Here is a 288358-nt window from a genome sequence, read left to right on the forward strand (position 1 = left end):
AGGTATTTTTTATCACACCCGTAATCTGCTGTGGACTTTGGTTTTTGATTGGGTTGTGGACAATGGTGAGGTGCGCCTATTCAAAGAAACCCTAGTGTCTCACATATTCGGACCTAAGATCACTATGAACTTCAGTTTTTCGCTTGGGTTATAGGAAGTGATGAGGTGTTCTTGTTCGAAGAAACCATAATGTCTCACATATTCAGACCCACTGAGCTACAATACATTAATAATATTCAAACATGAGACCTGGCCATTCTACTACGTAGGTGTTCCGACTAGTTTCCAAGCACAAGAGTTGAAGAAAAGTTGCTTTGTAACGATGGGCCAGGAAAGCTAGTCTTAAGTTGTTACGTTATGGGAAAGGGGATGAACAAGAGAAATTCGATGGCCAACAATGAGGTCGAGGTCGAGATGGAGATTTATGTTTATGAGAAAGAAGGGTGAACTAAAGGTAGAAGGTGATGTCAAATATTTGTGATAGTGACACACATTGATAAGAAGAATGCAACTCTTTGGGCACCTAATTAGCTCTAATCTCTAATAATAGGTTGGAGACCCATCTTCAGAAGAACGAGATCATCCAAGACAAAATCATAATAAAAAAATAAGGGGATATCTAGTGTGTTTACAAAGAATTTTAGGATCATCCAGCCATGAGAGCGATTGTGGTGTTGAGCTTTGGAAGGCGAGTGAAGCAGTGTAGAACTCTGAAAAGCGAAAGTTGAGTGAAACCCTTGTGCCTTGGCGCCTTCGTATGTTGATCAATGGGAAGCCAAAAAAATGGGGCTTAACACTATTTTGTTTTCTTATATTGGACCCCAATTAAACACAAAACACAAAATTAAATATAAATGTAGTATAACATATAATTAAATTAAATTAAATTATATTTTATATTTAATTTTACTTTAATATAATCTTAATCTTGGTTATATATATATATATATATATATATATATTATCACATAAGATTTTTGTTGAAATTAATCATGTATTTCATGTGCTACATGTGAATAGAAATTTAATGGTGTCATTAGCGCTATTATGATGAAATCTCATGGTATCTTGTGATTAAACATCTGAAGAACCCCTAGTTTAACATGGCCACACAATGTGGAAAACAAAAATCCATTCATTAATATAATTAAAAATTAGGAATATAAATATGATGACACCCAACCATATGTCAAGTGTTCAGGTTGAATTTAAATGCACATGCATATTTCTCTTAGTGATTTAATAAATTGAATAGTGCAATGAATCAAGATAATACATTGTTTGAATATGAGAGATCTATGTTGGAGGGTTCATGGCAAACTAAAATAGGATCCATTAGTTAAGCATTGTCATAATTTGTTTGTAAATGTATACAAAATAATTTTCCAATAAAAACCATGTTCTCATTTCTAAGTAATTGAAGAAGAATAAGAAAGCCATATAACCATATGCACAACAAATTAACACACAAAAATTAAACTGGCGGAAAAGGCAGAGAGCCATCATGTGGTCTCTCATGCTCATGTAATTCACATTATTAAAAAATTTAATAATACATTTAAATACATGAGTAAGTTGTCTTAAGATAGTGCGTCTATCTTAGACTCACTTGGTTGAGACAATTTCTCAACTTACACACTAATTTAGGAGATCTAGTTGGAGAGAATCTCTCATCCAAAATAGACTCCTTAGTTTGAGGAATTCTCATGATTTTATTTATTTAATTTAATAATTGGATTTATTATTGATTTTTAAGAGAGTGAGGTTAATGTTCCCCTCCTCAATGATAAATCCAAAATGAACAAGGAACCATCTTCCAAGTTCTCAAGTTGATCCTCAAAAAATATTTTCCTAAAAAACCGCCAAAGCTGGATGTTGAAGAAACTACAATATGAAGAGACCATGAGTCAGCTGCATAACTGATTCATCTATGAATGTCAATTGGCAACTCCATCATGTGCCAAGCCATAAAAGGATCCAACTGTCCTTTGCTTGAAAACAACATCCGGTGTCCACTGACACAATTTGATGAATGCCCACTGGCGTATTTGCTAATGATGATCGCCCACTGGCTAATGAAGATGCCCACTAGCTGCTTCGCTGATGTTGTCAACACTTTCATTCTGACAACCACTTGACAATTTCATTGACATTTTCCCCCTTTTGTCAGCTGAAAGGGGAGGAAATCTTCTCCAGATTATATCTGAACTCCCCCCCTATAGGTGGAGAAGTATTTCACTGGTGTACTCCCCCGTTCAACTGCACGAGAGTACCATCTTCATTTGATTATTGGATGCAATGTGTGTGAGTGAATCCCATTGTAAAACTTGTACAATCTTCTGGATGTGGATGACCATTCCTAGGGATCAATCCATGAATAATTTATCTTCAATCTAGCTGACTGTCGTTGGTTGCAGCATTTCTTTGATGTATGATTTGACTTGCCGCAATGGCTACAAGGATGGATATCAAAACATTTATTTTCCAGACGACCGGTTCTTTGACAATGAGAACATTTCTGTTTGTGTGCAACTTGAGTTTGTGTGCATTTTGTTTGTCGGAAAATTCAGTTTGTGTGCATTGACGTCGGTCTGCATGTTGCTGAGAACTTGATGAGGTGATTTATTCAAGTAATTCGGCACTGACAAACTGAATGGGCTTTGAATAATCAGGGATATGTAATTTGTCGTTATTTTGGACATATCCTAAGCCATGTCGATTTCGATTACTTTGAATTTCTTCCCATGGCTTGATGATGGGTTTGGAAGAAAGAGTAACTAGAACAACTTCAACACTTGAAGCTGGTTGGATGAATGAAGTTGAATGATTAGCTGTCTCTAGATTGGTCAAAGACTTGGAAGCAACATGCTTCTCTTGCAACTCATTTCTCTGCAGTTGTGACTCCAGTTGAAGGAACTCAATCATTTCATGTGCATGTTGAATATGCACTTGAATGTCAGCAAGAGTGGTTTTGCTGATGTCACCATCTGATGATAACATTAAATTGTTAATAATTTCGGACAACTGAATGTGTGTCGCCATGTTTCCTTGCTTACTTTGAAGTTAGGCTCACTTTTCATAGAATTTGTGCTTGAAAAAATTGCTCACTTGAGTCGATCACTGAAGTGAAACACAAGTTGTATTGGTTGATGATTGCTGATGCTTTTAAACACTTGCTTGAACTGCTGATTGTACGCTCGCTTGATGATGATCGCTTTGCTTGAATGAAACATTATGAATGCTTTAATGAACTTTACATAGGCTCGCTTGTTGTGCGTTGAATTGTTGTACTTGATTTGGTTACTTGGCATGCTTGCTTGATCTTAGGGTGCTTGCTATAGGCACATGCTTGTTTTGATGCTTACTTGAAGATTAGAGTCCACACTCATTTGAAGATGATTGCTTGCTTGATTTTTGTTATGAACACGCTCGCTTGCTTGATTGTACTTGCTTGAAATACTTGTTGTCTTGAACTCTTGTGTGATTTATTCACTTAGTGATGCACTGAATTTGCTAAAAAAAAATGATGGGTGTCGAACACTATCGAAAATGCACCCAAATGATAAATGTTCAAGTGACAATTGACTTGACTTAATGTATGGACTGTAACAAATCAAATGAGGGTGTCGTTTACAACCGAAAATGCACCGGGACAATTTAGTTTAAAACAAGTTTATTTGCAAGTGAAACAAAAGTGTTGTTGATGTCGTTAGGCTTGAAGTGCTTGATTTGTAGCATCCTTAACTTGATGGCGTGAATTAGCTGTTGTGAAATGTTGTTGCAGAATATTACTTTTATCAAGTCAATGATGTGACACTTTGTGCTTATGAACTTAATTGATTATGGGAGCTTTGATTTCAGGAGCTTGATCGATGACTTTTATATGTAAACTTTCTTATGTGCATGTAGTTGTTTTGTTTGAGCATAATAAAGAGAGTGTTTTACAAATTCGACTCAAATCATGCAAGCACATTCATGACATAGAGTGTACCTATGATCCCCTTATACAATTTCAGGCAGATCTAGGACACGATCACCACAAAAAGATATCTTTTTATTAACCTTCAAGATACATCATCATGATAATGTCTTCAGTGAGGCATCTCAAGCACAAAATGAGAACTCCTTGGTGTCAATTTGTCTTCAAAATCTGACTCTAAAACAATGATAATGCCAAGTTCTAGCATCAAAGTTAACTTTAATATTTGTTTTACCTCTCTTTCACATACAAGTGGTCGAAACTTAACTTCACAACACTTCTTATTTAGACAGAAGGCCCACTTCTCTTCATGCAAAAAAAAAAGATTAACAACAATGGTTCCACCTCAGTGGCTCAAGGTTGCGATTAATGCTAGAGAAACCCTCCATGAAGCGGCATGGTAAGTAAAAATATGAAATTCTTTTTAGAATAAAAGATGAGGATTCTGAAACTATCCAGTATTTTGCTGATTTGTCTTTAGTTAATCATTTGAACTGCTGAAAATAGTGTCGGACATCATGTAAATGCTAGCTTCGATTAGTAATCGACCAAACTCTGAACAAGCACATGAGAAGAAAACGCCCCAGAACAGTGGAGGTGCTTCCAGAAAGAAAAAGGTCAACAGGACTGCAAAACTGAAGCAATATAAGATGGATGCTTTCAAAGTGTAGGGGGAAAACTCTTGGAAGATGGGCACCATGGCTTGCACATTGCCGAATGGTGGATTGAAACTATGAAGCACCCATTCTCAATTCTGATGCTCGTCAAGAATGGGAGAAAAAAGCTTGGATCACTAGTTGAAGTCCCAGCTATAGCTAAATGGAAGTTTAGAAGTAAGCTAAGTCAGCAGGTGATACTGGATTATGATTACACATTCACAACAACATATTCTGGCAGTGAAGTACTGGAACCCAACAGAAAACAGGTAGAGATGGATGTGCAAGCGAGAGAAACAAGTGAATGCCTATGTTGGATAGAGTCTGAAGACCACATCAATTTAGTTGCATTACAATGAAAGTATCCAATATTGTTTTATGATGAGGTTGTATTGTATGAAGATGAGTTGGCTGAAAATGGAGTTTCACTCGTAACAGTAAAAGTTAGAGTTATGCCAACTTGTTGGTTTCTTCTTCTACGTTTCTGGCTTAGAGTTGATGGTGTACTCATGAGAGTAAGAGATACTCGCATGTATTGTTCTTTTGAAAGTGATTCCAAAGGGATGCCTGTAGTCATTAAAGAACGTTGCGGAAGAGAAAGCACATTTGAGGCTTTAGCTATGCGGGGCTTTCCATCAAAATCTTATGCATACAATGATACAAACTTGATTAATGAAAGATTGGCCATCATTTGGAAAATACATGAAAAGCTTAGTTGTCGATGTTGAGAAACCAAATGGCATGAAATTCAACACTTTAGAATTGGAGGTATTATTCGCTTTGTTTTCATTGTAAGTTTGCTCCACGACAATATTTTCCACGCTGAATGATGGGAGTTAACAATGATTCTCCTCTTCTCATATTTTCAATGTTGATTTGTTGTAATGTCCATACCTTGCTAATCGATCAGGAATTAGACCCAAGTCAACAAACTGATGGCGCCTTGACTCAGCCTCCTCTCTGGCTGCCTCAAATTTTCTCCAACATCCAATGAATTCTTTTCCAACAACCTGATATACTGCTTCATGTGCCTAATCAAGATTGGATCTAGCACTCTCATCCGCTAAATCAATGTTATGAATCATGGTCTAAACTTAGGGTCTAAATCCAGGAAGGAAGCTGGACTTCCAGCTAAATCCTATGCAAGGCAAAAACCAAAAATACAGACCCGTCAAATTCACAAGATATTTGCAGTGAAAGACTTACTTTTGGGATATTTTCCTTGCACTAGAAGCTACATGCAAAGGCTAAATCGAGCTACAAATACAAGTTCTTTGAATATCTTCCGCTGCAGTGCCCATGGAAATCTTGCAGCTCCTCTTTCTTCATTTTGCATTCAATGTATGCTCCAAGTTGTTTTCGTTGTCGTTCTTCTCAAAGCTTGTCTCAGGAAATAGATCTACACGTCATTCATTATAGGCTCAAAGTAGAGGCCAAAGCATGGCTGAATATGAATTTTAATGCAGACTTCCAAGGAAATTTCTATGCAATTCTAGGCCCCTCTCACACACAGGTTTCACACTAACTCCAGCACTGCAAAAGCACGCAACATTCACTTATGGTCCACGCTTTTGAATTTGATGGGGCTCAATGCTTTAACTGCATATTCACATATCTTCACTTATGCTCCATGCTTCTGAATTTGATGGGGCTCAACACTTCAATGAAGAGTTGTACTCAAACATTGCTTCAATGAAACATGCTCTGCTCAGAAGCTTCAATGCTGGTCTATTTCTCAATGAAGTTCTCTTTCATGATCCGAAGGATGCTCCACTTTAAATTTCCCCTCAATTATGGCAGCCAAAACCTCATGGCTTCTAGCTCTAATACCACATGAAGAAGAATCACAAAGCCATATAACCATATGCACAACAAATTAACACGCAAAAATTAAACTAGCAGAAAAGGCAGCGAGCCATCATGTGGTCTCTCATGCTCATGTAATTCACATTATTAAAAACATTTAATAATACATTTAAATACATGAGCAAGTGGTCTTAAGATAGTGTGTCTATCTTAGACTCACTTGGTTGAGACAATTTCTCAACTTACCCTCTAATTTAGGAGAGCTAATTAGAGAGAATCTCTCATCCAAACTAGACTCCTTATTTTGAGGAATTCTCATGATTTTATTTATTTAATTTATAATTGGATTTATTATTGATTTATAAGAGAGTGAGGCTAACAGTAATGTCAACTATAAAAATCATGGAAACTATTGCATTCAAGGCATCTTGGTGCTTGTCTTTTGAATGGGAAGATTACTTCTCAATCCATGAGAATGGGACATGATTATGTTGAGTCTAACTTGTCCACAATAAAGGCTACCGATGAGTGGGTTCAGGAGAAAGAAGTTACTGATCACACAAGTCTAGGTTCAAAAAGGGGTTTATATGGTTAACCATTGTCATAGTTGATTTATAGATGTATAGAAAAAAAAATTCCATGAAAAACCATGTTCTCATTTCCAAGTAACATCAACTACGACAACCAATGAAACTATAGTTTCCAAGGCATCATAGTGCCCATTCTTCAAATGGGAGGATTTCTCAGGCCACATGAATGGAACATGTGATGTCCAATCCAACTTGTCCACTATGAAGGGTGATGCATGATGAGCAGGTCAAGGAGAAAGAAGAAATTCGCTAAGAGAGTAAGAATCTAAACTCATAGACTAATCCAAATTTGTATCTACAATGCTTGGATATCAACAATTTACTAGAAATTTTTCCACTATTTCAACATATATTAGGATTTTGGAGATAATGTAACAAGGTGACCATTATAAGTCGATTTGTTACCATGGAAAAATATCCTAAACATGCACAAGTCAATTTAACATATCATAAGAATAGTTTCCAAGAACCATCGATAATTCATTGAACTAACACATATGATCATTGTTGCTTAAAATTCACATCTAGGATGGATGTAGCCACCATGAATAGGTTAGTTATGAACCAAAAATAGGTCTCAAGGTCTAACATGGTAAGAACCCAATAACATGGATATTTTAGATGGATAATTTCATCTCCTTGACATTTATGCTATAATTTTACCAGTTCTTTATCGAATTATTTGTGTGAGTCATATATGAGTCTTCAAACCCTCCCATGTCGTCAACACATTTATCTACTATAACCATGTAAAATTTCATTCCGTGCAAGCACGGATTGAAAAAATTTCAACATTGGCCCCTTTCAATATTTTATGTGTTTCATTGCTCCATTAATTAATTTCTAACAATTGGTATTAGAACCAAAGATCTATTTGGCTGATAAACTCAAAGGAGATAAGGGTTCTTGGTTATAGTGGGAGCAATGGAGGAAGACAATAGGTTTAGGGTCCAGAAATTTAATGGCCAAAACTACCCGTTGTGGAAGATGCAAATGGAATATTGTATGTATCAGAAAGATATGTACCTATCTTTGAGTGGAAAATCAAAGAATCGGATGAGTATGGCAGACATAGAAAGTGAGATTCTCGACAGAAAGGCACTAGGAACAATACAACTATGTTTGGCAACGTTAGTGGAATTCAACATTTCAAAGGAAACGAAAATTGAAGGTTTAATGACGACATTGGCCAAACTATATGAAAAACTATCAACCACAAACAAGGTATTTCTTATGAAGCGTCTATTTAATATGAAGATGTCAGAAGGTGGATATTTTGCTGATCATTTCAATGAATTTTACACGGCTACCATCCAGTTAAGTTCTGTAGGGGTAAATTTTGATGATGGAGTTAGGGCTCTATTATTTTTGTGCTCATTTCCAGAAATTTGGAATGGCTTATTTATGGCTATTAGCAACTCTGTCTTTTTATCTAGTACTTTAAAGTTTGATGATGTTGTTGGTGCCATCCTTAGCTACGAAATGCGATGGAAAAGCTCCGGTGAGACATTAGTTAATGAGTTGACTACAAAGACTATGGGAACAAAAATGGAAAGAGGAAGGAACCCAAGAAATCATAGAAAGTCAAGAAAAGGTAGATCCAAATCCAAATCAGAGATAGTGTGTTGGAAATGTGGGAAGGACACCTGAAGAAAGACTACATATCTCGGAAGGGAAAAGAAGGAGATGGACAACAAGAGAATAATCATGAAGCACATGTGATAGGTGATGTGTTGCAATATGCTTTGATTATTTCATTAGAGAATATTATTGATGCCTTGACAGTAGATTCAGGGGCCTCATTCGATGCCACACTTGATGGGAAATATTTTCATGACTATATTCAAAGAGATTTTGGACAAGTTCATTTTGGTGATGATAAACCATGTAAAATCATTGGAATGGGTAAGGTTTTATAAAGAAACAAAATTGGAAACCAATGGCTTTTGAAGGAGGTAAGGCATGTTCCAAATTTGAAGAAAAATCCAATTTCAACAGAGCAGTTAGATGGTGAAGGCTATGCAACTACAATCACAAACAATGGCTGGAAGCTCACTAAAGGACCCTTCGTAATACCAAAAGGAGAAAAGGTTGGTACGTTGTATTTATGAAATAGTATTTATAATTTTGTTAATTATTTAACCCCCATAGGAGAAGATACGACTTTTTGGCATTATAGGCTTGGGCACATGAGTGAGGAGGGGATGCAGATTCTTCACTCAAAATTTGTTGCCAGGTTTGAAGCATGTTGATTTGGATTTCTATGAAAATTGTGCTTATGGAAAACATAAGAGAGTCATATTTATCAGAGTTGGGAAGGAAACGAAGAGTGAAAAAATAGAGCTTGTGCAGAAGGATGTATGGGGAACTGATAAGGTATCATCTCTCAGTGGATCTCGTTATTATGTTTCTTTTATTGATGATGCAACTAGGAAAACCTGGGTTTATTGTACTTGGAATAAATCTGATGTATTTGATACTTTCAATAAATGCAAAGATTTGGTTCAAAATGAGACAAGAAATAAGTTTAAGTGTCTCAGATTAGACAATGGAGGTGAATACTATAGCAAAGAGTTTGATAACTACTATTCAGATCATGGAATTTGTAGAGAGAAGACAGTTCGAGGAACACCACATGAAAATGGTGTGCCAGAAAGAATGAATAAGACAATCATGGAGTGTGCAAGGTGCATGAGATTATACGCAAGATTCCCCTTACAATTTTAGGTAGATGTTGTAGATATTGTTGTTTATCTAATAAATAGAGAGCCTTCAAGTTCCTTGGATGGTGGTGTTCCAGAGGAGGCATGGACAAGTAAAAAGGTAAACTACTCATTTTTAAAGACTTTCGGTTGTGAAGCTTTTTTCCACATCAATAAAGAAAGTATAACAAATCTTGAGGAAAAATCAAAGAAATATACCTTTATTGGATATGGTGTTAATTATTTTGGTTATCGCTTATATGATTATGAAAATTACAAAGTAATTAGGAGCATAGATGTCATATTCAATGAAAATATCTTGTATAATGATCAGATGTAGGAAAGGAAACAGGAAAAGGAAAAAAAAGAATACAAAGTGGTTGATGAGATCATAGAAAAGTAAAGGTTCCTGATAATGATCATCAAACACAACAACAACACCAACCACAATAGCAACAGGCACCTCAAACACCTGAAATTGGTGTTAGCAGATCAACACATGGGGGCTTCACTAGGGGAGCAATACCATACCACGCGGGTTCATATTGGGGGATATATAGTGAGGGAAAAATGAAATAATATATTGGGGGATATATAGGGGGTAAAGGGTTTTTATATTGTCATGTATAAAAAAGGGAGTTCAAATTTAATGAAAAAATATAAAGGGGTATAAAAATGTGAATGACAAGATAGATACCTACAATATCTAGTGAAAGTAAGGGTTTTTTAAATTCGGAAGGTGTATTGGTTTTGTATTGGTAGGGGGTTAAATAATGTGATTGTTAGAGATATTTTCTAATATGTAGTCAAATTAGGGGGATTGTTTAGTATGTCACAAACACACGTGATAGGTCAAAGGTTCATTGAGTGAAGTCCCCTTGGATCAACAAGGATAAGTAGACCCCCTTAGATGATACTCTCCTTCATTATATTGTGTATTGTTGACTGATTATGTTGAACCTAAAAGACATGAAGAAGCAATGCAAGAAGAAACCAAGAAAAAGTGGGAGCAAACCATGAAAGAAGAAATGGACTCCTTGATGCATAGCCAGACTTGGGACTTAGTCAAGTTACTGCAGGTAAAACAAAATTGCAGAATAAATGGGATTACAAGTTGAAGGAAGAAGATAGAGGTAAAAACAGGTATAAGTGGCTAGACTTTTGGTGAAGGTGTTTGCACAAAAGAAAGGCATATACTTTGATGAAAATTTTCTCCTGTTGTTAAAATGACTTCAATCATAACTATTTTAACTCTAGTGGTAGCATAATATTTGCATATTTAGCAGTTAGATGTAAATACAACCTTTCTCCATGGGTATTTGGAGGAAGAAATATATGTGTAGCAACCACAAGGATATAAAATTAAATGGAAGGATAAATTAGTGTGTAGGTTGAAGAATAGATTGTATGGCCTAAAACAGGCTCCAATGCAATGGTATCTAAAATTTGACAGGTTTATGTCTAAACATGATATGCTAGATGTCATTCTGATCATTGTGTTTATCTTAAGAAGAAAATGATGACATTTATATTATATTTCTATTGTATGTGGATTACATGCTTGGTGTAGGGTCTAACATGTAGGAAATAGATGTTCTCAAAGGAAAATTTGCTAATTCATTTCCAATGAAAGATTTGGGTGTTGCAAAACAAATCCTTGGTGTGAGAATAACTAGAGACAAGAAAAATCACAAATTAACATTGTTTCAGAGTGACTACATAGAAAAGGTGTTGGAAAAATTTAATATGTAGAATGAAAAACCAATTAGTACACCTTTGGCTAGCCATTTCAAACTAAGGAGATGTGTCCAAAGGCTCAGGAAGAGATGGATTATATGTGTTAAGTACCATATGAATTAGCAGTTGGAAGCTTAATGTATGCAATATTATGCACAAGGCCTGATATTGCACATGTAATGGGAGTTGTGAGAAGGTATTTGAAGAATCCAAGAAAATAGTATTGGATGAAAGTGAAGTGGATTTTAAGGTATTTGAGAGGTACCACAAATCAAGCATTATGTTTTGGTGGTTCAAACATTGCTCCACAAGGATACGTTGATGCAGATATGACAGGTGATAGAGATAACTGGAGGAGCACCATAGGGTATGTGTTTACTGTAGGTGGAATAGTTGTCAATTGGGTTTCAAAATTTAAAAACATTGTTGCACTTACAGCAACGGAAGCAAAGTATGGTTCTGCTACAAAGGCTAGTAAAGAAATGATTTGGTTACAAAGGTTTATGGATGAATTGGGCAAGAAGAAGGAGATGGGAAAGATATATAGTGACAGCCAAAGTGCCATTCATATTGCAAAGAACTCAACATTTCATTCCAAGACTAAACATATATAGCTCAAGTACCATTTCATATGGTCAGCGTTGGAAGATGGATAACTGAAGCTAGAAAAGATACACACTAGCCAGAATCTTGTAGATATGTTAACAAAATTTTAGCCAGGGAGAAAATGAGATTCTCTTCAGTTTAAATTAGTATTCAAGTATGATGATGAAGATGAGAAACAACCAAGTCCAAAGTGGAAGCATTGTCCAACAAGTGAAGCAGTGGTGGAGTTGCTATAATCAGTCTCCAAGTGGGAGATTGTTGGATGTGGAGTGTGATTATCTTCCTACTTTAGAGGTCTTGTTTGAGTCAGGTGTATACCCCATGAAGACTGTACACCCCTCCACACAGGGGGGTGTGGGGGTATGGGGGCTAGAGGGCCCCTAATGGGGGTTCAGGCACAATGCCGCAAAAACTAAAAATAGATGAAAAATTGCCTTGTAAAATATTGTAATTTCGTAGTCAATCTAGGTCATTCATTAGGCGAATGATCTGACGGTAGAAGTTATGTTAATTTAGATTTTTTTCCCTAGAATACAACCCTTGGTTTATATGAGGGAATTGTATTGTGATTGTGTATTATTATTTTGAGCAAGAAAGAGAGAGGAGATTGTGTGAGAACGAAGAGGAAATTACAATGGATGTCGTAGGTTGTATCTCTTCATTTTTATGGATAATATAAAAGGAAGGATTGGCTGTTTCTCTATGGACATAGCCCAAATTGGGTGAATCACATATATTTGTGTCTGTCTTGTTCTATGTGTTTCAGTATTTGTGTTTACACAATATTTTATGTGTTTCATTGCTATCTTAATTAATTTCTAATAAATTGGGTTGGAAGTTCATGATCATTCAGGGCCATATCTATTGGGATAGGCAAGTAAGAATTCAAAGCTCAAGATCGGTAAATAGTGTAAGATAAAATTTTCGATAAGCACAAATTTTAATGATGAGTGGAGTTAGATGTAGTGCCCTTTTGGTGTAGTTTTTGGAAGCACCTACATGTATATGAGAGATTAAATATTCATGTAGAGAGAAAATCAATACTACTTGATGAAATACCTTTTCATCATCAATTCACACAAAGGTAATCAAGATCTCTATAGTAAGTGCTAACCAATCCAAAATTTTGGTTTGTTATAATACAAAATGTGTATTTCTTTTCTTAAGAGAGAATTAGCTAAGGGATGAATAAATAAGAGCAAAAGAACTACTTTTTTAGGCATAAAAAAGAATTATATAGGAGACTAATGGAGAATTGGAGCAATAGATACAATTGTTTCTTGACAACCCATTACAAATATTAGACTATATGGATAGTTTATTTTAGAAGCACATGAAGTCAACAGACAATTATAATAGTTATTGGAGCAATGAGTAATTTAGTGAATCACTTTATCTTGTGGGTTATCCATCATCATAGTATCCAAGAAGGATGGAACTTGGAAAATATGCCAACTATAGAAATTTGAATAGGATCATGCTCAAGAATCAATACCCTAGGATCAATGATTTGTTACATCAATTGCAACAATCCAAGTACTTCATCAAGTTGGATCTAAAATCAATATACCACTAGGTATGTATTAAAGAAGAAGACACTTGGAATACCACATTCAAGATAAGGAAAGTTGTATATGAATGTCTAGTCAAGCCTTTTGGCTTTTGTAATTCACTAGCTATATTTATGTGATTAATGAATGAGCTTCAATCCTTATTTACATTCATTTGTAATAGTGTATTTGGATGACATTATGGTCTATAACTCTACCTAGGAATAGTACAAATCACATCCCCTACACGTGTTAGAGACTTTGAAAAAGGATAAGGTACTAGCTAACCTTGATACATGTGAGTTTGCTTAGAAATAATTAGTGTATTTTAGGTACATGATTAGTGGAGGATAACTCAACATAGATCCCATGAAGATGGAGGCCATCCTAAAGTGGATAGTTCCTACTATTGTCATTGTATTTAGGAGATTTTTTTGGGTATTTCAATACCCATATAAGTTCATATTATCATTTATAATGGTATTTGGGTCATCCCATACCATAATGGCTAGTGGTAAGAGTTTTTAGTGAAGAAAGAATCAACAAAGATTTCAGTAAGCTAAAATGGAATATCAATTAAGCACTAATTCTTGCATTCCATAAATTTCAATAGGATTTCAAGGTGGAGATGAATGCAAGTGAATATGTGATGGATGTGGTATTGATGTTGGGAGGTAAGTTGGTATGCAATTATTCTGAAATGTTTCATGGGGGAATCGTGAAATAGCCTATGTATGATATATAACTCTATGCCCTAGTTCAAGCTATTAATAAATGGAAGCACTATCTAATGGTAAAAGAAACCATTATACAGTCTAATCACCAACTATTGTAGTATTTACAACTTAGGAGTAAGATTAGAAAAAACAAACACCATAAGTGGATGGGGTTTTTAGAGAAGTTTCAACTAGTAATTAAATATAAGAAGGGAAGCATTAATAGGTTGGTGGACATGCTTTCAAGGTCACCCACATACAATATTATAGCTTTGGAAACTCTTGTGCGCATGGATCATTTTACTCATGATGCACATAAGGAGGCATACATATAAGATAAGGGCTTTAAAGAGGTGTTGAAATAGCTATAAGGCCATATTTGTGTAGAAGAAGGAAATTATAAGGATGAACATCATCTCTAAAATGGGTTTCCCTATAAGCTATACAAGTATTCTATACTTAAATGTGAAATATTGTCACTTATAAAAGTGGTTGATGACTCCAATGTTACAAGAGATTTTGATATTGGGAAGATAGGTTCCAAATTATAGAGGTATATGTATTGGTCTAGAATGAAAGAAGATGTAGCTCACTTGATATATTTTATGATACATATTTTGTTGTATTATTAAGCCAAAAAATAGAAAGGAAGGATTATACCATCCATTACCTACACCATCTTAATTTTGGGTTGTGTTATATTCTTTCCACGACTAGCCCACGTAGTTAACAGGGGGGTTACAAGGGGGGCGGAGCCCCCCCCTTCGTCGCGCTGATTGTGTAGCAGGGGGAGTCACAGGGGGTTTGAGGGGTGTAGGTAACCCCACTCTATGGGGTCTGAGGCAACGCCCTAGAAAATTTTGGTTTTGGACCCTATGTTAGGTTGGGCGGACCAACCTATGGTTTTGTGCATGATTTTCACACATGGTTTTGGATGCGATGGTTTTTGGCCCATGGTTTTGGACGCGATGGTTTTTCAGTCCATGGTATTGGATGCTTCAACATGTATAAATATGTATTGTAACATTGAAAGAAAATAATGAAAAATCAAGTTGGTAGTCCCGATTTTGGGATCTAGGGGAAAATATCTGTGTATATGTGTTTTATGTTTTATGCTCTCACATTGTTTATTTTCTGTGTTTTAGAATTCATATGCAGGCAATTTCTCTACGGGGTTAAAACCTGCATTTGGTATCAGAGTTGTTTTGGCTTCAAGGGGATGCCTTTGTTGCTGAGGGGTTTCGCTCGAGCTTGTGGTAGACCTTGTTCAGTGGGAGATATGTGGGATCGATTCTAGTGGTGAAAGAAGATGGTGAGTAGTGGAAAGATAGAGATCGAGAAATTTAATGCTCAGAGTTTTGAGTTGTGGAAACTAAAGATTGAGGATCTATTAGTGGACAAAGATCAGTGGATTGCGGTAGATCCAGGTACTAAACCAACGAGAGTGTCTGATGAAGAATGGAAGAAGTTGGATCGGAAGGCAAAGAGCACAATACGATTGTGTGTCTCAGATTAAGTATTGCTGAATGTATCAGGGGAAGCTACGACAAAGGATTTGTGGGACAAGTTAGGGACTCTGTACCAATCTAAGTCTCTGGTGAATAAACTATTCCTACGAAAAATGGTGTATAACCTGAGGATGAAAGATGGAGACTCAGTGACAGAGCATCTGAATGCATTTAACATTGTGGTAAGTCAGTTATTGTCTATTGATATCAAAATTTCAAATGAAGATAAGTGCATTAGTTTTTTGTGTTCTCTACCATATTCGTGGGATAGTCTGGTTATTGCAATAGGTAGCAATGCAACTGCCTTACAGTTTGATGAAATAGTGTCATCCTTGCTGACGGAGGAGATGAGATGGAAAAATATGGAGAGCCAAAATGGTGATTCCTTGTCTGTAAGAGGATGGTCCCAAAACAGAAACAAAAATAAGTCATTGAGTGGGAGATCTAAATCTAGAGGGAGATCTAAATCTCCTGGAAAACCTGTAAAGGTGGTGTGCTGGAAATACGGAAAGGAAGGGCACTACAAAAGGCACTGTAAATCTAAAGCTCATGGCAAAAGAAAGGGATTTGATGATGCTCCTTCTGCAAAGGCGAAAACCACCTCAGATGAAGGTGGGGATGTGTACTTTGTTTCTTCAAGTACACTTTTAGATCATGAGGCATGGTTGATTGACTTAGGTGCATCCTTTCACTTCACTCCCCATAGAGAGTGGTTCTACGAGTATGAGAAATATGATGGTGGTGATGTATTCTTAGGGGATGATAGGAAGGCTAGAATTGTTGGTCGTGGAAAAGTAAAGTTGAAGTTGCAAGGTGGAAGGATTAGAACACTTCTGGGTGTTCTACATATTCCTGCATTGGCCATAAATCTGATTTTTGTAAGCAAGATGGAAGATGTAGGTGTAAAAATAGTGTTTGAGAAGGATACCTGCAAGATGGTTCGGGGAGCACTGGTATTGATGCGGAGAGTTCGGATTGGAACTCTGTACAAGCTGCAAGATAGCACTATTGTTGATGGCTGCAACAATTCTATGGTTCCTGAAAGTGGAGCAAAAAATCTCGTGGTCTCTGGAGAGAAGACCATGCTATGGCATCAAAGGCTTGGACATATTGGAGAGAAGGGCCTTCAAATACTTCATGGTAAAGGTATGAGTAATATCTCTCTGGATTTTGATTTTTGTGAAAGTTCTGTATATGGGAAGAAGAATCAGGTGAGTTTCCCCTCTGGTGGTAAGAGCGTGAAACATATATTAGAGCTTGTGCACAGTGATGTGTTTGGACCTGTGAAGGTTCCATCACTGGGTAAGTCTGTGTACTATGTATCCTTTATAGATGACTTCTCAAGAAATACATGGATATATTTCCTTAAGAATAAATTTGAAGTCTTTGACAAGTTTAAAGAATTTAAGGCTCTGGTGAAAAACCAGACATAGAAGAAGATAAAGGTGTTAAGGACAGATAACAGTGGAGAGTTTTGCAATAGGGAATTTGAAGAATTCTGTAAGAAGTGTGGTATAGCATGGCAAAAGACGACTCCATATACACCTCAAAAAAATGGAGTTGCAGAAAGAATGAACAAGAAGTTGATGGAAAGGGCAAGAAGCATGCTTAGTGGTGTCGGGTTAGGACAAGAATTCTGGGCAGAGACGGTGGAGACAACATGTTACCTGGTCAACAGATCACCTTCATCAGCGTTGGAGGATAAGACTCCACAAAAGGTATGGACTGGTAAGAAACCCTCTCTTTCACATCTGAGGGTATTTGGATGTAATGCGTATGTACATGTTCCAAAGGAGAAATGAACCAAGTTGGATAGTAAATCTGAAAAGTGCATCTTTATTGGGTATAAGGATGGTTTAAAAGGTTATAAGCTTTGGAACCCTGTAACAAGGAAGGTTGTGTATAGCCGAGATGTGGTGTTCAAAGAGGTAAAAGATGTTATTAAACATGAAGTCCAACCAAAGGAACCTGAGAAGATAGAGTTTGAGCTAAAGGAGGAAGAATCAGACTCTACAGCAAAGGAGGAATCAGAAGATGAAGAGCCACAAACTCCAGGTGTGAGAAGATCAGTTCGAGAAATAAGGCAGCCAGAAAGGTATAGTCCATCTGCTTTCTGTTCAAATTTTTCTTTATCTATTACTGATGATGATCCCAGAACTGTGAAGGAAGCAATAGATTCAGAAGATGGAAAACTCTGGAAAGAGGCCATGGTTGATGAAATGGCATCTTTGCATAAAAATGAGGCTTGGGATCTGGTGGAGTTGCTGGCTGGAAGGAAATCCATTGGCAGCAAATGGGTGTTTAAGAAGAAGACAAATGCAGAAGGAAAGGTGGAGAAATACAAAGCTCGGTTGGTAGCAAAAGGTTATTCCCAGGTGTCGGGAATTGATTTTGGTGATATTTTTTCTCGTGTTGCCAAGGTAACTTCTATTAGATTACTTTTATCTGTTGCTGCTACTTTTGATTTTGAGGTAGAAAAGATGGATGTGAAGACAACATTTCTTCACGGGGATCTGGAAGAGGAAATCTACATGAAGCAACCTGAAGGTTTTGTGGTGAAGGGTAAGAAAGAACTAGTATGCAAGTTAAAGAAGTCTCTGAATGGGTTAAAAAAGTCACCAAAGATGTGGTATCAGAAATTTGATACATTTATATGGGGACTTGGCTTCACCAGAAGAAAAACAGATCACTGTGTGTATTTTAAATTAATTGGTGACCGTGTTATTTATTTGGTCTTGTATGTGGATGATGTGTTGCTGGTTGGAAATGACAAAGAAATTATCTAGGATTTGAAGACCCAATTGTCCTCCAAATTCGACATGAAAGATCTTGGTGCTGCAAACTATATTTTGGGCATGGAAATTAAAAGAGAGCGGGAAAAGAGGAAGCTCTAGTTAAACCAGAGGAAGTATGTTGAGACAATATTGTAGAGATTTAATATGCAGGATAGTAAACTAGTGAAGGTTCTTATTCCTGTAGGTTTAAAGTTATCTGTTGAACAGTGTCCCACGACACAAGAAGAGGAGGAGGACATGTCCCATGTTCCATATGCAAGTGCAATCGGTAGCCTGATGTATGCAATGGTCTGTACTAGACCAGACATTGCACATGCAGTGGGAGTATTGAGCATGTTTATGTCAAAACTAGGAAAGGAGAATTGGACAGCAGTGAAGTAGGTTTTCAGGTATTTTCGTGGCACTAGTGATTATGGTTTATGCTACCAAGCAAGACCAGGATTGGACAGAGTGTTGGATATTCGTGGCTTTGTTGATGCAGACTGGGCTGAAGATCTGGATCAGAGAAGATCTACAAGTGGGTATGTGTTTAACCTATTTGGAGGTGCAGTTAGTTAGATGAGTAAGAAACAATCTGTAGTGGCACTATCAACTACAGAGGCAGAATACATGGCACCCACTCATGCAAGCAAGGAAGCAGTTTGGTTGCAAAGATTGTGTTCAAGTATGGGGTTAGTATAGGGAGCTATAAGGATAGATTATGACATCCAAAGTGCAATTTTCTTGGCAAAGAACCCTGCATATCATTCAAAGACAAAACACATTGATGTTCAGTATCACTTTGTGAGGGATATGACAAAATACAAAAAGGTGTTGTTGGTAAAGGTGGACACTTTGAAGAATACTGTAGATTCATTGACAAAATCTGTGAGCTCTGAGAAGTTCTCTTGGTGTAGAGAAACAATGGGCATTCCAGGGCTAGATAAATGAAAATCTCTCTTGTGGCCCCATGTGGAAAGAAAACAACAAGTGGGAGAATGTTGGGTTGTGTTATATTCTTTCCACGAATAGCCCACGTAGTTAACCGGGGGGTTAGAAGGGGAGTGGAGCCCCCCCTTCGTCACACAGATTGTGTAGCGGGGGGAGTCATAGGGGGTTTGAGGGGTGCAGGTAACCCCACTCTATAGGGTCTGGGGCAACGCCCCGAAAAATTTTGGTTTTGGACCCTATGATAGGTTGGGCGGACCCACCTATGGTTTTGTGCATGATTTTTGCACATGATTTTGGACGCAATGGTTTTTGGTCCATGGTTTTGGATGCAATGGTTTTTCGGTCCATGGTATTGGATGCTTCAACATGTATAAATATGTATTGTAACACTGAAAGAAAATAATGAAAAATCAAGTTGGTAGTCCCAGTTTTGAGATCCAGGGGAAAATCTCATGTATATGTGTTTTATGTTTTATGCTCTCGCATTGTTTATTTTTTGTGTTTTAGAATTCATGTGCAGGTAATTTCTGTATGGGGTTAAAATCTACACTTAACCCTAAGGAAGAACTTGCTTGGATCTTGAGGGTGGTTTTCCAACAACTATGAAGGGACATACCTATCTATTAGTGGTATTTGATATGTTTAGAAAGATGTGCATTATGATGTGTTGCACAAAGACAATTAGAGGATAATAACAACAAAAAATGTTTATTGAATAAGTTTTGGTGCACTTTGTGATACCAAGCATCATCTCAAATAGGGATACCAAATTTCTCAATGCCTTTTGGACTAAAATTTGGGATAATATTGACACTAATTTAGATCTACAACTTTGTATCCATAGACACATGTATAAATATAAGTATTTAATAGGATAATGGTCTCTCTTATGAGGGATTGTAATCAAAATAATCCAATGACATGGGATCAAAATCATATCAATTTTCAATATTTTTATGATGAATACATCTATACTTCTATAGATAAGCCCCCTTTTGAAACTTACTTTGGAAACTTTCCAATTTTTCCCTTAGATATTACATATGGAAAACAAAGAGGAGTGAGGGGAGAAATCATTAGAGAAGCATTGAAACTAGAGAAGTTTGTTGAAAAGATTAGGAAGACATTTTTACAAGTGTAGGAAATATTAAAGAAGTATGGGAAGGTTCAAAGCCTAGCATGATCAACATGGAATTGACAAGACATTCAAGGTAGGAGATGGATTTTGGTTTCAACTAAACAAAAGAAGGATATAGGACCTTGGAATTATATCAAGGTCATTTTTCCCTTTTGAGGGATTCAAGAATATGGGTAGTAGAGCCTGCAAATTCAATATACTCTCATATATGCACATTTATTTAGTAGTGGATGTGGAATACTTGAAACTCCATGATCCTTCCATTTTGGATCAGGAAATTTAGGAGTAGGTCCTACCAACCATAGAGGAATTAGCAATAGAAGCTCAAGTATAATTGTTGGTAAAAGACATAATTTTGCAGAAGACATTACAAAATACTAGATATGGTAAACATGATATCGGGTAGAATGGGTTGAAAGGACAACTTCAAGTAAGGAAAAATGGTACTCTGGGGTGAAGGTAGATGAGCCATTTCCTTACCTCATTTAATAATAAACATATTGGGCATGAAAAGGCTCCCTAATTATGGAGGTAAGACTCATAATGGATCATTATATTATTTGCTATCTCTTGCAATATTTTATAGCAGAAAAATGGGAGGAATTGGCTTATAAGTCATATTTTAGTGGTAGGTTCCAATGTGGAAGGGTTTGAAACCTTCCAGAGCCATTTTGAGGCATCAAATTCCACCTTTAAGAGTAAAAAAATTGCAAGCATATCTCACAACCATTGACGTTGTTCTACACATTGAGATATTTCCAGCAATGTGAAATCACCTCAATTCGAATTTGTATGTTGAAGTTGTCCCTCTTGAAAGTTAAGAGACTTTATTGACCATCATATTGCCATGTGGAGACCATGTTATCCCCCAGTAATCACACATGTTCTAGTCAAATGTGGCATTTCAAGATGATTATAGAAGGTCTAGAATTGGAACTTTAGTTGAGGGTTGAGAATACAAAAACCATATCCCTACACAACTATAAATCTATGCGAAATATTAGGTCTCTAGGAAGAGAAGGGTTACAATCTTTTAGAATTTTTCTTGTTCAATAGTTGAGGAGAACATCTAGGAGTGGGATTTCAGATCATCATAGAGGATGTAGAATATTTTGTAACAACCTTTTAGGGAATAACAACAAAGGAAACTCCAAAGTGCTTAGCCATTTCTTTGTACTTGCATTATATAACTAAAGAAAAGAGAGTAAAGCATATGCATCACCTTATAGCTAGTATTTATTTATTATTAGGTCTCTTAGGTCACATCTTACCCTCATTTGTGGAAATGGTGTCTTCATTTGTTCAGTCTTTCACTTTCATATTTTAGTTATTTCCATAAATTTGAACATTAAGTTAGAAATAAAAAAGTGGGATATAAGGAAATAAATTGCACAATAAAATATTTGAGAAGATTACAATATTTATTCTAACAAATTATTCCCATGGAATATCCATGATATGTTATAGATCAAATACCTATTCTTATCAGCTATTGGTGTTCAACCAATGTTTCACAAATTTATTTTTTATTGCCAAATTTCTTTCAACAAGGCTAGCATTAAAAATAAAAAATATAAATATTTGAAGATTATACCTATATGAAATCTTCATGATAATTTTATAGTGCATACCAATTTGAAAGAAATACCCATCATTACCCAACTATTAGTTCACATAACATTAACTCAAGCATCATGAATTCATGAGGAATTTACTTCTTTAAATTTCACATATCCCTAATGTTGACTTAACCTCTCACATCAATGACTTACATGTCATTATGAGCATACAAATGGAGGGAATTAAAATATTTATTAAATATTTCTATTAGTTAACTAACTCACAACTATCAATTTCATCAAATAGTTCACATAAACTTCCCACTTTGGCCTAATCTACTATAAGTTTGGTCTTGATACCAATTTTTGACTTACACTAATCCCTTCCCTAGTAATCATAAAACTCCCTATGAATTTTCTTCTCAATTAGCCAACCGTTATGATAAGTTCTACATTTAACAACAATATAAATTGAAATTCATGTACACAAACGATTAGAAATAGAAATAGAAATAATCATGCAAATTTTAAATTTGTTCACCATATATTTTATTCCATGAATTCACAAAATTATTTGTAAATATAAAACACTCAACACAAATTTAACTACTTATTTGTAATGAATACAAGCCAACCAAACTAGTTGTCAAGGAGTAATTTATTGCCGAACTATAAAAATCAATTGTGCATCCCACTGCCAAGCTAGACTATAACACTACTAGGATGAATTTTTTTTTCTTATGGGGCTCTAATTTCACTTAGCCTAACCCATATATCTCATGAAATAACCAATTTATTCACCACTAAGCACTCTAAGGCCTCATCTAGTCATAAGCACATGATGTACTCTTTTCTATTTAAAAACACGATGACACTTTTTTATTTCTCTAGTCCATTGTCCCTTAGGAATCTTCTTCCCTTGTAGTGCAAGTACCAAGAGATCCAAATGCTATTGGTTTCCTATGTTCAATGCCTTGGAGGAGAAAGACTTGGCCAAAATGATCAATGGCTAACTATAAGAGGTTTATAATTTTATGGTGTTTTTTTAAACTATCCTAGACATTCCAACAATGGTTTTACCCTAAAAAATATCCCATTTCATCTTTTATACTTAGTAGAAAGTCCCTTATCCTTCACATTCTCTTACCAACAATGAGCGTGTGGGGTTATCTTACCATTGTATGTGTTGGGTGCAGGAATTACACTTAAGTAAACTCCTCAACACTTAAATTGTCAACCCGGGGGATTCATAAACTTAGAGACGAAGCACAAGCAATGCCAGAGATGGTATGAATATTTATAATATCAACTCCTACTTTCTTTAAAGGAAAAATTGCAAAATCAAACTATAGAGGAAAAAGGAAACTCGAACCATCAAAATAATCCAAGGTTGGAACAAAAAGAAATGTACTTGCAAAAGAGATTCAGAAATAAAAGGAGGAAATTACTCTAGCTGACTATTGATTAACTACTGAGAATGTGTTTTCTTTAGCAAAGACACCTTAGCAGTCTTCAACAGATGGGCCCCTTCAAACCTACTTATGTAAAGATGTCCTTCTCGCAGGAATCGATCTTGCACTAGTGCAGGAACAACGATTTATGCAGAAGGTGTAAAGTAATGTCTGTACTAAAAGTGTTTTTCTTCGTGCAAGGGCTTGAACTTTCTCAAGTCCAAAGCACTCAGATCTAGTACCAAGAAACTGGTTCTTGTACCTGATCATAGCTTCTTACACTTTAACTTTTAATTCTTGAAATCAATGCTTGATTACTGCAAGTGTTATGAATATCAAAAAGATGAATGTCTGCAGAAATAAAGAAACAATCTTTTCAATTTATCCTATTGTGAAATGTTAATGAAAGCAAGAAAGCTGTTAGAAGTAAACTAAAGAGGCTTACTGCATCACACTATCTAGCATTGGTGCAGGAACAATTCTCTTGCTCGGACCAGGGGGAAACCAAACCAAACGTGCAAAAAGTGAATAGCACACCAATGTGCACTGGTGCAGGTAATTTCTCCTGCTCGAACCAGGCGGGGAAAACCAAACCAATCGTGCAGAAAGTGAATAGCACACCAACGTGCACTAGTGCAGGTAATTTCTCCTGCTCGAACCAGGTGGGGAAAACCAAACCAATCATGCAGAAAGTGAATAGCACACCAACATGCACTGGTGCAGGTAATTTCTCCTGCTCAAACCAGGTGGGGAAAACCAATTCAAAATCAGGCGTAGAAAAGGAAATTTAACTACTTCACACTACAGATCTACTTTCACTCAGACATAAATTCAAATGCTGTAAATTGAATCACACTTGGCAGTTCAAAAACATAAATTACAAGATTAGAAAAGAGGGAGAACGTGCTGGGTTGGTTGGGCCCTAGCCAACCAACGCATTTCCCTTTCAAATGGGAACGCTACTCAATACTAAATCAATTCATCAACTGTTAAAAATAAAATTCAAGAAACGTAAGGCAACGCTCTTCTTATTAAATCATCAAGGAAATACATGCGTGATTACATATCTAGCCCATATTTGGGCGATAACAAAATACATGCCTGTTACTGTCTTCCTGGTTCTATTCTTTGTTCTATACAATTCTATCAACCATTCAACATTTCATCCTATTTACATTTCTCCTTATATAGATCCATGGCCAAAGGCCAAAATGATCGTTTAACTCGTTACATAGCCGATTGCAGAATAAGCTTTTGTTACAACAAATTACATAACCAATTACAAAATAATCTTTCGTTACAACAGATTAAATAACCAATTGCAAAATAGGTTTTCAGCCTTCAAAACTAGGCATCTTAACAGAATAGGTCATGGCTATCTCTAGTTGTTCGTTCCTCCTTAGTCCCATCTCAGCTACTCCAGATTGACTTGCTGTCATAACTGGGACTTGGCTGCCTTCAGATATTTTCTGTTGTTCGTGGCCAAGGCAGTGAAAAATTAGGTAGCAATCAAAGAGATCTGTATTTGCTGCCAAGATTCGCGGCGCTGGCACTAGTGCGAGATCTGATGTGCACTAAAATCAGCGAGCAAGGTGAGCATTTAACTATTAAATAACATAGGAGGTAATGATAAGTTACAAAAGTAATTATAAGCAGGAAATCACATAATAAATAGTTAATAAATACTAAGTCAAGTTAGAAAATGTAAAATATGAAGTTAATGCAAAATGTGTCATTGTTCTCGCACTATAGGATGAGGGCGCATAAGATAAGTAAAACAGGGGTAAATGGTTATGATTTGGGAAGGGAAAAATGGTCAAAAAAGATGCAAATTAGGGGACTAACATCCTCCCATCCCTAAACTGTTGTGTGTCCTCACACAACTCTTTACCTCTGCAAAAAAACTTCAAAATTTTGAGCACTCCAACTCAATCCTGTTTTGGCACGTTGTCCTCAGGCTGCACTGTTTCAGCCTTCTTCATCTTGATGTGCCTTAACTTCTTTGCTAGATTTTTCAACCGCCTAAAACAACATCCAGCCCGATATTTCCAAACTCTAATCTCGCTTTTCTTTTGTTTGAGCTCTACCATCAATTCTCCTCTGCTTTGTTCTTTCTCCTCTTATGCTTTGGTCACAAGTTGCTCCAAGTTTTTCACTTGGAGCTCTAACTCAACTATCTGAGCAGCAGGAGTCACCAATTCTTTTCCTCCCTCTGTCTCAGCAGGGGTTGTCACTTTCTCGAGGACTTCCATATCTGCCATGGTCACATCAGGGAATTATTCTTCCTGTGGTCCCTCTTTTTCCAGGTCTCCTTCCTTCTGTTCTACTTCTGGTTCCTCTTCATCTGGTTTTGCCTTTTCTTTTTCAGGTTCTTCCACCTCTTCTTCTTCTTCCTATTCTTCTTCTTCTGTGGGTTCTATCTCTTCTTCAGCTCCTCCTTCTGTTTCTAGTTCTTCCTCTTGGTCTGGTGCTTCTTCTTGTACTGGTCCAGGATGGGGTTCCACACCCTATGGGGGTTGTGGTTCTTTACCTACATCAGAGATTTTACTCTTCTTACAAGGCCTTTTGATAAAATCTACCAGCAAGGTATCATCTCTGACTTGTGCAATATTCGCCATGTCTACAAGGACCGACAGACTTTCGTGTTCAGAGGCCTGTGCTTGTGTGGAAGGGGTTGCTTCAGCAGGTGCGCTAGTTGTTTCCTTAGTGGAAGACGAGGTCTTATCTTCTGTCAATTTCTATGATCGCTTCCTTTTCACACTAGTGTGAGAAGGACTTCCCTTTTCGCTTCTGTTTGGGCCCTTGCTTGTACTAGTTGGGGCCTCTATCTTCTTTTCCTTGGCTGACTCTTCGTGTAGCTATTTCAATAGCTCTTCCAATGACCTACCTTCGCTCTCCAGCTACTTTAGGACCAAGATTTTGATCAAGCCGTGATGGTATAACCATGTATCGGTCTGGTCCTCCCTTCCATCCTATACACTTCTAGCCATTTTCTCAAGGCTTTTGAGCAAAAAGTAGGGGAAGTTCATTCTCCAATGAATATGCCGGCCTGCTTCAAAATGTTGCAGCATTCTAAAATGATACACCAGGGTGTTGGTGTATCTCCCCTCACAGGTCATGAATTTTTGCAAAATAAACGGGAGGTCCCGCCATTGGCTCAATAGGGCTTTGTGCGGTACTCCGCGTTTCCAGTTCACCTCTATATTTTTATCCTCGACAAAACGCTGCCAGCGTTTTCTTTCCAGCTTCTGGTTATTGAACCACTTTTCTCCTGTATTCTCCAAACCCATTGCTGCTGCTACCAATTTCTTCATGACCTTAAATTTGAGTGGCCCAATTTTCACTTGGTCGTTCTTAAAACTTCTTGCAAATTGAAGGGCGACCTATCTGTCATACCCATCAAACTTCTGCAGGAACTGTAGAAATCCCGACTCTTGCAATAGTGCAAGACTGTTGCGATATTCAACAGTTTGTTCAATTTTGTTGAGGAACAGGGGTTCATTTCGGACAGGTGGGATTGCTGCTAGCAGCTATGAATAGATGAGCTCTAAGACTTTGCATGCAATATCGAGGAATCGGCCTTCATAAATAAAAAATCTAACCATTCATCCATCGTATCTCTGATTCATTTGCCATAGATACTCATCATTTCTGGTCAGGCCTAATTGGTACGCACGACAACGGTTTAATGGTTAAGTGTAATAATAATCACAGTGAAGGGACGTTTAGGATAAATGGAGGAGTGGGGGAATTATGAGTGAAAGACGTTTCAAATCATGGCGGAGCGAGGTAGATTATATGCAAGCAACAATTAACACAATTTTTGCATTTCTTCATAATTACAAAAAAGGAACTTAGCATTCATTAAAAAAAATATCATGATTTCTACTTAAAAAACATTGTACTTTTAACTAATTTCCTCCTAGGTAGTATAATAGCATAAATACTTGTTGATGACATGAAAAGAAATCATATAACTTTCCATAATGACCACTGTCTTATGTCATATGATAACTTGTAATATGTTGTTGACGAGATGCATGCTCATACTGATCTTTACACCGATTAAATCATATCGTTCTGCTGGTACTTTTCTGCTTATAGGACAAAATGCTTGCTCTACTACAAGCATAATATTAAGACAGAGAATTAAAATATAGGCTAGATTTCACATGACTTCCTCGACTTTATTCTGAAGTTTGCTTTGCCCTTTCTGATGTTTCAGAGCACATCCTTTTGCTCTTCGTATGCAAGATCCTGCAATAAATTCATGAGAGAATAAAGGAGTTGGAAAGGGAAATTTTTAGAATGGGAAGGAATTTTGTTATAGGGATTCTAGGAAAGTACCAAAGAGGGAATAAATAGAAGTGGGATAAGGAAAAAAAATTCAAGGTTAAAGTGGGATTTCTTCGAAGCGGACAGGGAAAATTTAGAAGAATGTGGGAAGGTCAATATTCTGGGATCAAAGAATAAAACTGAGGGAGTATTACGAAGGTGGAATATGAAGAAAGGCAGAATTTTTTTTGGAAAATCTGCCTGCACTGGTGCAAGAAAAAAAACTACAGTGAAAATTAAGCGTTACTTGAATAAAAATATGCATGCTAATTACCCCAATTGTATAAAGGTTGGTTTTGCTGAACTGCTTCTACTTGGTGGTAACTTAGCACATCTAAAGATCAAGCAACATTTTATTTTTATTAGAAATTTTTGATCTTCCTACCAGCAATCTAGGTTTCAGGTTGATCCTTCTGCAATCATGTCAGCAAACTGATTTTCATAATTACAGGAAAATATTTTTTCTTTGTTATTATTTTTTATTATTTTATATAATCTTTCTTTTTTTATTTTTTATTTTTATTTGTGAGAAGAAGAAAAATTCATGTTTCCAAAAGGTTGTTATTACCATTCTCCACTACCATCCCAAATTGCTGTTAGACTTGTTGTGTAAAATATTTCTTGTTAAGTGGCTGAAAGTACTTCTTTAACCTGTGTCCATTTACCAAGAATATTGAATCTTGTCCATCAATAGTTTTAACTTCGACTGCTCCATTCTCGAATACTTGGATCACTTCATAAGGTCCCATCCACGTGTATGGAATTTCCTTTTAAAAATTTTAAATCTAGAATCATGAAGGAGCACCCAATCACCTAGTTGGAACTGCTTTTTTTGAATAAACTTGTCGTGCCATTTCTTATGTTGCTGCTGAATTAGTATGTTATGCTGAACAACATCCCTTCAAAATTCATCTAGCTCATTTAATTGGAGAAGATGATGTTGCCATGCCTTAGAGAGATCTAGTCCTAATTGGACTACAGTCCTGAAAGTTCTGATCTGGAATTCAAATGGTAACAAAACCTGTTTACCATATACCAGCTCATATGGTGTATGTCCCGTGCTATTCCTCCAAGTGGTTGTGTATGCCCACAAAGCTTCTGGTAATCTTTCAGCCCAGTCTTTTCGATGCATATTGGATGTCTTTGTAAGAATGGACTCAATCACTTTGTTTGTAGATTCCACCTGGCCATTTGCTTGCGGGTGATACGGCGTGGATTTCCTGTGCTAGATCTTGTATTGCTCCATTACACCCTGTACTAGATTAGAAATAAACTGCGGACCATTGTCAAAAACAATTTCTCTAGGCACACCAAATCTAGTAAAGATTTCAGTAAAAAGAAAATCAACAACAATTTTTTCTGTCGCAAAAGAAACAGCTTTAGCTTCTACCCATTTTGTAACAAAATCTATACAAACCAAAATATGATTTTTACTTAATGATGTTGGATTTATTGGCCCTATAAAATCAATAGCCCATTTTTCAAATGGCTCAATCATAACTTGAGGGCATAAAGGCATTTCATTGGTTTGATTAGGCTAGCCCATTCGTTGACAACTATCACAGTGCTTGACATATTGTTTGGCATCCTTAAACAAGGAAGGCCAAAAGTAACCAGCGCGCAATACTTTATATGCAGTCCGCTTATCAACGAAGTGGCCTCCACAAGGTTCATCATGAGCAGATTTCAAAATGTCAAACACTTCCTCCTCTCTTACACATCTATGGATAATCAAATCTGGGCCTGTGTAAAAGAGATCTCCTTGAATCCAGGAGTATGCAACACTTTTCTGAATAATATTCCGCTTTTCACGAGTGGACAAGTGGGGTGGTGTTTTCCCAGTAACCAAATAATTAGCAATGTCAGCAAACCACAGAATTTGTTGACATAGAAAAAAGATGTTCATCTAGAAAATCATCATTAACAGGAGTTGTTTCACCAAGATTATCTAATCGAGAAAGAAAATCCACTACAACATTAGACTTTCCTGGTCTATCAACAATAGTAGTATTAAACTCTTGCAACAATAGTAACCACTTAGTTACTCTACCACTAGTTAAAGGTTTGTTCATCAAATATTTAATTGCGGAATGATTAGTATGTACAAATACTTCATATCCTGTAATATAGTGTCTGAACTTATTAATTGCAAAAATCACAGCTAAAAACTCTTTCTTTGTAACTGTATAGTTTAATTCAGCAGAAGACAATTTTTTACTAATATAATAAATAACATAGGATTGCTTATTTTCCTCTTGTCCTAGAGCTGCGCCAATAGCCAAATCTAAAGCATTAGAGGAAATATGAAAAGGCAGAGACCAGTTAGGACCTCTCAGAACTGGTGCCTGTACTAACTTTTCCTTCAATGTTTCAAAAGACTGTTGGCAAGCTGTAGTCCAAGAAAATTCACTATCCTTAGCTAGAAGTCTGAAAAGAGGAGCAACTATCTTAGAAAAATTTTCAATGAATCTTCTATAGTAACCAGCATGTCCTAAAAAACCTCTTACTTCCCTTTGAGTTTTGGGTGCAAGAAGATGCAGAATGATTTCAATCTTTGCTGGATCGACCTGGATACCTTTACTAGAAATCAAATGGCCAAGTACGACCCCTTATTTGCACATCAATCTGCATTTCTTATCACTCAAAGTGAGATGGGCTTCCTCACACCAAAGAAGTACTTTTTCCAAATTTTCAAGGGCTTCCTGAAAATAATCTCCAAACAAAGAAAAGTCATCCATATAAATTTCCACAAATTCCAGATCAGCAAAAATAGCCAAGACTGCCCTTTGAAAGGTAGTCGGGGCATTACATAAGCCAAAGGGAAGCACTCTATAAGAAAATGTACCCCATGGACATGTAAAAGTAGTTTTATCCTGATCTTCGGGTGCAATCTGTATCTGGTTATAACCACTAAAGCCATCCAAAAAGGAAAAGTATTTCTTTCCTGCAAGGGTATCAAGCACCTGGTCAATGAATGGGAGAGGGAAATAATCTTTGAGAGTGGCTTTGTTTAATTCTTGATAATCAATACAAATACGCCATCTTCCATCTTTCTTAGGTACTAGCACTAATGGAGAGACCCACTAACTGTCGGAAATAGGATAGATAAAACCGGCATCCAAGAGTTTCTGTACTTCTTCTTTCACAATATCTCTTAGAGCTGGATTCATTCGCCTTTGGGGTTGTCGGACAAGTCGGGCTCCTTCTTGAATATAGATATGATGTGTGCAAGTTTCAGGAGGGATACCCTTCATATCTTCATAACCCCATGCAAAGGCACTAAGATGGTTTTGCAACAAATTCACAAGTTGCTCTTGCTGAGATGAGTCCAAATCTGAACTAATATACAAGGATTTACCAGGGCTAATCTCAACAATCCATGGTCTGCTTAGTCACGACATTAATGGCTGCCCCCAGGTCAATAAGAACATTAGAGACAAGAACATTACCAATCTGAACTGAAACAACAGGGTTTCCAGGATCAGTATATTTTTCCATAGATACACATCTTGTCATTAACTCTGCTACCCTACCAACAAATTGAATGGTTTGGGGTTCCAATTTCTTCCTCCCTGGTTTCTTGAGACAGAGTTCCTCAATAATATTAGTGCAAATAGGGATCTCTTTGATGGATTGAAGCAAAGGTATCTTACTGAAAATATTCCAAAGCTCTGATGCCAAGCTAGTCTCAGAAATAGGCTCACTTCTGTCCATAACTAGCCTCTCTGGGAAGGGAGGCTGGCTGGAAGAAGGTGGCAAGGATCCAGAGGTAAGGGCTGTTTGGTGACTGCTTTCAGAGAATGGTTAGGAGTTTCCGCTTCTCCTTTCTCTTCAACAATCACTGTGGGTCAGTTCTGATTTTCTAATGTTACAGTCCTTCCCGATCGTAACTGGATATCATGAACCCCAACTGGAATAGAATGGTACTCAAATGATAAAGGTGGGTTTGTTACATAAATCATTTGCACTGCTTTATTATTGTTAGGATTAGGCATAGGTTGAGCAGGAATTGAGGAGGTCTAAAGGGTGAAGGTAAAGGCAATGGTGGATTAAAATGACTCGGAAGTTGCAGCATTGAATTTTTTGCATGAGGATATGATTGCATAGGTGGCTGGTAGGAATATGGGGAATGAGTTGGCCCTCTCCAACGTTGCTGCCATGGTTGAGAAGGTTGTCCATGCTGATATGGATTTCCATACTGCCACTGCTGATTAGTGTTAGGATAAGAATATGCATGTGAATTATAACCAAAATAGTGTGTTAGGATAAGAATATGCATGTGAATTATAACCAAAATAGTGTGGAGAAAATTCAAGAGCCATACCTGCACCTACCTGAGGCCAATTTTTTCTTGCTCCCACAACATTCAAGTATTCAGCTTCAGGCTGTCCCCCTGTGAATACAACTTTAAGTGCTGGTATGGAGGGACATTTTTCGGTGATATGGTCTTATACACAAATAGCACACTTATTAGTTTGTTTTAAATTAAGAGGACACTCTTTAGGCAGATGCTTATCTCTACATTTAGGACAGAAAATACATAGTGACTCTTGTTCCTTTATAAGTTTTTGTTGGAATTTTAAAGAGTCCAATTGCTTAGAAACAACATTCATTATATCAATTTTCATGTTTTCCATTTTATTTTCTAGTCCAATAATCATAGCATCGATAGATTCAGTTTTTCTATTTCGAGTTCCTCTACCAGATCTATACTGATTTCTTGAAAATTTCTTGCATAATTCACAAATTTGATCAAAAGTTCGCTGAGAGATGTCACATTGTCCTAGCAGATTTAGATTATTTCTAGCATTTTCAGTAAGTCCTCTTAAGAACAAGGTTCTAATAGTGCTGGAATCAAGCTTAAGTTTCGACCTTTGTAGAATATACAGAAATCTTTCTAAGTAATCTTCAAGAGTTTCATCATCATCTTGTATGATCATAAAAATTTCATCTTGCATGTCCTGAGTTTTGCAAATATTCCTGATATTTAGACAAAAACACTCTCTTCATCTATTCCCAAGAGGTTAGAGAGTTTCCTCTTCACCCCATGAACTAACGCAAGGCTGAGTCCTTGAGGGTAGCAGGAAATAATCTTAACTTTTGAGCATTAGTTGAATAATCATAACTTCTACACAAAATATCGAACTCGAATAAAAAAGAGTCAGGGTCTTCATGAACTTTACCATGGAAATAGGGGAGAGCCGATGGTGGAATATTCTTCATTTGCGTCATAGTATCAGGATCCACAAAAGGAAACACAAAAGTGGATTGTTCTTCACTTACCTCGTCCTGGTATTCACCAAACCCTTCCACATAATTTTCATGATTTGCCATTGTCTCTTTCTTACTCTTGATAGGCTGAACCATGTCACCTGAGTTGTTGTCACCAGAATCCAACTGGATTGTTCCTGCGTGATGGGTTTGATTGGGCTTCCTTCTCACAGAAGGAGACCCAATATGAGAATTGTTTCCAAAATTCTTTTGGCCCTTAGTGGGCTTCGAACCCTCACCTTTCTTAGGCATTCATTTCAAAAAAGAAAGAAATCCAACAAGTAATTTCTAATAAAAATGCTGTCAGAAATCAATTAACACCAGCAAAATTCCTTCAAAAGAAAAATCTTTTGATGCAGGAGCATGTGACTTAGAGGGAAAAAGTCTTCAAACATATTCAAAAATCCAAAAAAATATACAAGCAAGGGAGTGGGGTCCTTTAGCTAGCAAGGTTTATGATTTTCTAGCTTAGGATAATGATAAAATTAAGAATAAAGATCAAGTTCTAATAAGTCGCTTTATGATAAGCTGTAATAGCTTTATTGCTTTAAATCACTTATGTAAAAGCCATGATTTTGTACAAGATAAAGGCCGAGAAGTCTTATCTATTATTTATAAATAATAAACAACTGGACTCTCAGAGGAGATCGAGCCTGGAAGCATTGTCATTTTACAAAGCCTCTCTTTGTTCATCTGAATTATTGACTCTCTGTTAATTGGTATTTTATCAGTCCTGGTTCTGTGTGGTTCCGTGCGTATTAGTGGAGATTCAATTGTTGTTTTTTGGTTAACTCTTAGTATTAAACCTGTTGGGGAGTTTTATCTTCACATCGGCAGATGCAGGCTTCTGAAATGCATTGTTAAATCCTGCAGACAACACTCTGTTTACATAGAGGAATTGAGATATTTCCTTGGGTGGAACATAGTTCGGGACATGAAATTCTATTAGATTCTGTTCATACCCATATTGGGTTTGAACCTATATCGCATCGCAGGACCTCAAGTGAAGCGGAAGACCATTGATTGCGCCGAACTTCGATAGCACGACACTACCAAAGCCGAAATGCTATAGGGAGATTATAATAAGTTGTCGGGTCCGCGAGGATGGTAGCATCACAAATCTGGAGGCGGAAGGAACCAAGCATAGGCGCTTTGGAAGTCGCCGATAGCGATTGCCGATTATCGCATCGGGAAAAGGTGGAAAGGGTGATTATAAAAGCACTGATAGTGTTATTTGCGTTTAACGCAAAGACTTGAAATATAGTACCAATTGTGTATTTACGTTAAAAACGAGGTTTCTCAGTTTAAGAGGGCCGATAGTGTTTGTGTAATTCCTTTGGAATTACAGTTCTGACAGGAACAAAGGTCTGTTTGTTAATTGTGAAGCATAACCAACATAGCGGTGATTGGGGAAAATCCATGAGGTTGTCAGTTAAATGACTGATACGTTAATTGAAGTAGAGGGAGAAATTTGGTCTGATATTGAAGAAATTGTAACCAGGTTTGAGAGCTTGTCCATATCGCCTGCACCCAAGCCACCATCTTTCCCACAATGCTGAAAGAAAAAATTACCTCTATTGTACAATCAAAAAATTCTTACCAAATCAAATCGCCTCCCCAACAACGGCGCCAAAATGTTGGGTGTAGGAATTACACTTAAGTAAACTCCTCAACACTTAAATTGTCAACCCGGGGGATTTGTAAACTTAGAGACGAAGCATAGGTAATGCTAGAGATGGTATGAATATTTCTAATATCAACTCCTAATTTCTTTAAAGGAAAAGTTGCAAAATCAAACTATAGAGGAAAAAGGCAACTCGAACCATCAAAATAATCCAAGGCTGGAACAAAGAGAAATGTACTTGCAAAAGAGATCTAGAAATAAAAAGAGGCAATTACTGTAGCTGACTATTGATTAACTACTTAGAATGTGTTTTCTTTAGCAAAGACACCTTAACAGTCTTCAACAGATGGGCCCCTTCAAAGCTGCTTATGTAAATATCTCCTTCTTGTAGGAATCGATCTTGCACTAGTGCAGGAATAACGATTTATGCAGAAGGTGTAAAGTAATGTCTGTACTAAAAGTGCTTTTCTTCATGCAAGGGCTTTAACTTTCTCAAGTCCAAAGAACTCAGATCTAGTACCAAGAAACTAGTTCTTGTACTCGATCAGAGCTTCTTACAATTTAACTTTTAATTCTTGAAATCAATGCTTGATTACTGCAAGTGTTATGAATATCAAAAAGATGAATGTCTGTAGAAATAAAGAAACAATATTTTCAATTTATCTTGTTGTGAAATGTTAATGAAAGAAAGAAAGCTGTTAGAAGTAAACTAAAGAGGCTTACTGCATCACACTATCTAGCACTGGTGCAGGAACAGTTCTACTGCTCAGACTAGGGGGAAACCAAACCAAACGTGTAGAAAGTGAATAGCGCACCAACGTGCACTGGTGCAAGTAATTTCTCCGGCTCGAACTAGGTGGGGAAAACCAAACCAATCGTGTAGAAAGTGAATAGCACACCAACGTGCACTGGTGCAGGTAATTTATCCTGCTCGAACTAGGTGGGGAAAACCAAACCAATCATGCAAAAAGTGAATAGCACACCAATGTGCACTGGTGCAGGTAATTTCTCTTGCTCGAACCAGGCGGGGAAAACCAATTCAAAATCAGATGCAGAAAAGGAAATTTAACTACTTCACGTTGCAGATCTGCTTTCACTCAGACAGAAATTCAAATGTTGTAAATTAAATCACACTTGGCAGTTCAAAAACATAAATTACAAGATTAGAAAAGAGGGAGAACGTGCTGGGTTGGCTGGGCCCTAGCCAACCAGTGCGTTTCCCTTTCAAATGGGAACGCTACTCAGTACTGAATCAATTCATCAACTGTTAAAAATAAAATTCATGAAACGTAAGGTGGAGCTCTTCTTATTAAATCATCAAAGCAAATACATGCGTGATTACATATCCAGCCCAGATTTGGGCAATAACAAAAGACAAGCCTGTTACCGCCTTCCTGGTTCTATTCTTTGTTCTATACAATTCTATCAACCATTCAACATTTCGTCCTATTTACATTTCTCCTTATATAGATCCTTGGCCGAAGGCCAAAAGGATCATTTAACTCGTTACATAGCTGATTGCAGAATAAGCTTTCGTTACAACAAATTACATAACCGATTACAAAATAAGCTTTCGTTACAACATATTACATAACCGATTGCAAAATAAGCTTTCGGCCTTCAAAACTAGGCATTTTAACAAAACAGGTCATGGCTATCTCCAGCTGTGCGTTCCTCCTTAGTCTGATCTCAGCTACTCTAGATTGACTTGCTGTCATAACTAGGACTTGGCTGCCTTCAGATATGTTTTGTTGTTCATGGCTAAGGCAGTGCAAAATTAGGCAGCAATCAAAGAGATCCGAATTTGCTGCCAAGATTCACGGCGCTAGCACTGGTGCGAGATCTGATCTGCACTAAAATCAGCGGTCAAGGTGAGCATTTAACTATTAAATAACATAGGAGGTAATGATAAGTTACAAAAGTAATTCTAAGCAGGAAATCACGTAATAAATAGTTAATAAATACTAAGTTAAGTTAGAAAATGTAAAATATGAAGTTAATGCAAAATGTGTCATCGTTCTCGCACTAGTGCAAGATGAGGGCGCATAAGATAAGTAAAACAGGGGTAAATGGTTATGATTTGGGAAGGGAAAAATGGTCAAAAAGGATGCAAATTAGGGGACTAACAGTATGCATAACAACCATCATTTTAGACAAATTCATCCACAAGTAAGGAGAGGAAGAGAATTCAAATAAGAGAATGGGAAATTCCCAAGCAAAATAAATGCTCTAGAGGATATTGGAAGAATGATCTATGGATAATAGTGAATAATGCTCTCCCTTCAAAAATTTCATTATACATACTTGTCATACATGGATAGTTTATCCTTCCCTAGAAGCACAGAAAAATGTCAAAGGACAACACAATTTAAAGATAGGTGTGAAATCTTGGTAATGAATCCTAGGTAAGAAAGGTTGGGCATATTATATTGGTTATCCAAAATGACTAAGAAAATTTAATTGTTGTAGGAATCCTATGAACAAAAAAATCCATAGGGAGCATTGTTCTTCCAATTTTATAATTTTTTTAAGGTTTTGGGTCTCTTTAGAGAACCTTAAAACCAATAGGGGAATGGGCATAATATTAGAATGGAGGAAACATTCCTTTAGAACTATGATGTGTTATAATGGATCTAAGATGATAAAATGGAGAAAATAGTTTAATTAGAAAAGTATTTTGATATGAATTATAAATTTGGTATGTAATATCTAAAAAATATGTAATGTGAGGGATGTGTAATTTCTTGGGTGCTTAATCCCCATAAATGCAGGTCTCTTATTAAATTTTACAATCTTGAGACATTTAAAACACTCTCATTAGAATACTTATATAAGTAGAAGAAATTTTTTTTGGATATTAACTTCATGATGAAATTTCATGCTAAATTTACTATTTTTGTAAATTGGTAGGACTAATGTATATTCATCTTAAATTTGAATCCATTATGTGACAAGAGACGTCAAATCTCTCAGGATGCAAATTTTTCTTCAAAATTTACAAGCTAAAAAAGTTGTAGAAATCAAGGGATTTAATTCCTCTAGGTGCATGACATACCCATCCTCAAGTGTTTTCATCCCTTTTAATCCATAATAGAACCAAAATTAAACTAGATGTCAACTAGTTGCAGTGAGAGGCACATTCTACAACCCAACATGAGGATGATGTTTGATTTTGTCCATGATTAACGTGAAGTTGACATGCGTCCCTCTTAAAATAAAAATAAACTATTCTCTAAATAGAAAAACAATGTCAGCTATAATAAAAAAGAAAAAATGAATATTACTTTATCTCTCTCTAAATTTGCTATAAAACTATGTTACTTGATATGGATATAAAAAATATTATTTTTATCGCTAAGAGTGAGTGAAATATTTTTACCACATTGTGTGATAATATCAATAACAAATTGAGTGACCATAATGAGGTTCATGTTATTGATGTTTTATAATTATACTAATTAAAACTCACTAAGCATGCATATTAATTTCTATTTTTCAATTAAAACTAACTAAATATGCATATTAATTTTTATTAGTTGACATTTCTTTTCTATTTAAAGAATATTTTTATTTTTATTTTAAGAGGGACACGTGTCAACTCCATGTTGAGGATGGATGAAATCACACATAGCCCTCATAGTGTGTTGTATAATGTGCCTCTTGGGGCAATGAGTGTAAACATTTACTATCTATTATTGGAGAGATGTTGTAGTGTCCATAAAAAGAAACATTAGATCCAATAATAGTTTTTTTGATTCATGGAATCAAATATATGGTGAATAAATTTAAAATGTGCATTGCTATTAATGTTGTTAATTGTTTGTGTACATATATTCCCTTATGTATTAGCCAACCGTTGTGATAAATTCTACCTTAACCAACCATATAAATTGAAAATCATGTACACAAACAATTAACAACATAAATAACCATGCATATTTTAAATTTGTTCACCATATATTTGATTCCATGAATTCACACAACTATTTATAAATAGGAAACACTCAACACAACTTTAACTATAAATACTTATTTGTAATCAATGCAATCCAACCAAGTAGTTTCCAAGGAGTAATTTATTGCCTAACTATAAAAATCAATTGTGGATTCCATCCCCAAGCTAGACTATAATACCACCGACATGAAGAAATATCCTATGGAGCTGTAATGTCTCTTAGCCTAACCTATATCTCTCATGACATAACCAATTTACTCACTACTAAGAACTCTAAGGCTTCATCTAGCCATAAGTGCACGATGTCAGTCTTTTCTATTTAGTAATAAAAGGAATATATTTTGTTCCTCAAGACCACAGTCTGTTATGGATCTTCTTCCCTTCCAATGCAATGCTAGAGAGAGTCTAAGGATATTGATTTCCTTCATTAAATACCTCGGAGGAGAAACACTTGTCCAAAATGATCAATGGCTAAGAATAAGAGGGTTATAGGTTTGTGGTGTTTTTCAACTCTTCCGGGAATTCTAACAATGGGTTTACCATAAAAACCATCCCATTTCCTCTTTTATACTTAGTAGCAAGTCCCCTAGCCTTCACATTCTCTTACTATCAATGAGTGTGTGGGGTCCTCCTATCATTCTATGCATAACAACCATCATTTCAAACAAATTCCTCCATAAATAATGAGAGGAAGAACATTCAATTAGGAGAATGGGAAATTCCCATGCAAAAGGAATGCTCAAAAGGAGATCGAAAGAATGTTCTATGGACTATGGTGAATAGTGATCTCCCTTCAAAAATTACCTAATACACACTTTCCTTACATGGGCAGTTCATTCTTCCCAAGAAGCATGGAAAAATGTCAAAAGACAACACAATTCAAAGATAGGTGTGAAAGATTAGTAAGTAATCTTAGGTAAGAAATGTTGGGCATATTATATGGATTATGCAAAATGACTAGGAAAATCTAATTGTTGTAGGAAAAATACGAACAAAAAAATCCATAGGGTGCATTCAGAGAATTTTTAGGTCTAAAATGGGTCTCCTAAGGAAAATAATAAAATAATAGTTATCATCTTTTAAAGAAAAAAATGTAACTACTTTTTTTTTATTGTATTTTTGTTTTATATGCTTATATTTTTACTCAAATGTCAAGTGTAGGCACTTGTTGGATTCAAAATTAAATTCCACATCCAATGAGTACTAACTCTGCATGCTTTCAAGCATACTCACATAAAAAAAAAAATTGAAAATACATGAAAATAGTGTGTTGAACACATGAACACATTTTTTCATGTATTTTCATTTTTTTTTTTCGATATGAGTATACTCAGAAGTATGCAGAGTGGGTACTCATTGGTTGTGAAATTCAATTTTGAATCCAACAGGTATATACCTTTGACATTTGAGTAAAATTATAAGGAGATAAACCAAAAATATAATAAAAAAGAAGTTTTCTTCTTTTCTCTCCAAAATATTTTCCCTTGGGGATAACAACATTACCTTGAATTATAATGGCCCTTTTAAAGTTAATTTTCTTAGTAAACTTTTTGTTTTGAGGTTCATTTTTTACCTCAAAATTTCACCAATGCATAGTTACTACTATTTTAGAACTTTTTTTTAATGTTTTGGGCCATTTTAGAGAACCTTAAAACCACTAGGGGCATGTATGGAATATTGCTATGTAGGAAAACTTCCTTTAGAACTCTTATGTGTTATAATGAATTCAATATGATAAAATGGAGAAATTAGTTTAATTGAAAAGATATTTTGATATTAATTATAAAAATAGCATAAAAATATGTAATATGAGAGGGATGTGTAATTTCTTTATTGCGTAATCCCCATAAATGCAAGTATTTTATCAAATTTTACAATCCTGAGAGATTCAAAACACTTTCATTAGATACTTATATAAGTAGAAGTGGTTTTTTTGGAGATTAAATTCATGATGAAATCTCATGCTATATTTACTATTTTGTAAATTAGTAGGACTAGTGTATTCATCTTAGCTTTGAATCCATTATGTGATGAAAGACGTTAAATATCTCAACGTGAAAAAGTTTCTTCAAATTTTATACTCTAAAAAATGTGTAGAACTCAAGGGATTTAATTCCTCTTGGTGCATGACAAATCCATCCTCAAGTGTTTTCATCCCTTGTAATGCATAATATAACCAAAATTAAAATATATCTACACTATGTGTGTCGATAGGCACATTCTACAACCTAGTATGAGGGTGGTGTTTGATTTCATCTGTGATCAACGCAGAGTTGACATGTGTCCCTCTTAAAATAAAATTAAAATATTCTCTAAATAGAAAAGAAATGTCGACTGAAATGAATATTACTTTATCTCTCTCTAAATTTGTTATAAAAGTATGTTACTTCATATGGATATCATAATTATTCTACATGTGACTGACACTGAAATATTTTTATCACCTTCCATTGTTATATCAACAACAAATCGAGTAACCATAGTGAGGTTGAGATTATTGATGTTTCTTTTTTAATTAAAACTAACTAAATATGCATGTATTTTTTATTTTTTATTATAGCTAACATTTCTTTCTATTTATAGAATATTTTATTTTTATTTTAACAAGGACATGTGTCAAATCCATGTTGAGCATGAACATAATCACACATCACCGTCATACTAGGCTATATAATGCACTTGGTTCAATAAATGTAAACATTTAAATTTAGATTCAATATTGGAGAGATGTTGTAATTTCCATCAAATGAAGCATTACATACAATAACAATTGTGTGAATTCATGGAATCAAATATATAATGAACAACTTCAAAATGTGCATGATTATTTATGTTTCTAATTGTTTGTGCACATGAATTCCCTTCTCTATTAGCCAAATGTTATTATAAATTATACCTTTAACAACAATATAAATTGAAACACATGTGTATAAAGAAATTAGCAACAAAAATAACCATGCCCATTTTAATTTTTTTCACTATATATTTGATTCCATGAATTCACACAACTATTTAGAAATAGAAAACACTCAACACAAATTCAACTATAAATACTTATATGTAATGAATGCAAGGAAACCAAACTAGTTGTCAAGGAGTAATTTATTGCCTAACTATAAAAATGAATTGTGGATTTCACCCTGAAGCTAGACTATAATACAAATAGGATGAAAAAAGTTCCTATGGGGCTCTAATTTCACATCCTAACCCATCTCATCACATAGACAATTTACTCACCACTAAGAACTCTAAGGCTTCATCTAGCCATAAGTGCATGATGGTTTTCTTTTCTATTTAGTGACAGAAGGAATATATTTCATTTCTCTAGTCCACAATTCCTTATGGATCTTCTTCCCTTCTAGTGCAAGTCCTAAGAGAGCCTAAGATTATTGGTTTCCTAAGTTCAATTCCTTGGAGGAGAAATGCTTAGCTGAAATGATTAATGGCTAACTATAAGAGAGTTCTAAGTTTGTGGTGTTTTTCAACTATCCTGGACATTCCAACAATGGTTTTACCATAAAAACCATCCCATTTTCTCTTTTATACTTAATATTAAGTCCCCTAGTCTTGACCAATAATGGGTGTTGGGGTTCTCTTATCAATGTATGCATAACAACCGTCATTTCAAACAAATTCCTCCACAAATGAGGAGAGGAAGAGCATTGCAATATGAGAATGGGAAAATTCCATGCAAAATGAATGCTCCAAAGGAGATTGGAAAAATGATTTATGGATAATGGTGAATAATGCTCTCCCTTCAAAAATTGCATAATACTTACTTTCCTTACCTGGGTAGTTCATCCTTCACAAAAAGTATGGGGAGAATGTCAAAGGATAACACAATTCAAAGATAGATGTGAAATATTGGTAAGGAATCCTAGGTAAGGAAGGTTGGGTATATTATATGGGTTATCTAAATTGACTGATAAAATCTAATTATTGTGGGAATATTATGAACAAAAAAGTCTGTAGGGAGCATAGTTCTTGCAAATTTTTTTATTTTGTTTTAAGGTTTTGGCTATCTTTAGAGAACCTTAAAACCACTAGGGGCATGGATGGAGTATTGGCATGGAGGAAATATTCCTTTATAACTTTGATGTGCTATAATGAAAGTAGGATGATAAAATGGAAAAAGTAGTTTAATTCAAAAAATATTTTGATATGAATTATAAAATTAGCATGTAATATCTAAAAAAATATGTAATATGAGAGGGATGTGTAATTTATTGGGTGCTTAATCTCCATAGATGCAAGTCCTTTATCAAAATTTATAATCTTGAGATATTTAAAACACTCTCAATAGAATACTTATATAACTCGAACTATTGTTTTTTAGAGAAAAACTTCATAATGAATCTCATGCTAAATGTACTATTTTTTAAATTAGTAGAACTAGTGTATATTCATCTTAACTTTGAATCCATTATACTATAAAAGATGTAAAATCTTTTAAGCTACATAAGTTTCTTCAAATTTTACTGTCTAAAAAAGTATACAACTCAAAAGATGTATTTCCTCTAATGCTTCTTAGATCCATCCTAAATGTTTTCATCCCTTTTAATACATTATAAAACCAAAATTAAAATAAATCTACACTAATATTTAAATCAATTAATATTATTGAAAATTACAAAAGTGATAAATATAATTAGTATTTCATTAATATATATATTTTTTAATTATTTGTGATAATTATTTTTAACATTTAAATAATTAATATTAATATATATTATTTTAGTGTTGTTTTTAAAATGAAAACCAACATATGCATTATTAGTTATTAAACATCAATATAACAATTTATTAATGACTTCCAATTTCTATGTATACCGCCTCGTTAATTGAACTCTTACCCGGTGACCATTCAAAGTTATCTCTTTTCTATTAATAATTTTTAACGTAAATCCAAAACTCATATATATATAAATCGAAGTTGTGTGATGACTAAGTGATGCCAACAATCCCATTTTACAAAGTACTTGCACTTAAGGTGTATTGTTAACGACCACACTTCATCTGTTGCATTACTTTGAGTGACTTTAGGAACTACACTATACATATTTACTAAAAAAATAATAATTTTTAAAAACCATAAAGGAAAATTTTAAATTTATTTTTGAAATTATTGATTATTTATGAACGGCAATAAATATCATCAAATGTTAGAACGAAGGTTATATTTTCAATAACTCATCAATTAGAACGAAGGTTATATTTTCAATAACTCATCAATATGTTCATTTTTAATATTCACTTTTAATGCTTAGTTGGTTATTGAGTATTGACTTATCATATAATTTGGACTAAAATTATCTCTATTCTAGTTGTATTTTATTTTTTTCTTGTATTTTTTTTCAATATTAAACCTATCACATATCAAATGTTAGAACAAAGGTTATATTTTCAATAACTCATCAATATGTTCATTTTTAATATTCACTTTTAATGCTTAGTTGGTAATTGAGTATTGACTTATGTTCATTTTTAATATTCACTTTTAATGCTTAGTTGGTAATTGAGTATTGACTTATCATATAATTTGGACTAAAATTATCTTTATTCTAGTTGTATTTTATTTTTTTTCTTGTATTTTTTTTCAATATTAAACCTATCACATATCACACAATTAGATAAATATCCTACCACCATATTGATGTATTTACTTTTTTATGTCACTTAATGGAAGTTTCCTAAAAAAAATTAGATATTTTTCCTTTATCAATCCCCACTTGACTTCATGTGTTATGAGCGCTAGAGAATCTAGTCAATATGAGAATTGGAACCAACTTTAGTTTACATATTTCATATTTTTGGATCCCAGGAAGGTTATAGTGCCATTTGATTTGCTATATTTACCTTTAATACTAGTCATAATGCCATTTCCTTTGTTATCTTTCCTTCCAATCTTAGCTCTATGAAAAAACCAAATCAATTAGTCATATATGTAAATTGTAATTGCATTGAAAAATTATTAGTAAGATTACTTACAAATGAGTTGTTTAATGTCAATGCTGAAGATAAAAAAATAGACATCTAGTAAATCTAGGAAAATAAAGTAATCTTTCTTTTATCGTGCTCACATATTCCATCTCATTAGTGGTATTGAACATGTGGTTTCATAGTTCTTTTATTGCATTCATAATGCCATGTGTTTGACATGGTTATAGCGTTTGTATTTAATAAGTTTATTATTTTACACATTTACAAGCTTGTCAATCACCGAAGATATAATTCATGGCATCCCTACTAATATAATGGATAATGGGAGCATAAGTTCCAACTAAGAATTGATTGTAAATCTTTAAACTCATCTTAAAGATCATAATGCATCATTTTTCTTAGTCTGACATAAAACTATTAAATGATTATGTATAGAACTATTAAATGATTATGTATAGGATTGAAATGTTGGAAATGCGTTATCTTCTTTACATGGTTAGCTCAATTTGTTTTATGTTGTGCGAAGGGTTGGGGGTATTAAATATCACTTTAGTCTACATTAGATTATTATTATTATAATGAGAAATAGAGGTACAACTTAAGATTTGTTGTTTTTCTTACTAAAATTTTTCTTGGTAAATGTCTAAGTACTATGTGTGAACGTTGTTGTTATTCCTTTTGTACAAAATATGTAAGCATTATGTTATTGTTAAAAATAAAGGTTTAAAACTTACAAAGAATTTTATCAAGTTTGGCGAAATTTTCTAACTTGTATGTTCTTGATTAAGTTTAGATATGAATTTGCACAAAAGGAACCTTCTCAACATCACAAAACTTAAAATTTGGATTACAAGAGGGAGAATTGAATTTTTATCATTCAATCTATATTGTGACCAAATCCTCACTCCTTTGATTTCTAAAATGACCATTCCTATTTTCCTAATTCCATGCTTCTTAAATATATACTTCTTTCACTTCCTCCTTTTTTCTAGCAACATTGACAAATACTTTGCAAATATTTTGAGAATTCCCAATAGCTTTCTTTTCCTCCACCTATTCAAAAGCCTAAGATCAAGGACACATATTCTTTGTAGGATTAAGACAAATTCTTTGTAGGATCCACTGATACAATTCTCAATGAGATCATAATTTTCCCTAGTTTAAATATCACTTTTTGGTAATCCATTGGTACACTTGCATTACATACACTCAATAGAAACAACTCAATTATGCATTTTCAACAAATTATGAAACAACTCAATTATGCATTTTCAACAAATTATGATTGAATATTGGAAAATTAATAAAATGTATTAAATTGGTAATTTTTTATAAAATCAAGTGATACCATTCTTAATAAGATTACAATTTTCCTTAGTTTAAATTGAACTTTTAATGCATAAACATATACCTGCATTTTAAAATCATTAAAGCACTTGCATTATATAAATCGAACCAAAAAACTCCAAACATGTGTTTCCAACGAATATTGTGAACAGATAATAAACCATATTAAATTATACTTTATTTTCGATTGAAATTCTAACTCGTTCATAAATTTAATATTTTTAATAATTAAATAACTATATTTTATTTTAATTTATAATCTTCAATTAAAATATAAATACCAAACTTTAATTATTAATCAGGAAATGGTGAATAAATATACTCCATTCACCCTAAAATTAAAAATATCTCGACGAAAATGTGATTACTCACATTACTTTCATTTTTTCTCCCCTTCTTTACAATGACTTGTGGACCATCACCTTCACCCACTAAATTCCATTTTTTTCCCCATCAAAACATACATTTTATTAAGAAAAAATATAATCTCTTTACATGTGTAAAGATTAGTTTGTCCCCGAAAACTAGAAAATATGCAACTATAAACCAAATAGAATGCCTATAGAGGTAGTTGATCTTCAGTTGAAAGAGACAAAACAATCCTCTAAAATATATTGGACTAATATATGAAATACAGGCCCCAAAAAGGGCTATTAGGCATAACAACTTGTTGAAGAATGTAACTAGTGTCAGTTTTCATAGTTATATTTGAGGCATAATGTAATGTATTTGCCAAAGTAAAGAAAAATAAATTTTATTATCAAGGAAAATTGACTTATTAAAGCAGATAAATTAGGTCTTCTAGGCCTTCGCCACCAAGTTAGCCGCAAGAAAGAACAAGTTGGCCTCAAACAAGGGAATTCATCCTCATAGACTCACTATATATTGGAGCAACTTGACTCATTTGGAAGCACATCTCTCACAAGTTTGAATTGCAGTAGTTGGAAGTAATAAAGGGTACAAAATTCAAGGAAAAAGGAAGAAAGGTTTAGCGAAGGAGAAGGAGGTCATTATCTAGCTAAGGAAGTCAAATTTTCTCTATCTAGTCTCACACTTGCAAAGGATTTGAAGCTGCAGGAGGGCCGAAATTGCAGTCTTGAAGCTGGGTCGAAATTCTGATGCAGTAGGGTCAAAAATTTGTCCTTGATGCAATATTGAAGCAATATCGATGCAATTTTGTTGCAGTCGATCTTTGAAGGTTGGAAGAATAGTTTAAGGGCGAACTTGGTGGAGGAGGAAGGTCTTTGGGTCTAGGTTCTTGGTCTATCTCAATTTGAATCTACTGAAGGAAGAGTTTTACTGGGTTTTTTCCTATAATGAGTTTTAGTCATGGATGAGTGTCTACTTCCGGTGTCCTTGATATTCATGTTTTCCTTTGATGATTGTTTGACGAGAAGAAGACAAAGGAAGAACAAAAAAAGCTAATAAGAACATAATAATATCACAAGTAATTATCAACATAAGACAATATTTCCCCAGATGCGAGTGTATAGACAGGTTTCAATTCTGATGGGACAGGGGTGGCGCGAGGTGGGACGACACCTGCCCACCCAGTACAGAATGGTAACTCGGTTTATGAATGGAGGCTCTCGGTATTTGGAATGTGCAGTGTTCATTTGTTTTATGTTAAGCGGCTCTAGATCTCCCATCCTGTCCGACGCTCTGGTTAATGCCTTCGCACACTCTGGCTCGTCTCATGTTGGATCAGGTGCACAGCAATAAACACAAAAACACACAGCAGAATTAAGCATACACAGAGAACACAACTTTTAACGTGGTTCACCCAACCAATCTGGGCTACGTCCACCAAACATAGGCATCAGGAATATATTAATTAAATTGGAGATTACATCATGAAATCCTCACACACTCTCTTGGCAAATCATCCGAATGATTGCCTGTTATATAGCATAGACAATCTAACTCCCTCACATCAAATATAGGAGGCATTAACTCCCTCACAACAGCCTGGAGCTAATCTAGGAACTATATCCCTATTGTTGTCACCCTTCAGAGATTTTTGCCTATTTGACTCAAACAGAAAATCTCAACAATCTCCACCTTGACAACAATTCGTCTGATGCCCTGTTATTATTCTTTTATCTTTTCTGCAAGCCAAGAGAAGCCAAACACCAGCGTAGCTTCTCCAACAAAACTGGTTTCGTGAACATGTCTGCACAGTTCTCCTTTGTATTCACCTTTTCAAGAGAAACTCCCCTTTCAGTGATAACCTGTCTTACAAAATGATACTTGATTGGAATATGCTTTGATTTACTATGATAGGCTGGATTCTTAGCCAAATGTATTGCACTTTGACTATCACAAAGTAACCTGATGTTGTCCTGTAACCTACCAAATTCACCAAGCAAACCTTTCAACCAAACCGCCTCTTTGCAAGCATGAGAAGCAGCAACGTATTCTGCTTCAGTAGTAGACAAAGCAACAATGTTCTGTAGCTTTGACATCCAGCTAATAGCTCCACCTGCAAGAGTAAATACGTACCCTGAAGTTGACCTTCTCTTATCCAAGTCACCTGCAAAATCGGAATCAACATATCCGCAAACATATTCACTACTCTTATTGTAAGAAATACAATAACTACTTGTGCCTCTCAAGTACCGAAGCACCCATTTCACTGCTGACCAGTGCTCTTTACCCGGATTTGCCATGTACCTGCTGACAACCCCAACTGCATGAGAAATATCTGGTCGAGTACAAACCATCGCATACATTAAACACCCTACTACATTGGCATATGGAATTCGAGACATATAATCCTTTTCTTCATCGGTATTAGGACATAAACTCGAAGAAAGCTTAAAATGGGAAGCTAAAGGGATCGACACAGGCTTCACATTGTTCATACCAAACCTCAAAAGTATTTTCTCAACATACTTCTGTTGTGATAGCCAGAGCTTACCATTACTCCTGTCTCTGAAAATCTCCATGCCCAAAATCTGTCTTGCGGCTCCTAGATCTTTCATATCAAACGTCCTTGCCATCTGAGTCTTCAACCTGTTGATTTCTTCAATGCTTTTGCTTGCTAAAAGCATATCATCAACATACAACACTAAGATAATGAACATGCCATTATTTAACTGCTTAAAATAAACACAATGATCATATTCACTTCTAACATATTTCTGACTCAACATGAAAGAATCAAACTTCTTATACCACTGCCGAGGCGACTGCTTCAGGCCATATAATGACTTCTTGAGCCTGCAGACAAATTTCGCATTGCGATGCTGAACAAACCCTTCTGGTTGTTCCATATATATTTCTTCATCTAAATCACCATGTAGAAATGCAGTCTTAACATCTAACTGCTGCAACTCCAAATCAAACAAAGCCACTAATGCTAACACAATTCTAATTGAAACAATTTTAACCACTGGTGAAAATATCTCATGAAAGTCTATGCCAGCTTTCTGAGAAAACCCTTTTGCAACCAGCCGAGCTTTGTACCTGTCTTCTGTATCATTCACACCCCGTTTCAGCTTGTACACCCACTTGCATCCCACAGTTTTCCTGCCTTTGGGAAGTTCAACCAGATCCCACGTGCCATTCTTACCTAAGGCCATCATTTCTTCCTTCATGGCTGCTTTCCATTTGTCACTATCTGAACCTTCTACAGCGTCCTGATAACACAAAGGTTCATCATCATTAGCGATCAAAGCAACTGAATCATCATACCTTCTCGGACGGCGTTTGATCCTTGTAGATCTCCTTAAGAATGTTTCTGGTGCTTCCACAACGGGTTGTCTATCAACTGTAGGAATTTCTTCATGATCGCCATCTGAGACCTGTTCATGTCCTCCATCTGAACCCTGTTCATAATCTGATTCTGAAACCTGTTCATGACTAGAATCTGAACTATGGTCGTTATGACTATCATTAGAAATGCTGTCAAACTGAATATGCTGGAAATCAGATACATCATCCTGTTTCAATCTTCTATCTACATCTAACTGTACAAGAGAGGATTCATTAAACCTTACATCTCTGTTGATGATGATTTTGTGGGTAGTAGGATCCCACAATCTAAATCCCTTTGTTCCATCACCATACCCAACAAAGATATACCTTTTAGACTTTGGATCTAATTTAGTTCGCTGATGTTTAGGCACTAGAGCATATGCATCACAACCAAACACTCTGAGTTTAGAATAGTCACAAGGGTGTCCTGTCCATACCTCTTGCGGAACCTTGCAGTCTATTGTCGTCGATGAAGATCGGTTTATCACATAACAAGCAGTTGCCACTGCTTCCGTCCACAACTCCTTCGGCAACCCGGCGTTACTCAGCATACACCTTGCTCTCTCTAGAAGAGTCATGTTCATGCGTTCAGTAACTCCATTCTGCTGAGGAGTATAAACCGTGGTCTTATGTCTTTCGATCCCTGCATCCTTGCAATAGCTGTCAAACTCCTTGGAGGAAAACTCACCACCATTGTCAGTTCTTAAACATTTTATAGTTCTACCAGTGTTGTTTTCTACCAATGCTCTAAACTGCTTGAAAACTGTAAAAACATCAGACTTCTTTTTCAACATGAAGACCCAAACTTTCCGAGAAAAGTCATCAATGAATGATACAAAATAAGACGAACCACCATATGAAGCTGTAGGAGCTGGACCCCAAACATCTGAATGGATATAATCAAGTATGCCTTTACTAGTATGTTTGCCTGTTTTAAACTTTTGTTTACTTTGTTTACCAAACAGACAATGTTTACAGAAATCCAATTTACCAGATCTTAGATTAGGAAGTAACTTTCGGTCAGCCAAAATTTTCAATCCTCTTTCACTCATATGCCCCAATCTTTGATGCCATAAGTGAATGGAACTACTGTCATGTTCAGACACAGACACATGATCTGACCCAGTTCTACCTTCTAACTGAAATAGATTTCCTACTTTCTTAGCTTTCATCACTAGTAAGATACCTTTATAGATTTTCATAACTCCACCTTGAATTACAATTTTATATCCATTTGAATCAAGTGCTCCTAATGAAATCAAGTTTTTCCTTAAATCTGGTACATGCCTCACATCAGTTAATATTCTAGTTGTTCCATCAAACATTTGTAGTTGTATGCTTCCAATCCCAACAATATTACATGTTACATCATTACCCATGTACACAACACCATCATTAATTGATTTATAATCCTTAAACCATTCTTTATGTATACACATGTGGTTAGATGCCCCGGAATCTAACAACCAATGGTGACCATGATTTGACACATTAACTGATAATACTTCATCACTCATACCTGAACCGGATACTGAACCTGTATCTGTGGTGTTGGCTTGCTTCTTTTCTGTCGAAGAGCCTTCTTTAGCAACCTGCTTTCGCTTCCAGCAATCCTTTTTTAGATGTCCAGCCTTGCCACAATGCCAGCACTTCACCTTGGGCTTCTTTCCTTTGGACTTCGAACGAGAGTCGCTATGCTTTCCCCCGGAGTGTCTCTCTCGTGAGCGACCTCTGGCCATCATTACCTCTGATGTAGAGGTGTCTGCATTTGACCTCTTCCTCGTCTCCTCAGCCAACAAGGCTCCAACAACATCGTCAAACTTTTGAGTTTTCGCCATTTGTATCAGCAAAAAACACAGTAATCTCCAAATATCCAACCAGCAATTAAAAAACAAATTGCCTATGCCTTTGATTTTACACAAAAATCTGCCTATGCCTTTGATTTTACACAACAAAAAAACTGCCTTATTACAGTAGACCTCTGCCAAAAAACAAAATTTTTGTTTTATTAGCTTTTGTTTCAAGTATTTTGATGGATGTCCTGGAAATGTCGTGGGAGTACCGTATTGAAAAAAACCTGGTTCCCAAAATATATACCCCAATATATTTTAACACCCCACCATTTAACATTAATCCTCCATTTAACCTGCGTTCACCCACTTTAACTTACTCCACCATTTACACTTTCCATTACCTTAGCATGATATATATCACATGCGTTTCCACTTTAACTTTTTAAACATATACATGTAAAGCACAACGCATACCAAAAAACATATATATCCACGCTGTTATGTTCTTGGTGTATATTTGCACCGTTGTTTATATGTTCGAATGTGATAATATATATCATACCAATGGTTGGTAAAATAGATACCTAATGATGATACCCACGCTGGTTTCAAAATAGATACCCACGCTGTTTACAAATATATACTCTACGCAGCACCAATATCTATCCACTATTGTATCACCGCTGGAAAAACAACCAATCATATCACCGCTGGAAAAATATCCTTGGCTTGTAACTTATCCAATTTGGATTGTTTAATCTACACGCACCAGCGAGTAAATTTCAGGCTCCACGCAATAAAGTTACATACCTTTATTCAACGCACCTCCTCCAGCATCTCCAGCAACACATTCCCACACTCCAGCGATTTAACAAGACAATGCAGGCTCCACGTAGGTCGTAATACCTTCAGGTACGCTGCCAGCAAAGGATCCACGTAGTAACATACCGTTCTCAGGTATCAGCGCGCACAGCACAGCAACCCTCTTCTGGGCGCAACTTCAAACAGCAACTGGCAACGGCTCACTTTGATCAGCGCAGCACCGCAGGCAGCACAGTCCGCACCTTCTGAACGCATTCACAACAGTCACGCACATAACAATCCACGCCTCCAGCAACGACCAGCGCTCAGGTCTCGGCCTCCAGCAATCAACAGCACCTCCAACATGCTCTGATACCAATTGTTGGATCAGGTGCACAGCAATAAACACAAAAACACACAGCAGAATTAAGCATACACAGAGAACACAGCTTTTAACGTGGTTCACCCAACCAATCTGGGCTACGTCCACCAAACATAGGCACCAGGAATATATTAATTAAATTGGAGATTACATCATGAAATCCTCACACACTCTCTTGGCAAATCATCCGAATGATTGCCTGTTATATAGCATAGACAATCTAACTCCCTCACATCAAATATAGGAGGCATTAACTCCCTCACAACAGCCTGGAGCTAATTTAAGAACTATATCCCTATTGTTGTCACCCTTCAGAGATTTTTGCCTATTTGACTCAAACAGAAAATCTCAACAGTCTCAGACCTTGGCTCTATTCATTGCTATAGTTATGGCGGATGCTTCTCGATGCATGAAGGAGGTTGACACTTTAAGGCTCAGCTATGAGCTTGCTGTGGAGCAGCTTCCGTCGATTCATCCGCAGAACTATCCTGCTTCTGGTCTTAACTATGGTTTCTGTTTATATAATGTGGGCTCCGTCATCTCTGCTACCTCTTGTAGCTTGAAAGGGGAGGCTGCTCTGAAGCTTTGCTCTGGTCTTTCGGTGGAGCCGCCTCCATCAATCCCCTGGTTTTACTCTTGGGCCTCTAGCCTTCGCTTTGTCGTTTTTCTGATTTGCTCTGGCCCTGTTATTGCTGCTGCCCCGCCTTGCTTTCCTCCCGTTGCTTCTGTCTCCCCAATGCCTCACCGTCACCATAGAATGCGGTCTCGTAGAGGCCATCCTTGGCGCGTGCCTTCCAGCCCTTCCTCTGAGTTGCCTTCCCTTTCAAGCGACTTCTCTGTCAGCCACTACCCTGGCACTCGAAGTGGGAGAGGGCATCTTCGTGCAGCCAGCCACTATCCTGTGCCTTCTCCCTCATCTAGTTCTGCGCTCTTCACCTTCAACTGCTCTTTGAACCGCCCAAGGATTACCGCTCACATTTCGGTGGTCTTCCATGAGGAAGCCCAAGAGGGAGAGTCTAGCTCTCATCAGGAGGGCCCGGGCTCTGTCACTGTTCTGTCTTCGAACCTCCAGATGGGGATTGGCAGCGCGTCTTTGCAGGTTCCAGATGCTCAAGCTCGCAGCGCTCAGGCGGTGGTGATGGTGCCGGCTGATCCTGGTCCTTCCAATTCTGAAGCAGCTCTTGTAGGGGATATGCCTGATACAGGTTGGTGCCGGATAGTTGAAGAACCTCCAGATGATTAGTTTGCTCACTATTGCCTTGTTATCGTGCCATGCGGCCCATACTATTGGGCAAGTTTTTGTTCAGATTGTTATGTGGAATTTTAGTTCATTTTTGAATTTTTGTAAACTCTGTAATATCAAGAAGCTCATAAGTTGTTCGCCTACATGGTCTCCAATAAATGGTTCAAGACTGAGCTCCCTGACATGGGGCAGTCTCATTCTATGCTTATCTTGACAACTTTGCCTCTCTTCAGGGTAGTGTTTTTGACTTCGGTCAAGTTGTAATTTTACTCCCTTTATGTTAATAGATTAATCTTATTTAGAAAAAAACATAAGACAATATTTATGATTTCATGATTTTCTAACATGGTTTTAGAGCTAAGGTGAAGAATGAAAAAAAGGCAATCGAAGATCTATTAAAGAAAAGGAGACCAAAAAAATGTTATTAAGAAAAAATAGTATATAAGAAGAGAAGCCCACTTTCTATAGGAACTATGACAACTTCAATGAAGGGAGAAAACAAAGTAGAAGGAGCCTCCAAAGATAAAGAATATGGACCACTTCCCCTGTATATAATGTGGGGCATTTGGTGATGTCGCAACTCTTATATATTTGAGAACACCTAACCAAATATCAAAGTGTCTTGCATTCAAATTGTTGCTTTTTTCAGAGACGATGGGTGTTGGGTCTATCGGAAGTATACATTCGGTGAGGAATATCATCTCATTATCTTCTACACATAGCTATCCTAGGGTATTTTTATGGTGCTGCCAATAATAACATATGTGGTTGCGGTGCATTTATCATTATAAACCCTAGATCACACCATCACTTTAGTTGGAATGGTGTCATTGGCACGAACACCATGCATAGGTATTGGCCCTCTAGGTTGTATTATATTGTGCGCACTGGCTAGATATTGGGGAGATGGAGGTGTTTGGAGACTCACGGGTGGTTTTGGAGTGGGCCTCCAAGAAAACATCTTTATACCTGCCACGATTGATAAAATGGTTATTAAGAATTAGAAGGATTATTGAACGTTTACAGAAGGTGTCTTTCACACATGTTCATCAGAAGTTGAATGGTATCATTGACACTCTGTCCAAAGAGGGTCACAAACATCAATTTGATGATATTTATCGCTCATTCATTACAAACAACATTCTCGAGAGGACAGGTAATCAATTTAGTGAGATTTATCGCTCATTCATTGCAAACAACATTCTTGAGAGGAAAGGTAAATTTAAGCTTTACATGATATTGTTAACGAATGGTGCAACAATTTAGTGAGATCTATCACTCATTCATTGCCAATGGTGCAACAATTTAGTGAGATCTATCACTCATTCATTGCCAAACAACATTGTCGAGAGGTGCACATGATGCTATACAAAGAGTGTATGAGATTAATCTCACACTAGTATATATGGTTATAAAATTATTGGAGATATTTAAAACTTCTAGTTAAGTAAACAAATTTTATATTAATATATCTTTCCAATTTTACTATAACATGGAAGACTTCAACCCAACTGAATAAAATGGAAATCTACCTTCCCAACCATTCAAACTAAGACCCTTTGACAAGATGGAATCTACAATCCCCACCATTCAACCTAAGACCCTTTGACAAGACTGTTGGTTTGTTTTGGTTGAAAAGAACGGACAAGTCGTAACGTCCTAGTCTACGAGCAGCACCGATAAAAGGACCTCTCAGCCACTGAAATATGTCTCATTCCCAACAGCATAGTGTGTGAAACCATGGAAAGAGAAGACCTCTCAGCCACTGAAATCTCGCTCATGTTTGGGCCCAAAATTTGTCTCATTCCCAACAGCATGCATAGATTCCGAACGAGGGCCATCCAAAAACTTCCATTAATGTAAGCATTCCATTTATGGGTTTTATAGCATTTTGTTTGTAACTTATCTATTAACGTTTACGCTGCACGAATATACAGTAACTGACGAAACTGCATAATGGTGGCCCAAATTGCACCATATCCTCTGGCCAAGCAACAGCTGCACCATATCCGCTGGCCATATCAAGACGAGCTGTTGTGCATCACATGGGTGAGCATGATAAGTAGTACACATTTTTCAACTGATTGCAGAAAAATGGACTACCTAGGCAGAGGTTAAAGCGAGCTTCTTCCCTGTCTCTCATTGCAGATTCAAGAGTTACACAGCAATGAAGAATGGAGTTGTCGAAATGACTGGAAATCAACTAATTCTCCTACCTTTTGAGGCTGATATATCCAGGTATTGCCATATAGTAGATAAAACGCATTCGAGGCCTTTGAATTAGAGAAGGACAAGTGCTAACATTGGTTTCTCAGGTTCGTTTTTCATACGTGGCTATATGTCGATGGACTGTGAGACAGAGAATGGATTCAAGAAAAGAAGGGTGTGCATCACAGGAGCAGGTATGAGTGGTCTCGTCGCAACCAAGTACCTACTAAATCTGATCACATTACACCCACACGGGAACTTACCAAGTCTTGATGAATGCCCCATCCCCACAAAATTTTGATTTTTCTTAATGCAGTAGAGGTTTATACTGACTGGTGTTTGTTTGTGTTGGTTTATCTTCCAGTGGCATCGTTTTGATTTCTTAGTCCTGTGCATTGGTAAATATGGGGATCTGCCCCATATCCCATCGTTTCCTCCAAATAAAGGACCAGAAGTATTTCAAGGAAAAGTTTTACATACCATGGACTACGCAGGCTTGGATGAAAAAAGTGCTTATGAGCTGATCAAAGGAAAGAGAGTTGTAGTTATTGGATACCAGAAATCAGCATTAGATTTTGCTGTGGAATGTGCTGAGGCGAATCGAGGTACGTTATACATTACAGATACTATACAAGTTGTGTTTCCATTCTTTGAATTCAATTTTTATAGGGCTATTAATGGGTTCTCTCTGAATCCTGGTAGGGAAGATGGCCATCCTTGTACAGTGGTCTTCAGAAGAGCGCACTGGGGGATTATTTCTTACGAGCTCTACGGATTGCCCATACAACTCCTTTATAATACACGTGTTGTGCAGTTCTTATTAGAAAGGCCACCTCAGTGTTTTCTGCACAGCGTACTATCGCGCCTATTTAGACAATTGGTATGTTTGGGCACCAAATATAGTCTGTAAATGGGTATTAAATGGGCAGGAGAGGTATAGTTAAATAATTGGTATTTAGACAGTTGGTATATTTGGGTAACAAATATATAATTGGTCAATTAGTATTAAATAGGTATTAAATGAGCAAGAGCTGGATTTTCAACTATATATTTAACCAAGTTTGCCAAAATTTAAAAATAAACCTATAGAATCCCAACTCCCGACTCATTTATTTAATGCCATTAGCAAACTACTTATTTTCAACTATATATTTTAACCAATCCGATTGAATGATTTGATGTTTAAAGCATGAATAAACTGTAGTAATTGTAGCAGAAGTTTTGTTGTTTATGACCACATAAATCTGCCAAAGATTAAACAATTGAAATTAAAAATTCACATAATTGAATGGCCCTTTGTTCGTTTATTTTTCAGTAGAGGTGGGCGGTGGATCAATTGACTCACTCCATGTAACAGTGCTTTGAATATAGATGATGGATTCATTATTGAGTATAGTTTAAATGAATTCAGTATGTTTTAACAATTAAATAACTCCAAAATAAATGAGAAATAAGTACAACGGCATATTAAATTTAAAGAAGGGTATATTAAATTTAAAGGAACAGTATATTTAATATAAATATAATGGCATTTTTAATATGAATTGGGTTAGTTTTATTGAGTTCAAAAGCTCATTTTATAGGGATGTGTAAATTCGTTGGTTGTTTATGTTTTTTTAAATAAAAAATAAAAAATAAAAATTAAGTTTGAAATAGAAAAATAATGTTTGGTTATAATTAAAAAAAAAAATGAATCTGGGATAAAGGGATAAAGTAATTTAATTAGAAGTTTGTATTCTAAAAAAATTTCCACATGAAAAAAATTGATCTCTCCGATTATGTTAAATCTTTATTTAAAATAAATCTATACTGATGTACACTATGAAAGTATTTAATCCCTAAACTCTTTTTCATATTAAATAAATGATAATTTTTTTTTTTTTTTTATATTAATTACAAAATATAAGAAATCTTATAGTAACGAGGTAACCGATTTATCTAGTTTTTATTTGTAGGATTCAAAAATATTTTTGTTCCTTGGATTAAAGAATACTTCTAAAAACTACGATCTAAAATTACAATCTAATTAAATTTAATTTCAACACAATAATATGATTCACACAATAATGTAAATGCTTTCTAAATATTGATGTTTGTTTCAATTTTTCTCTCTTTCAATAGCTTTCTTTCAATTTTTTCCTCTTTCAATTGCTTTCTAAATATTGGTGTTTGTTGTAATTTTTTTCTCTTTCAATGCAGAGATGAACAACCTTCAAGTTCATTGACCTTAAGCTATGCTGGCATCTTACCTTGCGAAAATATGGTCTTGTTCCAGATCACAGCTTTGTTGAGGAGTTATCTGCTTGCAATGCTTCAATATATCATGGTGATTTGTTTCCAAGAGCAGAGGAAGGCTGCATACGTTTTCGAAAGTCTCCTAATTGGAGTTTCTCGAGTAAGGGGGTTGTACTGGATGATGGAACAGAGGTGGAAGCTGACCTTGTGGTACTTGGTACCGGTTTCGATGCTGAAAAGATACTCAAGACCCTACTTCCAGGACCTTTTGCAGATGTTCCTGAAAACCCAGCTGGTATCAAGGGGCTACTTCTGCTTTTTGTTCTCTTCTCTGTATTTTCCTTATGTTAACTCAATTCAGGGAAGAAAAATGCATAATAAATCATAAGCTCAGATCACTCTCAAAACCTAAATCACTTTTCATCTGCTGAGAATGAACAAACAGGGGGCTCATCCATCCACATATTCTCAACAAACAGGGGCCTTATCGAATGTGTATTCTTCTGAAAGCTGTCCCATTTTCTGTCTGGCAAATTTGTCCTTCTCAGTATGAAGGAAACGTTGATTGCTATAGCAAAATTACACCCTTCTATTGGAAATCCTGCCATGGCTCTTTCATATTTGGGACAATGATAATCTTTGCAGGGACATGGGATGGAATCCAATGAGAAAGAAGAATTGGTTTTGCGAGCTTTTTGTCCATACAGTAATCTTGATTATCATGAGATGTAAAACATATTAGACAGTGTTCAACGAACTAACAAGGCCAGAAGTTCGCTCAAATTGCTACTGCTTCTCGAGTAACCAAAAACTCTCGGTAATTGACTGTTGATTTAATGTTGCAATGCTTGTGAAACATGCAAAGAGGAAGAACTTTCTACTACACTTTCTGCAATAGAGCACTGATAAGGCCAAACTTGAAAGGTTCGCTCAAATTGCTGCTGCTTCGGCTGCTTACCAAAAACATCCATTTATGGGTTTTATAGCTTTTCGTTTGTAACTTATCTATTAACGTTTACGAAGTACAAATACAGTCGCTGACGAAACTGCATAATGGTGGCCCAAATTGCACCATATCCTCTGGCCAAGCAACAGCTGTGTCCAACCTCAAGACGAGCTGCTGTGCATCACATGGGTGAGCATGATAAGTAGTACACATTTTTCAACTGATTGCAGAAAAATGGACTACTCAGGCAGAGGTTAAAGCGAGCTTCTTCACCGTCTCTCATGGCAGATTCAACATTTAAGAGACAGGGAAAGAGTGAAGATAGTCACCAGGTAATTGATATGGAAACAGCAGTGAAGAATGGAGTTGTCGAAATGACTGGAAATCAACTAATTCTCCTACCATTTGAGGCCGATATATGCAGGTATTGCCATATAGTAGATAAAACGCCTTCGAGGCATTTGAATTAGAGTTGGAGAAGTGCTAAGATTGGTTTCTCAGGGTCGTTTTTCATACGTGGCTATCAGCAGTGCTAATATGTCGATGGAGTGTGAGACAGAGAATGTCTTCAGGAAAAGAAGGCTGTGCATCATAGGAGCAGGTATGCATGGTCTCGTCGCAACCAAGTATTTACTAATCTGATCACATTACACCTACACAGGAACTTACCCAGTCTTGATGAACGGCCCATCCCCACAAAATTTCGATTTTTTAGCCGAAAGACTTGTTCTACAGTCTAGTCTAGTGTAAGGATGAAAGTGGTGTAAGGATGTTGGGTTATCATAACTTTTATTCATATCTGCAAAAATTAAAATTAAAAAAAAAATTAAAAATTTACTATATAAAATATTTTAAATAATATCAGTTTATAAAAAAAATGTGTTTAAAGAAATTAGATTTTTCTTCAACTCATGTTAGATTCGTATTTAAGATATATCTATACTGATCCTTAATCCAGTAAAAATTTATGCTAACTAATATTTATTTATGTTGGTTTATCTTCCAATGACATTATTTTGATTTCTTAGTCTCATGCATTGATAAACATTGATAAATATGGGGATCTGTCCCATATCCCATAGTTTCCTCCACATAAAAGACCATAAAAGTTTTATCTACCATAGAGTCAGAATCACTGGACCTTTTTTCATTGAAATTTTGATATAATAGTTATCAATTCAGAGTAAATTAGTTTTTTATTAATTAAACTCATTTCGATTCTAAATTTCAAGAATACTCAAGAATCTGCTGACAATAATTTTGCTGCTATTTACTATCTAGATTTTATGATATTCTAAAAATCTGCAATCCAGTAATTCACTTTATAATAATTCTAACTTACCTAGTGATTTAAAAAAAAAATTCAGTATGTATAATATGTTTGGATTTATGTTAGGTTAAACTTATGCCTATTGCAGATTCTTATTTCCCTAAATCTGAGGGTTAGTGAAGAAATCAATTGTTTAACTTCTCCTCACTCCAGAATTCCAAAATATTCCAGAATCTACTATAGGCTTAAAAAAAATACTAATCAAAATATTGCAGAATCTGCAATCTGACTTAAAAAAATACTAATCAAAACAAACCTTTTGATTGGATCTATGCTACTTTCTGTTTTGTCTATTGTTTTAATAAAATCCTCACCACGCAGGCAACAGTGTCTGGCGTCATCACAAAGTGTCCGTTCATATTAAACCTGGACTGTGACATGTACGTAAATAACTCAAAGGCTCTTCTTCATGCTATGAGTTTTGGTAAGCTTTATTTATTATGTTATTAGCCATAAATGCGTGAAATAGTGTGGTTACTGTCAAATAATGTATTCGTTTTGATCCAACAGTAAGCATATACCATATACTGTCCAGTGTATTTATGATAGTAAATAAAATTGGCCATATACTTTTATCTTGACCCTTGTATCAAAAAAGATCGTATCAACTTTGTACAGTTTCCACAGCATTTTAGTGGCATTGATGAACATGATATTTATGGCACAGGATGACCTTCACTTTTGATGTAAGTTTTCTGTCTTTCTCCAATGAAGTATTATTGCAAAAATTTCAATCTTTCTAACTGTAACACTAAATATTGAGATATTGTAATGCACACTGCAGGTGGTCATAAGAGGATTAGATGGGCTTCAGGGCCCTATTTACTTCGGTACTGGTTGTGTTCACAGGAGAAAATCTCCTTTTAGAAGTAAACCAAGGTCACAGTATCCCAACAGCCATGCAAAACCAACAGGTTGCAACTACCCAGATCATTAATTCTTTCAAATTCAGTCCTGAAGCTTATTATATACTTTTTACTGTTATTGTTTTTATGTTTTTAAAGGTCAGTTTCCTTCTCTGGGTCCAGAGATCGAGTTTAATGGTTATTATTTTTAACATGAATTTCCAGGGTTTCATCATCAGAAGTCTAAAATATCATACGAAACCTTGAATGAAACGTTTGGTGAGAACCCAACTTTTCTTGCATCAGTTGTCAGTGCCATTGGCGGTGCAAGTTCAGAATCTTTAAACTATTCAACCAAGGATATTCTGCAGTTGATCAGTACTAACTATGAGGTGGATACTAAATGGGGTGAAGAGGTAAGACTCATGATTTCTAAGCAAAGAACATCACTGTTAAGATGGGGAAATTTCTGAATTTTGTGTTTTTTTTTTCAAAAAAGAATGAATACTTTTTGAAGAGAATTTTTTGGTCCAGGCTCTTGGAACCAAGAAGTGTGGTTTATCATTAAGACCATTAAATACAGTTTTGTCAATTATGAATATTAAATGAGTGGGATTATATATATTCATTTTTAAATAATTGGTTTGTTAAAATTTTAGTGGACAGATCCAATCTCACTCATTTAATACCCATTAACAAATTAATTATTTTTAGCTGAAAAATACTACAAACTTGGTACTGACAGTTCTACCTGAAATGAAACAGAATAACCTAAAAAACTACACAGAATTAACTCTCACCTCTGCTATGTTTTTACTTTACCTTTTCAGAATTACTCTGCTATGTTTTTACTTTACCTTTTCAGAATTAGATAGTACAATTTCTGGTATCCCAATTTGTTTTCATAATTGTTTTCATATCACCTAAATTTAAGTTGTTTAAAATGTATTTTTAAGTATATAAAAAGAATTAGTCCCTGGAAAATCATTTCTATAGATAATATTACTAAAACTTAAAATGGTAAAAATAAAATAAAATAAAATAATGTTAATAAAAAGGTTTAAACTAATATTGAAATCTTAATCACTGGAAATGAGTGTTATTACTTTATTATAGATAACAGGGTTTGAACTAGTGTTTTTATTTGAGGGGTTTTGAGTTGATATTTGAAATATTAAACAAATAATTTAACAACATATATAAATATATATGTTATGGATTTATTAAACATTAAGAGAGCGATCTAATTTTGAAGTGTAAACTTAATGATTGTGTTTCAAAAAGAAATAATCTCTCTTGATGTTTGATAGATATAGATTTATGATGATGGATTTATTTGGTTTTAGTCATGAGTATTTATGCAAAATTTGTAACAATATGGATCACAAAAGTCTTAATGTAACATTATGTTTGTGTTTAAGATTAATTTAATTATTTGAAATTTTCTTATTTTAAAAATATAGAAAGTATTATGAATAATAATCAATGTTAATCTATCTTGTTAAAAAATTTACTTTAATTATTTGAAATTTATTCACTTTCTTTAAGTGCTTGAAAGTAAAGAGGATTATGGAAAGTATCAATGTCAAAATCTATCCTTTAGTTTTTAATGCAATTACACAATTTGTAAATATAAAAAAAAATATGTATATAAATATATATGATGAATTTAATTATTTAATTTTCCTCAATTTTATTAGTTGGTTAAAAACATTGAGAGCATTATTCAAAAGTATATTTCAAGTAACTAGTTGGTTAAAAAAAATAGAGAGCATTATTCAAAAGTATATTAATTGAGGAGTAAATTGAATAAAAATAAAGTAATAATGTTGAATGCTACAAATTGTACATTGAACTCAATGTATACAAACTCATTTAAATGCATGTTTCAAGTTTTAGATTTTTAGTGCACATGTCAATTTCTAAAACATTGAGTTGATCGTCAATTTTTATTTCTATTTAATTTCTAATGCATTGGTTTTAGTTTACATGTCAATTTCTATCTTTATTTAGTGTGATTTTGTCTATGTGTGAAACTCGATGAAGACAAATAGAATCTTGGTCTTTTTGACCTATATCTTTACATGGAAGAATTTGGTCATTTCTTTCTCTTCCTATTGTTGAAGGCTACTTAGATTCACCTCCTTTTGCACTGACATACATAATATCTTCCCATCCAAGTCTAAACTACTTTCAACTTGGTTGCTCAAATCAGTGGTCATGAGATTCTTCTTCTTATTGACTTCCATTTTGTTTTCCAGGTTAATCTATGGATTCAACTTCCAACGCTTCTCCTCTATATGGCTATCAATGTTGCAGTGGTTGTAGTGGTTGTTGGAATATTTGCATTGGTGTGTTGTGGTTGTCATATTATTTCCTTTCCCCCCTTTTTGCTTCTTCTTCCCCTCCTTAGAAGCATCTTGTTGCTCCTTCTATTTCGAGCCACTTAATTGTGCTTTCTTCAGGCCTACGTTCTTTGGGTATTGTGCCTGTACACAAGCCTCATCCACCAATTTGGGCTTGAGCAACATCACTCGCTCCTACAAATGGCAGTGTAGACCCCCCAAATACTTGAGGAGTACATCTGGGTTCTTTGGGAAGATAACCAACATTTTGGCCATCTTTTTGAACTCTATGGTATACTCTTGAATGCTTTGCCCTGACTTTTGCCTAAAGTAGTACCATCGGATCCATTAGTCCTCTACATACACAATAGGGTAAAAATGTGACTTTATGAGGGTTTTGAAGTCCTCCCACTTAGTCACTAGAAGTTCTCCCTCCAACCTTAATGTCTTTGTGCGGCTTTCCCACCAAGTTAAGGCATGGCTCTCTAATTTCAACTAAGCAAATGAAATCTTCTATTCTTCCTCAATTTGATGGACACTTAAATACACTTCCAGTTGTTACAACTAGTGGTTTAGCTTCAAAATGTTGATATCATTTGGCTTGATATTGACCTTTGCTTCCATTTTAAATAGGGGTTGTGATTGATTCACAACACTCAAATTGGGTCGATATTTTTCGGGTTATTTCTTCAGTTGACCTTCCATTTCTTCTTAATCTCCTTATCACCCTTCTTATTTTTCCTCTGCATTTGGAACCCCATCTTCACCAAATATCCCTATCTTATTTCTCAGAGCCATTATGGGGAAATTTACACTACGATTTACGTCAACGACTTGTTAAACCAACCACAAAAACCTCTCCTCTGCGGGATCATGAGGGTTATTCATAGATTTGTCAGCCATGATTAGGGTTTTACGATTTTTGGCGCAGACAATCTAGATCCCTTGCAAATATCCATGATACACCCAAAGAAACCTGTTATGGTACCACTATGATATGTAATCTTCCGTGGATATTCCATTGGATAGTTCATCACAACGGATATGATAAAAATATATTTAAAATCTAAAATTTTACACTATTACAACTTTATTAGATTTTTGGATCTATAGATTCTATTAATAGTGCATGCATGAAAATTTAAAATTATGCATAAAATAGAGAACAACAAGATAAAAATCTCACACGAACATTTGACACATTATATGACTTAGGAAATCCTTTAGGGAGAAAAACCCAACTGGAAGGTGAGGTTACTTTGCTCTCTTTCTCTGAATGGAAATATGGCTGCAAGTAAAAATAAGTATGGCACGTGGTTGGTGGGCTACTAAAGTGCACAAATCCTCTTTGTTTTCTCTACCTCCTATCCCTCTCAACTATTTTTACTCAGATATGGAACAAATGCACTCAAAATAATGGAACCCATTTCCCTCCTAGTGGCTTGGTTATAACACAACCTGATAGCCTACTAGTGGTTAACTTTGTCTACCTCAAATCTTAACCAAAGTTACAATATAAACTCTTCTAGATTCTTCTACATCATAATCATGTGGCTAGCCCCTTTCCCATGAATAATGGTGGCTGACATGACATCCGTGACTCAAACAAATGACCAAGTGAACATGGTTGACGAACATTCTCAGGATTCACAGTTATTTTTCATTTCACATTCTGACCCTTTCATTGATGTCTTTACTATTAACAGGAGCATCATGAAAATCATGTCATCAGATGAGAAACTATGGGATACTAACCATCATCGTTCCTCATTTTACCTAAGCTGGAAATCCTTGAGAATAGTTTCGATGATTTATTTTCACCTGAGATTATTGAGCATTCCCGGAATTAGATTTCCATACATGAAGTCATTTCTAAAAATAATTTGGGGAATATTGAGAAAAATAATCTACTCAACATCTCAGTGAAGCCCTGCGTTGTTGAAAATGTTCACATAGGAGCCTCTTGTTCTCCTGATGAGATTCAAATTTATAAGGCCATATTTCAATAATTATGTGATATATTCACTTGGACCTATGAAGAGATGCTACGCATCAACTCGAAAATTATGCTACATGAAATCAAGACGTACCTGGATGTAAAACCTGTCAGACAACTATTACATCTAGTAAACGCTTGGAAAGCTGCCACAATCAAAGAGTAAGTTGAAAAACTTCAATGAGATGGTTTTATATATCATATTCAATTAATTGATTGGGTTTTCAAATTCATCCCAGTGATGAATAAACAGGGTACCATTCACGTATGTGTCGGTTATAGGGATATTAATTGAGGTTGTCCTAAGGAAAATTATCCCACACCCTTTATCGACCAGATTATTGATTATTGTGTTGGAAGAAAAATATTATTATTTATGGATTAATTTTCTGGCTAAAATCAAATAAATATACTCCCTTCTGACCAGCATAAAACCATGTTCATCTGTCCGTGGGGCAAATTTTGTTGTCACAAACTCCCATTTAGACTCAAGAATGCAGGGACAACTTTTCAACGAGCCATGAATTACACTTTTCATCATGTTAAGCACATCGTATAGTTACTATATCTTGATGATCTATCTTTCCATTCAAAACATCGTCAAGATCATCCTACACATTTTCGGGCAATTTTATTACGATGTCGATATTACAAAATACGTTTGAACCTACACAAATGTGTTTTTTGTGTGGAATCTAGTCAACTCCTAAGCTTCATTATGTATAAGCATGGGATCCATATTGATTTTTTGAAAGTTAAGGAAATCTTCGATTTTCCTGCTCCTGCAATCCTCATTTAGTTAAACATTTACAAGGGAAAGTGAATTTTCTACGTGTATTTGGTCCTAAAAATGCAGAAATCACCAAGGGTTTTACCTAGTTATTGAAAAAGGGAGTTCCTTTTCATTGGGATGATGCTACCCAAAAATTATTTGAGGCCTTAAAAGATGTATTAGCTAATGCCCCATTGTTGCATCCTCCTAACTATCACTAGATTACTTTCTATACCTTACTTCATTTGATACTACTATCACTATGGAATTAGTATAGGAGGACAACTCAGGCAACAAACATGTTATTTGTTACTTGAGTTGAAATTTAACCGATACTATGACCAAGTATTCCTATGTAGAAAAATTATCTTTGGCAGTGGTGCGGGCTATTCAAATATTTCACCATTACATATTGGTTTGCAAGGCTATTTTCATTTCTGATTGCAACCCCATGAGTTATATATTATCATGACAAATTCTTCTGGCCAAGTGCTCCAAGTGGATTTTAAGCCTGCAAGAGTTCAATTTGGAATTTGTTAGATCCGAGTCTAAGAAATCACTAGTCTTCACTGACTTGATATGTGACCTTCCTTGCCCTGATGCAAAAACTACCAGTGAAGATCTTATTCCCAATGAGACGTTGTTCCTTATCAATTCTTCTGATCCATGGTATGGAGATATAATCATTTATCCCCAAACCCAAACTTTTCATCTTGAATTAACTCGTTCTGATCAACGATGCATTCGATATCAGGCTTGGCACTACATTATAATTGGTGGTAGTCTTTATCGTCGTGGTGTCAACATGATTTTTCAACATTGTCTCACACATGAGGAAGCTAAAAAAATCCCTTAATGAATGTCATTATAGGGCATGCGATGGACATACGTATGGTTATGTTACCACAAAAAAATGTTACATGTTGGTTACTTTTGGCCTATGATGTTTATAGATTGTATCTTGGTCATCCAAAAGTATCATACATGATGATCCTATACTTGCAAAGCCATGCTCTGCTTGCTCCATTACACCTAGTAGTCACTGTTGGACCATTCACTAAATGGGGTATCAAATTTATGACATGTAACCCTCAATCAACCAAGGGGCATGGTTATATTATCGTTGCAGTCAATTATTTTACTAAGTGGATTGAGGTGATGCCTACATTCGACAACAACAACAAAGATGCTACAATTTTCGTGTTCAACCATGTTATTGTGAGATTTTGTGTACCATAATCCATTATCATAAACGATGGATTTTTTTTCATAATTTCATAATGCCTTAATTGAATTCCAAGTTGGGTTTGCATCATGATAACTCAACTCCCTACTACCCATAAGACAATGGAAAGGTAGAAGCTATAAATAAAGTTTTGAAAACAATGCTTCAACATATGGTAGGGATTCACAAATTGAACTTGCACACCATTCTTTTTTCGGCATTGTGGGCATACCGTACCTATGTTTGCACTGCAACCAGATTCACACCATTCCAACTAGTGTATGGTTTAGAAGGTGTTCTCCCTATTGAGTGCAACATATCGTCATTAAAAATAGTTGTTGAACTTCTTCCCACTACCACTACTGAGGAGGAACACTTTTTATACCTATCATGTCTATATGAGACTCATCGTGATGCTATGAATGCTAATGAGGCTCATAAAATATGCATTAAAACACAATCTGATTAGATTTTCAAACCTTGTGTCTTCTCAGAAGGTGATTTGGTCCTTTTATATGACCAAGAAAGTGACAAGTTAGGATTTGGAAAACTTGAACCTATGTAGTTAAGTCCATACATAGTCAAAAATGTACTTCCAAAAGGGGCCTACAAGCTAGTAGGTTTTGACAGAGTTCCTTTAACATAGCCTCATAATGGGTTGTACCTGAAAAAAAATTATGCCTAGAATTACTTCTACATAGTGACATTATGTATATTGTATATATTTAATGGTTTGTTTTTAGTGTTTTTCTCTTGTGAATTTTCTATTGCTTTTGCTTATCAGGTATTACATTCAATTTGCAGATGTCGGTGTTTCCTCAACCCTATGTTGGTTATGCTAATGGTTCTACTCATAGTACTCATAACCTTTCTCTCGCAACATGGGCAATCTATGCTCCCACTGACGAGTTAGTGAGTCTACAAGGAATATGTATCATTGACACAAATAAAATTATCATTGAGTATAGTGTAGTGATCAAACTGTTATCTGCTTCCATTTCACATGGTATTCGTTGTTTAGTTGTCAAGGTTTATTATCAACTTGTGGTATTGCATTTGAATAATGTCTATTCAGTTAGAAGTCTAACAATGTTACAATTTTTTTTGACAAGTGCCCTGTTGGAAAGAAATTTTGATTAAATTGAATTTAAACATGTTCCAAGATGTCTAAACACATTAGCAAATGCATTAGCTAATTACGTTTTAGATATAAATTTGAAACATTTGTAAAAACGCAATAATCATCATACATTATATAGGATAGTCAAGTGAGTAGAAAATCTCCATAGATATATACTGTAAATAGTGTTTGGATTTTACAAAAATTGTATCTAAGACACATATGGATTGTATCCTATGACATATAAGTATATGAAAAAACAAATTGTGGCTTAAAAATCCCTAGGCAACTAGTCGTGATTTTCGTGATAACAAAAAACACAACAATCAACCCATCAGAAAAGTTGACCAATATGAGCTGGCACTCCTATGTTATATCTCTTTAAACAGATAGGGATGTAATCAAACCCTGTATCTAGAATGTTGACCCTCTACGTGATGCTTGAAATCAACCAATGTCTTTGCTAGGTCTAGATCTGACATCTCTGCGCCACCGGATCCACCTTGTCCAAAATGTGGTTGTGCTTGTCGATATAGCGGTGACATACCCACTAATTGTACTAGTCTAATATCTACATTAAAAACCAATAGTTAGTCTTTGAAACATAGAAAATTAGAAAAATTAGAAAACTTACAAATCAAAAATATCCAAAATGATAATGTTTTTACATGAATCACCCCACTATTCACCCTCAGGTAGGACAAGCTCTCGATCACCCCTGAAATTTGTTCCAATATATGGATAGTCCTCAACCATAGTCAACTACTCTCATAGTCATATGAAGAATGTAGGAGTGAGCCTCATCATATGTACTCCCCCTCCTCCCTTGTCTACCCAAGCAACCGACCAACTGGGTAAACATGCGATGAGATAGGCTACTATAAGGGATTCAACCTCCTTGGTGAATTTAAGGAAATGGAATCAACGGAACACCTTAAACAAAACCATCCACATCATCAAAAATAGCCTCAGAAGACATGACATCCACTGACACATCCTGTCCCTGAGTCCCACTGATGATTTAAGCCTTTTAACCCTTGGTCACTCTCATGCTATAGGTAAGACAACATCCAAAAGTGAAATTGGCTCTCACAGTCCTCTGTGTCAGCGTCCCCAGAATTTAAGCCACTTTTCTAGACCAAAATTTTGGCCTCTGCCTAGAAATTGTTATAACCTTTAGAATCCATCAAAGACATGATGAAACGATAAAATAAATCAAAATTCAACCTCAGGAGTATGCCTGAGCATCCCCAACCAAGACTGACATTCTGTCAAACACTTGGCATCAATGCAACCTACAAGTCTAGGATACAAGACAGATCTTAAATAACTGAAATCAATTACGAAACATAACCACGAGGATCACCAATTGAATTGTTATAACATCAATTAGGTCTTCTATCCATCCATTTAACAATTACAAGTAAATACATGAAATAAAATGGCATGAACCAATCACATAACCATTCTTATAACGAACATAAAACCATATAAATATCATAGATATGACAACCCTTAAATCCACATATAAACAAGTGCAAAAGTAAGATAACCTAGCTTTTATTAATCATAGGAAAATCTGACTAGGTTCGGGACTTCCATGTACCACCAGACCATGGCTGAACCAAATCTCTCTTTCATCCAGTCACCCTCATGCCATATTCCAAGCATGAATGTGGGATCTCATAAAACAACCAATCCAAAAACAACCAAGGGAATCTAGAGGTTAAACCACCTCCACCCTCATCAAACCGTGATCACACCAAAACCAGTGCTCTGATCACAACTGAACCAAACTTGGAATGCCATCCAAAATCCATCACTATCCTTGAGGAATTTTCCATCTCCTTGTCTCTCAAGCTTTACCACAATCCAATCTTGGATCACTAGGCCCTAAACCGAGACCAGTCTCTTAGGATTTACTGCAATCCAAACCCATATCACTTTACCCTAAACCAAGACTTCTCCCTCAAGCTTTACCGCGTATGCCGCCAAAATTGGTCAAGGGATTCCTAGGCCTTTGGGAATGAAACTTGAGACCACCTCCGCCCCGGATTCCGAAATCCATCCAAAAAAGCAAACCTCAAAATTGAGATAAACATCCCAACATACCATGGCATCTAGAAAAATGCAAGGCTAGGCTGATCACCATTGTCATAAACCCGCAAAACCATGCCATCGACAACAAGAGAACCATAAACCAACATGCAAAGCCATGCATGTCCAAACCAGCTAGGAAATTACACATGAAAAAGTTACCTGCAAGTATTCCTGTTGAAGCTGCTTGATCCTACTTTCCTTTCCTTGATCCTTGCTTTCCTTCCTTTCCTTTTCCTTGCTTTTCCTCCCTTGCTCCAAAGCTAGAGTGCTCCAAGAAAACTCTAAGTGACCAAGAGTGAGAGAGAGAGAGAGATAATAATGAGAGAGATCCAAACTTGAATTGACAAAAGGTTACCAACTGATCCTCATAAGACTTTTTATTAATGAGGCCTTTATTTTCTTCATTTTTCATTATTTTCCTTCAACTTCCTCCTCACATGCAACTTGTGACCTTTCACCTCCCTTTTCTCCTAATTTCCATTATTTTCATAAATAAATGTGACAAAAATGTCTTTTTTTCCTTTTAATGCCTTTGCCTTAGCCTTTTCCAATTTTCCTTAGTCAAAACACACATCCAGTGATTCCCACTAGGATATCTTTGTCCAAAATTCAGCTTGGAATAAGTGTCCCTTAACCATGGTCTTATTTTTCCTTTATTAACTTTTTATTACATGAAATTTTCACTAAGGTTGTTATAGAACCCTCTCCCTTGGGGAACACCATCCTTGGTGTTAAACCACACCATGACCTTGGCAAAACCGCTGAAAAGAAAACACACTGCCCATGGAGCTTTATAACGTATCTTGTTGCAATATTTACAATGAAATACCTTCTCAAAAGAAAAACATCATGACAACATGAAAGTATAACAACCATAATAAAATGACACCCATACCTCTTATTAGAGATTTATAACTTAGCTCATGGTAGTGTTTACATCCATATATACATATATATACTAAAACATCAACAAAACATATGCCAAACATATACCAACATCAAACCAAAATTTCTTTGCCTCAACCGGAAAACAATGAAGGATACAGGGCCTGCATCTGATATGCCATCTCCCATGTAGCTTCTTCAAGCCCAAAGTGCTTCTACTTCACTTTAACTTTCTCTATGTCTATGTTCCTCGGCATGAGATGTTTCCGTTGTAATATGCATTGAGACTCTGACTAGAACTCTCCTTCTTGCTCCACCTACAATACAAACCAATCAATAACATGATCAACATCCTTTATATACTTCTTAAGCAATGAAATATGGAAAACATCATGGACTTTCATTGTTGGAGGTAGTGCAAGTCGATATGCCACTGGTCCAATCCTCTCAAGGATCTCAAAAGGCTTGCAATACCGTGGTGCCAACTTGGCACATGAACCAATCCTCAAAGAGCTTTTCTTGGGCTTGATTTGCAAACACACATGCTCCCCAACCTAAAAATCTTAAAATACCCTGTGCTGGTCTACATAATTGTTCTGTCTATCATGTTATGCCTTTAGATTCTTCTTTATAACATCCATTTCCTACTCCATGTCTGCCAACATATCCATTCCAATAAGTACCCTATTCAGTGGATCAATCCAGCTGATCGGAGTGTTACAACTCCACCCATACAATGCCTCGAAAGGACTCATACTCAATGACTCTTGATAACCATTGTTGTATGCAAACTCAACCAATGGAATATACTCCTCCCATTTTCTCTACTGGTGCATCACGTACATCCTCAACATATCCTCCAAGATCCTGTTGACCCTCTCTATCTGTCCATTTGTCTGTAGATGATAGGTTGTACTGAAGGCCAAATCTGTACCCAAACCTGCAAATAGCTCCTTCCAAAACTTGGAAGTGAACTTTGCATCCCTGTCTGACACAATATTCTTTGGAACACCATGCGATCACACTATCTCTCTGATGAACACCTATACTACCTCACTGGATGAATATGTAATCTTTGTTGGAATGAAGTGAGCTACCTTGCTCAACCTGTCAACCATGACCATAATAGAATCATGTTGCCTCACTGTCCTTGGAATACCTGTAATGAAATCCATTGAAATGACCTCCCATTTCCATTTTGGAATCACTATCGGTTGTAGTAATGCACCTGGATGCTTACATTCCACCTTTACCTACTGACAATCTAAACATCTAGCCATGAACTTTGCCACTTTGTTCTTCAGGTTTAGCCAATAGTAGAACTTCTTTACTGTTGTCAACATCTTCTGATATCTTGGATGACCCAAGTATGCCTTGATGTGAAACTCCCTTAAGATAATATTCTTGAGCTCACTGCAATTCGACACATAGATCCTGTCTCTAAACCTCACCAAACCATTTGTTGTGAGACAATAGTTTGCATCCCGATCACCTATACTTGCACCTGTACTTGTACTTTGTACCTGTGCTCTGATGTAACCTGTGCATAATCTCCACGTATTCTTCATCCATCTATGCTACCTGCAAGATCCTATCCTGTAACTCTATACCATAAGAGCTCATAACTGCTATATGATTTACCTGAACCTTCATACTAAGAGCATCTGCAGCTCGGTTCTCCTTCCCTTTGATGTATTTGATCTCGAAGTCGAACTCACTAAGGGTAGCCAACCATCTAGCTTGCATGGCATTCAGATTCAATTGATCAAAAATATATCTCAACCCACTGTGATCACTCATCAATGTGAACCTCCTGCCAAGAAGATATTACCTCCACATATTCAATGCATGTATAATAACTGCTAGCTCAAGATCATGCATTGGATAGTTCTTCTCATGCTCATTCAGTTTTTGTGACTCATAACACACTACCTATCCTTCTTGCATGAGAAATCCTCCAATTCCTCCCTTGCAATCATCTTTACACACTACAAACTCCTTGTCTCGATCCACAATATTTAGCACTGTTGCATGTGTCAAAAACTGCTTAAGCTGCTAAAAACTAGCCTCACATTCTTCTGTCCATTCGAACTTCTTATCTTTCTACTGCAATGATGTGATAGGATATGCAATGTGTGAGAAGTTCCTGATGAACCTCCTGTAGTAGCCTGCCAATCCCATAAATGATCTCACCTCATCCACATTCTTAGGAGCTTCCCACTCCATGATAGCCCTTATCTTTTCTGGATCTACTACTATGCCATCCTTGGAGACAACATGCCCCAAGTAATGTACCTCAGTCTGAAAGAAGCTGCACTTGCTAAGTTTAGCATATAACTGATGCTCTCTTAGCAATTTCAACACTTCTACTAAATGCTCGGCATGTTCTTCCTCATTTTTAGAATATACTAGTATGTCATCAAGGAATACAATAACAAACTTGTCCAAATAAGGAAGAAACACACTATTCATCAAACACTTGAATGTAGGTGGAGCAAGTCAAATTGAATTGTTACACTAAAAAATGTCACCATGGCTATTTACAGTTGGTATGGCAGTATATACAGTCATACTACCCTCTTGAGCAAGTCTTACGCCTCTACTATTCATGTCAAACTCCAAGAAAGAGAGAAAGTCTTTATAAACATGTTTATCTCTGGGTACGCAGGTTCTCTCAAGCTTTGCCTGCGGGTACGCACCTTTTGTTCATAAGGTCTGCGTCCAAGGACGCTCTGTATCTAAAGGGGCAGGTGCGTCCCTCTGAAAAGGTTAAAATGCGCAAGTTTTATCTTCAAAAACTTACTTGTGGTCATTTCTAGAGCATTCTAGAAGGTTGTTTGATGTGTATTGAGCGCCTCCAGATGGTTCATGCACTCCTATCAAAGAGGAACTTATCCCATCAATAAGGGAGTGATCCCATCCAAAGAGGGGACTATCCCATTGATGGTGGACCTGATTAACTTCCTCTTGAGCACTATAAAAAGAGGCATTGAGCCAGAAGGAAGAAGGTTGAAAGCTATAGATTTCTAAGGGTAAATGCTGCAGGAATTAGGACTCCCATTTAGAAGCTTGTGAGGAGAGATTGTCATCTTTACTTGTTCTATTTGGAAGTGGGTGAGCTTTGTCAAAGTAGAGGAAGACTCTTGTGGACCCTGGAAGGAGCTTGCACAACACCAAGGCTCAGGTTGTAATGGTTCCTTTTGATTACCTTTAATGCAAATTGGTCCATTCTTCTCAATAACTTGTTGTTAATGGGTTATTTCATGTACTCCTTGGTCTATGTGTTGAATATGCTTTGTTTTATGTTATAATCAGGTGCTATTTAATTGTTTGACTGTTGGTGATTGCAGGTTTTGGAGAAAAGGAGGAGCTCATCCAGATCAACAAAGCTTGGACTTCTACAACAGCGTTTGGACAAAGGTAAGAACGAAACACTTGATTTCTCATATCATAATGTATGTTTAGAGAAGGATAGCTCCAGTTTGTTTTGTTTGTCATTAGAATGTCTTAGACTTCTAGGAAGGTCAGTTGTGTCCGCACCCTTGACTGATTCCGTGTGACAAATTGGCGACTCCACTGGGGATAGATTCCATTGATGAGAAGAGTCTTTTCTTTTGTATGAACTTTGCTTTGAGAAAATTGGTTTATTTTTCTGGTTTTGGCTCTGTGATCTTGTCTCTGGGTGGGTTAGCTTAGGATTAGTTTTATTTTGAGTTTTCTTGAGTTTTTCAGTAGGACGCACCCTCTGAGTGCTGCACAGTGCGTCCCTGGACGCACTTTTGCTGTGTGCACAGAGCGGGCCCGCACCTGTGCTAACGGGTTGCCTGCGTCCCCTGCCAAAATTTGAGAAAAATCCACTTTTTGCCTTTTTTGCTCTTAGATTTTGTTTTTTCTTAGTTTCTTCTGCCCAGATTCATCAGTCCCTTGTCCAGAATCTTCACCTGAACTGGTTTCATTAGCATTGAGTGTTTTAGTGGATTTCGTCGAAGTGTAAGCCCTAGGGTTTGATTTTTGAGTAGGTCTTGTAGTGACTTTAGCGGTAGGAGTTGTCAAGCCTTAGATATCTCTAGTTTTGTCAACATTCTAAGAAGTCAGACCTATTATAAAGTCTACCTGTAGGAGCAACTTACCATCAAGTTGTCTTTTGGGCCAATTTCGAAGTGCTTATTGTTTAAGTCTTGAATTCCATTTTACGAAAAGAACAAAAAGATTTGAGTTTTGTTTTGGCTAGTCTTTTGATTCTGCATTAGCTGGTCCTTGATTTGATTTTGATCAAGTAAAACATCCTAGAATCGTCTTTGTGAGCTTTTGCCTTGTTAGGTTTGCTTAGAGTAATCTCTCTTTTGATTTGCTTGTGAGTCAAGTTTTCATAGTTTTGTAGCTTTTGAGATTGTTTTTTGTTAAAGATAGGTTTACATGCTTTATTAAAAAGAGAAAATACAAAAGTATCTCCTTTGAAAAGTTTTGTTTCAAGTAGTTTTGAAAGTTTTGAAAGAAAAAGAGTTTTTCGTGCAAGTAAAGAGTGGTTATGTTTGTGTGCTCGAAAAGAAAAAGAGAATTGTTTCTTTGATTGTCTTTTCTAAGGAAGTTGTTTTCTTTAAAAATTGCATTCTCTCAACTCTCTTAGTTAAAGAATTTCATTGAAAAAGCAAAGTAGCATAGATCATCTTAGGTGCATCTTTGTAGTGGTTGGAGTCGAGTCTACACACCATTGGTTTCACTTCCATTACCTTGTGACTTTAAAGAACAACCTTAAAAGTAACGCTTAAAGTAAAATTGAACTAGTAACTTTTATTTTCTAGGGCTCTGAAGCATCAATTTAGATCAGGCTAGTGTCTTGGAGTAGGTGAGTACTTAACTCTCCAAGACAGTAAAACCAAACAAGTAGTCGATCTTGTGATAGAATCAAATCCAATTGTTACATTTACACTCTGGGAAAGCTCCTCTTAAAGGAGAAGCACGAGCTCGTGTCCGAACCAGTGAGGGGATCATTCCCCCCTCGTTGGGAACGACGCCAGACAGTACGTATTACAAACGGTAAACCTCGGATTAACCATTGTCGAGGAGCCAGGGGTCACTTATCGGTAAACCTTGGATTACTGTCAAGGAGCCGGTAAGGGGATTGAGCTTGCTACTCTGCCCTTGCGTTCTGTCGGAGTTTAGACTGTTCCCCCAGGTGTACTTGTGGCCGTTGGTAACCTTAGTGACCATAATCTCTAGGATTCTACCCAAGGTGACGGTGGAGGGAAGGTCCCACTGTACCTGGAGCAGACGTCGGCTATACTCACTTGGATTTTCTGGGGGGTTCACTTCACTCGAGACGGTTAAAGTGGAGGAACTTGGTCCAGTCTATTCATTAAGCAGGTTGTCGGCGTAACTGTTCCACCCGCCATTTCTGTACTGAATCCAGCGAGGTTGGGCCTAATCACCAACTAGCGCTTTTGGTCCGGAAGAATACTGTTTGTGTTTGGTTTGACGCCCTAGATTCTTTAGGCGTGTGATTCACATTTGTTTGGTTCTTTAGAGACTTTAGGTGGTTTGATTTGAAATTTTATTTTGTTTTCGTGTGTAGTAGTTAAAAGTTTTTAGCTGTGGCGGAATTACCGAGACAGTCCCGTAGACTTCGGGGCCAGTCTCCTGAAGTTGTTTCTGTGGCCGAATTGTTGAGAAGATCCCGTAGACTTAGGGGTGAACCTCCTCAAGACGAGTCCAGTCATTTAGAAGGTTTAAAGGTCCTTGTAACTCCTCCTAGTGGCAGTAGAGTAGGTTCACCTGAAGAAGGAGAATCTTCCTTGGTAGTCCATCCAGATTACCAAAGTTTAGAGACAGGTTATAATCCCGAAGCTGTTACAGTTTCTGAGCTTGTTGGTAGTTTTTCGTCTGCTAGTGATACAGGCGAAGAACCAGAAATATCCGAACCTGTTACTCCGACTCCTAGTGTTCCTGATTCACCGAGAATAGAAAGAATTATCACCGAAAATCTTCCTGTTGGTTTGATTGCTATCGAAGAACTTGTTCCAGAGGAAGAAATAGGCGTCTCTGATCCTGAAGATCAAATTACCCTTGATCTAAGGGAGCGTGAATCTATCTTTTACAGTCCTCCTAGAAGTACTACTTGGTACCTTTCGTTAACCAATTATTTAGACAACTTTGGGCTAGGTTTTTCCACACCTCGTACTCCTTTTCCACCTGGAGGTATTCATACTCCTGTAAATATGTCTGGTCAGTCATCTGTGTTTACACAAAGTCCTGAATCTTTTTTACATGGCGGTCCTTCTGTTCCTACTGGGTATCAATCTCTTTCTGGTACCTTTGCGGGAGCGTCTCCTCAACCCGTTGATCATGGGTTATTAGTTGGAAACAGTGGTAATGTACCATTGAGTGTAGGAGACATTTACATGATGTCAGGTTCAGTTCCCGTTACCCAACCTCAAGGTGGCCAATTACCGCCTGGGGGGCAGCCTTCGTTAATGCCTGGGGGGCAACCTCAAGGTACTTCATTCGTGTCTGGGGGGCAACCTCAAGGTCAGTACGCTCCTATGGGGCAATACATACCTCAAGGTCAACCCCAGCCTCAATATGTACCCCAAGGTCAACCTCAGTATCAATATCAACCTCAAGGATGGCAACCTCAAGGATGGCAACCCCAAGGGTATCAACCCCAAGGGTATCAACCTCAAGGATACCAACCTCAAGGTCAAGGTCAACCCCAGTACCCGTATTTACCTCAAGGTTATCAACCTCAAGGTCAATACTCAGGTCAAGGTTATCAACCACCTCAAGGGCAATCATATGGGACTGCACCTTACAATTATCAATCCTATCCTCAATCCGGCTATGGATCTCAGTACCCTCAACCTGTTATGGGTCAATACCCTGGAATGTTAGTGTGGGATCCGTCACAGGGTCAACAGATGTTGCAGCCAAGTATACAGTCGGTACCTCAAGCAGGACAACCTGTAGTTCCTGGTCCACCCCAGCAACCGCAACCTGTCCAGTCAAGTGTTCAGACCTCTGTAACTTCGGTAGTTACTCAGCCGCCAATTGCACCTAGTACTCCATCTCAAACGGCTGCTGCAACTACCGCCACATCTACCATACTTACTTCTGGAGTATCGACGGCTCCGGTTTCTACTGTCTCTGTAACCACTCCTCAGACATCTGTACCGTTGTCTGGATCTACGATTCAAACCACAGTCCAGATGCCTGTAGGCCAACCTGGTATAAGTACGGTTGTTACTACTCAACCTCAATTTGTTCAACCTCCGTACCAGGGACAGTATCAACCTGGGCAAGCTGTCCAACAACCGGTTTACCAGTATCAACCGTATCCTGGGTACACTTATCAACAACCTCAGCAACCCCAGTACGGTCCGGTTAATCCTGGTTTTCCAGGAGGATATAATATCCCAAATGCGACTCCTGTTCCTAGTTATCCTGGATATCCTCCTCCTGGGGCTGGTATTGTGACCCAGAGTTTTAGAGATCCTAACCGGCAGTTACCGTTTATCGCAACTTTGGATTTACCAGACTTGACGCGCCTAACGAACGATCCAATTCAATATCTTCCGTTCTGGCCGCCAATGCCAAATAAGTTGCCCAGCGATATACCCAAGTTCGAAGGTAAGTCTGGAGAGGATCCGTCCAATCACGTGATGACTTACCACCTCTGGTGTGCTTCAAATTCCATCTCGGATGATTCGATCCGCTTACGTCTTTTCCAGCGTACACTCATTGGTCTCGCGGCCAAGTGGTACATTGAGTTACCACGGGCCTCTTTTTACAATTTTAGCCAGTTAGCTACCTCGTTCTTAACTCACTTTCAGTTACCGGTCAGATACGATAACGGTACGGAGTTATTAACTTCACTAAAACAATCAACCTCCACGTATATTTCAGATCACATTCATGAGTGGAGACGTCGAAGAAGGCTAGTGAAAGTTTTTATCCCGGACCAAATCTTAGCTGAATGGTTTGTTAAATCATTATTACCAAGGATTACTGAAGATGTAGCTAAGGCCGGAGTAGTTACTGAGGAGCAAGTCATTGCTCAGGCACAATACCTTGACTTAGTTTACACGCAGTCGGGTACATTACACGAGAAGATTCCGGATCTTCCAAAGTCGAACCAAATCGCTGCTGCTCCTTCGGGATCTCATGCCGCTGATGGTATGATTGGTATCGTGAATACAAAGAGCAAGAAGAAGTCTTCCAAGGCTTCAACTACTCCTATTATCACTTTGCCCGATTCCCCGACAGGAGAGTCTTCTCCTGAACTTACCGCCGATATTCACGCTGTAGAGTCATCTACGGCCAAATCAAAAAACGGTGGAAAGAAGAAAGGAAAGAAGAAGGCTAAAGCAGACAAGGCTCCGAAGGAGAAAACTGAAAAGTCGGAAACCAATGACGAAAAGCGCAAACCTCGATATCCTTGTCTTATTTGTGAAGAGGATCATTTTACGAGAGATTGCCCTCATCGGGCCGAGGTAGTGAAAATAGTCAAAGGTTCTCCCACTCCTGCTGTGTTAAAAAATCCATTTCCGGAGCAGGAGAATAAGATGATAGGTTCTTCCTCGAATGCCAGTGAAGAACCCATTTTGATGATGTCTCATGTGAGGATTGCGACTCGATCGCAAGATTATGGTAGTAAGAATCCTGTTGATGGTAAGGAAGCAGAATCTTCTCACTCTAACCCATCAACCTCAGCTCCTGGTTCCGATCCACTACAGATCGAGAAACCTAACCCAGACTTAGTAATTAAACCGCCCGCCAAGGGTGTACTTCGAAGGTCTGCTTTCAATCCACATGCGAGAGCAGCCCAGAATTACAACATTGTTGAGGACTTAGCTGTTTCACCCTCAGCAATGTCGGCGTTAGAAGTGCTGCAATCATGCCCAGCACAACGAAAATTGCTTTTGTCGGCTATAGGAGCTGTTGACGTTCAGGATCCGAATCTAATGATTTTCGATCTAGAAAATAGTACACCATGACTCCCCCATCAAATGGCTTTCCAAATTCCAGTGATAGTAAAAAACAGGCCTATTCATCGAACTGTGATTGATGAGGGAGCTTCTACGTGTATTATGTCAATTCAATGTTGGAGATCCCTTGGTTCTCCTTCGTTGAACCAATCCCCCACCATCCTTAAGGCCTTTGATGGCCGTGGGTTCCGTCCGTTTGGTATTCTACAGGAATTGCCTATAGGGTTAGAAGGTAAAACCGTTAGTCTGGATGTGGAAGTGGTTGATGCCCCTCTAGACTACAACCTTCTTTTGGGTCGAAGTTGGTCATATGCTATGACAGCGGTCGTTTCATCGGTCTTCAGAGTAATTAAGTTTCCACATAACGGTAAGATCGTGACTATTGATCAGCTGACATACTTTTCATCCGACCCAGCCTCTTCAGAGAGTATCCAGCATGTCGGTAAGACGACAATCCCTTATAGGGACGTTGGTGTAGGTTTAGTTAAGGATTCCGGTTTACTGGGAACTTTTCCTCTCCCTCCACTCAGCGTAGAACCTTCGTTTGCAACAATTCATATGATTACATCAGAAAACATTATTTATGATGATCCTTGGTATGTCCCATCTGACTCTGAGATAGACTCATTCGGTAATGCTATGCCTTTGAGTCCATATGAAATTGCTTATGAAGCTCTCATGTCTTTTACCGATTTTCATTCAACCGAGGTCGACCAAATGAATGTGGTCAGTGAAGAATCACTTTTCACCTCAACCTTAGAACGGATAGCGTTTCCCGAAGTCGTGTCATCTGACGAACAACTTCGCGAAATCCTAAGTGTAGACGATCTACCATGGGAAGATCTCCATCACAGATCTTCGTTTTTACCTAAGGATGATGCATTTGAAAATGATTTTTCATCTATCTTTACCGCTGAATATGTCAAAGACGCTCAGGATCCAACGAAACATTCTGATTCAGAGTTGAATTTAGGGAATATTTCTCGTACTATTCCCATTGATATTTCAGTGAAGCCCGGAATTGAGGAGAACATTCATATAGGTGCCGCATGTACAGAAGAAGAAATCCAAACTTACAAGGCCCTATTCCAAGAATTCCGCGATGTGTTTGCATGGTCTTACGAGGAAATGCCGGGAATCGATCCTGCCATTGTTGTTCATGAAATCAAAACCTACCCGGATGCTAAACCCATCCGGCAACGGTTGCGTCAGATTCACCCTCGAAAAGCGGCTGCGATTAAAGCAGAAGTCGAAAAGCTGTTGAAAGCAGGTTTCATTTATCCGATCCCGTTAACGGATTGGGTATCGAATATTGTTCCGTCAACAAGAAACAAGGAACAATAAGAATCTGTATCGACTATAGGGATATCAATCGAGCTTGTCCAAAAGACAACTATCCTACGCCTTATATCGATCAAATTATTGATGATTGTGCCGGAAGTGAAATGTTTTCCTTCATGGATGGTTTTTCGGGCTATAATCAAATCAATATTCTACCTGCCGACCAACCAAAAACGGCATTCATTTGTCCATGGGGGACATTTGCTTATTGCAAATTACCTTTTGGGCTTAAGAATGCCGGGGCCACTTTTCAACGGGCGATGTCTTACGCATTTCACGACATCAAGCACATTGTGCAACCGTATCTCGATGATTTGCCTGCTCATTCTTTACATCGAGCTGATCACCTTGACCACCTACGAGCAATCTTTATGAGGTGTAGGCATTATCGAATTCGGTTGAATCCCCACAAGTGTGTTTTCTGTATAGAAACAGGTCGATTGCTGGGATTTGTTGTTTCAAAAGCCGGCATTCGCGTCGATCCCTCGAAAGTCGAGGCGATCATCAAATTGCCTCCTCCTTCGAGTTTGCGCCAACTCCAAAGTTTGCAAGGGAAAGAAAACTTTTTACGTCGATTCATCCCAAACTACGCCGAGGTCACTAAAGGTTTTACACGGTTGTTGAAACAGAACGTTCAATTCTTTTGGGACGAGATTGCCCAACAATCTTTTGATGCACTTAAACACGCGTTGACCCATGCACCGTTGTTGCATCCTCCCAACTACAACCAGGACTACTTCTTATACCTCGCAGCTTCATATTCCACCATTGGAATGGTGTTAGTTCAAGAAGATGAATTCGGAGCGGAACATGTGATATATTATCTCAGTCAAACCTTAAATCCCACTGAGTTAAAATATTCGCATGTGGAGAAATTGGCCCTGGCAGCCGTTCAAGCTGTCCAGCGTTTTCGTCACTACATTCTTCTCCGTAAAACTACAGTTATTTCGGATTGCAACCCTATGATTTACATTTTGACAAAAAAATTGCTAGGGGGCAAGTACTCTAAATGGATCGTTATCCTGCAAGAGTTCGACTTGGAGTTTGAGAAGTCCAAGTCTAAGAAATCCTTAGTTTTTGCGGAATTGATGTGTGATTTCCCGCGTACTGACACAGAGACTGTGGCAGAAGAGTCCATTGCGGACGAATCTTTGTTTCTTATCAGTACTTTAGATCCGTGGTTCGGGGATATAATCATCTATCTCCAAACCCAAACCTTTCGGCCTGAAGCTTCAAAAGCGGAACGTCGAAAAATTAGGTTTCAATCCCAGCAATACAAAATTATTGGAGATACACTTTATCGCCGGGGGGCAGACTTAGTTTTTCGACGTTGTCTAACTCACGAAGAGGCTGAGAGAGTTTTGAATGATTGTCACTCTGGAGCATGTGGCGGTCATATGTCTGGGTATGCCACAGCTCAGAAGGTGTTGCGCGCTGGTTACTTCTGGCCATCTATGTTTAAAGATTGTATCATTGCAGTCCGGAAGTGCCACAACTGCCAAGTGTTTGATCGAAAGATGCGCGCACCACCTGCTCCTCTCCACCCTATAATTGCCGTTGGTCCATTCGCCAAATGGGGTATCGACTTTATTACTTGTAACCCTCACTCGGCCGGGGGGCATGCGTATATCATCCTCGCGGTTGATTATTTCACTAAATGGGCCGAGGCGATGCCTACATTCGACGCAAGCGGCAAAACAGCTGCAGTTTTCATATTCAATCATATAATAACTAGGTTTGGTGTCCCACAAGCAATTATTACTGACCATGGAAGCCATTTTCGAAACACCATGATGACTGAACTTACAAGCCAGCTTGGTTTGCGCCATGACAGCTCTACTCCTTATTATCCGCAAGCCAACGGTTTGGTTGAGTCTATCAACAAAGTTCTGGTTATCATGATCCGACGAACCATTGGTATTCATCGGTCGAATTGGCACAACATGTTATTTTCGGCGCTATGGGCATACCGAACCTCAGTGAAAACCTCAACAGGGTTCACTCCTTTCCAGCTAGTTTATGGCTTAGAAGCAGTGTTACCCATTGAATGTGAAATCCCATCACTTCAAATGGCTGTCGAATTACTCCCAGCTACTTCCGAAGAGGAGAAACGTTTATTGTACTTAGCTAAATTAGATGAGACTCGACGTGACGCTGCATTAGCAATCGAGACTCACGCGAAGCGAATGAAAGCTCAGTATGATAGAAATGTGACCCCTCGAAGTTTTTCGGAGGGAGACCTAGTGCTCTTATATGATCAAGCTAACGATAAGCTAGGTGCTGGAAAATTCGTTCCTATGTGGCATGGACCCTATATTGTAAAGCGAAAGCTAGCAAAAGGGGCTTATGAGCTAGTAGATTTTGATGGGGACTCTTTGGATAAACCCAGAAATGGACTTTACCTAAAGAGGTATTATGCTTAAATGGTGGGTATGGAGATTTTTTAGTTAGGTTAGGTTTTCCTTCTAGCTAGTATGATTGTTAGTTAGTCAGTGTGCTTAGCTTAGTGAGTGTGTTTTTCGTCGTTATTCTGGCTTATCTTGGTTTTGATCTTGATATTGTAGATGTCGACGCCCCTCCAAACATACATTGGATTTGCTGATGGTGCTTGTCGTAGTACACGGAATATCTCTTCCGCAGCTTGGGTTATCTATTCACCCTCTGACGAGTTAGTTTCTATGCATGGGGTAAGCCTCGGTCAAACAACGAATAACATTGCAGAATACAGTGCAGTGGTTGAATTATTATCCGAATCTATTTCATTTGGAATTCGACGTTTGATAGTGAGGTTAGATTCTGAACTTGTTGTATTACAGCTTAATAGAGTTTATGCCATTAGAAATCCTGTGTTATTAAGGTTGTTTTTGAGAGTGCGTCTCTTGGAACGTGAATTTGATTACATTGAATATCAGCATATTCCAAGGTCCTTAAATACATTAGCAGATGCAATTGCTTCTCGAGTGTTGGACAGACATTTACGATAATCATGCAAGTAAATTTAAAAAACATTTCATCATACATGTTAAACAAGATAAGCCGGTAATAGTGATATATATAGATAGGAGTGTGTCAAAAAATATACATCGTCTTCGATCATAGGTTGAAAAACACCTTATGATCGGCAAAATGATAAGTACAAAAAGTCAAAATGTCACATGTGTCTACAAAGTGACTAGCCAATCACTGGTGGTGCTCCCTATACGACACCACTGCACGGGCTACCTTGCGCAAAAATCTCCTCAACGGTCCAGGGACCGCGACTACGTAGCGCTGAAGTCTGATAGGAATATCATCCATAGAAGTCTCCGGTATATCCGCCGTGAGACACTGTAGATCATGCTCCAACTCAGTCAGTACCTCTGCAGCCGCCGCGTCCTGTGGGGCCGGTACCGGTGCAACTGGATGTCTCCTCTCGAAAGGCCGGAGGTTGGCTGGACGCTGTGGACCAACATCTGCATTTTGAAAATTTTACTGTCAGTTTGAGACGATATATATAAAAAACAAAAAATACATAATTTGAAAACTCGTGAAAAATAAAGTACCTCTGTCATCCCATTGTTCTCCCTGTGGAAGAACCATGTCCGGATCACCTCGAAAATCTATTCCGGCATACGGAAAGTCTTGAATCGCGAACACCTGGTCCTCTAACCAGTGAAAATAACTGTCAGTGAATCGAACAACTGCTGCACCCTCGTCCGGATGCTGGGCCATCACCGCAACCCATCGTACCAGCTTTGGCTCCTGAGGACCCGAAATATCAACAGTGAGATGCTGAGGGATCAGCATTGGAATCCTCTCTAAGGCAAAGCTCACGACTATAGGCCCATATCCAAAGGTCTTTAGTCTCCCGGTCTTTGCCTTGGTCAGTTGGGCTTTCAAGTTAGCCAACAACGCATCACACCAGTTGAAAATGGTGCCTTGGAGACAATCAATTGCCATCCGAAATTGAGACCCAGTAGCAATATGTAAAGTGGCTGAGCCACAAATCCTGGTCACAGTGAAAGCTAAGACCATGAGTTCACGTTGAGAGACATATTTGATCTCTATGCCTTTCTTATGCTCTTGATCAGGTAGGCACCAATCTGCTCGGAGACTATCAAGGGATTGGCCACCCGGCCTAGTCCCAGCCAGATTGAGTTGCTCACCTCTGTTCGGCAAGCCAGTGAGAAAGTAAATATCAGCAGGCTCTATCTCGAGTTGTTGCTCGCCGATATAAAAGCATTGCTCTTGAACATTCCATCTCTCAACCAGCCACTCCAAGAATCTTACCTGAGCTCTCATACCGGGTATGGACCAGTATTTGTATAATCCACATCCTCTTAGGGCATCAAGGGAGGGTTGATGATTGATTGCAGCTTCATCAACCTCCTCATGCTCTCTTTCTCTCCAATCCAGCATGATAAGTGCCCTACACATGAATAAACAGGCATTAAAATTAGTTTTGGGAAATTTCAATGGTTAGTTTGGGAGTTTGGGGTTTCAAAACCCGCGTTTTGCGGAGGACGCACCCCGCGTTTGGCGCACAGTGCGCCGGGACGCAAGTGGCCTGAAGGTAACCTGCGTCCCCCGACCTTTTCCCTGTGTAGGAAAAAGTCGGGGGACGCAGGCCAGCCTTTAGGAAACCTGCGTCCCCCGCAGGGCGGTTTCCAAAACCCAAAACCCCCCAAAAATAAAAAATGAAACCTAAAACAAAATTCTAAACGGATGAAATTGACAAAGAGGATGCTGTGAAATACCTGGAAGGGACGGCGTTCGATTCTAACGGTCGGATTTTCCGCAGCGACCACGGGAAGTTTCTTGTCAAAAGCTCTTTTTTCAACCTCAACAGTCAAACGGTAAAAATGACATGGTAAAAAGTCTTTTTATAGGTTTTTTGGATGAATTTGTTCATTTTTCACCATGGAAAGATGTTTTTCGATGAATTTTTGCCTATCTTAAACAGGTATGAGTAATGTGTCGCTTTTGTGCAGGACAAAGGGACTTAGAGGGAAAATTGTAATTTTTTCACAAACAAAATATCAGAGTCATCTTTTAAGCCCTTTTCTGACTCCTAAAACATGAAAAGATTGCCGAGCGTTTCTTTTACACTCGTTAAAACGGAATTAAAAGACGATCCCCTTATAGCTCTTTTCTGACCGTAAAATCAACAAAAGATTGCCGTGTTTTTGTCGTTTCAAACTCGATACGGAAATAAAACGACGTGTCCTTGATCGCTTTTTACTTTTCAGGTCAGTGACACTAACTATGAAAGTACTCCTTGGTCGCAAGATCAAGCGGTTCCCCCAAGTATTATTTTATACTTTTTCGGGCTTGAGGGACACAAATTTACGAAAAAGTTCAACTTGGAGTTTCCTTAAGTTTTTCAGACTCTCTAAAATTGAAAAACGCCGAGTTTCTCCTATACTGGGCTCGTTAAACATTTCACAGTAAAGGACCTGTTCAATTACAAACAGGAACGAACCACTCCTTCCTAGGGTTCGAATCAAAACTGGGTTGGACTCATCCGAAGGATGAGCTTATAATCAAGCATATGTTATCGTCCTCAAGCTTGTTAAAAATAAAGAGGTACTTGCCAGAAATGGTGGGGGAAAAGAGAGAAGAATGAGCCTATTTGTTACCTTTTGTCTCAGAAGAAACCTTATTACCTCTCTTGGACATGACACTTTTCATTCACCTGGGTTGGGAAATCTTTTACCTCACAGTCGATCAAACCACTTTTGAAAGTCTTCAACCGGGTTTCGGGGATTAACTTTGAGTTATTTAGCACCAAACCATCTGTCGTGTCGTTATGTGTCCAAGAGGTCTGCAAACAAAACTTTCATCTGCAAAATACTTTTCATCCATTTGACCATCCCTGAGTCAGTCCTTACAGCAACATTTCTTCAACTTGAACAATGATTTCGTGTTGTGGGCTTGCCCGCAACGGGTCACTTTCTATCGACATCAGCACATTATCTAGAGAGATGACTTAGAAATCGTCAGTGCCTTGAAGTCTGCATGCATCAATGGCAGGTTTCTCGCCTTTGACGTCAGTTTACATCATTGACTTTCGATCGAAGGATTCCGTGAAATGTTCGACATCAACTCATTCATTCACATCTCATGGATTGTACTGGGTACTTTGAGAACCATTGACATTACTGGTGGTCTCTCTCATGCTTGTTAACAGTTCACATCATTGACTGGTAATCAAGTGGTTTCTACCATGTTCGACATCGACTCATTTATTCGCATGGCTAGAATCGTACCAATTCGAGAAGTAGGAATGAAGACCCTGGATCAAATCTTTACCATCCAGGCTGCGAGGAGTTTTGTATTCATTATCTAAGTAGACTAATCATAAACAGATGGCTGCGCCCATACTGTGTCTACAAAAGTCTATGATTATGATGTACTGCAAAATCATTCCTGTATCAGAGTAGTTAGTCTGTTAGTTAAAGTTTTTATCTGAGTATGGGAATGCCTACCTCAGTGATGATATAATCTTATCCATGTATTTTGTGTTGAAAATTGCAGGTTCCAACCAGGTTCTCCACGAGATAATCCTCGAAATGATAAAGCGCTTCACCCTTCCTAGATAATACAAAACCCTAATCTATTCCAGGCTTCGCACTTTAGGGGGCAATCTGTTACACTAGAAAATGTCACCATGGCTATTTACAGTTGGTATGGCTCTATCAACAGTCATACTACCCTCTTGAGCAAGTCTTACGCCTCTACTATTCATGTCAAACTCCAAGAAAGAGAGAAAGTCTTTATAAACATGTTTATCTCTGGGTACGCAGGTTCTCTCAAGCCTTGCCTGCGGGTACGCACCTTTTGTTCATAAGGTCTGCGTCCAAGGACGCTCTGTATCTAAAGGGGCAGGTGCGTCCCTCTGAAAAGGTTAAAATGCGCAAGTTTTATCTTCAAAAACTTACTTGTGGTCATTTCTAGAGCATTCTAGAAGGTTGTTTGATGTGTATTGAGCGCCTCCAGATGGTTCATGCACTCCTATCAAAGAGGAACTTATCCCATCAATAAGGGAGTGATCCCATCCAAAGAGGGGACTATCCCATTGATGGTGGACCTGATTAACTTCCTCTTGAGCACTATAAAAAGAGGCATTGAGCCAGAAGGAAGAAGGTTGAAAGCTATAGATTTCTAAGGGTAAATGCTGCAGGAATTAGGACTCCCATTTAGAAGCTTGTGAGGAGAGATTGTCATCTTTACTTGTTCTATTTGGAAGTGGGTGAGCTTTGTCAAAGTAGAGGAAGAATCTTGTGGACCCTGGAAGGAGCTTGCACAACACCAAGGCTCAGGTTGTAATGGTTCCTTTTGATTACCTTTAATGCAAATTGGTCCATTCTTCTCAATAACTTGTTGTTAATGGGTTATTTCATGTAATCCTTGGTCTATGTGTTGAATATGCTTTGTTTTATGTTATAATCAGGTGCTATTTAATTGTTTGACTGTTGGTGATTGTAGGTTTTGGAGAAAAGGAGGAGCTCATCCAGATCAACAAAGCTTGGACTTCTACAACAACGTTTGGACAAAGGTAAGAACGAAACACTTGATTTCTCATATCATAATGTATGTTTAGAGAAGGATAGCTCCAGTTTATTTTGTTTGTCATTAGAATGTCTTAGACTTCTAGGAAGGTCAGTTGTGTCTGCACCCTTGACTGATTCCGTGTGACATGAATGGAACAACAACAAAATCATAATGCCCATACCTAGTCCTAAACACAGTATTGAATATATCATCTTCCTTGATGCATACCTGATGGTATCCCAATCTCAAGTCGATCTTGGAGAACATTGTTGCTTCCTTCAGCTAATCGAACAAATCATCAATCATCGACAATGGGTACCTGTTCTTGATCGTTACCTTGTTCAACTACTTGTAAGCAATGCACAATCTAAGAGTACCATATTTCTTCTTTACGAACAACATTGGTGTGCCCCAAGGAGATACATTGGGTCTGATGTATCCTTTGTCAAAAATATCCTTTAACTGCAACTTCAACTCTACCAACTCAGGTGCGCTCATCTTATAAGGTGCTTTTAATGTTGGAGCTGCCCCTGACACCAACTCAATAGAAGATTCTACCTCCCTATGAGGTGGCAACTCTGTAATGTCCTCAGGAAATACATCTCGAAACTACTGCAAAACTAGGTACCTTCCTAACACATCTGCATCCTCAACCTCCTTAACCTTGTCACTAGAAATGTGCACTGCAAACATCACACAAAATTTTCTGCAACTACGCCTATTCTACATAGCAATAACCATCCCCATTGATGTAGGCTTCTTCTTTCCCTGCAAAGTCCTCTTTCCCCACTATCATCCAAAAACTTAATGGCCTTGTCAAAGCAATCCACTTTGGTTCTGTGGAGGTATAACCAACCCATACCCAAAAGCATACTATATGATCCCCATGGAAATACATTCAAATGTGTTGTTGTAGGCATACCATTTAACTCAAATGCACAAGTTCTTACCTAATGGTGAAATCACTTCTTTGTACTTGTAGCCAACTATACCAATTGAGATTCTCGATGCACTTCTTTTCTCAAACCACACTTATCCGCTAGGTCAGGGTTAATATAACTATAGTTAGATCGAGGGTCAATGAAAATAGAAAAAACTTGATCAAAAAGCTTACAGTCCATCTCAATGATCGATTCCGGATGATCTGCATGCCTGTTGTCGACAGTTGCATAGATCCGAGGAATTCTATGACCAACATCACCAATTCTATGCGCCTCCTGAGCACTGTATATATGAGGTCTACTACCACTGTGATACTGCGTACAATCCCTCTTACCATGATCCTTACCACATATCCAACACTGCAATGGTTCCCTACCACCTCCTCTAGCTCGCTGCTCTCCTCATCCCTTCTCAGTTGTATTGAATCTCTTGTAAGGAACTACATTTTCTTTCTCACTTGCATCTTGAGGTATTCCTCTATTTGGTGGCCATTTACCTTTAGCTTTCTAATTTCTTTTCAAATCATGCTTAGGCTCACCTTTGCGCTTCGACTGCTCATAAAAATGTTTCAATTTTCGGTTGGCCTCCTCCAACAATATAGGCTCATTGAACTCAATCCAGTCTCTATATGCAACTGGAAATCCACTGATGAATCTCTAAATCTTGGCCTTCTCCTCCTTGAGGTAAGGCACATATCTCAACATATCCAAGAACCTGCTAGTATACTCACCATATATCATAGAACCCATCTGAAACTCATAAAACTCCTTAGCTCTATCATCATAGTACCTCTCAAAAAAGTACATCTTCTTGAGGAACCTTTCAAATGCATGCTAAGTCAAATCTTGCTCATGTATACCATTGAAATTCTTCTCATCTTCCCACAAAATATCTGCTTTACCTTTGAGACTAAAAGTGGTTATCTTTTCTTTCATGTTTTCTAAATAATCATGCAATCATAAGAATTTCTTCATACCAAGAAACGATGCCTCTACATCCTATGATTTCTTCATATATCCATTGAATATGGTTGGCTTTGCTTTATTAAACTCATCCAGCAATTATCCCCTATGACTCCTCCTGTAAGGATGATAACGATGATGATCATGATGCCTATCAGAATAGAACTGGAATAGTACCTGTGTCTATCACCTCTCCTATCCGAAGTGTGAAACAACCTACCATCTCTTATCATGTTAGATATATTTGACCTATGTCTACTAGGATACCTATTGTCATATGCCCCATTAGTTCTATCTTCAGGTCCATGGTTGATCCGAAGCAGTCCTTGTCACTCCAAATTTGACAAACTCTGAAGTAGTATCACATTCACCTCTTCTTGTTTCTCTTGTGCCTACATGAGTTTGTCATTGTCTAGTTTGCAACTCCTTATTTCTTCCTTTAGGCTTCTTAATGTGTCTACCAAATCAGAAGAGTGCCCCACACTGCGCTGCCCATCTAATGCATAGGGAGATTCTATGTAGTCTACCAGCTTGCTAGCCATCTGATCTCTTTCCTGCAAGGCATACTATGTCAGCTAAACCAAGTCACAATAAACCAATGTACCTTAGCATAATTTGGGTAGGATACCTTGTCCACAATATCATCAAATCAATATGATACATGTATAACATAAAAATACCAACATATATAAATATACCGAATAAGTGTATCAACGCATAAACATCATTCTAGCTAGGGTCCAGTCTTCAATGCAAGGCCATATCAATAATGCATGTTATGACCTCATGCATGAAAATAACCATTTCACATGCAACTATCAACATGCATAATAAATGTCTAATCAACTACACATACACATAAACACAAGTAGTCGAGCATAAGTGATCAATTCTTGTAACCAACCTACAAGACTGATACATGTAATCAAGCAACCAAGAATGCTACCTAACATATAAGGATGTACTCAAGTGACATATAATCAACATGAAAGCAATATATAACCATATGCAATGAGTCATATACTCATGATGATGCATTCCACAAAATCAATTATCAAGTTCCTCATGACAAACTTACTACAATCATGATCAACATGATGTAATGCAACAAGCACATGGAATGCAAGTGTAAGAGACACACATGCAACTGACATCCATGCATGACCAACACATTCACCCAAGGAGAACACAACCACACTTTGGTACTAATCTTTATCACCCCATCCTCCCTTGTCTACCCAAGAAACTGACCAATCGGGTAAACATGCGATGAGAGAGGCTACTATAAGGGATTCGACCTCCTTGGTGACTAAGGAAATGGAATCGACAAAACACCTTAAACAAATCCATCCACATCAATAACAACACCCTCATAAGACATGTTAGCCACTCAAAAATCATGTCCCTAAGTGCCACTGATGATTTAAGCCTTTTAACCCATGGTCACTCTCATGTTATAGGCACGACAACATCCATAAGCCAAATTCGCTCTCACAGGCCTATGTTCCAGCGTCCCTAGACTCTTTTTAGCAGACTTGTGCTAGCATCTCCAGGATTTGAGCCACTTTTCTAGCCCAGAATCTTGGCCTCTGCCCATAACTTGTTATAACCTTCAGAATCCATCAAAGACATGATGACAATATAAAAAAATCAAAATTCAACCTCAGGACTAGGCTTGAGCATCCCGAACTGGGACTGACATTCTGTCAAACACTTGGAATAAATGCAACCTATAGGTCTAGGATACAAGACAGAGCATAAATGACAGAAATCCCTTAGGAAACATAACCAGAAGGATCACCACCTTCTACATTGAACTGTTATAAGATCAAGTAGGTCTTGCATCCATCCATTTAACAATTACAGGTAAATACATGCAATAACCATGACATGAACTAGTCACATAACTGTGCTTATAACCGACATAACACCATATAAATATCAGAGGTATGATAGCCATTAAATCCACATAGAAAAAAGCGCAAGAGTAAGAGAACTTAATTTTTATTAATTATAGGCAAATCCGACCAGGTTCGGGACTTCTACGTACCACCCAATCATAGCAATGGTTGAATGAAATCTCTCTTTCAGCCACTCAACCCCCTGCCATATTCCAAGCATGAATGTGGGATCTCATAGAACAACTAATCCAAAAATAACCAAGGGAAACCAGAGGCTAAACCACCTCCACCCTCACCAAAACATGATCACACCAAAATCAATGCTTCAATCACAACCAAACCGAACTTGGAATGCCATCCAGAATCCATCACTATCCTTGAGGAATTTTCTATCTCCTTGTCTCTCATGATTTACCACAATCCAATCCCAAATCATCAGGTCCTAAACCGAGACCAGTCTCTTAGGCTTTATGCAATCCAAACTTAGATCACTAGGCCCTAAACTAAGACTTTTCCCTCAGGATTTACCGTGTATCCCGCCAAAACCAGTCAAGGGATTCCTAGGCCTTTGGGAATGAAACTTTAGACCACATCTGCTCTGGATTCTGAAATCCATCCAAAAAATCAAAGCTCAAAACCAAGATAAACATCCCAACATACCATGGCATCTAGAAAAAGGCAAGGCTAGTTTGATAATCGATGTCATAACCTGACAAAACCATGTCACCAACATCAAGAGAACCATACACCAACATGCAAAGCCACGCATGTCCAAACAAGCTAGGAAATCACACATGCAAAAGGTTACCTTCAAGTATTCATGTTGAAGCTGCTTGATCCTGCTTTCATTTCGTTGATCCTTGCTTTCCTTCCTTTCCCTGTTTCTACTTTTCCTTCCTTGCTCCAAAGCTAGAGTGCTCCAAGAAAACTCTAAGCGACCAAGAGTGAGAGAGAGAGAGAGAATAATGAGAGAGCTCCAAACTTGAACTGAAAAAAGGCTACCAATTGATCCTAAAAAGCCTTTTTATTAATGAGGTCTCTATTTTCTTCATTTTCCATTATTTTCCTTCAATTTCCTCCTCACATGAAACCTGTGACCTTTCACCTCCCTTTTCTCCTAATTTCCATTATTTTCATAAATAAATGTGCCAAGAATGCCTTTTTCCCTTTTAATGCCTTTGCCTTAGCCTTTTCCAATTTTCCTTAGCCAAAACACACATCCAATGATTCCCACTAGGATATATTTTCCCAACATTCAGCTTGGAATAAGTGTCCCTTAATCGTGGTCTTATTTTGCCTTTATTAGCTTTTTATTACATGAAATTTTCACTAGGGCTGTTACATCCTCCATGGCCAACCATCATATCCAGTCTTTCCCTCATACAAGGCTCTCTAGGTCTAGGAAACTCCCATGATATCCTTTGAGTTCGTAACAATGGAATCCTCTCTAGGGTGAATGAGACTACAATCAAACCATATCTAAAGGAAGGTTAAAGATATCATTTATCTCAATCTTCCCATCACTGCTAGGTTGAGAGTTGTCACATTGAGTAGCCACATAATACTTCACCCTCAACCTTTTTGATATCCAAAAAAATAAATATGATCATGAGAGTCTTGTCAAGAAATAAATATCTTCAATATATTGGTGACTTTATGTTCACCTATTCTAAAATTTTTCCCTTGCACATCCCATGCCCTCTCTAAATATTGCAATAAATCCATCTGAGCTCTCATGTCTCGGATCCATAAATATTTCAAGAGACCACAATTTATCAATACTTGTATTTTCCCTGGGTCATTTCTTGCAATCACATCTTGGAGGTCATGTTTTCTTTCCCTCTAAGATAGAAGAATTTTTGTTTCACTAAACACCTGCAAATGTCAAAAGAGAAATGCATTATATCGCAAGCATGAAAAATTTGGAGAAGAGATGGCTAAAATTTTAAAAATTTCAAACCCCTTTGTGCTCATCACACTTCCTTCTCAAGGACAGTGTGTTCCATCATAGTTACCCTTCTCAGTAGGTGTGATGAGTCACATTTTATAGTAATAATTAAAATGTCCCAGTGCACCTCCCGATACAAGGAACTTACGATGAGCTGAGGGTGAAATCTCTCTCTAAAATTTTCTTAAAACTTTACAAAAAATGCATGAAATGTGTAACAACCCCTCATTAATTTTCCATGTAAATAAAATAAGACCAAGTTCATTTGACATATATTCCAAGATGAATGGCGCACAAAAAATTATAGTAAGCATCACTTGTGATGATTAATGGTTGTCGAAATTGGAAAACGAATTGACAAAGGAAAGAGGTAATAATTGGCATTTAATTATGAAAATAAATGAAAATAGGAGAAAAGAAATATGAAGAGATATAGATTTTCATACAAGGGAAATCATAGGAAAAATGAAGGAAAATGAAGAAATATAGGTAGGAGTGATAAAAAGGCTTTAGAGACATAGTTTCTAGTTTTTGACAACTTTTGACAGTTTTTAGTCGAGCACACTCTCTTTCTCTCATATTCTTGCACACTTGAGCATCCTTGGAGCATTCTAGAATTCACTGGGATTTGGAGAAAGAAGGCAAGGGAAAGCAAGGAAGCGCAAGGAGTTAGTGGGTTCAAGAACTACAACAAGGATACTTTGCATGTAACAGTTTGCATGTGTGATTTCCTTGTTCATTTTTGGATGCATCGTATATGCATATGATTCTCTGGTTATGTGTTGTCATTGACATGGATATTTTCCAAGATTAATAGTGGTTTCAACCTTGCCTTGTCATTTCCTAGATATGGTGTTATGGGTTTCCCACTTGTTTTTATGATTGGTGCTTAGGTTCCCTATGGTTGTGGGTTGGAACAACTGCTTTGGAATCCCTGGAACAAATTGGGTTGAGTTACTAGTTCCTAGAGTTACAGGTTGGGACAAAAACTATGGCTCCTTGTGGTTTGAGCTACTGGTCCCTAGAGCCATGGTTGGAACAAATGCTCTAGAGCCCAGAGTTATTTTTGGGTTGTGTTACTAGTTCATGGAGCCGTAGACAACTTGGGTAGAGATTGATCTAGTTGATGCTAGTGATTTCTGGACTGTAGAGGTGGAATTATTATGGTTTACGACAGAGGTGGTTTTGGATTTGGAATCCCTGGTTGGTTTTGTTTTGGTTTAACCCATGAGATCCCACAATCATGCTTGGAATATGACGCAGGGGTGTTTGGTTGAAAGAGAGATTTAGTCAAGCCTAATCTATGGTCGGGTGGTACATGGAAGTCCCTGACTTGGTTGGAATTTTCATATGTTAATATGATATATTTTCCTATTGTGATCTATGAGAATTTGTAGTGATTATGTTGGTGATATTATGACTAATTTTCCATGGTTTCCATTTTGTTTATATGTTGGTTATATGATGTATTTTATCTATGGCTCTTAACATGTTTTGATAAGTATTTGAATGGTTGATGAATGCATGGACTAACAAGTGTTATTGTAGCTAGATAGAGAAGGCTTGGAGCCTTCTTGGTGATTCTCAGATGAAGATTATCAGTTTATGATCATATATGCATTCATGACCTGTAGCTTATATGTTTTTCATATGTTTGATGCAATGTCTATCATGGATTAGGCATGTCTAGGCCAAGTTATTGATTGAGTTCTGATTGATTATCATTAGCATTACCTTTGTTTGTAGTCTAGAAAGTTACAGGAAGTTTTGGGTAGTGGTCTGGAGGCTAGAATGAAAACGTGGCTCATATCTTAGAACTGTTGGCACTAAACTAAGGATTTTAGGTCATAACCGCATGGAAGTAGGCATATGAATGCGGTTGGGACCCCATATCTACAATGCTATTGTGTTTTGTGTGCAGTTGGGGAATTTCCCCAGTGAAACAAAGTTCTAGCTCAGGGATTGACCACTTGAGATGGTTTGCAGACTCTTGCATGGTCAGTGGTCTCTAAGGGATGCCATTTTTTGGTTGGATTGCATGCCCCATTTCCATAAATGGAAATTGGAGCCCAGGTCATTTCATAGTGACAATCGTCTCATGTTCACCATGACCAGATGGTAAAAAAAGGTAAATGTTGCAAGGGGTGGTTATAAAATGAAAAATGGAAACTGTGAAAATGCAAAGGAAGGAAATGTTGGTAAACAAAATGAGAGGGGGGTTGGGGGGGTTGGGGGGGAGGGGGGACGCGGGCGGGCGGGTGGATAAATATTTTAAAAATCACTAAAACCTTTCAATTTCTTATTCATATTTCTGTACGTGAATTTAATTCAGTAAACCAATGTATGTACGCAATTTTGATGAGGATAAATAACATATATCAAGTTAACTAACTTTTTAACTAATTCATCATCTATTTAACTTGAACTAGTGCATGAGTACTTCTTTATACATTAATTAATAGTAACTAGGTGCAGTAAGAATAGAATAAACCATCACACATAAGAAATACATCAACACACATGAACACCAAGATTTTTAGGTGGAAACCCAATGTGGGAAAAAACCACCACTGTTGTCGTCTCTGTATTTATCTTTTATTATAAAGAAAACATATTACAATATTGTATTGGTACAGACTCATAACGGCACGTAGGCACCCACCTACAGAAGGCTACAACCTTCTCTCATTCTCCAAACTAGAAGAGAGATCCAACCCCCAAATCTTGTTTACTGGCACCCACTGGAAGGGAGCTTCAACTCCCTGATCTAATTTACCAGTTACCACTGAAAGTAAGATTCATCCCTCACTAAAGGCTCTAACACTCAACACCTATTTGGACCATGTTTCATAATTTTCATACTGGATCCACCTGAACCAAAACATCAAATTTGTAGGCCACATTTCATCAAATTTTTATATCGGACCCACTACCATCATTTAAGCTCAATATCAAATAATACTAAAACTAACCATCGTATCAAATCACTTAATCACTATACCAACTGAGACCCAAATCAATCTCAAACAATGAAAATAGTTATATCATTGTAAGTCCATTCACCAGAATATCGATCCACATACTATTCATCACAGAAACCAAATTCTATCACCGCAAACCCTGATCAACCATATATCAAAATATATACACTACCATGCTTAAATATATCCACATATATATGCATTTTCCATGAAGCATACCTCTGTACAGAACTTAAAACAATGAACCCTGAAACCGATCACTGTCATATTGAAATACCCATAGAACCAATTATAGATCTCTGAAGTAGCATCATTATTGTTCAAGGAATCATTCCACAAATCATTCAACCTTAACCATCATTGTTAAACCTAGATCATCATGAAAGGCTTCATTGATAGACATCAACAAACATAACAAGGCTCATCAAGTTGATCAAACATGATAGTCAGCAAAACCCTAGCATATGTATGCAACCCTTACAAAACACTTATGCGTATGTTTCATATTTTATACCCGTGTACATATATGTCCATACTGCAGAGTCGATACAATACTACTCAGAATTTTGTCCACGTATGTACACACTTTTCATGAAACAAACCTGCGTACATATCTGTAATTATTGACTCACGCCTTCGTTGTACAACAAAACTTCAGTCAAGCCGATACACAGTAACAAACGTATGTCAAAACATTATCATTGTAGATCAAACCAAATCATAAGCAGATTATTGAATGTAGAGTCATTTCAAATCTATTGGATCTAATCCATCATCATACTCCTTGGTGCATACTTATTTCAGATCAAACTATTCACTGAAAAACCATAACTTGCACACGAAACACTTTGATCTTCATCTCCTTATATAGCTTAGGCCTTATCCAATACCATGGGTCAAATCCTTAGTAATGCGGATGGTATTCCTGGAAGAGATCAAATATCGATTGCTGCGCTTATTACTATGGGCCAATACCATGGTAAAGACCCATGGTATTTAGAATACCATAGTGTGGAAACTGTACGTGACTTTTATTCATGAAACCTGCATATACGTGACTTTGCTTCACAAAATCTAAATATAGGCGACTTTGCTTCACAAAATCTACATATACGTGACTTTTCTTCACCATACATGTGTATGTATGCAAAAATTTTTCACAGAACCTACATATACTTATTCAAACTTCATCTTTATCATTCCTCTGTCTCTGAACTGATATTCCTGTGTCCAATCTTTTTGTCACATATTTACTGGCCTAAATACTCAACCTACTACCATCATGTTGACATATTTATTAAGTAGGTTTCCATCAAGGACAACACATCTGTCATAATTCCAACAATCTGCCCCTTTAGACTTGATGACAACCACTTTGGTGTTTGGTCACCATCACTTGTAGATATTTGTAAACACATATGTAGATATACCAAGTTTTTCTCCCAAGTCACAAAGCGTTCTCTAAACACAAATTTTCTCTCCCCCTTTGACATCAAGGAAAAAGGATGACCAATACTAAATGAAGGCTTCTCTCCCTCTTTTGAAATGAGCATTGTAGATATGATCTGCTGATTATGAACACCGAATGCTAACCATGCTTGCCCTAAGCATATGATAAATTTTCTAAAGAAGTACATGACTCTATGACTCAACCATACATGACCTTTCCTATCACCAATGACTCATGCTTACATTGATCACCCAACACAGTGGGGTTACATATTTGACTCAACATTACATCACATGCCCAAAATGATGGGATTAGATGACTTGACCACAATACTCTGTACATGAGTGAATTTATAATGATTTATAACATAGGTGTTTACATGACCTTTATATGAAGAGACATATATGGAATTTATAACCAAGTCCAAAGAACTCAATAGCCATTAGCAATCATCATACACCATAAGCATATGTCAGCATCAACATGAAAAACAACTTTCATCATCAATTTGCAAGATAAGACAATGTAGCTTTAATGTCATCAACTTGTGACCAAGTAGGCAACATCAAAAACATAAGATTTTTTCGTAGAGATCTGTTATCAACTCATACTTTTTTCCTCATCAAGGTCAACTCACTCTTTCCTTTAGTAGGAAGAGCCTCAATCCATGATCACCAAATGTAGAAAATTTGTGATAGGTTAACCTGATAATGCAATATAAATCAAAGTAGAACACTATAACCTACTTCTACTATCAATTTGCAGAAGCTTAAATATCGAGCTGAACAATATAACCAGAAGAAGAAGAATCAATGGCACAATACACATAAAAATATTTTGGGGAAAGCCTTAGCTAAAAACCCCACACTATCGTATTGTCATACATGGTGGAAATACATAGGAATTATACAAAGCCTTAGCTCTCACAACTAGCTATCTCTCAGTACAATCCTCACAGATGCTCACAAGCAATCTTGGCTTCTTTCCAGCCTTCTTGTCTTCCCTCCAAGCTCCTATTTCCTTGCGCTGTTCCTTCTGGATGATTTTCCTATTACCAAGTGGAAAACTAATCCTCCAAAACTACGCAATCTTCAAGGATGAATCCTTGACTGCATGCATGAGTTTTCTCCATGAGAAAGCACATGCAATTGATAGTATACTGTCCTTGAACATTTATATCAACTGGGTCTTTCTCAGAATAGACATGCATGAGTTTTTGTTGAGGGAATCTTCAATTAACTGGAGTAGCACTAGTTGAGTGCATTAATGCATCAACTGATTGTTAACTCACTATTAGTTCCTCAAACAGTTTGGAACTAATTTAACTGGACTTAACTCAGTAAACTAAGTTAACTAATTACAACTCAAATATAACTCAATCTTTTCTCCTTAATTTAAGGGATAGCTCTTCCATGACTTTAGAAAGACTTCTAACTTGAATTTCTCCAACTAGTTAATTTAAAATAAATAAATTAATTATTTCCAAGTAGTTGTTAAGGCTAAATTCGATTTTAATTCACAACTTAATTCAAGGACAAATTAAATTGGAATATTCTTGTTGCCATATTTCAACACTCCCTCTCAACAAGAAAGGGATTATCTGCCACCTGATCCTGTCTCTATGGAACTCGAATTTACAATTTGACAATGCCTTTGTCAAAATGTCAGAATATTTCTCCTCTGTCGAAATATACTACAGCAACATGATCCTCCTCTCTACACAGTCTCTGAGATGATGATACTGGATTTTGATGTGCTTGGACCTATCATGAAATACTGGATTCTCAAAAAGTTTGATACAACTCTAATTATCACAATAGATCACAATTGGATCCATCCTCTGATCAAAGAAACCAACTATGATTTTATGCATCTAGATGGCCTCACATGTTGCTTGACTTGTAGCCATGTATTCTACCTTTGCCGAGCTGAGTGCAACCGACCTCTGTTTCCTGCTGTACCAAGAAACTTCCATTGACCCAAGGTTGAAAATCCATCCTGATGTGCTCTTCCAATTTGATGGACTCCCTGCCCAATCTGCATTAGTGAATCCCTGTAGCTTCACTCCCTCTGTCCGTTTGACCATAATCCATACTGAGATGTGCCTCTAAGGTATCTCAATACATGCTTTTCCACCTTCCAAAACATCTTGGTAGGATGAACCATCTCTTGACTCAGCTGGTTCACTGCATAGCAAAAATCTGGTCATGTGTTCACTAAGTACATTAGTGAACCCAAAAGCTGCCTGTACATAGTAGCCTCTACCACTTCTCTTGAAGTAGCAACCTCCTTCCTCTAGTTACCTGCTAGAGGAGTCTACATGGGCTTGCACTTCTCCATGTGGAATCTCCTGAGTATCTCGTTGGCATACTTGCCCTGAGACACAAACAATTCCCCATCCTTCTACCACACTTCCATGTCAAGGAAGTAATGCATGAGACCCATGTCTTTCATCTCGAATTCTCTTACAAGGTCCTTCTTGGAAGACACGATCAATTGATCATCACCAATCAATATGAGATCATCAACATAAAGTACGATGATCAACAACTTAACTTTCACCACGATGTGGTACAGGTTCGCATCTGCTTCACTCTTTATGAAGCCCAACACAATGAAGTAGTTGTCTATCTTGGTGTACTAAGCATAAGGTGCTTGCTTCAGCCTGTACAATGCTCTCTTGAGTCAACACACATGCGTCTCACGATCGAAGGTCTCAAAACCTTACGGCTGCTCTATGTAAACCTCTTCCTCAATCTAGCCATTGAGGAATGCAGTCTTCACATCCATCTGATGGATCTTCCAACCCATCTGTGCTGATAGTGCCAACATAGATCTAATAGATGAGTACCTTGCAACAGGAGAAAAAGTCTCATCATAGTCAATCCCCTCGACCTGTGAAAAACCACAAGAAACAAATATTGCCTTATGCTTCTCCACACTACCATCAGTAGCTTTCTTTACCTTGTAAAGCCAATGAGAACTCACAACTAACTTGTTCTCCGGTCTCAGAACCATGTCCCAAACATTTTTATGAACTATGGAGTCACACTCCTCCACCATAGCATCAACCCAAATCGGCTGTTGCACTGCTTCCTCAAGGGAAGATGGCTTGGTCTCAACACATTCCCTAGCAAGGGCCATGTATCTAGTGTACCTGTCAGGTGACCTCCTCTATCTGCACTGAGAAAATGGTGCTCCCACATTCTCTCTCACATCCTCCAACAATCTGTCAACTTCTCTTGTGCACTTCTGTCATTCTCTGGAAGACTCTGCTAGAGTGGATGTCTCCACTCCTGGAACCTCTACATGCAGCTGCTTCACATCAGTCTAAGGCTCCTCCTCCTTAATAACCAACAGTTCCTTCACAGCCTATAGTTGGAGCTACCTCTCAAGGGAAACTCTCATGGCATTCTGCTCATCAAACTTGAGATCTCTGCGAACCATTATCCTCCGACTGGTAGGCAAGTACACCCAATAGTTGTGAGGTGTATCAATGTACCACACAAATATCCCCAACTCTGCTGTCAACTCAAGCTTCTTTCGTGCATCTTTTGTCACATGGAAATATACCGATGATCCAATGATCCTGAAGTGACCCACATCTATTCCCTTCTCGAAGAAAGCTTCCTCTAGTGTCTTCATCCCAAGTATGCGATGCGGGATTCTATTCTGAAAATAGACCGCTTTGTTTCATGCCTCAGCCTACAAGTGAAGTGGTTGGCCTTGGTCATGTACCATTTCCCATGCTGCCCCTACAATAGTTCTATTCCTCCTCTCGGCCACCCCTTTCTGTTGTGGGTTATGAGGTGTCGTCAACTCTCGTTTAATTCCTTCCGCTGTACAAAAGTCCTTAAACTCTTGAGAGACATATTCTCCACCATTGTCACTTCTCAAGGCCTTGATATTCTTCCCTGACTCTTTCTCAACCAAAGCTTTGAACTCACAAAACTTTATGAAGGTTTGGTCCTTCTTGTGCATGAAATAAATCTAGGATTTATGAGAATAGTCATCAATGAAAATCACATAATACCTTTGCTTTGCTGTGGATGTCATCAAGAATGGTCCACACAAATTAGTATGAACTCGCTCTAAGATAGCCTCTGCTCAACTGTCTCGATCATGAAAGGAAGTCTTGGTGTGCTTTCCCAAGGTACAACCTTTGCATGTGTCAACTTGCTCAAGTTTACCTTTGGGAAGTCCTGTAGATATTTGTTGCATTATCTTAAAATCCCCATGATGCAAATCGCCCGACTGCCTATGCCACAACTCACCAATGTCTTGGCTTTGCACCAATTTTTCTTTCGTACTCAATACTACACAATCATCTACCTCTAGTTTATAGAGATTCTTCACTTGAATCCTTATCCTCTTGGTATGACCCGTGTCTATGTGTCTTAGGAATGCCTTTCCTTTACTGAAGACAACATCGTAGCCTTTGTCCTCCAACATTGCGACTGATACCAAGTTCTTCTTTAGTCCAGGCACACACATCACATCTGTCAACGTGAGAGGAACTCGATGCTCCCTTTGAAAAGCAATCGTTCCCACTCCTGAAACACTATACCTTCCATCATCACCCATCTCTATGCGCATCTTGAGGTCTTTCTCCTCCAAGGCACTAAATAAATTTTTATCACCGTTCATGCAGAATGAGGCTCCACTATCAAGATACTAGACACAACCCACCATCGATGACACCATGCATGCAATGAGGGTAAAGTCCATTTCGAACTGGGAGGCTAATGCCTCACCTTCCGATCCTTATGAGGATCCCTTCTTGGACTTCTTCTGTTATCTCAAAATTAGGCCCTGGAAGGCTGCAGACCAGGAAGACTTCAAGTAACTGTTTCAGACCAATCTTTTAGCTAAGGCTTAGCCTCCTTAGCCTCAGAGGGCTCTCTCAAAGGATTTAAGGTTTGTGATTGTGATTGAGATGGCTAAATCTTTATGAAACAAATATAAATGAGGCTGGTAAAATCTAAATTAACAAGCATCCATTGGGCTCATGGAGTCATATGTCATTTAGTATTAACAGTGAATTGGCTTTGCAGTAAAATCAAGGCATTCAGACTTCAATATATATAAAGTGCAGCAGACACAAAAGGGACAGTATATGAGTAACTGAAGGAAATTAGAACACTGCAAGTGATTTCTAAGTAATCAAGTACTCATAAAACTGTAAACAACATGAAACACAACAAGAGGAATTCATACATTGAAGTCACTATGATTCTTGAGAAGCAGAAGTGTTACCGGGAATAGTGTCTATGCAGAGTTGCTAATCCCACTAAGGCTGGTAGCTACCTTAGAAACAAACACACTAAAAACTACTTTCATTTTCCTTTATGAGAAATAGATAAGAGAAGAATAAGGAGACCAACCTCTGTCTTGCGCTTGGTTCCTTGATCGATTCCTCTCTCTTCTGGTAGGTCTTTGACACTTGCTTCCTTGTCTACCCAGCTTCAAAGACTACCTGCAGAATCAAAGCAGCATAACACTATCCAAGAACATAGATCTATTATCATAAACAATATAGGATCAGATGTACATTGACCATACAAATGCATAAATAATCAATCATACAAGAATATGGAGGAAAACTTGAATAGCTTTATTGATAATCAAGAAAGATCAAAGAGAATTAAAACCGATTGTTCTGACCCAGCATCATCCTCTCAGCAAGAAAGCCCTTCTTCACCTCATGAAAAGCTTAGATCACCCAACACTATGATATTACACTAAGAAACCAACAACATTTCCTTACAAGATACAAAATTCCAGCCTCTGGATCTCTGGGATGAGGGATCCATATATAGATGTCTGCAAGGGAGGTGAGTCAGTTTTTGAGATTTGATTAGTGTCTTCCCTCTGATAGTTCTTGATTCCACTTGGAGATTGATGATCTCTTACTCATCCCTGGTCGAATTCAGAGAGGGAAGTGTCACAGGAGAAGTTTTTGGAAGATTCCATGATTCTCCACCTTGCGGATTGACCCTGCCACTTGTCCCTTCTCGCCCATCGCACCCCATAGAAGGGCTTCTTGCCTATGGAGCAGGTGAAATGGTCCAGTTTTGACCAGTTCTGAGTAGTTTTTCATGGAGAACTTCTGGGAGATGTTGTAATTAGTTGACCTTGTTCTTCTAGGGGTTGGAACAACATCTTTAGGGAATTAGGAGCCCTTGGTTTATGGACATTTATGCTTGGGGTTGCAGTGTCCAAAAATGTCTATAACAGTTGCCCCCTAAAGCATGAGGTCGTTAATCTTTTGATGTTAGGTGAAATGATTTATCATGAGGATCCGAAGTTTTTTCGAGCTGGGAGGCGACCTGTAATAAGATACAATACAATACATTATCTTCATTTTATTTTCATGATCTAGCTGAGGCAGGCATTCCCATGCTCATCTTTATAAATTCATTTTCATGTACATAGTACAGAAAATCGTCTGAGTGTAGACTGATGATTCTGGTAGAGCCATCATCCCTTAGATTGGATGATTATCTGTGCAGCAATGATGTACATTTGATGTCTTTATTATCCTGACTATATATTGCAGCCCGGGTGGATGAAACTAGATCCGGGGTCTTCAATATCATTCGATCTTCACTCAAAGTACAAGTTGATCCATGTGAGAGATGTTCTGGAGTCGAACATGGAAAGACATCGTCTGATTACCAGCCAATGATGTAAGCTATTAACAGGCGCGAGAGGAATCACCAATAATGATAATGATCCTCAAGGTACTTCAGTACAAGTCATGTGGTGTGAATAAGGGACTTGGCGTCGAACACCACGCAAAATCTTTCGGTCGAAGGCCATTGATGTGAACCTGTCGCCGGAAGTGAGAAACTTGCCATTGAGGCATGCAAGCTTCAAAGTACTGAAAGGGGTGTTCCTAGATCGACTTCTTGGATAATGAGCTGATGTCGACAAGGAACGATCTGTCATAGGAGGGACTTAATTAATCCCACATCAATGACACGAAACAGAGCAAATGATTTTAATGGAGGTGAAAACAATCTGGTGATATATGGTTCACGGTGGCGGTCATGAAAGAATGGAGCGAAAATGTATTATAGTGGGTGAGACACAGGTGAATTCTCTGAGCGACTTCTCTTGAACATATCGGCGACACTGACATGATGGATTGGTAGCATTAACCCCAAATGTGGATGGTGTGATGGAACCATGGTGATGTGACCAGTGAATGGAACAACCCAACCCGACTCGGATGCGGAGTGAAAGTGTCATGTTCAAGAGCGACTTGCTACCAACAAAGTTTCTTCAAGTTTTCTTCCCAATTTTTCCCCAGTCATTGCTGACCAGTACCTCATTATTTTTGTCAAGCTTGAGGAGGATAACATATGCTTGTTCTATAATTTGCCCTTCGGGAAAACCCATCACTATGTTTTAACGAGCCTAGCGATAGTGAAACTCGTTCTTGTCTGTTATGGACAATTTTGTCGCTATTAGGTTTTAATGAGTTTAACGACAAAGATAACTCGGTCCTTTTCAATTTTAAAGAGTCTGAAAAGGAATGTAAAGGAAACTCCAAAAATCCTTTTTCATCATCTAATCCCTTAAGTCTGAAAAAGTATAAAATAATACAAAAGGGATGAATTTTCGGTAATTTTAACGAGCCGAACAAGACAAGCGCTCAATCGTTTTGTGTAATAATCCCTCAGGTCCAAAAAGATTAAAATATAAAAGAGGGATAGCACTTCCAGTCACTTTAACGAGCTGGAGAGGCCAATGGCTCGGCAAACTTTTCATATTTTACGAGTCAGTTGAAAATAGCTTAAAGGAGACTCGTTTTTTGAGGAACGAGTGATAGATTCGGGTAGCAGCTGATTCCAAGTAAGGTTTGGAATTTTCCAATCACGACAGTGTCACAAGGATGGCTAACAAGATCACTCTTCGCAGTTGTTCCTCAAAAGGGGTAAACAATCAAGTGGAGGTGAATGATCAGCCAATATAGAGTGGAGGTGATGATGAGAACACGACCAAGGCTTCAAAGGATGAAGTAATACATTCACGATGGTTATTTACCGGAAATTTGTTCATTTTTTAATGAGCTTAAACGTTGGGGGAAACACTTGCTCATTGCTTATGTTTATTTTTTAACAAGCTTGAATTCCGCGTTAAAACTGCTCGATTAATCCAGTCGCATAATAAGGATGTCTCATAAATAAAAACGGCATTATTTCAAAGCTTTGCCCCACATCCTTTCTTTATGCAAGTTAGCAAATGACCAATCCTATGAGTTTAAAGGGTTAGAGGGCCTATAAATTTAAAAAATTAAATGGTCACTCTTCGCTTGCATGCCAAAAGGTTTGCATGCCCCCAAGTATAGTGAAATAGAGTTTCAAGGTTACCCCTCAATTTGCAGACAAAACATTTGTTTTATCGGGAAAGGCCTACCTTTTTAGGTTACCTCTTAATTTGCAGACAAAACATTTGTTTTATTGGGAAAGGCCTACCTTTTTCAGGTTACCAAAGATTTTTCTATTTGTGCCACAAACAAAAAACTTCTTCCGCGATGTCTACCGAAATAGAAAAAGGTGAGTGGCGCAGATGCCTCCACTCACATAACTTTGACGAGGGAATCTTATTCTAGTCTAATCCCCTTTTCCTAAACGGACAAGTGTGTCAGACTAGTCAGATATCCTTTGCGGAAACCTACCCTATACCTGAAGTTTCCCTATCGAAACAGGCCATGGTGCATGCCCCCTGGGTTTCAGTCATGCCCTCCGAATCAATCGCGCTCATCAGGAGGATAGACTGGGGATTGATGAGACATTCCTTGCGTGAAAAGACCATTCAGGGTTGGTATATGACTACTTGCTATGTGTGAACCAGGGAATGAAAGTTGGTTTATGAGCTTGACCATTCTTCCTTCGTGCGGAAAACACATTACTCTAAAGAGTGAGGAGACAATGGCTCCCATGCAATAAATATAGTCTCGTCCAAGGAGTAGATTATAATCCAGGGGTCCTTAGACTACCATTACGTTCATGTGAACAATTTTCCTTCTCAATGTTATCGGAACATTAGGAAGGATCCCTAACGGTCGACTGGGTCCTTTGTCAAATCCTGTTAGGTTTCTCATCTCAGGCAAAAGCGATGGCGAACCAAGCGCTTTCCAAGTAGTTGAGGAAAGGATACTCATAGAAGCCCCCTCATCTATGATGGTACCGGCCATAACCATTCTATATACTTGAGCGATGATTTAGAATGGTACACTAGCCGGTAAACGGGGTCTGCCTAGTAGATTCCAGTCAAAGGAAACAACCAGGTTGCTTGGAGGTGGGACCGAATAGACGGCCGGGTATGACTTTGATGAACTTCCTTCCTGCGGTAAAGGAACGGGTAGACTGCCCCCATGTTCATCGGAGTCTGTGTTTACGAAGAGAATTTGAATGGTGTCGTTCTTGTTCTCTTCAGTGACTGTATCATCTGAAGATTGATCCTCTGAAGACACGACCGGGTCAACTGCCGCCTTTTTGACTTTCGTCCAATATGGATTCAGATGGTTTATCTTCAATGATAGACACTTCAGCCAACCACAAGGGCGTGTCAGCCAGATTTTCAACTAGTGACGGACTCGGCAAGAGTTTCTTGTATCCAAGAGGAAGCCGTAACGGTGAAACCAGACGGTCATCCAAGACTCTTTTAGCTTCGTCTAAGAAGGGACAACGGTGGATGGCGTGATCGCCTTCACACAATTTACAAGGAAATTTATACTTTCCTTTTTTCCAGGGGCTTCACTTTCACTAGTTGACAGTGTATGCTCAACATGGTCGTCAGAGGTTGATGACACCAGATTGTGCAAACGAGGAGACCAGTCCATTAAGATCTGAGGGATGCAAGGACAATCTCGATGGTAGTGGTCTCCTTTGCAAATGACACATGGCGATTTAGGCCTGGTCGATGCAGTGTGTGGATTTTCGCTAGACGATGCTTGGTTGCCCCTTTTTGCCTTTGGCTCCTTCTTCTTCTTCTCTTTGTTCTTCTTCTCAATTACTTGATTTTGGGCTTTACCAGCTTCATCAAGCGAAGAGGAAGGAGGAGAGGAAGAATTGGACGAAGTAGAGGGTTGGGGGGTAACTCTAATATCATTTAGTTGTTGACTTGATTGTTCAGGAATTACGGTGTTCTGAATGACAGAAGTCGAGAAGAGCCATACGGGCAAGCCGATTGTCAATCCTGGAAGAGACAATGTGGCCATATGGGGTGCACCAACATCTCCCCAAGAGGAGAAGGGACTAGGATTTCCTCCAAGGGGAACTCCTTGGTTGGTGGAATCCATTTTTCTCAACTTAAGATCAACGTAGGAAAGGTGATGATTATTCCGTTTAAAATAAATTTTAGACGCTTTGACACAACTTGTTTTTTCAATTTTTAAGAGTCGAGAAAAAACAAAAGATGACTCTAGTCGCCTTCGATTTTTAATGAGCCTGAAGTGACAAGTGCTCAGATGGACCTTTTCCATTAAGGAGTATAAAAAGGAACGAAAGGGATTGCTATGGAAATCTAGACAGAGGGATTACCAAACCAATCGCAAAACTACAGAATACTTTTTACGGTACGGCAGTCAATCTTCCCGAATGTTGTGTTCAATGCATTGCGATCGATAGGGCGGCAGACACGACTTCCTATGGATAAAGGATAAAGCCTATTGTGGTCTCCTAAAATATACTCGACAGTACGTGGGAGCACAAGTCCGTACTGGAACTTATCGTCTCAAAGTGGAGGAATCACCCAACCAATACTGAAAACAACAGTTACCAAGCTTTAGGACGTCAGAATACGTCTCTAGCCTAGACTTCTAGATGTTCTGCGTTAGGTTCCAAAGCATTTTTAGATTCATTAAATTTATTTTATAGTTGATCTTGCTTAAGAAATTTGCCTTTCAGGTTCACCGCATGATGTAGATGTACAATTCCTAAAATGCAATCTAAGATGATAAACAGTCGTTTAATCTTCTTTCTACAATGAAAATCCTAGCTACTAAGGAAAGAGAGATGGCGTTCTTTCAACAAAGAGCATAGAGCACACACTCTGTGCATTGTCCTAAATCAAACCAACAAACAGTCTAAATACAAATGCACATGCATGTATTTGTTTTCAGCCTTATTAATGTGTGAATGATAAAAAGAAAGCTAAGTGCAAATCTGAATTATTTTCCAAAGCGACAATTACTAACAAGTTTATTTTCAAAACAAAATGAGGACAATGACAACACTTTGCGATTTGGAATTGAAAAACTTGCTTTCGACACTAGAAAAAACTACTAATTCAGATCAAATACAAGGGTAACGGTGTAATCGACTATCAAGAGCAATTAGATTCTCTTCTATGACTGAAAACGACACTTGCGACACTTTCAATTCAAGAAACGACAATATAACTACGCTACTTCTTTGTAAAGGAGAACTGAAAATGACTCAAAAATACATAAAAACATTTACAGTTCTTTGCACAATGGAGGAAGAATAACAACAAGGAAGGGGGTTTCAAACAGAGGTGTACTGACTACAGGCAACAAAACTCCTGAATAGAGCTGAAAAGAGTGAACACAGAAACCAAAATTTAGGAACAAGGCCTTGTCTGATCAGCGCACCTATAACACAGCGAAACTGAAATGCAACTCACCTACTACACTCGGGAAGTGCGCTGCATTTGAAGTTCACAGAACAGACAGTACACTAGACCAGGGACGAGATTTTGATTGGGTTCCGGGTCACAGTTTGCAGTTCAGTTCAGGAGGCCAAGCAAGTGGTAATCAGTAAATCAATCATAGGGGTAGATCTAAGGAGGTTACTAGAGCCACCACAAGGGCAATTAGAAAGCTTGTAAATCAATCGTTTAATTCATAAAAAAAACCTGAAGATTGACTGAAGCAGCATTGATCTACTTTGCACTTACATAGCAAATGCAGTTCGAAGGCTAGATGGCTTGACTTCAGGCTCCGTCTGTAAGTTTATAAAGTAAACAAATTAGATGAACAAACAATCTACTCGCTCCCCAGTGGAGTCTCCATTTTGTTACTGGGAATAGTGTCTATGCAGAGCTACTAATCCCACTAAGGCTGGTAGCTACCTTAGAAACAAACACACTAAAAACTACTTTCGTTTTCCTTTATGAGAAATAGATAAGAGAAGAATGAGACCAACCTCTGTCTTGCGCTTGGTTCCTTGCTCGATTCCTCTCTCTTCTGGTAGGTCTTTGCCACTTGCTTCCTTGTTTACCCAGCTTCAAAGAGTACCTGCAGAATGAAAGCAGCATAACACTATCCAAGAATATAGACCTATTATCATAGACAATATAGGATCAGATGTACATTGACCATACAAATGCATAAATAATCAATCATACAAGAATATGGAGGAAAAATTGAATAGCTTTATTGAAAATCAAGAAAGAGCAAAGAGAATTACAATCGATTATTCTGAACCAGCATCATCCTCTCAGCAAGTAAGCCCTTCTTCACCTCATGAAAAGCTTAGATCACCCAACACTATGATATTACACCAAGAAACCAACAACACTTCCTTACAAGATACAAAATTCCAGCCTCTGGATCTCTGGGATGAGGGATCCATTTATAGATGTCTGCAAGGGAGGTGAGTCAGCTTTTGAGATTTGATTAGTTTCTTCCCTCTGATAGTTCTTGATTCCACATGGAGATTGATGATCTCTTACTCATCCCTGGTCGAATTCAGAGAGGCAAGTGTCACAGGAGAAGTTTCTGGAAGATTCCATGCTTCTCCACCTTGCGGATTGACCCTGCCATTTGTCCCTTCTTGCCCATCGCACCCCATAGAAGGGCTTCTTGACATGAAACGCACCTACTGTGTGTATTTAGGTGGGATGCAATGCACTTTGCCTATGGAGCAGGTGAAATGGTCCAGTTTTGACCAGTTCAGAGTAGTTTTTCATGGAGAACTTCTGGGAGATGCTGTAATTAGTTGACCTTGTTCTTCTAAGGGTTGGAACAACACCTTTAGGGAATTAGGAGCCCTTGGTTTATGGACATTTATGCTTGGGGTTGCAGTGCCCAAAAATGTCTCTAACAGGAAGCCATTACTGTATTACCAAAATAAACAGAGTCTTTACATAAGCTTGACAACAGAGCTTTTTTACATAAACTTCCAACCTGTATTACATTTCCCATTCTTCTATATATAGAGTTCCTCCTTAAACATTAAGGGAACTCGAAAACTACTTCTAATGACACCTGTTTAACTTTTAACTGTCTATTTAATGTAAAAAACTTCAACTAGACTTTCTAGAGGTCTAAATCAAGTAGGATTCTAACACTATGTTATGCTAATAATAGCCTTGGTTACAATGGTCCTCATTCTTTGACATCTAGTTCCTTTTTAGTTTGGCTGTGATGAATGTTCAAAACTCCATACTGGTCTTCAATGCCATATCTTCTCCATTGTCCTGAAACATAGGAAACTACCCTTGCTCATCGGTCTTTAGTTTGCCTTACAATTTTCGAATCCAAAGAAGCATGTCCTTTATCTTTGATTATCCAAAATGTAACATATGGCCATGTCTTTGATGTGTTTTCCACTTCATTTATGTGTAAAGGTGAAAACTCTTTCAAGTTGCTTTGACATACCTTGCACAGTGATAAATGTGCTCACTTTATGACAAAAATTTAAAGTTGGATTCGAATCCATATTTTTTCCACCTGTCTTGACCTGGTTGAATGTTGAAGCTTCAGATGATGCCTTGTATATATTCCCCTTTCAAATTTCCTGCTTAAGTTTCAAAACTGGTTGATTGATATTGGATTATTTAGCCTCAGCAGTTTCGTAGCGCGGTACAAAATTGCTGAGCTCTAGTCATCACCTTCAGCAGTTTCGTAGTGCGCTACGAAACTGCTGAGTTTTTTCAAAAATCATAGTTTCAACCCAAAACTTCGTTATTTGAGCACTTTGCTGCTAAACATTCTTTCCACTGTTTCAAGACTTCTCAAAACTGAATGGGAATGTTTGAAAAGATTATACCAAGCAAAACTATCAAAACTTTGAGACATATCCTTACTTGAAGTGAGATTTCTTTATGGAGATTCTTTTTGCTGGTTCAATTGTATCTTTAAGTCTTCAATTTGTTTCTTCATTACTTTGATCCCAAACTTGAGGTTTGAATTAACTTTTCTAATAAATTGAGCTTCTTTTATTGCAGGAGTAGTCCAACTTTTGAATTGAACACTAAAGTCAACCACTTCAGGAATTTGAAAAGTTTGGTCCTCCCACCGAGCTTGCATTTGGTTGAAATAAGCCTCCTTAACTAGGAGTTTCCTAGCAACTTTCTTCAATCTGTCGATCTCAAAGTTGGAAAATTCCAATATCCTTTTCAAGTCTGCCACACCACCTTCTTCTTGAGTGGCACCGATTTTTCCTATATCCTTTCTTTCATGTGGCCGTGTCACCTCCCCTGTTTCATCAGCTCTTGTTGGTACCTCCTGTACTTGTTTGAACTTCCTTGTTATGGGTCTCCTGGGCTTAAAAACAAATTGATCAACTTGATCATCAAACTTGAGTTTCTTTGAGGCCTTGACCCTCTTAGCCTTTTCTTTTCCTGACTGCATCAAATCAGCTTGAACTAGTGGGGACTCTTCAATGTCAATTGCTTGCAATAAATCATTTAAGTCTCCCTTTGAAACAGGGCTTTCTTCAATAGCCACTGACTTACCCTTTTCTTTTGCCATCTGACTCCTAGTCCTTCTTCTTTGAACTCCTTTTCCTGTGCTTGATTCATGTGCAGTTTCTTTGACCTGAGTTTTTTCTTTCATTGACTGCTGAGGTGTATCCTGAATGGTCAGTGGCTTGGTAGAATTTCCAACTTGTTTCCTTGCTTTTAACTTTGAAACCCTCTTGGCTCTTGTTTCTGTTTGAGGACTGGTTGTTGTTGAAGGTTATTTTGCCGCTAGAGGGCTAAGATCGGTCTTGCTTTTGAAACCGGACATGAATATGAATGTGTCCTAGTCTCTGCCTACCCTCTGGAGTTCATGCAGAACCATTAACTTAACCAAGCCATGGTGGAAAAGTGAAGTCTCACAGGCTTCTTTTCTTAGTTGCACTTTGTCACACATTTTACTTAAACTGCGGAATAAATAAAAAGGTAGATCAATAGATGTCTTGCCTGTGAAATGCAACAACAATTTAAAAGGGTATGAATACTCTTTGTTATATCTCCCTTCACAGGTTAGATACTTCTGTATACAAGTAAGAAATTGGGCATATGATTCTTTAACATAACTTCTGGGAACAGACTTGCTCAAATCTGAGTTAATGAACTCCTGCTTTAGAAATTCTTTGCATGGATTCATGTCAAATTTGAAATTCTTGAACCAATTTTCTTGCCCTCTTGGAATTTTTGTAATTGTGGATATCATGTCTGGTGAGACCTGCAATTCCAGCATGCCAACCTTTGAGTTTAGCCCTATGAAATTCAGTGCAAATTCCTTAGTCACTTGTGCATGTCCTCCCTGGAGCTTCTTGCAAAAATTCCAACATCCAGCTTGTTTAAATGCCTGTTCGACCTCTCTGTTCTTCAAGGTTATATCCAAACCTTCAGGCTCGTTTCTCAGACATTTGCCTGATCTATGGTCTTTCCTTTCTGCTGATCCCTCCATGAAGATTCAGTGACCTGTAGGCTAGAAATGCTAGCACTGCTCAAACTCCAAACTCTGCCTCGCTTGAATGGCTGCCTCGCTTGATAGCAGCCTCGCTTGATGACGATGTTTTCAAATTGAAATCTAGTATATTTTTTTCTCATGCAAGGCATACAATCATCATTAAAACTGAGCATACCTGGCCTTTCTTGGAACTTGTATTTCATGTGTACCAACGTACTTAGTGATTGCAATAATGGAGATAAGCGGTTGGAGATGATATATGGAATGCATAAACTGACAATGAATGACGTAGCCATAGATTAACTTGACAGATTTGAAAGTTGGGAAATATTCACTGCGGAATGCACAAATCTCCGATTTCGCAGCGCGGTCAGTGTAAATTTTGAATGATGCGCTGCGAAACCACCTAAAACCTATCGCGCTGCGAAAACACCTAAAGGACTATTGCGTTGCATAATCACCTAATGAACTTTTGCGATGCGAAACTACTAAATAGGATTAATGTGCTGCGAAAACACTTCAGAATGGTTACATGCACTACGCAATCACCTAAAAAGGCTTTGTGGTACATAATGATTTTTAAACCAAACTGACACATGGCTATGAGATCTGTGATGAATGAGGGTGACCAGTGATAGATGAGAATGCATGCTTGACTCAAGACCTCCTAAGACTCAGACTCTGAGGACAAACAAAATCAAACTTAGACGAACACTGACCTTTATCATCAAGCTATTATGAGAAATTTTGGCATTAGAATTCTTAAGTGATAACATCTTCGTTGGGTAATTAGTCGCATAATATCCCATCTTGTGACAATTAAAGCATCTTACTTTAGACATGTCACCCTTCTTCCCTCCATGAGAAGAATTAAATTTGAAATGGGAAGCCTTCCCCTTCCATTTCCTTGACTTACTTTCTAAGGCCAGATTTTCTTCATCATCATTCTTGGATGAAGAACCATCTCATGTGCTCCTCCTGATATCCTACATAAGATCCTACCACAGCCGTTCCCAATCCGACATTTTCTCCCTTCCATTCACAGAGCCCTGGTAGCTATTCCAACTCTTTGGAAGGCCAAGGAGAGAGAGACTCACCATATCATCATCGGCAGTAGTTATTCCCACACTGCCAAGCTCATTACTGTAGGTGGTGAGCTTGTTCAGATATGTGGAAATAGTATCCCCCTTCTCCATCTTGATTATTCGAAGCTTATCCTTGAGCGCCAATTTCCTCTGGTCGCTACTGTTTTGATAGAGGTCCTTCAATGTCTTCCACATTGAAAATGGAGTATCCTTCCCATGGAGACTCGAGACAATATGGTCTCGAACTCCCTCAAGGATGATCTGTCCCACCTTCGCCACACACTTCTTCCACTCAGCCAACTCTTGTGCATTAGTTGAAGCTGGCTTTGGGATTTCTTGATCAATGAATTCATTCAAGCCATTGTCTTTTAATGCAGCCTCCATTCTATCTTTCCATGCTATGTAATTTGAGCTACCTTCCAAGGCATACTCGAGTCTCAAGCCATAGAAAACCATTGGCCAACCTTGAAGTATGATATGAATTCGATTTGCACCTACAAACCCGAACTTCAAACTTTGAATTCTCTTCCCAGTATACTATTCACAACTCTGATACCATGTAGAAAATCTGTGATAGGTTAACCTGATAATGTAATATAAATCAAAGAATAATACTATAACCTACTTCTACTATCAATTTGCGGAAGCTTAAAGATAGAGCTAAACAATATAACCAAAAGAAGAAGAATCAATGGCACAATACACATGAAAATACTTTGGGGAAAGCCTTAGCTAAAAACCTCACACTATTGTACTATCATACATGGTGGAAATACATAGGAATTATACAAAGCCTTAGCTCTCACAGCTAGCCAGCTCTCAGTTCAATCCTCACAAATGCTCACAGGCAATCTTGGCTTCTCTCCAACCTTCCTCTCTGTCCTCCAAGCTCCTATTTCCTTGCTTTGTTCCTTCTGGATGACTTTCCTATTACCAAGTGGAAAACCAAGCCTCCAAAACTGAGCAATCTTCAAGGATGAATCCTTGACTACATGCATGCGTTTTCTCCGAAAACACATGCAAATAATAGTACACTATCCTTGAACACTTATATCAATTGGGTCTTTCTCAGAATAGACATGCATGAGTTTCTATTGAGGGAATATTCAGTTAACTAGAGTAGCACTAGTTGAGTGCATTAATGCATCAACTGACTATTAACTCACTATTAGTTCCTCAAATAGTTTGGAGCTAATTTAACTAGACTTAACTCAGTAAACTGATTTAACTAATTACAACTCAAATATAACTCAACCTTATCTCCTTAATTTAAGGGATAACTCTTGCATGACTTCATAAAGACTTCTAACTTGAATTTCTCCAACTAATTAATTTAAAATAAATAAATTAACTATTTCCAAGTAGCTGTTAAGACTAAATTCGATTTTAATTCACAATTTAATTCAAGGAAAAATTAAATTGGAATATTCTTATTGTCATATTTCAACACCAAATGCATATGGATCTTTTGTAGTATAACAACATATATTTTCATGCAACAATCAACATATGTGAGAACCAAGAATATCAACATAAAGTAAGAATGGGAAAAGTAGCATCATTCCTCAACATCATAAATATGTGACTAAATATGCCATGTCTCCAAGTATCATTTAGCAGATGTAGCAGTAGTATATTAATAACCATGTCTTCATGAAACTTGTAGTAACATCATTCTCTTGGCCCATTTTCTTCATGCAAGAAGAACTATCACACCAACACCACTTCATCAACATGCAACTTAAGTAATCATCCATAAGATCCTTATCTGCAGTTCACCCATCAATGATATCCCATGACATAGAGATAGTAGTATGTATCTAGCTTCTCATCAATGGGAAAAGTCATCAATAGCAAACGATGAGCTTACCATCAGTTATCAAACTTTGTTAGTAACTAATCTACTTGATACCATCAATATCAACAATCCTCAAGCGATATACCATGTGCATCATATCATGTGAGAACCAAGCACTATAAACATCATCATCCATAACCATACCATATGCAACTTATGAAAAATGACAACAACAACATGTAGTTATCATTCAAAACTTCAGCAATCATGTGTGTCTTTTTCAACACTACTAATATAGTTATCATGAACAAGATTATTCAACAAGCAAAACTAAAGAAATCATAATTCCAACAATGCACTATTAGAAGCATAGAAAATGTTCCCCCTGAACCTGTGCCAACTATTCATTGTTAGATATGATCACATCAACTCATCCATCAGTTAGGTCATTAAAGAATCTTCATCAATTAGTAAATCCATCAAAGAACTAATTTCATATTGCAGAAATTCATAAACCATCAATACCACTTCTAAGTAACATCCACAGAGGGTAACCATGAACATCAAAACAAGAAAGACAAATAATAATTGTCTGAAGCATATCATAGAATTTCCTTGATTCTGTCCTATTGTTTATTCATCATAGGAAAACATATGTGACTGTTTGTATCAAAAATCACCTATATACGTAATTGTACTTCATAATATCTATCTACATAAAGTAAAATGATGAAACTACAACTTCCCTTGAGCCTATACTGTCTGTACTTGTTCACTGCTACTACATCAGATGCATTGTCAGTAATGTAAGCAACATGAATATCAAAACAATAATGGGAGTCATCATCAAGACAATATATGTACTCCTCCCCCTAAGATTACACATTACTGATCCTAAGGACTTGACAGTCATCTTATTCTCTTATGAGGTCGTGTACCTCACATCACTTCTGAAGTCCCTATTAGAATTATTCTTTTAAGAATAATGGATTGCAATGGGAACCATCTTCTTTTACTCTGAGTTTGAATCCTCCTCATATCTGTGAAAATTCAGTTCTTTAAGCACATATAGTTTTTTGGGCTTTTGTATCCTCTTGCAATGAAATTTCAATATTTTTCATCTATAATTTTGCATTTGTTTGATGTAAACACAATTACATTTCCTTTATCTTCCATTTGACCTACACATAGGATACTCTGCTTTAGCCCTTGAACTAATAATGTATCAGCTGCTCCTCTATGTTTATTAATTCTGGCTCTACCTTTTCCCAGAATTTTTGTAGGAGCATTATTTCCAAGAATAACCTTACCATATTCATTTTTGTTGTGAGACTCCATCTTACTCTTATCTCTATTCATGTGATGAGAGCATCCGTTGTCTATGTACCATTCATCTTCTTCTTCAAATGAGCAGAGAGCAAGACTGCACCTTAGTTGTTCTTCTTCTTTCTTCTTGTTATGAAAAATGTTGGTGGATCCATATTTTTTAGGTTTTCTGACACCAATATTCTTATTTGATCGTTTTCCATGTTGTCTGAGGTGATCCATAGATTGGTTCTTTCATATTTTGATACATGCCCAAACTTGTTATAAGTATAACATCTTATATGGGAGTAGAGGAATCATAATATTTTTGTTTCATCTTCCTTTTATTGAAATTAATAACTTTGTGACCAAATATATTGCAAGAAAAACAATATCCCTTAAAGAATCCTGAGTACCTGGAACTTGATGATCTTTCTATGAAGCAGTTATTTTCTTGAGATTGAAACAATCTACTTTTGCTGTAACAGCCCTGGTTAAAAAATCATGTAAAAATATATAAGACCATGGTTTATGGGACCCATATTCCAAGATGAATGGTGGGAAAGACATCCTAGTGGGTGTTCATTTTGGTTATTATGGATAAAGGAAATTGTCAAAGGCAATTGCAAAGGCTTTGGAAAGGCAATATGCAATTTTTAGCACATTTATTTATGAAAATAATGGAAATTAGGAGAAATGGAAGGTGAAAGGTCATATGTTTCGTGTGAGGAGGAAATGGAAGGAAAATAATGGGAATTGAAGAAAATAGAGGCCTCATTGATAAAATGTCTTATGAAGATCAGTTGGCAAGCTTTTGACAGGTTTTGGTGGAGCTCTCTTCTATTCTCTCTCTCTCTCATACTCTTGGACACAGAGAATTTTCTTGGAGCACTTTGGCATTGGATCAATAAAGGAAGAAAAGGCAAGAGGAAGGAAGGAGAAAGCAAGGAAGAGCGATATCAAGCAGCTACAAAAATATTATTTTCAAGTATCAATTTGCATATGTGATTTCCTTGTTGGATTTGGCATGCATGGTATTTCATGTGGTTCTTTGCTGTTATGGCATGGGTTTTTCTAGGTGTGACCATGTCTTCAACCTAGCCTTGCCATTTTCGGATAGCCATGTGTGAAGGGGTTCTCATGTTTTGGTTGAGCTCGATTGCTGGATGGATTTAAAGTTGAGTTAGGTGGATCTCCAAAAGAAAGAACACATGGCCTAGTGATCCCTGAACTAAACTGTGGATTGCAGTAAAGCCACTGGCCTAGTGGCCCTTGAACCAGAATGTGGGTTGTAGTAAAGCCAGGTATTGTGTGCCTTGGTGGGCCTAGGAATCCTTGACTATTTAATGCCAGGATACACTGTAAACCCTAGAGGTGGGTGCTCTTCATCAGGCCTAGTAATCCCGGGATAGGATGTATGATAAATCCTAGAGAGTGAAGTCTCTGTTAGGGCCTATTGATCCAATATGGATTGCTGTAAATCCCAGAGACTGGTGTCTCAGTTTAGGGCCTCGTGATACAGTGTGGATTGTGGTAATGCTTGAGAGACTAGGAGACATGAAAATTCCTCACGGTTTAGGTGGAGAAATCTGGTGGCATCCATGCTTTTTTTGGCCTAGTGATCTGGTGGAGATTATGGTAAAGTCTATTATTACATGTTTATTGTGTTGGCCTAGTGATCCATGATGGATTATGGTAAAGCTTGTTTTCTATTGATAAGGGTGAGGTGGTTTACCCTCGGCATGCCCTGGTTGGTTCTTTTGGTTTGAGGCCCACATTCACGCTTGGAATATGCCATAGGGGTGAATGGATGAAGAGAGATTTAGCTCAGCCATTTTATGGTTGGGTGGAATGTGGTAGTCCCATACCGCTTTGGCTTTTGCACTCATTAATAAAAGGTTCCTTCCTTGATATATTATGTGTAAATGTATTGTTTTATATATGGATTTTATGGCTGATGTATCCTTGATATTTCTGTTTCTATTATTCTGGTTATAAGCATGTATTATGATAGTGATGATGTATGGCTTTCCTCATGTTTGGATTGGCAAATGAATGAATAATGTATCTATGACCTAATATATCATGATGCAACTAATGATATAAGGGATCAATTCTTCATAGCGATTCTCAGATAAGTATGAGACCCCTATGCTTAAATATGTTGCTTACACCTTTAGATTGCATTGATGCCAAGTGTTTGAAAGAATGCCAATACTGGTTGGGGATGGTTAGGACTAGTCATGGAGTTAGTTTTTGATTTATTAGTCTTGTCATCATGTGTTTAATGGATTATGACAATCAAAAAAAGTTCTGGAAGTGGTCAAAATTCTAGGCTTGAAATGTTCCTTATATCTCGCGACCACTGGAATAGGTCTATTGGAAATAGTCCTTGGATGTAGGCATGGAAGCTTGTGGGGGCGTCCAAAGATTTCTAGGCATTGGCATGCCAATAACATGGGAGAGTCCATAGGTTTAATAGCTTAAAAACTTAGTGGGACCCGGGGGCATGATACCTGAGTAGTTGGGATGGATCCTGGGAGTGTTGTTGTTGATGTGGAAGGCATGCTTGATGTGTTTTCGATGATTCCACTTCCTTAAGGTCACCTAGGAGGTTGAATCATATCATAGTAGCCTCTCGTCACATGGTTACCCTAGTTGGATTGTTACTTGGATTGATGTGGGAGGAGGGTGTTACAGACTAGTATTAGAGCATGGTTCACCCCTCAGACTAGATGGGCGGTGAGTTGGTCATGAATTCATGTTCGTTGCATATGTGTTCCTTATGCTTGCAGTCCATTTTCTTGTTGCATTTGCATGGTGTTGATCATGGTTGTAGTGATTTCTTCATGTGAAGGTTGATCGTGTTATTGTGGGATGTTTCATCATGTGATCTAGTGGGCTCCAGGGACACACACATGAAAAAGAGGGCTTATGAAAGCTTGAAAATAAAAGTGACCAAAATGCTTTCAAACCAAGACCAAATTGTGGATCTTATCGTCCTGGTCACAGTAGTGCGAACAGTTTGTCAATCTGATCTCGTATGAGGGAGAACGAGCCAGTCAAACTTTTGGTCAAAGTTGGCCTGCGGGCCAGGTTTAAGTGTCCTACAAATTGACAGACCCCGGGGCATGAAATTTGGCTCCTGAAAACAGGTGAAATTGTGGCCTCATGAAATTGCCCAATATCCCTTATTTTTCGAAATATTTAAAAATGACTATTGGTTTAAAAAAAAGTCAATGACATCCTTTTCTTCAGATGGCCCCAGGATGTGAGGTATATGCAGTGTGTTCATGTACTTTTTTCTATAAGATGTATTGTGCTACATAGATCCCTGTTTGATGTTTGATATGGGATCTTTTTTTCTTACTTGTTTCATGATTCTGCTTGATGTGATGCGGAATCATCTGTGGGATGTACTTGTTGTCATAATTTGTCATGTTTTGTTTGAGATCCCTTTGTTGTTATTTTGATGGGATACTCATGTGTCACCATGTATGTTTGCATTGAGATCCCTTTTACGCCATGTTGGCAGGATGCTCATTATCATCATGCATGAGTTTAGGTCATACTGATAGGAGTCCTTTTTGAATGAGAGTTCCTGCAGCAAAACATCTCTTGGAGCCACTCTTGCATGAGGGAATTTTCCTTGTATGATAGTGACATCACCTCTTATGTACATCATCACTATTGACAACACTTAATGTAGCGGCCTGCACCATCTTGACACCGTGGCCCATAGATGTAGTCCCTCCTGGACGAACTCTGTTATCAATGACTTGAGTTTTATGTTGCTGATGATTGTCATGTTCCTTCTTCTTTACAACATGCATTTATGTTCAATTATGCTATTTTAAATGCAATTCTAATCACATCATGAAAGTAAAAGATCTTGGTTAAATCCGGGAGTTGAGTCAACTCAGATCAAGTTTGGTATTAGAGCGGTCTTTGCGTGGATGTGAATTGCAAGCGTGAACAATGGAACGTGCAGTGACAGAGGATGAAAAAGCGATGTACGAGACCATGCTCAAAATTTCCCAAAGAGTGGAAATAATGTATGAAGCTCTGCAAAAAGAGACAGAGGAAAAGGAGTGATTGCAGCTTCAGTTGCGAACCATGGAAGAGGCCCTGGAAGAACTGAAGCACAATAACTAGAATATTCAAACAGAGAATGTTGAATTGAAGATGCTTCTACATGAAGAGAAAGAGGAGAAACATAGTTTGCTACGACAACTGCAAGCAAAGGATGAGGCCTTGGAAAAGCTGCAGTGTGACCCATGTGAGGTAAAAAGTAATTCTCTAAATTCATGTATGTATCTTGATGATGATTTCAATGTTTTTGAAAATCATACCACAGGAATTGGCTCCAAACTGTTGGAGAGAATTGGGTATGAAGGAAACGGATTGGGCGTTAATGGAGGCATTTTCAACCCCATCAAAGTAGAATTACCCTGTTAGGAAGGACTTGGGTATGTCAAAAAGGAAGTTTAGGAATGCACTGAGACATCTAGCGAACCACCAACAACAGATGATGAGAAGCCCTCATCAATTCTTTCCAAATCGACAGAGGAGGTAAAAGATGTTGATTTCCTTTAGGTTTTGTCTTCACATAGTATGATTTCTATTGGATATTTGGAGATCCCAATTACAGGGACAAACATGAGGCTCCTTACAAGGATGACATGAGGAGGAAGAAAAACTTGGTGTTAATAACCAAGGCATAACTCAACCTTTGGAGATTGTGCATAAACATTGATTTGTAGGCTTGGGATATACCAAAGGAGAATGCTCGAAGGTGTCAGATTCTTCTGAGACATCATCGAAATTGTCGAGGAAAGAGAATGACGAGAAAACATCCCCATCATCCCAGGGCAGTGCCCATTACAGGGAAGGAACTGAGGCAAGCTCTTATCACCATAATGACACCAAAGACGACAAGAAGAGGTATAATCAGTCTCGACATTCGAATGTTCATTTTGATTACAATCATGTTGTTAATGATGAACATAAAACATGGCATTGAAAAACATGTACCTTTTGTGGATTACATGTTAACCATACATTTTCTAAGTGTTGGAAAAGAATAGAAACACAAAAAACGACGAGGTGTGAAAGACCCTCAACAGTAAGCAAAGAAACATGTTAATTAGATTTGGAGGAAGAAGACCTATTGCAGTCATTGCGACAGAAATGGCCATCAAAGAGCCACTTGTTGGAGGCTCCATCCATAGCAACGCCTTAAAGACAAAGTGTCGGTGCATGAACCAGGTGAAACAATTGTTCGAAAAGAAAAGCCACCACAAGGAGGCGACCCATTCACCTTGATAAGTGAAAAATGGTTTCTAGATATGTTAGCTTGTCATGGTCATGCTTTTGTAAATCATTTGTTGCATTTTAAAATGTAAAAGTGATGATGTGTTTTCCATCACTTGTTGAAGCAACAATGATATGTTGGCCTTGTTTTCGTAGTTGGGGTATTGTTTCAATATTGATGTAAACTTGACCACCGAGTATGTGTTATAAACTTGTGGAAAGTATGGGATGCTTGGGTCATTAATTGGTCATGAAATTCAAGCATGTAATTTCCAAAAACAATGTACTTCAGGTTGCAGAGGTTCCAGGTGTCGGCTCACCACTTAAGGCTACGAAGAACAAAGGTGAAGGAGATGGAAGTGAGACCTTTCAGGACACTTGTGATGTAGACAAGGTAAAAAAAAGTTGCAGATTATTTTTCATGATTTTGGAGGACCAAAAGATCCTCAGTGGGGAGGATTGATCCAGGTGGCTCCAGGGACACACACAGGACAAAGAGGGCTTATGAAAGCTCGAAAATCAAAGTGATCATAATGCTTTCAAACCAAGACCAAAACGTAGATCTTATTGTCCTAATCGGAATGGTGCAAATGGTTCGTCAATCCGAGCTTGTATGAGGGAGAACAAGCCAGTCAAATTTTTGGTCAAAGTTGGATTGTGGGTCAGGTTTAAGTTTTCTACAAATTGACCGACCCCGGGGCATGAGATCCGGCTCTCAAAAGCGGGCGAAATTGTGGCCTCATTAAATTGCCCAATATCCCTTATTTTTGAAATATTTAAAAATGACTATTGGTTTTAAAAAAAGTCAATGACATCCTTTTCTTAAGATGGCCCCAGGATGTGAGGTATATTCAGTGTGTTCATGTGCTTCTTTTTGCTATGAGATGCATTGTGCTGCACATATCCATATTTTATGTTTGATGTGAGATCTTGTTTTCTTACTTGTTTCATGATTCCTGCTTGATGTGATTCAGAATCATCTGTGGGATGTACTTGTTGTCATGATTCGTCATGTTTTGTTTGAGATCTCTTTGTTGTTATGTTGATGGGATACTCATGTGTCGCCATGTATGTTTGCATTGAGATCCATTTTATGCCATGTTGGCGAGATGCTCATTATAATCATGCATGAGTTTAGGTCATATTGATAGGATTCCTTTTTGAATGAGAGTTCCTGTAGCGAAACATCTCTTGGAGCCACTCCTACATGAGGAAATTTTCCTTGTATGATAGCGATGTCACCTCTTATGTACATCATCACTATTGACAACACTTAATGCAGCGGCCTACACCATCTTGACACCGGGGCCTGGAGACGTAGTCCCTCCTGGACGAACTTCGTTATCAACGTCTTGAGTTTTATGTTGCTGATGATTGCCATGTTCCTTCTTTACAACATGCGTTTATGTTCAATTATGCTATTTTAAATGCAATTCTAATCACATCATGAAAGTAAAAGATCTTGGTTAAATCCGGGAGTTGAGTCAACTCGGATCATCATGAGTGTATGGTTGTGTATGAATTTAAGCATGTCGGTGTCTATATGCTGTTATGCATGCATTTTCATGGTGAAGGTTGTGCATAATGTCATTGTATGCAATTAGGTCATCATGATAATATTGGTATTCTATGATGCTAATGTGTTGGCTGAGATATAAAAGGAGGTGCAAATCATCAAAGTGAAGTTGCATCATTGGACCTCGAGGAAAGAGAATGTCACCATACATGTTTGTATGTTGCGCATGCATGAATTTAGGTTAAGGATTTTTATATGCATTATGGTTATGTGTATTCCTTTCATTCTATCGATGTTATGGTTACATACATGATAGATGCTAGTCGATTAGTGTAGTCATATGTACATGTGTCGGGTAGTCATGAATGACAGTAACTTGTGGTTGTATGCCTTACTATTGTTATTTTATGATAGTTAACTTGATGATTATGTTATATGTTCATGATGAGCATGTTATATGTTAACTTTTTGTTGTTATATATTAGTTATTGATAAGGGTTATTGCATTAATATATTGATGTTATACATGTCATACTAATTTGGAATGGTATATGCAAATGGTTAGGGTTATGACAGTTAGGTATGAGTTAATATGTTGTGATATCATGCTGTACTAATCTAGACAGATCTTGCATATGTGATTGTTATGCATGAATGAAAAATGTTTATGAGCCTATGATGTGAACATGTTATTTAGTTACTGTTATGGATATCATGATCGTATTTGTGCTTGAGTTGATGTGTTGAAAAGTTATATCGTGCTAACTAGATTGATTGTGCAGACAAGATAGCCTACTGTAAGATACATTAAGGTATGAGTTTTCTTATGTCGTATATTTGGTGCTTGATTGTTTAATTATGTCATCTATTTGGTGTTTGAGTGTTTGGTGTCTATTATGTCATCTAGTTGATTTATTTAACATGGTATGTTTGAAAGTTGGTTGAATGTTTCATGAATTGCATAATATGAGTACATGTTCAAATGATCTTATTTTAAGATGATTGTACTAACACATATGTTGAGAAAATTGATATATACGTGAGTGTAATAGGGGATAATTGTAGCATTATGTCTAATGCCTATGAGTTGACTATGGATTATGACATGATTTTTAGTCTTGGTAAAGGTTGATTTCAAATTGATAGATATGATTGTCTTGATATTTGGAACATGTGGTTGACATCTGTAAAGAATTGCAGAAAACATGCTTGGTATCAATGTGACAAGGTAACAATTGATGTGTTTATATAACTAACAGTTGGGTGATGTGATATTACATAGTAAGCCTTGATTACAACAAGGTAAGAAGAGAAAAGAAAGGAATTGGGCAATAATTCCTTTGGCTATGTTTGGAAAACCTAATTCCAAACGAATGAGTGTTTTACATACTGGAAGTCTTCTTAACCTTGATTTCATCTGACATTATGTGGGTATGTACTATATTCATTGACATGCATTTGACATGTATAATAGTTGGTGTCTAGTTATAGCTAGATTTGTCAAAGGAATAATTTGGATTCCCTTTGAGAGATGGTGTGGATGTGTTCAGTTGTAAGACATCATGCTTGGCACAAAAAAGTAAGGTAACCAGTATATTGTTATATTTATTTATACATTGAAAATTATGTGTTTATGGTAGTATGATGCATGGAGTTACATGGCAAGAGAGGTTGCCATGAAATCTTGAAGAAGGATCGAGTTGAGTTTTGCTTGGGAACCATGGGGATTGAGTCATGGTGTCTGTTGAGAGACTTGTGATTTCGATTCTTTGTGCTTGATTTGTAGATTTTTTTATGTCTAGTGTATTCCCATACCACTTTGTTCATGGTGTCATATTGTTATTGGTTTTCATGGTTTTCTTGTTGTTTGCATTTTTCCTTGCCCTTTATGTCTTGAGGGTCTTGGGCATTGGTTGGGAAAGAGTAAAGTTAATGGAGCTTAGGGAGAGCTGAATCAATAGGGAAATTTTGAGGTCTAAAATGGGCCTCCTAAGGAAATTATAAAATAATAGTGAAAAAAATAAAATAAGATTATATTACATCATCAAATTTTAGAAGGAAAAAAGAAAAAACTATTTTTTCAACTCGTATTTTCAACTTATCTCCCTATGGGTTTGCTCAAATTTCTAGTGGAAACACTCGTCGGATGCAGAATTTGATTCCTCATCCAAGGAGTACCCATGTTGCATACTTTCAATGGACCCTACTACACGAAAAATGATAAATACATGAAAACTGTGATTGCAAACACATTTTTTCATGTATTTCTCATTTTTCGTGTAGCAGGGTATTCCTTGGGTGAGGAATTAATTTTTTCATCCAACGAGTACTCCCTCTAGAAATTTGAGTAAAACCTTAGGGAGATAATTTGAAAATACAAGTTGAAAAAATAGTTTTATTATTTTTTAATCTTTTTACTTTTTTACTCCAAAAATGGTGAATCATCCCCCATGGTTGACATCATCATCTTGAATCCTATTGGTTCTTATAAAGTTTATTTTGGTTGTACATTTTTCTTAGGAGGCCCATTTTAGACCTCAAAATTCCCCTAATGGAAATAGGTAATGTAAGATGCGAATGAATATCGGTGCATGAGTAAAGCAATTTGAAGGAAAGAATATGACAATTGGTTGGATTGGTTTGGTTCGTTGGTGTAAATGGACAATGGAAGTACACTCATGAGAAAGGTAAGGCGAATGAATTTGAGGCGTCATATGCCTTGGCTATATTGGGAACTGTCATTCTCGATGTTGCACATATAAAGAGAGTTGTCTTAACCTTGGCCTTATTCTATCTCAAAATTATGCTATGATTATGACTATGCTGATGTTTATATATGTATACATGTATGTATGTATGTCATCTCTGACAGGGTCATCATGGATCATGATTGTTTAATGCTAATATTTATATGTGTATATATGTATGTATGTATGTATGTTGTTGTCTGACAAGGTTGTTAGGAATCATTTTTTTGAAGGAATGATTACATACGTAGGTGAATGACATGAAGAGGTTCTTGGTTTATGATGAATGAAGTGGGAAAATTAATCCTAAAAAAACTGCGAGGTTGGTATCATGTGGATATGGACTGATATTATGTTATTATAGTATGTTTATGTTATGAACAGGCTATACCTAGGGATACATCAGCTGAATGAAAATAGTGTGACCCATGGTATGCTAGGATAATGATGGATGGTGGAGAGACACTAGAAGCAAGGTTGCTTGGTAGAGATAGTGTGGTTTTGGATGTGTGGTACTATTGTTATGCATATGTTATACATGTTGCATCTGTGATGTTGTGCACATGCGGTGTTGTGTATGTATAGTGCGTGTACATGTTGCTTATGCATTGTTATGTACATATTGTATTGTGCACGTGTTGGATGTGCAATGTTGTGTAAATAGAGTGTTATGCACATGTTGTATATGCAGTGCTATGTACATATGATGTTGTTTGCATGTTGTACATGTGGTGCTATGTACATATGGTGTTGTGTGCATGATTGTACAAGTGGTGTTGTGAGCATGTGGTGTCGTGTACATGTTGTACATATGGTGTTCGGTGCAGGTGGTGTTGAGTACATGTCGCGCATATGGTGTTGTGTACATGTCGTGCATGTGGTGTTGTGTACATCTGGCATTGTGTACATGTTGTACAAGTGGTATCATTGTACATATGGCATTGTGTACATGTTGTGTGGGTGGTGTCATGTACATGTGCTGATGTGTACACATTGTGCAAGTGGTGTTGTGTATAGGTGGTATTGTGTACAAGTTGTACATGTGGTACTGGTGTACATGTGGAATTTGGTGCATGTCATACATGTTGTCTTGTGTACATGTGGTACTATGCATGTGCATTGTGTAGTCATGGCATCATGACATGTGTATTCATTGTGTTGTACACTGTGTATGTTTATGTATGGTGTTGTACATCGGGTGTAGGTGTATGAATTGTCTGGTGGTGTACACCGAATGTAGGCATATGCTTTCTGTGGTGGTGTACACTGGGTGTAGGTGTATGTATTTTATGCCAAGTATAAGGGCATATATTGCATGGTTTAGTATGTTGTGTGTGGTTGTATGTGTGTGATGCACATTATGTGTATGTGCACATGGTTGAGGAGAAGGCATTGGGTGTTTGTCAGGTGTGGAAACCGATCCAATGTGCGTACAAAATAAAGACAAGGGTAGAAGCTAAGGCTTGATTAAAGGATAAGTATCAATATTTTATTTTAGTTTTATTATGCATGTGATTTATGATAATTACATGTGAGCTATGATTTTGGTTTATGATGGTTACATGTGATTTAGGGTTTTTATCTATGATGGTTGTGCTTGAGCTAACCACATGTGACATGTTTATTCATGATGATTTGATCAAACAGTTAGTTTGACTTGTTGTAATAGGACGTAAATAGGATTGCAAGTGTACCTTATTAATGAGCTACCAATGAGGTATGATGAGAATTCATTTCAATATATTTTAAATCTAATTCAAATTATGTGCTTGGTACAGGAATGCATAAACATGTACAGTTGGGTGGTGGAAATTGACTACAAGAATTAGCAACAATAGCAAAAGAAATTAGAACATGAAGAAGTATGCTAGTAAAGTACTTCAGCAGTAGGGCCATTGTGGGACACTATTACACAATAGTGTCCATTGATTTCCTTGAGCATGCTATGACTGGTATGATGGTTTTAAGGTAAGGATCTGCCTTAGTTTTTGTATCTTCCGATGGGAGGAGGCCTTGCCAAGGGATGGATTTCCCGATATGGGAGTGCTAGCTGAACTTGGAAGGTGTGCGACTGCATGGAAGGGGGTGACCAAATTGCCCAAAGGACTATGTAACAGAGAAGGGAAGGCCGCGGGTGGATTTTTTTTGGTTATTACCATTTCCAGATGGAATCAAATGCACATTGGGAATGCGCCATGGAAAAATGAGTTGGTAACTATTCACTAAGAGGACAAGTGGTGTTGGATTGTAGTGTCAGACATTGGATGCAAATTTGAACTTGCAGTGGATTTTGGACTTCTTGGGAAGGAGGTGAATCCTGGTACTACTTTTGAGGGTGGAGGTGTGAGCCTCTGGATTCCCTTGTTGCAGATGCATGCATCATATCCTTTTATTTGTTGGTCAAGAAAATGTGCATATGTGTATTATTGTAAATATTGTATCGAGATGGATTTATATTTCTCCACAGATAGTATAACTATTTGTTGGGTGGAGCAAATGTGTATGTGTGTATATGTGGTTGTTATTGTAAATATCATAATGAAATGTGTTATAAAGGTCTAGTAAACTAGATGTTGGTCATGTTTTAACAGATGGTCATTGTAAATATTGCAACGAGTTGTGTTATAAAGCTCCATGGGTAGTATGTTTTATTTTCAACATTCTTATTGGTTATAGGTGTCATTGAACATTGAGGACGATGTTCCCCCAAGGGGGAGGGTTCTGTAACAGCCCTGGTCAAAAAATCATGTAAAAATATATAAGACCACGGTTGATGGGACACATATTCTAAGCTAAATGGTGGGAAATACATCCTAGTGGGTGTTCATTTCAGTTATTATGGTTAAAGGAAATTGGCAAAGGCAATGGAAAAGGCTTTGGAAATGAAAAATGGCATTTTTGGCACATTTATTTATGAAAATAATGGAAATTAGGAGAAAAGGAATGTGAAAGGTAACAGGTTGCATGTGAGGAGGAAATTGAAGGAAAATAATGGAAATTGAAGAAAATAGAGGCCTCATTGATAAAAAGGATTTTGAGGATCAGTTGGAAAACTTTTGACAGGTTTTGGTGGAGTTGTCTTCTATTGTCTCTCTCTGTCATACTCTGGGACACTTAGAGTTTTCTTGGAGCACTTTGACATTGGATCAAGAAATGAAAAGAAGGCAAGAGGGAGGAAGGAGCAAGCAAGGAAGAGCAATATCAAGCAGCTACAACATGATTCTTTGTAGGTGTCGATTAGCATGTGTGATTTCCTTGCTAGATTTGGCATGCATGGTATTGCATGTGGTTCTTTGATGTTACAACATGGATTTTGCTAGGTGTGATAGTGTTTTCAACCTAGCCTTTCCATTTCCAGATAGCCATGGTGTGATGGTGTTCTCATGTTTTGGTTGAGCTGGATTGTTGGATGGATTCAAATATGAGTGAGGTGGATCTATATAGAAAGAACACATGGCCTAGTAGTCCCTGAACCGGACTGTGGATCACAATAAAGCCACCGGCCTAGTGACCCCTGAACTAGACTGTGGGTTGCGGTAAAGCTAGGTATTGTGTGCCTAGGTGGGCATAGGAATCATCAACTGGTTAATAGCGAGATATATGGTAAAGCCAATAGGTGGGTGGTTTCCATTAGGCATAGTAATCCCAAGATGGGATGTATGGTAAATCCTACAAAGTGAATTTTCGGTTAGGGCCTAGTGATATAGGATGGATTGTGGTAAAGCTAAGAGAATAGTGTCTTAGTTTAGGGCCTAGTGATCTGGTGTGGATTGCAATAAATCCTAAGAGACTAAGAGACAAGTGATGAGCCTTGGTATTGCGACAAGAATGCTGCAACTCCCAAGGCTACTGACTTTAATTATCAACTCGGGGTTCGTACAAACTTAAGAGGTATCGACACTATATGTGCAGCATACAATGTGTCCTTCCTTTGTTTTCATGATGTAATGGAGTGCATGTACTGAAGTCAAATCCTAAACTAATTGTAGAAAATGAAATGTTCTAAATGGAACCTTAACCTATTGCAAGAAAGAAAGTACAAGGAAAGAGATTGAAATCAAATGCTAAAACACACCATTTTCTAACTAACTGCAAAGACGCTTTGCTTCAAAAGAATGCTAAGTTAACATGTATACAATCCTACTGTCCTAAGCATGTAGATTTCAACCATCAAACCTTCTACTGCTGTGCATGTAAATGAATAAAATAAATTTGTTTTTCTTTTTTCCTTTCTTCATGTGAGAGTGTGAAAGCTAATCTCTTTTGGTGATGTGGAAGGTGGCTTGGAGATGATGGTGAATGGTCAGAACGCTTGGAAGATAAGTAGGGACCCTTTTCTAGCTTCCTAGAGGATTTTTCCTCAAGTTGGCCTTAAAACGTGCTTTCCTGTAGGATTCTACAGTGATTTCCTACAAGATCCCCTGATTTACTACAAGATGTATATATTTACTATAATTCATTGAATGACTAAACAAATAAAACTCAAATTGGATGGGACAAATTTTGTTATTAACTAGGATGTCTTAGGTCCCCATTCCAAGTGGAATCGCTCAAAAATACCTCTGTTAACCCATGCAAAAAAAGAGAAAATCATTACTAGTCGAAAATCTAGAAATTTGAGAACTAGTGAGCTAGTAAAACTAAAAAATACCTAACCTAATCGAGCACAAATGAAATGGGGTAATTTTTGTTATGAACTAGAATGTTTTTTTAATCTAATTCAAGTTGAACCAACTCGATTGAGCTCGTTAGCATGCTCTAAAAAATAGCAAATATTTATTGTTCTTTGCCACAAACGAGTTCAAGAAATATAGATTTGAGAATAAGAAGGTTAATCCAATCATCTCAATGATGACTATGAACTTCCAAATATTTTCCAAGGATGAAATAGTGCTTGTATTCCTGCAAAAGAAATTACATTAACTATTTAACTCAATCCTACAACAAGAAATGATTAATACTAAATGAAAAAGTAGAAAGAAATAAAAACAAGAGATGCATGTGAATAAGAAGTGAAAAGAAGGAAAGAAAATGATACAAAAGGTCTCTAAGGTTCCTGGGATGGCCAAGCCCAAGGAAACTCAGATACCTATGGAGGAGAACAAGATTTAGAAGCTGAACATGACACCAATCTTCATTATTTTCATCAATAGAATTACATCCCTGCAAGAAAATACAATAGAGTTGCAAAAATACAGGCTCTCTCCACAATAACACTAATGAAATCTATCCCTAGAGTAAAATTTGACTTGGTACTTACACAAAATGATTAGGAATCATTCACCATGAATGGAGAAATTTTTCCCCAACAAAATCCCTTGATTAGTGAATCTGGTCCCCAATACTAGGAATCTGCATTAAATGGTAGGGAACACATTCCTAGATTTTTTCAATCATTGGAGTTCCATAATCTATGCCATAATTCCATAACATCTTGTTGATTTACTATTTATTATTGATCCTCTTGTAGTAGGGAACAATTTCCTAAGTTATCTCCTCCTCCAAATCTTCATAATCTGCCTAATATTCTCATAATATTCCACAAAAATAAATAATATTAGGCACAAATATCCAATCATTCATAAACCTTCTTAATGAATATATTAAACTTATAAATAAATTATCTAATGCAGAAATAGAGGTTTAATGAGCTGAAGGATGGTCATATGCCTTAAATTATTGTTTAATTTAGAGGCATGGAACTTAATTTATGTCTAATTTAGAGGCCCATCATACCCCCCTGCTGAAATTGTTGCTCATCCTCTGAGAAACTTAGAGACCTCATTGTTCCTCACTCATGGCCCTGGTGGCCTCTCTCTTGTGCATTAAGAATCTTGGTTGTAAGTTCTGTAAGGACAAACCCAAAAACATATTTGTGCAGAGAAAATCATTATTTCTTGATGTCAGACTAGGAGGTAGCTCCTCAAATGTAATTGATTTATTCATTCAGATTGTTCATTATTATTTATTTACACTAATTACAATTGTTCACCCAATCCCTATGATTAGGTGTCAACATTTCCCCCCTTAATCTGAAGGGATGTTGGTGAGTCTAAGCATCGTTCTGAATCTTTCAAGCTTTTCTCTTCCAAGTGCTTTCATGAAGATGTCTGCAATCTGCTCATTAGTGGAACAATAACAAACATGGATTGTTTTGGCCTCAACATGATGTCGAATTAGATGATATTTCGGATGTGCTTCGTTCGATCATGGAACTTTGGGTTCTTGGCCAAATTTATTGCGAGGTATTGTTAATCATGAGTGGATTTGATCATACTTATTTTACCTGCAAATATTCAAGAATTTTCCTGAGCCACACAAATTTTTTTGTTGCCTCAACTGCTGCTACATATTCTGCCTCTGTTGTGGAATCTATTGGAATTGATTGTTTGCATGATCTCCAGGAGACAGCTCTTGATCCAAGACTCGTAGCATAACCTAAAGTAGATACCCCAGTTTCTTATCTCCATAGAATTCTGAATCAGAGTATCCAATCAAGCTGAAGTCACCCACCTGTGTATACTTGATTCCAAAGTCTTGAGTTCCCTTCAAGTACTTTAGAACTATTTTTGTGGCAGACCAATGTCCCTCACAAGTGGTGATTACCAGTATTGTAGCAATAATGCTGCAAATCTTGGGCTGCCTACTTTACTCTTATCAACCCGGTAGTTCGTAACAAACTTGGAAGCGATGGTGCTATATGCACAAGTACTAGTTCTTACTACAAGTTGTCACTTGGTTAGCTAGCGCAAGACCACTAGGAGCTCAATCCAACTTCTATGGATTCCAGAAGAAGCTGTATATGTGATGAAAGGAGAGAAAGACTACTCTATAGATACTATTCTAACTGCAGAAAGGAGAAAGAATGAAATGTAAAGAAAACCAAGTAAATCCTAATTAACCAACTAATCCTACTTTTTCAGAAAGCATTATGAAATCCATGAAAAGAATGCCACTACTTACTCAAGGAAGTAAACAACATCTAACTAAGCTATTTCTGGAGGTAAATGAGCAAAAACCAAGTAAATCCTAATTAACCAACTAATCCTACTTTTGCAAAAAGCATTATGAAATCCATGAAAAGAATGCCACTACTTACTCAAGGAAGTAAAAAACATCTAACTAAGCTATTTCTGGAGGTAAATGAGCAAAAAACATCTTTTTGGATTTTTATGTGGATTTGACATGCATGTAATTTATTGTTTGTGAATGTGGCAACGAATAGGTGGCGTTGGAGTGTGGTTTTGGTACTTGAGAGGATGTAGGAAGGTGTGGATGGATCCTAGGAGGTCTCAGGTGGCCTTCTAGAGGATTTTCCCAAACTTGGCCTTCAAAAGAAAGCCTACAGGAAAATCTACAAGAGGACACAGGAAATCTACAGGAGGAAAAACATCGTTCTACAGGAGGCCTACAGGAGGAGGCCGAGAGCAATTTTCACTGTTTTGAGGGTGTGAGAGGGGGTGAAAAAGGTGGATGAAGGTTGGAATAAGGTGTTAGGGTGCCTATGGTCTACCATGAACCACCAGGAGAGAGAAAGATGATTGGATTTTCTCAAGGAGAGAGGAAGAAGTTCTATGGAAAATGCAGGAAACTAAGGCAGAATTGAGGTGAGACTTGGGCGACCTGTAGGGCATGGATCAGATGGAGGATGGGATGGCTAATAGGCTGGCCTACTGCTCAAAGAGATCTACTGCAAAGGAACTAGCAGTCAACCAATGAGATCAAACAAGCAATGGAATGAGTGCATCTAAAAAAAAGGTTTTGCATCGAACTAATCTAAACTATGATTTATGAAAGGAAATGCTGATAACTACTATAGGAAAGGAAAGAATGGAAGAATACTATTGCAAATAAATAAGTGAGCATGATGAAAAAGATCTGAAGCAAAGCAAAGTTGGACTATTAACCTACTAAAATGTTGCAAACACTAGAAGTCCTATGAATGAGGAAAATCTGTGTTTTTGGGGTAGCAAGAGGGTCTTTGCCTCAAATCATGGTCCCAAAGGGAGGAAGAGAGGCCAAGGCACTCTTGCTAGCCTTTTGAATCTTCTCTTTATCACTACTTAACCTACTATAGAAAGCACAAATGGAATCAAACCACTGAATCATCAAAAGCAACCTATTCTTAACCATAAACGAAATACATCTAACAACAAACTAATCTACAAACTGAAATAAAACATACAAATACAAGTAAAGAGGAGCTTGGATGCTTGGATTGGGCCCTAACCCAAGAGATTCAGCCCTATAAGGTAACTCAGTGCTAACTCAAAAATGATTCCATCTTTATTTCCAAAACAATAGCAAATTACATGAAACTATCACAAAATAATAAGCTTGAAGTTGAGCAGAGTTTACATAAGCAAAAATTCAACAAAAATCCGAAAAAAATCCCGAACCTAGTGAGGCCCTAGGCCTCTCTAATTATACAAATGAAGCTACCAACAACTTCCTTAAAATCAAGGGGGCTTGGCTCCCAAAACTCAAGATAATCATCAGTCATCCTCCACTTGCTCGGTTGCCTTCTAGTGCATGACTTGGTTGCTTGTACTCTGAGCTGAATGATAGGGAATTTGAAGCGAGGAGTAATAAATGAGGGGGATTCCCTCCTATAAGTCCTCCCCTTTGTCTACTTCGAGTTATTGCTGCCATTTTTCCACTAGATCCTTGACTTTGACCTCAAAATTCATCAATAATCTGCATTAAACACATGTTAGACCACATGGCATCATAACTAACTCAACTCACTCCATAAGTATAGATATAATCAGAAAATCATACAATAAGCTAAGAGAATGGCTGATTTGACCAGGTTAGGAGGTAAAATGAGCCCATATAATTACCAATTTATGAGGCTCATCATCAATTCCCTACCAAAAGTGTTTCTCATCCTCTGAGAAACTTAGTCCATTTCCTCATCTTTTATGGCCCTGGTGGCCTCCCTAGCATCCCAAGCCTCTGATGTGGTCTCCTCTTCCTTGTCATAGAATCTTGCCTTCCATTTTGTCTCTTCCCTCTGCTCCTCCTCTTCTTCTTCTCTTCTGCCTTCCAGCATGCCTAACAGCAGTGGGGGACTCAATTTGAGGCCAATCCAGTTGACCTTCAGCCTTTGAATGGAGCGCTTGTACATTGGAACTCTTCTTAATGGCTCCTTGATCCTCATGGGGGAATGATATTGCCTAACTTGTAGACTGTGTGGTAAGGTGTTCCACCTCCTCATGCATGCATGAACACAGTCATCCCAAAGTAGCCTTTACATATCCTCAAAGTATGCAATGGTTTGTGCCTAATCACTTATGTATTTAGGGGAAATCTGAGGATTATTGGCAAGCAGGTTGTGTGTGCTGATGAGTGCCATGGGATTTGATGGCTCAGCTCTTATCATTAATGGCTCATTCTACTCTTTTATCATCAATCTTCTTATTTTTGCTACCCTTAACTCTTCATGGTTCATCCATGAGGCCATGGCCATTAGTTGCATGTCCCCTAGCCTGGCATTAGGGTCCCACACATTCATGTCTATGAGGGCCATGTTATGTAGGTAGAATTCTGCCATTTTTGCCTTATCCTCTGATGTGGTTTGGTCACACAGGTCCGTAAACTGCCTGTAATCTTGGAAGAGCATTGTGCCTCTTTGTGCCAAATTCTTTATCTGGAATTGTAACCATTGGTCCTTGAGATATAGGCCATAGAATTTTGCTGGTGTTCTACATTGCAATGCCTCCATGGATAAGCTGGCCATGCATGCCAGCTGAGTCTCCTTCTCTTGCAGCTGCCTCCTTAACAATTCATTTTTAGTTTCAAGGTGGCTCCTTGTAATTGCTTCTCTATTTCTGATATCACTCAACTCTTTGCCCATTTATCCAAGTTTGTTTTCCATATGGCCAACATCCACAACTCCCTTGGATTTGGCTATTTACATCCATCTATGTGTTCTTATTCTCTCTTTCTCTAATTCAAAGAATAATGGAATTGCAAATTTTTGTGGAATTATTCTTCCTCCCTCAAGCAGATTGTAATAGGAAGCCAAACTAGGCTAGGGATCAGGTTCTTGTATCTCTGGTTCTTCCTCCTTCACCTGTCGCTTTTCCTCTACCCTTTTCTCCAACTGTTGGGTCTCTTGTAATTTTGACAGTGTCTCTTGTAGAACTGTCTGAGCCTCCTGTAGGACTGTTTTTGGGTCCTGTAGTACTACCTTTTCCTTCCATGTGGAAGATCTAGGAGTCCCTCTTTCATATGTGATAGGTGCCTTGGAAGGGGATTCTTTTCCTTTGGCAGAGTGTGAATCTTCAATTGTAATTGGCTCTTTTGAAGAGGGCTGAGGTTTGCCTGTTTTGATTCTTTTGCTCTTCCTAGCCCTGAAATACATGGAGGCCTGCCTTTTCCTCTTTTGTTTTGGTTTGATTGGTGTACAGAGGGAAATGAGAGCAGCTACTGCCTCTCTTTCTAGGGTCTCAGGTGACACTTCTCCTTGTTCTATCTTTTGTGCCTCTTTCTCTTTTTCTTTTGTCTCTTTTTCTGTCTATGTTTGCTATGTTTCTTCCTACTCTGTTTCTTCAGCTTTCTCCTCCTCTATCTTAGTTTCTTCCTCCTTCCCTTCTTGTTCTACTAAGTCACCAGTTGCTTCACCTTCTCCCCTTTGTTGCTCTTCCTACTCACTACCAGTAGGACTGACATCATAGGTTAGGGTCTTTATGTCATCCTCAGCTGTCATGTTTCGGAAGATTTCCCATGCTATAGGGAGTGTAAATGTATGGAGGGCTTCTTCCACTAAAATTTTGATTAACCCATGGTGAGCTAGCTGCTCTAAATTTCCTACTTGAACCTTAATGCTGGAGTCAATGAGGGACTGCAGGAGGAAGTAGGGGATGCTAAGCTTCTAAGGTGTTGGAGTGTCCATCCCATACCCTAATTCATCGAGGATTCTAAAGTGATAACCATAGACAATGCTATACCTCCCCTCACAGGAAATGTATTTGATTATTTGATAACTAACTTCATCCCAAGGATATGGTATGATAGCCCTTCTAATGCCATTTTTATCCTCTACAGGGGTTTCATTGTTTTGGAAAACGTTTTTCTTAGCAACCTGGCCAATTGGTTTCTCATCCTTACTCCAAGGCAGCCTAAGAGGAAGAGTAGTGACCCTACTGATACATTCAGAGGTTATCTCCATGGAAATACCTCTAAAGGTGACAGTGGCATGTGTTCTGGTGTGAGGGACCAAAGAGGGAAAATTCTTGGGCAATCTCCTCATCAAACCCTCAGAATTTCTCAAAAAAGTTCATCCAATTTGCTCTTGTGAATATGTCCACTACTTGGGGATGTGCATGGAGCCTGGAGGAGTTGGTGGGCTCCTTCCTCATAAATCCTCCTGTCATTTTGTTTATACTCCTTTGGGAAACCAAATGTGGAGATGGAGACAATGATTTTTGGAGAAAAATAGAGAAACAGAGGAGACTGTGTGTGTGTTTTTTTATTTTTTTTATTATGTATTTCCTCCTCAAATTTAAACCACTGCTTGCATATATTGATATTCAATGGGGTCATGCATGGAACCTACCTCCTCAGCCTGAAAATCGTGCCAAAACCCGTGTTTTCTCCCTTCAAAACAACTCACTGCCCCTCCTGTAGAAGACTGTTGTCCCTCCTGTAGAATTCTTGTAGGTGCTCCTGTAGAACCTGTAAGTGCTCCTGTAGAAAACGTCGAGAGAAGGAATATGGGAGAGATCAATGGAGAACGATGGTTACGAGGCTGTGGGGGCACGAGGAGACTGTTGTAGCTGAGTTTCGAGGAGAGAATGAAGGAAAAGGTGGTGAGAGTGCTCGGGGAGGAGTACTTATTGCCTTTTATGGATATTTCCAGTGATGGAGGGTGAGCTGGCAAAGTATTCGTTGGCCATATTCGGACTGTTGGTCCCCACCTGCCTTGTCATCATGGTCCCTCCTTGTAATCATCCCTCATGATTGCATCGGAGTTCACACTTCCTCCACTACCTGTCCTTGACATCTTTCCTGAGCTGACTGTGCACACTTGTGGGTGACATCTTCGGATGAGTGGAGTCAACTAGATGAAGGTGGCTAAATTAACTGGTCACCTTTCCCTCGTTCAACCTCAACCATCTCATTGCTTTTTCATGCCTTCTAATTACACAAATGCAAACAGAGGAGCGGGTTAGTTACTTACCTGAGATCCGAATGTGTTTGTTGTGAGGTGTTGTGGCTCTCTCTCTCTGCTACATGCCTTTGTTTCTTTTGAATCATGTTGTCTGCTTACTGATGTGTGGCTATGTCTTGTGCAGGTTCTTCTCTAGCTAGACCTGAGCTTCAGGTGTCTTCTTCAAACTTCATGTTTTCAGTCTCTTGCTGCTAATGCTGGAATTTAATGGGATCAGCTGCTACAAGAATTCCTACAGGGGCTCTTGTAGCCGCTTCTCCCCTTGAAACTTCAGCTTCTCTTTGTGCTTGGAGTTGTGAGGATGATGCCAAAGATGTAGATAGAGATGGAGAGGTAATAGGTAGGCTTTCAAGTGAGGTGGATGGTGTTGTTTCTTCTTTTTATTGTGTTTTTTCTTTTCTTGAAAAACTGTTTTTTCTGTGTTTTTCTTGGACAGGAAGAAGAATGATGCTTGGGGTGTGATGCAGGCTTGGAAATGATGGAAAGGAGGTTTGAAGATTCTAGGATGGTTTATAGGTTCTTTAGGAAGCTTCCTTGTCCCTCAAACTACCTTTTATACCCATTTCTGGCTCTCTGTAATTCCTACAGGAACCTCCTGTAGAAAACACACAGCATCCTATGGAAAACATAGTTCTTGAAAAAGAAGCATAGTGAGGTGAAAGAAATGCCAAGAATGATGGAGAAAGGTGTGGGAAGGTAGGATAGGTGTTGGTGTTGGTTTCAAGGCTCCTTTAGCACCTTCTACTACTTCCTATAGTCCTCCTGCAAACCTGCAATGCAAATGAAAATTCATTTTCTTTTCCTCTTTTTTTTTTTGAAAACAACTAGGGCGCCTCAGGGAGGTTTTCATCCTAATTCCTTACCTTGGGTGCCTCCAAGGGAGGTTTTCACCTAGGGATCTTATTTTTCTCTTATTTTTCTTTTCTTTTTGACATCACTGGGCCGCCTCAGAAGAGGTTTTCAACCCAATGATGGGACTCAAGCGCCTCATGGAGGTTTTCTCTTGAGTCATTATTTTTTTTCTCTTTTTCTTCAGTGAGTGGGTGAAGTGGAGGCTAAGACATACTCCACTACCATCACTATCTTATTCAAATCTTCAATGAACTCTCGCTTGGAGAGGGGTTTCTTGTATACTTTCAACCGGTGTCCATTGACAAGCATTGGGATGGCTTCATCATCAATGGTCCTAATCAGAACTGAACCATTGTCATTGCATCTCTTCACAGTGTAAGGTCCCAGCCATCTTGTCCTTAGCTTGCCCTTGAAATTTTGTATCTTGAATCGTAGAGTAGTGCCCAATCTCCCTCTTGGAATTGCTTCTCCTTGATATTTTTGTCATGCCATATCTTTCTCTGAAGCTGAACTACCTCTATGTGGAGAAGGACCTGCATTCTGTGTTCATCCAATCCATTGAGCTAAAGTAATATTTCTTTATGTGCATGGCTGAGGTTTAGGTCTAGCTGAGCTGCCATCCTTAGGGTATTGAATTCAAATTCTATTGACAACAAAGCCTTCTTCCCATAGACCAGTTCATAGGGTGTGAACCCTATGGTGGTCTTCCATGTTGTGTTGTAGGCCCAAGTGGCCTCAACTAATTTGTCAGCCCAGTCTTTTCTGCTGCTGCTCACTACCTTGGTTAGGATCCATTCCAATGCTCTATTAGTGACCTCCACCTGCCCATTGGCTTGTGAATGGTAAGGGGTGGAAGTCCTGTGCTTGATCTTATGATGTGTGAGAAGGTATTCAATCAAATTGGAAGTGAATTGACTTCCTTGATCTGTGACCAACTCTCTTGGATACTCGAACTTGTAGAATATGTTTTCTCTCAAAAACTCAACTACTTTTTCCTCTGTCACTACTTTGATTACTTTTGTCTCTGCCCACTTTGTCAAGTAATCGATGCACACAATGATGTATTGTTTCTTCTTTGAAGGAGGGTTGACAGGCCCCACAAAATCCATGCCCCACTTCTCAAATGGCTCAAAGTTCACTTGAGGTTGCATGGGCATCTCATCCTTAGGAGTAGGTTTCCCCATCCTCTGACACCGATCACACTAGTTGATATATCTCCTCAAATCCTGATGAAGAGTGGTCCACCAGTAGTCTACTTGCAATATCTTGAAGGAAGTTCTTTTTGCGGCAAAATGACCTCCACAAGGCCCGTCATGATAGGTCAGGAGGATGTCAAAGACTTCCTCCTACCTAATGCATCTTCTCAAGATCTGATCTGAGCCAAGTTTGGAGAGATTTCCCCCAATCCAGGTGAAAGGGGCACTTTTCCTTACTATCTTGCTCTTCACTTTTGAGGACAGGTGTGGTGGGCACTGTGCTGAAACCAAGTAGTTTGCTATATCAACAAACCATGGAGAGAGTACTGAGATAGCAAACATATGTTCATCTGGCATTTGGTCATCCACCATTCCTTTTTCACCTGCAGGCAAATTTACTCTAGACAAAAATTCAGCAACAACATTTTCTTTACTAGGCTTATCAATAATGGTCAAATAAAATTGCTATAGTAAAAGCAACCATCTAATAATACGAGCATTTACATATGGTTTTTTCATTAAATATCTAATTGCAGCATGACCAGTGTCCACAAAGGTTTGATAGCTTGTGATATAATGTCTGAATTTGTTTAAGGAATGCACGACAGCTAGGAGTTCCTTCTCAGTCACTGTATAGTTTAACTCTGCCTTTGACATGTTTTTGCTTATGAAGTATATGGCATAAGGAAACTTTTCATCAATTTGTCCCAAGGCTACTCCTATTGCTTTGTTCAAGGCATCTGTGTGAGTGTGGAAAGGTAGGGCCCAGTTTGGGCCTCTGAGAATTGGGGCAGTCACTAGCTTGCTCTTCAAGGTATCTAAGGCTTCTTGATAATTTTCCGACCATATGAACTCAACATATTTGCTTAAGAGGCCAAGAAAAGGAGAGGCTAGCTTGCTGAAATATTTAATGAACCTTCTGTAATATCTAGCTAAGCCTAGGAAACTTTTGACAGCTCTCACCTTTTGAGGAGGTAGGATCCTTTGGATGATGGCAATTTTGTTGGGGTCCACCTGTAGCCCCTGCTGAGATATTGCATGACCTAACCTTGTCCCTTCAGTCATTAAAAATTCACATTTTTCTGGACTGAGGGATAGGTTCATCTTAATACACTTATATAGAACTTTTCCTAGGTTAGATAAATCTTCTTGAAAGTTAGAACCATAAGGAGTAAAATCATCCATGTATATTTCTACCACATCATGAACCAGTTCAGAAAATATACTCAATACCGCTCTTTGGAAAGTGGCTAGAGCATTGCACAAACCAAAAGGAAGGACCCGATATGCAAAGGTACCCCAAGGACAAGTGAAAGTGGTCTTATCTTGGTCTTCTGGGCTGATTTGAATCTGATTGTACCCACTAAACCCATCTAGGAAAGAGAAAAACTTTTTCCCTGCCAGACCGTCTAACACTTGATCTATGAAAGGTAAAGGAAAATGGTCCTTTTTAGTGGCTTTGTTCAATTCCCGATAGTCGACACAGATTCTCCACTTACCATTTTTCTTTGGCACTAGCACCAAAGGAGAGACCCATTCACTGTCAGAGATGGGATAGATGAATCCTGCATCAAGCAATTTCTGTAGTTCTTCCTTAACAATATCTTTAAGTGCTGGATTCATCCTCCTTTGAGGCTGCCTGACTAGTTTGCAATCTTCCTTGATGTATATATGATGAGTACATACTGAAGGGTGCACTCCCTTCATCTCCTTATAACTCCAGGCGAAGGCATCTAGGTGTTTTCTCAGCAGGCTACATAGTTCCTTCTCCTAGGAAGTGGATAGGGATGGACTGATTTTCAAGGTTATTTTTGGGCCGAGATCTATATTCTTAACATGGAGAGGAGTGGAGTCGGCCACACAGAGATCAGTTGAGGGGTTGTTTTTTGTTTCTCTTACTATGTCCTCTAATGGTGATACATTGGGAGGTGGATTCTAAATCAGATTTTCAATCATATCATCCTCATCTTGAGGTCTTCCCCCCATGGCGGTTTCTAATGTACAAAGTGGTTTGGAATAAAATTCATCCTCATCTTCCTCTTCCAACCAGAGAAGTAGATCATGTTCCAGCAAGGGTTAGGTAGGAGGATATAGGATTAACTGTTTAGACATGTACCCATTCTTTATGGTCATGTTCCCAGCTTGACAGTTGATGTAGGCATTAGTTGTAGCCAACCGGGGTCTTCCCAGAATGAGAGGATACCCAGTGAGTTTTTCCTTTGGCTGGAGAACTAAGAAATCAACAGGGTACTCCCAAGAATCAATGGAGACCATCACATATTTCACAATCCCCTCAGGGGTCATGGTGGAGCGGTCTGCTAGCTGTAGCACAGTCGTGGTCTTCCTCAAGGAGCCCTGGAGGTTGAGTTTGAGCATTGTGTCCTTTGTCATCACATTAATGGCAGCTCCTAGATCAATCAAGGTCTGTGAAATCATTGTGCCATTGATGTGGAAATCAACTACTGGGCTTCCAGGGTCCAAATATTTTGGATAGATTACCTGCCTTAGCATCAGGTCGGACAGTTGTCCTATGACATTGATGGTTGGGGCATCTCTCTTGCACCTTCCTGGATGCCTAAAGCACTTCTCTTTGATCAAAATATTGTAGATAGGCACATATTTTATGGCTTGGAGAAGTGGTATATTCACACACAAATGTTTCAATTCTCCCAGGAGTTAAGTTTCTTCTAGGGTAGGCTAGACTGTCGCAGATAATCTCTTACGAAAGGGTGGATTTTCTTTAAGTTCACTTTCCTCTTTATCTTCCTCAACCTCCCTGGTTGGTTGGAGGCTGGCTATCTGGGAGAACTTTCCCAGATCGCAAGTTAATTTCCTAAATATCCATAGCATAAGTTGGGCATGAAGGTTCCCCACTATACACTTACTGAGCCTGTCTGTTGTTCGGGTTCGGATTTGGATGGGTAGGCATTTGGGGTTTCTTTGGTGGAGCAGGAGGTAACGGTTGTGGTTAGGTAGGTGGTGGAGGCAAACTAGCGGGAAGAGAGTTGGATTGGGGCCTCCACCCCTGATGAGGTGCATTCCACTGAGGCTGTGGTTGAGCATAGGATTGAAATGAATGGGTGGCTGGTTGGGCATGCTATTGAAATGTGAAGGACCAAGGAAGTGGTGTGGACCAGGAAGGATGAGTAGGGGGACCCCAAGAAGGTATGGAGGGCACTTGGTTGGGGTTGTAGTATGCCTGAGATGTCCCTTGCATCCCCTACTGGTATGGTCTAGGTCCATACGGTCTTCTTTGGTTTATGTAGTAAAGCTGTTCAGTGACTCCCTCAGCCCCTTGATATAAAACTTTAATTCCAGGCAAGGAAGGTCACTTATCTGTGGAATGATTCTCTTCACAGACCGAAAAAACCTCTATAGCATTCAATGGGAATTCATTCCTAGGATGCCTCCTACTGCATCTAGGGAAAAAATGGCCAAAGCCCTCTCTACCTCCTCTCGTTTCCTTTTGATATGCAAGGTATCCATTTGCATGGCAAGAGTCTACAACATCTCACTCTTGAAGTCTTCCAGTATGTTTCCAATTTCTCCTTTAATGGATGAGTTGGAGGAAGAGGTACTGGCTATGGGTTGACTCCCCCTACCTTTCTTTCCGGCTGCTCTAGAATGGTTTCTAAAAACAGTCTTTATGTCCTCATAGGGTAGTTGTTAGATGTATCCCCCGACCAGTATATGGAGGGTGCCTAGAATATCTTCCTGGATTCCCCTGAGTAGGACCAACTTCAGAGACTCAAGGTCAAGTGTACACCCGACCCTTTTGTAACTGAGTTGGAACCTCTCTTCATAGTCTTCCGGGGACTCATCACTTCCTATGGTCATCTAGAAGATTTCTTCTTTAGTATGTTTTGACCTACAATAGTCTCGATACTTGTTGTTAAAGTCTTGCTGCATATGAGCCCAAGTTGTGATGCTATTTCCAGGTAATCCCATGAACCAGTGTAGTGTTGCATCCTTGAGAGTAGAAGGGAATAGTTTAAACTTTTTCTCATCTTCTGCATAGTCATATGTTCGACAGATAACAGCGAACTCGAACAAAAAGGTGTCAGGATCTTTTGTAGTCAGACCATGGAAATGAGGTAGTGTAGAAGGGCTTATATTCTTCATTTTGGTGTCCCCATTGGTCTCCTGAATGGGAAAGGTACCCTGTATTCTCTCTCCATTCCCCCTATCATTTTTGTTTTCAGCCATTGGCTCCAAAGGAATGTTTTCTTCTTCTTCTTCCCCTATAGGTTCTTCAAATATGTTTGGTTGTTCACCTAAGGGTTCTTCTTGATTGCAGCCACCGAAGAAGAGAGAAAGGTGGCTATGTCAAGCAGTGGGGGTGTTGGGAAATTTTTTTCCTAAGTTATCTCTATTCCTACGAGGCAAGAAAGGAAATATTTTTGGTTGGTTTTTGTTTCTTTTTTCCCCACACTGATAGTACCTACAAAACTAAAATTAATTGAACAAAAAAAATTGCAACTAACTGAAATGGACTTGCTGAAATGGAAATTTGCAGAATTGAAAAGGAAAGCAAGGAAATTCAGAACTAAAAGGAAAGGAATGACTAGTCTACTTTTGCTGAAATGAAATTTGCAGAATTGAAGAGAAATGACTAGTCTACTGTTGCTGAAATAAACTATTAGTAGAATGTTGCAATAGAAAATAGAAGAAAACAGTAATCACATAATTCTCTGACGCTTCCCCAATGACGACGCCAAAAAGATGGTGAGCTTCAGTATTGCAGCAATAATGTTGCAACCCCTGGGCTGCATACTTTACTCTTATAAACCCGATAGTTCGTAACAAACTTGTAAGCAACGGTGCTATACGCACAAGTACTAGTTCTTACTACGGGTTATCACTTGGTCAGCTGATGCAAGACCACTAGGAGCTCAACCCAACTTCTATGGATTCTACAAGAAGCTCTATATGTGATGAGAGGAGAGAAAGACTACTCTACATATACTATTCTAACTGCAGAAAGGAGAAAGACTGAAATGTAAAGCAAACCAAGTAAATCCTAATTAACCAACTAATCCTAAGTTTGCAGAAATCATTATGAAATCCATGAAAAGAATGCCACTTCCTACTCAAGGAAGTAAACAACATCTAACTAAGCTATTTCTGGAGGTAAATGAGCAAAAAACATCTTTTTGGTTTTTTATGTGAATTTGACATGCATGTAATTTATTGTTTGTGAATGTGGCAGCGAATAGGTGGCATTGGAGTGTGGTTTTGGTACTTGAGAGGATGTAGGATGGTGTGGATGGGTCCTAGGAGGTCTCAGGTGGCCTTCTGGAGGCTTTTCCCACTCTCGGCCTTCAAAAGAAAGCCTACAGGGAAATCTACAATAGGAAAAACAACGTTCTACAGGAGGCTTACAGGAGGAGGCCGAGAGCAGTTTTCACTGTTTTGAGGGTGTGAGAGGGGGTTAAAAAGGTGGATGAAGGTTGGAATGAGGTGTTAGGGTGCCTATGGTCTACCATGAACCACCAGGAGAGAGGAAGAAGTTCTATGGAAAATGCAGGAAACTAAGGCAGAATTGAGGTGAGACTTGGGCGACCTGTAGGGCATGGATCAGATGGAGGATGGGATGGCTGATCGGTGGCCTACTGCTCAAAGAGATCTACTGTAAAGGAACTAGCAGTCAACCAATGAGATCAAACAAGCAATGGAATGAGTGCATCTAAAAAAACAAAGTTTTGCATCAAACTAATCTAAACTATGATTTATGAAAGGAAATGTTGAGAACTACTATAGGAAAGGAAAGCATGGAAGAAGAATATTGCAAATAAAGAAGTGAGCATGATGAAAAATATTTGAAGCAAAGAAAAGTTGGACTATTAACCTACTGAAAATATGCAAACACTAGAAGTCCTATGAATGAGGAAAATCTGTGTTTTTGGGGCAGCAAGAGGGTCTTTGCCTCAAATCATGGTCCCAAAGGGAGGAAGAAAGGCCAAGGCACTCTTGCTAGTCTTTTGAATCTTCTCTTTATCACTACCTAACCTACTATAGAAAGCACAAATGGAAGCAAACTACTGAATCATCAAAAGCAACCTATTCTTAACCATAAAAGAAATACATCTAACAACAAACTAATATACAAACTGAAATAAAACATACAAATACAAGTAAAGAGGAGCTTGGATGCTTGGATTGGGCCCTAACCCAAGAGCTTCAGCCCTCTGAGGTAACTTAGTGCTAACTCAAAAAGGATTCCATCTTTATATCCAAAACAATAGCAAGATTACATGAAACTATCATAAAATAATAAGCTCGAAGTTGAGCAGAGTTTACATAGGAAAAAATTTAACAAAAATCCGACAAAAATCCTAACCCTAGTGAGGCCCTAGGCCTCTCTACTTATAAAATGAAGCAAACTTCCTTAGAATCAGGGAGGCTTGGCTCCTAAAACTCGAGATAATCATCAGTCATCCTCCATTTGCTTGGTTGCCCTCTAGTGCATGACTTGGCTGCTTGTACTCCAAGCTGAATGAAGGGGAATTCGAAGTGAGGAGTAATAAATGAGGGGGATTCCCTCCTATAAGTCCTCCCCTTTGTCCACTTCGAGTTATTGCTACCATTTGTCCACTGGATCCTCGACTTTGACCTCAAAATTCATCAATAATATGCATTAAACACATGTTAGACCACATGGCATCATAACTAACTCAACTCACTCCATAAGCATAAATATAATCAGAAAATCATACAATAAGCTAACCGAATGGCTGATTTGACTAGGTTAGGAGGTAAAATGAGCCCATATAATTACCCACTTATAAGGCTCATCAACAAAGCTTTTGCATAAACTTGGAGAGGATTCCAACTGTAAACAAAATGTTTGGTCTGGTAGTAGCTAGGTAGTTGAGACTTCCTACAAGATGTCTATACTTTGTTGCATTCTAAAATTATTTTCCTTCAATGGATGTGAGCTTTAAGTTTTGTTCCATTGGAGTAGTCAAAGGATTGCATTCAGTCATGCCAAACCTGTTCAACAGATCTCCAATATACTTCTTTTGAGAAAGGAACATGGACTTCGGATGTTGAGTTACTTCAATACCAAGATAGTAATGAGCATAGCCCAAATAAGTCATTTCAAAACCTTTCCTCAATTCCTTCTTTATGGATGCAATGTAGCTCCCATTGTTCCCTGTCATCAAAAGATCATCTACATATCCCACAAGATATACAACTGTTTTTCCAACCTTGTTGACAAACAAAGTTGCATCATCAAGATCATAATGTTTGAAATTGAGTTTCAGAAGATGCTCATTTAGTTTTTCATACTAGGCTCACAGTGATTGTTTGAGGCCATACAAGGATTTCACAAGTTTTCATACTTTATGTTCATGTCCTTTTACAACAAATCCTTTAGGCTAGGACATAAAAACATTCTCTTTTAGATCTCCATTCAAGAAAGCAGTTTTTGCATCCATTTGATGAACTTTCCAACAGTTCTGAGATGCTAGGGAAAACAGTGTCCAGATGGTAGTCCATTTTGCTGTGGGGGCAAAAGTCTCCTCATAATCAACCCCTTCCTTCTATGCAAAACCTTTTTCCACAAGCTTGGCTTTGTTCTTTTCAAGTGAGCCATCAACTTTATACTTGTTCTTGTAGACCCACTTGCAGCCAATTGGTTTGGTTCCCAATGGAGGATCAACCAACTTCCAAGTGCCATTCTTTATCAGGGAATCATACTCCTTTTGCATCGCTTCTTTCCATTCATCATGAGAAGCAACTTCTTTGAAGGAAGTTGGTTCAAAATCTATAGACAAATTCAATTCACAATCATAAGAAACATCCATATCAACAGGGGAATCAAAGTCATCTACATCACCTCCATTTTGCCGGTTTGAATTTCTAGTTCCTGTCTTTCCAACCTCATCGGGATGAACACTTTCAAGTGTCTTTTTTAGCCACTTTGGGGGACCTTTCCCAGATGGTCCAGGCTACTCCATTGATTGAGTTGGGACTGAATCAAGATTGAGTCTCCCAATTCTATCAATCACATCACTCAAAGTATCATCCTTTGTTGGAGTTTCATGCGGGGGAGAGAGTGCTTCAGAAGAAGATTCCATAGCTTGATCTAGTATAGGAATCACCCCTTCAAGATGTGGAATTTGATTATCAAATTCTTGAAATGATTTTGCATTTGCGAATCTATCCAAGCGATCAAGTTGCCACTCAACTAAATTCTCAGTTTTGGATGATTCAAGGAAGATTACATCTCTAGATACAACAAACTTTTTATTGACTTCATCATAGGGACGGTATGCTTTGGAGGTGTTTGAATACCCTAGGATGATACACTTGTGACTTCTTGCACCTAGTTTGTTTCTATGTATCTTTGGTATCAAGGCATAACATGTGGAACCAAAGACCCTGAGATGCTTTATCGAAGGAATGTGCCCATACCACATTTCATAAGGAGTCTTGTTTCTAATAGCATTAGATGGACATCTATTCTTTATATATACAGCACATAGAACTGCATCAACCCAAAACATCAATTTTAAATTTTTGAAAAACATCATGGATCACACCATATTTAAGATTGTCCTATTCATTCTTTCAGCTACTCTGTTTTGTTGGGGATTATAAGGCGCGGTTGTTTGATGTTTGATCCCATGTTGGAGAAGATAGTTTTCAAATTCATTTGAAGTGTATTCTTTTCCATTATTAGTGTGAATAGAGCCAATATGAAATTGTGCATCATTTTCAATCCATGTATGAAAGTTCTTAAATGTTTGAAAAGTATCACATTGGTTCTTCAATAAATAAACCCAACACATTCTGGTGTAGTCATCAATAAATGTCTTCATATATTTATTTCCATTTGCAGAAGAAACAGGCATTGGACCACATAAATCTAAATCAATGAGTTCAAGTTTTCTATGTGCTCTGAAATGTGAATCATGAAAATATTGTTTTCTATGCTTTCCTAGAATGCAAGCATCACATTGCTTAAGTTTCCTAGGAATTGTAGGCAAACTAGTAACACCATTTTTCTTCAACAAGAGGAGGCTGTCATAGTTCAAGTGTCAAAATCTAGCATGCCATAATAAACTTGATGGAAGTGTACCTTCTTCATAATGAGAATTGTATGAGAAATTTTGTGCACGAGCAGAGGTACCTTGCAGCTTGAGAACCCTTTCTTCTTCTATCCCCGTCATGAGAAGTGAGTGGTCTGATTCTTTTCTCACCTCAAGCTTGCCATCAAACATATGAATGGAGTGTCCTTGTTGGCAAATGTGGACCAAGGAAAGCAAGTTTCTCCTCAACTGTGGAGATATAGAACATGAAGCAGAAGAAAGTCTGGAAGACTAGGCAATTTAAGCCTAATTGTGCCAAGCCCTGATGGCTTGAGTTTTGATTTGTCTGCAAAGTATACTGTTCCATCAATATTGTCAGTAAATTATTCAAAAAAATCTCTTTTAAAATTCATGTGGCAAGTTGCTCTTGAATCAAGCAACCAATCATTTTTCCAAGAAGCAAGTGAAGCATTAAATAAGTTTTCATTTACTCCAATATTACAGTGTGCCACAACATAGTGAGCAGATTCAGGCGCTTTACCTTTCTCTTTGTCATTAGTTTTACCTTTGGGTTGGTTTCTTTCCAGCGCAATTCTGTCCCAAGGAAACTTGCATGTGGATGCATCATGTGATCTATTTCTTTTGCAGCATATGCAGTGCAAATCTGACTTTTCTCCTTGAGAGTGTCTGCCCCCCCTGCCTCTGAAATTTCTTCCTTTTCCTCTTCGACCACCTCTTCCTCTGGAAGAATCTTGAGCAAGATTCATTTCTCTATGTGCAAGGCACACAACCTCATCAGAAGATTGAGGAGTTGTCTTCTTCCCAAAAGCTTTCTCTCTTTCAACAAATTCTTTCACAAGGGAGTCAAAGGTAATATCTTTGAGGTTTCCATTTGCTTACAATGACTCAAGATAATTTGAGTAAGTGGGATAAAGTGCCTTGAGAAAAGCTATCAGAGGAGTATCTAGTTCAACATTAGTGACATTGATATCATGCATAATAGATTTTACTTCTGATGCAAGAGAAAGAGGATCATCATTTTGTAATTCAAGGGTGAACAGTTTAATCATGAGTTGAACAACTTCAAGTGCAGAGTGTGAGTCATATAGTTCCTTTAGCTTTTGTAAGGCTTCGAAAGCATTTGAAAATAGCGAAATATGGCGACTCACCTTTTCATTTATAGATGCTGCAATCAATGCATAAACCTTGCTGTTCTTATTTTCCTAAAAGACAAATTCCTTGTGTAAGATAGGTTGTTCAGGCTCTTTGTCTCCGTCTCCAACACACACTCCTTTCCATAGCTCATTAAAAATGAGAGTGTATTTGATTTTCCATGACCATTTAGGATAATTCTCCTTTCCATTGAGAACCACTCCCATAATAGATATTAATGAATGCATTGTAAAATCTGCGTGCTGTGGAAAAAAAATACTTCTATAGCAAAATTTTACTCCTAAAAAATAATAATCTGATTATGATATATGAAGATAGAGGCATTATGTGGGGAAGGTGTTATTGGAGGAAGGGTGATACCATGTCAAGCAGCGTTATTATGATGGAGAGGCACTCGCACTATGGGAGGAGGTAATTATGATAGTAGCGTATTATGATATCAAAAGGGAAACGTAGTTGAAACAATACCAACAGTTTGAAGCATAGACAACGTTATACTATAATTCAAAGACAATGAAATTATGAAACAATATAATGTATATTGACATTCTATGAGACTTATATATGAAGATAGACAATGAAAGCTGAAATTTTGATAGCGTTATACTATCTCTACCAACCGCATTAACTTATGGTAATGAAGGAAGGACAACATTCAACGTAATATAACCTAGACAACGTCAATGTATATAATCGGACAACATTAATATATATAACCTGGAGTGGATTCACATATGCCAAGGGCTGAGGTATGGACTGTTGGCATATGGACTATCGGACCACTGTGTATGGTAGCTGGGTGGGCAGGAGATGGTATGTGGGTGAAGGGAGGCAATGGGAATGGACTGTGTATGGAGGAGGGTCGTGGAGGTATCGAAGAGCAGTCGTATGGGAGTAGTGTTCAAAACTGGGAGGCCTTTAAACCCCGTGAGATTTCAAGCTTCAAAACCATGGGCATATGGGAGCAGCGTATGGACCAAGGAGCAACATATCCATCGATTCTTGTAATTTACTTGTGAATATACCAAGGCAAGTTGCTACCTACCATACAGTCGCGACTTCTTTCTCATGAATATCACGCCATCGCCTTTCTCATGCCACTCCACAGTCAGCCCTTCATGACTCCATTTGCTTGTAATGACTCTGCCAACAACATTCAACACACAATAGTGATTTTTCAGTCTGCAAAAAAATGCAGAATGGAGGCAAAATAGACAGAATAGGTAGAATAGGCAAAATGGGAGTTACAAAGTAGAGAGGGAAGCCAAAAATGGTGCTGGATCTGATACAATGTCAGACCAGGAGGTAACTCCTCAAATGTAATTGATTTATTCATTTAGTTTGTTCATTATTATATACAAAAGGGAGTGACTGTTCAGTTCATCTCCCGATGACTCTCCATTTCTTCTATTATTTATTTACACTAATTACAGTTGTTCACCCAATCCCTATGATTAGGTGTTAACACTTGAGACCATTAGCTTTCTTTCTTCTCCTTATTCAAGTTGGGTTCTTGAATATGTTTTAGTTTGACAAGGTCTTCCACACCCTTATCAACCTTATGCTACATTGTTCCGCCATTTGCACACCTCTAACACCTTCAAAATGCATTTAGATGAGAACTAGGACATCCTGTAGTAATTCCTATCAAAACTACAAGAAGCCTTTTTAAAACTACAAGATACCAATTTTGAGCATAAATGATAGTCTAAGGTTAGGGCAGACCCTCAACTTGACTCCCATGCCTTTTCCCCATTTTTAGGCCTTGGACAAAAGCTAAAAAGAGATTGGAGTCCTCTTGGAAAAAATCTTTTCATCACTGCAATTTGATTTTTGTTTTGATGATGAATGCCTCATTTCCTTTTGTTGCCTTCTTCTTCTCTCTTGTGGTCTAGATGGCTCCCTAACGGCCTTGGAGTTCTTTGTTTTGATTAGGTCTCTCTTAAGCTTTGCCATCTTTGCTCATTTCTTCCTTCTTGTAGCAACATTCTACCTTCATATAGTAGTCATTCCTCTTCTTTCAGGGTCTTCTAACTGCATGGGAGTAATGAGAAATGATGAAGAGGGATTGGATGATGATGCTAGGGCTCAAGGGGAGTAGTGTAGGTTTGTGAAAATGGAGAGGATGCTCTATTTGTTTTTTTCAAGACTAAAATGGATGGATGAATGATGAATAGATAATGAATATGAAGTGGATGGAGGGCTTGGAGTGTTGTGGTGACTTGGACTTTGCAAAAATTTCTTCTTTTAACTCCTGTCCTCATTCCTTGAAATCATCACCCTTCATAATTTGACTTTTCAACATTTCATGAGCGAAGGAGTGAGTTGAAATTAACTAGTTGAGGTGGCTGAGACTGTTGACCCATCATTAGCTTATAAAACCTCATCTCTCATGCATTAACAACAAATTTCTAACTATAATATGCTCAAGAGAAGAGGTCAAGAATATTGCATACCTATACCTACCTGATGGTTGTTGGAGAGACATGCATGCTGCTGCTGAGTTGATGTTGATGTGCAAGTGTTAGATGGTGATGCTAATGATCCTGATGCTGCTGCTAAGCTTTGGAGGAGCTTCTTTGACCTTTGGATCTCCATGCTGAAGCTGACTGCAAATCTTTGGCTACTTCATCATCATATCCCCTCAATTTTTCAAAGAAACCCATCCAATTGTGCCTTGTGAATATCTCTAGTACAGGAGAGTGCTGATGAATCCTCATTGTGTTGTTGGGTTCCCCCTGTCATTTTTCTCTGATGGATGGAGGTTTGTACATGTCTAATACTAAATTTAAAAATTATGTGTATACAATTCCCTTATGCTACAATCACTTTCAACAAACTAGAAGGGATTTTTATGTTCCTTTCACTTGGAAAAATGTGGGGAAATGGAGAGCCTACCTCCTTAACAATGCTTGATGAAGCCAACCCCTATTTTTCCCTTTTAAAACTGCTCACTGCCAATCCTGTAGGTGTTGTTCTGTATCCTGTAGGATTTCAGGAATCCTATAGGTTTTTAGGACAACAACTTGTATTGTTCATATCTCCCAAATGGTAGAATGGATTGACCTGAAACTTTATGAGCATGTTTCCGTCATCATTATGCACCTCCCCATAAAAACAATTTGGTCAATGGATGCACGGATCTCGATAAAAACTAAAAATGCCTGAAGGTAATGGAGGCCGATTTCTTGGAAACCGTGCACTTGAATTTGCTGAAAATTCTTGGGCCTGTTACCATCATCCATGTGCATCTCCCCAAGATTTTTTTTTAAATGGATGCACAGATATCAAGAAAATGTAAAAATGGATGTAGGTGATGGAGGCTGATTTCTCGAAAAATGTGCACTAGAATTTTCTGAAATTGCTTGAGCATGTTACCATCATCCATATGAATCTCCCCCTTAAACAACTTGGTGAATGGATGCATGATTTTCAAGTTATGGAAAAAACAAATTTTTTCTTTATGTATTTTTGTATCCCGTAGTAAAACACAACATCTTGAATTTTTTAGGGAAATAAGAAAAATAAATGGTAGAAGCTTGAGAATGATGGGTGGATGGTGAAAGTAGATGACGATGATGGATTGACATGGCCTTGGCCTTGTTGGAGCATTTTAGGAAAGGAGGAGAAAGTCAAAATTTGACTTCTTTTGACTAGGGTTGACCAATTTTCCTTTTGGTACCAACTTGTTCTTGTTGCTTGCAGATATTGGAGAGTAGATGCATTCATCCAAGACATGCATGGAGCGAAGATTTTTTTTTTTTCCTTTTTTATTTTTCCTTCTAGGCCTACTAGCCACCTCAAGGATGTTTTCAACTAGTAGGTCTTCCTAGGCAACTCAACGAAGGTTTTCACCTAGGATCTTTTATTTTTTCCTCTTTTTTCTTTTTTCCCAACCCATTGACCGCCTCATGGAGGTTTTCAATTAATTAGCCAATTTGAGGCGCCTCCAAGGAGGTTTTCACCTGAGATTTTTACTTTTTTATTTTTATTTTTTATTTTACCCTACCCTACGTGAAAAACAAAATCACTTTCAAGTATAAGAATACTTCCAATGGAGCCATGTGCACATCAACATGATAGACAAAATGATGTGTAGGCTTGAAATGTATGTTTTGAGAGGTAACTGAATTTGAGTGATCAAATTCTTTGACTTTGATGAATACAATCACAATTAAAGAAGATAGTATTGTTGCAACTTAGTGACTGTCTGGAACCGTATTCCTATATAGTTGTGATGTCCCTGGTCCTTTTGCTAATTTGGATCATTCTTCATGTCTTCTTCTACCATGACCTTCAAATCTTCCTATTTTTGCTGATTGTTCTCTTGAATACATGGAGGATTTGATGGTAACCATGAGGGAGCTTTCTCAATCTCTAATTTTGATGTTTGTTCTTCATCAATTGCAGCCCATGGTTCTTTGATCTTCTCTTTTGAATCTTCTTCTTTTGGATGTAGTCCTGCAATGATATTAAGACCTATTTTTTGCAATACTCTTCCTGAGCTATGGTGAAAACCATTGAGTTCAAGAGGAGATGTTTGGAAGTGTTGTATCTCAGCATTGTAAGTGGGCTAAGCTACTTCAATGTGTGGGTTTGGAAATGGTGGTATAGGTAGTTGAGTGGGAGTGTAAATTTGAGATGGATGTGGATGGGGTTGTGGTTGTGGTGGAGGTGACTGGTAAGGATAATATGGAGTTTGGTATGGATGATATTGAGGAAGATACTGAGGATATTGTGGATGGCTCCCATAACTTCCTTGCCAAGATTGGTTTTGGGGTTGAGATGGCCAATGTTTCCAAGGAAAGACTGTGTTCCAATTACTTTGAGGTGGATGTTCATAAGCTTGAAATTATGTATTAGTCTCTTGCATCATATCAAGCTGAATAGGCTGCCATATTCCTCTTGGAGCTACATAACATAACTTCATTGGCATTTGACTTGCTCCGTTGTCCTCTTGGTGAACTTCCTTCAACCTTGGTAATGAGGAGCAACATTTAACATCATGTGATTCTGTATGGACAACACAAACATCTTCCTTTTGCTCATTTCGTATTCTTATCATTTCTACTTGTTCGGTTATATTGCTAAGATTTTCTATTTTAAAGTCATCAAACAAATTTCCAAGTTTAGCTTGACTTACCGATCCTGATGTTGATTAACTTACTCTTGCCCTTCCTCTTGATATGTGTTTGCATGTTTCACAAATTTCATCAAATGATAATTGGTATACATCGCCTCTACTCATGAGATCAAGGAGATCAATCCACTCATCCCTAATTGTTCTAAGTAAGAGGACTTTTAGTGTGTTAGATCCTAAATGATGTAGTTTTTCCCTCTTAACATTATACATGAACCTCTCCATTAGATCCTCAACGTTCTCATATTCTCTTTGATTCATTCTAGATATTTCTTCCTTAAGATCATGATCCTTATATTTTTCTAGAAATATCTTTTGCATATCATTCCATGATCTTATTAATTAGTCCCTAAACTCATGAACCATTTAAGAGCTCTATCCTTCAATGTTGCCAGAAACAATCTTAATTTTTGAGTTTTTAATAAGTAACCATAAGATCTACAAATAATTTCAAATTCAAAGAGGAAGGTTTTGGATCCTCTGAGCTTAGACCATGAAATTTTGGAAGAAAAGATGGGGGGATGTTCTTCATGTGCACACTACCATCAGTGCCTTGAATGGGAAATCCGAGAGGATCTTCATCATTGTCATCATCTCCATCCATTTCTTCTACATTCTTTTCCATCTTCTTCTTATACCTGCGAAAGTGAATGGTGATGTGGCTCTTACTGCACCACGCGATCAAATGGGGGGGGTGGGTTGGTCTTGGAGAATTTTTTTGTTTTTATGATTGAATGAAAACTATAATGCAATGTAGTTTTCTACTTTTTAAATTAAATATGCATAATGCAAATATTTTGTTTTTTCAAAACGTGAAAAGAAATGAATCAACTAGGGAAGAAAACAATGCATACTTTGACACCTCCCCGGAAACGATGCCAAAAAGTGATGAACCTCGGTATTGCAACAAGAATGCTCCAACTCATAAGGCTACCAAATTTAATTATCAACCCGGGGTTCGTACAAACTTAAGAGGTATCGACACTATATATGAAACATACAATGTGTCCTTCCTATGCTATCATGATGTAATGGAGTGCATGTAATGAAGTCAAATCCTAAACTAATTGCTGAAAATGAAATGTTCGAAATGGAACCTTAACCTATTGCAAGAAAGAATGTACAATGAAAGAGATTGAAATCAAATGCCAAAACACACCATTTTCTAACTAACTGCAAAGAGGCTATGCTTCAAAATAATTCTAAGTTAACATGTATGCAATCCTACTGTCCTAAGCATGCAGATTTGCACCATCAAACCTTCTACTGTTGTGCATGTAAATGAATAAAATAAATGTGTTTTTCTTTTTTTCTTTTTTCATGTGAGAGTGTGAAAGCTAATCTCTTTTGGTGATGTGGAAGGTTGCTTGGAGATGATGGTGAATGGTCATAAGGCTTGGGAGACAAGTAGATACCCTTTTCTAGCTTCCTAGAGGATTTTTCCTCAATTCAGCCACAAACAGGGTTTCCTATAGGATGCTACAATGATTTCCTATAGGATCCCCTGCTTTACTACAAGATGTACAGATTTACTATAATTCATCGAATGACCAAGAAAATCGAAGCCAAATTGGATGGAACAATTTTTTTTATTAACTGGGATGTTTTAGGTCCCCATTTCAAGTGAAATCACTCAAACAGACCTCTGTTAACCCAAGCAAAAAAATAGAAAAATATTACTTGTCAAAAATCTAGAAATTCGAGAACTAGTGAGCTAGTAAATCTAAAAAATGCCTACCCTAATCAAGTGAAAATGCAATGGGGTAATTTTTGTTATGAACTAGAATTTTTTTGTGATCTAATACAAGTGGAACCAACTTGATTGAATCTCGTTAGAATTCTCTAAAAAATAGAAGAAATTTATTGTTCTTTGCGATAAAAGAGTTCCAGAAATCTAGATTTGGGAATAAGAAGACTAATCCAAGCAGCTCAATGATTACTATGAAATTCCAAAGATTTTCCAAGCATGAAATAATGTTTGTGATCCTTAAAAAGAACCTAATTTAACCATTTAACTCCATTCCACAACAAGAAATCATTAATACTAAATGCAGAAGTAGAAAGAAATAAAAACAAGAGATGCATGTGAATAAGAAGTGAAAAGAAGTAATGATACAAAAGGGCTCTAAGGCTCTTGGGATGGCCAAGCGCAAGGAAACTCAAAGAAATATGGAGGATAACAAGATTTAGAAGCTGAACATGACACCAATCTTCATTATTTTCATCAATAGAAGTACATCCCTACAAGAAAATACAATGGAGCTGCAAAAATACAAGCTCTCTCCATAATAACATTAATGAAAATCTATCCCTAGAGGAAAATTCGACTTGGTACTTATATAAAATGACTAGGAATCATTCCCCATGAATGGAGGAAGTTTCCCCACCAAAATCCCTTGATTAATGGATCTAGTCCCCAATACTGGGAATCTGCATTAAATGGCAGGGAACACATTCATAAATTTTTTCAATCATTGGAGTTCTACAATTTGTGCCATAATTCCATAATATCTTGTTGATTTATTATTTATTATTGTTCTTCCTGTAGTAGGGAACAATTTCCTAAATTATCTCCTCCAAATATTCATAATCTGCCCAATATTCTCATAATATTACACAGAAATAAATAATATTAGGCACTATTATCCAATTATTCATAAACCTTTATAACGAATATATTAAAGTTAAAAATAAATTATGTAATGCAGAAAGAGAGGTTTAATGTGCTAAAGGATGGTCATAGGCCTTAAATTATTGTTCAATTTAGAGGCATGAGACTTAATTTATATCTAGATTAAAGGCCCATCATACCCCCTTGGTGAAAGTGTTGCTCATCCTCTGAGCAACTTAGTGACCTCATTGTGCCTCACTCATGGCCCTTGTGCATTAAGAATCTTGGCTGTAAGTTCTGCAAGGACAAACCCAAAAACATATTTGTGCAAAGAAAAATCATTGTTACTTGAGACCATTAGCTTGCTTTCTTCTCCTTATTCAAGATGGGTTCTTGAATATCTTTAAGTTTGGCAAGGTCTTCCACACCCTTATCAACCTTATGCTACAATGTTCCGCCATTTGGACACCTATAACACCTTCAAAACACATTTATATGAGAATTAGGACATCTTGTAGTAATTCCTATCAAAACTACAGGTAACCCTATTAAAACTACAAGATACCAGTTTTGAAAATAAATGATAGTCTGAGGTTAGTGCAGGCCCTCAACTTGACTCCCATGCCTTTTTCTCATTTATAGGCCTTGGACAAAAGCTAAAAATAGATTGGAGTCCTCTTGGAAAACATATTTTCATCGCTGCAGTTTGAGTTTTGTTTTGATGATGAATTCCTCATTTCCTTTTGTTTCCTTCTACTTCTCTCTTGTGGCCCAGATGGCTCCCTAATGGCCTTGGATTTCTCTATTTTGATTAGGTCTCTCTTAAGCTTTGCCATCTTTGTTCATTTCTTCCTTCTTGTAGCAACATTCTACCTTCCTGTAGTATTCATTCCTCCTCTTTCAGTGTCTTCTGACTACATGGGAGTGACGAGAAACGATGAAAAGGGATTGGATGATGATGCTAGGGCTTAAGGGGAGTAGTTTAGGTTTGTGAAAATGGAGAGGATGCTCTGTTTGTTTTTCTCAAGAATGAAATGGGATGGATGAATGATGAATAGATAGTGAATATGAAGTGGATGGATGGCTTGGAGTGCTGTGGTGACTTGGCCTTTGCAAAAATTTCTTCTTTTAACTCCTGTCCTCATTCCTTGAAATCATCACCCTTCATAATTTTTCTTTTCAACATTGCATGAGTGAAAGAGTGAGTTGCAATTAACTAGTTGAAGGCGACTGAGAATGCCGACCCATCCTTAGCTTATAAAACCTCATCTCTCATGCATTGACAACTAGTTGAAGAGGTCAAGAATATTGCATACTTGTACCTACCTGATGATTGTTGGAAAGACATGCATGTTGCTGCTAAGTTGATGTTGATGTGGAGGTGTTGGATGATGATGCTGATGAACCTAATGCTACTACTAAGCTCTGGAGGAGCTTCTTTGACCTCTCTAACTCCATGTCGAATCTGATTGCAAATATCTGGCTACTTCATCATCATATCCCCTCAATTTTTCAAAGAAACACATCCAATTGTGCCTTGTGAGTATCTCTAGTACATGAGGGTGCTGATGAATCCTCACTGTGTTGATGGGTTCCTCCTATCATTTTTCTCTGATGGATGGAGTTTTGCACATGTCTGATACCAAATTTAAAAATTATGTGTATACAATTCCCTTATGGTGCAATCACTTTCAACAAACTAGAAGGAATTTTTACGTTCCTTTCACTGGAAAAAATGTGGGGAAATGTAGAGCCTACCTCCTTAACACTGCTTGATGAAACCAACCTCTATTTTTCCCTTTTAAAACTACTTATTGCCAATCCTGTAGGTGTTGTTCTATATCGGTAGGATCTCAGGGAATTGTGTAGGTTTTCAGGACAACGACTTGTTTTGTCCATATCTTCCAAACAATAGAATTGATTGACTTGAAACTTTATGAGCATGTTTGCATCATCATTATGCACCTCCCCATAAAAAAAATTTGGTCAATGGATGCATGGATCTCGAGAAAACTAAAAATGGTTGAAGGTGATGCTGGTCGATTTCTTGGAAACCGCACACTGGAATTTGTTGAAATTGCTTGGGCATGTTACCATCATCCATATGCATCTCCCTATTAAACAACTTTGTAAATGGATGCACAAATATCGAGAAAATGTAAAAATGGTTGTAGGTGATGGAGGCTTATTTCTCGAAAAATGTGAGCTGGAATTTTTTGAAATTGCTTGAGCATGTTACCATCATTCATATGAATCTCCACCTGAAATAGCTTGGCCAATGGATGCATGATTTTCAAGTTATGGCACAAACAAATTTCTGCTCTATGTGTTTTTGTATCCTGTAGTAAAACAAAGCTTCCTGTAGTTTTTTAGGGCAACAAGAAAAATAAAAGGTAGATGCTTCAGAATGATGGGTGGATGGTGAAAATAGATGATGGTGATGGATTGACATGGCCTTGTCTTTGTTGGAGCATTTGAGCAAAGGAGGAGAAAGTCAAAATTTGATTTCTTTTGACTAGGTTTGACCAATTTTCCTTTTGGTACCAACTTGTTCTTGTTGCTTGTAGATATTGGAGAGTATATGCATTCATCTAAGAGATGCATGGAGCAAAGTTTTTTTTTTCCTTTTTTTCTTCTTCTAGGCCTATTAGCCGCCTCAAGGAGGTTTTCAACTAGTAGGTCTACCTAGGCGCCTCAAAGGAGGTTTTCACCTAGGATCTTTTCTTTTTTCCTCTTTTTTCTTTTTTCTCAACCCATTGACCACCTCATGGAGGTTTTCAATCAATGAGCCAATTTGAGGCGCCTACAAGGAAGTTTTCTCCTAAGATTTTTATTTTTTCTTTTATTTTTCATTTTTCTTTTATTTTTCATTTTTCTTTTATTTTTTTTTATTTCTTATTTTACCCTACCTTACTTGAAAAACTGATCCAGGTCTGGGTGTGATGAAGAACCCTCCCAATACCTTTTACTTTCGTGATGTGTTAAATTTCATTTTTAAAAGAACATAAATGAATACATATACATGTTGTAAAGAAGAGGAACATGACTATCATGAACACATGAAGACATAAGCTGTTGATAATGGAGTTCGTCCAGGAGGGACTATGTCTTCGGGCCCCGGTGTTAAGATGGTTTAGGCTGCTGCATTAAGTGCTATCAATGGTGATGATGTACATAATAGGTGATGTTGCTATCATACAAGGAAAATGCCCTCACGTAGGAGTGGCTCCAAGAGATGTTTTGCTACAAGAACTCTCAGTCAAAAAGGACTCCTATCAGAATATGATGATAATGAGCATCCCGCCGACATGGCATAAATGGGATCTGAATGCAAAAATACATGGCGACACATGAGTATCCCATCAACATAATGACAAATGGATCTCAAACAAAACATGACGAATCATGACAACAAGTACATCACACAAATGATTTCGCATCACATCAAGCAAGAATCATGAAAACAAGTAAGAAATAAGATACCTCATCAACATCAAACAAGGATCTGTGCAGCAAAATGCATGGAAAAATAAGTACATGAACACACTACATATACCTCACAACCAAGGGCCAGCTGAAGAAGATGATGTCAAACTGCTGAAGCTGTTCATGCCATCGATCTTGCGGCATCAATCGCATGGAAATGGTTGCTCGCGCATAAATGCTGACACTTGCATTCCACATAGAAAAGTGGTTGGAAAATGAAATGAGAGAATGAAAAATATGAATGCACCATCAGATTTGTGGCATCGAATAGTGCAAAATCGACTGTCAAATTTCTGAATTCTGAGAAATTGAGAATTTGGGGCTCAAGGAATATTTTAGATTCCCCTAGATTCCTCAAAGATTCTGCTCCATAGGTGGACTGGAAATTTGCAACTTCAAAGGTGAATTTGACCTTGCCATTGTGATCCCTATGGAAAACCATGAAAAACGACTGTAAACTTGACTATATTCCGACATGGAGAAAAATTACCTCATTAGGAAAATTTCAAGGATCATGGTTCCGCTCCCTGTTTCTATAGCAGTCATAGTTCCACCTCCATACTGAAAAATGGCCAAAAAATGTAGAACTATAATGGATGAATTGAAAACACCATTGCATTCGTGGTGCCAAGAAGTGTTGAAACCATATAAAATTTGTCAAAATCTGACAAAGTGAAAATTCGGCGCTCCTGCAAAATGCTGCCTTGAACTGCGTGCAATGCCTCCTATGCCCCCTGGGCACACTGATAAACTGTGTTTAAATAAAATTTCTTCGGCGGATTTTCCTAAGTGGATGGTTGGATGATTTGGTTAATGCTCCAGTTAGTATGGAGGAGGTCGGGCGGTCAAACCCCACCTCCTCCTTTTTTTATACATTACCAACCAAAAAAATTTTAAATTAAAGTTTGGTTGGGTCGGGCCCGCCTTGGGCGGCCCGCCCACCGTACCCACCTCCATCTCCATAATTTCTTTTTAATGGGCAGTTGGTGTTGAATGGGTTGGGTCCGCGCCCTAAGGGCTGGCCCACCCAACTCTGCTCGTTTTAGTTGAGCCATGGTGCGAGATGTGGGGTGGTGGGGTCATGGCCGCCCACCCCTGTTTATTTTTTTTGGTTACCACAGTTTTGTGGGAGGGGCTGAGGGTCGTGGCCCACCCCTCCACCAATATTATTATTGTTATATGCGGGTGAGGATTGGGGTGGCGAGGTTGGTGGCCCGCCACCCCTTTTTTTTATATATATTTTTTTATATTAAAACAAAGTGTGCAAATTTTGAAAATTCAGTTTTTAAGCCGAAGGAGTCATTTTAACAAGGAAACAATTTTGCTCAGAATCTAGCTGGAGTTGGCTGGATTCCGTCCACCGGAAAAGTTGATATTGCGACCTGCTTAAGCTTACCCAATGAGCAAAAAGTCAACCCAACTTTGACTACCTCTATCTCCTTCATCTAGACTCAGATTGACGAACCATTCGCACTGCCGCGATCAGGACGACAAGATCTACGCTCTAGTCCTAGCTCAAATATAATCCAAACACTTTGATTTTTGAGCTTTCGTGAGTCCTTTTTGTCCTGTATGTGTGTCTAGAGCCACCTAGATCAATCCTCCCCACTGAGGAGCTTTTGGTCCTCCAAAAGCATGAAAAAATAATATGCAACTTCCCTATACCTTGTTTGCATCACAAGCATCCTGAAAGGTCTCGCTTCCATCTCCTTCACCTTTATTCTTCGGAGCTTTAAGTGATGAGCCGACACTTGCAACCTCTGCAACTTGTCGTAAATTGTTTTGCAAATTACATGCTTGACTTTCGTGACCAGCTAATGAGCCAAGCATCCCATACTTGCCTCGAGTTTATAACACATACTCGAAGGTCAAGTTACATCAAAATGGAAACAATACCCCAGCTATGAAAACAAAGCCAACATATCATTGTTGCTTCAACAGGTGATGGAAAGCACATCATCATTGCAACACATGATTTACAACAATAAGGCCAAACACTATTTGCTTTGACAAGTGATGGAAACACAACATCACTTTCAGAGTGTAAAATGCAACTCAAAATAAGACTAGACATCATTGTTGTCGAACAAGTGATGGAAAACACATCATCACTTTTACATTTTAAAATGCAACAAATGATTTACAAAAGTATGACCATGAAATGATAACATATCTAGGAACCATTTTTCACTTATCAAGGTGAACAAGTCATCACCCTGTGATGGTTTTGCTTGTCGAACAACTGTTTCATTTGGTTCAAGCATTGACACTTTGTCTTTAAGGTGCTGCTCTGGATGGAGCCTCCAACATGTGGCTCTTTGATGGCCACTTCTGTCGTAATGACTGCAATAGGTCTTCTTCCTCCAGATCTGTTTAACATGTTTCTTTACCTGCTGTTGAGGGGGTCTTTCACACCTCATCTTTTTGTGTGCTGCCATTCTTTTCCAACACTTAGAAAATGTATGGTCATGTAATCCAAAAAAGGTACATGTTTTTCAATTCCATGTTTTACATTCATTGTTAACAACATGATCATAATCGAAATGAACATTCAAATGTTGCAAGTGGTTATACCTTTCCTTGCCGTCTTTAATGTCGTTATGACGATGAGAGCTTGCTTCAGATTTCTGCCTGCGATGGGCACTGCCATGGAATGATGGGGATGTGTTCCCATCATTCTCTTTCCTCAACGATTTCGACGATGTCTCGGAAGAATCTGACACCTTTGAGCATTCTCCTTTGGTGTATCTCAAGCCTGCAAATTGAGGTCTCTGCGCAACCTCCAATGGTTGAGTTATGCCTTGGTTATTAACATCAAGTTCTTCTTCCTTCTCGTGCTTCATCTTGGTAAGGAGCCTCATGTTTGTCCCTGTAATTGGGATCTCCAAATCTCCAATAGAAGCATACTATGCAAAGACGAAACCGAAAGGAAATCAACATATTTTACCTCCTCTATTGATTTGGAAAGAAATGATGAGGGATTCTCATCATCTGTTGTTGGTGGTTCGCTATCTGTCTCAGCACATTCCCCAACTTCTTTCCTGACATACCCATGTCCTGTTCGACAGGGTAATTCCTCTACTTTGATGGGGTTGACAATGCCTTGGCCATTAACACCCAAGCCTTTTCCTTCATACCCCATTCTCTTCAATAGTTTAGAAACAATTCTTGTGGTGTAATTTTCAAAAACTACGAAATCATCATCAGGAAACATACATGAAGACAAAGAACGACTTTTTACCTCACATGGGTCACGCTGCAACTTTTCCAAGGCCTCGTCCTTTGCTTGCAGCTGTCATAGAAAACTATGTTTTTCCTCTTTCTCTTCATGTAGAAGCGTCTTTAATTCATTGTTCTTTGTTTGAAGATTATGTTTGTTATGCTTTAGTTCTTCTAGGGCCTCTTCTGTGGCTTGCAACTGAAGCTGCAATCGCTCCTTTTCCTCTGTCTCTTTCAATAGAGTTTCATACATGATTTCCACCCTTTTGGAAATTTTGAGCATGGTCTCGTACATCACTTTTTCATCCTCTGTCACTGCACGTTCCATTTTTCACGCTTGCAATTCACATCAATGCAAAGACTGCTCTGATACCACTTGATCCAGGTCCGGGTGTGACGAAGGACCCTTCCAAGACCTTTTACTTTCATGATGTGTTAAATTGCATTTTTAAAATAACATAAATGAATACATATGCATGATGTAAAGAAGAGGAACATGACAATCATGAACACATGAAAACATAAACCGTTCATAACAGAGTTCGTCCAGGAGGGACTACGTCTCCAGGCCCCAGTGTCAAGATAGTGTAGGCCGCTGCATTAAGTGTTGTCAATGTTGATAATGTACATAAGAGGTGATGTCGCTATCATACAAGTAAAATTCCCTCACATAAGAGTGGATCCAAGAGATGTTCCGCTATAGGAACTCTCAGTAAAAAAGGACGCCTATCAGTATGACATAAAACTCATACATGATGATAATGAGCATCTCGTCGACATGGCATAAAAGGGATCTCAATGAAAACATACATGGTGACACATGAGTATCCCATCAACATAACAACAAAGAGATCTCAAACAAAACATGATGAATCATGACAACAAGTACATCACACAAATGATTCCGCATCACATCAAGTAGGAATCATGAAAACAAGTAAGAAATAAGATCCCTCATCAACATCAAACAAGGATCTTTGCAGCACAATCCATGGCAAAATAAGTACATGAACACACTACATATACCTCACAACCAAGGGCCATCTGAAGAAGCAGATGTCAAACTGCTGATGCTGTTCGTGCCATTGATCTCGCGGCATCAATCACATGGAAATCGCTGCTCATGCATAAATGCTGACACTTGCATTCCACTTAGAAAAGTGGTTGGAAAATGAAACAAGTGAATGAAAAATATGAACACACCATCAGATTTGTGGCATCGAATAGTGCAAAATCGACTGTCAAATTTATGAATTCTGAGAAATTGAGAATCTGGGGCTCAAGGAATCTTTTAGATTCCGTCTAGATTCCTCAAAGATTTTGCTCCATAGGTGGACTGGAAATATACAACTCCAAAGGTGAATCTGACCTTGCCATTGTGATCCCTGTGGAAAACCATGAAAATCGACTGTAAACTTGACTATATTCCGACATGGAGAAAAATTACCCCATTGGGAAAATTTCAAGGATCATGGTTTCGCTCCCTGTTTCTACATTAGTCATGGTTCCACCTCCATACTGAAAAATGGCTGAAAAATGTAGAACTTTGATAGATAAACAAACAGTGCCATTGCATTCGTGGTGTTGAGAAGTGCTGAAACCATATCAAATTTGTCAAAATATAACAAAGTGAAAATTCGGCCCTCCTGCAAAATGCTCCCTCGAATTGCATGCACTGCCTCCTGTGTCCCCCTTGTGCACTAAAAAACTGTGTTTAAATAAAATTTCATTGGCGGATTTTCCTAAGTGGATGGTTGGATGAGTTGGTTAATGATCTGGTTAGTATGGAGGAGGTCAGGCAGTCAAACCCTACCTCCTCCTTTTCTTATACATTACCAACCAATTTTTAGTTGGGTCAGGCCCGCCTTGGGCGGCCCACCCGCTGTACCCACCTCCATCTCTGTAATTAATTTTTAATGGGCAGCTGGTGTTGAATGGGTTAGGTTTGTGCCCCAAGGGCTGACCCACCCAACTCCGCTCGTTTTAGTTGAGCCATGGTGTGAGATGTGGGGTGGCGGGGTCATGGCCACCCACCCCTGTTTGTTTTTTTTATTACCACAGTTCCGTGGGAGGGGTCGAGGGTTGTGGCCCACCCCTCCGCCAATATTATTTTTATTATATGCAGGTGAGAGTTGGGGTGGCAGTGTTGGTGGCCCGCCACCCCCATTTTTTATATTTTTTTGTTATATTAAAACAAAGTGTGCAAATTTTGAAAATTCGGTTCTTAAGACGAAGGAGGCATTTTAACGAGGCAACAATTTTGCCTGGAATCTGTTCAGAGTTGGCTGGATTCTGCTCACCAAAAAAGTTGATATTGTGGCCTCCTTAAGCCTGCCCAGTCAACAAAAATTCAACCCAACTTTGACTACCTCTATCTCCTTCATCCAAACTCGGATTGACGAACCGTTCACACCGCAACGATCAGGATAACGAGATCTACGCTTTGGTCCTAGTTTGAACATAATCCAAACACTTTGATTTTTGAGCTTTCCTAAGTCCTCTTTGTCCTGTGTGTCTCTCTAGAGCCACCTGGATTAAAAAAAAAATCACTTTCAAGTATAAGAATACTTCCAATGGAGCCATGTGCCCATCAACATGAAAGACAAAATGATGTGTAGGCTTGTAATGTATGTTTTGAGAGGTACCTGAATTTGAGTGATCAAATGCTTTGACTTTGATGAATACAAGCACAATTGAATAAGAGAGTATTGTTGCAAATTAGTGACTGTGTGGAACCATATTTCAATATAGTTGTGATGTCCCTGATCCTTTTGTTGATCTTCTTTTTGCTCATTTTGTATTCTTATCATTTATACTTGTTCGGTTAGATTGCTAAGAATTTATGTTTTAAAGTTGTCAAACAAATTTCCAAGTTTAGCTTGACTTACCAATCTTGATGTTGAGTGACTTACTCTTGCCCTTTCTCTTGATATGTGTTTGCATTTTTCACAAATTTCATCAAATGATAACTGGTATACATCACCTCTACTCATGAGATCAAGGATATCAATCCACTCATCCCTAATTGTTCTAAGTAAGAGGGTTTTTAGTATGTCAGATCCTAAATGATGTAGTTTTGCCCTCTTAACGTTATACGTGAACCTCTCTATTAGATCCTCAATGCTCTCATCTTCTCTTTGATTCATTCTAAATATTTTTTCCTTAAGATCATGATGTTTATATTTTTATAGAAATATCTTTTGCATCTCATTCCATTATCTTATTGAATTAGTCCCTAAACTCATGAACCATTTAAGAGCTCTATCCTTCAATGTTGCCAAAAAAATCTCAATTTTTAAGTTTGTAATAAGTAACCATAAGATCTACAAATAATTTCAAATTCAAAGAGGAAGGTTTTTGGATCCTCTGACCTTAGACCATGAAATTTTGGAAGAAAAGATGGAGGGATGTTCTTCATGTGCACACTACCATCAGTATCTTGAATGGGAAATCCGAGAGGATCTTCCTCATTGTCATCATCTCCATCCATTTCTTCTACATTCTTTGTCATCTTCTTCTTCTACCTGCAAAAGTGAATGGTGATGTGGCTCTTACTGCACCACGTGATCAAATGGGGGGGTGGGTTGGTGTTGGAGAATTTTTTTTGTTTTTATGATTGAATGAAAACTATAATGCAATGCAATTTTCTACTTTTGAAATTAAATATGCCTAATGAAAATATTTTGTTTTTTCAAAAAGTGAAAAGAAATGAATCAACTAGGGAAGAAAACAATGCATATTTTGACACCTCCCTGACAACGGTGCCAAAAAGTGATGAGTCTCGATATTCCCAAGGCTATCGACTTTAATTATCAACTTGGGGTTCATACAAACTTAAGAGGTATCCACACTATATGTGCAGCATACAATGTGTCCTTTGCTATCATGATGTAATGGAGTGCATGTATTAAAGTCAAATCCTAAACTAATTGCAAAAAATGAAATGTTCGAAATGGAACCTTAACCTATTGCAAGAAAGAAAGTACAAGGAAAGAGACTGAAATCAAATTCTAAAACACACCATTTTATAACTAACTGTAAAGAGGCTTTACTTCAAAAAAATGCTAAGTTAACATGTATGTAATCCTATTGTCCTAAGCATGCATATTCAAACCATCAAACTTTCTACTGTTGTGCATGTAAATGAATAAAATAAATTTGTTTTTCTTTTTGTCTTTTTTCATGTGAGAGTGTGAAAGCTAATCGCTTTTGGTGATGTGGCAGGTGGCTTGGATATGATGGTGAATGTTCAGAAGGCTTGGGATACAACTAGGGACCCTTTTCTAGCTTCCTAGAGGATTTTCCCTCAATTTGGCCCCAAAACAGGGTTTCCTATAGGATGCTACAGTGATTTCCTACAAGATCCCCTCATTTATTACAAGATGTACATATTTACTATAATTCATCGAATGACCAAGCAAATCAAATCCAAATTGGATGGGACAATTTTTTTTATTAACTAGGATGTCTTAGGTCCCCATTCTAAGTGGAATCACTCAAAAAGACCTCTGTTAACCCATGAAAAAAATAGAAAAACATTACTAGTCGAAAATCTAGAAATTCGAGAACTAGTGAGCTAATAAATCTAAAAAATGCTTAACCTAATCAAGTGCAAATGCAATAGAGTAATTTTTATTATGAACTAGAATGAGTTTTTTATTTAATTCAAGTGGAACCAACTCGATTGAAGCTCATTAGCATGCTCCAAAAAATAGCAAAAATTTATTGTTCTTTGCCACAAAGGAGTTCCGGAAATCTAGATTTGGGAATAAGAAGACTAATCCAAGCAGCTCAATGATTACTATGAACTTCCAAAGTTTTTCCAAGGATGAAATCATGCTTTTGATCCTACAAAATAACTTACATGAACCATTTAACTCAATCCTACAACAAAAAATCATTAATATTAAATGCAGAAGTAGAAAGAAATAAAAATAAGAGATGTATGTGAATAAGAAGTGAAAAGAAGGAAATAAAATGATACAAAAAGGCTCTGAGGCTCTTGGGATGCCAAGCCCAAGGAAACTTAGAGACCTATGGAGGAGAACAAGATTTAGAAGCTGAACATGAAACTAATCCTTATTATTTTCATCAATAGAATTACATCCTTGTAAGAAAATACAATGGAAATGGAAAAATACAAGCTCTCTCCACAATAACACTAATGAAAATCTATCCCTAAAGGAAAATTTGACTTGGTACTTATAAAAAATTATTAGGAATCATTCCCCATGAATGGAAGACGTCTTCCCATCAAAATCCCTTGATTAGTGGATCTGGTCCCCAATACTAGCAATCTGCATTAAATGGCAGGGAACACATTCCTAGATTTTTTCAATCATTTAAGTTCCACAATCTGTGCCATAATTCCATAATATCTTGTTGATTTATTATTTATTATTGTTCTTCTTGTAGTAAGGAACAATTGCCTAAATTATCTCCTCTTCCAAATCTTCATAATATGCCCAATATTCTCATAATATTATACAAAAATAAATAATATTAGGCACAAACATTCAATTATTCGTAAACCTTTCCAATGAATATATTAAATTTAAAAATAAATTATCTAATGCAGAACGAGAGGTTTAATGCGTTGAAGGATGGTCATAGGCCTTAAATTATTGTTTAATTTAGATGTTGGAACTTAATTTATGTCTAATTTTGATGCCCATCATACCGCCTTGCTGAAAGTGTTGTTCATCCTCTGAGCAACTTAGTGACCTCATTGTGCCTCACTCATGGCCCTGGTGGCCTCTCTCTTGTGCATTAAGAATATTGGCCGCAAGTTCTGCAAGGACAAACCCAAAACCATATTTGTGCAAAGAAAAAACACTATTTCTTGAGACCATTAGCTTTCTTTCTTATCCTTATTCAAGATGGGTTATTGAATATATTAAGTTTGGCAAGGTCTTCCACACCCTTATCAACCATATTCTACCTTTTTCTGCTGTTTGGACACCTCTAACACCTTCAAAATGCATTTAGATGAGAACTAGGATATCCTATAGTAATTCCTATCAAAACTACAGGAAACCCTGTTAAAACTACATGATACCAGTTTTGAGCATGAATGATAGTCTGAGGTTAGGGCAGGCCCTCAACTGGATCCCCGTGCCTTTTTCCCATTTTTAGGCCTTGGACAAAAGCTAAAAAGAGATTGGATTCCTCTTGGAAAACATCTTTTCATCACTACAGTTTGAGTTTTGTTTTGATGATGAATGCCTAATTTCCTTTTGTTTCCTTCTTCTTCTCTCTTTTGGCCTAGATGGCTCCCTAATGGCCTTGGAGTTATCTGTTTTCATTAGGTCTCTCTTAAGCTCTGCCATCTTTTTTCATTTCTTCCTTCTTGTAGCAATATTTTTCCTTCGTGTAGTAGTCATTCCTCCTCTTTCAGGGTCTTCTAAATGCATGGGAGTGATGAGAAATGATGAAAAGGGATTGGTTGATGATTCTAGGGCTTAAGGGGAGTAGTGTAGGTTTGTGAAAATGGAGAGGATGCTCTGTTTGTTCTTTTCAAGAATGAAATGGGATGGATGAATGATGAATAGATAGTGAATATGAAGTGGATGGAGGGCTTGGAGTGCTGTGGTGACTTGGCCTTTGCAAAAAAATATTCTTTTAACTCCTTTTGGTACCAACTTGTCTCATTGTTTGCAAGTATCGAAAAGTACATGCATTCATCAAAGAGATGCATGGAGCAAAGAAATTCAATTTTCATTTTTTTTATTTTTTCTTTTAGGCCTACTAATCGCCTCAAGGAGGTTTTCAACTAGTAGGTCTGCCTAGGCGCCTCAAAGGAGGTTTTCACCTAGGATCTTTTTTTTTCTTATTTTTTCTTTTTTCCCAACCTATTGACTGCCTCATGGAGGTTTTCAATCAATGAGCTAATATGAGGCGACTCCAAGGAAGTTTTCACCTGAGATTTTTATTTTTTGTTTTATTTTTTTTAATTTTTTATTTCACCCTACCCTACTTGAAAAACAAAATCACTTTCAAGTATAATAATACTTCCAATGGAGCCATGTGCACATCAACATGACAAACAAAATGATGTGTAGGCTTGAAATGTATGTTTTGAGAGGTACCTGAATTTGAGTGTCAAATGATTTGACTTTGATGAATACAAGCACATTTGAAGCAGTGAGTATTGTTGCAACTTAGTGACTGTCTGGAACCATGTTTCAATATAGTTGTGATGTCCCTGATCCTTTTGCTAATTTGGATCATTCTTCATGTCTTATTCTACCATGACCTTCAAATATTCCTCTTTTTGCTATTTGTTCTCTTGAACACATGGAGGATTTGATAGTAACCATGAGAGAGCTTTCTCAATCTCCAATTTTGATGTTTGTTCTTCATCAATTGCAGCCCATGGTTCTTTGTTCTTCTCTTTCAAATCTTCTTCTTCTAGATGTAGTCCTTCAATGATATTAACAGAATATTTTTTTTTTCAATACTCTTCCTGAGCTATGGTGAACACCATTGAGCTCAAGAGGAGATGTTTGGAAGTGTTGTACCTCAACATTGTAAGTGGCTTGAGCTACGTCAATGTATGGGTTTGGAAATAGTGGTACAAGTAGTTGAGTGGGAGTGTAAATTTTAGATGGATGTGGATGGGGTTGTGGTTGCGGTGGAGGTGAATGGTAAGGATAACATGGATTTTGGTATGGAGGATATTGAGGAAGATATTTAAGATATTGTGGATGGCTCCCATAAGTTCCTTGCCAACCTTGTTGCCAAGATTGGTTTTGGGGCTGAGATGGCCAATGTTGCCAAGGAAAGAGTGTGTTCCAATTACTTTGAGCTGGATGTTCATAAGCTTGAAATTGTGAATTAGGCTCTTGCATAACATTAGGTTGAATAGGTTGCCATGGTGCTCTTGGAGCTACATAACATAGTTGCATTGGCAATTGACTTGATCCATTGTCCTCTTGGTGAACTTCTTTCAACCTTGGTAATGAAGAGCAACATTTAACATCATGTGATTCTACATGGACAATGAAAACATCTTCTTTTTGCTTGTTTTGTATTCTTATCATTTCTACTCGTTCAGTTAGATTGCTAAGAATTTCTGTTTTAAATTCATCAAACAAATTTCCAAGTTTAGCTTGACTTACCGATCCTGATGCTGATTGACTTACACTTGCCCTTCCTCTTGATATGTGTTTTCATTTTTCACAAATTTCATCAGATGATAATTGTTATACATCACCTCTACTCATGAAATGAAGGAGATCAATCCAGTCATCCCTAATTATTCTAAGTAAGAGGGTTTTTAGTGTGTCGGATCCTAAATGATGTAGTTTTTCCCTCTTAACATTATACATGAACCTCTCTATTAAATCCTCGAGGCTCTCATCTTCTCTTTGATTCATTCTAAATATTTCTTCCTTAAGATAATGATCTTTATATTTTTCTAGAAATTTCTTTTGCATATCATTCCATGATCTTATTAAATTAGTCCCTAAACTCATGAACCATTTAAGAGCTCTATCCTTCAATGTTGCCGAAAAAAATCTTAGTTTTTGAGTTTTTAATAAGTAACCATAAGATCTACAAATAATTTCGAATTTAAAAAGGAAGCTTTCTGGATCCTCTGACCTTAGACCATGAAATTTCAGAAGAAAATATGGAGGAATGTTCTTCATGTGCACACTACCATCAGTATCTTGAATGGGAAATCTGAGAGGATCTTCATCATTGTCATCATCTCCATCAATTTCTTCTACATTATTTGTCATCTTCTTCTTCTACCGAAAAAGTAAATGGTGATGTGGCTCTTACTACACCACGTGATCAAATGGGTGGGTGGGTTGGTTTTGGAGATTTTTTTTGTTTTATGATTGAATGAAAACTAAAATGCAGTGCAGTTTTCTACTTTTGAAATTAAATATGCCTAATGCAAATATTTATTTTTTTCAAAAGGTGAAAAGAAATGAATCAACTAGGGAAGAAAACAATGCATGCTTTAAGACCTCCCCGACAACAGCACCAAAAAGTGATGAGCCTGGGTATTGCAACAAGAATGCTATAATTCCCAAGGCTACCGACTTTAATTATCAACCCGGAATTCGTACAAACTTAAGAGGTATCGGCACTATATGTGTAGCATACAATGTGTCCTTCCTTTGCTATCATGATGTAATGAAGTGCATGTATTGAAGTCAAATTCTAAACTAATTGTAGAAAATGAAATGTTCGAAATGGAACCTTAACCTATTGCAAGAATGAAAGTACAAGGAAAGAGACTAGAATCAAATTCTAAAACACACCATTTTCTAACTAACTGCAAAGAGGCTTTGCTTCAAAATAATGCTAGGTTAACATGTATGCAATCCTACTGTCCTAAGCATTCAGATTCGAACCATCAAACCTTCTACTGTTGTGCATGTAAATGAATAAAATAAATTTGTTTTTCATTTTGTCTTTTTTCATGTGAGTGTGAAAGCTAATATCTTTTGGTGATGTAGCAGGTGACTTGGAGATGATGGTGCAAAGAGGCTTTGCTTCAAAATAATGCTAAGTTAACATGTATGCAATCCTACTGCCCTAAGCATTTAGATTCGAACCATCAAACCTTCTACTATTGTGCATGTAAATGAATAAAATAAATTTGTTTTTCTTTTTGTCTTTTTTCATGTGAGTGTGAAAGCTAATCTCTTTTGGTGATGTGGCAGGTGACTTGGAGATGATGGTGAATGGTCATAAGGCTTGGGAGACAAGTAGGGACCCTTTGCTAGCTTCCTAGAGGATTTTTTCTCAATTTGGCCTCAAAACAGGCTTTCCTACAGGATGCTACATTGATTTCTTACAGGATCCCCTTATTTACTACAAGATGTAGAAATTTACTATAATTCATCGAATGACCAAGAAAATCAAATCCAAATTCGAGGGGACAAATTTTTTTATTAGATAGGATTTTTTAGGTCCTAATTTCAAGTGAAATCACTCAAAAAGACATTTGTTAACCCATGCAAAAAAACAGAAAAATATTACTTGTCGAAAATCTAGAAATTCGAGAACTAGTGAGATAGTAAATCTAAAAATTTCCTAACCTAATCAAGTGGAAATGCAATGGGGTAATTTTTGTTATGAACTAGAATATTTTTGTGATCTAATGTAAGTGGAACCGACTCGATTGAAGCTTGTTAGCATGCTCTAGAAAATAGCAGAAATTTATTGTTCTTTTCCACAAAGGGGTTCCCAAAATCTAGATTTTGGAATAAGAATACTAATCCAAGCAGCTCAATGATTACTATGAACTTCCAAAGATTTTTTAAGGATGAAATAGTGCTTTTGATTCTGCAAAAATAACTTACATTAATCATTTAGCTCAATCCTACAACAAGAAATCATTAACGCTAAATGCAGAAGTAGAATGAAATAAAAGCAAGAGATGCATGTGAATAAGAAGTGAAAAGAAGGAAAGAAAATGATACGAAAGGGCTTTGAGGCTCCTGGGATGGCCAAACCTAAGGAAACTCAGAGACCTATGGAGGAGAACAAGATTTAGAAGCTGAACATGACACCAATCTTCGTTATTTTCATCAATAGAATTACATCCCTGCAAGAAAATACAATGGAGCTGCAAAAATACAAGCTCTCTCCATAATAACACTAATGAAAATCTATCCCTAGAGCTAAATTCAACTTGGTACTTATAAAAAATTATTAGGAAGCATTCCCCATGAATGGAGGAAGTTTTCCCCACCAAAATCCCTTAATTAGTGGATCTGGTCCTCAATACTAGGAATCTGCATTAAATGGAAGGGAAAACATTCCTAGATTTTTTCAATCATTGGAGTTCCACAATCTGTGCCATAATTCCATAATATCTTGTTGATTTATTATTTATTATTGATCCTCCTGTAGTAGGGAACAATTCCCTAAATTATCTCCTCCTCCAAATCTTCATAATCTGCCCAATATTCTCATATTATTCCACAAAAATAAATAATATTAGGCACAAATATCCAATTATTCATAAACCATTCTAATGAATATATTAAAGTTAAAAATGAATTATCTAATGCAGAAAGAGAGGTTTAATGTGTTGAAGGATGGCCATATGCCTTAAATTATTGTTTAATTTAGAGGCCCAACATACCCCCCTGCTGAAAGTGTTGCTCATCCTCTGAGCAATTTAGTGACTTCATTGTGCCTTTCTCATGGTTGTGGCGGCCTGTCTCTTGTGCATTAAGAATCTTGGCTATAAGTTCTGCAAGGAAAAACCCAAAAACATATTTGTGCAAAGAAAAATCATTATTTCTTGAGACCATTAGCTTGCTTTCTTCTCCTTATTCAAGATGGGTTCTTGAATATATTTCAGTTTGGAAAGGTCTTCCACACCCTTATCAACCCTCTTCTATGTTGTTCTGCCATCTGGACACCTCTATCACCTTCAAAATGCATTTAGATGAGAACTATGACATCATGTAGTAATTTATGTCAAAACTATAGAAAACCTACATGAAACCCTGTTAAAACCACAAGATAACAGTTTTGAGCATAAATGTTAGTCTGAGGTTAGGGCATGCCCTTAACTTGACTCCCATGCCTTTTTCCAATTTTTAGGCCTTGAAAAAAAGCTAAAAAGAGATTGGAGTCCTCTTGGAAAACATATTTTTATCACTGCAGTTTGAGTTTTGTTTTGATGGTGAATGCCTCATTACCTTTTGTTGCCTTCTTCTTCTGTCTTGTGGCCTAGATGGCTGCCTAATGGCCTTGGAGTTCTCTGTTTTGATTATATCTCTCTTAAGCTCTATCATCTTTGTTCATTTCTTCCTTCTTGTAGCAACATTCTACCTTCGTGTAGTAGTCATTCCTCTTCTTTCAGGGCCTTCTAACTGCATGGGAGTGATGAGAAACGATGAATAAGGATTGGGTGATGATGCTAGGGCTCAAGGGGAGTAGTGTAGGTTTATGAAAATGTAGAGGATGCTCTGTTTGTTTTTTTAAAGAATTAAATTGGATGGATGGATGATGAATAGATAGTGAATATGAAGTGGATGGAGGGCTTGGAGTGCTGTGGTGACTTAGCCTTTGCAAAAATTTCTTCTATTAACTCATGTCCTCATTCCTCGAAATCATCACCCTTCATAATTTGACTTTTCAACATTGCATGAGTGAAGGAGTGAGTTGCAATTAACTAGTTGAAGGCAACTGAGACTACTAACCTATCCTTAGCTTATAAAACCTCATCTCTCATGCATTAACAACAAATTTCTAACTATAATATGCTCAAGAGAAGATGTCAAGAATATTGCATACCTATACCTACCTGATGGTTGTTGGAGATACATGCATGTTGCCGCTGAGTTGATGTTGATGTGCAAGTGTTGGATGATGATGTTGATGATCTTGATGCTACTGCTAAGCTCTAAAGGAGCTTCTTTGACCTCCTCCAAATATTCATAATCTGCCCAATATTCTCATAATATTCCACAAAAATAAATAATATTAGGCACAAATATCCAATCAACTCAAAAATCTAACCATTAAATTTCTCAATCTCTATCTTTCCACTGCTTGCCATCTTCTTTTACCACTATAGTCGATCTCGCAGATCTCCCACTGAACAGGGTCTACCACAGGCCCGAGTGAAACCCCTCAACAATAGAGGTGTCCCCTTGAAGCCAAAACATCTCTGACACCAACTATAGGTTTTTTAACCCCGTACAGAAATTACCTGCATACAAATTCTAAAACACAGAAAATAAACAATATGAGAGCATAACACATAAAACACATATACACAAAGATTTTCCCCTGGATCCCAAAACTAGGACTACCAGCTTGATTTTTAATTATGTTCCTTTCAATGTTACAATACATATTTATACATGCCGAAGCATCCAATACCATGGACCAAAAACCATCGCGTCCAAAACCATGGATGGAAAACCATAGGTAGGTTCGCCCAACCTAATATAGGGTCCAAAAAAAAAATTCCTGGGGCACTGCCCCAGACCCCGTAGAGGGCGGCTATTCGCCCCCGTCAAACCCCCCTGTGACCCCCCCATTGCGCAATCAACGCAACAAATGAGGGGCTCTGCCCCCCCTCTAACCCCCTGGTTCACTACATAAGTTAGTCATGGAAAGAATATAACACAACCCAACAGATGTTGATGTTGCTGTTAAGCTTTGGAGGAGCTTCTTGGACCTCCTCCAAATCTTCATAATCTGCCCAATATTCTCATAATATTCCACAAAAATAAATAATATTAGGCACAAATATCCAGTTATTCATAAACCTTTCTAATGAATATATTAAAGTTAAAAATAAATTATCTAATGCAAAAGGAGAGGTTTAATGTGTTGAAAGATGGTCATAGGACTTAAATTATTGTTTAATTTAGAGGCATGGGACTTAATTTATGTCTAATTTAGCGGCCCGTCATACCCCCTGCTGAAAGTGTTGCTCATCCTCTGAGAAACTTAGTGACCTCATTGTGCTTCACTCATGGCCCTGGTGGCCTCTCTCTTGTGCATTAAGAATCTTGGCTGTAAGTTTTGTAAGGAAAAACCCAAAAACATATTTGTGCAAAGAAAAATCATCATTTATTGAGACCATTAGCTTGATTTCTTCTCCTTATTCAAGATGGGTTCTTGAATATCTTTCAGTTTGGCAAGGTCTTCCACACCCTTATCAACCTTCTGCTACTTTGTTCCTCCATTTTTACACCTCTAACACCTTCAAAATTCATTTAGATGAGAACTAGGACATCCTATAGTAATTCCTATCAAAACTACAAGAAACCTTGTTAAAACTATAGGATACTAGTTTTGAGCATAAATGATAGTCTGAGGTTAGGGAAACCCCTCACCTTGACTCCCATGCCTTTCCCCATTTTTAGGCCTTGGACAAAAGCTAAAAAGAGATTGGAGTCCTCTTGGAAAAAATATTTTCATCACTGCAGTTTGAGTTTTGTTTTGATGATGAATGCCTCATTTCCTTTTGTTGCCTTCTTCTTCTCTCTTGTGGTCCAGATGGCTCCCTAATGGACTTGGAGTTATCTGTTTTGATTAGGTCTCTCTTAAGCTTTGCCATATTTGTTCATTTCTTCATTCTTGTAGTAGCATTCTGCCTTCGTATAGTAGTCATTCCTCTTCTTTCAGGGTCTTCTAACTGCATGGGAGTAATGAGAAACGGTGAAGAGGGATTGGATGATAATGCTAGGGTTCAATGGGAGTAGTTTAGGTTTGTGAAAATGGAGAGGATGCTCTGTTTATTTTTTTCAAGAATGAAATGGGATGGATGAATGATGAATAGATAGTGAATATGAAGTGGATGGGGGGGTTGGAGTGTTGTGGTGACTTGGCCTTTGCAAAAATTTCTTCTTTTAACTCCTGTCCTCATTCCTTGAAATCATCACCCTCCATAATTTGACTTTTTAACATTGCATGAGTGAAGGAGTGAGTTGCAATTAACTAGTTGAAGGTAGCTAAGACTACTAACCCATCCTTAGCTTATAAAACCTCATCTCTCATGCATTGACAACAAATTTCTAACTATAATATGCTCAAGAGAAGAGGTCAAGAATATTGCATACATGTACCTACCTGATAGTTGTTGGAGAGACATGCATGTTGCTGCTAAGTTGATGTTGATGTGCAGGTGTTGGATGGTGATGCTAATGATCCTAATGTTGCTGCTAAGCTCTGGAGGAGCTTCTTTGACCTCTAGATCTCCATGCTGAAGCTGACTGCAAATCTCTGGCTACTTCATCATCATATCCCCTCAATTTTTCAAAGAAAGCCATCCAATTGTGCCGTGTGAATATCTCTAGTATAGGAGGGTGCTGATGAATCCTCACCGTGCTGATGGGTTCCCCTTGTCATTTTTCTCTGATGGATAGAGGTTTGTACATGTCTAATACCAAATTTAAAAATTGTGTATACAATTCCCTTTTGTTGCAATCACTTTCAACAAACTAAAGTGATTTTTTTATGTTCTTTTCCCTTGGAAAAATGTAGGGAAATGTAGAGCCTACCTCCTTAACACTGCTTGATGAAGCCAACCTCTGTTTTTACCTTATAAAACTGCTCACTGCCAATCCTGTAGGTGTTGTTCTGTATCCTGTAGGATCTCAGGGAATCCTGTAGGTTTTAAGGAAACGACTTGTTTTTTCCATATCTCCGAAACGGTAGAATGGATTGACTTGAAACTTTATGAGCATGTTTCCATAATCATTATTCACCTCCCCATAAAAAACATTTGGTCAATGGATGCACATATCTTGAGAAAAAATAAAAATGGTTGAAGTTGATGGAGGTCGATTTCTTGGAAACCGTGCACTAGAATTTGTTGAAATTGCTTGGGCATGTTACCATCATCCATATGCATCTCCTCATGAAACCAATTTTTAAATGGATGCACGGATATTGAGAAAATGTAAAAATGGATGTAGGTGATGAACACTGATTTCTGGAAAAATGTGCACTCGAATTTTCTGAAATTGCTTGAGCATGTTACCATCATCCATATGAATCTCCCCCTGAAATAGTTTGGCAAATGGATGAATGATTTTCAAGTTATGACAAAAACTAATTTGTACTCTATGTATTTTTGTATCATGTAGTAAAACATAGCATCTTGTAGTTTTTTAGGACAAAAAGAAAAATAAATGGTTGAAGCTTGAGAATGATGGGTGGATGGTGAAAATAAATAAGGGTGATGGATTGGCATGGCCTTGGCCTTGTTGGAGCATTTGAGCAAAGGAGGAGAAAGTCAAAATTTGACTTCTTTTGACTAGGATTAACCAATATTCCTTTTGGTACCAACTTGTTCTTGTTGTTTGCAGATGTTGGAGAGTACATGCATTCATCAAAGAGATACATGGAGCAAATATTTTATTTTTTCCTTCTTCTTTTTTCTTATAGGCCTACTAGCCGCCTCAAGGAGGTTTTCAACTAGTAGGTCTGCATAGGCGCCTGAAAGAAGGTTTTCACCTAGGATCTTTTCTTTTTTCTTATTTTTTCTTTTTTCCCAACCCATTGACCGCCTCATGGAGGTTTTCAATCAATGAGCCAATCTGAGGCGCCTCCATGGAGGTTTTCACCTAAGATTTTTATTTTTTCCTTTATTTTTTATTTTACCCTACCCTACTTGAAAAACAAAATCACTTTCAAGTATAAGAATACTTCCAATGGAGCCATGTGCACATCAACATGACAGATAAAATGATGTGTAGGCTTGAAATGTATGTTTTGACAGGTACCTAAATTTGAGTGATCAAATGCTTTGACTTTGATGAATACAAGTACAATTGAGGAGCAGAGTATTGTTGCAACTTAGTGGCTGTCTGGAACCATGTTCCAATATAGTTGTGATGTCCCTGGTCCTTTTGCTGATTTGGATCATTCTTCATGTCTTCTTCTACCATGACCTTTAAATCTTCCTCTGTTTGTCGATTTTTCTCTTGAATACATGGAGCATTTGATTGTAACCATGAGGGAGCTTTCTCAATCTCTAATTTTTGATGTTTTTTTTCATCAATTGCAGCCCATGGTTCTTTTATCTTCTCTTTTGAATCTTCTTCTTTTGGATGTAGACCTTCCATGATATTAAGAGAATATCTTTTTTGAAATACTCTTCCTAAGCTATGGTGAATACCATTGAGCTCAAGAGGAGATGTTTGGAAGTGTTGTACCTCATCATTGTAAGTGGGCTGAGCTACTTCAATGTGTGTGTTTGGAAATAGTGGTACAGTTAGTTGAGTGGGAGTGTAAATTTGAGATGGATGGGGATGGGGTTGTGGTTGTGGTAGAGGTGAATGGTAAGGATAAAATGGATTTTGGTATGGAGGATATTGAGGAAGATAAAGAGGATATTGTGGATGGCACCCATAAGTTCCTTGCCAACCTTGTTGCCAAGATTGGTTTTGGGGTTGAGATGGCCAATGTTGCCAAGGAAAGAATGTGTTCCAATTACATTGAGGTGAATTTTCATAAGCTTGAAATTGTGAATTAGGCTCTTGCATCATATTAGGTTGAATAGGTTTCCATGGTCCTCTTGGAGCTACATAACATAGCTACATTGGAAATTGACTTACTTCGTTGTCCTCTTGGTGAATTTCCTTCAACCTTGGTAATGAGGAGCTACATTTAACATCATGTGATTATGCATGGACAACACAAACATCTTATTTTTTCTCATTTTATATTCTTAACATTTCTACTTGTTCGGTTAGATTGCTAAGAATTTATGTTTTAAAGTCATCAAACAAATTTCCAAGTTTAGCTTGACTTACCGATCTTGATGCTGATTGACTTACTCTTGCCCTTCCTCTTGATATGTGTTTGCATGTTTCACAAATTTCATCAAATGATAATTGGTATACGTGACCTCTACTCATGAGATCAAGCCACTCATCCATAATTGTTCTAAGTAAGAGGGCTTTTAGTGTGTCAGATCCTAAATGATGTATTTTTGCCCTCTTAACATTATACATGAACCTCTCTCTTAGATCCTCAAGGCTCTCATCTTCTCTTTGATTCATTCTAAATATTTCTTCCTTAAGGTCATCATCTTTATATTTTTCTAGAAATATCTTTTGTAGATCATTCCATGATTTTATTGAGTTAGTCCCTAAACTCATGAACCATTTAAGAGCTCTATCCTTCAATGTTCTTAGAAACAATCTCATTTTTTGAGTTTTTTATAAGTAACCATAATATCTACAAATAATTTCAAATTCAAAGAGGAAGGTTTCCGGATCCTCCAACCTTAGGCCATGAAATTTTGGAAGAAACGATGGAGGGATGTTCTTCATGTTCACACTACCATATATATCTTGAATGGGAAATCTGAGAGGATCTTTGTCATTGTCATCATCTCCATCCATTTCTTATACATTCTTTGCCATCTTCTTGTTCTACCTAAAAAAGTGAATTTTGATGTGGCTCTTACTACACCACATGATCAAATGGGGGTGTGGGTTGGTGTTGGAGAATGATTTTGTTTTTATGATTGAATGAAAACTATAATGCAATGCAGTTTTATACTTTTGAAATTAAATATGCCTATTGAAAATATTTTGTTTTTTCAAAAGGTGAAATGAAATGAATCAACTAGGGAAGAAAACAATGCATACTTTGACACCTCCTTTGCAAAAACGCCAAAAAGTGATGAGCCTCGGTATTGCAACAAGAATGATGCAACTCCTAAGGCTACCGACTTTAATTATCAACCCGAGGTTCGTACAAACTTAAGAGGTATCGACACTATATGTGGAGCATACAATGTGTCTTTCCTTTGTTGTCATGATGTAATGGAGTGCATGTAATGAAGTCAAATCCTAAACTAATTGCAGAAAATGAAATTTTCGAAATGGAACCTTAACCTATTGCAAGAAAGAAAGTACAAGGAAAGAGACTAATATAAAATTCTAAAACACACCATTTTCTAACTAACTTCTAAGAGGCTTTGCTTCAAAAGAATCCTAAGTTAACATGTATGAAATCCCATTTTCCTAAGCATGCAAATTTGAACTATCAAACTTTCTACTACTATGCATGTAAATGAGTAAAATAAATTTGTTTTCCCTTTTGTCTTTTTTCATGTGAGAGTGTGAAAGCTAATATATTTTAGTGATGTGGTAGGTGGCTTGGAGATGATGGTGAATGGTCAGAAGGTTTGGGAGACAATTAGGGACCCTTTTTTAGCTTCCTAGATGATTTTTCCTCAATTTGGCCTTAAAACAGGCTTTCCTACAGGATGCTACAGTGATTTCCTACAGTATCCCCTGATTTACTACAAGATGTACAAATTTAATATAATTCATCAAATGACCAAGAAAATCAAATCCAAACTGGATGGAACAAATTTTGTTATTAAATAGGATGTCTTAGGTCCCCATTCCAAGTGGAATCACTCACAAAGACCTCTGTTAACCCATGCAAAAAAAATAGAAAAACATTACTACTCGCAAATCTAGAAATTTGAGAACTAGTGAGCTAGTAAATCTAAAAAATGCCTAACCTAATCAAGTGAAAATGGAATGGGGTAATTTTTGTTATGAACTAGAATTTTTTTTTGATCTAATGCAAGTGGAACCAACTCGATTGAAGCTCGTTAGAATTCTCTAAAAAATAGCATAAATTTATTGTTCTTTGCCACAAAGGAGTTCTAGGTATCTAGATTTGGGAATAAGAGGACTAATCCAAGCATCTCAATGATTACTATGTCCAAATCTTTTCCAAGGATGAAATAATTCTTATGATCCTGCAAAAGAACTTACATTAACCATTTAACTCAATCCTACAAGAATAATTCATTAATACTAAATGCAGAAGTATAAATAAATAAAAACAAGAGATTCATGTGAATAAGAAGTGAAAAGAAGGAAATAAAATGATACAAAAGGGTTCTGAGGCTCCTGGGATGGCCAAGCCCAAGGAAACTCAGAGACCTATGTAGGAGAACAAGATTTATAAGCTGAACATGACACCAATCTTCATTATTTTCATCAATAGAATTACATCCCTGCGAGAAAAGACAATGGAGCTGCAAAAATACAAGCTCTCTCCACAATAACACTAATGAAAATCTATCCCTAGAGGCAAATTCAACTTGGTACTTATACAAAATGATTAGGAATCATTCTCCATGAATGGAGGAAGTTTTCCCCACCAAAATCCCTTGATTAGTGGATCCGGTCCCTAATACTAGGAGTCTTCATTAAATGGCAGGGAACACATTCCTAGATTTTTTCAATCATTGGAGTTCCATAATCTGTGCCATAATTCCCTAATATCTTTTTGATTTATTATTTATTATTGATCCTCCTGTAGTAGGGAACAAGTCCCTAAATTATCTCCTCCTCCAAATCTTTATAATCTTCCCAATATTCTCATAATATTCAACAAAAATATATAATATTAGGCACAAATATCCAATTATTCATAAACCTTCCTAATGAATATATTAAAGTTAAAAATAAATTATCTAGTGCAGAAAAAGAGGTTTAATGTGTTGAAGGATGGTCATAGGCCTTAAATTATTGTTTAATTTATAGGCATGGGACTTAATTATGTCTAATTTAGAGACCCATCAACAAGAATATTCCTCACAGTGTAGGTGGAGAAATCTATTGGCATACATGCTTGTTTTGGCCTAGTGATATGGTGGAGATCATGGTAAAGCCCATTATTACATGTTTATTGTGTTGTCCTAATGATCCGGGATGGATTACTGTAAAGCGTGGTTTCTATTGATGAGGGTGAGGTGTTTAGCCTCGGGATTCCCTAGTTGGTTCTTTTGGTTTGAGTCCCACTTTCATGCTTGGAATATGGCATGGGGGTGAATGGCTCAACAGAGATTTGGCTCAACCATTATATGGTTGGGTGGAACATGGTAATCCCACCTCAGGTTGGATTTTTCATTCATTAATAAGAGGGTCCTTCCTTGATATCTTATGTGTAAATGTGATGGTTTATATGTGGATTTTATGGCTCACGTATCATTGATATTTCTGTTGCTATTATGCTGGTTATAAGTATGTATTATGATAATGATGATGTATGGCTTTACTCATGCTTTGATTGGTAAAGGGATGAACAATGTATATATGAACTAATAGATGATAATGCAGTTAATGATATAAGGGATCAATGCTTCTTAGTGATTCTCAGATAAGTATGAGAAGCCTATGCTTAAATCTATTGTTTACACCTGTAGATTGCATTGATACCAAGAGTTTGACAGAATGTCAATCCTAGTTGGGGATGGTCAGACCTAGTCCTAGAGTTATTTTCTGGTTTATTAGTCTTGTCATCATGTGTTTAATGGATTCTAGAAGTTACAAAAAGTTCTGGGAAGTGGTCAGAATTCTGGGCTTGAAAAATGCCTTAAATCCCGCAGACTTTGGCATAGGTCTGCTAGAAATAGTCCCTGGACGCAAGCATGTAGGCTTGTGGGAGAATCCAGAGTTCTCTATCCACTAGCATGCCCATAGCATGGGAGCATACAAAGGTTTAATAACTTAAAAGGCTAGTGGGACCCAGCGGCATGATACATGAGTGGTTGGGATGGCTCTTGGGAGCATTGTTACTGATGTGGAAGGTATGCTTGATGTGTTTCTATTGATTCCACTTCCTTAAGGTCACCTAGGAGGTTGAATCATATCATAATAGCCTCTCATCACATGTTTACCCTAGTTGGTCGGTTACCTGGGTAGATGTGGGAGAAGGGTGTTACATCTGCAATTGGTTGCAACACGTCCATAATTATGACATATAAAACATTAAACATTATTAATTAGAGGAGAGCATCGATTAACATTAGGAGTAAATGATTTTATTTGAAGATTCACTTTCCTTGGTTGTTGACCAATATGACTTCTTATCTCTTTATTGAGAATTTCAGGTTTTGCATTGTTAGACTTTAAATTCCTTGCATCAACTTGTGAACTAGATTCTCCTTCAATAGTTTCATGAAAGCCAAGACTAGATTTGATGGCAGGAAACCTTTGACTACTAAGAATTTTATCAAAAATCTTAGTACTATCTTGAAATCTCAAATGTTTATCTTTTTCTTCTAATTTACTTTTCTGAATGTTTAGCTCAACCTCCATTATTTGATATTGCTTTTCCTTTTCTAGATATTTCTTCTTCATACCTTCTTCAGCCCTTCTTCCTTCTTGCACTTTCTCCTTTAATTTGAGAATCTCTTCTTTCAGCCCATTTTCTTGTTCTTCAAATGCTTGAAGTAGTTATTCATTCCCCTTATTTGATTTTTCAAGATATTATCTTCGAGAGACGATCTCAGCTTCAAGACCTCCATAATATTGTTTAGATTCCATAAAAGAAATTGCAAATTTAATATGATCCTTGTTATCATATGTCTGCAATTTATCTTTAAGATTAATAATGTTTTTCAAAGAAAGATCAAGTTTTGTTTTAAGATAAAAAATAATTCTTGTACCTTGTCTTCTTTTGAATCAACAACTCCATCTGAGATAACAAAGGTTGTTTTATTATCATGTTCATTTTTCGACACATTGTTAGGGATACGATTACCTCGTAGTTCCCCTGATGAGGAATCTTCCTTTGGGATTTCTTCATGGATTGCTTGTGGCTTATCCCACACTTACTTTTTAGTTGTATAATGCATAACCCTATTTAATGTTGAATTATGTATGTTATTAATGATGTCACTTAATTCCTTGTTGTTCTTTTGTACTTCCTCGTTTGATGAAGTGATTTTGGTGTATTGATTGCACACTATATACCAAACATCACAGTTCATTAGATTATACTTCACCTTTTCTTTCCATTGGTGATAATTATCATTGCTTAGCATAGGTACCCCTTCATTGTCCATTTTTTCTAACTTGCCTTGTTCTTCTGCTTCTAGGACCATCATTTTTGAATCTGTTTTCTCTTTAAAATGCTTACTTTCACTTTTACCCATGAGTGCAAGTTCAATTGTTTCATTGTCATCATCACTATCATTATTGCATAGACAAGGAAATGGACCACAGTTAGAACAAAAGCCCATACCTGATAATTCTTTTTTACCATCTTCTTCATTCTTGATAAATAGAAAGAGGGGTCCTCCCAAACCTGAATATTTGCTGACATCTGTAACTGTTACCACATCTGATATATCATTATCAATATTTTTTGAATCTCTCCTTCGAATTATCTTCTTCTTTCCCATCATCTTTTCGAACTCTGATACCAATTGTTGGGAAAAATACTGATGGGGGGGCGGGGGTGTGGGTCAGTGTTTTAAAACTCACTAAAACCTTTCAATTTCTTATTCATATTTCTATACGCGACTTTAATTCAATAAACCAACGTCTGTACGTGACTGTGATATGGATAAGTAATGTATATCCAATTAACTAACTTTTCAACTAATTCATCATATGTTTAACTTGAACCAGTACATTAGTAATTCTTTAGTCATTAATTAAAAGTAACTATGTGCGGTAATAACATAATAAACCATCATGCATAATCAATACATCAACACACATGAACACCATCATTTTTAGGTAGAAACCCAATGTGGGAAAAGACCATCATTGTTGTCATCTCTGTATTTATATTTTATTAGAAAGAAAACATTTTGCAATCTTATATTGGCATAGACTCATACCAGCTCATAGGCACCCACCTATATAATGTTACAACCTTTTCTTGTTCTCCAACACCTACTGGAAGAGAGCTCCAACCCCCTGATCTTGTTTACCAACACCCACCGAAAGGGAGCTTCAACCCCTTGATCTAATTTACCAGCTATCACTAGAAGGAAGATTTGTCTTCCTCACTAAAGGATCCAAACATCAACAACTCTGTGGACCAAATTTCATAATTTTCATACTAGATCCACTTGAATCAAAACATCAAATGTGTAGGCTACGCTTCATCAAATTTTTAGACTGGACCCACTACCATCATTTAAGATCAATATCGAATAAGACTAAAACCAACCATCATATAAATCACTTAATCACTGTACCAACTAATACTCAAATCAATCTCAAACAACCAAAGCAGTTAGATCGCTATAAATCTATTCACCATAATACCAATCCACATACTCTTCATCATAGAAATCAGATTTTGTCATTGCAAACCCTGATCAACCATATATCAAAATATATAAACTACTTTTCTTAAGTATATCCGCGTATATATGCATTTTCCATAAAGCATACCTGCGATAGATCTCAAAACCATGAACCCTGAAATTGAATCACTATCATACTGAAATACTCACAGAAATAATCACAAATATCTAAAGAAACATCATTACTATTCAACGAATCATTCCACAAATCATTCAACCTTAACCATCATTGTTAAACCCAGATCATCATGAAAGACTTCATTGACATACAACAACAAACACAAAAAGACTAATCAAGTTGATTAGACATCATATTCAACAAAATCCTAGCATATGTACGTGACCCTAAAAAACACTTCCACGTATGTATGCATCTTTCATATTTGATACCCATGTACATATCTGTCCCTACTACAGAATCGATACGCTACTACTCATAATCTGATCCGCATATGTAAATGTTTTTCATGAAAGAAACCTGCGTACATATCTGTAATTATTGACACAAACCTTCATTTCACAACATAACTTCAGTCAAACCCATACCCAGTAACAAACACGTCAAAAAATTATCATTACAGATCGAGCCAAATGAGAAGTAGATTATTGAATGTATAGTCATTTCAGCTCTATTGGATTTGATCCATCATCATACTCCCCATTGCATACTTATTTCAAATCAAACTATTCACTAATAACCCATAACTTGCACACAAAAAAATTTGATCTTTAACTCCTTATATAGCTTAGGCCTTATCCAATACCATGGGTCAAATCCTTAGTAATGCTAATGGTATTCCTAGACGAGATCAAATATTTGTTGTTGTGCTCATTACTATGGGCCAATACCATGGTAAAGACACCTGTTAATTAGAATACCATGGTGCGGATACTATAGACAACTTTGTTTCACAAAACCTGCGTATATGCAACTTTTCTTCACCATACCTGTGTATGCACACGACTCTACTTCATAGAACCTATGCATACTTCTTCAAACTTCATCTTTATCATTCCTCTATCTCTGAACTGATATTCCTTTGTCCAATCCTTTTGTCACATCTTTACTAGCATAAATACTCAACCTGCTACCATCACGTTGAGATCTTTATGAAGTAGGTTGCGATCAAGGACAACACATTTGTCATAATGCCAACAATCTCCCCCTTTCGATTTGATGGCAACCACTTTGGTGTTTGGTCACCATCACTTGTAGATATTTGTAAACAAATTTGTAGATATACCAAGTTTTTCTCCCAAGTCACCAAGAATTCTCCAAACACCAAGCTTTTGTCCCCCTTTGACATCAAGGGAAAAGGGTTGATCAATAATGAATGAAGTATTCTCTCCCTTTGTTCACATGAGTGTTGTAGATCTTATCTGCTGAGTATGAACAATGAATACTAACCATGCTTCCCTTGAGCACATGCTAAATTTTTTGAAGTAGTACATGAATTTATGACTCAACCAACATGACCTTTCCTATTACCAATGACTCATGCTTAAAGAAATCACCCAATACAGTGGGGTTACATATTTTACTCAACATTACATCACATGCCAAAAATCATGGGATTAGATGACTTGACCACAATAGTCCATACATGACTGAATTTTACAATGATTTATAACATAGGTCTTTACATGACCTTTACATCAAGAGACAAATATGACATTTATAAGCAAGTCCAAATACCTCAATAGCCATTAGAAATCATCATACACCATATAGGATCTGTGCCAAAAGCATATGTCAACAACAAAATGAACAACAACATGCACATTTTTATCATCAATTTGTAAGATAATACAATGTAGCTTTAATGCCATCAACCTATATTCAAGTATGCATCATTACCAACATAATATTTTTTTGTAGAGATATTTTATCAACTCATCCTTTTGTCCTCATCAATGTTAACTCACTCTTTCCTTTAGTACTAAGAGCCTCAATCCATGTTCATCAAAGGCATATGGATATTTTGTGGTATAACAACATATATTTTCATGCATCAATCAACATATGTGAGAACCAAGCATATCAACATAAAGTAGGATAGAGAAAAGTAGCATCATTCCTCAACATCATCAATATGTGAGTAAATATGCCATGTCTCCAAGTATAATTTAGCAAATGTAGCAGTAGTATATTAATAATCACATCTTCATGAAACCTGCAATAACATCATTCTCTTGGCCCATTTTCTTCATGCAAGAAGAACTATCACACCAACAACGCTTCATCAACATGCAACTTAAGTAATCATCCATAAGATAATTATATGTAATTCACCCATCAATGATATCCCATGACATAGAGATAGTAGTATGTATCTAGCTTCTCATCAATAGAAAAGAATGATCTCACCATCATTTATCAAACTTTGTTGGTAACCCATCTCCTTGACACCATTGAGATAAAAAATCCCCAAGTGATGTACCATGTGCAACATATCATGTGAGAACCAAGCACTATAGACATCATCATCCATAATTGTACCATATGCAAGAAAATTATGCAAAATGAAAACAAGAACATGTAGTTATCATTCAAAACTTCAACAATCATGTGTGTCTTTAGCAACATTACTAATATACTTATCATAGACACCATTATTCAACAAGAAAAACTAAAGAAATTATAATGCCAACAATGCATTATTATAAGCATAGAAAATGACCCCCCTAAACCTATGCCAAATGTTCACTATTAGATCTGATCAAATCAACTCATCCATTAGTTAGGTGATTAAAACATCTTCATCAATCACAAAATCCATCAAAGCATCGATTTCATATGACATCAATTCATAAACCATCAATACCACTTCTAAGTAGCATCCACAGACTGTAAATATCAACTTCAGAATAGGAAAGCCAAATGATAACTCTCTGAAGCATATCAGAGGATTTCCCTGAGTCTTTCCTATTGTTTCTTCAGCATAGGAAAACATACACGATTGTACTTCATAATATCCATGTATATAAAGTAAAATGTTGAATCCACAACTCCCCCTTAGCCTATAATGTCTGTAAATGTTCACTGTTACTACATCAGATGCACTGTCAGTAATGTAAGCAACATGAATATCAAAACAACCATGGGAGTCATCATCAAGACAATATATGTATTACTCCCCCTGAGATTACACATTACTGATCCTAAGTATCTGATAATCATCTTCTGCTCTTATGATATCATATACCTCACATCACTTCTACAGTCACTCTTTGAAGTATTCTTTTAAGAATAATTGACTGCAATGAGCACCATCTTCTTTTACTCTGAGTCTAAATCCTCCTCATATCTGCAAGAATTCAGTTCTTTAAGCACATTTATTTTTTTGGGTTTGTATATCCTCTTGCTATGACCTTTCCAGATTCTTCATCTATAACTTTTCATTTGGTTGATGCACACACAATTACATTTCTTTTATCTGCCATTTGACCTACACTTATAATATTCTACTTTAGCCCTTGAACTAATAAAGTATCATCTGCTCCACTATGTTTATTAATTTTGGCTCTACATGTTCCTAGATTTTTGTTGGAGAATTATTTCCAAGAATAAACTTACCATATTGATTTTTCTTGAGAGACTCCATCTTGCTCTTATCTCCAATCATGTGATGAGAGCATCTGTTGTATATGTACGATTCATATTCTTCTTTAAATGAGCAGCAAATATCAAGACCACACCTTATATATTCTTCTTCTTTCTTCTTATTATGATAAATGTTGGTGGATCCATATTTTTCAGATCTGCTGATTGTTATCACCTAGATTGACCTCAGGCTGAAAGGAGTCAATTCCAGGGTAACCACAAACCAAGCTTAACTAGGTAGCTAGCCCTACTAGGCCAGGAGAGGGTTCTCTCCTTTTGAATCTCAGTCAAGATGATTGCATTAGGAACAAGATTTTATGCTAGGTATAGTAGCTCAACAGTTTTGATTTCAATTGTTGGTGTTTTTGCCAGATCAGGAGGAGCTGGGCAATTTGGGTTTGGAAACTAAGTCAAAATTGCAAGGGATTCATGAATCCTTCCTAAACAGTAGAAAAACATGAAATACTGGTGTTTTCCCAAGGCAGAGCATTAAAACCTAATGTATTCCACCTATCTAACTTGAAAACAACCAATCAGAAGAAACTATATGGAAGAAGCATACATAAACAACATGAGAACATAATAATAGAAGAAGAAACACATGATAAAGGCCATACCATAGGGATCCCATAAAAATAGTTGCAACTTTATTAGTTTCCTGCCAAAACTGATACGTAATGATATGTGTTCAGTACATGAGCATCCAACTGAATCCAACCCTTGCCAATGACAAAGAAAATACATGATATAGACATTAAAAACACTCATCCTAACTATCAGGGTTTAAAACCATGAGAAGAGGAGCTATTTCAACCATTTATAAACAAGGACCACGAATCTAGGCAGTCAAACAACTTGCCTCTAAAAGAGGGGAAACTGATTCATTACCCTCAAAACCACTTTTATCTAATGAATCTACCATCTACTAGTGTTTGACTATTACATTTACAAACCATGGCATTAATTACATCAGAAAATTCACCTCCATGAGAGAGAAAACAAGAAAATGGTCGAAATTTAGCAAAACAGTCATCCTAAGTAAAAATGCCCTACGCGCAGTGCCACTAGTCCTACGTGCAATGCCACTTTGAGTCCACTTTTGGAGGCCTTCCCATCATCCAAATTGAGCCCAAGATATCTCATTGGAAAGGTATTAAAGTATATCTTCCGAAACACCTAGAATTTCGGGATTTGGAGCTCATTTGGCCCCTCAAAAACTGATTCTCCCAAGGCTGCTTCTATGTGTCAAAAAACTGGCAGAAAGGTCAAATTTTGAGTGTTTTTGGACCTTCTGGCAGACTAAATATGCTCCAAAAATTCTGAAAATTTCTAGGATGCATCTACTTGATACCCTGAATCTAAAAGTACAACCCATTTGTCCATTTGGTTCCCCTAGAAAAAGCACAGCGTCGGTGGCGCTGCGCTTCTGGGCAGATTTTATGTGTTTTGAATTTCCAAAATTCCGAAATGACAAAATCTCCTCCAAAACTACCCAAAATTGGTATGAGGCACCAACATCAACTACTTTGGTTAGCCAAGGAGGCTTCAGCAAACATTTTCAATCGATCCTCTTTCTTTTTGCCTTCTAAAGCCTCCTTAACCTATTTTTCAATTTTATGATCCTCAGGTTACAAATTTTGTTGCGGGTCATGTAATGGTATGCCATGTGTCTAAGCATTTTCTTGTCCCTGTTGGCCTTCTCAATGAGCCCTTCTAGATGTATGTTGACTCTCTCAACCCAAGTCTCCCTATTGTTTTGAATCTCTGGCTCAATAGGAGTCAATGTGACTTGAGTCTCTTTGGCAATTTGCCTATTTGCTTTGATCACTTCCAGCTCCATAAGGACTTGTTTGTCATTCAACTATTTGTTTTCTTGTTCTAAGTTATGAAATACTTGGCTCTCTCTAGGTTGACTGCCAAAGCTTGTATTTGAGCTGCCCTTTCCTGTATGATGATGTCTTTGATGGTTTCTTGATCTTGAGCCTCTAAATCAATAACCTCAGTGTCATGCTGCTCGGGCTCATCATGTTCTTCCAACTCAAACTCCCTTTCTTGCTCATCATCCAAGTCATCATCCTGTACCTTTTCCTATCCTTTGTTCAGCTGCTCAACCTATACCTGCTTTGTTGATGTAGAAGGCAAAGCCCCTTTCACGCCCTATGGAGATAACATTTGCCTGTGAACTAATGAAGAAGGCAAGGTCCCCTCCACCTCCTATGGAGCAAACACTTGCATAGTAGCTGCAAATAATTTCCTTGTACCTCTGTGACATGTCAATAATACCAACTCCTCAGCAGTTTTTGTCTCTCTGTATTCCTCTCCTATTTCCATATGAGTAGAAGGCCCACTTGTTTCTTGCATCATGGATGGAGGAATTTGGGGTTCCCTAAACATGTCATGAGTAATGAAAGTCTCCCAAGGGATATTTAGAAGACTGAGATGGTGAAGAACAATAATCTTGATTAAAGAGTAATGATATACGTTGTTCATCTACTGAGGGTATAGCTTCTTCTGCACAATGTAAGCCATCTTATCAATGTTTCTAAACAAAAAGTAGGGGAGGTTCAACATCTTCACTCTTGTAAAGTGCATGAGGAGCGTGATATGGTAAGTGTACAATCTAGAAAATATGCCCTCACAAGTGAAATATTTGATGATAATCCTCATCAAGGGGACACACCTATTCTCCAAAATTTGAAGGGGAAAAGTCTCTTCACCTGACTTCGGTACTGAGGCTTAATGTAAGGCTCATAATAATGCTCATCAAGGTCCTGAGCCTTATACCATTTCTCACCAACATCAGGAATTCTAGTGGCGTTTGAAATTACAGATGGTGACACTGTGAATGTCACCCCAGCAAGAGTCACTTCATTGTTATGCAGGTTTGCTACAAATATTCTAGCCAATTCATGATGAAACTGGACTCTTTCCACTAATTCACAGAACTCATAACATCCAATGTGTCTGAAACAAGAAACTACTAATGGAGAGGCCTGTAGTTTTGCTAAATTGGTTGGCTCTTCTCTGGTAATTTTACCTCCCTTATGAGGCTTTCTTTGTTGCCTTCTCCTCTCAACTGAACTATCACTTGCTATATCCTCCCCATCATAATTAGAGTCACCTCTATTCATGTTTAACCAATTTTCTTAGTTTGCACAATTTTAGACAATGAAAGGGAATGAATGGGATACTCTAAGGTTTGTAGGGATGAGATTGAGTGAGCTTAGGTAGTTATGGAAAAACCATGAGAGTGAGGGGAGGGTTTAGGGAATGAGTGATAGATGGTGAAATGTAGATGAGCATGAAGGGAATGATGGGTAAGGTGTTTAGTTATGAAACTAGGCAATGGGAGGAACAAAATGATTAGGGCTTATAGTGAAAAACTAGGGTTTTATCTTAGGAATGAAAAATTCTCTAAAACTTCACATATGCAAGCCAATCATCAAGAAAGGTGATAGTACTTACTTGTACAAGGTGAAATTTGGAGGAAATTTGGAAAAAATCTGAAGTTTGGAGCGTTTTTATGGTTTGCTGCTCTACGCGCAGCGCAGGCTCCTACCCGCAGCGCCTGTTCAAATTAAAACTGTCAAAATCTTGCCTACGTGCAACAAAATTCCCTGTGCGCAATGCCTTCCTCCCTATGCGCAGCGCTGGGAAAAAATCCTCCAGAAGCGTAGTGCTAGTTGCCTATGCGCAACACTGCCCCTGTTTTGCTAAAAATCACTTTGAAATTGCCTCTTTCTTCTCTCCTTTGGTTTCTTTGACTTGAAAATGACATAATTAAATGAAAATAGAATGAAAGGGGTTTTATATATGAGCACCATTTTGATTTTTACTTTTTGAAAACCCACTTTTCCAATGTTCTTTGCATTTCTAAAAACCTTGTTTTTAATGCTTGTTTCTCTTTTTGCTTTTGCAAGTGGATTAGCTCATGCTGACATGATTTTTGCAATGTTTGTAGCTAGACAGTATTGATTTATGCTTAGGCGCAGCTGGGAATTAATATTACATATAGGAACATGAAATTACATAAGAAATGATAATAAAAACAAAATATTATGTTTTCACCTCAAAACATGTTTTGAGGTGAAACTTACTAAGCTTTAAAAAGACTAACTTTTGACTTTGCAGATACTATGCTTGAGTTTATTTGGCATCCTCATGTCCTTGCTGATCTTTATTGGCATTTAACCATCAAATTGGACTATGTGGAAACCCTAAAACCTAATGAGACCAAACCCTATGACCTAATGAAATGGAACTGCAGAATGAAAATGAACCATGACTGAAGACTATAGAAAAAGGATTAGAAAGTATATTTCATGAGGGAAACTGAACTGACCTCAACCATCAGTGGATCCATGTCCTAATGGAATGATTAAAAATTAACAGTATGGGACTTCTACTATGAAAATGCAAAAGAGAAAATTGTGATCACTGATGGCAGTATGACAAGACTGACACTAACATTGGCTCCAATGGGATGGTAGCTCCTTGGAGGTGCCAAGAACACCGTAGACCTAGTAGCCTTATCCATTGGGCAATGGGGTTAAAACACTTCAAAGACTGAAAACCGACAGAATGAAAATTGAAACTGACTCATGACTCAAACTGTGACTGTAAACTAAATCAAAACCGGCAAACCTTACACAAATCATTCAAACTTTATAGCCTTCACTTCGGGCCCCAAGATGGAATGATTGTGTACTTTGAAACCTTACAATGAAAGGGAAAATGGTATGTACAATGATCATGTTATAATTTTAGAAATCACCTCAAACGTAGTAGTGCTTCAGGAGCCTGCCATTAACTGGTCCTCCTGGGCACTCTTGATCATCCATCTCCTTGAGCAGAAAAGCATTCTGTCCTTTGTATGCAGCGATCTTATAGGGTCCTTTCCATAAGTTTTTGAACTTACCATGATTTCCTTTGTCCTCATTCCGAGCATCCCAACACAACACTACATCCTCTAGCTGAAATTTGTCTACTTTAGTTTTCTGATCATAGATCTTCTTGATCTTTTCCTGTAATCTGAAAGTGTTTTGGAAAATTCCATCCCTTGTTTGCTGTAGATGAATCACCTGATTGATTCTTCACTAATAGTCATCCTCTTCACTGCCAGCCTCCTGAAACAGTCTCATAACCGCAACTGCAAGAGAGGTTGGAAAAACTGTGTCAATGCCATAAACTAATTCAAATGGAGACATACCTATGGATTTCTTATGGCTCACTCTGTCAGCCCCTAAGGCATTAACCAACTTTCTGTGCCAATTTTTCTTATTTGTTTCCAGCGTCTTCTTGATGATGTTCACCAAGGACTTATTTGATGATTCAACCAAACCATTTCCCTGCGGGTAATATGTTGTAGAATGACCCAAAGTAATATTATATTTGCTGCAAAATTCAATCATCCTCTTTGATTTGAATGTGGCTACATTATCTGTGATGATTTTATTAGGACAATCGAAATGAGATAAAATATTTGACTCTAGAAATTGGATGATTACCGTATCTGTGGCTTGTCTGGTTGGAATTGCTTCAATCCACTTAGTGAAATAGTTGGTTGTTGTTAGGATCCATTTGTGTTGTGCCGACGATGTTGGATGAATTTCCCCAATGAAATCGAGTCTCCACTGTTGAAATGGTGCATTGACTTCGACAAGTTTCAGTGTAAGAGGAAGTAATTTTCATTTCCCTTGAAAGACCTAACATTCATGACAGCTCATAACTATTTTATACACATTTGAAAATAGAGTCCACCAGTAATAACCTACTCTCAATACTTTATTTGTCGTTGTCTTCCAAAACAAGTGACCGCCACAATCACCTTTATGAAACTCATGCATCACCTGTTGAGCTTCATCTTCAACCAAACAGTTAAATAGAATACCTCCTGGATCTTTCCAATGAAGGGCATTATTTAAAATACAGAATTTTGAAGCTTTGAGTTTCAGTGATCTACCTTTGCTTCTAGACATTCCTGGAGGTGGCGAAAGATGCTGAAGTACATACACTAAGTTTGAATACCATGGTGATTGAAGAAACATTTCAGACACTTGAAGAAGCGAGCCTTCTTCTTCATCTTTTGACATGGCTGTGATGAGATTGATATCTAAAGCATGCAGCTTTGATTCAGCCATTAGTCTCTCCAAGCCTTGTCCTTTGATCAGCTTTGTGGGTTTAATCTCCAGATCATATTCCAACATTGTTGCAATCCACTTTCCTCGTCTTCCTTCCGGATCAGTTTGTTTTAGCACATCCTTTACTACTGCATTGGGGACATATGCTATGATGTGTGAGTGCAGAATATAAAATTTGAAATCCTTCAATTCTTTTACGAGAGCAAGTGCTTGTTTTTCAATTATATTATACCGCAAGGTAGCATCTCGAATAGTCCAACTGAAAAATGCAATGGGTTTCTCCAACTGATCTCTCTTTTGCATCAATCCTGCAGCCATGTTATGCTTGGATGCAAATGAAAATATAATGAAATCTTGAGTGTAATCGGGACTAATTAATACTGGAGCTGTGGTCAAAGCAAACTTTACCAAATTGAATGGCTTCATGGCATCCTCCATCCATTGTACCATGCTATCCTTTTTCAACATGTTAGTCATTTCTCTTAAATTTTCAGCTAAATTGGGTACGAATCTGCATAAGAAATTCATCTTACCATTGAAAGCTTGTATCTCCTTCTTATTTCAGGGAAAGTCTATTTGTTGAATTGCCTCAACCCTTGAAGGATCAACGTGAATTCCTTCTTTTGAGATAATATGACCGAGCAACTTTCCTTCATCCATAGCAAAAAGACTTTTCTTTGGATTAAGAGATATCCCGAACTTCCTACATTTTTGAAAAAAAAAATTTAAATGGTGTAGATGTTCATTATCGGAACCTGAAAACACTATCAAATCATCTAAATATACAACCAAAAATACATCCTTCTCATTAGCAAAAGTGATGTCCATTGCTCGTTGAAATGTGGCTCCAACACTCTTCAAACCGAATGGCATTTTTGCATAATGAAAAGTTCCCCAAGGTGTTGTAAATGTCATTTCGTCTTGATCTTTTTCATTGACCAGGATCTAATTATAACCTGAATACCCATTGAGTAGTGACATGCGTGATGCTCCAACCACTCTTTGCAGGATATGATCCATCTTTGGAAGTGGGTAATTGTCCTTCAAAGATACCATATTAAGGTTCTAGAAATATATGCACAATCTTATCTCTTCGGTCTTCTTTCATATAGGAACCAAATTCGAAATCCAATCATAAAATCTGATTGGGACAATTATACCAACTTTGAATAATCTATTTACCTCTTTCTTGATGGAATGCAGCAGCTTTGGTTTGATCCTTCTCAACTTCTATCTAAACGGCTTCTGATATGGTTTGATGGGAATAGTGTGTTGAATTATATTTTGTCATACACCTTCAGATCTGAATAATCCCAAGCAAACACATCAAAAAATTCAGATAACAATCTAACATATTTAGTTTTTACCTTGGGAGGCAATGCTTTGGACAATTTTACAAACTTGGGATGATTAGCTATCCCAATGTTTACATCTTCAACTCCTTTTTCTGTAGGCACCAAGCTCGGCTTTCTAGCTACATCATCTTGATCAAAAAGTTCTTATAAAGGTATGAGACCTTTAGGAATAATGTTGTCTTTCAGCTGCAAGATGTCCATCTAATTCACTTCAATCTCTTGTTCATCGGTATCATAATCATCATCTATGGAAGCATCCTTGAATTTTCCTTCATTCTACAAAAAGGTATTGATTTCATTATCATCCCAAAACACTTGCCATTACCTTAAATTATCCGGAACAGTAGGCCGGTGTTTGACATGAATTTCGAACTTGTTACTGGAGTTCATTGGAATCTTTAAGTTGCTAGTTGCAGTGGCTAATGAATCTGCAATAATATTCTAAGTCCGGGGTACAACTGTCAAAGTATAATCAGGAAACATTCATAGGATGTCTAGAACTGCATTTCTGTAGGCTCTCATCTGCGGGTGCTTTGCTTGATACTCTCCCTTTACCTATTTGATTACTATCTCTGAATCTCCATAGACCGAAATCCTTTTTGCATTTAACTTCTTCAAAAATTTCAGACCTGCAATCAAAGCCTCATACTCCACTTCATTGTTAAAGCAGTCAAAAGCCAACTTGTAAGAACACACTCTAACATTACTAGGAACTCTATCAAGTTGGAAAGCAGGGCTCCAAATCCAAATTCCTATGCTAGCACCATCCTTACCAACAGCTCCGTCAAAATCCATGCTCCAAAGACTTGCCTCTTCTTCTAGATGCTGAAATTTTTTTGCCTTTTCTGCATTACCTTGACTGATCTCTTCATTTTTCTATTGTTCACTGAACTTTTGCTGCTGGTAGGTGGAAAGCTCAGAAGAACTTTTTAATTTCTTTCTCTCTTGATCAAGGGTTGCTCTAAAATTTTCTGAAATCTCCGGTACATCATCTACTTCTACTAATTGAATATCTAGATCATTCAAACCACTATCTGAATATAGTAAAAATGATTCTAAATCGGTATGTACAACGTTTATTGGATGATTGAATGGCTTCTCTTTGCTAGTAAACATGTATTTCATTCTCTTCTCCCTATATAGTTTTCTCAATTGGCCAAACACGGGAATGGTAGCATAAGAGAAATCAAGTTGTAAAGTTCCCTTAAGTTTTGCACCCCACAATCTGGACAAGAGCATACCAAACCGTGGTGGAATGTCAGCGACAACTACATCCATCAAAACATTCTTGGCTGGGATTTGATCTAAAGATATGACCAAGTCTTTGATAAGACCAATACAACGGACCCTACCAAAATCAAAAGAATACAGGTCATGAGATTTTCGAGTAATGTCAAGGCCCAGTTTCTTCATAATGGCTTTTGGCATCAGATTATGAGAAGCTCCAGAGTCGAACATGGCATTATGGAGAACATACTCGTGTAATCTAAGGCTTATATAAAATGGAGGAAATTCACTATCTTCGAACTGACCTTCTAAGGTAGGGCCAAAAATGAGCTCAGGCTAATCATCTTCTACATTGAGCACGTCTGATAAAGGATCTACTTGCAAAATTTGAGACACATGGTTTCTATAAATGCTGTTCTTTACCAACTCAATCAAAGGAATTGAAACTTTTAATTTAGCAATTTCATTTTCTAAACTAAAAGCTAAAAATTTTCTACCTCTTTGACAGGATGGTCCTTCATTTTTGCTATTTCTTTTGCTGCACTTTGCTTATTTTTCTTCTCATTTGCAACGTTATTTGTTGATGGTCCTTTGCTAGAACTTGGATCAGCAGGGTCTTTCCCTTTCTTCTGAATGTCTGAAGAATCATTTTTAGATCGTGATTCCTTTCTCTTTTGAATTGGACTGACTGGTACATATTTGCTTCTCAAAGAGTATTGCTTCTGTTGTGCTGTCAAGGCATTCGTATATCCTCGCTAATAATCATCTAACTCATCCTCCAAGATTGCCTCATTTGCTAGTATGTAATCTTCATCCCTTTGGGTGTTTGGAACCTCTGCATATTCTTCATCTTCCATCAGAAAAGCGGGCATACCATTGGAGGTGAATAAATGGTTTGCTTCAACCACCGGATCATCATCATCTTCCTCCATTCTGTGCACATAGTTTGCTGCAAAGGAGTTTTAACCTGCTATCGTTGTTCTGTTTGATCTTGTGCCTTTTGTTCCCTTTGTTTAATCCAGAATTGGGGCTGCTGCTGTCCTCTGAAGTTTGGATTCTTGATTGGTGCTTTAGTTATATCTGCAACAGTCAGCTGGTCAAACAACTTCTCAACTTTTTGGATCAAAGTATCCATCTTAACATCTGAGGTAGATGTTTCCTGCTTTATAGTCACTTTTTTTTTTCAGATCTCGTTCTCTCTCTTTTGGCCAACAGATTTGCTTCTACACTTACAACGTTCTTCTGCATATCTTGAAGTATGGTAAGATCTCTTTCTCGTAACTGATATGCCATATCAACATCGAAACCGTCTGGAAACTTGAGCAAGGCTAACCCCATTGGTGGTTTAATGTCAGCCAGAATAGCATTATATACTCCATTAAACCTCACACAATAATTTTGCACACTTTCACCTACATTCCTTTTGATATTTTCATACTTAGAAAAAATTTGGAGTGGGTTCTTCTTTACCTCCCACCGGTCTAGGAATTGTCTATGCAGAACCAACAAAGTGTTGATAGAGGCTACTGGTAAAGCTCTGAACCATTTTCGAACTTCACCTCCAAAGCTTTGGACAAACAATCTCATAGTCACATTTTCTTGTTCTACCTCATGAAGGTCAAAGAAGTCATTCATTCTATCAACATGTTGTTGCGCTGTAATGCTTTGAGTGGCATCAAAAAGAGGTATTTTACTTTGGTAATCAGCAAGCATATCATCAAGATTCTGAGGTAAAACAAGGGGTGCATACCGCACAGCCATGACTTGAGGAGGATTTGAAATAACGGTTGGACTACTAGGGTTGATGGAGAAGTAGGGGTGATAGCTTTTGATCAGATATGATAGGTTGAAGGGCAAGGGTAGGTATGAACTGATGAACTTCATAAACTGATGGGAATACTGATGAACTAAGGGTAGTGGATGCCGATTTTGAAAGCTCGTGGATATTGGCAGTAGTGATGGATGATTGAGGAGAATTTAAGATATAGTTGTCAATTGATATGTTTTCCCTTTGAATTTCGAGATCTGTAGTAAATTCTGGGTCTAGAATTGTATCATCTAGTGCAGTTTCAGATTTGGTTCTGAACAGAGAAAGGTCAAAATACTCGTCAAAAGGGAGGTCTTCAATGAACAACCACTCATTGGGACATGAATTGGATCTAAGAACAGGTCTAGGGCTTACTGAACTTTCTTGTCTTCTGATTATTCTCATAATAAGGTTGGGATTTTCAAATACAGGGGGAGGATTTGGATCAGGATTGGCCCTCGTGAACTTTCTTGAAGCTAGTGTGCTCAAATTTCGCAGTTTTTATATTGCTTTGCAACTTCTATTTCAGCCTAGCAAATTCTAAAACTCGTCATCCAAAGTTCAAGAATCTATATGAAAGATATTACCGGGGTGATTAGTCTTTCATTCCCCAGTATGGTTGCCACTGTGTTATCACCTAGATTGACCTCAGGCTGAAAGGAGGCAATTCCAGGGTAACCACAAACCAAGCTTAACTTGGTCGCAAGCCATACCAAGCCGGGAGAGGGCTCTCTCCTTTTGAATCTCAGTCAATATGATTGGATCAAGAACAATATTTTATGCTAGGTATAGTAGCTCAAGGGTTTTGATTGAAATTGTTAGTGCTTTTTCCAGATCAGGAGGAGCTGGGAAATTTGGGTCTGGGAAACTAAGTCAAAATTGTAAGGGATTCTATGGGGCAAGGTAGGTATGATCTTTAGCACCTTAAGCTTGATGGGGTGAAATGATAGACTAGTGAGGAGATAAGAAGGGCATGAGAAAGTCATGAATCCTTCCTAAACAGTAGAAAAACATGAAATACTAGTGTTTTCCCAAGGCAGAGCATTAAAACCTAATGCATTCCACCTATCTGACTTGAAAACAACCAATCATAAGCAATTATATGGAAGAAGCATACATAAACAACATGATAACATAATAACAGAAGAAGAAACACATGCTAAAGGCCATAACATAGGGATCCCATAAAAATAGCCGCAACTTTATTAGTTTCCTGCCAAAACTGCTACAAAATGATGTGTTCAGTACATGAGCAACCAGCTGAATCCAACCCTTGCCAATGATAAAGAAAATACATGATATAGAATTTCAAAACACTCATCCTAACCATCAAGGGTCGAAACTATGAGAAGAAGAGTTGTTTCAACCATTTCTAAACAAGGACCAGGAATCTAGGCAGTCAAACAACTTGCCTCTAAAAGAGGGGAAACTGATTCATTACCCTCAAAACCACTTTTCTCTAATGAATCTATCATCGACTAGTGTTTGACTATTACATTTACAAACCATGGCATTAATTACATCAGCAAATTCACCTCCATGAGAGAGAAAACAAGAAAATGGTCGAAATTTAGCAAAACAGTGATCCTGAGCAAAAATGCCCTACGCGCAGTGCCACTGGTCCTATGCACAGTGCCACTTTGAGTCCACTTTTGGAGGCCTTCTCATAGTTCAAATTGAGCCCATGATATCTCATTGAAAAGGTCTTCAAGTCTAGTTTCTAAAACACCTAGAATTTTTGGATTTGGAGCTCATTGGCCCCCTCAAAAATGGTTTCTCCCAAGGCTGCTTCTATGTGTCCAAAAATTGGCAGAAAGGTCAAATGTTGAGTGTTTTTGGACCTTATGGCTAACCAAATCTGCTCCAAAAATTCTGAAATTTCTAGGGTGCATGTCCTTGATGCCCTGAATCCAAAAATGCAACCCATTTGTCCATTGGGTGTCCCTAGAAGGGCAGATTTTTTGTGTTTTGAATTTCCAAAATTCCAAAATGACAAAATCTCCTCCAAAACTGCCCAAAATTGGTATGAGGCACCACCATCAACTACTTTGGTTAGCCAAGGAGGCTTCAACCAACATTTTCAATCTATCCTCTTTCTTTTTACCTTCTAAAGTCCTCCTTAACCTAGATTTCAACTTTCTGATCCTCAGGTTACAAATTTTGTTGGTAGTCATGTAATGGTATGCCATGTGTCTAAGCATTTCTTGTCCCTGTTGGCCTTCTCAATGAGATCTTCTAGATGTATGTTGAATCTCTCAAGACAAGTCTCCCTATCGTTTTCAATCTCCTGCTCAATAGGAGTCAATCTGACTTGAGTCTCTTTGGCAATTTTCCTATTTGCTTTGATCACTTCCAACTACATGAGGACTTGTTTGTCATTCAACTATTTGTTTTCCTGTTCTAAGTATGTGATGACATATTTGGCTCTCTCTAGGTTAGCCGCCAAAGCTTGTATTTGAGCTTCCCTTTTCTGTATGATGATGTCTTTGATGGTTTCTTGATCTTGAGCCTCTAAACCAATAACCTTAGTGTCATGCTGCTCGGGCTCATCATGTTCTTCCAACTCAAACTCCCTTTCTTGCTCATCATCCAAGTCATCCTCCTGTACTTTTTTTTTTCAACTGCTCAACCTATACCTACTTTGTTGATGTAGAGGCAAAGCCCCTTCCACACCCTATGGAGATAACATTTTCCTGTGAACAAATGAAGAAATCAAAGTCCCTTCCACCTCTTGTGGAGCAAACACTTGTGTAGCAGCTGCAAATAATTTCCTTGTACCTCTATGATATGTCATGAATACCAACACCTTAACAGTTTTTGTCTCTTTGTGTTCCTCTCCTGTTTCCACATGAGTAGAAGGCCCACCTATTTCTTGCACCATGGATGGAGGAATTCGGGGTTCCCTGAACATGTCATGAGTAATGAAAGTCTCCCAATGCATATTTAGAAGACTGAGATGGTGAAGAGCAATAATCTAGATTAAAGAGTAATGATATACATTGTTCATCTGCTGAGGGTATGGCTTCTTCTGCACAATGTAATCCATCTTATCAATGTTTCTAACCAAAAAGTATGGGAGTTTCAACATCTTCACTCTTGTAAAGTGCATGAGGAGCCTGATATGGTAAGTGTACAACCTGGAAAATCTTCCCTCACAAGTGAAATATTTCATGATAATCCTCATCAAGGGTACATACCTGTTCTCCAAATATTTGAAGGGGAAAAGTCTCTTCACCTGACTTCTGTACTGAGGCTTAATGTAAGGTTTATAATAATGCTCATCAAGGTCCTGAGCCTTATACCATTTCTCACCAACATCAAGAATTCCAACGGCCTCTGAATTACAGATGGTGACACTGTGAAAGTCACCCCAGCAAGAGTCACTTCATTGTTATGCAGGTTGGCTACAAAGAGTCTAGCCAATTCATGATGAAACTGAACTCTCTCCACTAATTCACAGAACTCATAACATCCAAGGTGTATGAAATAAGAAACTGTCAATGGAGAGGCCTGTAGTTTTGCTAAATTGGTTGGCTCTTCTCTGGTAATTTTACCTCCCTTATGAGGCTTTCTCTATTGCCTTCTCCTCTCAACTGAACTATCACTTGCTGTATCCTCCCCAACATAATCAAACTCACCTCTATTCATGTTTAACCAATTTTCTTAGTTTTCACAATTTTAGACAATAAAAGGGAATGAATGGGATATTCTAAGGTTTGTAGGGATGAGATTGAGTGAGCTTAGGTAGTTATGGAAAAAACATGAGAGTGAGGGGAGGTTTTAGGGAATGAGTGATAGATGGCGAAATGTAGATGAGCGTGAAGGGAATGATGGGTAAGGGGTTTAGTTATGAAACTAGGCAATGGGAGGAACAAAATGATTAGGGTTTATAGTGAAAAACTAGGTTTTTATCTTAGGAATGAAAAATTCTCTAAAAATTCACATATGCAAGCCAATCATCAAGCAAGGTGATAGTACTTACTTGTACAAGGTGAAATTTGGAGGAAATTTTGCAAAAATCTGAAGTTTGGAGCATTTTTATGGTTTATTGCCCTACGCACAACGCTCCTGCAAAGACGCATAGTGCGGGATCCTATGTGCAGCACCCGTTCAAATTAACACTGTCAAAATCTTGCATACGCTCAGTGCAACGCCCTACGCAAAGTGCTTTCCTCCATATGCGCAATGCCAAGCAAAAGTCCTCCAAAAGTGTAGCGCTAGTTGCCTACACGCAGCGCCGCCCCTATTTTGCTAAAAATCACTTTGAAATTGCCTCTTTATTCTCTATTTTGGTTTCTTTGACTTGAAAATGACATAACGAAATGAAAATAGAATGAAAGGGTTTTATATATGAGCACCATTTTTATTTTTACTTTTTGAAAACTCACTTTTCTAATGTTCTTTGCATTTCTAAAAACCCTGTTTTTAATGCTTGTTACACATTTTTCTTTTGCAGGTGGATTAGCTCATGATGACTTGAGTTTTTGAAATGTTTGTAGCTATGCAGTATTGATTGATGCTTAGGAGCAGCTGGGAATTAATATTACGTATAGGAACATGAAATTACATAAGAAATGATAATAAAAATAAAATACTCTATTTTCACCTCAAAACATGTTTTGAGGTGAAAATTACATTAATCTTTAAAAAGACTAACTTTTGACTTTGCAGATATTATGCTTGAGTTTATTTGGCATCCTCATGTCCTTGCTGATATTAATTGGCATTTAACCAATAAATTTGAGTATGTGGAAACCCTAAAACCTAATGAGACCAAACCCTATGACCTAATGAAATGGAACTGTAGAATGAAAATCAACCATGACTAAAGACTACAGAAAAAGGATCAGAAAGTATATTTCATGAGAGAAACTGAAGTGACCTTAACCATCAGTGGATCCATGTCCTAATGGAATGATGAAAAATTAATAGTATGGGACTCCTACTATGAAAATGCAAAAGAGCAAATTTTGATCAGTGATGGCAGTATGACAAGACTGACACTAACACTGACATCAATATTCTTATTTGATTATTTGCCATGTTTTCTAAGGAAATCCATAGATTTGTTCCTACATACTTTTTGCTACATGCCCTAATTGTTACACATATAACATCTTATATGAGAAGAGGAATCATAATATTTTTGTTTCATATTCCTTTTATTGCAATTAATAGCTTTGTGACCAAATATATTGCAAGAAAAATAATATCCCTTAAAGAAGCTTGAGTACCTGGAAGGTGATGATATTTTTGTGAAGCGGTTATTTTCTTAAGATTGAAACAATCTGCTTTTGCAATTGGCTGCAACATGTCCATAATTATGACATATAAAACATTCAACATTATTGATTAGAGGAGAGAATCGATTAACATTAGGAGTAAAATATTGTCTTTGAAGCTTCACTTTCCTTGGTTGTTGATCAGGTTGAATTCTTATATCTTTGTTGAGCATTTCAAGTTTTTCATTGTTACCCTCTAAATTCCTTGCATCAGCTTATGAACTAGATTCTCCTTCAACATTTTCATGAAAACCAAGACTAGGTTTGATGGTGGGTGATCCAGGTGGATATTGGTGGCCACCTGCCAAGTCCACCTGGACCCCCACCATTTTCTTTCTCAGCATTTTCAGTTTCCTTAATTGTAGCACAACTTACTATTTTTAGCAGTTTTTCGGGTCCTGAACTTCCGGAGCCGTTTTGAGGCCCTAAACGACGTTTTTTGGGGAATCCGGGGGCAACACGAGTCCATGGAATGGACTGGTGTTGCCCATTCCAACAATGATAGTGCTCGGATAGATCTTTCTAATGAGCTATTGTACGCGTCAAACGGAGATCATATGCCAAAGTTACGACCCCGGGAAGTTGATGTACCAACTTACCCCCAAAACGGGGCCCACAGTTTGGCGTTTCATCTCCTAGGGTTAGGTTTTGTAATGTTAAGGGTTTTTCCATTGTTTCTCAACAATAAATAGGCCTTCGAGCCTCATTGTAACACAGTTCAGAGGCATGTAGCCATCACATCTCTTCTCAGAGATAAGCTACCATCGCCCTAGCTAGTTTATTGCCATTTCTGTTTGTAAGCATATTTAAGTATTTTCCATTAATGAAATGAAGTATTATTTCCGCTGCATCTTTGTGTATATGGTTATCTCTGTAATTTGTTGCGTTCCTGTTTAAATCCGGATCAGTGGTATCAGAGCGGTCTGCTTTTTCTCTGTTTTTCTTTGCATGTCCCCAACAAGGTCGGGATATAAGGAGTTAGGGCTTGAACTGGTTGAACCTTTGCAAGACCAGCCTCACAAATCCCGACGGCCTCCCATGGTGGACGAGAGGAAAGACGAGGGGGCAGGAGATCCCATCAAAATCTTGCTCGAAGAAGCGCTCGAGCGACAACGGAACGCGATGATGGACAACTTTGCGCAGATCCTTCAGCAGCTACCCAGAAGCGGCGCATCGGATTCCAGCAGCTCCTCTGGAAACGCCACACCCTTTAAGGTACAAGTTAATTTTTAAATCCCCATATTCGAGGGTCAGATAGACGCCGATGCCGTAGATAAATGGTTAAATCTGCTAGAGGGTTATTTTTCTGTTCATGAATTTTCGAGTCGGGAAAAGATTGTTTTTGCTCTTCTCAAAGCAGCCCCCCACGTCAAGGACTGGTGGGAAACCTACTGCGAGCAGAAGGATGAAAGTATTGGCTCACTATTTTCAGCCGCACCCACCTGGGATTCGTTCCGGGATGCCATCAAGGAGCAGTACTACCCTGTCGGAAGCTATGAGGATGAATACATAAAGTGGACCACGCTGCGGCAGGGAAGGGACCAAGACGTGCCGGAGTTCACCAATCTTTTCCATACCCTTCGCACAAAGTTGGGTATCAAGGATTCAGAGCAACATTTGATACTCAAATACCGTGGCTGCCTGCACAAGTACATCCAGGAAGAAATACAGTTCCTAAACATCCCTCGCTCAGCGCAGCATACCGGTATGCCGTCAAGGTCGAGCAGAAGTTTAAACAAAAGAAGCGAGACTTTGGATCTGCGAATCCAAAGCAGGGGAAAGGTGCCCCTAAACCACAGAACAAAGGACAAAGCCAAGGCGGGACAACCCAAGACAACCAGCCGAAGCTGCAAGCAAAGAGCAACGCCGCGAAGCCGAGAAAGGACACTGGAAAATGGTGCGAGTTCCATAAGAGCTCCACTCACAACACAAGTGAGTGTCGGGCCAAGCAGTCACTGGTGGCTGAGCTAAAGGTTTCAGAATCAGATGCATGTTCCGACTCTGAGTCAGAACCTGATAAGGGGTATGAAAAAGGGAAGCAGATCATTGATGCGGATCCCAGCGCCACTGTTGCTACCGCAAAGATCCAGAAAAATGAACCCGAAGATCCAGAGGAGGAGGAGCGTCTCTTCCACTCCCAGATGTGGGTAAAGGGCTCCCCGATACAGTTCATTGTTGATAGCGGGAGTCAAAAGAACCTCATTTCGGCAGAGGTCGTGAAGCGGTTGGGCTTACCGACCATAGCACATCCACAACCATACACCATTGGGTGGCTTCACCAAGGGCGAGATCTTCGCGTGAGCCAGCAGTGTCGCCTTCCATACAACATCAAGCCCTTCACGGATGAGGTATTGTGTGACATTGCTCCCCTTGAAGTTTGTGATGTATTACTAGGACAACCATACTTGTGGAAGCGACATGCTGTGTATGAATCAAGGCCCCGTGCTGTTATTATTACATTGGGAAATAAGTTGTTCAGGATACCAGAGGTAGCACCACCTGCCACCATCTCTTTGATTACTGCAAAACAATGCAGTAAGATCATTTCCAAAACCAGGAAATTTGTTTTCCTGATGATACGCCCTCAATGGAAGAAGAAGACAGTGGCCGCGGCCTCCAAACGGGGTCCCTCTGCACGGCAGCTACAGATGGACAAGATTGTGGAGGAGTACGAAGACATCTTCACCTCCCCGCAGGGGTTCCTCTGCACTGTCAAGTCAAGCACTCCATCGATCTGACCCCAGGTGCGCCGCTACCCAATGGACCAATTTATCGGCGCTCTGTTCTGGAGAACAATGAAATCAAGAGGCAATTCAGGAGCTCCTGCAGAAAGGTCACATCCGTCCGAGTTCTTCGCCCTGTGGGAGCCCGATAGTGTTGGTACAGAAGAAGGATGGGACGTGGAGACTCTGTATTGACTATCGGGCGCTGAACAAGATCACTGTCCGTAATAGGTACCCGATCCCGCGGATTGATGACCTCCTAGACCAACTAAAGGGGGCGAAATATTTCAGCAAGATCGATCTGAAGTCAGGATATCACCAGGTACCAATTGAACCCTCAGATGTGTGGAAGACTGCCTTCAAATCCAAGGAGGGCCTCTTCGAATGGTTGGTCATGCCTTTCGGATTGACGAATGCTCCTGCAACCTTTATGAGGCTAATGGATGACATCTTGCGGCCATTCACCAACTCCTTTGTAGTAGTATACTTGGATGACATTCTGATCTTCAGCCAGAGTTGGGAAGAGCACCTCCACCACATCCGACAGGTTCTCCAAACACTGCGGCAACACAAGCTATGTGCCAATTTGGAGAAATGCACTTTTGGCATGACCAGGTTCAGTATCTGGGATACATCATTGATGAACAGGGGGTGCATGTCGATCCAGCCAAGGTCCAAGTCATTCGGGATTGGCCCTCTCCAACCACTCTAACAGAGCTCCGCAGCTTTCTAGGTCTTTCCAACTTCTACCGCAGGTTTGTGTTGGGATTTTCTCATATTTCTTGGCCCTTGAGTCAAGTCACCAAGGGCGGGGCGAAAGCAAAATTCTTTTGGTCTGAATCTCAACAGAAGGCATTCAGGGAGTTGAAGGATCGCCTCTGCACGGCACCAGTGCTCGCGTTACCAGATTTACAACAACCATTTGAGGTCGAGACAGATGCCTCTGACTATGCTATTGGGGCAGTCCTTACTCAACATGGACATCCAGTGGCATATCACAGTGAAACACTTTCAGACACAGTCCGGAAGTACCCCACTTATGATAAAGAGATGTATTCCATTGTACAGGCCTGCCGACAATGGAAGCATTACATTTTGGGGAAGGAAACGGTCATCCACACAGACCACCGACCTCTGCAGTTCATACAGACCCAAGGGAAATTGCAGAATGATCGCCATCAGAAGTGGTCTACATACCTGCAACAGTTTCACTTGAATATCAAGTATAAAAAGGGCAGCACCAATAATGTTGCAGATTGCCTCAGTCGACCACCGATCATGGCGCTAACCACCGTGCTCAACTCTTGCGGGCACGAGACTTCTGATTGGCCACTTCTCTACAAAAGCGACCCAGAATTCGGCCACACATACCAGACACTCTTGGAGGGTCGGCAGGTTGCAGATTTTCACCTCCAGGATGCCATATTATGCCACCTCGGTCACCTTTGTGTTCCTTCAAGCGAGCGTGCCAAGATGATTTGGAAGCACACTACAGTCGGGCTGCTGGGCATTTCGGGGTCGAGAAAACAGTGGCAGTACTGCAAAACTATTTCTATTGGCCGAATCTTCGACAGGATGTTGGGAAGTACATCTGATCATGTACTGCCTGTGCCATTGCCAAACCGACCATTAAGAAGCAAGGCCTCTATACCCCGTTGCCTACCCCTAGTCGACCTTGGGAATCCATCTCCATGGATTACATGTCAGGCCTTCCTTCCACTAAGCATGGAAATGACTGTGTTTTTGTGGTCGTCGACAGGTTCTCAAAGATGGCCATTATGATGGCCTGCAAGAAGAATATCACAGCAGAAGCCACTGCTAAACTCTTCTTTGAACGAGTGTGGGTGCACTTTGGGATCCCACAGTCTATCATCTCAGATCGGGACAGTCGGTTTCTCAGCACCTTTTGGTCCAGTCTCTGGTCAATGCTGGACACCAAACTCACGAAGTCCACAGCCTTCCATCCTCAAACTGATGGCCAGACAGAGGTTGTCAATAGGATGATTGTGCACATTCTGCGCATGTATAACTCAAAGCATCCACGCACATGGGACGAGAGCCTCCCCTACGTTCAACACAGCTACAACCGAGCTCTTCACAGCTCCACTGGCCATAGCCCTTTTCAGGTGGGTTTGGGATTCCAGCCACTATGCCCCATTGATGTGGCCATGCCACTTGCAGCTACTCACATGAATTCAGCTCATGTCCAGTCCGAAACAGATAAGGCCACCAGCTTCATTGAGCACATCCAACATATTCGCCAGCAGGTCCATGACATTCTTGAGAAATCAAATGCCAAGTACAAGCAGCGACATGATCAACATCGGGTGCCACACAAGTTTCAGGTGGGCGACAAAGTCTGGTTGCATTTGCAAAAGGAACGCCTTACTGGAGCCTATCGGAAATTGAGACCACTCCGATATGGTCCTTACACCATTACTAAGGCTATGGGAGACAATGCATTTGAGCTCAGCATTCCCCCATTCCTTGGCCTGCACCCAGTATTTAATGTGGACCGCCTTCGGCCATACTTTCCACCATTGCTAGACACATCCGACATTGCAGAACAGCTCAAACCCACAGAATTAAATCCAGATTGCATGGAACAAGCTGCAACTGATCGGATCATGGACACACAGATCAAGAACACTCACCAACAGAATATCCAACTGTATCGAGTTGTCAAAGCGGGCCAACTCCTTCAGCAGGGCAAGTGGCTCACCAGGGAACAAGTTCAGCAGAAGTTTCCTCATCTCATGGAGGAGCTCAACGCAATGGGGACCATTGCTTCCTAAGGGGGGAGGAATGATCCAGGTGGATATTGGTGGCCACCTGCCAAGTCCACCTGGACCCCCACCATTTTCTTTCTCAGCATTTTCAGTTTCCTTAATTGTAGCACAACTTACTATTTTTAGCAGTTTTTCGGGTCCTGAACTTCCGGAGCCGTTTTGAGGCCCTAAACGATGTTTTTTGGGGAATCCGAGGGCAACACGAGTCCATGGAATGGACTGGTGTTGCCCGTTCAAATAATGATAGTGCTCGGATAGATCTTTCTAATGAGCTATTGTACGCGTCAAACGGAGATCATATGCCAAAGTTACGACCCCGGGAAGTTGATGTACCAACTTACCCCCAAACGGGGCCCACAGTTTGGCGTTTCATCTCCTAGGGTTAGGTTTTGGAATGTTAAGGGTTTTTCCGTTGTTTCTCAACAATAAATAGGCCTTCGAGCCTCATTGTAACACAGTTCAGAGGCATGTAGCCATCACATCTCTTCTCAAAGATAAGCTACCATCGCCCTAGCTAGTTTATTGCCATTTCTATTTGTAAGCATATTTCAGTATTTTCCATTAATGAAATGAAGTATTATTTCCGCTGCATCTTTGTGTATATGGTTATCTCTGTAATTTGTTGCGTTCCTGTTTAAATCCGGATCAGTGGGAGACCTTTGACAACTAAAAATATTATCCAAAATCTTAATACTATCTTGAAATCTCAAATGTTTATATTTTTCTTCTAATTTACCTTTTAGAATCTTTACCTCAACCTCCATTATTCGCTATTTCTTTAACTTTTATAAATACTCCTTCTTCATACCTTATTTAACCCTTATTCTTTCTCCCACTTGCTCCTTTAATTTGAGAATCTCTTCTTTCAACCAATTTTCTTGTTATTCAAATGCTTGAAGTAGTTCTTCATTCTGCTTATCTGATTTTTCAAGATCTTCTCTTAGAGAGACGATCTCAACTTCAAGACCTTCACAATATTGTTTAGATTTCATAGTAGCATTTACAAATTTAATGTGATCCTTGTTATCATATGGTTGGAACTTATCTTTAAGATTAACAATATTTTTCAAAGCAAGATCAAGTTTTGTTTTAATATCAAAAGTTTCTTCTAACATGTCTTCTTCTAAATCAGCAACTCCATCTGACATAACAAAGGTTGTTTTTTTATCATGTTCATTTTTTGACACATTGTTAGGGATAGGATTAACTGGTAGTTCCCCTGACAAGGAATCTTCCTTTGGCATTTCTTCATGGATTTCTTGTAGCTTATCCCACACTTGCTTTGCAGTTGTATAATGCATAACCATATTTAATGTTGAATGAGGTATGCTATTAATGATGTCACTTAATGCCTTACTATTCTTTTGCACTTCCTCATCTGATGGAGGAATTTGGTGTAGCCATTACATACTAGATACCAAACATCATAGTTCATTAGATTAGACTTCATCTTTTCTTTCCATTGGTGATAATTATCATTTCTTAGCATAGGCACCCCTTCATTTTCCATTGTTTACGACTTGCCTTATTATTCTGCTTCTAGGACCATCATTTTATAATTTATTTTCTCTTTAAAATGATTACTTTCACTTTTACCCATGCGCGCAGGTTCAGTTATTTCACTGTCATCATCACTATAATTATTGCATATGCAAGGAAATGGACCACAATTAGAAAAAAATACCATACCTGATAATTCTTTGTTACCTCCTTCATTCTTAATCAATAGGAAGGGGGGTGCTCCCAAACCTGAATATTTGCTAACATGTGTAACTATTACTATATCTGATATATCACTATCATTTTTTCCTCAATCTCTCCTTTGAACTATCTTCTTCTTTTGCATCATCTTAATGGATCTCCTTCAAGCGATCATGCTTCTTCTAAAGGACCTCCTCTGATACCAATTGTTGGGGAAAATACCGAGAAGGGGGGGGGGGACGGGGGAGCATGAATCAATATCTTAAAGCTCATTCTATATGACACTAACACTGACATCAATATTCTATATGCGACTTTAATTCAGTAAATGAATGTTGTATGTGATTGTGATGAGGATAAGTAGCTTATATCTAGTTAACTAACTTTTCAAATAATTCATCATCTGTTTAACTTGAACTAGTGCATCACTACTTCTTTAGACATTAATTAAATAGTAACCATGAGTAGTAAGAACATAATAAATCATCATACATAAGAAATTCATTAACACACATGAACACCAGGATTTTTAGGTAGAAACCCAATGTGGGAAAAAACCACTATTGTTGTCATTTCTCTCTTTATCTTCTATTATAAATAAAACATCTTACAATCTTGTACTTGTGCATACTCATACCAGCACGTAGGCAACCACCCGCAAAAGGCTACAATCTTCTCTCGTTCTCCAACACCTATTCGAAGGGATCTCAAACTCCCTGATCTCATTTACCAGCACCCACCGGAAGGGAGCTTCAACCCCTTGATTTTATTTACTAGCTACCATTGGAAGGAAGCTTCATCTTCCTCACTATAAGCTCTAAACCTCAACACCTCTATGGACCATGTTTCATAATTTTCATAATGGATCCACTTGAACCAAAACATTAAATGGGTAGGCCATGTTTCATCAAATTTTCAGACTAGACCCACTACCATCATTTAATCTCAATATCAAATAATACTGAAACCAACCATCATATCAAATCACTTAATCACTGTACCAATTGAGACCCAAATCAATCTTAAACAACGAAAGTAGTTAGATCACTATAAATCCATTCACCAGAATACCAATGCACATACTATTCATCGCAGAAACTATATTTCGTCACTGCAAACCCTTATCAATCTTATATAAAAATATATACGCTATTGTTCTTAAGTATATCCACGTATATATTCATTTTCCATGAAGCATACTTGCGTAAAGATATCAAAACATTGAACCTTGAAATTGAATCATTGTCATGTTGAAATACTCACAAAACCAATCATAGATATCAGAAGCAACATCATTACTATGCAATGAATCATTCCACAAATCATTCAACCTTAACCATCATTGTTAAACCCATATCATCATGAAAGACTTCATTGACAGACAAAAACAAACACAACAAGATTGATCAAGTTGATCATACATCATATTCAACAAAACCCTAACATATGTATGCAACCCTTACAAAACACTTCCGCATATGTACGCGCCTTTCATATTTGATACCTACGTACAGATCTTTCCATAATGCAGAATCAATATGCTACTACTCATAATATAATCTATGTATGTACGCACTTTTCATGAAACAAAACTGTGTACATAGCTGTAATTATTGACTCATACATTCGTTGCACAATAGAAATTCAGTCAAAACCATACACAGTAACAAACACATGTCAAAAATTATCATTACATATCAAACCAACTCATAAGAAAATTATTCAATATATAGTCATTTTAGATCTATTGGATCTGCTCCATCATCATACTCCCTGGTGTATACTTATTTCAAATCAAACTATTCACTAATAACCCATAACTTGCACACAAAACACTTTGATCTTCATCTCCTTATATAACTTAGGTCTTATCCAATACTATGGGTCAAATCCTTAGTAATTCCAATGCTATTCATGGTAAAGACCCCTCATATTTAGAATATCATGGTACAAAAACTGTAGGCAACTTTTCTTCACAAAACCTGGATATATGTGACTTTGCTTCACAAAATCTACGTATACGTGACTTTGCTTCACAAAACCTGCGTATACGCGACTTTGCTTACCAGTGTATGTATGCACCTTTTCTTCAAAGAACTTGCATATACTTCTTCAAACTTCATTTTTATCATTCCTCTATCTCTGAACTGATATTCCTTTGTCCAATATTTTTGTCACATATGTATTGACCTAAATACTCAACCTACTACCATCATGTTGACATCTTTATTAAGTATGTTTCCATTAGTGACAACAAATTTTCATAATATCAACAAGAAATATATCTTACATGGAATAAGTGACACTGAAAACTATCCACGAGAATGGCCACAATCAACTCTTGAAGATTCAAGGTAAAAAAACTCCTCAAAGCTCTCAAAATGGTAAAAATGAAATCACTTTTACCCCTTTTATGTCAAAAATAGGTCAATTTTAATATTTTTTACCTATTTAATGTCATATATCATATATTTTTAATCATGTTATTGTCTTTTGAGTAGGTTTAATAACATCTGAAGTACATGGTACAAGTTTTGAATCAGATTTTTAGCACAGGTGATTTTAGAAAATTAGCATGCTTTTATCACCTTTTTGGGCTCATTGGCACTTATGAAAAAGGAACCTGATACAGTCCTCTTTAATCTATTTTTAGACTTCCAAAACATGAGAATATTTTAGAGGAATTATCTCTTTTGCATTCGTTAAAGTAAATTAAAGGATGTCTGCCTAGTATAAATTTACCCCTTTTATGGATTGGGTTAACTATTTACGAAAAATGAATACTTTAGTCAAACATGACTAAAGGGTTCTCCTGGGTATTGTTTTGTGCCTTTCCAGGCCCAAGGGACTAAATTCACAAAAAAGAACCTCTCAGAGTTTTATTTTTGGCCTCGTTTTCAAGCTCTCTAAATATGAAAAAGAAGTCGAGTTACCCCTTAACTGGACTCAAAAAACATAAACAATGTAAGACTCGTCAAGCATGATGAGACCAAACCACTCCTTCGTAGGGTTCATTAAAAATACTTGGAAGGAAAATTTGGGGAAACAAGGAATAAAACCTAATTTTTGGTAGTAAGTTGCTCTTGAACATGACACTCTTTCACCTCCGTGATTGTTTTAGGTTGGGAAATTTCCTTTTCTCCTTTTTTACTACACCTTTTCAGTCTTCGTAATGGGTCTTTGAGTAAATGCTACCAATTCCATATAAGTGTCATCGATATGTTCAAGAGAAGTCTACCCTTAGTTCATTTTTTTTTCAATACCTACAACCTCTTTCATGCCAGCCATCCCTAAACCAACTCTACATCATAACATTCTAACTCAAAACTTGGTATCCATTTCGTGTCATTGATGGAGGATACTTCAAGGCCCTCCTACAATGGATCACTTCCTATATACTTTAACACATTATCTAGAAAGTTGATCTAGAAACCCCCCTTAGTGCCTTGGAACTTCCATACCTCAATGGAAAGTTTCTTCGCTTTCGGCACCAAGTTCTCTTCAATGGCCTTCGAACAAAATATTATGTGTGGTGTTTGACTCCAACACATCTATTCACACCTCATATATTGCGCTTAGTACCTTGAGGGCCATTATCATTATTGATGGCTCCTCTCACATCTATTAATGAATTTCATCATTGGCTGGTAATAAGATGGTATCTACCATGTTTGACTTCAACACATCTATTCACATTAACATATTCATACTATTGAGTGATGAGATGGAAGACAAAAGATCTAGTTTCATCCATCTAGGCTACAATTTCAGGATTCATACACATATCTATGAAGTATGATGGCTATGGCCATACAAAAATTCCTTTGAACATGAGTCCACAATGCATAATTGATGGGCGTGACTTTGATTATTGTACATGTAAAATGGCTTATATGCTGAATATGTGCATGCCTACCTCGGCAGTGATACCATGACAATAATGTATTGCAATAATTGATTGATGATTGATCTCAACCAGTAAATTCTCGATCAAGAGTTTCCACATGGTAAAGTACTTCAGTTCTTATCAACAACTCCTAACTTTGTACTTTGGGGGGGAATATTTTACAGGCCATGTTGGAGAGGTAAATCCCCTCTGCGGACAGAGGCGATCCCACTAGCCCAAAATGGGTCTAGCAACAATCAATCACGCTATTATGCAAGTTCCTAGTTGTAAATCAAAAGTGGATAAGAAGAACCAACCTGGAATCCAACGCTATTGTCGTAGATGAGTCGATATCTCCGTTCTCCAGCTCCGGCAGGTCACAATCCTAGCGATCTCCACGTATGGACACCTGCACATGCAAAGAACGAAGCGAATACAAGCATAAAATCCACGATATACAACTATATATCAGTCAGAAAGGACATAAATCAAACATCATCATCATGAACAGTAAGATTGGAACCATAATAATAGTCGTTTATTAATGAACAAACAGAGAAAATTACAACCAATGTTCTGACGTTGAATCTCTCCTCTGGCTGGGCAAGCAGCTACATATGCCTTGCAATAGATCCTTCTCTCTCTCTTTACTTGTGGATACACAGTTCAGACTTCCGGCAGCATAACCTCACTATAATCAATACTAGCACCAATACATCAGAACTCAAGAACTCCAGCACTTTGGAACTAGCTTGTCAAGTGCATGAGGATGGGCTTTTATAGATGGAGAAGGGAAGAAGATACAATGCATCCAGACACTCATTGTGGATTGACATTATCCCCAAAAAGCTGCTGTGGATAGATGATGAGGATAGATGATGAGTCTCGACATCTTTAAAGCCAGCTTTATTCCAAAAAGACTGATGACAATAAAAGGAAAAAAACATCCGGCGCGCGTTTGTCAAAAATCTTTCCCAAATTTGGTTGGCGCGAGTGTTGTTCTAAGACAGAGCGCCAATGGTCGCACCCTCTTTTGAGGATCTCATTTATTGGCACGGGTAAGACATTGTGGACCCGCGCTAATGGAAAAAGGGCACTTTTCAGGGATATTTTGCAGAAAGTGTCTTCAGGGAACATGAAGTACATACTCAGGGGAACATAATGCAAGTGTTTTTAGGTTATGTCACTGCTCACGACCAATCGTGACAAATTACTGTGTAACAGATGCCCCCTAAAGCATGAGGCCCGAGAGAGAGAGAGGGGTGAAATTCTTTACAAGAACACATGTAGCTGCTGCCGAGAATCTGCATTGAGAGATACAACTGATAGCTCAGGTACATGATGTATGTGGTGCAGCCACCCATAAGAAAGTACATAATAATCTAGATCCATAGTATGGGCGCAGCCATCTGGTTAGGATCAATGAATAGACTCAGGTATGGTCGCATCCATCCCGTGATTGAGTCATGTATCACGCCTGGATTACAATAGGAAAATCCAGGGTCTTGCGCTCCATCTCGACCCGAACAAAAGTACAAGTTCAAACATGCTAATATATGAGCTGAAGTCGAACATGCATGAACATCATCTGATTACCAGTCAATAATGGAAACTGTTAACAGACGCGAGAGGTACCACCAATAATGACAATGGCCCTCAAGGTACTATAGTTACAATCTACGGCGTGCGAATTAGTGATCTGATGTCGAACACCCGTAGAATCATTCGATCGGAGGCCAATGATGAAAACCTCGCGTCGAACATGAAGAACCTGCCATTGAGGCATGCAGGCTCCAAGGCACCGGAAGGGAGTCTCTAGATCAACTTCCTGGATAATGAGCTGAAGTCGACAGGAAGTGACCTTGATCGAAGGTGGGCCATAATATTTCCCACATCATCGACACGAGACGGAGAGATAATGTTGTGAATCAGGATTATATGAGCTTTTAGAGGTTGTTTTTCTGCAAAGGTCAACTTCTCTTGAACATATCGGTGGCACGACAGTGGAGTTGGCAGTATTTGACATCAATGGATCAGAGGTCATGGTGACGAGGCAATGAGCAGATGAGAGGTCAAACAGGATTACCCAAACCCACGGAGGCAAGTGAAAAATGAGATGAGATATCCCCACCTAGACACAAAAGCAGAGAAGTGCCATGTTCAAGAGCGACATACTGCCGACACGACAATAGTTATGGTTCCAAAAATTTTCTTTTTCCCCCACCATTTCTGGCTAGTACGGCGCGACCTAACAAGCATGATGGGGATAGCATATGCTTTTGGTGCGTCATTTCGACAAAATCCGATGTCATCAGGTTTTAACGAGTTTGACAAAGGAAGAACTCGGCATCTTTTCATGTTTAGAGAGTTTGAAAAGACAGCGGAAAAGGAAACTCCAGGGTGTCCTTTTTCGTAAAGTTGTGTCTCTCGAGCCCGAAAAAGTATAAAACAATGCTCGAAAGAACCGCCTGACCATTACGATCGAGGAGTGCTTTTCATAAGTAGTGATTTTAATATGAAAAAGTAAAAAAGAGATCAAAACCACGTCGTTTCGTAACCATTTACGAGTTTGAAACGACAAAAACCCGGTAATCTTTTTATGATTTAACGGTCGACAAAAAGAACTTAAAACGACCGCCCCTTATTAACGTTTTAACGAGTCAAGAGGAGTAACTTGGCAATCTTTTCATGTTTAACGAGTCAGAAAAGAGCTGAAAGATAACTCTAAAAAGGAGCTTGTTTCATTGCTTTGAGTTGCACCAACCCCTGTCATCATACAAAACAACGTAAAACCCACTTTGACATAAAAATATTCCAAAAATACTCAAAAAATATCATTTCTAATGTATATTTAGGTCAAAAAATGTTATAAATAGTGAAATGGTAAAAAATAAATTTACTTTTCACTTTTTACCTTGTGAGTTTACCATTGGAGGGTTTTGGGTGCAAATTTCAACTGCTGATTGTGATCAATCCAGGAGATCATTCGAGCCGTCGTCTGAAGCAGGTAAAAGGCCTCATCCTTAGCTTTGTTTTCATTCCATTCTTTCAGTTTTTCATCCATAGATTAGTCCCCTGCCAGAGGATTTACAATTTCATAGGGTTGCGCCATTGGCACGAGTTTCCCGCACGGGATCGCGCTAATGGGATTTTCTACCCAAAGGGGGCGCGACCTTGGCACGACTGTTTTAGAAACAATCGCGCCAACCACGCGACCTAAATTTGCCATGAATTTAGCCATTGAAATTCCAAATTTTCTTCAGTTTTGGTTTCTCCACTGATCTAATGATGAACATTTCGATTTTGTGGTTGCAGGGTTTTGTCAGAATGGCTATAGAATGGAGAGAATGAGAGCACGATGCCGTGGATGCCATGGCAATGGAGGATGATGCATGCATGAATGCTCTGAGAGACTGTGGCTTGAAGAAATTCTTCCTTACCTCGTACTTACGTGCACAACCTGAGTTACTGCGATTCATCGTGGATGCTTGGGATACGGAGGATCAGGTATTTCGCCTGAAAGACCAGACATTGGAGTTAGATGTTTCCGATGTCTACTTTATCACTGGACTATCGCGGCGAGGTGCACGGCCCATCTTGACTGGTAGTAGGCCTTCCGGTGAGAAGATGGGAGAGGTGATGGAACGAGTTTGTCCTGGGGCACGGTTTGGAACAAGCAGTGCCAAAGTAGATATTATCACAGTTCCTGATTTGGTGCTGCGGGTGATATTGTTCACCATTACACGGACGGCTGGGGTACAGGCACCCCATGAGGCCAGCAAGAATCATTTGCTGCTGGCAACCGAGTGTCTGAATCCTACTTTGTTTGATTGGGCCACAGCTGTGACCACAAACATCAAGAGGCAGCTTACGAAATGTAAGCGTGACGGGAACAAACAGTTCGGATACGGTTCTATCGTGGTATCTTTCTTCCTGGAGCGACTGCCGATATTCCGGGTACAGGGGGGTATAGTGGCAGATCCAGTGCCACGGGAGCCGAGGTTGAATCGATGGGCAGAACTCATGTGCAGAGGAGGAGGGACCAGCAGATGGCCTAGAGGCCCGAGTTCTTTATCTGGCTCTGTCACCAGATGATCGTCATAGAGGACTGGCCCTATGCGGGCACAGATTTCACTGGAGATCCCGATCTCCCACTGCCTGCAGGAGAGGACTGGGACGAGGAGCTAGGTAAGAACTCCTTGTGTTTTGAACGTTTTTTATGTTTTTTTTTGTGTAATACATGCCTGTTTCTTACAGCATCTATATATATGTATGCAGATGTTGGTGCAGAGGGACCAGTTGACTTGCCTCATAACGTACGGAGAGCACAACCTGCAGCAGACCCTCAGGTAGAGGGTGATGACGATCTAGTTCAGAACCTTGAGGCACTTACTCGAGGAATTCCAGATTATGGCAGATTGCCCGATGTGCCTAGAGCGTACCAGAGGCACACGGTGGGAGTATCTACTCGCGTCCATCGTTTGTTGAGACGTTTGGTGCGGGCAGTGACATGCTATCATGAGCATCACCGTGATTAGATGCCTAGGTTTCATTTTTGCTTGTTTTTTAGAGACATGTTGTCAACGGCTGTATGAGTTTTGGAAATGTATTATTTTTTGATTATGTAATGCGCGGAGTGCAAACATTATGACACACACGTATATATATACATATGCCTATGGTTTATTATTGTGTTTTCATGTGCTTGCTTGTATAATGGTTTATTTACAAATTACGCAAATGTCTATCTAATACATGATTAGCCAATGCATCAGATAATGTGTTTAATTGTCGTGGAATATGCTGATATGTAATGAAATCAAAATTCCTTTCTAACAATCTCACATGTAAATACAACCTCAGAATATGATGGTCTCTGACGGAATAACGCCCATTGAGCTGGAGGACGACAAGTTGAGAGTCCAGGTTTACTACCAATGCCCGTATGCCGAGATTAACTGCTTCAGCAAGTAGTTCGATTACAGCACAATATTCGGTGACATTATTAGTGGTACGACCCAAACACACACCTTGAAGATCTATCATCTCGCCATGAGGATCATAGATCACCCATGCCGCACAGGACAAGTTGCGAGTACTGCGGCAGGCACCATCAGCGAAACCAACATAAGGTGTATTAGACATCTGCACAAGAAGTGAAAGACACAATAAGCGGCAATCACGCCTATTAAGACTGACACACACACACATAACACACTAGCTAAAGTACCACTAGCTAAGGTACAAGTGTGTCTTCTACGTAGAATCGGGTCGACTTCTAGGATTTGTTGTCTCTCGGGAGGGCATCCGATTGGATCCCCTCAAAGTCGAAGCTATAGTGAATCTTCCTCCACCTGCTACCTTACATCAATTGCAGAGCTTGCAAGGTAAAGCAAATTTTCTACGTCGTTTCGTTCCAAACTATGCCGAGGTGGCTAAAGGTTTCACACGATTACTCAAACGAGATGTCCCTTTTCAATGGGATACCATGGCTCAGGAATCTTTTGAGCGACTCAAGGGTCTCCTTGTTTCTGCTCCATTGCTTCGCCCTCCGAACTACCATCGTGACTACACCCTATATTTAGCTGCTGCTGACACCACTATCGGCATGGTTCTTGTTCAGACCGACGACGATGACACTGAGCATGTTATCTATTACCTCAGCCGCAATCTTTTAGATACGGAAACTCGATATGCTTATGTCGAGAAGTTAGCGTTAGCCGTCGTTTGTGCGGTCCAACGTTTCCGTCACTATATTCTGTTGCGCACTACTACAGTGATTTCTGATTGCAACCCCATGACGTATATCTTGTCACGCCAGTTGCTGGGGGGCAAGTATTCAAAGTGGATTGTCATCCTCCAAGAGTTTGACTTGGAATTTACTACTGCCAAGTCCAAGAAATCCCTTGTCTTTGCTGAGTTAATTTGCTCTTTGCCATCTTCTTCCACGCCCTCTCATACAGAGGATCAAATTCCGGATGAGACCTTGTTTCTCATCAGCACCCTCGACCCCTGGTACGGTGATATCATTATATATTTGCAAACGTCCTCCTTTCGCCCTGGCATTTCCAAAGATGCTCGGCGAAGGATTCGTCATCAATCTCAACCATACCGTATCATTGGGGATACACTGTATCGCCTCGGCGCCGACTCTGTTCTCCGCCGTTGTCTTACTCACGAGGAAGCAGAACGAGTCTTGAATGACTGCCACTCTGGTGCTTGTGGTGGTCACATGTCCGGATATGCAACTGCCCAAAAAATCCTCCGTGCTGGCTACTTCTGGCCCTCTATCTTTAAGGATTGCATTCTTGCTGTCCGTTCCTGTCATGAGTGCCAGATATTCCAGCGGAAGATGCGAGCGCCTCCCGCTCCATTGCACCCTGTTGTCACCGTCGGCCCTTTTGCAAAATGGGGCATTGATTATGTGACCTGTAACCCTCGCTCGGCCGGGGGGCATGGGTTTATTATCGTTGCCGTCGATTACTTTACTAAATGGGCCGAGGCGATGCCTACATTGACTGAAGACGGTCACACAGCGGTGCAATTTTTATTCAACCATGTTATCTCGCGATTCGGTGTCCCTCAAGTCATCGTCACTGATCACAGGAAGCATTTCCGAAATCATATGATGACGGAACTAACAACCCAGCTAGGCTTAAAGCATGATAGTTCCACTCCATACTACCCTCAGTCCAATCGCCAAGTTGAAGTGATCAATAAGATTTTGGTTACAATGCTTCAGCGCACCGTTGGCATGCATAATTCTAACTGGCATTTGATGTTGTTCCCTGCCTTGTGGGCTTACCGAACCTCTGTGAAGGATGCCACTGGTTTCACTCCGTTCCAACTAGTCTATGGACTAGAGGCTACCCTTCCAATCGAGTGTGAAATCCCTTCGTTAAAATTGGCTGTCGAGCTACTTCCCAACACTACCCCATTAGAAGAACGCCTTCTTTATCTGGAACGGCTAGATGAGACCCGTCGCCTAGCCTCTTTGGTCATCGAAACACAGAAGAAGCGAGTCAAGACTCACTTCGACCAGACTGTACAGCCACGTTCTTTTGTTGAGGGAGATTTAGTTCTGCTATATGATCAGGCAAACGATAAGCTAGGAGCAGGAAAGCTCGAGTCTATGTGGCTAGGCCCTTACATTGTCAAGAAAGTTTTGCAAAAAGGGGCCTATGAGCTAATTGATTATGAAGGGAACCCTCTCGCACGGCCCCGAAATGGGCTGTATTTGAAAAAGTACTATGCGTGATGCTGGTACACTTCATTTTGTACATACATGTACTTTAGCTAGTGTGTTATGTGTGTGTGTGTCAGTCTTAATAGGCGTGATTGCCGCTTATTGTGTCTTTCGCTTCTTGTGCAGATGTCTAATACACCTTATGTTGGTTTCGCTGATGGTGCCTGCCGCAGTACTCGCAACTTGTCCTGTGCGGCATGGGTGATCTATGATCCTCATGGCGAGATGATAGATCTTCAAGGTGTGTGTTTGGGTCGTACCACTAATAATGTCGCCGAATATTGTGCTGTAATCGAACTACTTGCTGAAGCAGTTAATCTCGGCATACGGGCATTGGTAGTAAACCTGGACTCTCAACTTGTCGTCCTCCAGCTCAATGGGCGTTATTCCGTCAGAGACCATCATATTTTGAGGTTGTATTTACGTGTGAGATTGTTAGAAAGGAATTTTTATTTCATTACATATCAGCATATTCCACGACAATTAAACACATTATCTGATGCATTGGCTAATCATGTATTAGATAGACATTTGCGTAATTTGTAAATAAACCATTATACAAGCAAGCACATGAAAACACAATAATAAACCATGGGCATATGTATATATATATGTGTGTGTCATAATGTTTGTGCTCCGCGCATTACATAATCAAAAAATAATACATGTCCAAAACTCATACAGCCGTTGACAACATGTCTCTCAAAAACGTGCAAAAATGAAACCTAGGCATCTAATCACGGTGATGCTCATGATAGCATGTCACCGCCCGCACCAAACATCTCAACAGACGATGGACGCGAGTAGATACTCCCACCGTGTGCCTCTGGTACGCTCTAGGCACGTCGGCCAATCTGCCATAATCTGGAATTCCTCGAGTAAGTGCCTCAAGGTTCTGAACTAGATCGTCATCACCCTCTACCTGAGGGTCTGCTGCAGGTTGTGCTCTCCGTACGTTATGAGGCAAGTCAGCTGGTCGCTCTGCACCAACATCTGCATACATATATATAGATGCTGTAAGAAACAGGCATGTATTACAAAAAAAAAAAATACATAAAAAACGTTCAAAACACAAGGAGTTCTTACCTAGCTCCTCGCCCCAGTATTCTCCTGTAGGCAGTGGCAAATCGGGATCTCTAGTGAAATTCGTGCCCGCATAGGGCCATTCCTCTATGACGATCATCTGGTGACGGAGCCAGATAAAGAACTCGGGCCTCCAGGCCATCTGCTGGCCCCCTCCTCCTCTGGGCATGAGTTCTGCCCATCGATTCAACCTCAGCTCCCATGGCACTGGATCTGCCACTATAACCCCCTGTACCCGGAATATCGACAGTCACTCCAGGAAGAAAGATACCACGATAGAACCATATCTGAACTGTTTGTTCCCGTCCCGCTTACATTTCATAAGCTGCCTCTTGATTTTTGTGGTCACAGCTGTGGCCCATTCAAACAAAGTAGGATTCAGACACTCGGTTGCCAGCAGCAAATGATTCTTGCTGGCCTCATGGGGTGCCTGTACCCTGGCCGTCCATGTAATGGTGAACAATATCACCCGCAGCACCAAATCAGGAACTGTGATAATATCTACTTTGGCACTGCTTGTTCCAAACCGTGCCCCAGGACAAACTCGTTCCATCACCTCTCCCATCTTCTCACCGGAAGGCCTACTACCAGTCAAGATGGGCCGTGCACCTTGCGCGATAGTCCAGTGATAAAGTAGACATTAGAAACATCTAACTCCAATGTATGGTCTTTCAGGCGAAATACCTGATCCTCTGTATCCCAAGCATCCACGATGAATCACAGTAACTCAGGTTGTGCACGTAAGTACGAGGTAAGGAAGAATTTCTTCAAGCCACAGTCTCTCAGAGCATTCATGCATGCATCATCCTCCATTGCCATGGCATCCACGGCATCGTGCTCTCGTTCTCTCCATTCTATAGCCATTCTGACAAAACCCTGCAACCACAAAATCGAAATTTTCATCATTAGATCAGTGGAGAAACCAAAACTGAAGAAAATTTGCAATTTCAACGGCTAAATTCATGGCAAATTTAGGTCGCGCGGTTGGCGCGACTGTTTCTAAAACAGTCGCGCCAAGGTCGCGCCCCCTTTGGGCAGAAAATCCCATTGGCGCGATCCCGTGCGGGAAACTCGCGCCAATGGCGCAACCCTATGAAATTGTAAATCCTCTGGCAGGGGACTAATCTATGGATGAAAAACTGAAAGAATGGAATGAAAACAAAGCTAAGGATGAGGCCTCTTACCTGCTTCAGACGGCGGCTCGAATGATCTCCTGGATTGATCACAATCAGCAGTTGAAATTTGCACCCAAAACCCTCCAATGGTAAACTCACAAGGTAAAAAGTGAAAAGTAAATTTATTTTTTACCATTTCACTATTTATAACATTTTTTGACCTAAAAATACATTAGAAATGATATTTTTTGAGTATTTTTGGAATATTTTTATGTCAAAGTGGGTTTTACGCTGTTTTGTATGATGACAGGGGTTGGTGCAACTCAAAGCAATGAAACAAGCTCCTTTTTAGAGTTATCTTTCAGCTCTTTTTTGACTCGCTAAACATGAAAAGATTGCCGAGTTACTCCTCTTGACTCGTTAAAACGTTAATAAGGGGCGGTCATTTTAAGTTCTTTTTGTCGACCGTTAAATCATAAAAAGATTACCAGGTTTTTGTCGTTTCAAACTCGTAAATGGTTACGAAACGACGTGGTTTTGATCTCTTTTTTACTTTTTCAGATTAAAATCACTACTTATGAAAAGTACTCCTCGATCGTAATGGTCGGGCGGTTCTTTCGAGCATTGTTTTATACTTTTTCGGGCTCGAGAGACACAACTTTACGAAAAAGGACACCCTGGAGTTTCCTTTTCCGCTGTCTTTTCAAACTCTCTAAACATGAAAAGACGCCGAGTTCTTCCTTTGTCAGACTCGTTAAAACCTGATGACATCGGATTTTGTCGAAATGACGCACCAAAAGCATATGCTATCCCCATCAAGCTTGTTAAAAATAATTGGGGTACTCGCCAGAAATGGTGGGGGAAAAAGAAAATTTTTGGAACCATAACTATTGTCGTGTCGGCAGTATGTCGCTCTTGAACATGGCACTTCTCTGCTTTCGTGTCTGGGTGGGGATATCTCATCTCATTTTTCACTTGCCTCCGTGGGTTTGGATAATCCTATTTGACCTCTCATCTGCTCATTGCCTCGTCACCATGACCTCTGATCCATTGATGTCAAATACTGCCAACTCCACTGTCGTGCCGCCGATATGTTCAAGAGAAGTTGACCTTTGCAGAAAAACAACCTCTGATAGCTCATATAATCCTGATTCACAACATTATCTCTCCGTCTCGTGTCGATGATGTGGGAAACATTATGGCCCACCTTCGATCAAGGTCACTTCCTGTCGACTTCAGCTCATTATCCAGGAAACTGATCTAGAGACTCCCTTCCGGTGCCTTGCAGCCTGCATGCCTCAATGGCATGTTCTTCGTGTTCGACGCGAGGTTTTCATCATTGGCCTCCGATCTAATGATTCTACGGGTGTTCGACATCAGATCACTAATTCGCACACCGTAGATTGTACCTATAGTACCTTGAGGGCCATTGTCATTATTGGTGGTACCTCTCGCGTCTGTTAACAGTTTCCATTATTGACTGGTAATCAGACGATGTTCATGCATGTTCGACTTCAGCTCATATATTCGCATGTTTGAACTTGTACTTTTGTTCGGGTCGAGATGGAGCGCAAGACCCTGGATTTTCCTATTGTAATCCAGGCGTGATACATGACTCAATCACGGGATGGCTGCGACCATACCTGAGTCTATTTATTGATCCTAACCAGATGGCTGCGCCCATACTATGGATCTAGATTATTATGTACTCTCTTATGGGTAGCTGCACCACATACATCATGTACCTGAGCTATCAGTTGTATCTCTCAATGCAGATTCTCGGCAGCAGCTACATGTGTTCTTGTAAAGCATTTCACCCCTCTCTCTCTCGCGCCTCATGCTTTAGGGGGCATCTGTTACATAGTAATTTGTCACCATTGGTCGTGAGCAGTGACATAACCTAAAAACACTTGCATTATGTTCCCCTGAGTATGTACTTCATGTTCCCTGAAGACACTTTCTGCAAAATATCTGTGAAAAGTGCCCTTTTTCCATTAGCGCGGGTCCACAATGTCTTACCCGCGCCAATAAATGAGATCCTCAAAAGAGGGTGCGACCATTGGCGCTCTGTCTTAGAACAACACTCGCGCCAACCAAATTTGGGAAAGATTTTTGACAAACGCGCGCCGGATGTTTTTTCCTTTTATTATCATCAGTCTTTTTGGAATAAAGCTGGCTTTAAAGATGTCGAGACTCATCATCTATCCTCATCATCTATCCACAGCAGCTTTTTGGGGATAATGTCAATCCACAATGAGTGTCTGGATGCATTGTATCTTCTTCCCTTCTCCATCTATAAAAGCCCATCCTCATGCACTTGACAAGCTAGTTCCGAAGTGCTGGAGTTCTTGAGTTCTGATGTATTGGTGCTAGTATTGATTATAGTGAGGTTATGCTTTCGGAAGTCTGAACTGTGTATCCACAAGTAAAGAGAGAGAGAAGGATCTATTGCAAGGCATATGTAGCTGCTTGCCCAGCCAGAGGAGAGATTCAATGTCAGAACATTGGTTGTAATTTTCTCTGTTTGTTCATTAATAAACGACTATTATTATGGTTCCAATCTTACTGTTCATGATGATGATGTTTGATTTATGTCCTTTCTGACTGATATATAGTTGTATATCGTGGATTTTATGCTTGTATTCGCTTCGTTCTTTGCATGTGCAGGTGTCCATACGCGGAGATCGCTAGGATTGTGACCTGCCGGAGCTGGAGAATGGAGATATCGACTCATCTACGACAATAGCGTTGGATTCCAGGTTGGTTCTTCTTATCCACTTTCGATTTACAACTAGGAACTTGCATAATAGCGTGATTGATTGTTGCTAGACCCATTTTGGGCTAGTGGGATCGCCTCTATCCGCAGAGGGGATCGACACAAACACAGATTGTGCCTTGTTTTTTAGTCACAGGTACGATATTAGAAACCCAATCTGTGAGCGGGATAGGATAAATAAAACCGGCTTTAAGAAGCTTCTCTACTTCGGCCTTGATCGCTGCAGCCTTTCTGGGGTGTACAGGGCGTAAACGTTGACGAACAGGCTTAGCACCTGGGTACGTGATTATCTCATGCACCACTATGCTAGGATCAATGCCGGGCATTTCTTCATAGGACCAAGCAAAAACATCACGAAATTCGCGAAAAAGGTTGGAATAAAGTCGAATCTCCTCCGGAGTACAAGTGACTCCGATGTGAATGTGCTCGACAATCCCTGGTTTCACAGAGATGTCGATAGGTTGGGTTTGCGTAATGCTTGCCATATTTCCTTCAGAGGACGCTTGATAAACGTGGATAGGTGCTTGAAGGATTGGAAATGGGAAACGAGGAGCAAACCGCTCAACACAAGTAAGCATATCCTGAGGGGCAGGTAGAAACGAGGAACGATGGTGAGTATCATGCCAAGGGGGTTCCTCGAGAGACATAGTCTCGATAATGGCTTCGTCGGAAGAAAATGTTTCTTTGAAAGGATCCGAAGAAGCCTCATCTACAAGCCCTAAGGATGGAGCGAACGAGTGGAAAACCTTGCTCGAAGGAGCAAGTTCAGAAGAGGGAACCGATGCAGCAACAATCTCGACGTAGTTGAGCTCGGCAGGACTCAACGACATCTGGTCGCCCCAAGAATCTACTTGGTCGATGGGAGGGAGGATCCATGGATCAGAACCAGTAGAAATCATATTGACGGAAGCGACGTTAGGAGGTGGGGCTGGAAAAACTCCCATAAGGGCGGGATCTTTGAAAAGCCCATGACCCAGACTCTCAGTCGACTTGGAGGTATGCTCCACCAAAGGGATGGTTCCTTCCGAAGAGGAAGCGAAGAATGACAGCTGGTCCACAGTAACAATCTTCCCTTGATGAGGGAAATGAATGATACGAAAGAAAGATGAAGCGACAGCTTGCATCGCGTATATCCAGCTGCGTCCGAGAAGGAGGTTGTAGGTTAGAGTGGCATCAACAACTTCAACTTCCATCTCGACCGTCTTCCCTTCCAAAGTGATTGGTAAACGTTGGAGTATACCATAAGGACGGGATGCTCTTCCATCAAAAGCTTCCAAGGTCGTAGGAGACTGGCTCAGCGTCGGAGATCCAATAGCTTTCCAACAGGCAACAGACATGATGCAAGTTGAAGCACCTTCATCAATGACTGTACGATGGATGGTTTTCTTATCAATAATCACCTATATGAGTAATGCGATTTAGGGAGGCAGTCTCTGTGTATGGCGTTCTAAGTCAAAAGTGATTAAATCCGAGTCAGCCGATAGCCGATGGAGTCTGGGCTAATTCCTCAACGATATTGTAGTGCTGTGCAGCACGGGCATTTGGGTTGTAAGAAGATTTCCGGAGTACTCCTTTTGGAGGGGGTCGAAGAGGCGTTTCAGTACTAGGTCTCTCAATATGGAGCGGGCCTGAACTGAACGGGGGAGCACTAGAGGGGACTTCAGGCTCTTTCCCGGCAGATGGATAATCCTTTGTTCGAGTACTAATATTAATAGGTATTGTTCCAGCCATAAACACTTGGGAACCGAAGGAAGAGGGAGGTTGAGAGGTGTCAGCCACCATTTGAGTTTCCTGTGAGGGAAAGGGTTCTTTAAGCACCGCAGGGACCCCGGGAGCGCCTTTTAACAAACGACTAACTTCGGACCGCCGAGGGCAGTCTTTGGTGTAGTGATCCTCATCACAGATAAGACAAGGATACTTGGGTTTGCGCTTGGCACCCTCCTCGGGTTGAGGTTTAGGGGATTCCTGTTTAGGTTGATCTTGCTTATTTTTCGCTTTCCCTTTCTTTTTTGCTTTCGAGGCTTTGTCTGCCGTGGTGGACTGAACGACATTGACCTCGGAAGTAGTATTAGAAGTAGGTATGACCTGAGAAGTGGTTTCAATTGAAGCATTTGATTTCTGCTTCCCAGGGTTCGCGGAATTTTTCTTAGAGGATGAACTAACAGACCCAATAATACCATCAACAGTGGGTGTTGGCGGGGCTTTGGATGTTCCTGGTCTTGGGGCATCAGGCAGATAATCATACAATGTACCTGACTGAGAATAAACCAAGTCAAGGTACTGAGCACGCGCGATAGCTTGCTCTTCAGTAACACACGCTCCCATAGCAATGTCCCGAGCTATTGGAGGAACGAACGAAGTCGTAAACCAATCCGTAAGAAGCTGGTCGGGAATCCAAAATTTAATCATACGTCTACACCGTCTCCATTCATGGATGTGATCAGAGATATGCGTAGCTGTTGTCTGTCTTAAGGATGTGAGGAGGTTTGTGCCCGTTTAATATCGAATGGGCAACTGAAAATGAGTGAGGAACGCCATAGCCAAGGAGTTGAAATCCTGAAAGGATCCGCGATTGAGCTCAATATACCACTTAGCGGCAGAGCCAGTGAGAGTCCTTTGAAAAAGGCGAAGCCGGATTGAATCATCAAGCCATGAATTGGATGAACACCATAGGTGATAAGTCATGACATGAGCTTGCGGATCTTCATTAGCTTTACCATCGAATTTTGGACAGTCACCAGGAATTTTGGTTGGAACCGGAGGCCAATAAGGATTATGAAAAATAGGATCATTGGTCAGTTTGGACACATCCGGTAATTCTAAAGTCGCTAAGAATGGTAACTGAGGATTAAAAGACATCTGGGGCTGCTGGTAGGATGGAGCACCGGGGTTCCAACCGGGTGGCGGTTGCCCCCATGGGCTTTGTCCAGACGGATTTGGCCCCATCGTATATTGGCCGTAGGGATTCGTGTTTTTCCCCCCAGCGTAGGGATTACCAAACGATGCTGCAGATGCGCCATATGGTTGTTGATAATTCTGATATGGGGCAAACAAAGGTTGCCCTTGAGGTTGTTGGTAACCATACGGTGGTGGGACCCCTAACTGAGTTTGAGAACCAGGCTGAGTTTGATAAAATGTTTGGGATTGAACTCCAGCCTGCATTTGAAGACCGTATGGGTTTTGGGGTCCCGGTTGGGGCCAAGGACCGGATTGAGCAGCGCCAGTAGGCTGTCCTGTAGGTTGGGCTATCTGGCCAGAAGGATAACCTTGCTGATACTGAGGTTGGCCTACCTGCTGATACTGAGGTTGACCTACCTGCTGATACTGAAGTTGTTGTTGAGCAGCGGAAGGTTGTCCTAACAGACCAGATGGCTGAGTGGGCTGGGCAGCTGGTTGGCCTAACTGTGTTTGAGGCTGACCGGCTTGCCCAGAAGGTTGATTATACTGGACAGTGGACTGACCAAGTGGTTGGGCAGCTTGTCCAGAAGGTTGAGTATACTGGACGGTGGGCTGACCAAGTGGTTGAGCAGCTTGTCCAGATATGTGAACATACTGGACATTGGGTTGATTTGGGTTAACAAATGATTGACCAGTTTGTCCAGTAGGAGAACCGTGCTGGATACCAGGTTGGGCTTGTTGAATAGAAGGTTGACCTGGGTTACCAGTAGGTTGAGAGGTGAAAAATGGGCCACCAGAGGCGAAAGGATTTCCTTGAAAGGATTGTCCTTGTAGGTTTTGCTGAGGTGGTTTTTCAGGTTGTGCATACGAAGCTTGACCACCATGAAAAACGGTGGAACTCCAATCAATTGACAATGGAACTGAAACCTCAACATTCGGTTGACCCGTCAAAAACCCAAGAGGTGGTAGATACTGATCGTATTGGCCTTCAGGTGGGACATTCAATGGAGGATCAAAACCTCCGAATAAAGAGGCCGAAGGTCGACTAAAAATAGGAGTTGAAGAAGCCACAGATACCGTTGGAGGGGTTGTGACTGAGGTAACCGTTATACCGCGACTCTGTGGAGTCAAAGGCTCCGTGTTTGAAAAAGTGAATTGTGACCAGATCGAACCCGGGAAGGGGGATGACATAACATTGCTTATTGCTCTATAGCCGGGAGGTAGCCCCCCAGTAGCAGGAGTGCTACTAACAGGTGGAGATGCCATTGCGGTGGGAATTTCACCACCTGGCGCAGCTGATTCGTCAGTCGTAGTAGGGGATGTGTCTTCCATGTCGGAAGGAAATGGTGGTGGTGGAACCCGAGGAGAAGTGTATTCCCAAAAAGGGATACCGTTTTCAGAAGGTTCCCAAACAGGGTTCCAATGAAACTGGTAAGTCTCGTCGCCTGGAGCACGAGAATTGAGCGGTTGTATACTTGGAACAATAGAAAGAGTTTCACTCACAACCGGTATCTCGGAAGACGAAATTGGTAATTATGCCAGGATGGGTGGTGAGCTCCAGTATTGTAGCAATAATGCTACAACTCCTGGGGCTTCCTGTCTCTTAATTTTATCAACCCGGTAGTTCGTACAAACTTGGAAGCGACGGTGCTGTATGCACAAGTACTAGCTCTTGTCGCAGCTGTCACTTGGTCAGCTGGCACAAGTCCGCTAGGGCTCAAGCCAACTTCTATAGGCTCACAGAAGAAGATTTATCAATGATGGACGAAAGCTAGCTCAAAGAAGACTAATCTACTTGGCAAAAATGAACTGAAAGCAAATCAAAACATGGAAACCCTAGGAAACCCTAATTTAACTAGTCTAACCTCTATGATGCAAAGAATGTGAAGGAAACTTCTACCAATGATGCCATTACCTCTAATAAGTGAAAATGCATGAATCTAATCTACTTGCATCTTAAAAGACATGTTTTTGTATTTTTTCTTTAAGTGGATGGAGTGATTGTGATTTTGTGCTTATTAGGGTTTGGTTGTGCAGATGTGATGCGGAAGGAAGGAAAGCTTGGGAAAGGTTGGGGAGGCTAGGAGAGGTCCCCAGAGATCCTTAGCATCAGTCCACAGAGGTTCCTCACGTTCAGAGGCTCAGAAACCGAGTGAGTGGCCTCCTACAGGATGTCTGCAGGGGATTCTACAGGAAACACAGGGGTTTCTACAGGAAGTCTACAAATTGCTACAGGATGACCTACCGTGGGTGTTTGAAGTGATGGTGGAGTGATGGAATGGTAGGGGGAGATGTGTAAGGTAGGAATAAGGCTGGTGATGGCTCAGGAGTGGAGAAGTAGGATGGAGAACGAGTGTATGAAGTGGTTTGATGGATGAAAGGTGATAACAACGAAATGTCTAAAGAATGAAGTCACGTGAGGAGTGGATGAGTTTAGGAGATAACAGAGCGGAGCAGAGGTCGAGGATGTGGTTGTATGCATGATCAAGACGAAGAAGGAGGTAATAGAACGCTGAAGAGCAGTGTAAATGAAACAAATGGCTTATGACTGTCACCAAGATGAAAATTCATTAACCTAAGCTACCTGAACTTAATGAACAGCAAGATAAAGCGTGTAGAGGAATGTGCATGAAGCAGTGATGAAGGTGTATGGTGCAAGAGTGAAGTGCATGGAAAGATCTATCATAAACGAGACTATGTTGCAGCATGTATAACGTGAAGAACTGCGTATATTTGTGGCTGGTATAGGCTACACTCCAATCTCCAAACAGAGATGGCAGTGGAGACTTCCTCAACCTTTTTTGCTGGAGCTCCAATGTATTATCAACCTGCTAGTCTAACTAAACAACCGAAAGCAATTCAACCATAAGCTAATCCTATCTATGCTCATGAAAACGACTAAATTACCAAACTGTGAATTCGAACTGCATGTGAAAATGAACAAACTCAAAGTGCTGGAATGAAATGCAAACACATTACAACACTGAGGAGATCTATTGCTCTCAGGTTGGGCCCTAACTTGAGAGCTATAGCTCCTTGAGAAAACTCAGAACTAGATCAAAATCTGCCTTCTTTATTCATAATCTGATGTCATGCCAAACTTGGCTTACAAAAAGAACTACACCGAGCTGTGCTCAAAAATTACAATAGTAATGCGAAAGTTTCAACAACCTATCAAAGGCTACGGCCTCCATACTTATGCAAAAACGATCATCCAACAGGTGTCCTTGATTTTAGGAGCTCGGCTGTCCAACTGAAGTTTAAACTGCTGATCCTGTAGGACAGTCATGATTGTTGTTCCTGTAGAACAGTTATAACTTCTGTTCCTGTAGAACAGCTGGCTGCTTCTAAGCTCGGTGGGGAGATGGATTGGAGCTCGGAGCGATGGTGGGAATCACGAGGAGGGTCCCAAGACTGTGGACATCCTCTCCTAAAAACCAGTAGTGCCACCTCATTGTCTCCTTGTCTCCTTTTCACGTGGTCTTCTCTCCCTTTTAATGCAAAAACCTGAAATCATAATGCATTAGTCACGTAGATAAAGTGCCTACCCTTCTTCCTACAAACAACACGAATAAACTAAGAAATCCATGCATAAGCAGTAAAAAGTGAATGGTTTGAGCAAAGCAAGTAGGCCAAATGAGCCCAAATTATACCAAAAATTGGGGCTCATCATCACCCCCCAGCTAAACTATTTGCTCATCCTTGAGCAACTTTGCCCTGGCTCCTCGTCTTTGGCCGAGAACTAGAGCCCAGAACATGCTTTTCCTCCCCTGATTTTGGTGGTTCTGCCTTTTCTACCGAGGGTGGCGCTTCTTCCTTTCCCGTTTTTGGCGGCCCTACCTTTGCTGCCCCTGGTGGTGACGAAGGTGATGCTTCCTTCCCCTTTCCTATTTCCTTGAGCTGGGCTTCGGAAGGCGACTGGCCTATCTTTCGTGTCCAGGAAGTTATTTTTGGGCTCCCCTTTTCGGGGGTGGCTGATGTTTTAGAGGGGGTCCTTGCACTGGGTGAAGTAGGGACATCCCCTGAAGTGGTTTGGCTGCTGGGTGGAGGCTGTGGCTTGCCCGTGGTCATCCTCTTGCTTCTCCTGGCTTCAGATGGTAGAGGGGTCTCCCTCTTCCTTTTTTCCTTCGGTTTTGGAGGTGTGCTGAGGGCAGCCAGTGCCGCTGCTGCCTCCTTTTCGAGAATTCTAGCCTTCTCTTTCTTGCGTTTTGCTCTCTCAGAGCTCCTTGTAGAGGGCCCCTCCTTTTCAGATTTCGGGCTTCCTGTGGAAGACCCTGCTTTGCCCACTTCCGGGCCTCCGGTAGAAGATTCTTTCTTTCCCGCCGTTGGGCTTCCTGAAGAAGGCCCTCTCTCTGCCTTCAGACTCTCTGTAAGAGGTTGTTTCTTAATGACTTTCGGGCCTCTTGTAGAAGCCCCTTTTTCCAATTTCGGGCTTCCTGTAGAAGCCCTTGTCTCTGTCTTCGGGCTTCTTGTAGAAGCCTGTGTTTGCACTTTCGGGCTTCCTGTAGAAGCCTTTGTCTCCGTTTTTGGGCTTCCTGTAGAAAGATGTTCTCCAACGATTTTTGCGCTTCCTGTAGAAGCCTTGGTCTTTGCTCTTGGGCTTCCTGTAGAAGCCTGCTCCTCACTAATCTTCGGGCTTCCTGTAGAAGCCTTTGTCTTTGTTTTCGGGCTTCTTGTAGAAGCCTGTATTTGCTTTCCTGTAGACATAGGTATCTTCACTTCCACTTGCTTGCCTGCTTGAGTTTTGCTTTTTGCTTTGGGTGCAGGTGCTGCTGAGGTACTTGGGCTGACGTGGGACACCTCTGCTTTGTCCATCCTACTCTTCATCCTCTTTTCCCTTGCTGACAGGATAGGTGTGCCACCCTTTTCTTTGTCCTTCTTTTCCTCAGCCACTGCTTCCTTGTCTTCACTGCTGGAGGAGCCACTATCTTCGACTAGCATTTTTATGTCCCCATCTCGTGTTAGATTCCTAAATGACTCCCAGGAGAGGGGAACTTTATATGAGTGCAGTGCATCCTCCACAAGCAATTTGATCAGCCCATGGTGTGCCACCTGATCTGGGATGCCATCTTTCATCTTTGTAGCACACTCCATTAAGGATTGCAACAGGAAATAAGGAATGCTTAATTTCTTTTCTACAGGAAGCTCACTCCGGTGCCTCAATTCGGTAAGCAACCGGAAATGATACCCGTAGACGATGCTATAGCGGCCCTCACAGGTTATATATTTTATTATCTGGAGGCTGACTTCGTTCCAAGGTGTTAACAAACTGGTCCTTCGTACTCCATTCTTATCCTCCGAGAATTCTTCCTCAGGTGGAAAGAATTCCTTCTTTGCCTGCTGGCTCTGCTTTCGTTCTTCCTTGTCCCACGGCAAACCCATAGGGAGTTCTGTAATCCGACTGATATACTGTGGGGTAATCTTGAGGCTTAGGCCCCTGAAGGTTACTGTAGCTAGTGTCTTAGATTTCAGCCTTAAAGCCTGCAGAAATTCTTCAGCTACTTCATCATCGTAACCCTGCAACTTATCACAAAAAGACATCCATTGAACCCTTGTGAATAGTTCTACCACCTCCTGGTTTTCTCTTAATTTGGTGGAATCTGTGGGTTCCCGCCTGATAAACCCACCCGGCATGATGAACACGGGGGTTTTGACTAAAGGTGACAAATGCAAAGGAGGTTCGGTCTATTTTAGGCAGAGCATGCATACAATTCACAAAACACAGTCTAATTATACTGCTATCCTATAGAAGCGATAGTATAGGCACAGCAATCCGATATTTTTATGACAAGGCTGTGAATAATGATCTTGCCACCTTTGAAAGCCAATTGCGGAAGGAGTTTCAGGGTTACCTTTTTCTGCCACCTTTTCTCACATGAGGAATTCACCTTCCTGTAGAACTGCGTTCCTGTAGAGACTGCTTCCTGTAGGACTGCGTTCCTGTAGAAACTGTTCCTGTAGGAGCAGTGTGCAAACTTCGGGGGGGACTGTAGTTGGCCAGCGGTCGAGATGTGCTTCACCGGCGTTCTGGTAGCCGAAATCTCGGCGTATCAACGTGCAGAGGAAATCAGAAGAGCCACTCGAGTTTTGAAGTGGAGGTTGATGAATACATGCGCATAATCTAGCCTATTAGATTTTTAATCAGCGCAGCTCGTGGTGCGGGGGATGAGCTGTCCCCGCCGGACCGTTGGGCGACGTCACCCATCATTCGCCTGCATATTCACTCGCTGCCGCATTCATTCCCACAGATCTGCCGCCGCCCTTTTCGGTTAAACTCGTTTCTCGGTTGACGGGACTATCCTCACGTGCGTGCTGCGTATTTTCTTTGTCGTGGCTGCCACCCAAGCATCCGACTATACCATAACTAGCCGACGTGGCCAGTCAACTGGCCATACGGCCGCTCAACCATTCATTTCTACGCCATGCAAACAAATCAAAGTAATACTCATGCGATTTGGTGGAAGGAAGGGTTGAGACACTTACCTGTGCGTGGCTGCACACGATTTTTCGGTTTTTGGACGACGGGGAGCGGATCTACCTGCTGCATGCGGCTTACACAGTCCCGGAGGCTCATGGTTACAAGATGCTGGCGATGGAGTGGATGATCTGGTTGCCTGCGCCCGTGTGTTGTTTGCAGAGGGCGATGCTGTGAATGGTATCCACTCATGCAGGTTTGACTGTTACAGGATTCCCGCGGGGTGCCTTGTAACAGTCTCGCCTCCTTGGGTGCATGCTGCACGACGATGGATAGAATCTTCTGATCGTGCTCCCGGAGCTTCTGATGCTTGACATGGATGTGGTATGAGCTCTCGGTGCTTGTTTTTCTTTGACAAATGGCTTTACCACGAGAACTCATTGATCTGGTTTACTGGTGCAGGGATCTTGGTTGCATGGCGACGAGGATGGTGGAGCAAGGTAACAGCAATGTTCAGGGGTGCCAATAGTGGCATGCATGCATCCAACCCATTCCTCAGCCGCTAGATCTCCGTTTGAAACAAATTTTTGGCCATCCCAAACTTCTATAGGAAGTTTCCTGTAGAACAAAGAGCTTCCTGTAAAAATCTTGCACTTTCCTATAGAAAATCCACGTCTTCCTGTAGAAAGACTGCACTTCCCTGTAGAAAAACTGCATCTTCCTGTAGAAGATTCAAACCATGATAAAATTGCACATACCTTGAAAAAACATTGGGATTCTTGGAGGGGGTGCTGGTGAGGTCCCTTGATAGCATGATGAGGGCCCTTGGCTCGGATTGGAGAGGCTTCTTCTCCTCCATAGAACATCTGCAACCAGCATGTAATTTTCATATTGTGCTTATTATTTTTTCTTTTTTTTTTTGGAAAGATAACAGGGGCGCCCCAAAGAGGTTTTCACCCTTGCTACCTGCCCTGAGCGCCTCAGAGAGGTTTTCACTCAGGGATCTTTTTCAAACTTTCCTTTTTTTCTTTGAAAGACAATAGGGGCGCCTCAATGAGGTTTTCACCCCTACCGCCTGCCTTGGGCGCCTCAGAGAGGTTTTCACCCAAGGATCTTTATTATTTTCTCTCTTTTTTTTTTTTTTCTTTTTTAAATTCTTCAGGGTCTGCCCAAAGTAGAGGCAGAACCCTTCTCTATGACCAATACAGATTTCTCCATAGTTCTGATAAACTCTTGTCTTGAGAGAGGTCTCCTGTAGATCTTCAATCGATGCCCATTGACAAGCATGGGAATGGCTTCCTCATCAATGGTTCGAATGAGGACAGATCCATTGTCATGGCATTTCTCCACTGTATATGGTCCTAGCCATCTGGTTCTCAGCTTCCCCTTGAAATCTTTGTATCTGGAATCATACAACAAAGCCCAATCTCCCGGCTGAAATTGCTTGTCATGGAGATGTTGGTCATGCCACACCTTCCTCTGAAGTTGAACCACTTCTGAGTGAAGGAGGGCCTGCATGCGGTGCTCGTCCAGGCCATTCAGCTGCAGCAGCCTTTCTTGTTGTGCATGGCTGAGATCTAGGTCCAGCTGAGCTGCCATCCTCAAGGTGTTGTATTCAAACTCAATGGACAGCAAAGCTTTCTTCCCATCGACCAGCTCATATGGTGTGAAACCGGTGGTGGTCTTCCAAGTGGTGTTGTAGGCCCATGTGGCCTCAACCAGGCGATCTGCCCAATCTTTTCTGCTGATGCTCACCACTTTAGTAAAGATCCCTTCTAATGCTCTATTGGTGACTTCCACCTGCCCATTTGCTTGAGGGTGATAAGGGGTGGAAGTCCTATGCTTGATCTTGTGATGAGCCAGTAAGTCTTCAACCAAGTTGGATGTGAACTGGCTCCCTTGATCAGTGACCAGCTCTCTTGGATAGCCAAACTTATAGAAGATGTTCTCTCTTAGGAACTCGGCCACCTTTTCTTCTGTTGCTGCTTTGATTGCTTTGGTCTCTGCCCACTTTGTCAAATAGTCAGTACACACAATGATGTAAGTCCTTTGCCTCGAAGATGGGTTGATTGGGCCCACAAAGTCCATGCCCCACTTCTCAAATGGCTCAAGAGTCACTTGAGGTTGGAGAGGCATCTCATCCATTTGGGTCGGTTTCCCCATTCTTTGGCATTGGTCACACTGACTGACATATCTTCTGACATCTTGATGAAGTGTGGGCCAATAGTAGCCTGCCTGCAGAATCTTGAAGGCAGTTCTCTTTGCTGCAAAATGCCCTCCACAAGGCCCATCATGACAAGTGAGGAGGATATCAAAGACTTCCTCCTCCCTTACACAACGCCTTAAGATCTGATCGGGGCCAAGCTTGAATAGATTGCCCCCGATCCAAGTGAATGAGGCACTTTTTCTGATGATTCTGCTCTTCTCTGTGGAAGATAGGTGTGGAGGGAACTGTGCTGAAACAATATAGTTTGCTATATCAGCAAACCATGTAGAGAGTACTGAAATAGCAAACAGATGTTCATCAGGCATCTGGTCGTCCACTGTTCCATCCTCATCTGCAGACAAATCCAATCTAGATAAAAAGTCAGCAACAACATTTTCTCTACCTGGTTTATCAACAATGGTTAGATCAAACTGCTGCAATAAAAGTAACCATCTAATAATACGAGCATTCACATCTGGTTTATTCATCAAATATCTAATAGCTGCATGGTTAGTATGTACAAAGGTTTGGTAACCAGTAATATAATGTCGGAACTTGTTCAATGCATGGACCACAGCCAAGAATTCTTTCTCGGTTACAGTGTAATTCAGCTCAGCTTTGGACAAGTTTTTGCTAACAAAGTAAATGGCATATGGAAGTTTCTGCTCAATTTTTCCTAAAGCTGCACCTATGGCTTTGTTCGAGGCATCAGTGTGGATGTGGAAAGGTAGGGCCCAGTTTGGACCTCTCAAGATTGGTGCTAACACCAACTTGTCCTTTAACTCATTCAAACTCTTCTGACAATCGTCAGTCCACTTAAACTCCACATCTTTTGCCAATAGGCCAAACAAAGGTGAGGCTAACTTGCTGAAGTCCTTAATGAATCTCCTGTAGTATCCTGCTAATCCCAAGAAACTCCGGACATCCCTTACCTTTTGAGGAGGTGGAACCCTCTTGATGAGAGCAATTTTGTTAGGATCCACCTGCAATCCTTGGGAAGAAATGGTATGGCCTAGCACGGTCCCTTCAGTCATCAGGAATTCACATTTTTCAGGACTAAGGGAGAATTTCATCTCGGTGCATTTGGTTAGGACTTTCCCCAAGTTGGACAATGCTTCCTGGAAGTTGGCCCCATAAGGAGTAAAGTCATCCATGTATATTTCCACGGCATCATGGACCAGCTCCGAGAAGATGCTTAAGACAGCTCTCTGGAAAGTAGCAGGAGCATTGCATAGCCCAAAGGGAAGGACTCGGTAGGCAAAGGTACCCCAAGGACAAGTGAAGGTGGTCTTATCTTGGTCTTCCGGGTTGATTTGGATTTGATTGTACCCGCTAAACCCATCCAGGAAAGAGAAGCACTTCTTTCCTACCAGTCCATCCAACACTTGATCTATGAAAGGTAGAGGGAAATGGTCTTTCTTGGTAGCTTTGTTCAGCTCATGGTAATCCACACAGATTCTCCAGTTCCCATTCTTCTTGGGAACCAACACTAGAGGGGACACCCATTCACTATCTGAGATGGGGTAGATGAATCCGGCATCCAACAGTTTCTGCAATTCTTCCTTGACAATGTCTTTAAGGGCTGGATTCATTCTCCTCTGAGGTTGCCTAACCGGTTTACAGTCCTCTTTGATATATATGTGATGAGTACAGACCGAAGGATGGACTCCCTTCATCTCCTTATAGCTCCAAGCAAAAGCATCTAGATGGTTGGCCAACAGACTACACAGCTCCTTTTCCTGGGAAGGAGATAGGGAGGAGCTGATCTTCAATGTTTTCTCAGGGCCGAACTCCACATTCTTGACTCTGGGAGTAACAGGGTTGGTTGTACAGAGATCCACTAAGGTGCTCGCTTGGGCATCCTCCACCAATTCCTCTAAGGGTAGAGCACTGGAAGGTGGGTTTTGGATCAAGTTCTCGATCAAGTCATCCTCGGTTGGGGGGTTTCTTCTAGTGGTATCTAGGGTACACAGAGGTGCTGAATACACCTCGTCTTCTTCTCCTTCTTCCAACCAGAGTGGTAAATCATGCTCTAAAGAAGGTTGGGCAGGAGGGTATAGGACTAGCTGCTTGGACATGGGACCATTTTTGATGGTCATGTTTCCTGCCCGACAACTTATGTAAGCATCTGCAGTAGCTAACCAAGACCTTCCCAAAATTAGAGGATATCCAGTAAGCTTGGCCTTTGGTTGCAGAACCAGGAAGTCTGCAAGGTATTCCCAAGAATCAATGGAGACCATGACATCCTCCACAATCCCTTCGGGAGTCACGGTGGAGCGATCTGCTAATTGCAGTACTATCGAGGTCTTCCTCAAGGAACCATGAAGATTGAGTGTTAGCATGGTATCCCTGGTCATCACATTGATGGCCGCCCCCAGATCAATCAAGGTGTGGGGGATAATGGTGCCATTGATGTGAACATCTACTACAGGACTTCCAGGATCTAGGTACTTTGGGCAGATGACTTGTCCTAGCATAAGGTCAGACAGTTGTCTTATGACATTGATAGTTGAAGCATCTTTCTTCCGTCTGCCTGGGTGTTTGAAACACTTCTCCTTAACCAACTTGTTATATATTGGCACATCCTTGATGGCTTGGAGGAGTGGGATTTTTACACACAACTGCTTGAGCTCACCCAAAAGCTCATCTTCTTCTGGGTTAGGTTGTGTGGTGGCTGTTAGTCTCTCAGGAAAGGGTGGAATAGGCTTTGGTTCACTCTCCTGATGGTCTTCCTCATCCTCTGGGGGAGGAGGCTGGCGATCTGGAAGAGTCTTTCCAGATCAAAGGTTGATCCCCTGGATCTCCACAGCATAGGTAGGGCATGAGGTTTCCCCAGTGTATACCTGCTGGACCTGTCTATTGTTGGGGTTCGGGTTCGGTTGAGCAGGCATTTGAGGTTGCCTTGGAGGAGCAGGAGGTAATGGTTGCGGTTGAACTAGTGGTGGAGGCAAAATGGCAGGAGGAGTGTTGTATTGGGGCCTCCACCCCGACTGAGGTGCATTCCACTGAGGCTGTGGCTGGGTATGTGAGTGATATGGATGAGAAGTAGGTTGAGTGGGGTACTGAGGTGGATAAGACCATGGAGGAGGCATGGACCATGAAGGATGAGTAGGGGGACACCAGGAAAGCATAGGAGTTGACTGGTTGGGATTGTAATAAGCTTGAGATGCCCCTTGCATCCCCTGCTGATAAGGTCTAGATCCTTGTGGCCTCCTTTGGTTGAGGTAATAGAGAGGCTCTGTGGGAGCTTCGGTCCCTTGGTACATGGCTTTAAACCCTGGTAAGGTTGGACACTGATTTGTGGGATGGTCCTCCTCACAAACGAAACACACTTCAACCGAATGCAATGGACATTCGTTCTTAGGGTGCCTTCTTGTGCACCTAGGGCAGAAGACAGCCAAGGCTCTCTCAGCCTCTTCTTTCTTTTGCTGAATCCTGAATGTATCAAGCTGCATGGCAATGGTTTGTCTGACCTCACTCTTAAGATCTTCTAATTGGTTTGCAAGCTCATTTTTGGAGAAAGGGACACTAGTTGAGAGGTGGTTTCCTCTACCTCGTTTCCGAGCTACCCTGGAGTGGTTTCTAAATACAGTCTTGATGTCCTCATAAGGCAGTTGGTAAATGTCCCCCCCAGCTAACATGTGAAGGGTATCTAAGAGGTCTTCAGGGACTCCTCGGAGTAGGACCAACTTGAGGGATTCAGGGTCAAGTGTGCACCTGGCCCGCTTATAGCTTAGTTGGAACCTCTCCTCATAATCCTCTAAGGATTCATCATTTCCCATGGACATCCGAAAGATTTCCCCCTTTGATTCCTTGGACCTACAGTAATCCCGGTACTTGGTGTTGAAAGCTTACTGCATTTGAGCCCAAGTGGTGATACTATTCCCAGGTAAGCCCATGAACCAGCGTAGTGCTGCATCCTTAAGGGTGGAAGGGAAAAGTTTCAACTTTTTCTCATCTTCAGTATAGTCATAGGTTCTACAAAGGACAGCAAACTCAAACAGGAAGGTATCTGGATCTTCAGTGGTCAACCCATGGAAGTGAGTAAGGCGGAGGGGCTAATGTTTTTCATTTTCATCTCTCCATTGGTCTCTCGGATGGGGAAGGCACCTTCTATTCTCTCATCTTCTCTTCTATTGTCAGCCATAGCTTCAAATGGAGTAGTCTCTAACTCTTCTTCTACTATAGGATCTTTGGATATCTCAGGTTGTTCACCTATAGGTTCCTCTGGGTCACTGTCACCAAACAAGAGTGAAGGGTGACTCAGTGATGTGGTGGGGGTGTTTGGTAGGAATTTGCCTGATCTATCTCGGTTCCTACGAGGCATGAAATGGAAAAGACTTTCTTTTTTTCTCTTTGATTTCTTTTGCTTTGCTTTTCTTTTGGTACCTGCAAAACTGAGACAGATTGATCTACACTATCTATGAAAGATGCAAAATTAACTGAAAGCAGGAAATAACTAATCTACTTTGCTCAAATGAAATTGCAGAAAAGGAAATGCTAATCTATGAAAGCAGGAAATGCTAATCTATGAAAGCAGGAAATGCTAAGCTATGAAAGCAGGAAATGTCTATGCTACTTTTGCAGAATGGAAATGAAGTAAACTACTAGCAGAAGGTAAGAGTAAGAAAGTAGAAGAAAAGCAACAATTACTAATACTCTGACGCTTCCCCGGCAACGGCGCCAAAAAGATGGTGAGCTCCAGTATTGTAGCAATAATGCTACAACTCCTGGGGCTTCCTGTCTCTTAATTTTATCAACCCGGTAGTTCGTACAAACTTGGAAGCGACGGTGTTGTATGCACAAGTACTAGCTCTTGTTGCAGCTGTCACTTGGTCAGCTGGCACAAGTCCGCTAGGGCTCAAGCCAACTTCTATAGGCTCACAGAAGAAGCTTTATCAATGATGGACGAAAGCTAGCTCAAAGAAGACTAAGCTCAAAGAAGACTAATCTACTTGGCAAAAATGAACTAAAAGCAAATCAAAACATGGAAACCCTAGGAAACCCTAATTTAACTAGTCTAACCTCTATGATGCAAAGAATGTGAAGGAAACTTCTACCAATGATGCCATTACCTCTAATAAGTGAAAATGCATGAATCTAATCTACTTGCATCTTAAAAGACATGTTTTTGTATTTTTTCTTTAAGTGGATGTAGTGATTGTGATTTTGTGCTTATTAGGGTTTGGTTGTGCAGATCTGATGCGGAAGGAAGGAAAGCTTGGGAAAGGTTGGGGAGGCTGGGAGAGGTCCCCAGAGATCCTTAGCATCAGTCCACAGAGGTTCCTCACATTCAGAGGCTCAGCAACCGAGTGAGTGGCCTCCTATAGGATGTCTGCAGGGGATTCTACAGGAAACGCAGGGGTTTCTACAGGAAGTCTACAAATTGCTACAGGATGACCTACCGTGGGTGTTTGAAGTGATGGTGGAGTGATGGAATGGTAGGGGGAGATGTGTAAGGTAGGAATAAGGCTGGTGATGGCTCAGGAGTGGAGAAGTAGGATGGAGAACGAGTGTATGAAGTGGGTTGATGGATGAAAGGTGATAACAACGAAATGTCTAAAGAATGAAGTTACGTGAGGAGTGGAGGAGTTTAGGAGATAACAGAGTGGAGCAGAGGTCGAGGATGTGGTTGTATGTGTGATCAAGACGAAGAAGGAGGTAATAGAACGCTGAAGAGCAGTGTAAATGAAACAAATGGCTTATGACTGTCACCAAGATGAAAATTCATTAACCTAAGCTACCTGAACTTAATGAACAACAAGATAAAGCGTGTAGAGGAATGTGCATGAAGCAGTGATGAAGGTGTATGGTGCAAGAGTGAAGTGCATGGAAAGATCTATCATAAACGAGACTATGTTGCAGCATGTATAACGTGAAGAACTGCGTATTTTTGTGGCTGGTATAGGCTACACTCCAATCTCCAAACAGAGATGGCAGTGGAGACTTCCTCAACCTTTTTTGCTGGAGCTCCAATGTATTATCAACCTGCTAGTCTAACTAAACAACCGAAAGCAATTCAACCATAAGCTAATCCTATCTATGCTCATGAAAACGACTAAATTACCAAACTGTGAATTCGAACTGCATGTGAAAATGAACAAACTCAAAGTGCTGGAACGAAATGCAAACACATTACAACACTGAGGAGATCTATTGCTCTCAGGTTGGGCCCTAACCTGAGAGCTATAGCTCCTTGAGAAAACTCAGAACTAGATCAAAATCTGCCTTCTTTATTCATAATCTGATGTCATGCCAAACTTGGCTTACAAAAAGAACTACACCGAGTTGTGCTCAAAAATTACAATAGTAATGCGAAAGTTTCTACAACCTATCAAAGGCTACAGCCTCCATACTTATGCAAAAACGATCATCCAGCAGGTGTCCTTGATTTTAGGAGCTCGGCTGTCCAACTGAAGTTTAAACTGCTGATCCTGTAGGACAGTCATGATTGCTGTTCCTGTAGAACAGTTATAACTGCTATTCATGTAGAACAGTTGGCTGCTTCTAAGCTCGGTGGGGAGATGGATTGGAGCTCGGAGCGATGGTGGGAATCACGAGGAGGGTCCCAAGACTATGGACATCCTCTCCTAAAAACTAGCAGTGCCACCTCATTGTCTCCTTGTCTCTTTTTCACGTGGTCTTCTCTCCCTTTTAATGCAAAAACCTGAAATCATAATGCATTAGTCACGTAGATAAAGTGCCTACCCTTCTTCCTACAAACAACACGAATAAACTAAGAAATGCATGCATAAGAAGTAAAAAGTGAATGGTTTGAGCAAAGAAAGTAGGCCAAATGAGCCCAAATTATACCAAAAAATGGGGCTCATCAATGGGACTTCACAAAACCCTAGGGAATCTAACGAGACAAGACCCTACTCAGACTAACGCAAACAAAATTTAACCGGGTAATATGTTATCGTGGTCAAATAAATTTTAAGACACTGGAACTGAACTTGACCTTTTCATGTTTTAAGAGTCGAGAAAAGGACAAAAAGATGACTCTAGTCTCCTTCGAATATTTAGTGAGCCCGAAGTGACAAATGCTCAGGTGGACTTTTTCCGTTATAGAGTCTGAAAAAGGCCAAAAGGAACTGCTCTGGAGTTCTAGGTAGAGGGTGTGCCAAACTTTTCGCAAAACCGCAGAATACTTTTTAGGGTACGGGCGGTCAATCTTCCCGAATGCTGTGTTCAGTGCATTGCGATCAGTAGGGCGGCCGACACGGCTTCCTATGGATAAAAGGTTTTAAGCCTATAGGGGTCTCCCAATATATACTCGACGGTACGTGGGAGCACAATCCGTACTGGCACTTATCGTTTCACCGTGGAGGAATCACCCAACCACTCGACGGTAAGCTACCAGGCTTTACGACACCGGAACACGTCTCTAGCCTAGACCTCTAGAATGTTTGCGTTAAATTCCAATGCGTTGTTAGGTTCATTGAATTCATTTTACAGATTATCTTCAGTTATGTCTCAGTTTTTAGGTCCTACCGTATGTGATCTCTCAAAAATTTCGTGCATGCAAACTATATGCCAAAATAAACCATTTCGTTCGATGAATGCTATCTACAGGAGAGTTGAGATCTTTTCACACAAACAAAATGATCACTAAGCAACAAAGATCCTAATGCAACTAATAACAAGAAATGAAAATTTTTTCTTTTCTTTTTAAAAGTAACTAATTGCTAATAACAATGCAAAGTGCTAGCTAATGTAATGCAAAAAAGATCATTTGTTTTTCTTTCTTTTTAAAATGGCACGATGCATATAAACAAGTTCGAGAGATGATCACACAATGAAACAAACAAATTCACTCAATGCAAGTAGAACCAAATCCGAAACAGCAAGACAACCTGTCCAAAAGCTCACAAAGACTCGAATGAACTATGTGATCTAAGTCCAACACAAAGTCAAGTGAACAAGTACGGGAAACAAGCAAAGAGCTGACTGGATAAACAAAAACCAACACTCCTACGGAAGGCTAGAAGTGCCAAGCCACTAGATGCTCTAGGGCTGGGATACAAGATCAATAGAAATAGGCAAACAACCGAAGGATAAAGGTAAAAAACCAGTCAAACAGAGTTTCTACACACGTCCAGAAGCTGCAAAATATGAAAAAAGACGAAAATCTGAATTTGAAGAGCTTTCAACACCCACACTGGCAAAGTTTACAGGACTGGCGCGACTGTCAGCCTGTAACTTGCGCTATTAAAGAATTGGCGCGAGTTGCTGGTGTGCAACATGCGCCAACTGGCGCGACTGTCAGAAATAAAAACGCGCCAACAATTTGCTGGCCCAAAAAATAAAACAGCCCAGTGTCTGGTCAACAGTACTCAGACAACAAGAAAAACTGACCCAGAAAGCTCATTTACGCAAGGAGACAAGAGAAAACTAACATGCAAGACAAACTCCAAGGTTTATAAATCAAACAATAAATAGCTCTTCCCCAGTGGAGTCGCCAAATTGTTGGAGAGGTAAATCCCCTCTGCGGACAGAGGCGATCCCACTAGCCCAAAATGGGTCTAGCAACAATCAATCACGCTATTATGCAAGTTCCTAGTTGTAAATCGAAAGTGGATAAGAAGAACCAACCTGGAATCCAACGCTATTGTCGTAGATGAGTCGATATCTCCGTTCTCCAGCTCCGGCAGGTCACAATCCTAGCGATCTCCGCGTATGGACACCTGCACATGCAAAGAACGAAGCGAATACAAGCATAAAATCCATGATATACAACTATATATCAGTCAGAAAGGACATAAATCAAACATCATCATCATGAACAGTAAGATTGGAACCATAATAATAGTCGTTTATTAATGAACAAACAGAGAAAATTGCAACCAATGTTCTGACGTTGAGTCTCTCCTCTGGTTGGGCAAGCAGCTACATATGCCTTGCAATAGATCCTTCTCTCTCTCTTTACTTTTGGATACACAGTTTAGACTTCCGGTAGCATAACCTCACTATAATCAATACTAGCACCAATACATCAGAACTCAAGAACTCCAGCACTTCGGAACTAGCTTGTCAAGTGCATGAGGATGGGCTTTTATAGATGGAGAAGGGAAGAAGATACAATGCATCCAGACACTCATTGTGGATTGACATTATCCCCAAAAAGCTGTTGTGGATAGATGATGAGGATAGATGATGAGTCTCGACATCTTTAAAGCCAGCTTTATTCCAAAAAGACTGATGACAATAAAAGGAAAAAAACATTCGGCGCGTGTTTGTCAAAAATCTTTCCCAAATTTGGTTGGCGCGAGTGTTGTTCTAAGACAGAGCGCCAATGGTCGCACCCTCTTTTGAGGATCTCATTTATTGGCGCGGGTAAGACATTGTGGACCCGCGCTAATGGAAAAAGGGCACTTTTCAGGGATATTTTGCAGAAAGTGTCTTCAGGGAACATGAAGTACATACTCAGGGGAACATAATGCAAGTGTTTTTAGGTTATGTCACTGCTCACGACCAATGGTGACAAATTACTGTGTAACAGGTCATTTTTTCACACTTATGGAAAAGTGTTGGGTCCCTATAATACTAGTGATTACCCCATTACTATTTTAGTTATACCCCTTATTAATATTGTTGTGCCCCTATTCCCCCATATTGTTATTACTGTGCCCCATAGAATCCCTCTATTGTTATTTTTGTGGCTTTATATTATTATTGTTAGGTCGGCTGGATTATATTGTGACTCCTTAGACTCCTATATATAGAATGGAGGTTTTTTCATTTGAATCATCGAAGAATTGCTCATTTATGTAATGTAAAGGAGGTTTCCCCTTCGAAGAGGCTGAATCCTAAGGTGTTGATCTATCTTTTCTTGAGCTGGTTTCATAACATTTGGTATCAGAGCTTTGGATTCTAGGGTTTCACTGCTCCAAACAGGTCATCGTGGAATTTTCGCTATAACTTTTTTTCTGCGATGTTTCAGAAGTTGAAAAAAAACCCACTTGAGAAGAAATCAGGCTGAACCTTGGGTCCGAATTTCAGAACTTTTCGCACTATATTTGTGGAGATATGTTCTAAGGAAGTCGGTCTTTTTGCAGACTCCTGAATTACATTCCAAACAGGTGACCTGGGGAAAATTATCATAACTTTCTCTCTGGGGATCGGATTGAAATTTCGTAAGAAGGTACAGAAAGAGGACAGACTCTAGCTTCTTTTATGCATTTTTCAGATCCAAAAGTCGAAACAGTGACTCGTGCCACGTCGTACAAGTTCGCTCTACTGAACTAGTCTATAATCAAGTCACTGTGGGAGATTTCGCATAACTCTTCTGTGGAGAATCCAATTTGGGTCAGAATTGTGGCATTGGAAAGAGGACACATAGGGCTACTGCAGGTCCCAAATTCAGAACTAGATGATTGAAAAGTAGAGAGATACATTAGAGGCAATATCGAGCTCCTACAAAGTGAAAAAAGGTGTGTAGATTTTCTTAAATTTTTGCTTAAGATCGGTTTGAAAATGATTTTGAAGGAATTATTTTCGGTAACTGATGCCCCAATGAAAGAAAATGCAAACACCTAGTAAGTAACCTGAAAGCTCTAGCATGACTTATGAATAAGACGAAGAAATGCTACATGATATATCAAAATTACAAGAACAAGTGCAACAAATGTCACGCTCACAAAAGCTAACAGAAGATAAGATAAATGGCATGGAATCTAAGATAAAGGGCATGGAAGCTAAGATGAATTATTGGAAGATAGATTTGAAGACAGACATGGAAGAATTGAAGATAGATTTGAACACAAACTTGAAGACAGGCATGACAGATATGAAGACAGATTTGACAAATTTTCTACAAGAAATACTCACTAATGGTGAAAAGGTAGTAAAGGAAACTCATGATGCGAACAAAAGAAATGTTAATCATGATATCATAGACTCTAATTTTGGATCGAAGACTCACCATATTCCAAAAATCGATATGAGAAAGTTTGATGGCAAGGATCCCGCCACATGGATATTACAGATGAAGCAGTTCTTTGATCTCAATAATGTGCAAAACACACAAAAGGTACGTATGGAAACTTTATATTTGGAACCAAATCAGTTTGTATGGTATCAATGGCTTTTCTCTCGTAAACAATGTATCACTTGGGAAATTCTTACGGAAGAATTGATAGCACATTATGAGGATACAAAAAGCAACACTTTTTTTAGCCAACTGATTAGTCTCAAACAAAAGGGTTCAATAATGGAGCACATTGAGGAGTTCCAAAAATTGAACATAAGGGTAAAAGATATTCGAGAGGAGCATAGGATTGATGTGTTCATAGGGTCTTTAAAGGATAATATCCAACATGATGTTTGCCTTTGGGAACCTGATTCATTAGAGAAGGCATTCAGGTTAGCAAGAAAAATGGAAAGCAAAATTATGGCAACCAGGAAGCATACCACTCACAACTATAAAGACGGAAGCATTGTTGCCTCTAGTCTTCCATAACCTATAAGGTTGTGTTGATGCATTGAAAATCGCTGCAACAACATTGGGGATAACCACTCGGTCCGGACCTTAGTACAGCTCCTTTTCCGTTTGGAATAGTGGCTCCGACTCGGGATAATGGGACCAGTTTCCCAAAAGTGGATAAACGGGATGAATGGATGATTTATAAACTAAACTAGCGGTGAGCGAATAACTAAAACTATTAACAAGAATACGTAAACTATGATCTATCCTGGGAACTTATTGAGCTTTAAAGTGCGGCGCTTGATGATCCGTGTCTATAAACAGGCATATAGATGACTCCATTTAACAGAAATGGACATTATTTCATTCATGATTACTATGCTTAAATAGTTAAGCAAAGCGATTAAAGCGATATTACCACACTTATCATTTATATCATTGACATATACATGATTAAAAAGAAAGGCACATCATAAAACATCCAATAGTGGAATGAATATAGATCTGCTATTACAGCGCATGCATATAAACAATAATAGCAAGAATAATCACATAACAATTCATATGAAAGGAATGAATTCAGACATAGATAGAAATACCAAAAGAGCTGCTTGACACTCCCAATATCAATCGCTACTTGTAATTCTTCCTTCAACGCAGAAACATTCTCAACAAAGACAATAGTGCACAATTGCATAAAAACTTCCTTGTTGAATTAAGAACAACTGGTCCAGTTTCATAAAATAATATTGACTGAAGCACAATAGTGCAAACTTCAGTCTTTAAGTCTGGTACAAAACTTTACGACCCTTTCCAAAACAATGAAAGGGTCTATAAATACTTAGCTAATCTACCTATCTATGAAACAGAAATCCTATTTAATTGATATCAATCAATCTTGATACGATTTTCTTGAGCGATCTGGCAGTCGGCGGCATGATTCATCAGGTAGGTTGCTTGCCTTTATATCTGAGCTGACTTATCGCAAGCATTCGCTCTACTTCAGGAGGTTTGTTGAGGCATGAACTGAGCTGGGCGGCATAGGTGGCATCCTGAATATCGGGAATCATATACCCGATCGCATCTGTTAGGCACTTAAGGGCGGCTCTTTGTGTATGCGTCTTTACCAGGAAGAACCAATATGTGTCCCAGGTTAAACTGTTAATCCCAGCGATTAATCTCCCCTTTTCCTCTAAATCAGGATAACATGATTGCTCCAATGTGTTCGTTGTTGTCAACTTTCCTGGTGTGCATTAGGAGATCATGTTTGATAAATAGAGAGTGTTATTAACCAGTTCAACTAGATTGCTGGAAGTTGATTTACATCTTGAAGCTGCCCTCTCTGCTCTCATTAACTGGGACTGCCATTCCGTAAAGAGTATATCTTTATGTGTTTCTAGGATCCTAGGAAAATTCGCCCCTTGTCCTTGATCAGAATCTTGCCAGTCAAGAAATGCAGCTATGGTTTCTTCGGCTTGATCCAATTCAGTTCTGGCCTTCTCTACCTGCTTATTTATGGATGTCGTTAATTCACACAGTGGCTCTGCCTGGGCGATTTGTTGACACAGAAGCTTAATTTGGGATATTAATGCAGTGTTTATTTGTAATGCTTCTGCTCTAAATTCAGCCACTTGTGGAACGCCCTTTATTTTTTCGAGCTGTGATGACAATTGAGCAATTTGCTCATCTTTTGTTTTCATCATTTGCTCATTTGCTGCCTTTAATTGTGCCAATGCCTCTGATAATTCCTTTTATTTCTGGATCACTCTTTGGTCGATCCTTTGCTTTTCTGCCTGCAATTGTTGAGTTAGTTGACTGTTCACTTGTTGTTGTGTCAACAATTGCTGCTTTGCCTGCTCTGCCTTCTGCTTTGTCTCAGCTAACTCTGCCTGTAATGAGAAAATCTCTTGATCCTTGGTTTTCAATAGAAGACTTACCTCCGATGCCTTATCAATTGTCGTTGCCGAATAGGCTCCCGCATACTGCGACAGTTTTGTTAGGTCGTCAGAGGGGTCAAATTCCTTCTTCCAAACCACATTGCCCGTAACAGTTTGCTCTGGGAAAAGGGAAGGTTGATCACTCCTTCTTCTTTTCCTTTGTCGTTTCACCACCGCTTTATGCCTCGGGCTGTAGAAAACATCCAGGGGAGGAATATCTTCTACCTGGAGAATGATTTGGTCGGAGGGGTCCTTTGGTATTATCTCAACGTCTTTAGGAATGGGTGGGCAGTTGGTTCCACTCAGAACCTGTGATGAAGTGATTTCTGGTGTGTCCGTTGTCTTGGAAGTGTCTGTATCTTTTGAACATTCCAACCCACTGATGATGGAATCAAATTGCTTCCATTCCTGGAGCAATTTAGGGTCAATACGAGTATCTATATTGACATCAATGGTGGTTTGTTTTTGCTTTTCAGCTTGGGACTCCTTCCGCACTTTTTCCTGTTCTCTCTTCTGTTGTTCCTCTTGTTCTTTCTTTTGCCTTTCCTCATGCTCTTTCTTTTGCTTTTCCTCTTTCTCTCTTCTCTATTTTTCCTCTTGCGCTCTCTTCTGTCTTTCTTCTTGTTCTCTCCTCTGCTTTTCCTCCTGTTCCTTCTTATGATCCTTTGTTATAACTGGAGGTTCCTTTGACTGTTGCCGATCAGGCTCGCTTGATGATGTCGCTGGGGTTGTTGCTAGTAAATCTAGAGGCTGAGTTTGCAACCTCTGTTCTCTAAGTTTATTAAATTCAGTCAACCCTTCATCATTATATTTCACTTTAGCGAATGATTTAACCTGATTTATTGTCTCAGCTGAAGAGAACAGGTCATCAAACATATCTTCTTTATGGTCAAATCTTGTCAATTTGGCCTGTTCTAGTGCAGTATAGGCAACTTTGTTTGGATCAAACTGCCTATTTGGGAGAGTCGCCAGAGTTAAGGATTGAATCTTTGTAGCTTCCTTTTCTGCATGTTTGAGATCATGCAAGGTATATACACCACATCCCAAAGGAAAAGAGGGCCAGCCTTGCTTCTTATTTTTCTTGAGCGTTTGTGTAACACTCTCAACAATGATTTGGTAAGAAATTTACCTCGCCAGTAGTTTATCCGGTATGTATAAAGGGAAGACATGAGGTCTGGCTTGGCTACCGAAAACTCTTATGTAGGTAAATCTCTCCTCTCCAAACCATCTACCTATTGCGGTTAAATCAATTTCGGCTTGATAGGAAATCTTGGGAGCAGGTTTATCGAAAATGGAATAATAAATAGGCAACATAAAGCCATTACAGACTTGGTATAGATGATGTTTATAAGAAGATTTCCACAATTTCTGATGATATATATGAATAGGCGTGGGGTCTTGTGCAGTCCACCTCCAGCCGAGTACGGGGAATTCAGAGTTAAAACACAGGGTATCTAGAATATAGGCACTGTAGTAGAATGGGGGAATTATCCTTTCAGAATTACGGGTCTTGCTTCTAAACTCAAGCACAGTTGTTGCTAATTTGTCTGAGAGGATAGTGGCCCAATCCATAATTACATTGTTGCATGCTGCTTCCATTAGGGGAACCATTTCTATGGTAAAATTAGCAGAGTCATGCAATCCCCACAATCTACACATCATTATTCCAGCATAGCAATAAGGAGAGGCCAGGGAATCAACTGAGTACTTACCAGACGACTCATGTTTGTGCTTGGCTAGATTTTGTCTCCAATCCCGGATGGGTTTGGATTCAACTTCATTTTCATTTGCGAATTTCTCCAGGAACGCCTTATTATATATCTTCTCTGGCTCGGGCAAATGATACATTTGCCTTAGATCATCCGCCCTGAATGACCCGAAAATTCTCCCGTCTCTGGTGCTGAAGGTTCTATCTAGGATTGGGATTTCTTCAATCACCCACCGCACTACGTCTGTGTATGGGAAAATTTGCTCCCTGGCTGCTATCCTATGAAGGAAAGAGTGGGCTAAGTCCTTGAGAGTACCCTCAGATTTCCGAGTTAAATCCACAGTAGCTTCTATTGTTGTCACTGCTGGTTCTTCGGCTTCAATCAGGTTGTAGGTACCTTGCCAAGTAACTCTGACGAGACTCGTACATGTAGTATCAGATATCAATCCCTTCCTTTTGTCCACGACAGCTTGTCCTGCAGCTGGTGTAGCGGAAGCGCCTGTGGTCTTCTTGGATTTCTTCCCCATTTTGCTTGAGCTTTCTCCTTTGGATGAATTCTGCACAGAGGCGAAAATAAACGTAACACAGAGATATGCCAATGAAAATCCAATATGAGAAAGATATATTGATCAAAGCGTGCTGAGAGATTAACTCTAAAAATGGTCGCGGATACAATCCATGGGAAGATCTTACAATTACATTAAATGGCCGTTTAAAACCTGCCACCCCTTAAATGCTCATTATACCATTATTCGGCCGAATGACCCGTTTAAGCGTGCTATGGATGTTTTGGCGGTTGGGCGCAGGTGCATCATTGCTTAGCAGATTAAGCTTTAAATATGATTTGATCATAATATCCCTCCATTTAACGGCTTTTTTGAAATCCGCGCTATATCATAATCGGGCGTCGGGAACACTTAAATCCTTATGTTGACAATTTTGAAACCCCGATCGCTGATAGCGATATCGCATCGCATCGGGAGAATTGGTATTATATAAACATATGGATAGCATACCACCGATCGCTGATAGCGAAATCGCATCGCATCGGGGTGAATGGGCATAACAATGTGCATAGATAGTGTATCGCCGATTGCCGATTGCGATATCGCATTGCATCGGGGGTATGAACTGGGCGCCTTATTATTGTGCATAGGATATTGCCGATTGTCGATTGTGATATCCCATCGCATCAGGGTGAAATACTTGGGGTGCTTTAAGACTGCGTATAGAGTATCGCCGATAGCCGATAGCGATATCACATCGGCGGGAACCCATATGTCATTTATTTGTGTTTTCTATGTCATTGCAATATGCGATCTTGCGATTGCTTTATCGCAATGATAAAAGATTGTTTTATTTGATCAAAAATGGGTTTTTCAAAAGGTTTTATATAATGTCTTCATTTGATTTGCAGACCTTTTTCAAATAATGGAATATTGATACCAATTAACTTCTAAAGGGACCCATTTCATATGATAATTTTGTAAATATAAATGATATGAAATGGGGGGTTGTTGTAGGGCACAACAATTGGTGATTCGCTGGAAGAACCAGTTATCTCTAAAAAGTATAGAAATACTTAAACTTTTGCAAAATAGAGTTCTAATCAAAGGGGAAAATTCTAATATAACTAGGTATATATGCATTCCAAGTAAAATGAATCTATTTTTGCTAATTTCCTCTCTTTTTTTTAAGAAAATAGATACATTCTAAGTTTTAAATAGGCCTCTATTGGTTTATAATGATAAAATAGAAAACTTTTCCAAATCAGCTTTTATAGTGAACTCTTCTGTCATAGGTAGAGCCTCTGCTGCCAGCAAACGTTTATAGTTTCGACAGGGATACCTTTTAACCATGCTATTGTCCATTGTTCCATCCAATTAAGAGTGTGATTAACAAAATGAATTCAAACATGTTTTCATATTTTGTATTTCATTTCCTTTTTCTGTTATTGATAAGATAAAAAGCCATTGTCCTGGTTTGGTGGCCGGCTATTGACAATGCCATTCACTGGTAGTAATCTAACCGAACAAGCTGGCTCGTGATGAGACCCCTTGTCTTATAATTTTAAGCCATTACCCTGTTTTGGTATGCAGTATTGGTAATGTCGGTTAAACTATTTCCCTATGAACATGGTAAGCAAGCTTGTAATAAGACCTCTTATCTTTAATATCAGATATTTTAGAATTACACTCTGAGTAATCATAAACTTTAGTGAATGGGATGAACAATCTTCTCCTTAAGAGTAAATGGATGACAGGGTAAGAGTTGAAGATGCTGAAATTGGATTAGCTTCTATCTTGATATTGATAACTTTTTGAGACCAATTTGAAAACAGAAAATGATTTACAATACTTTTAAACTTTGAGAGGAGTTCACAAAACTTGAAATGTGGTTTCAGAATACAATGATACCTAATTTCCTAGAAATTATCCCTTTTGGTTAAGAGTTCTATTATTTTAAAAGCCAATATCACACTACTTCTATAGATCAAATTTTCAAACACAGCAAAGGTCAATAGTAGATACCTTACAACATTATTTTCTACAAATCCTACAAATTACAAAACTCTATCAAACTGAAAGGAGAAGGGGTTACCTCCTCAATTAAAGAATTTCTTCAAGATAAGGCCATTAACAGGGAGAGAATCTCTCAACCCTGATAAGTCTTGCAATATAAAGGTCGAATGGCCTATCTTTTCACAGATCTGAAATGGTGCAAGCCACATCTTCTAGAACTTGGTGTGTTTTCCCTTGTCCTCATGGGCTTTGTCCCATTTCAGAACTAAATCACCAACTTGAAATTGTTTTGAACCGGATGAGACTGAATCAAAAGCTGCATTGATGATTTGCTGATGTTTGGCATGAATAACCTTGGATTTTTCTCTTTCCTCTTCTAATTTTAGAATTTGATCATGTCTAAGCTGAATAGAAGAAGAAGGAGTTTCCTCAATGAACTGTACTAGGGCTAAAGAAGGAAGAACAAGATTTGTGGGCAGTACTGCTTCTTTTCCATACACGAGATTGAATGGGGAAGATCCTATAGAAGCTTTCTGTGTTATCCTATCAGCCCATAATGCAAACATTAAGGATTTGTGCCAGTTTTTTTTATTTTGTTCTATAGTTCGCTTAATGATTTTGATCAGATTCTTATTAGTAGACTCTGCTAAACCATTACCCTGGGGATAGTAATTAGCAGAATACTTTAATTTAAATCCTCTTTTAATAGCGAAATCAAACATAGCATTGCCTGAGAAATAAGATGCATTATCAAAAACAAGAGCATTTGGGACACCAAACCTGGTAATGATGAATTGATCTATGAACTCAATGATTGCTTCAGAATTTGCTGTCTTCAAAGGAATGGCCTCCACCCACTTAGTGAAATAATCGGTAGCAGTAAGGATATACTTATGCTGTTTGGAAGATGGTGGAGTAATTTCCCCTATGATGTCCAATCCCCATTGCTCAAATGGTTGTTCAATGTTGACTGGTTGCAGAGGGAAAGCTGATTTACGTTGTCTTCCACTAGAAGTTTGACAATTGAGGCATTTCCTTACATATTCGTGGGCATCTCTAAATAGAGTAGGCCAATAGTATCCAACATGAATAATTTTGTGAGCTATTGTGTCAGCTCCAAAATGTCCTCCTGCTGGTCCATCATGTAACTCCTGCAAAACCTTTTGTGCTTCAGGTTTCTCAAGGCATCTTAATAAGATTGAATCGTAATTCTGCCTAAAAAGCACATCATCAATAATTGTAAAATTCTTTGCTTTTAACCTAATAGCCCTTTTGTTTTTGTAAGACAGGTTTGGAGGTGCATAACCATTCTTTAAATAAAAGATTAAATCTGCATATTGAGATTCAGAATCAGTGACACTTATCTGGTTGATTTCTTCAGTTTGATCTGTATCACTTGATTCTGGAATGTTGGATGCTCCTGCCAATATCCTGCAAAAACCTTGGCCCCTAACAATCTTTGCTGGCCTAATTTCTAAGTCATACTCTTGAAGCGTTGTGACCCAATTTTCCCTTTTTTCACCCAGTTCTTTTTGGATTAATAGTTGCCTAACTGCAGGGAAAGGAACTATAACTTTTGTGTGGGTTTTCAAAAGGAAGGGTCTATAATTCTTGACTGCTTTAAATACAACAAAGGCTTGTTTTTCTACATCGGAGTAATTCAATTCAACACCTTGAAGATTTGAGCTAAAAAATGAAATGGGTGCTTCCAGATTGTGATCATTTAGTTGCGTAAGTACTGCGGCATAAGAGAAATATGATGTGATGGTATACAATGTAAAATGATTAGAAAAATTTGGAGTATTTAAGGCTGGGGCATTGATTATTGATTGCTTGATTAGATCAAAAGCTTGTTTTTCTGCTGATCCCCACTTAAAGACTGAATTTTTCTTAATCATTGTTTGAAGTGGAAAAATAATTTGAGAAAAATCTGGAACAAATCTTTTAACAAAATTGATCTGGCCTAAAAATGACTGCATCGATTTTTTATTGTGTGGGAAAGGGATTTTAGAGATTTCTTTGATCCGATCAGGATCAATATAAATGCCATCTTTGGACACAATAAAACCCAAGAGCTTCCCTTGATCAAGAGCAAAGAAAGACTTTTTAGGGTTAAGGGAAATACCATATCTTTTGCAACGTTGAAAATTTTGATTTAGATCATGCAAATGATTATACCTCTCCTTAGAGAATACAGTAATATCGTCTAGATAGACGACTACTGTTCTATTAATCAACCCTCTAAAAGCTATATCCATAGCTCTTTGGAATGTCGCCCCTGCATTTATAAGTCCGAAAGGCATTTTCTGATATGCATATGTTCCCCATTTTGTTCTGAATGTAGTTTTAAGCTGGTCATCAGGATGAACCAGGACTTGGTTATATCCTGAGAAACCATCTAGAAAGGACATCAATTCAGAGCCTGCTACTGATTGAAGTATTTGCTCCATAGTAGGTAATGGGAAATTGTCTTTCAAGCTCGCTTTGTTCAAATTTTTGAAATCAATACAGATCCGAATGTCGCCATTTTTCTTTTTGACTGGCACCATATTAGAGACCCAGTTTGAGTGTCAGACATGAAAAATAATCTTTGCTTTCAAGAGTTTGTTAAGTTCCGATTTTATCTGGCTCTCTAAGTTTGGATGTATTTTTCTTAACTTCTGCTGAATCGGTTTCTGATTGGGAAGTACCGGAATGGTATGCTGGATAATAGATGTATTATATGTCTTCAAATCATCATATTTCCAAGAAAAAACCTGTTTATTTTTTCTTAACAGTTTAATGAATGCCTCTTTCTCTTCAAAGGAAAGTCCTAATCCTAAATTAATATTTTGAGGAGCTTGCTCAGTACCTAGATTTATCAATTCAAACCTTAGGGTAGAGCTTTGGAGCTTTGCATTAGTCACAGGTTTAAACCTGTCTTTAACATCATAAAGATCCTCCAGCTTTACCACATGCTTAGGAATTGCATTTTCCTGAGGTGTTTCTCTCATTTGGGAGTCATGCTCATCTTCCTCAATGATTTGATTATCATAGGACTTTTCAGAAGTTAAGAATTGTAAAATATCCTCATCATGGTTGAATACTCTCCTATTAGTGACATTGTCAGGAACTGAAGGCCTAAAAAGCAATTCTACGGAAAATCTATCTGGGTTGTAGTCTTCAGAAGGTACGAGCTTGGAAGCTACATTAACTAGAAGATCGGCTGCCGAGTTTTGAGACCTGGGAATGGAGGAAATGTTGAATGCGGAAAAGTGCGAGGTAAGTTCTTGTACTAGCGATTGATAACGATTGAGGTGATTTGAAAGACAATGAATTGCATTCCTCACCTGTTTAACAATAATTTCAGAATCGCCAAATACTTTTAGATATTGCACTTTAAGGTCGATTGCTTTATATAATCCCTGGACTAAGGCTTCATATTCGGCTATATTGTTAGTGCATTCAAATTCTAGCCTACAGGTCAGCATTGTCTTTTCTCCTTGTGGGCTAACCAAAATACATCCTGCTCCTGAGCCCTCGCTAGACTTGGACCCATCGAAATATAATGACCAAAATAAAGAAGTATTAACAATTGTATTTACAGTTTTCTCAGTATCATTGAAACATCTAGACCTATCTGTTTGTGAAAAATTCTCAATCTGAGATGTAAAATGATTGACTGAGAAAGGGGATGGTTGGGCAACAAAGTTGCCAAAGAATGACTCTGATGAATAATTCCCCAAAATGTTGTTGTTGAACGCTACGGGTTGGTTTTCTTGCTCAAATTCAGTAACTGTATGGGTCATATGTTTCTCTCGATCGATCCTTATTTGATTTGGCTTACCCTTATAGGGAAGCCACATATGTGACCAATCAGTGGAAATATACCCATGCAATTTTTCGGACCAATCCCTACTCAAAATTAAGCCGTAAAATTCAGGTATATCGGCTATTAGGATGTCAATCCTTTGTACTACTCTGGGATCTGCAGACAACCTGATAGTTATAGAATTGATCTCTCACACAACCTGTACTTTGGTCCTATCCAACTGTACAATATGAATAGCAGACTTCTGGGGTTCAATGTTTAGTTTAGAACAAACTGAAGCTGGCATTATGTTAGGCGATGCCCCTGAGTCAATTAAACAGTTGTGCAGGTTTCTGTTATAGATCTCATAGGTTAGAAGGAAGGGTGGAGTATGAGAATTTGATCTATCTCCAATCAGAACTGAATCGGTAGCTTCAACCATACCTGGAGGAGGTTGGCCTGAATCATTAGCAGCTTTTGCACTGGGAAGAGGTGTAGAAGGAACACCATTCAATTCTTTAAGAAGTAATTTCTGCTGATGCTTTAATTTACTAAGTTCAAACATAGTAATGTTTGCTTTAGTTTTCTTCATGTCATCAACAATGTTATACTCCATTGAATCAGATACCACTAATTTTTTAGGTGTTGAAGGAGTTTTAGAAGTTGAAGGCTAGTTTTGGGGAACTGCTGCAGATGATTTCTTTGCAGGTGTTTTTTCTTTGGTTGTAGCGACACCAGCACTCCTTTTCTTTGATGTTACCTGAACAGGTTCATAAGTAATTTTGCTTCTAGTAGTGACCGGGAATGCTTCTTCTTCGTTATCGGTATCGGAGTTGGGGAGTATAAAATCCCACATTCCATGACATTCCACTACTTCTTCTTCATCATCATTTGGTGAGATTGTTTTCTCCTCCTCTTCTTATTCTTGCTCTGAATCTGCATTAGATATTACATTTGGTGGCTTTGATTCATTTCTCTTGTAAGTCCTAAAGGGTCTCTTGGTTGAGGTTTCGGCTACCTATTTCTTTATCTCAACCATTTCATTTGATAAAGTTTTTAGGACTTTTTGCAAACCTTCCATGTCATATGGGTCTTTTGGGGTCTTCTTTCTTGAGTCATCTTTAAAAGAGACTTTTTTGGCTTTTCTGTCTTCCAGAGCAGCTTTCTTCTCTAGAGCATTGATGCATTTTTTCACAGCAAGTGCTTCTCTCATGTTTTCAGCTAACGTAGGTTTCCCAGCCTTGTCTACAAAAATGGCTATATTGGCAGGTAGGGCGGCGATATACCATTCACTTCGAGTTTGTTCACTTGGTTTGGAGGCTGTAGGGATTTTATTCAAGAGTTTATTGAAGCGAGCATTAAATTCCTTAATTGGTTCCGTATGCTCTATTCTCAAATTGGAAAGATCGTTTATTAGGGTAGCCAAAGACCTATCATCTCCATATTTGGTAAGAAACTGCTCTTGGCAAGTGTTCCAACTGGTAATGGAACCAGAGGGTAAAGAGAAATACTAGGATCCTGCTGATCCTTGCAAGGTGTAAGGGAAAAGTCTAACAACAACATATTGTTCAGTTACTCCTTTCAAGTTGACTGCTAACATGAAATTATTAATGTGTTCCTCAGCCTGGGTCCCATCATCTGGATTAAACTTGGGTAGCCATTTTTCAGGAGCATCTGGTAATGGATGCAATGGTGCAGGAATATTGACTACACCAGGTCTGGTCCATGGATCTGCCATTATAATAACAGTAGTGGTTGATACTACCGCTGGAACTCCAGATGTCTGGGAAGGAAATAATTTTGAGGAATGAGCTGGTTGGGATGCTGAAGCTTCTAATCCCTGGTGAACAACAATATGTAATGGGGGAGTGGATGGTTGACTTTGCAGATGAGAAGTTGAAATGGAGGATGTGGATGAAAGCTCTTCACTGTCAGATCCTTCAGTATTTTTCTTCGCCTTTTTCCTTTTGGGTAAAGGGAACTCAGTGGGTTCAATGCCGAGCTTTTCGCTCTGAAGTCTGGTGAGAGGGTGAGGTAAATTTAACTGCGAAGTCGCACTGCTTTGTGATACCTCAGATTTCTGTGGTGAAATCGAGAATCTCTGAAGTTTGTGGATAAGAGACTGTACTTTAGGTGATTCAAGACTTAATTTTTCTAGAGTATGATGGGTTTGAGTAGTGGTAGTTGATTCCTCTTCTTCTTGTTTGGATACTGGAGAACCAACATGCAAATGAGAAGTTCGAGGGGATTCGGAGGGAGAATTACTCTTAGAATGGCTTGCAGATTTGGGTTTGTTTGCCATTCACAGTCAGACCCTCCTTCTAGCACCAAAAATGTTGATGCCTCGAAAATCGCTGCAACAACATTGGGGATAACCACCCGGTCCGGACCTTAGCACAACTCCTTTTCCGTTTGGAATAGTGGCTCCGACTCGGGATAACGGGACCAGTTTCCCAAAAGTGGATAAACGGGATGAATGGATGATTTATAAACTAAACTAGCGGTGAGCGAATAACTAAAACTATTAACAAGAATACGTAAACTATGATCTATCCCGGGAACTTATTGAGCTTTAAAGTGCAGCGCTTGATGATCCGTGTCTATAAACAGGCATATAGATGACTCCATTTAACATACATGGACATTATTTCATTCATGATTACTATGCTTAAATAGTTCAGCAAAGCGATTAAAGCGATATTACCACACTTATCATTTATATCATTGACATATACATGATTAAAAAGAAAGGCACATCATAAAGCATCCAATAGTGGAATGAATATAGATCTGTTGTTACAGTGCATGCATATAATCAACAATAGCAAGAATAATCACATAACAATTCATATGAAAGGAATGAATTCAGACATAGATAGAAATACCATATGAGCTGCTTGACACTCCCAATATCAATCGCTACTTGTAATTCTTCCTTCAACGCAGAAACATTCTCAACAAAGACAATAGTGCACAATTGCATAAAAACTTCCTTGTTGAATTAAGAACAACTGGTCCAGTTTCATAAAAGAATATTGACTGAAGCACAATAGTGCAAACTTCAGTCTTTAAGTCTGGTACAAAACTTTACGACCCTTTCCAAAACAATGAAAGGGTCTATAAATACTTAGCTAATCTACCTATCTATGAAACAGAAATCCTATTTAATTGGTATCAATCAATCTTGATATGATTTTCTTGAGCGATCTGGCAGTCGGCGGCATGATTCATCAGGTAGGTTGCTTGCCTTTATATCTGAGCTGACTTATCGCAAGCATTGGCTCTACTTCAGGAGGTTTGTTGAGGCATGAACTGAGCTGGGCGGCATAGGTGGCATCCTGAATATCGGGAATCATATACCCGATCGCATCTGTTAGGCACTTAAGGGCGGCTCTTTGTGTATGCGGCTTTACCAGGAAGAACCAATATGTGTCCCAGGTTAAACTTTTAATCCCAGCGATTAATCTCCCCTTTTCCTCTAACTCAGGATAACATGATTGCTCCAATGTGTTCGTTGTTGTCAACTTTCCTGGTGTGCATTGGGAGATCATGTTTGATAAATAGAGAGTGTTATTAACCAGTTCAACTAGATTGCTGGAAGTTGATTTACGTCTTGAAGCTACCCTCTCTGCTCTCATTAACTGTGACTGCCATTCCATAAAGAGTATATCTTTATGTGTTTCTAGGATCCTGGGAAAATTCGCCGCTTGTCCTTGATCAGAATCTTGCCAGTCAAGAAATGCAGCTACCTGCTTATTTATGGATGTCGTTAATTCACACAGTGGCTCTGCCTGGGCGATTTGTTGACACAGAAGCTTAATTTGGGATATTAATGCAGTGTTTATTTGTAATGCTTCTGCTCTAAATTCAGCCACTTGTGGAACGCCCTTTATTTTTTCGAGCTGTGATGAAAATTGAGCAATTTGCTCATCTTTTGTTTTCATCATTTGCTCATTTGCTGCCTTTAATTGTGCCAATGCCTCTGATAATTCCTTCTGTTTCTGGATCGCGCTTTGGTCGATCCTTTGCTTTTCTGCCTGCAATTGTTGAGTTAGTTGACTGTTCACTGTGTCAACAATTGCTGCTCTGCCTTCTGCTTTGTCTCAGCTAACTCTGCCTGTAATGAGAAAATCTCTTGATCCTTGGTTTTCAGTAGAAGACTTACCTCCGATGCCTTATCAATTGTCGTTGCTGAATAGGCTCCCACATACTGCGACAGTTTTGTTAGGTCGTCGGAGGGGTCAAATTCCTCCTTCCAAACCACATTGCCCGTAACAGTTTGCTCTGGGAAAAGGGAAGGTTGATCAATCCTTCTTCTTTTCCTTTGTCATTTCACCACCGCTTTATGCCTCGGGCTGTAGAAAACATCCAGGGGAGGAATATCTTCTACCTGGAGAATGATTTGGTCGGAGGGGTCCTTTGGTATTATCTCAAAGTCTTTAGAAATGGGTGGGCCGTTGGTTCCACTCAGAACCTGTGATGAAGTGATTTCCGGTGTGTCCGTTGTCTTGGAAGTGTCTGTATCTTTTGAACATTCCAACCCACTGATGATGGAATCAAATTGCTTCCATTCCTGGAGCAATTTAGGGTCAATACGAGTATCTATATTGACATCAATGGTGGTTTGTTTTTGCTTTTCGGCTTGGGACTCCTTCCGCACTTTTCCTGTTCTCTCTTCTGCTGTTCCTCTTGTTCTTTCTTTTGCCTTTCCTCATGCTCTTTCTTTTGCTTTTCCTCTTTCTCCCTTCTTTGCTTTTCCTCCTGCGCTCTCTTCTGTATTTCTTCTTATTCTCTCCTCTACTTTTCCTCCTGTTCCTTCTTATGATCCTTTGTTATAACCAGAGGTTCCTTTGACTGTTGTCGATCAGGCTCGCTTGATGATGTCGTTGGGGTTGTTGCTAGTAAATCTAGAGGCAGAGTTTGCAACCTCTGTTCTCTAAGTTTATTAAATTCAGTCAACCCTTCATCATTATATTTCACTTTAGCGAATGCTTTAACCTGATTTATTGTCTCAGCTGAAGAGAATAGGTCATCAAACATATCTTCTTTATGGTCAAATCTTGTCAATTTGGCCGGTTCTAGTGCAGTATAGGCAACTTTGTTTGGATCAAACTGCCTATTTGGGAGAGTCGCCAGAGTTAAGGATTGAATCTTTGTAGCTTCCTTTTCTGCATGTTTGAGATCATGCAAGGTATATACACCGCATCTCAAAGGAAAAGAGGGCCAACCTTGCTTCTTATTTTTATTGAGCGTTTGTGTAACACTCTCAGCAATGATTTGGTAAGAAATTTCCCTCGCGAGTAGTTTATCCGGTATGTATAAAGGGAGGACATGAGGTCTGGCTTGGCTACCGAAAACTCTTATGTAGGTAAATCTCTCCTCTCCAAACCATCTACCTATTGCGGTTAAATCAATTCCGGCTTGATAGGAAATTTTGGGAGCAGGTTTATCGAAAATGGAATAATAAATAGGCAACATAAAGCCATTAAAGACTTGGTATAGATGATGTTTATAAGAAGATTTCCACAATTTCTGATGATATATATGAATAGGCGTGGGGTCTTGTGCAGTCCACCTCCAGCCGAGTACAGGGAATTAAGAGTTAAAACACAGGGTATCTAGAATATAGGCACTTTAGTAGAATGGGGGAATTATCCTTTCAGAAATACGGGTCTTGCTTCTAAACTCAAGCACAACTGTTGCTAATTTTTCTGAGAGGATAGTGGCCCAATCCATAATTACACTGTTGCATGCTTCTTCCATTAAGGGAACCATTTCTATGGTAAAATTAGCAGAGTCATGCAATCCCCACAATCTACACATCATTATTCCAGCATAGCAATAAGGAGAGGCCAGGGAATCAACCGAGTACTTACCAGACGACTCATGTTTGTGCTTGGCCGGATTTTGTCTCCAATCCCTGATGGGTTCGGATTCAACTTCATTTTCGTTTGCGAATTTATCCAGGAACACCTTATTATATATCTTCTCTGGCTCAGGCAAATGATACATTTGCCTTAGATCATCTGCCCTGAATGACCCGAAAATTATCCCGTCTCTGGTGCTGAAGGTTCTATCCAGGATTGGGATTTCTTCAATCGCCCACCGCACTACGTCTGTGTATGGGAGAATTTGCTCCCTGGCTGCTATCCTGTGAAGGAAAGAGTCGGCTAAGTCCTTGAGAGTACCCTCAAATTTCCGAGTTAAATCCACAGTATCTTCTACTGTTGTCACTGCTGGTTCTTCGGCTTCAATCAGGTTGTAGGTACCTTGCCAAGTAACTCTGACGAGACCCGTACATGTAGTATCAGATATCAATCCCTTCTTTTTGTCCACGACAGCTTGTCCTGCAGCTGGTGTAGCGGAAGCGCCTGTGGTCTTCTTGGATTTCTTCCCCATTTTGCTTGAGCTTTCTCCTTTGGATGAATTATGCACAGAGGCGAAAAGAAACGTAACACAGAGATATGCCAATGAAAATCCAGTATGCGAAAGATATATTGATCAAAGCGTGCTGAGAGATTAACTCTAAAAATGGTCGCGGATACAATCCATGGGAAGATCTTACAATTACATTAAATGGCCGTTTAAAACCTGCCACCCCTTAAATGCTCATTATACCATTATTCGGCCGAATGACCCGTTTAAGCATGCTATGGATGTTTTGGCGGTTGGGCGCACGTGCATCATTGCTTAGCAAATTAAGCTTTAAATATGGTTTGATCATAATATCCCTCCATTTAACGGCTTTTTTGAAATCCGCGCTATATCATAATCGGGCGTCGGGAACACTTAAATCCTTATGTTGACAATTTTGAAACCCCGATCGCCGATAGCGATATCGCATCGCATCGGGAGAATTGGTATTATATAAACATATGGATAGCATACCATCGATCGCCGATAGCGAAATCGCATTGCATCGAGGTGAATGGGCATAACAATGTGCATAGATAGTGTATCGCCGATTGCCGATTGCGATATCGCATCGCATCGGGGGTATGACCTGGGCGCCTTATTATTGTGCATAGGATATTGCCGATTTCCGATTGCGATATCCCATCGCATCGGGGTGAAAGGCTTGGGGTGCTTTAAGACTGCGTATAGAGTATCGCCGATAGCCGATAGCAATATCGCATCGGCGGGAACCCATATGTCATTTATTTGTGTTTTCTATGTCATTGCGATATGCGATCTTGCGATCGCTTTATCACAATGATAAAAGATTGTTTTATTTGATCAAAAATGGGTTTTTCAAAAGGTTTTATATAATGTCTTCATTTGATTTGCGGACCTTTTTCAAATAATGCAATATTGATACCAATTAACTTCTAAAGGGACCCATTTCATATGATAATTTTGTAAATATAAATGATATGAAATGGGGGGTTGTTGTAGGGCACAACAGGTTGACACCACAACACTTGGAAGAAGAAAGAGAAAAAAGGCTTTGTTACAGTTGTGATAGCAAATACACTAAAGGTCATAAGTGTGCTGAGAAGAAATTATTCTACATAGATTGTGAAGAGGAAGAAGAAAAGGAGCAAGAAAGGTCAAAAGAAGAGGATATAATCCAGGAACAAAGCTTAGATGAAGAAAAAATAAATCCGACCATATCTTGTAATGCATTGGCGGGAATTACCACTCCTCAAACCATCAAGATAGAAGGACAAATCAAGAAGAAAAAGGTAATAGTGTTGATTGATTCAGAAAGCACCCACAATTTTATTCATTGTAGGGTAGCAAAAGAATTGAATTGCTTCCTATATCCAGCACTAGAGTGTCAAGTGATGATTGCAAATGAAAGAACAATAAATTACTTTGGAAAGTGCCATAATAGCAAGCTATCCATGGGAGAATATGTATTGACTAGCCCAATGCTTTCCATTCCAATGGGAGGTGTGATGTTGTACTAGAAGTCCAATGGCTACAATCCTTGGGTACAATAGCTTTTAATTTTCAAGAACTTTTCATCAAATTTTCTACGGAAGGAAAGGAAGTTGAATTAAGGGGTATTGCAGGGAAACCATGAAAGATAATCAGCTCTAATGGTATGACAAAGCTTCTAAAAAAGTAGCAAAGAGTTGTAATTGCACAATTATGTTTGATAGATGTTTCCACATCGGAATCATCTATTTCTCCATATCTCCAAAAAGTCCTATACAATCTTTCCAAGGTATTTGAGACTCCCAAAGGGCTCCCACCTATGCATGATCATGATCATGCTATTCATCGGATTCCAGGAAGTGTTCGTCCAAATATCAGGCCGTACAGATATCCCTATGTCCAAAAGAGTGAAATTGAACGTATGGTTGCAGAAATGCTAGAGGCTGGTATAATTCAACCGAGTCAGAGTTCTTTCTCTACTCCAGTAGTATTGGTGCACAAGAAGGATGGATCATGGTGCATGTGTCCGAATTATAGGGAGCTCAACAAGATCAATATTAAAGATGAGTTCCCCATTACTGTCATTGATGAATTACTGGATGAATTGCATGGATCAATTTACTTCACCAAGTTGGATCTTCGTTCAGGATATCATCAAATCAGAATGAAGATTGAAGACATTCCAAAAACAACATTTAGAACTCATGAGGGTCATTATGAATTTTTGGTCATGCCTTTTGGCCTTACCAATGCACCTTCAACATTTCAAGGTTTGATGAATTCAATTTTCAAACCATTCCTTAGAAAATTTGTGTTAGTATTTTTGATGATATGCTAATCTACAACAAGTCTTCGAAGGATCATGTTGAACATGTTGACAGGGTGCTACAACTATTGGAGGAGAAACAATTATATGAAAAAAGATCCAAATGTTTCTTTGGAGTCCAGGAGGTGGAATATTTGGGTCATATTGTATCTCATGAAGGAGTTAAGGTAGACCCTAGCAAAATTAAAGCCATTAAGGAATGGAAAATCCCCACATCCATAAAGCATCTGCGAGGATTTCTCGGGTTGACAGGGTATTATCGCAAGTTTGTTAAGAATTATGGGAGAATAGCAGCATCGCTAACAACATTATTGAAGAAAGATGCATTTTCATGGACTCCGGAAGCAACAAAGGCCTTTGAACATCTTAAAGAGGCAATGTGCCAAGCACTGGTCCTAGCTACACCAAACTTCACAAAAACCTTTATTGTGGAATGTGATGCTTCAGGAAATGGAATTGGTGCTGTTCTAATGCAAGATGAAAGACCTATTGCTTTTGAAAGTTGTCCAATCAAGGGAAAGTTTTTAAGCAAAGCTATTTATGAGAAGGAAATGTTGGCAATACTCCATGCACTTAAGAAATGGCGACCCTACCTAATGGGAAGACACTTCAAGGTAAAAACGGATCATGATAGCCTTAAATACTTTTTAGAACAAAGATTATCCTCTGAAGAGAAACAAAAGTGGGTCACAAAGATGTTGGGTTATGACTTTAAAATCATCTACAAAAAAGGGAAGCAAAATGTGGTGGCAAATGCACTCTCAAGAAAGGATGAGGATGTGGAAGCATTGTTGTGCGCCATTTCTATTATCTAACCAGATTGGATAAACGAAGCAAGGGAGGAATGGAAGAATGACGAAGAAGTGTGGGCACTTATTCGAAAGCAACAACAATATTCCAGCACATCTGATACATTTAGCTGGAAAAATGATTCGTTATGGTACAAAGATTGCTTATACCTCTGTAAGAATTCCCATCTAAAACAAAAGATTCTTATGGAATTGCACACTTCTCCCTTAGGAGGGCACTCAGGATTTCTAAAAACTTACCACAGGGTTAAGAAGGAATTTTTTTGGGATGGCCTTAAATCAGATATTCAAAAGTTTGTGGTGGAATGTTTGGTTTGCCAACAAAATAAAGTTGAAACAATTAAGACACCAGGTCTATTACAACCTTTATCCATTCCAAGCCAACATTGGGAGGAGGTTTCAATGGATTTTATCACAGGTTTACCCAAGTCTGAGGGAAAGAGTGTCATCATGGTGGTAGTTGACAGACTTACCAAGTATGCACACTTTTGTGCATTATCACATCCATTTAAAGCTAGTATAGTTTCTACTGCATTTATGGAAACAATTCAAAAGCTACATGGAAACCCAAAGATTATTGTAAGTGACAGAGATCCCATTTTCACTGGAAATTTTTGGATAGAATTATTTTCTTGTCTTGGTACTCAGTTAGCTCATAGCTCATCTTATCATCCTCAATCTGATGGGAAAACTGAGATAGTAAACAAATTTTTGGAAGGATATCTTCTTTTCTTTGTATCTGATAAACAAACACAATGGGTCAAATGGTTGCCTCTGGCTGAATGGTGGTATAACACTTCCTTTCATACATCAACAAAAATGACCCCATTTATGGCACTTTATGGGTATCAACCACCATCCATCACATCATATTTAAGAGAAAATTCTAAGGTTCAGGCAGTGGAACATCACATCGAACATCATCAACAAGTCCTCCAACTCTTAAAGGATAACCTCGTGTTGGCACAGAATAGAATGAAACAACACGCAGATCAACATCGCAGTGAAAGAAGTTTTGATGTAGGTGATTGGGTATTCCTACGGTTACAACCATATAAGCAAATGTCCCTCAAGCAAGCTAAGAAGGATAATAAATTATCACCAAAGCATTATGGTCTGTACAAGGTTTTGCAAAAGATTGGTACTATGGCATACAAATTGGAGCTTCCTGCAGCTTCTCGATTGCACCTAGTTTTCCATGTTTCATGTTTAAAGAAGGTTATAGGCGACAAGCTCCCAGTTCAAACAATATTTCCAGAACTTGACGAGGAAGGAAAAATTATATTGGAACCGGAAGCAGTCATAGAAAGAAGAATTCGACAGCTACGAAATCGATCAATTTCAGAGTATCTTATCAAGTGGAAGAACTTATCCGCTGAAGATTCCACATGGGAGGATGGGAATTTTATGCATAAGTATCCATAACTACTCAAGCGTTGAGGACAACACCTTTTTGAAGGCGAGGGGCATGTTGGGTCCCTATAATACTAGTGATTACCCCATTACTATTGTAGTTATACCCCTTATTAATATTCTTGTGCCCCTATTTCCCCCATATTGTTATTACTGTGCCCCATAGAATCCCTCTATTTTTATTTTTGTGGCTTTATATTATTATTGTTAGGTCGGCTGGATTATATTGTGACTCCTTAGACTCCTATATATAGAAAGGAGGTTTTGTCATTTGAATCATCGAATAATTGTTCATTTATGTAATGTAAAGGAGGTTGCCCCCTCGAAGAGGCTGAATTCTAAGGCGTTGATCTATCTTTTCTATCTTTTCTTGAGCTGGTTTCATAACAAAAAGGCCCTAAACCTAGACCTCTTGCTATCCATTACACTTTGCATCAATCCCCTGCAAGACCAAAATAAATTTTTTTCCCAAAAGTTGTAAAGATCCATATGTACCGTATCTTAAAGATGAGAAGGCTAAAGTTTAGTGATTTGTCAGTGGTATTCCATTAGCATTTGGATATTGAATTCAGTATGATGAGCCTCGATCACTTGAGGAAGTTGTTGGGAAATTGAAGCATTTCTATGAGCAGTCAAAACGTAAGAATCAATCTCAGAAAGGATGGAAAGGGAAAGATAAAGTTAAAGGTAAATAGTAGCTGAAAAGAACAAGGCCTCAGAATGCAGAGGAGAAATAAAATGTGGCTCTACAAAACAAGTTCAATGCATCTAGACAGGGACATAGATCACAACGATAATATAGAGGTGATGGTACTAGATAGTTGGAGTGTTGGACATGTGGTAAGGAATAACTTAAGAGATATTTTCCACATAATCAGGGTGATAGGCCTCAGATATATATTTCACAAGAGGCACAGACTGTTGAGGATGTGGGTCAAAGCGTTCCTCGTATCTATGCAACATTGGATAACAGACATGCAAACCATCAAGCATTTATCATTGATTGACCCTAGATCTAATTATAGTTATGTTAGTCCTGACCTGATGGATAAGTGTGGTTTGAATAAAGAAGTGCATGTATAATATTGGTTAGTGCAGTTGGCTGCTGGTACAAAGAAGCGAGTTCATCATTGGGTAAGAGCTTGTGCATTTGATTTTAATGGTATGCTTACCACAACACATTTGAATTTATTACCATTGGGATTTGTTGTTCTATTCAACAACCCCCCATTTATTAATAGTGATAGTCAATATTATATTAATAAATGGGGACCCTTTAAAAATCCTTCCAAAAATAAGTTTAGCATTTAGGCATTTTTCTTGTTAATTTTTGGAATGAAGAAAGATATCAAAATAAAACCTTTTGAAAAGCTAGCAAATATCTGCCTTTTCGCATATCGCACAATCAAGCGTGTCAAAATCCTTTCTATCCACCAAAACTAGAGAAAACCAATAAAAAAAGAATGTCGCGTTAAAACCTCGAAACTATCAGGTTTCCTATATGAACTAAGTTCTAAAGCATTTCTTATTAAAATGAGACCCGCATTGGAAAACACCACTCACAAGGAGCGCGCCTTAACAAAGCATCTTAAACCATGCGATATGCGAGATTGCGATGACACAATCTCCCTTATCGCATCGCATTAAGAACACTTAAGAGGAGCCTGAAACCTTATCATCATGAAATTGCGAAATGTGATTGAAGACCCAAACCCGATTCCGAAATATGTTATAAGCAAGAACTCAAGTCAGCTACTTAAGAACAAATGGATTTACATAGAAAATCCTAACAAATGAGCGATCCTTTGAACCCGATAATCAGCGGCCCGCATCTTGCATCCTGTAAAAACTGAAGAAACGTTAAAGAAAGCGCAATAATCACAATGCAATGATGTGATTTGCGATATTGCATCGCAATAACAAAATCAGTATTTTCTCAATTTAAAGGCTCACCACCCTAAAAAGTTCTTCCCCAACTTACGATGAAAATCATTAATGAACAATAAATCTGGGGATAAGGAACCATTAGTGGGCATTTAGTAAGGGTTAATAGCATTTACGTTTGAAAGATAGTTCAACGTGATATGATATCTTCTCACCTACGTTCAAATAAAAACTCTTGTCTTGTCACCTTTTCAAAGTTATATACATTATTCATTCTTAAGTTAATTCTTATCTCTATATATCTGATAGCTTTTGTTTTGCTCCATTTGCAAAAAAAATCCATAAAAAGAGTCGTCAAGAGCAATGGGAAAGAAGGGCAAGGTAGCCACATCTGAGAAATAAAAAATGACTCCTTTGTTCTTTGATACTACATGCAGCAGAGTTGGAGGAACCTCTACGTGGGAAACCATGTAAGATTTATTAGAAGAAGAGAAACCAAGACCTCTAGTAACAAAGGCCACAACCGATGGTCATGCTTCCTCAGACGCCTCCATCCTTGAGATGGCGTGCTCATTTCTGCATTGCATAGCCGCAAGACCAAAGATAATTCTGTATACAAATATGGTCAAGTGGATAATTGATCAGGTGGATGTCTCAGACAAAAAATTTAAGAATAACAGGCAGGAGGTTATGTGATATTTTTCACTAGACAACCTCCGACTTATGTACAATCTGTCAGAGCCACAAGCATTCTACAAAAAACAATTCCTCGAGAAATTTGCTAAGGAGAATGAAGACCTAGCAGACGTTATACGAACCTGGACACAAAATGAAGGCAAGATCAAACAGGCTAAATCGGGTATGTATTCTACAACATCTATAGCTCCCCCTCATAGTTTTGCAGCATCCATGCTATGTAGAATGTTCAGCAAGCCCCATAGAACCAAATTTTCCACACAATGGTTGCCATTAATAGATGCAAATGTAAATGCAACAATAATGAATTGGGCCCAAATTTTGCATGATAATTTGGTGAAAGCCATAATAGAGTATAAGAGAAATAGGAGTATCTCTTCTAGGGTTTACCCTCCATTTTTCATGAGTGCCTATATAATGGATGCTATCTGTTTTGGTTCCAAATTTCCTATCATGGGATGGAAGTAGACTGTGAAAGACCCACTTCCCATTCATATATATCATAAGAATGTGTGGGAGTCTTAGTTTCACCCCCACTTTTATAGAATTTATCAAGGGGTTATGCTGCCTATTCAGAAACATGTCTACAACAGGACTGCCCCTAGATTTTCTAGAGAAGATGAAGTAGATATCCTACATGTAGCTAGATGGTTTGGGGAGGAGACATTTACATATATCAGAGTATTTAGGAGCATTTCTTCACCATGTGTCCTCCCATACTATGTCCCTGATAAGTTAATGGCTAGAGAGATAGCCTTCCAAACAACAGGAGAAGGTGGACAGAGAAAAGGATTGAAGGAACAAGAAAAGGCCATTTGGCCTACATTTCCATTGCAATGTGGTGCATTTTCACTGCACGATTTTGGAAATGTATGCAAGGAAGTAGATATTATGAAATCTATGAAATTGGATACATTTCTAGGAAGACAGTATGACCCAAATGGCACCACCAAAGACTTCACTACTAAGGTGAAAGTGAAGATATTCACCCATGAGGGAGATTTATTCGATTACCTCTTCCTACAAAAAGAGACATTTTCAAAAGTAAAGCATATGGCTTCACTACTTTTTTCCCTAGATGATCTTAAGGCCTTCCACGAATACAAAGAGAGGAAATTATTATAGATCCCGTTGGACGTGCTACAGATTGAACCAATAAGGGAGCCAACTCCCAGTGTAAGCTTAGAGGAAAGCTCCAGAGAAAATTCTAAAGATAATTCTAGATGAAAGTCGCAGGAGAAGTCTACCCATGAGTCACAACACTCAGAGAAATAGTCCCAGAATGGGGGTAGTAAGAACAAAGAGTCCAAGAGAGACATGGCCGCAACTACAGAAAAAGAAGCCGAGCAAACCTCAACGAAGGAACAAGCTGAAATTAACTCTACCTCCACCCAGTCGACAAAAACTCTAGTTGTTGATTTAGAAAAAGAATGGGATCATTTTAATAAAAATCTCCATACAAAAGAACAAACATCTGAAGTACAAACTCCACAACACAGATCAACTCAAGAGGTTACAGTGGAGAAAATTGTAAGTACTCAAGATATAGAGCTCATTCCTGCCACCCCCACTTCTAAAATTATTTTAAGAGTTGAGGAAATTCCTTCCTTAGATGTGTTTTATAGCCCTACCCATAAAGTTGTCATCAAAAGGCAGAGGAAGAAAAGAAAGTTGGATGTTGCAGCTGTCACCACTCCCGACAATGAACCAATGGATATTGTTTGGAGATATTCGCCCATGGACCCATCTGAGAACCTTACGATACTATCACAATTTACGGGAGCCTATGCTATGGCAACTATTGATAAAGAAACCGAGGTTCAAATGCTGCTAAAAGAGAAAGAACAAAAGATCTTGCTATTGGAACAACAATTAGAGCAAGAAAAATCTAACCAACAAGCAGAGTTACAAATTGCCAAACTACAACAGGAGTTTGAACAGATGCAAATACAACATCAAGCCAGCCTAGCAAAAAAGGATGCATGAATTCAAGCTATGATAGAGAAGTATAAGGACAGTCCACAAATCGATCAGTTCGTAAAAGAAGCACTCAACCTTAATTCCCAACTAATGCAACAAAAGGAACTTTTGTGCCAAGAAATCTCGCAAGTAAATCCTTACTATGAGATCAATGATAAGCTAACAAGCCAAGTCATCGACATGAGGCTTGAGTATGATGAAATCCATAAAAGTATTTCTGACTTTATCACTTAGAAAGAATCAGAAGATGGGAGAAAGGCTGATTTTCAAAAACTGGAGGAGTCACATAAAGAAATTCTATTTGATTATTTGGATTCTCATATCAAACAAGAAGAAAGGGCAAAAACGGTCGTGGTAGTAGTAGCAAACAACATCATTGAAGCCATTAACAAAAATCTACATGGTGCCAACCTAGTTTCTGAATCTATACCAGGATTTCTTCCAAACGTCAATCAACTAGAGCAACAATGGAGACAAGCATTGAAGGAAAGGGAGGAGGTGATCAGACAAATGAGCAAGCTCAACTGGGAAGCATACTGGAAATTCGTAGTCAAGCCCTATAGCCAGTGGATGACCCCACGTTTCCTAACCACTTCCACACAGAAAATGGTGTCAGCACTGACAAATTTTGTATTTACTAGGCAATTGAAATCTGCGATCGGCCAAGCGACACAGATCAAACCAATGAAGGATATCTGTGAACTTAAGGATCACATGCAAAAGAGTTAATCACATTATTTTATTTCTATTTTAGTTTCATTTCGCATAATATGAGGAAGGTCGTTTAAACCTCAGCTATTTCTGTAATAATCTATTTTAGGACCTATAGTTTTAGTATTTAAACCCCTCTCATGCATTTAGAGGGGGTCCAGAAATTTTATCAGAAACATTCTTCAAAACATGCACTTTTGTACCTTTGAGGAGGTTCTAGTAGAATGAATGGAAGATGATCTATTTCCTTTTATATCTAGCATGTTCTACTGAAATTTCACTTTTGCACTCTTAGACGATGTTGGATTGGTTGGAATTAGATCGATATCGCTGAAACACATGAGCAACACTTATTATAAATGGGACTTTTATTTTGTGATTTTGTTTTATTTATTTATCAAGCAATAATTTTTCTTCAATTTATTTATGTATGAAAGTTTGAATTTCAGTTAGCTAATTACACTTTTGTATGGTGTTGGCTTTAATTTCCTGTTGAATACGTGAACAATTCTATATGCAATATATCTCTCACAATTGTTTTGGCTAACTATTTATCCAAAACGATTATTGTTAAGCGATTTCATTTCTTATTGAATTTGAATGATCTTTATTACCAATTTATATAGGAAATTATTGTAGTTAGCATACCTTGTTTTTATTCCCAGGTATATTTATAGTTAGATAGTGTTTAAAACTAGGATATATGCATGTGATTAATAGTTTAGATTAGATTACACTTAGTTAAATCATCCCCCTATTACATCATATATCACCCCATCAACACTACCAAAATCTCTTTTTGGGAAATTGGTCCCATTATCCCCAGTCGGAGCCACTACACCAAACGGAAAAGGAGCTGCCAACCAAGGTCCAGACAAGGTATTTTCCCCCCATGTTGTAGCAATGATTTTCGAGGCTTCAACAGGATCATACAATATGTTCTTGGGCATGGATTGGTTGTACCTTCATAGGACCAAGGTGGATTGTTATGACAAAGCCATTGAGTTCTTGGATGATAATGAAGAACAACGAGTCTTATGGGGTAAGAAGAAAGAAACATCAGTTAGAATGGTGATAGCTATGAAGGGCAAGAATAATCACAGGAAAGGGTGTGTGTCATTTGCAATGCATATTTCTAGTGACAAAGGTAAGGAAGTTGTGGATGCAAATGTTTTGAGGAGGTACCTAGTTCTATAACAGTTTTAGGATGTGTTTCCCGCAAATATTTTAGGGTTGCCACCACACAAGGAAGTAGACTTTTTTATTGATTTGGTACTAGGGGCAACACCAACATCAAACACACCATACAGGATGAGCACTCTAGATTTTGTAGAGCTGAAATTGTAGTTAAAGGAAATGCTTGACAAGGGATAAATTAGGCCAAGTGTATCACCTTTGCGCGCACTTGTATTTGTAAAGAAGAAGGATGGTACTCTCAAATTTTGCATTGACTACAAGCTGTTGAACAAAGTGACCATCAAGAACATGTATCTGTTGCTAGGGATTGATGTCTTGTTTGATCAGCTGAAGGGAGAAACAATATTCTCAAAGATTGACCTAAGATAAAGATATCATCAAGTACACATTAAAGAAGAAAAAATTTACAAGACAAATTTTCAGATCAAGTATGGGCATTATGAGTTTGTTGTAGTTCCATTCAGTTTGACTAATGCTCTAGCTATGTTTATGTGTTTGATGAGTAGTGTGTTGCATCCTTATTTGGACACGTTTGTTATTGTATTCATTGATGACATCTTGATATACTCCAAGAATGAAGAAGATAATTCCAAGAATTTAGCAACAACGTTGAGGTTGCTAAGAGAACATAATTTGTATGCCAAGCTTAGCAAGTGCAACTTCTTTCAGATAGAGGTGCATTATTTGGGACATGTTGTTTCCAAGGAGGGCATAACAATAGATCCATAAAAGATAAGGGCCAGCATGGAGTCGGAAACTCCTAGGAATGTGCATGAGGTGAGATATTTCATGGGGTTAGCAGGTTATCACATGAGGTTCATCAGGAACTTCTCACATATTTCTTATCCTATTACATCATTGCAGAGGAAAGGTAAGAAGTTTAAAAAGGACAAAGAAGTGTGAGGCAAGTTTTGAGCAACTTAAGCAGTTGTTGACACATTCTCCAGTGTTCAAGATCATAGATCCGGACAAAGAATTTGTAGTATGTATAGATGCTTGCAATAGAGGACTTGGTGGAGTCCTTATGCATGAAGGATAGGTAGTGTGCTATGAGTCACAAAAATTGAATGAGCATGAGAAGAACTATTCGACACATGATCTTGAGTTAGGAGCGATCATACATGCATTGAAGATGTGGAGACACTATCTTCTTGGTAGGAGGTTTGTATTGATGAGTGATCACAGTGGATTGAGGTATCTATTTGACCAGCTGAATCTAAATTCCAGGCAAGCTAGATGGTTGGCCATGATCAATGAGTTTGACTTCGACATCAAGTACATCAAGGGAAAAGAGAACATGGTTTCAGATGCTCTTAGTAGGCAGATACAGGTGAATCATATAGTAGTTATGAGCTCCTATGGGATAGAATTATAGATAGGATCTTGCAGGCAGGTCACTAGAATCACATGTATATGGATATTGTGCACAGGTTACAACAAATTACATGTATAGGTACATGTATTGACACAGGTACATGTATAGGCACATTTGATGGTACAGGTACATGTATAGATGTAGGTGCATGAGATTTGGACTATTGTCCTACATCAGATGGATTGGTTAGATTTAGAGACAGGATATATGTGCCGGACAACAAGGAGATCAAGAAGGTGATCTTGAGGGAGTTTCATGTAAAACCATAGTCAGGTCACCTGGGCTATCAAAAAACATTGACCGCAGTTAAGAAGTCTTGTTATTGGTCGCATCTGAAGAAGGATATAATATAGTTTGTGGCTAGGTGTTTGGATTATCAACAAGTAAAGGCAAATGGTAAGCATCCAGGTGGACTGCAGCCGATTGCAATTCGAGAGTGGAAAGGGGATGTCATTTTCATGGAATTTATCACAGGCTTTCTGAGGATAGTGAGACAACATGATTCCATCATGGTAGTGGTGGACAGGTTGACAAAGGTAGCACACTTCATTCGAGTGAAGTCTACATTATTAGCAAGTGATGTAGCATGGGTATTCATCAGTGACGTGGTTAGATTGCATGGAGTTCTGAAGAATATTGTGTCAGACATGTATGCAAAGTTCACTTCCAAGTTTTGGAATGAGTTATTTGCAGGTTTGGGCACAAAGTTGGCCTTCAATATAGATTATCATCCGCATAAAAATGGATAGAATAAGAGGGTAAACAAGATATTGGAAGACATATTGAGGATGTACATGATGCATCAACAATGAAAGTGGGAAGAGTATCTTCCACTAGTAGAGTTCGCTTGCAAAACTAGGTATCATGAATCTTTGAAGATGAGTGTGTTTGAGGCATTGTATGGATGGAATTGCAATACTCCCATCAATTGGAGTGATCTATTAATAGAGTGTTGATTAGATCAAACATTTTGGAAGAAAGGGAACAAGAAATGTAGGTAATCAAAAAGAATATGAAAGAAACATAGGATAGGTAGAAGATCTATATAAATCGGAATAGGTTGTTCAAGGAGTTCTAGGTTGGGGAACAAGTGTATTTGTGCATCAAACCGAAGAAGAGCTCCTTGTGAATTGGATCATGTGCCAAGTTGGCACCACATTTTTGTGGAAATTTTAGGATTATTGAGAGGATTTGGTCTGTAGCCTATCAACTTGCATTGTCTCTGAAAATAAAAGTCCATGATGTTTTACATGTGTCATTTCTTAATAAGTATGTTAAAGATGTTTATCATGTGATTGACTGGTCTGTATTGCAGGTGGATCCATAAGGAAAATTCCATCCAAAACCTTAGTCTATATTGTAAAAAAAGGTGCTCATGCTCTAGAACCAAGCTATCAAGTAGGTTAAAGTGTAGTGGAAGCACTTTGGCTTTGATGAAGCTACATGGGAGATGGCGGATCAGATGCGGGCTATGTATGCTTCCTTATTCGCTAGTTGAGCAGATATTTTGGTATATGTCTTTGGTATATGTTGTTGGTACATGTTTTGGTGATGTTTTATATGTGTACATATGTATGTAAATATAAATACTGCCATGATCTATGTTATAAAGCTCCAATAAGCGGTATGGGTGTCATGTCATTGTAGTTGTCATGTTGTTATGTCGTCATGTTGGTTTTCTTTTCAATAGGGTGATCATTGTAAATACTGCATCGAGCTATGTTATAAAGCTCCATGGGAAATATGTTCTTTTCAATGGTTTTGATAAGGTATAGGTGTGGTTGAACACTGAGGACGGTGCCCCCCGAGGGGGAGGGTTGTGTAACA

At 38.7% G+C, this 288358-nt stretch overlaps 1 protein-coding gene and 2 pseudogenes across 1 annotated transcript; all 3 read left to right on the forward strand.

The window, feature by feature from the left end:
* Positions 1-4314: 4314 nt before the first annotated feature.
* LOC149261240 (TIP41-like protein pseudogene) lies at positions 4315-5363 on the forward strand (annotated as a pseudogene).
* Positions 5364-55079: 49716 nt separating this feature from the next.
* Positions 55080-59348, forward strand: LOC149261241 (putative flavin-containing monooxygenase 1; annotated as a pseudogene).
* A 2161-nt stretch (positions 59349-61509) lies between these two features.
* On the forward strand, positions 61510-227609 carry LOC149261242 (putative cellulose synthase A catalytic subunit 8 [UDP-forming]). Its single transcript, XM_089368258.1, has 6 exons — positions 61510-61578; positions 61677-61806; positions 61963-62153; positions 226727-226823; positions 226914-226984; positions 227499-227609. The coding sequence occupies exons 1-6, from the start codon at positions 61561-61563 to the stop codon at positions 227607-227609; spliced, it is 618 nt and encodes a 205-aa protein (XP_089224384.1). The 5' UTR covers positions 61510-61560.
* Positions 227610-288358: the final 60749 nt, after the last annotated feature.

The sequence above is a fragment of the Pinus tabuliformis genome, chromosome 6 (genome assembly GCF_031772625.1).
Source record: "Pinus tabuliformis cultivar Carrire ecotype Pingquan chromosome 6, CPIR1, whole genome shotgun sequence".
In the NCBI taxonomy this organism is placed as follows: domain Eukaryota; kingdom Viridiplantae; phylum Streptophyta; class Pinopsida; order Pinales; family Pinaceae; genus Pinus; species Pinus tabuliformis.

Bases quoted from the DNA above. Each gene is read 5' to 3' on its own strand.
- LOC149261242 (XM_089368258.1), top strand. The intron at 62,154-226,726 runs GTAAGACTCATG...CTCTGTCACCAG, and splicing joins ATACTAAATGGGGTGAAGAG to ATGATCGTCATAGAGGACTG. The intron at 226,985-227,498 runs GTAGAGGGTGAT...ATACAACCTCAG, and splicing joins AACCTGCAGCAGACCCTCAG to AATATGATGGTCTCTGACGG.